At 35.2% G+C, this 233,995-nt stretch overlaps 16 protein-coding genes and 2 long non-coding RNA genes across 27 annotated transcripts; 9 read left to right on the top strand and 9 right to left on the bottom strand.

Annotated features, from left to right (window-relative positions):
- Positions 1-3,936: 3,936 nt before the first annotated feature.
- LOC132282952 (trimethyltridecatetraene synthase-like) lies at positions 3,937-6,669 on the top strand. The gene is made up of 2 exons (XM_059784797.1): positions 3,937-4,982; positions 5,870-6,669. Exons 1-2 carry the CDS (start codon positions 4,080-4,082, stop codon positions 6,497-6,499), a joined length of 1,533 nt encoding a protein of 510 aa, XP_059640780.1. The 5' UTR covers positions 3,937-4,079; the 3' UTR covers positions 6,500-6,669.
- A 41,830-nt stretch (positions 6,670-48,499) lies between these two features.
- Positions 48,500-53,137, top strand: LOC132280809 (probable GTP diphosphokinase RSH3, chloroplastic). Its single transcript, XM_059782564.1, has 6 exons — positions 48,500-49,720; positions 49,869-50,054; positions 51,013-51,473; positions 51,920-52,078; positions 52,153-52,504; positions 52,672-53,137. Exons 1-6 carry the CDS (start codon positions 48,965-48,967, stop codon positions 52,978-52,980), a joined length of 2,223 nt encoding a protein of 740 aa, XP_059638547.1. The 5' UTR covers positions 48,500-48,964; the 3' UTR covers positions 52,981-53,137.
- A 184-nt stretch (positions 53,138-53,321) lies between these two features.
- Positions 53,322-54,309, bottom strand: LOC132280810 (transcription initiation factor TFIID subunit 9-like). Its single transcript, XM_059782565.1, has 2 exons — positions 53,997-54,309; positions 53,322-53,833 (listed from the first exon to the last, which is right to left on the bottom strand). Exons 1-2 carry the CDS (start codon positions 54,255-54,257, stop codon positions 53,627-53,629), a joined length of 468 nt encoding a protein of 155 aa, XP_059638548.1. The 5' UTR covers positions 54,258-54,309; the 3' UTR covers positions 53,322-53,626.
- A 4,550-nt stretch (positions 54,310-58,859) lies between these two features.
- On the top strand, positions 58,860-62,057 carry LOC132286365 (uncharacterized; the record flags this gene model as incomplete). The annotated part of the gene is made up of 4 exons (XM_059788692.1): positions 58,860-59,606; positions 61,170-61,262; positions 61,512-61,579; positions 61,675-62,057. Coding segments are annotated over 4 exons (1,038 nt in total), but the record flags the coding sequence as incomplete, so codon positions are not given.
- A 2,844-nt stretch (positions 62,058-64,901) lies between these two features.
- Positions 64,902-72,260, top strand: LOC132284363 (E3 ubiquitin-protein ligase SPL2-like). The gene is made up of 6 exons (XM_059786465.1): positions 64,902-65,371; positions 66,830-66,931; positions 69,050-69,220; positions 69,395-69,516; positions 70,957-71,076; positions 71,636-72,260. The coding sequence occupies exons 1-6, from the start codon at positions 65,000-65,002 to the stop codon at positions 71,919-71,921; spliced, it is 1,173 nt and encodes a 390-aa protein (XP_059642448.1). The 5' UTR covers positions 64,902-64,999; the 3' UTR covers positions 71,922-72,260.
- Positions 72,261-74,605: 2,345 nt separating this feature from the next.
- On the top strand, positions 74,606-77,075 carry LOC132286088 (growth-regulating factor 1-like). Its single transcript, XM_059788353.1, has 4 exons — positions 74,606-75,489; positions 75,674-76,148; positions 76,262-76,671; positions 76,813-77,075. The coding sequence occupies exons 1-4, from the start codon at positions 75,291-75,293 to the stop codon at positions 76,818-76,820; spliced, it is 1,092 nt and encodes a 363-aa protein (XP_059644336.1). The 5' UTR covers positions 74,606-75,290; the 3' UTR covers positions 76,821-77,075.
- A 9,808-nt stretch (positions 77,076-86,883) lies between these two features.
- LOC132281766 (pollen-specific leucine-rich repeat extensin-like protein 2) lies at positions 86,884-87,435 on the bottom strand. Its single transcript, XM_059783435.1, has one exon. The coding sequence runs from the start codon at positions 87,433-87,435 to the stop codon at positions 86,884-86,886; it is 552 nt and encodes a 183-aa protein (XP_059639418.1).
- A 9,005-nt stretch (positions 87,436-96,440) lies between these two features.
- On the bottom strand, positions 96,441-100,317 carry LOC132285560 (AP2-like ethylene-responsive transcription factor AIL1). The gene is made up of 9 exons (XM_059787754.1): positions 100,137-100,317; positions 99,214-99,847; positions 98,992-99,074; positions 98,841-98,849; positions 98,555-98,643; positions 98,077-98,150; positions 97,921-97,971; positions 97,532-97,608; positions 96,441-97,206 (listed from the first exon to the last, which is right to left on the bottom strand). The coding sequence occupies exons 1-9, from the start codon at positions 100,315-100,317 to the stop codon at positions 96,626-96,628; spliced, it is 1,779 nt and encodes a 592-aa protein (XP_059643737.1). The 3' UTR covers positions 96,441-96,625.
- A 2,752-nt stretch (positions 100,318-103,069) lies between these two features.
- On the top strand, positions 103,070-104,828 carry LOC132281233 (uncharacterized). Its single transcript, XM_059782956.1, has one exon. The coding sequence runs from the start codon at positions 103,200-103,202 to the stop codon at positions 104,664-104,666; it is 1,467 nt and encodes a 488-aa protein (XP_059638939.1). The 5' UTR covers positions 103,070-103,199; the 3' UTR covers positions 104,667-104,828.
- Positions 104,829-105,023: 195 nt separating this feature from the next.
- LOC132281234 (GDSL esterase/lipase 2-like) lies at positions 105,024-107,861 on the bottom strand. Of its 3 annotated transcripts, none has more exons than XM_059782959.1 (5): positions 107,375-107,861; positions 106,385-106,509; positions 105,974-106,156; positions 105,525-105,780; positions 105,024-105,409 (listed from the first exon to the last, which is right to left on the bottom strand). In XM_059782959.1, the coding sequence occupies exons 1-5, from the start codon at positions 107,634-107,636 to the stop codon at positions 105,171-105,173; spliced, it is 1,065 nt and encodes a 354-aa protein (XP_059638942.1). In that variant the 5' UTR covers positions 107,637-107,861; the 3' UTR covers positions 105,024-105,170. The 3 variants fall into 3 exon arrangements, with proteins under 3 accessions (XP_059638942.1, XP_059638940.1, XP_059638941.1); XM_059782957.1 differs by having other exon boundaries at positions 105,926-106,156; positions 107,375-107,857; XM_059782958.1 differs by having other exon boundaries at positions 105,531-105,780; positions 105,926-106,156; positions 107,375-107,854.
- Positions 107,862-110,769: 2,908 nt separating this feature from the next.
- Positions 110,770-127,612, top strand: LOC132286824 (beta-amylase 8). The gene is made up of 10 exons (XM_059789223.1): positions 110,770-111,317; positions 116,048-116,272; positions 119,476-119,556; positions 119,798-120,001; positions 120,396-120,590; positions 120,974-121,138; positions 122,884-123,144; positions 125,577-125,789; positions 126,015-126,234; positions 127,224-127,612. The coding sequence occupies exons 1-10, from the start codon at positions 110,874-110,876 to the stop codon at positions 127,244-127,246; spliced, it is 2,031 nt and encodes a 676-aa protein (XP_059645206.1). The 5' UTR covers positions 110,770-110,873; the 3' UTR covers positions 127,247-127,612.
- Positions 127,613-128,233: 621 nt separating this feature from the next.
- LOC132283511 (alkylated DNA repair protein ALKBH8 homolog) lies at positions 128,234-158,809 on the bottom strand. 7 transcript variants are annotated; one of them, XM_059785464.1, is made up of 9 exons: positions 158,681-158,809; positions 157,300-157,415; positions 157,037-157,224; positions 155,748-155,843; positions 155,516-155,602; positions 154,416-154,541; positions 152,397-152,681; positions 131,877-131,942; positions 128,234-128,841 (listed from the first exon to the last, which is right to left on the bottom strand). In XM_059785464.1, the coding sequence occupies exons 2-9, from the start codon at positions 157,337-157,339 to the stop codon at positions 128,785-128,787; spliced, it is 945 nt and encodes a 314-aa protein (XP_059641447.1). In that variant the 5' UTR covers positions 157,340-157,415; positions 158,681-158,809; the 3' UTR covers positions 128,234-128,784. The 7 variants fall into 7 exon arrangements, 6 of the variants coding, with proteins under 6 accessions (XP_059641447.1, XP_059641448.1, XP_059641443.1 ...); XM_059785465.1 differs by having other exon boundaries at positions 157,300-157,348; positions 158,681-158,808; XM_059785460.1 differs by having other exon boundaries at positions 157,037-157,415.
- Positions 158,810-170,761: 11,952 nt separating this feature from the next.
- Positions 170,762-179,156, bottom strand: LOC132281856 (uncharacterized). The gene is made up of 2 exons (XR_009471735.1): positions 177,905-179,156; positions 170,762-172,864 (listed from the first exon to the last, which is right to left on the bottom strand). It is a non-coding gene; the product is annotated as an uncharacterized LOC132281856 (long non-coding RNA).
- A 5,173-nt stretch (positions 179,157-184,329) lies between these two features.
- Positions 184,330-185,897, top strand: LOC132285154 (uncharacterized). The gene is made up of 2 exons (XR_009472449.1): positions 184,330-184,738; positions 185,655-185,897. It is a non-coding gene; the product is annotated as an uncharacterized LOC132285154 (long non-coding RNA).
- A 709-nt stretch (positions 185,898-186,606) lies between these two features.
- Positions 186,607-187,209, bottom strand: LOC132281764 (NDR1/HIN1-like protein 12). Its single transcript, XM_059783434.1, has one exon. The coding sequence runs from the start codon at positions 187,207-187,209 to the stop codon at positions 186,607-186,609; it is 603 nt and encodes a 200-aa protein (XP_059639417.1).
- A 1,630-nt stretch (positions 187,210-188,839) lies between these two features.
- Positions 188,840-190,452, bottom strand: LOC132286372 (NDR1/HIN1-like protein 12). Its single transcript, XM_059788698.1, has one exon. It carries the CDS (start codon positions 189,863-189,865, stop codon positions 189,215-189,217), a length of 651 nt encoding a protein of 216 aa, XP_059644681.1. The 5' UTR covers positions 189,866-190,452; the 3' UTR covers positions 188,840-189,214.
- A 21,723-nt stretch (positions 190,453-212,175) lies between these two features.
- Positions 212,176-214,204, bottom strand: LOC132282762 (pentatricopeptide repeat-containing protein At1g77360, mitochondrial-like). Its single transcript, XM_059784545.1, has 2 exons — positions 214,072-214,204; positions 212,176-213,877 (listed from the first exon to the last, which is right to left on the bottom strand). The coding sequence occupies exon 2, from the start codon at positions 213,849-213,851 to the stop codon at positions 212,358-212,360; it is 1,494 nt and encodes a 497-aa protein (XP_059640528.1). The 5' UTR covers positions 213,852-213,877; positions 214,072-214,204; the 3' UTR covers positions 212,176-212,357.
- A 1,037-nt stretch (positions 214,205-215,241) lies between these two features.
- Positions 215,242-224,131, top strand: LOC132284125 (uncharacterized). Of its 2 annotated transcripts, XM_059786196.1 has the most exons (6): positions 215,242-215,680; positions 215,763-215,840; positions 219,717-219,798; positions 221,502-221,644; positions 222,719-222,948; positions 223,799-224,131. In XM_059786196.1, exons 1-5 carry the CDS (start codon positions 215,423-215,425, stop codon positions 222,926-222,928), a joined length of 771 nt encoding a protein of 256 aa, XP_059642179.1. In that variant the 5' UTR covers positions 215,242-215,422; the 3' UTR covers positions 222,929-222,948; positions 223,799-224,131. The 2 variants fall into 2 exon arrangements, with proteins under 2 accessions (XP_059642179.1, XP_059642178.1); XM_059786195.1 differs by lacking the exon at positions 223,799-224,131 and having other exon boundaries at positions 215,243-215,680; positions 222,719-223,112.
- The last annotated feature ends 9,864 nt before the right edge of the window (positions 224,132-233,995 follow it).

The raw sequence follows: 233,995 nt of genomic DNA, 5'->3' as shown, positions 1-233,995 counted from the left end.
ACCTTCTCCTTCTTCTCCTCCTCCGGCGTTTTTTTTTTTTTTTTTTTTTTTTTTTGACAAGCATATATGATAATGTGTATATACCCATTTAATTAAATGCCTAAACATCTATATATTTAGTGGGGATTGCAAAAATAATTTAGTTTGTTAACGCTGATTCGATTGGTAATTGTGGACAACTCGACAAACTTGTTAGGTGTAAATAAAAAATGGCCGCAATAATTGACTTCACACTTTCATTTGAATAAGTTCATCTTAATAATTATTCCCTTTGTTTTGGATGTTCTAAAATGAGTGGTTGTCCTCCTTTTTCGGAATACTTCATACTATTAAATTTTTTAAATTGTATTTATATTTTGAAAATTTTTGTCAAATTAATCAAATAAATTTTATACTTAGTTGGATTAATTTTATAACTTTAAAAAGAAACAATACATTAATGTTTAGCTCTTAAAATTTTGAAATTCGAGAAGATAATATATGTTTATTTTTTGACCGAAGTAGTATTATTTTAAGATATATAATGTAAGGTTTTTTTAAAAAAATTAAAAAATAACAAATTTATTATACAAAAGACTTCTAGACAATTGACATCCCAAAAAACCTTGGTCAAATACAAAGGTCTGAGGGAGGATTTTATTTATTTATTGATAAAATACAAAGGCCTTCTCAAAACAAGTGACATACCAACGAACCTTGGTCAATCATGTAAAATAAAGGGAAAAAAAATATAAAAAAAATCATGTAAAACAATATTATTTAGTATACTCTAGCATTCATATTTTAATGCTTTGTTTTGATACGAGATGAAAAAATAGATGAAAAAGAGCATAGGAAGGGAGGATGATTTATCCTTGCTCTTTAGTGAATCGAATGTATAATTCTCTATTTATTTGAATAAGTATAAGAGAGAAGGGTGTGACGCTTCGATGAGACAAAATAGAACAATAACTGAGTATCTTCTAACACTTGTTTTAAAACTTTATGAATGCCCTTTTTTAAATAAAAAAAATTCTTGCACATTTCTTCTACTGTTATATTGGTGCTCCCACTACCCCCACCTAAATGTGGAACACTAATTATATAATCAAAGATTAAGGGTTTCCTTCAACTCCGATTCACCACTGAGAGTTGTTTGAGAGAGATAACGCACTGATGCAGTTTAGAGAGACACAAGTAGCCTCTAAAGTCATTTTTAGTGTTTCTTCTCCTAAGCAAGAAAGGCTAGAGGATTTGTTTCATTCTTCTTGCTTCCTCAAATGGGGTTTTTATATTTGTTTTACCTTTACACGTTTATTATGTAATTTTTCATAAAATGATGAAGGATAATAATGTCACTCTTTTACATAATATATTAGATTTATCATTTCTTTCTCTTCTTTCTTGTCCCGTTTAAAAAAAATTCGAATATTAGACTAGGATGCCTCGTCCATCCATTCATCCTTAACCTCCCTCCAATTTTTCCTTATACCAAACAACAAAAACTTGTTCCATCGCTTTCCTCCCTCCCACCCTCACTCTTGTTTTATTTCCCTTCCATCAAGTATAGCTTAAGGTCTTTTGAAATGCTTTTTGGTTGCTTAGTGAGAAATGGTTATAATTACCAAAATAAGAAATGGTTTGAGGCTCCCCCATCTCTCTCTTTGTACGTACACACAAATTATCTATATTCTATATATAATTAAAATATGATAAACATACAGAATCTATATCCGTGCACACTCACATGGAGCAAACAAATATGCAAGCATATGATAATGTTACCCATAAACGCATACACATCTATTTCATAAGACCGGTGATAGTAAGGACCGAGTACTATTATTAAAATGATTTAGACTTCAAATTGAATTGGGACCCAAATTCAATGGGGTTGCAAAAGTAATTTGGGTTCATTTGACATTTGATGTCAATTTGGTTGGTGGTTGTGGACAAACTCCAACAACATACATGATAGGTGTAAATGAAAATGTTCCACAATTTCAGTAAATGTGATTTTTCTACAATCACATTGATATAACATATTTTCAATCAATCTAATTCGAATATGGCCTAACGACTTATTTGTTGAACTTTAAAATTTAACAAGTTTAAGGTTTAGAGTTCGAATCTTATTATATGTTTTTTGTGATTAACATTCGCTATTCCTGCATTGACTTAACTGGTGCGACTAGGGATCCGGCTTGAGTGGGGAGGCGCCCTTTCGGGTGTTCGGAGATTAATCGGGTTGTTAAGAGATCTTAAGGATTCGTGTTTTCTTGAACATCCCGGGTTAACTTAAAAAAAAAAAAAAACTTTCAATCAATTGAATAAACAGACTATCAATGTTTAATTTTGGACAGAGGTACAAAGACAAGTCACATTACCAACAAACCTAGCAAACCTGGATCAGTCAATCTTCTCAATATCTTTGATAAAAAATAATAAATAAAAAAAATCTTTAACTTTGGCAAAATTTCTCCCTCTCTCTCAGTCTCTCTCTCTCTACATATATATACTAATATTTCTCTTTTTCTCATTCTTATAATAATTACAAATGTAAGATAAAATAACAGACCATGTTATTTTAAAATCCAACTGTAATGAACGTACTGTTATACAATATTATTTTTTCACGTGGAAACTTGCAATATGCTTTCAGTAAAATATTATATATACATTATGCAATAATAATTTTATTGAAAAGTTAGTGTTTGATTGTTGAAGTATTGTCAGCCAGTGAACATAGAGAGCCACCGGCTGCATTGACTCGGGTCAACCAGAAACCATTTTGAAAGTCCAAAGTTGGGGGTAAATTTTTTTCCAGGAAAGTTGTAATGAGAAAAGAAAATGATGGTTTGAAAAAAAAAGTAGAGTCAACAAGTCAAGCACTAATACCCCCTTCCTTGCATGTTTCTTGCGTTTGGACTATTTTTCATTTTAAAGGGGACCCCTTTATTAAAGTTTGGTAGGTATATTAAACTTCCTTGTAATTTCTCATTAGTCATGACACCTTTGAATAATATTGATTATATATATATACACACACACACATTTGATTTGATTCAGGCTGGACAACGGTAAAATAAAGGGTAATTACAGGGAAATTTACCAGAGTCTTTCTTTATGTTTTCTTTGGTGACTAGTTTGCATAGACTTTTTTTAAAAAAAATTAAAGTTGGACAATAATTAAATTAAAGATAAGTGCAGTGTAATTTACCAGAGTTTTCCTTGAAATTTTCTTTGTTTACTAGTTTCCATGACTTTTCTTCACTAACTTTCAGAAAAGAATGAAAAAATGAAAGACTTTGCATGGACTGGGATTATCTATTGTATGTTATACAATCAAAATTTCGAAATATGGTTTTGCAGCACACTGGTAGTACATCAAGATATAGTACAACTGATATAAACTTAAGATTTTTTTCTTAAGTTATTATTATAATTTTGATATATAAATTATTATTATTATTATTTGTTAGGCAAGTACATTTTGCCTACACCCGCCCACTCCTAAGTTTTACTAATGAGTTCGAACTCCTCTCCTTTTTTTTTTTTCTTTTTTTTTTTTTTTTTTTTTTTTTTTTTTTTGGGTACAAATAGTTTCTCAACCCATCAAATTGGTTAGATTAAAAATTAAATCTCCAATATAAATACGTCATGAAATGTCACAAGTAAAAAAATTGTAACCTAGAATATACATTTCTTGATTCATATGATTACAATTACAAACACTTCACTCATTCATTGTTGAAGATTGTACAAACCCACAACAACTTGCAGTGGACCAGGGCATGTGTTCACACTCTCAGACAAGAGTGGAACAACTTCCATGAAACGAATGGTACTCAGGGACAGAAAGCAGCAGTCACAATACCTCCAAAAAAATAAAAAAAAATAAAAATAAAAATAAAAATAGTAACACCAATTATAAGGGAGTAACAAATCATACCATCACCACTTTCTTTCTTATTTCCACTATAAATATCCCCATATTTGCAGTGCATCTTCATCTCCCACCACCACTTCCAACCTCCACAACAACAACCACCACTTCCAACCTCCAAAACAACAACCACCACCACAACAACCACGTACCAATGGAAAATCCCACTACTTGGGCTGCATACATAGCAGCATGGATAGCCACCCTAGCTCTTTTTCTCCTCTCCTCCCACCTCCGTCGCCGGAAACTCAACCCACCGCCCGGCCCAAAACCGTGGCCGATCATCGGAAACCTGAACCTCATCGGATCCCTCCCGCACCGCTCCATCCACGGCCTCTCCCAAAAGTATGGACCCATAATGCAACTCAAATTTGGGTCCTTCCCTGTCGTGGTCGGCTCCTCCGTCGACATGGCCAAGGTTTTCCTCAAGACCATGGACGTCACTTTCGCTTCCCGCCCAAAAAATGCAGCCGGCAAGTACACAACCTACAACTACTCCGACATCACATGGTCCCCTTACGGACCATATTGGCGCCAAGCTCGGAAAATGTGTCTCATGGAGCTTTTTAGCGTCAAAAGACTCGAGTCATACGAGTACATCCGGACCGAAGAAATGAACTCTCTTCTTCAAGACCTATATAAATCTTCCGGCAAGCCGGTCACTTTGAAGGACCATCTGTCCACGGTGAGTCTGAACGTGATAAGCCGGATGGTGCTCGGAAAGAGGTACTTGGACGAGACAGACAATGACGTGGTATCACCGGACGAGTTCAAGAAGATGTTGGATGAGCTGTTCTTGTTGAATGGTGTGTTTAACATCGGTGACTCCATACCTTGGATTGATTTCTTGGACTTGCAGGGGTATATAAAGAGGATGAAGACATTGAGCAAGAAGTTTGATAGGTTTTTGGAGTATGTGTTGGATGAACACAATGCTAGGAGGAAGGAAGTGGAGAACTATGTGGCTACAGATATGGTGGATGTGCTTTTGCAGCTGGCTGATGATCCTGACCTGGAAGTGAAGCTTGAGAGGCATGGTGTCAAGGCTTTTACTCAGGTATGAATATGATCTGTATCTTTCAATTTCATTTTCTAATTCATATATACAATCTTAAACAATCAAATTTGCATCAGATTGAGTATGAGAAAGATGAATTAAATTAGTGTCAAATTCAAGGTAATTCATGCCACGTACTTCTATAAATTATGGATTGACAATTGATGTTTTTTCTCCGATCATTTCATAATTTGAACGAGTTCTTCTATAAAATTGCTTGAATTTTGTTTCTAGTATCAGAATCACTAGCTCACTTCACACACACACACACGGATAGAGAGAGAGAGGGGGGGGTATAAGAGGTTTATTATTATCCCAAGTTCAACAACTCTATTTCCTACCCTACAGAAAAAAACAGAGCACCTCTGTTTCCTTCCATCTTTTTCAATTGCTAAATAAGAACACAGGAGGAAAATTTCTAATCAGTTGGGAAAATGTTAACTTGAATTGGACAGAATCAAACTTAACCTACCACCAAAAAGAAAAAAGAATATTTTTTTTTTGATACAGACTTACCAACTCCCCATCACCACTCATAGCTTTAAGATGCCCCTGCTGCTTCAGCTTTAGGCTTGTCTATGGAACTGGCATTATCCCAACACCACATAATGTTATGGAGAAAGTGATGACAGGCAGGACCCACCAATCAATTATGGTCCTTGAATCATTGTCTCTCTATACATATACTCCCTCTCCCTCCGTCTCAAATTAAAAGTCCCCTTTGGAAAGACCGAGGAAGTATTATTCATGCATTCTACAAAATCACCTGTACTGGTACTTCATTTGTACAACTTGGTTTAGTCTTTACTATTAAATAAGATGAATTTCACAGCAAAATAGGACTCGGATTAGTCAACGTCAATTGAATTAATTGTGTTTCTCGACAGGACCTACTTGCTGGTGGTACTGAGAGCTCGGCAGTGACTGTAGAATGGGCGATTTCAGAGCTACTAAAGAAGCCGGAAATCTTCAAAAAGGCAACGGAAGAGCTGGACCGGGTTATTGGAAAAGAGAGATGGGTAAAAGAGAAGGACATGCCAAGCCTACCCTACATTGAAGCTATCATCAAAGAGACAATGAGATTGCACCCGGTGGCACCGATGCTGGTGCCACGACTAGCACGAGAAGATTGTAAGGTAGCTGGGTACGACATCTCCAAAGGAACCCAAGTGCTCGTGAACGTGTGGACTATTGGAAGGGACCCTGCATTGTGGGACAACCCCAACGAATTCTGCCCCGATAGGTTCATTGGGAAGGCGATCGATGTCAAGGGACAAGACTTTGAGTTATTGCCATTTGGGTCGGGAAGGAGGATGTGCCCGGGTTATAGTCTCGGACTAAAGGTGATTCAATCGAGTTTGGCCAACCTTCTGCACGGATTTACATGGAGATTGCCGGATGATATGAAGGTAGAGGATCTGAATATGGAGGAAATTTTTGGACTTTCAACACCCAAAAAGTTCCCACTTGACACTGTAGTTGAGCCTCGGCTTCCTCTTCGTATGTATTCTGTGTGATAGTAGCAGGGACCTGGTCTATTTTAAATAATTACTAGTATTGGGAATTTTATGTTGTATTACTATATATAATGCTAGTAGAGCAGCTGTCTGACTACCTAAGTTTCTGATACTCTGTATCCATGTTTAATGTTGTTTGCCATCCGAAACAAAACATCTGTTTCTTGCTATATTATCTAGTTCCTTATGTATGCACCATCTGTTAACAGAATGATCAAATTGGTGAAACTGTTGAGAACTATGCCATCTAACAGCTTTCCTATATAATTTCTGACATCCACATCTAAGATCTTGTTTTGGTAGGGAGGAAAATTGGAAGGTATGAAGAGTAGAGGAAGAAAAAGAGAGGGAAAGGGGGTCTTTCCTATATGGCCAGAAATTCACCAAGAGACCGCAGCACTTAACCTTTGAGATACAAGCCCAATTTGTTAAAATAGTAAAAATAAATAAATAAATAAATTTCTTAGCTAACTACCCAAAAGGGAAGAAAAGAAAAGAAGAAAAAAGAATTTCATTCATGATTCCTTCAACTTAAATTGAAGCTACTTACAACAGAAAATCAGTATCGGGAGGACTCTACCAACTAACATAGAGAATTAAGAAAACTCTACCAACAAAATAGCAAAAGAAGTTAACTTGTCCTCAAGGTCGTGATCTGGAAACTGATTTTTCATTGCTAGCAGGTCCTCCCATGTTGCCTCTGCAGGGGATAATCCTTGCCAATGGATGAGAACTTCTGCCTTCCTCTTACGAACTCGACGATCTAGAACTACTTGTGGTTTAGGGTAGAGAGTTTCATCTTCATCTCTTGTCATGGGCAACTCAGTCTGAACTTCAATTTGCTCACCAATTTTTTTCTTCAACAAGGACACATGGAAGACTGGATGAATTCGGGATTCCTTCAGCAACTCCAGCTTATAAGCCACAGCTCCTATTTTCTTAAGAACCTTGAATGGCCCATAATATTTAGGAGATAGCTTGAGATTCTTCCGCAATGATACAGATGTTTGTCGATAAGGTTGGAGTTTTAAATAAACCCAATCTCCTTCTATAAACTCTCTTTCTTTATGGGAGCGATCATAAATCTTCTTCATACGTGACTGTGTTTCCTTGAGAGTATTCCGTAAGTCCTTGATGACTTGATCTCGATCCACTAATTGCCTCTCTACTGCTTCAACCTTAGCCAACCCTGGAATGTAGGATAATAAGGTTGGTGGAGGTCGACCGCACACAACTTCGGTTTTAATAGCTGAATGCTAACTGGTGTTGTAGCAATATTTAGCCCAAGCTAACTAGTTATTCCACTTCTTTGGTTGGGAACTGGTGAAGCACCACAAGTACGTTATTAGCGTTCGATTTACCACCTCACTTTGGCCATCGATTTTAGGATGGTAGCTTAAGCTATACTTGTGAAGGTTGGATCACGGTCACAAACAATCGTCAGCATTCCATGCAGCTTAAAAATATTATCAAAAAAAACTTGTGCGATTCCAATGGCGGTGTATGGATGTGAAAGGGAAATAAAATGTGTATGTAACGTTTCCAATTTTCAGTCTTTTTCATTTTTTCGAAAATTTGTAGAGACAAGGGTATTTATGTCTTTTCACGTTTGTCGTTTGGGATGATGGTTGGGTCCATTTGCATTTTTAGGCATTTTAGATTATGTGAATTAAGTGGTATTTGTATGTGGTGCATTATATATGTGTATGTGGTGTAAATGGAAGATTAAAAAAAAAAAAAAAGAGAGAAAATAAAAAGAAACTGTGGGGCCCACCACTATCTCAAAAGTGGTCTAGAGACCACTATTTTGCTCCCTCATTTCTCTCTCCCCTCTATTCTCCTTCTTCCTCTCTTTCATCTTCATTTTTCTTCCTTCTTTTGCTTCAAGCTTTGAGTCAAGATAACTCTCTCAATTCTTGGAATTTTTTAGTGATGTTTGAGGCGAAACGTAGAACACGACGAGCTCTACGCGTTAGTGTAAGCAATTCCAGCTTTGGTGCTTCCCTTGGATTTCAAAATTCTTGATCATTTTAAGGGTTTTGCTCAATTTGAGGTAGGGGCTTCCTATTTCACATTATTCATGCACCTTTGTGAGTTAATCTATATGAATTGTGTTATAGCATGCTTAATTATGTTAATTGTAGCCTGAATTGTCTTGATTATATATATGTGAATATGTGAAGACTTGTCTTGATTGTACTATATGAAAAGTATGTTTATATTGTGAGTTATGCCTATTGTATTGTTCACATGCTATGAATGTTGTAGGAAAGTATGCCCTATCGTATTTTGTGATGATCAATTATTGTTTAAATATTAAAAGTATGAGAACATGCTTACTTGTGTTGTGTCAAATTCCTCATTTTTATAGTATTGAGATCATGAGACATGCATGTACACCATTAGGTTGCATGAAGGGAAGAAATTGTTCTTGAAATGAAAATGGGGAGTTTTGGGAAAGAATGTGATGAAAGTGTTTTGGAAAACCCAGTCGCCGCGGGGGTACCAAAGGGCCGGGGGTTAATATAGCCTAGAGGGGACTAGGGAGTCGCCCTAGCGTGGTTGAGCTAGCTGGGCCCCATAATGACGCCGCGGGGGTACCAAGGGTCAGGGACACTAGCCAATCCTCCTCTCGCGTCGCTCCGGGGTCACCAAAGGGCGGGCTGTATTAACAATTTGAAAGCGATGATTAAATTGGGAAAATGGGGAGTGACATCGGCATGCATTACATTTTCATTGCATCTTATTAATTGTGTAGAGATTGGTAACCATGTTGTATTTTCCCCTACATTGTATGACCCCGACTCCTATTGGCCTATTCTTTGTTTTGGATTCACGGGGTCTCATGAGGTGCGTCTTAGGCGCCACCTACTGAGCAAATTGCTCACCCCACCATACTTATATTTTTTTCAGGTCATGGCAAGGAAATAGCGGATGAAAATCCTCCGCAAGCTTGAAAGTTGTTAGAAGATGATTTTTTTACTATTTTATATTTGGCCATTTCATGTAAAATCATAGTTTTGGGGAATGTAAATAAGTTTGTAATTTTGGCCATTGGGCAAATTTTACTAACAACGTGGTTGTTGAAATTGTAATTTAGTGTTGAAATGTATGTAAACATGTACGTGAATGTAAGGGTGTGAGTGAAAATTACCAAAAGTTGGCATATATGGGTTTGCACAGGACAGTGGGAAGTGGAAGTGAGAATTACCCAGAATCGGTCAACATATGGCTTCCCAAATGTCGACCGGTATCTTGTCAGTGGGTTATTGATGCACACTCTCTAAACCAGTTGACGTGTGGCTTCCCAAACGTCGACCGGTATCTTGTCAGTGGGTTATTGATGCACACTCTCTAAACCAGTCGACGTGTGGTTTCCCATAAGTCGACCGGTATCTCGGCAGTGGGTATTACCACTGTTCATAACCCAAACCAGTGCACGTATGATGCATATACGTCAACCGGTTTACGTCACATATGTAATTACTAAATTACACTTTGGCACCCAAGTGAGGTTACACGTAATTATTTTATGACCTACTAAAATGCAATAATTGTATTTTGACCACCGAAAAGACTATATTATCCCGGATCTTATTTTATTTATTGTGTGATGCAAGTAAATGACTATTATACCCTTGAGTCTCAAATTATTGATTTGTAGTAGTTTACCATTTTGCCCTTTTGGACCTTATTATTTAAATTTAATGTGAAAAGACCGTTTTACCCTCGGATGATTTTAGGTCGGGTAATGACCCGTTTAATGATCCGGATCCATGAGGATTTGGGTCGTTACAGTGCATATTTAGGCAACCTATCCACAACCACAAAAATAGTAGATTTTTGTTTGGATAAAGGTAGTCTATCAATGAAATTCATAGATTCTTATACCTGATTTGGAATTGGCAGAGGTTGAAGTAAGCCTGCCGAAGAGAGTTGTTCTGCCTTGTGACGTTGACACGTGTCGCATACCGCAATTAAGCTCCTGATGTTATTCCTCATTCCTTTCCAATAAAAATTGGCGCGTATTTTTTGGAGAGTTTTTTGATAGCCTTCATGGGTGTTGTTGTGAAATTAACAGATAATATCTTTAATTAAGGAAGAATTTTCATCAAGATGAATTCTTTCCTTAAATAAGATAATTCCATTTTTAAGTTCCTATGGACCTACTGCTTCATCATTTTTTATCCGTTGTGCTATCCCCTGCAAAGTAGGATTGGACTTCACCTCCTCTTTGATTGCCTCCACCCAATTAGGAAAAGGTTGAGTAATGGCCACAATTTTCCCTTGTTCCTCTTCTCCTTCTGCATTTCCCCTTCTAGAGAGTGAATCACCCACAATATTTTCCTTACCCTTTTTATTTTCAATGACAAAATCAAACCCCATCAATTTGTATAACCATCTTAGTTGGGCTGTTGTAGCAATCCTTTGATCCCACAAGTACTTCAGGCTACGTTGGTCTATTCGCATCAAAAATTGTTGCCCCAACAGATAAGGACACCACCTTTGCATGGCCAATACAAAAGCTAGAATCTCCTTATCATATGTGGACAGCAACAAGTTCTTACCCTGTAAGGCATGGTTGTAAAATACTACTGGACGTTCTTGCATTAGGACAGCTCCAATTCCTGGTCCGCCAGCATCACATTCAACAATAAACTATTTTAAAAAATTGAGCAGAGCCAACACTGGAGCTTTTATCATTGCTTCCTTTAACCTTTGAAAGGCTTTATCAGCAGCTGGTGTCCATTCAAATGAGTTTTTTTTCAACATTCCAGTAACGGGTTTAGCTATTTTACCGAAATTTTGGATAAACTTTCAGTAATACCCAGTCAACTCGAGGAAACCTCTTAGGGCCTTAAGTATTTTAGGCTTAGGTCATCCTTGCATCGCTGCTATTTTATCAGGATCAACGGTAATCCCAGTATTGGAAATTATATGGCCGAGATAATGCACCTTGCCTTGACCAAACTAATATTTTTCCTTCTCGTTCATCAAAGCTTGGAAGGTGGATGGTGTAATACCCCTAATTTTAAAAGGATAGTCTCGGAAATTTATTTTATGGTTCTATTGTAATTTTTTTTTCATTTTTATGTGTTTATTTGGCTACTTGTTTATTTGTTTTAGTGGTATTTAATTGAATTGAGTTAATTGTAATATTTGTTTATTTAATTATTTAATTGAGTATTTTGTTTTAATTATTTTTCTGGCTTAAATATATGTTACGTGGAAATTTGATTTAATTGTTTAATTGTTTTCTTTTACATTATTTTGCTTTTAGGGTTTTAGTTTCTTCATGGTTGGCCGACTTAGTCTCTTCTTCAGATAGGGGAATTAGGTTTTCCTTAAGCCTATAAATATGTCATTAGACATCGACTTAGGGTTAGAAATCACAAACCCTACTTACGTATAGACAGAGAGACGTAACAGTGAGAATTGTGAGGAAAACAGAGAGGGACTTAAGAGAAAACAGAGAGAACTGGTTAATGCTTCGACCGTGGATTAAAGGTCGGACCAGGATGTGACGGAAGGAGTGTTGTTCGTGGTTGGAACCAAGGGCAACAGAGGAGTCGGGAACAGTAGGAATCGCCGGAAACTTTAGGAAGACGACGCTGAGGTTTTGAACCGAAACCTCAAAGGCAAGCTCTATTCCTAACTCTCTCCCTTTGACTTGTGTTCTTTGCATCTCTAACACAATTCCAGGATTAAATAAAGATTAAAATTAATCTAGTTTGCATGTCTGAGATGTTTAAACAGTATGCTTTACAAATCTATTATTGCTTGTTTTAAATTCTTTCCTGCGCAATTCATAATTTAATTGATGGACAAAGAATTTAATTAGTTTTAGAACACAATGGGAAACACTAGAATTAATCTGGTTTGCATGATAGAATAGATTAAAACAGTATATGTTCTTGAAACGGTAATTGTTGATTTTAAGTCTTTCATGCTTAATTCTTGTGTTGATTGATGTCGGTTAATGAATGATGAATTTTAAAGTTTCTGGAACACACTGGGACTTAGAATTAACCAGTACGAACATTAACCATGGAAGACAGAGGGTCTAGAACACACCGGAGAAGGAAGACAGAGGCTGAGAAGAGTGGAGCCTCCTCTACTTAAAATTGGAGCCCTCTCTACCCAAGTGGAGCCTCCTCTACTTAAAATTGGAGCCCCCTCTACCCAAGTGGAGCCTTTTCTACTTTAAATTGGAGCCCCCTTAACCTTTTGTATTTGCCCAATACGTGAAATGTTGGGATTTTTGTTTCTTCAGGCTAAAAGGAAATTCTGGACTTTGATGAGGGTTTTTAAATGAAGTATAAAACACATTAAAGACTTAAAATTATTGGTTTAAGCTTTGGAAGTGGACATCATGATTTCTTTGGATATTAATAGGTGTGCTGTCAAGGATGGAAGAAGGTTTAAATTTTTTCTTTAGTTCTGTTCTAGCAAACTAAATAGTTTGGTATGAAAATTAGTTTTTGGGAATTTATGACAATAATGTATATAACATATTTAAGTCCCAGGAACATTGGTTTAGGATGTGGTTATAGATTTCATGAACTTTAGATATTAAATTGCATGTTGTTGGGAGTTGTAGAAATTTTATTTGCTAGTTCTAACTTAGCAAACTAAACGGACTGGTATGGAAGTATTTTTGGAATTCATATAATGTGCTCAGCTTATATTTTTCTATGTACCATTATGTTATTCTCAGGATTTATAGTTAAAGACTGAAATTGATGACATGAAATTTAAATATGACTTTGTATGCTATCAAGGATATAGGAGGATTTATTTACTAGTTTTTGTTTTAGAAATTCAAACGAGCTAGTATGGAAGTATCGGTTGGAAATTCTAGTATAATGTGCAGTTTATGATTCTAATATTCATTATACCATGCTATGGACGTTAATTGGTGGACTGTATAAATTTATGTTCTGTAAATTTTATGGATGTGGATAGTTTAAATTGGATATCATTATTTTAGCAATTTAAATGGATGTTTCATGATTTTAATCATGTACTGTATGCATATTAGAATCTTGCTTATATCTTATTGCTATTATGTCGGACTCTGGATGTTTTTGATGTTCTAATGAATGTGCATCATTGATGGATGGATTGTATGCACCGGTATGGGACAGTTTCATACTAGGGGGATTAGCTCAAAAACGCTAAGTCCTACCTACTCTGAAATTAAGGAATGGATTAACTAAAAGTTTAATCCTATTTTATTTGTAGTGTCAAGGCAACATATAGTTGAGCGGCACTACTATGGATTTTGGAATGGAATTTAATTATATTTTTATGGTGTCACGTTATGAGCCTGAGTCTCAGAGTCGTTGGCTAGGGAGCGTATATGCATTGGGATGCATAGCTGGCTATGATGGTTGGATGTGTGCCCTGCTAGGCCTAGGTAGTCATGTCCACCTCAGGTGCGTTTTGCATGGTGCCTACTAGTCAGGTTGAGACGGGCCTGTAGTCCAGTGAGAGTCCTGTAGTGTGATTATATATATATCTACAGACTATTTAGTTATTGTTGAATTGGTTAGGATGTGCATGCGTATCGAGTCTTTGTTCGGATTGTAGTAGGATAGAACTTGTTTGTGGGTCTGACCCACTTCTATTTTTCAGGTGTTCGACAGTTCCAGTCGTAGACTTGATTGTGCTAAGCAGAGACTTTTACTCATTCTTCCGATGATGTAGGATTTCTCTCCATGGTTTAACTTTGGATGTTCTTTTAGTATTTGTATTTTGGTTTGGATTTTGATTAGGGGTCCACAAGAGATGGATTCCCGAGTTGTATAAGATGGAGGATGATTTGTATCAGATGTTTTTGTTTATCAATAAAAGTTTTTGGGTTATCGTTTTAACTCTCTCAGCGTTTTATTTATTTCTATTTTAACTTAATTGTATTTTCTGCTCATTTATTGCTAATTGGTTTGATATCCTCGGGTGATCGGGCGTGGGCCTGGCCAACCCGCATCCGGAGATCTGGAGGTATCACAGATGGTGCATTGGTAAGACCGAACATCATTACCAAAAATTCGTAGTGACCATGATGTGTTCTAAAAGCGGTCTTTGAAGTGTCCTCCAGTGCTACTCGAATTTGGTGATACCCACTTCGCAAATCAAGCTTTGAGAAGATTTTTGCCCCAAGTAATTCATCCAGTAACTCATCAATAACGAGGATAGGAAATCGGTCCTTGATAGTGATCTTATTGAGAGCGCGGTAGTCAACACACATGCACCATGAACCATCGTGCTTTTTTACTACGATAACAGGTGAAGAGTAAGGACTGTTACTGGGTTTGATCACACTTATAGAGAGCATCTCTTTCATTAACTTCTCAATTTCTGCCTTTTGATAATGTGGGTAGTGATAAGGTCTGACATATACCGGCCCGATTCCAGGCTGCAATGGAATTCTGTGATCATGGACTCGTAGAGGGGGTAAGCTCTTGGGCTCGTCGAATACGTCTCGAAACTGGTCCAAAATTTGCTGCAATTGGTGAGGTTGGCAATCAATCATTTTCTCAGGAACTGCTGCCCCAAGAGAAAACAATTTCAGTAATACTTCCTTTTTGCACTTCTTAACCTCATGACTGAACCATAGGTCTCCAATTAATTTATTCTTTGGAATGGATAGACCTTGAAGGACCACCTCCTGATTAGCCACCTTGAACATCATTTGTAATTTATCGAAGTCCCACAAAATGGGTCCTAATGTTCACAACCACTGTGTACCCAAGACAATATCGTATCCTTTTAAGGGAAGTAAATAAAGATCCACATAAATAGGTACTCCCTGCAAATTTAATTTGACATTAGTGCATATACCAGGACTGGTTAATCTTTCTTCTGAAGCCACCATGACTTCAAATCGTCATCCTTCCTTAGATGGTAACCCCATTTTCTGCACAAGGACTTCACTCATAAAATTATGAGTGCTACCTGAATCCACTAAAACTATAGTAGATGTATGCCCAATGTCTTCTTTAACACGCATTGTTTCTGCCGCATTCGTGCCAACAATAACATGGAGGGAGATTTCTGGCATCGCTTTAGCATCTTCATCAATAGATTCCTCTTCATCCATTATAACATCTTCATCTTCTTCCTCATTACAGACTTCAATTAGGAACAATTTCTTGCACCGATGCCCTGGAATGAATTTTTCATTACAATTGTAGCACAACCCCTTAACACGTCGCTCTTACATTTTAGCTTGTGATAATCGCCGAACTGGAGGAGTAGAGCTGCTGGTAGCCATCTCCTTGGTGGTGAAAAGAATTTTTTTTTGACTCCCCTGTTGGTGTAGATCGCCATTGTAATAAACTTTGAGCTTCATATAAACGAGCTAGGCCAATGGCATCCGATAGGGACGTAGGACGCCCAGCCAATACATCAGCCTTTATATTTTCTTTCAAGCCACTAATGAAACAACTCATTTGGCGAGCTTGGGGAAGGAACCCTACCTTGGATAACAACTTCTCAAATTGTGTTTGATAGTCTCATACAGAACCAAGTTGCTGTAACTTGGTTAGTTCGCCAAAGAAGTCTTGGAATTGAGTAGGCCCATAACGAATATGTAACCTATCGCAAAATTCTTGCCAAGTCACCACAGCCCGTTGTTGTTTTAACGTCTGGAATCATAACTGGGCATCTCCCTCCAAATGGAAGGATGCAAGTGCCACACGTTCTTCTTCGGGTGTTTGATGGAATTCAAAAAATTGCTCCACCCTACAAATCCAACTTATTGTGTCTTCTTCGCCTTGGAAACGAGGAAAATCAAGTTTAACAATCTTAGGAAGATAAGACTGTTGCGATCCATTTTGTTGAGTTCCATTGCCATTGTTAAGTCGATTTCTAAAATTTTGAAGTACAGCTACTGAGTGTTCTCCTTCATCACGGTCAAGGTTAGGTCGCGAATTGAGCTTTTCGAAAAGCTCAAAAAGCTTCTTTATAATTTTTTGTTGGCCAGTGGTGAGAGATCATACATCTGCCTCCAAATTATCCACTCGTGTGTCTATGCCCTTGCTCTGATACCACTATTGAACATACTGAGGAGAATTCCTCTTTTGTTTACTGGAACCTATAATGCAATCTAAGAAAAAGAATTAACGGTTAATTGAGGAACTGATACCTCTGATACAACTCAAGGTTGAACAATGGATAAGCATCCTTTATTCATGATTCCTTCAACTTAAATAGAAGCTACTTACAACAGAAAATCAGTATCAGTAGGACTCTACCAACTAACATAGAGAATTAAAAGGACACTAACAACAAAATAGCAAAAGAAGTTAACTTGCAATTAATTCAAGAGAAGACTATTTCATGCCTGTTTATTAAGCCTCAACCAATTAACAGAGGAGCCATGAGCTGGAAGAATATAACGACAAATATAATCAAAGGAAATACGTAACAGATCTTGCTTAGATTCCCAAGTCATCCGTATTTGAATATTGAGACAGACTCATTAATATTAAGTTAAGCTGATGGATATTTTTGAATTAGTCCAGTCTTCTTTGGCCCAAACAAGCCCGACCAAAAAAAGAACATTTAGTGATCCAATTTTGACTTGTCACAAAATCAAGAATATTGGACCTTATTAGAGCATTTGCATCGGTCTTTTCGGATTTTAGCTCTTCAAAAATACCACTTCAATTTTTTCAATAGCCACGTCAGCAATTTCAAAAGTTATGTCAGCATCTTTCGTTCTTAAAAAACAGACACTCCTTCAGAGCAGCCGCAGCAGGCTTGCTAAAGCCTGCTTTTGGCGATATGGGAATCCAAAGCCCCTATAGCGGGCTAGTTGAAAAGGGCAGGGCCTACTTTGCCTTATGGGCCGACTCGCGGTATTTAGCAAGCCGGCCGTAATCACTGTATATATATATATATATATATATATATATATATATACATATATTATTTTTTCCCCTTAAAATTTAGTTGTTTCAAAAAAAAATTTGGCTTTAAATTTTAGATGTGTATCACAAATACTGTATTTGGCCGTTAAGGCACTGTTTGGCTGACACAAACAGTGCCTTAATAGCTATAATTTTTTTTAAAAGTTTAAAAATTCAAATTTTTTAAACTTTATTCAAAAAAAAAAAAAAAAAAATATTAACTAAAAATTTTAAAATCACTTTTTTCTATAAATACCCCAACTCCTACCATCATTCATCACATCTAACCCATCTCTATTATCTACGATTCAACTTATTTCTTCTTGTATTTTCTCAATCTTAGCTATTATTTTCAAACTTATTTCGATTCCATAGATCCTCGATGCAATACCCCGATATTTTAAAGGATTTATTAATTAAAATTAATTACTTTTATTTTATTTTTAAATGATTTGTTTGATTTATTTGGATTTAATTGCTTTTATTTTTATTTTTAAATGATTTATTTTATTTAATTGAGTGCTTAGATTAATTGTCTTATTTTAATTAAATTATATTTCGTGATTATATATGATGATTGTTTGTGTGTGGTTGATTATTGATTGAATTGTTGGTGTGTTGATTTTATTGGTATATGGTGACTTGATTGTAATTTCTTACTTTGTTTATGCGCTTCATATAATTAGTTATTTTAATTTAAGTATTCATTTAATTATTTGATTTATTTAAATTAATTAGATTTGAGCTTAAGGGAAGTTGAACCAAATGATGTGGTCATGGGCTTAAAGGAAGCCTTATTGGGTTAATTAATAAGGGCCTATAAAGATATTTAAATAATTATTTTTGTGTAATTATATATATATATATATATTATATAATATATGTGTATATATATTATTTAAGATAATTACTATTTTATTATTTTATTTGATAGTCTTATTAGGAATAGGATTTAGATTTTAATGTGTATAAATATACGCATAAGGTTTTGTAGTTAAAAGTTTACACGTTAGAAAAATAAGAGAGACAGAGAGAGAAGAATAAGAGAAATCATAGGAGGCCAGATTGGACAAAGAGGATACCGGAATTGGAAAAGACAGTTAAAACTTGAAGCGTCAGTTTCGTTTCGAAACCTTCTGACAAGTTCTTCTACAACTTGCTTCTTAGAACTCGTAAGGATTTCACCTTAACTATCAAGGCTTTAAATTAAATTTATTAATTAAATAATGATTAGAACGGATAAATCAAGAGCATGAATTATTATATTTTATTATTATTTTTTTAAACTTTGGATTTTGAATTGTTAGACATATGTGTTGTGTTTATTTTAAAAATCAACAGATATGCGTGATTTATAACCCAAGAGGGTTAATTAGGGTTTATAGAATTTTTAATAATTTTCTGAAATTTTTCTAGAATTTTCTATGATTTTTTAATATTTTTTTAGATGTTTTAGAATTATATATATAATTATATATGTGTAAACATATATGTTTATATAAATTGTTTACATATATGCAAGGCTTTGTAGAATCGGCGCATGATTAGAGGTACAATCCAGTGTGGCTTAGGGTAGGTTAGTGTGCGCATTGATTTGGGCGTAGGAGGAGTTGATGGATGGTAGAATGATTCCGTGCATTGCGGCGTATGGATAAGGGTGTGAGTGTGTATCTTGACCGTTGACCTGGTCTGGTCAACAGTTAAAATGATTTAGTGCTTCATGGCTCACAATAACAAAGAGAAGCAGCCAACTAAAAGCTACCAACACGCGCTGAGAGTAGAATAAGCGCGTGGCGGTGCGTGGACGCGCATGCCAATGAAGGGTGGGGCGTGGAAGCGAGTGCAGATGAATTGGGTGCGTGTGGAGGCACGTGGGGAAGCGTGCAAGGTCCTGGAAAGTTCTTATGCGGTCCGGTGATGTCCCAGGACTGATTTTAAGCTTATTAAGGTTGAAAGCAATCATTAGAAGAGATATTCTTAGGATTTTGAGAACCGTAGAGTATTACTAAGATATTTAATAACATTTATTTGTAAAAGATAATTAATTAAATATTTTGCCATGGAAGGAGGTGTGTGTATATATATAATTATATATGTGTATATATATGTTGATTTAATTTATGATTTGTATAGAATGAGGTATATATATTTATATATATGTATATATGATTTTAAATAATTAAAGATTATTAAAGAATGTATTATACATATATATATATATATATATATATAGATTACTGATCTCTTACCCCCCATGGAGTAAGAAAATTCTTACGCACTTTTTATAGTAGCCATTAGATTAAATTTAATGGTCACATTCTAAACCCACCTATCTATAACTTTCCTTTTCATACAAAACTACTATCACTATTTCTAATTTTCAAATTTAATATTTACTAATACAATTAATTATAATAATAAAAGGTAAGTACTAAAAAAACAAAAAAAAAAAAAATAGAAATCTCTTGAAATCACGTCTCACCATTAATTGGAATTTTTTTTCTATAATTTTTTTTTATAAGTGTTAGAAAATTGCATCCATAACTTGATACTAAAGTTGACATTGTCTGTTTGAGTGTAAAAAAGAAATTAAAAATTACACTATTGACATACAAAATAATGAAACATCGACTAAAAAATAATAAAAATTTAAAAATAAAATCTCTATTTTTTTATCTACTTGATCAACTTAATGTAATCTGTGACTTACACTACACTTCACTTCACTCATAAAAAAATTAATAGATTACAATTTAAATTATTGTATACCTCCCTAAATACATGCTATTTAAAAATTAGAAATTCAATCTATTTTTTTCTAACTCTTTGTCACAAATTCTAACTAATTGTAAATACATCCCAATTACTCGTCTATCATAATAAATCGCACAATATATTTTTTTTAGTTCTACTATAATAACAAAAATTTATTGACGTAATGAGGAGATTCACGACAAAACATGCTATTATTCTATGAAATTTCATATTTTCTTTGTAAATTAGTTGTTTTTCTTAATATTTTCTTTAATACTGCTATTATTATACTATCATTATTTTTATTTTTCTAGTACTTACCTTTTATTGTTATAATTAATTGTATTGTGATACCCCTCGGATTCGAGACACGGGTTGATCAGGTTCAGGCCCAAACCGAGAAAATATCAAACAATTAATATTTTAATTACGAACACAGATGACAAAATGAGATAAGAATAAAAATTAAAAGCTAAAAGAAACTAAAATAAAATCTTTTAAAGATAAATACTTAAATTTCAATAATCCAAAACCTCTGATAGATTAAGCAACTCAGGAATTCATCTCTAGTGGATCCCTAATAATAATCCAAACTGTAATAAAAATAACTGATAGAACATTCAGAAGTAAGTTATGGAGAGAAGTCCTACGTCGTCGGTAGAGAGAGTAGAAATCTCTGCTCAGCACGATCAAGTCTAAGTTTAGAACTATCGTGTACCTGAAAAATAGAAGTGGGTCAGGCACACGCGCAAGTTCTAACCTACTACAATCCAAGCAGAGACTCGATACGCATGTACATCCTAAACAATTCAACAATAGCTAATAGTTCATAAGTATATATATAATCACACTAAGGACTCTCACTAGACTACAGGCCGGTCTCAACCTGAATAGAGGTAACATACTAAAACGCACACGAAGTGGGCATGTGTACCTAAGTCTAAACAGGATACACCTCCAACCATCGTAGCCAGCTATGCATCCCAATGCATATACACTCCCTAACCACCGATCCTGAGACTCAAGCTCATATCGAGGTACCATAACAATATATATATAATCCATCCATAATCCCTAGTAATGCCGCTCAACTAGTTGTTGACATGACACTACAAATCAATAGGACTTAATTTTTAGTTAATCCAATTCTTAACCCAGAGTAGGTAGGTTTTGGTATTTTGAAGCCAAACCGTCCCTAGTATACCACCATCCCATACCGGTGAATACTAGCCAACCATCCAACAGTTGATAACACAGACAATTAAGGTAAATATCAACTAAATCCATACATCCGTCACTGATACTAACAGTCATAATATAAGCATCAATAAGCATAGTCAAACTATATACATGAACATGCTCAGTTTAGGTTGTTTCACAAGATCTGATATAGTGATAAGTTTAATTCAAATTAGCATTCAACACCCAACAGTTGATATCACAGACATTTAAAATAAATATCAACAAAGTCCATACCTCCAACAGTTGATACTAACAGTAATAATGTAAGCATCAAAAACAGAATCACAATATATACATAAACATACTTAATTATAGTGTTTTCCAAAAATCCCGTATAGTGCTAAGGTTGTTAAATCTTACTATCACTCAACACCAACTCATCCAAAACAAATATCATTCAAATACATGATCATGATATATGGTGAAACACGTTTCAATTATATTATTCGTCTCAGAAAAATTGCTAACATACCAAATTAAGCAATTTAAAGCTTCTAGCTCTAAGCAGTGTATTAATTTGTTTAAACCACCTACTGTCCAAGCTACCCAGGTAATTAGTTTATTAACACACCTCCTGGAACCTTAACACAGACATGAGCCTCATTTAAACCTTCCACATTCAGTCCTAAACTCATTAGAAAATTCCAGAAATCAGTCCACTGCATGAAAAACTTACAGAAAACGAAATAAAAAGAAAAATTGGAGCAAGAGCCTGCTCCAGCAAGTGTGGAGCCAGCTCCTTGCCCTTGGAGCCGGCTCCCACACCTTGGGAGCCGCCTCCCATCAAAAGGGAGCCGGCTCTCTCCCTCTCTGCCTCGTCTCTTCTTCTCCAACGTCTTCTACATCCTTTAACCCTTACTGCTATGGATTCCAGACACTGTAACCAAACCCCAGTGTGTTCCCAGTCCATGTCTAAGTTTAGTTTACATTACATACATAGCTTTAAACAGAGATTCATGCAAGCAAACATCATGTTTTAACAGTTTTACAAAGCATAAAAAACATACTGCTATTTTTCAAGTTTAGCACAACAGAAAACGTTTTTAATTGATTCAATCAATCCTAGAACTGTTTAAGAATGCAAAAAACACAAAGCCTAAGGGAGAGAGTAAGGATATAACTTACCTTACACCGACGTCCGTCTAAATTCTCTGGCGAATCCTTTGTTTGTTCTCTGTTTTCTTCGCACTCCAAAACTTCTCTCAGCCTTACTATGTTGTAGTATTCTTCTAAAACCCTAGGCAGACATCTTAGGTGAGTATTTATAGGCCATACTAACCCTAGGCTCAGTTAAACCCTATTCGGATTACTCGTCCCATAGCACAATCTAGGTTAAAACTATGTCGGCTACTTATGTGTATACTATATATGCAACCAACCCTACAGTTACGTTAAAAACTAATTAAATTTAATTAACTAGATTCCATTAATGCAATAATTAAATAACTAACTACAACAAAATCAATTACATTAAAACCATTAAATAATTACATTCAGTAAAGTCAAATAAAGCAATTAACTAATTAACTTAAACAATTAATGCAATTAAAAGTAATTAAACAAATAATCAAGTAAACTGACACATTATTCAAATAAATCAAATACTCACAATTAGGTCAACTAATTCAAGCAACTATGCAATTAAACAATACCCATAAAAAATTGCAATTAAATAATTAATGAAAAACTAGAACATAATTAATGAAATACCAGGACTATCCTTTTTAAAATTAAGGGTATTGCATGTATTGACAAATATTAAATTTGGAAACTAGAAATAATGATAGTGGTTTTGTATTAAAAGGAAAGCATATAGGTAGGTTTGGAATGTGACCATTAGATTTAATTTAATGATCACTGTAGAAAGTGAGGATGAATTTTCTTGCTCTATGAAGAGTAAGAGATCACTACTCTATATATATATATATATACATGTATATGTATATTAAATAATATATATGTATAGGTATATATTATTTAAGATGATTATTATTATTATTATTATTATTATTTAATATATCTAGATAGGCTGGTTATTAAATTAGTGATATGCTTATAATTTGCATAAGATGTCTATGTATGAATTAGTTATCGTTGAGTATAAAGTTAGTACATGGTTAAATTGTAGGCATGGATGAGTTGACATAGGCGTATATATATATTGCCTAAGTATGTGTATGAATAAAATACATACATAGGAAGCATGGATGAGTTGTTAGTTTAAATGTATAAGGGTAATTTACACAAACTTCCCCTATGATTTGCCATAATTACAGGCGGCACCCTTCCTGTTCCAGAAATTATGCAGACCTCCCCTACTTTTTAAAATATCCTACACGGATCTCCCTTCCGTTACGGTCAACGCCAGTCAACGACGAAAAATGATGACGTCAACACCTATTTTTCATGAAATGCCAAAAATACCATTGCCTATATAATTTTAGATTATATTTAATATATATATATACCTGATATATATGAAAAATGCAAATAATACATGTAAAATAATATATATATATATATATATATATATATATATATATACTCTTTCACTCCACCGAAGAGTGGAAATAATATATGAATTGGAGATTGTTCGTTTGTTGTCATGGATGCTTGGAGTAACTTTTGGAGGGAGGGTATTGTCTTTTGAACCAGTTGAGGCATTGGCTTGGTTGCAGATTTTTTAAATAAAGAAACTTCCTTTGACTGAATTCCTCATGAATTGAATTCTGGAAATTGCAAGAAAAATCAGAGAAACTCGAAAGAAAAGTCTTGAGAATTCCTGAAAAGCATTATTTCTGACATTCTGAATAAGTGATAAAGAGGGGATAAATTCCCACTCTCCAGTGGAGTGAGAGAGTAGGAATAGGGTGGGCAATTGCCTTGTACGGTGGCGCCGGCGACATACCACGGACTCTACCTTCGAAACGCCGAGAGCCACGAGAATCGGCCCTCCGCTATTGCCTGCCGATCGACATCGCAGGTCTCAAAGCCAAACAGTCTGCTTTGGATGTTATAGAACTTACGGTATCTTTAATTCCATCATCTCTTTCTTCTCGTCTTTATATATATATATATATATATATATATATATATATATATATATATATAATACTGAAATTTATGGTTCTTACACTTATATCACCAATTGCTGGTTGATGATGCACATATCATTTGCCTGACTCAAATAATATAACAAATTAACAATGTTTGAGCTTCCTTGCCCATAATTCAATTCTTTTTTTTCTTTATTTTTTGGTTGCTTAAATTTGTTGCTATAGAATCTAAACCCTTATGGGTCTATAACTCGACAATTTCCTGTAGAACCCAATTCTTTCCATACATGGGTCTCACAAACAAAAAAGGAATTATTCCAATCCTTTATCCTATATCTAATGTAAAACCCAATTCAAAGCAAGCCTCTAAATTTTATATATATTGTTGTAGCCACTATAGATTTAAAAATACCCACATCAAAGCAAGTCTCTGTTTTTATCAAAATTTTCGGCACCTCCGGCTATTTGATCTTCAAATTTTCTTCTCTTGAACTTCAATTTGCAACCTCTGCAAATCCTGGATCTGATGGATGCTATTATATACACACAATAATCTACCATGATACTTCTCCTTCCTCTCTCTCATGGATGCTCTCTACAGGCCACCAAATACAACCGATTTTCTTTCTGTTTTTTTGCTTTAAGCTACAGTTCTAAACTGATCTGCTTTAAGCTTATAGTTCTGAACTGATCTTAACCTCAAACAGCTGTGTTAGGCTTTGCCCCTTATCCTGTTGCCCCACGACGGTTCAATTTGGGCTAGATGAATTGTTTGCATTATGTGACAGAAGAAGAAGGAGAGAGAGAGGGAAAGGGGATACTTTATTCATTTAATATAGAGAATTAAGGGCATTTTAGTAATTTTGACAGCTCCGTTAGTGTATTTAATGATTCGTCACACATAAGGGAGGTCCGTGTAGAATATTTTAAAAAGTATGGGAGGTCCGCATAATTTTCGAAACAGGAGGGGTGCCGCCTGTAATTGTGGCAAACTATATGGGAGGTCTGTGTAAATTACCCAATGTATAAATAAATATACTTGTGGAGGCATGGTTGAATTGCCAATATATAAATAAATATACTTAAGGAAGCATGGTTGAGTTGCCAATATATAAATAAATATATTTATAATGGCATGGTTGATTTGCCAAAGCATAATTAAATTGATATGTGTTAAATGATTAAAATTTCATCTATGATTATTGTATGTATAGGTTGGATTATGATTAAATATTCTTAAATTAGAATAATCTAGTACTTACAAATTAGTGTATTATTTTGTATATATTAATAAAATAATATTGGTAGAGACATGGATGATTTGTCAAAGCGTGGGTATTGGATATGTGATTTAAATAATTAAAATCATATTTGGGTTTTGGACTAATTATAATATTCCTTTATTTATAATTTATTATTTAAATGATTGAATAACTGTCTAGAATGGGATTAAGGTTAAATGAGTTTCTTTTTAAAAGAAAATAAGTTTGTGGATTGGTTTAGGTATGATTATGATTTAATCATTGATTAATGGGTTTGGAAATTCAATAAACCTATTAATGGATGGAATTAGTGTATTACATATAATTATTTATATATATCTGTATCATTATATATTAAAGATAAAAACTTTATTAGGTATGGTTTTGATCAAAGATGATCTATTTGTTGGTTTTTAGAGGATTGGTAAAGAGAACTTACTCGTGGGTTTGACCCATTTATTTTTATCTTTCAGGTTATTAAGGTCCAAGTCTCAAGGTTGAGGATTCGTAGTTGGAGGACTTATTCATTCTTTCTATTTTATTTCAAAGTAGAATATTGTTAATTCATTTGACATTAGTTTTTATTTATGAATTTCTGGATAGTGGATGTTGGTGCGACTGAGCGTGTGCACAAAATAATGCACAACACTTTAGGTTTAGAAATAATGTCAAGTGGGCACCATATTTTAAAATTTATAAAACCACTAAACATTTATACTATGGAATATGAAGTGAGCAGGGATCGTCCCAAGAGATCTAAACAATTATAGGTTTTCCAGAATTGAATTATACTTTAGTGCTTCTGTGATTGCCAAAAGGGTTTTGTTTGTGATTAAAACTAATTTTAAACTAAATGATTGCAATAAAGAAATAGAGTTTAAGAGATTGGAAAGAGACTTAGGGTGCAGGATTCACCACTAAGCACATTCCCTAACTCACTCACTTTCAACTAATTGGGGAAATAATACTATGTAATCTATATGTGGCTAACAAGTGCAATGAAAAGTGTAAACCATCAATTTCAAGCATGAATCAACTACCTAATGACAATTAAACTAAGTGTAGTGCAATTCACCCATTCAAAGCATGATTTATCAATCCAAGTTACAAATTTAACACACATTAATCTAGAAGATAATGCAATTGTGACAAAAAGTATGGAATTCAAACATAAGTATGGATGGTCTACTTACCTAATAATTGAATTGCAATTAAATTAATTAAACTTAAATTAAACTAATTAAACATGAATTTAAAACTAATTAGACAACAATTTAACCTAAACATGTAGCACCATCCATCAAATGGAAGCATTTTTCATCAATTTGAAACACAATTACAACTAAGCAATACCATGCATAGCCATCACAAGAATCAATTAACAAAGAATTCATGTGTAAAATTTGTTTATCAATCAACCACACATAAGACAATATGAGATTAATACAGATAATCAATTGGAAGAATTTAATTCATAATATTCAAGACTATACACTAATTACATAAATTAATCCCCAAAAAGTATGAAAAGAGGGAGAGAATAGGTTACATGCTTAGGGTTTATCCAACCCTAAGTAGAAGAATCAGCCACTCATGGTTGATGGAGTCGAAGACAGGACAATCCCCATCATCTGCTTCATCTTCTCTGAACTTTTCTTCCAAACCCTAGCCTGTTCTTCCTTTTTCCCTTTCTTCGCGTGTTTTTCCAGAGAGAAAATACGATACTACGATACAGAAAAATCATCAAATAAAACTTTTCTTTTTTTCTCTAATAATCTTTACCTAAATAAAAACTAAAACTCACCTTAATCTAATGGCTCACTGGGCCTTAAGTAACAATCTCATTAAAGCCCAACAGTTCCCAAAATGAGCCCAAAAATTAAATGAAAACTGTAATGTTGCTAAGTCCTGGGGGATCGATCCCCCACCCTGGGGATCGATTCCCCCAGAGTTGACAAATTCCTTTAAGCCTTATTCACCTCCATTTTTGCCCCGGGCTATTTGGTTTGCTTCTCCATCTTTGGGAACATCATCAAAGGCCCGAAATTGACCGCTTTTGAAGAATAAACACACTATACGAGCAATGGGCTGCGACCTCCTTTTTGCCATTTTCTGAGCTTTTTCTGAATATCTTTGCTTGACTCTAAAAAGGCTTAATTGGACCGTTCTTAGCTCATTTTAACTTTATTGCCCTGAAATACACATAAACATAAATTAGGACTAAAACATAAAATTAAGATAGATGCAAAGACTGAAATACCTTAGCTTAAGTGCTGAAATGTGCAACATTTAAGCACTTATCAGATGTTGGTTAAGGGGTCCTTGAATTATAGGATTCCCGAGTTTTAACCTTTGGAGAAATATTATTTAATGGAATTATTATTTATTAGTTTTTCTTCAGCGTATTATTTATTCATTTATTTCATTTTGTAATATGTGCTTGTTTAAATACTTTAATTGTTTTGATGTCTTCTAGCTTTATGCGCGGACTTGATCAACCTGTGTTCCGAAATTAAGAGGTATCACACTCGACATTCATTTTATTACAGCACCCAATTTAACCCATCAAATGATGAGTTTTTGCCATTTCCTGAAGATAATATCAATTATTATGGAGGAGATTCTCAACTTCCTTCTCATCAACCATCCCAACCTTCTTACCATCCCAAACTTCTCATTAATATTATGGTAGTAGTGTTCCATAATCAAGTAACTCAAAACCCCTGCCAAAACAACCGGCTATTCGACATAATAATTGGACCAAGGTTGAAGATGAGGCTTTATGTTAGGCGTGGATGTCCATTACCTTTGATGCGATTACGGGGGCAGACCAAAGTAAGAAAAGTTATAGAAGCGAATCCTGGAACAATATGTACAACATATTGGTGTTTCTCCAACTGAGCGAAATGATGGAGGTTTGATGAATCGTTGGTCGGTGATTCAATAAAAAAATCAGTAAATTTTTCAGGTGCATGACTACCATCGAAATGAATCGTCCCAGCGGTTTTAGCAGTGATGATATGGTGAGTTATTTATTGTTTAAATATAACTCATAAATATTTTAAATAGTCGCCTTTTAATTTTTTGTTAATTTTTTCGTGTAGATGATAGCAGCTAAAGACCTGTTTCGTAGCCAAATAGGTGGTGAATTTAAATTAAAAAGTTGCTGGAAGATCTTGAAGCATGACAATAAATGGCATTCACATTGTGCCGAACAAGTAGAAAAAGGGAAAAAAAAAAAAAAAAAAAAACAGCCGAAGAAGAGGAGTGGATTTGACTTTGACATTAATGAGTCTGTTGGGCACTCATTGCCATCTACTCCATCAAGTCATGCATCCACGACAGATGGAGCTTCAACTGAAGAATCACCACACATGGGGGAAAATGATTCACCCGGTGTGGAAGAATATCAACAACTACAAAGACCAGCAGGAAGAAAAGCGGCAGAACAGCGTCGAACAAAAATTAATTCAGCGAATGAATTGCAAAATTCATTCGTTTCGAATTTTAATAATCTCACTAGCCGTTATGAGAGTCGTCAGGAGAAAATGAAGAATGCCCAAGTAGCACGAAAGATAAGAAAATTGGAGAAATAGAAGACAAGGCAGCTAGAAATTCTAGAGAAACAGAGACTTTAAGAGAAGGAGATCATGTTAACTGATCCAAATTCGGCACCAACAGAAGCGGGGAAAACTTGGATTATTGTACAACAAAATGAGATATTGCCTGATCCAAATTCACGGTCCGCCCTAAAGTTCCCATAGGATTTTGTAATCCTTGGTCTTTTTATTTTCTTATTCCAATTTAGGATATTTTATTATTTAAGTTATTTTTAATTTTTTTGTTTAATTTGTTTTTTTTTTTTTAATCCATAATGGATAATGTATTGTTTCAAGTTATAATATCAATCGTAGTTTTTTTTTAATAATTTGCTAAAATATTGTTTTATTGAAAAATATTGCCGTTGAGAAAATATAGCTGTTACAAATATAACCGTTAGGAATATTGCGGCTAAAAATATAGCCATTAGTAAATTTTTTTAAAAATATAATAATTTTATATATATATTTTTTTGGAGAGCGAAAATTCGAAGAGCGTGATGGGGTGCATATTTCTGGAGAGCAAAAGCTGCTAATGTGGCCAGTAGAATTGCTGATGTGGCTCTTGAAAAAGCTGAAGTGGCATTTTTAGAGAGTCAAAATTCAGAGAGGCTGGTGCAAATGGCCTCAAGCTCTCTGAATTTTCGCTCTCCAAACAAAAAAACTAAATAAGAATTCGATTAAATTCACATTTTAGTTGGATTTTTGTTATTGCCCGCTATCCTTTGGTCGGGAGACATGTTCATAAAGCAACGTGAGTTTGTTACTCCATTTTCAATTATATTTATTTAAAAGGTAAAGAGAATTCAATCAGTCTTTCACTATTGTATTTCAAATTAGCTTGCAACAGAATGGGTGCACTTTTTCCATCAAGTGAGAAATTATTGGCTAATGTGATGGATCTCTTCGGCATTAAGGAGAATTTTTTTTAAAAAATATTATTCACATTAAAAATAACAAGAGCCAACATAAAAAATTAAAGGATAATATTTTAGTCCTGCCCCATCAGGACAGAGTATGTTCTTTACACTAACGTGTCCCAATAAGAGGTTGACACATCTTTTAAACTTAAAAAAAATACAAAACATAAGTTATATCCATTTTTTAGGTTTAAACCCGACAAATCTATTTTTTTCCCTCTCTTTACTTGTGTATCTCACTCATATGGTCATCCACATCTTTCTTTTCCCTTAACTCTGGCTACCAATCATTCCAAATCCTAATATTTCCTACGAGACCTCCACTTTTTAGAATAATAAAAATTTCTTTAAATTCTAAAATAGTTCCACGCAATTTTTTAGAATCATATTAAAAAAAAAAATCTGAAATAATTTTAAAATTTCTCAACTTTGAATGTTTCTACATTTAATTCTGTTTTTAGAGAACAACTTATGGAAAATTGCCTTTCCTACCTTTTTCTGTTATTTTTAATTTTCTCAAGATAGAAAACTATCCTTAAAAAAATTGAACTAACCATTTCTATTTCTTCCTTTTCAAAATCCACTTTAACTATTTTTTATACATGTTATATATGAAAGTAATTCCTTTTTTCACTCAATTTTACGGTGGAATGATTGGCAGCTGGAGTTAAAGAAAAAGAAAGATGCAGATGAATATGTGAGTGAGATACACAGATGCGAGCAAAGAGAGAAAAAAATTATGTATAATACACATTTGCACGTGCACAGCACGTACAACTTGAATGAGCCCAATAAACCCAATATCTTTCCCAGAAAAGTAATGACGCACCCTTCACAAATGTGATATAGATAGCAAATGCTTGACAATTGTGATATAGATAGTCTTACGATATTCTAAAATTCTATAGACTTGTAGTTGTATTAACTTATGTAGTCATTATTTAGAATTGTATAAGAGTTCGGTAAATATTCTACATACGTTTTAGAACATTCTAGAACCTAATTAAATTGTATACACTTGTATAGATCTTAATCATTCGTTACTAGGGTGGTTACTAGAGTACTGGCCAATAAATAGAATGAGAGCTCATGAAATAGACTTATAAAGACTTCATTAAATTTTGTTCTATGCGGACTGATTTGGTTATAAAAATTGTGAATTATTACGTTAGTATGTATAACATATTTTGTCTCATAGGGCAGAACTGAAGTATTATCCTAGTAGCATTATTTATCAAATAATATTAGCTTACTAAAACAGCAAATATTAGCTTAAAAAAAAGCTCATCACATATTTAAATATTTAAATACGTATTAGAGTATTATTTATTATAGTACTTACAAAGAAATAATGTTTGCTTAGAAAAACAGCAAATATTACCTTAAAAAAGAAGAAGCTATGATCACATATTTAAATACGGTATTAGAGGCTACACTTACTCACTTAGTACAGTAATTTTTATCCGGTTGGACTTCACGGCCGTGGTCGCGACTTGCTCTTTCTCTCGTCTATTCTTCTTTCTTAGAGCAAGTTCAATGGTCCAAAATCTAGCGATTTTGGGCCAAATTCTGCAATTGGACTCTTTCAATGGACCCGCCAAAAATTGGGCCCCACCTATTAGTTTTCTTTAATTTTTTTAATTCTGGCCCAAACAGTATTCAAGCCCAGAACACTATTCCTAAGGGCATGTTTGTCTGGGAAAAAAAAGAAGAAGGAAAAAAACAGAATTTTGGCTTCTTTTTGCCTCTCTTTTTTTTTCCCCTCAAAATAATTGAACCAAAGAGTCGTTAAGGCACTGTTTGGCGGTCCCTTAAAGGCTTTTTTGGGCAAAAAAAAGTTTAAAAAAAATAGAAAAAAGTGTTCTTTATTTAAAAAAAATTCACTTTTTAAAATATTCCTACTGACATATAGCCATTTTAGGCACTGTTTGGCTGACCCAAACAGTGCCTCAAGAGCTATATTGGCACAAAAACCTATTTTTAAATTTTTTTAAAGAAAATAATTATATATATATTTATTTATTTTTTAAAAAAATCTTTCATTATTTATTTCAAATGATATTTGAAATCTTTTATTGTTTATTTCAAATATAATTTTTTTATTAAAAAGATATATATTTTTATATTCACTATAAATTAATAAATTAAATGATATTAATCAAGATATTAATCAAGATTTCATACATATTGATTAAATAATTTAATCAATGTAATATAAATTAAATATGTATTTTATCAAAGGTAATTTCACAAATTTTTAATTAAAAAAATATATGTTAAAATTTTTTAAAATATTAAAATATTAATATTTTTAGAGAGCCAAAATGCCCTATTAGAGCATCCCATAGTTAAAATTTGGAGATTATAAAAAATGCTGATTTGATTATAGGAAAAATGCTGATCGGGTAAATTTGGAGAGACAGTTGGAGATGGCTCTTAGCCTTCGCTAAAGTGGCAATCGCCACCGCACCTTCTCCCTCTTCTCTTCCACCGGCGCATCTTGCTATTCACTCCCCTCCAAACTTTTCTTTGTTACGTTCCAAAGACCCAATCATTACAAACCCTACCCTATCCCTTCAATGCTCTCCCTACTCCTCTCCCAAATCCTAACCCTAAAGCCCTTCAATCCTCTTCCGACTAACCCTAACGCTAATAACCACGAAAACCTGACGGCAGACATTCATAATGATCAAACCCTACCGGAGTACAGCGAGGCTTGGTCAGTTTTCCACTTCTATATAGGCACATATACCTATATATATATATATACACACACGCATAGAAATCTGAATATGAATATTTGTGTGTTCAGTCCCTTATCTAATTCGCCACTGTTTTGCATCGATTACTTGAGCGTTTTTCATTGATATTTTGAATTTATCTCATTTTTACTCAGCATTCATGGTGGTAATTTATCATGTTGTTATTCTCTCCCCTCCAAACGTTTCATTGATATTTTGAATTTATCTCATTTTTACTCAGCATTCATAGTGGCAATTTATCATGTTGTTATTGTCTCCCCTCCAAACGGACCCAGTCGTTACTAACCCTAACCCTAATGCCGTTCAAACCTCTCCTTACTCATCCCCTACTAACCCTAACGTACTGGAAAACCTGACGGCAGACATTCATAATGATCAAACCCTGGTCTCCAGCGAGACTTGGTCAGTTTTCCCCTTTTATATATACACACATACACAAATTCGCCACTGTTTTGCTTCGATTACTTGAGAGTTTTTCATTGATTTTTTGAATTTATCTCATTTTACTCAGAATTCATTGTGGTAATTTATCATGTTATTGTTCTTCCAACACATATGTATCTATCTATATGCATGTATAGATTTGTTTGTTAGTAGTGGAAATTTTCTGTGGTAATTTGAATTTGATATTCCGATTTTTCCATTATAGGTTAATGAGATTATAAGCAGATTTGAGAAAAAAGTGTTTCTCATTGACTGGTATAATTAATTTTGATTATTTATCTTGTGTGTTTGATATCTATTTGTGATTTCATTTTAGAGAATAAAGCAAGGAGAGTCACTCCCATCCAATGCAGTCATAGTTCGATAGACCATCTTCTCATAATGCCTAATAGATAAATACTCGAATGGTTTTTTTGGGCAATTGTGTGTATTACCACTGTATTGAAGGCGACTGGGTTTTCTGGAGGAAAACTAGGTCTATTAGATTCCAATGATTGATTTTGTGAATTTTAAATATCATGGATTTGTTGTTTCTCATTGCATAAGTGCGGAGTAGAGCAGTTTGGTAGCTTGCAAGGTCATCACCTTGAGATCACAGGTTCAAATCCTGTCTCCGCTACATTTTCATTTTATTCTCAGTGTTTCTTTCTCCCATCATTCATGATGACTAATTCATTAAATATTCTTGCCTCTTAAGTGAATAAGTGTCTTCTTTTTGTATTTTCTTATCGTAACAGTTTTTATTTATTTATTTATGTTGATTGTAAGAATTTCATGCAACATTATTGTGTATTTGGCAGCGATTCTTAATCTTTCTGATGAACATTTCTAAGTTTTGTTGTCTGCTGTTTTGATAGATGGACTCCTGCCTGGAGAAGGTTTTGGCATTGTAGGTTTTGATGTTTGCAGTTTTCATGACTGGTGAAAAATATGTACATAATCTATGATAGCCAGACTGATAATTTGGCTGGCTTTTAAAATATTGGATATTTCGTTCTGTGCTGCTATATCTTGCTAAGTGTTGAATGGTCATAGGTGTTTCTGCAGTCTTGTTTCTTTCAGGTTTTGCCAGCTGTTGTCATTAAATGATCTTAACATATTTAGCAGCTTGAAAGGAAATGGTGGGGCCATTTTTTATTATTTATTTATTTATATACATGCTCCTCTCACGGGGACTGTGTACTTTTCCTAGATTTTCTTTTTTTTGGTTGGACAGTGTAACCTTCTTTGAAGGTTTTGTAGTGCCCTTGTTTTTGTTAAATTATATGTGTCTGAACAAAGATATATATACACACACACACACACACATATATATGCAATTGATGCTCTATTTTGAAAGCCCTCCTCTTTCACATCATCGATGATTTTAGACTGTCCTAAATGAGCGGCTGAAAAAATCATTCTGAATCTTCTCTCTTTCCATATTTAGTTTTCTTGTAGTCGCGACCTTGGAGATAGTTTCAGTAATTAAAAAATTGCAGAGTCTGAACTTTTTTATAGTGCCTGTTTTCCAGCTCAACTTGAACCATGAATACTTTGTTTTTCATTCTTCTCTTCAATTTAGTGGAAGGAAGTAGTTTATAACATTTCTACGATACAAAATTAATGAATTTTCTGCTTTGTAGGGTTCCATGCGAAGGTTTTGCTGTGGTACAGAACTCATGAATGGTTGTGCTTTGAAGGGATTCTTGCAAAGACTATGCTCTGCTTTGTGCTTTCTTTCTTTCCTTTTTTTTTTTTTTCTTCTCAATTTTCCACATACAGTGCCGTTTCATGAGGTAATTCTACGTATTTTGGGGTTAGTGCATTATCTTTATTCAAGCGGTTCCAAAGAGGAGGGTTGTGCTAGGTGTAGTAGCTTGACAGCCCGCTTTGGACTAAAACAGTTTTCTTATTCGACATACTCATGCAATATAAAGGAACATGTTGGAGAGTTGTTGGTGAGGTGAAGAATAATGATTTATTTCCTTGGGAGGTTGAAATCTTGTAAGAAGCTTCTTATCAATTTTCTCTTTCCTTTTTTCTTTGTGGAGTTGCTGCCAGATTGTTTCCATTGTTTGCTTGCATCTAGTTATTTGATAATAGTTTACCCCCCTTTTCCTTTGTGGCATCACTGCATGCTTTAACCTTTGAAGTTGTTTGCAGTTTATTACATTTTTACACGAAGACGCTCAAGTTAAGCTCCTGCATTGATGGTCTGAGTAATTAATCAAAATGTTTTGATATTAATTCTGCATGGTTAATTGTAGAGAATAGATTTGAGACTTCTCAGCATTTTCCCCCCACCCTAGACACAATGAAGAAACTTAGGATAGTTGTATGGGGCCACTTCCTATTCAATGACCCCAACTCCTAGTACGGGGTTGGTATTTTTTATATTGTTGATTGGATTTCATAATTTTAATGTTATGCATAGGCAGAAAATACTTGAATGACATTTAGAATGCATAATGAGTATTGGCCTGATTCTTTTGTCATATTTTCTCTCTTTCCTTTCACCCCTTCTGGTTTGTTTTGTCTTTTTTTTCTTTGTTTGTGTTTTTTGATCTATCATCCCTGTATTTGTCTATAACTCTTCCCTGGCATATAAGCTGTCAGCTTTGGTCAATATCCTTGTTTGGCATATCAACTCTCCATTTTTTGCAAGGTATGAGGATGGAAAAATTCCATTTAAAGAGTTTTTGAGCCATGAGTTTTTGCAAAATATGAGGATAAGAAAAATACTATTTGTGAGTTTTTGATTTGTCAGTCATTATAGTAATAGTAATAGATGCATGTAACTCACTAGAAGCCCAGGAAACAAAGGGAAGATTTGTACGAACGTGATATTCAGCAACAAAAAGAAGTAAAATGATTGAATAGATGTGTATGAACCCACCTTGGAGACAGTTTTGGGTACAGACAGATGGAGGAGAGGATTTCTTGCACCCCCAACTGATCCAGCAGGTATTCTATTTCTTTTCTATGATGTCTGTTAACACTTTTTGGTAGGGATATCATGATTTCTATGTTTTAACAAATTACAAAGGCTGAACTCTTTGGAGTGCCTGTTGTCGAGCCGCTGGGCATGATCCATGATATATTTAAATATTATATATTTGTCTTTTTGCAAGAATGAATGTGGCAAATTACAGCAATCTTTTGTTGCCTCAGTTGACGTCATTAGGTATTTAATGTTGTAGTCGTTGACATATTAATGTTGTAGAGTTCTGAAGAGGCATCATCATTGCACTTGGGATTATGAAAAGTTTGTGAGAACTCGGCTGTGTTTTTTTATCCTTGGTGGCGCTAGTTAGCCTTCTGGTGTTTGCTTGCAGCAGTTGTGTGCTAGCTGTTTGTTGAGTTGTTGACTCAACCGACTGTAGTAACTTCTTTTTTTCAACTGAAAATTTCTGCATAGTTGGTAAGGAAGCATTTCCTGTTTGGTCTGAGCTGGACTGTTGCATGATCTACTTCAATTTCATGTTTTATCATTTGTGAAATCAGGCCATTTCAGCTGCTGAGTTGTTTTGTGTGTGTGTGTGTGTGTGTATATATTTGTCCTTTTGTTCTTGATAGATTTTGGGCAATTTACACTAGTTGTTGCCATTTGCCTAATGTATATACGCAGCAATCATATTATATACTTGTCTTTTTTCAAGAATGTGGCCATTTAGGCCCGTTTACTAACCCTTTCATTTTCTTACTTTTGTTTTCTTCAAAAGTAAAATCATACTTTTCATTCCTAAAATTGAAATATAAAGTAAAATTATGTTTACTAAATTTTTATGCTTTCAATATTTTCAAAGTAAAAAATTAGAAAGTAAGTTTAATATAATTATAAATTTGATTTTGCTTTCAATTTCACCCCAACCCCATCTCATCCACAAACCCACGTCACCCCAACCCTATCTCAGTCTCTCTCATCACCCTCCTCTTCGTCTCTCTCTCATCTCACCCCACAAGACCCCAAAACCTGGTTCCTCTCTCTCCCCACCACTCTCCACCACCACTACTGCACCGGTCGAACCATCAAGGTCCAGACCACCCTAAATCACCCCCCAATTGAAGTCTTCGCCATCCAAAAACTTAGAAGTGAATGCATATGGTTATTACAATTATCATTGAGAACACGTATATGCTCACTGTGGATAGGATGCAAATTGAGCCTGGGCATCAGTTGAGAGCAGAAACTGATGAAGTCAAAGACGATTAACAGAGTTAATATACCAACAGCTAGAGAGTGCCACATCCAGAAGTTGCATTACGTTTATCTATAAAGATCAGAGAGAACCAAAAAATAAGTGTTGATGCAAATTTTATAGCAAAATTGAGAAAATTTGTTAACGAAGGCATGTTAGAAAGATTATATTACCGGGAAATGAATTATCCAAAACAAGCATGAATGGCAAATTGGCAGCGGCCTTGCTGCAGCTAGAGGGAGCCCTAGGACTATAGCTAAACGCTAGCAATACATCAAAAAATGATTTGAGCATAAGCTACGTATATGTGTATGTATATATATATATATATATATATATATATATATGAAGAATCATGTTCTCTCTCTATAGATCATCACTCTGCAAAACAAAATTTTCCAAAGAACCAGACCCAACAACCCCAACCAAACACCAACTCAACCCCACTCATCCACAAACCCACCTCACCCCAACCCCATCTCAGTCTCTCTCATCACCCTCCTCTTCGTCTCTCTCTCTCATCTCAACCCACAAAACCTAAGTCCCTTCATTGCCGAAAACAGAGGGAGGAAAAGAGGGGATTTTGTCCTAAGGATGAGAGAGAGAAAAAAAATTCAGATTTGAGGAAAGCATAACTTACCTAAGTCCCTTCATCGCCGATATGGTGTCGCTAGCGATGCCAATCGGCGAATCGTCCTTGTCGGAGTTGCGCATCTGGTGGCCATCGTTGTGTGGTACTTGGGAGAGACAAACAGTGGGTATTGTTATAAACGAGCCGAACACAACGTCTTTTTAAGTTCCGCTACAGTAGCGGAAGTAATTCCTCCGCTACAGTGGAGAAAGCAAGAAAGTGAAGAATCTATGCTTTCTTTTTTTTTCCTAAAATGTGAAAGTACTTCCCCGAAAGTAAAAAAGTAAAAATATGTTAATAAACATAATTTTTATTTTTACTTTCTATTTTCAGGAATTGACAGTAAAAATTAGAAAGTAAAAACGTTACTAAACAGACTCTTAGAGACATCTTTTGTTGCCTCAGTTGACATCGTTTTATATTTAATGTCGTAGTCATTGACATACAAATGGATAAGAAATAATTTTTACGGAATGGGTACTAATTGTAAAATTGAATATCTTCTCTTAGATTGTGTGTGTTTTTTTGTGTCAATTGAGAATTTTACCCTTGGAGTCTTTTTGCTTTAGTACTTGTGATTTGTGTGGAAGATATGGATGACGTGTTGCAAGGATTAAATCTTCTTGCAGCAGCTTGTCCTTGGTAAACATGCTCTCTCTAGAAAATATTTTGGAGGGGATGGAATTGATGGGAGAACATTGTTTATGAATGGTTCTGCTTTGCTAGGTTTTTTGCAAAGGCACTGTCTCTGCTTTCTCTTTCTTTCTTTTTTTCTTTTTCTATTTCTATTTTTCTTTCTTTCATTTTTTTTTTCCCAGACTTCACTTACGGTTCTCTTTCTCAACATAACTCTGACTCTGTAGTGCATAGTGCCATATCTTTACATAGTTGGTTACAAGTAGAATGGTTATGCCAGGTACAGTAGCTTGATGGCAAGTGTAGAACTTGTCTAGATGATTATTCACAATTTTCTTCCTAACATGCTCGACTGCTCGGGCAATAGCTGGGGACATGTCTGTGCATGTTAGGGAGTTGGTGGTGATGTGAAGAGGCATCTTTGTTTTCTTGGAGGACATAATCTCGTGAGAAGCTTCTGATCCTATTTCTGTTTCTTTTTCCTTCGTGGAGTTGTTGCCATTCTCGTTTTTTCTTTATTTATTCTTTCCAAGTCTATTATTTCCATTGTTTACTTGCCCCAGGTCTCTCCTTTATGGAGGTTGTTGGCTACATTAACTTTTGAGATTGTCTGCAGTCTATTACATGCGGACTAAGAAGCATGAAAATGGATATGGGACATGGATACTACACGACACGACACGACAAATCCTAATAAATTAGGGCATGGAAACGGTGAATATTAAAATAATTATATATATATATATATATATATATATATATATATATTTGATGTTGTGCTTTAAGAAATTAAGAGTAATGTTATTTTTTATCAACCAAAAATAAATAAATAAAATTGGGTTCTGTCGGGAAAAGGAAAGAATGATAGAAAGAGGGTTAAAAAAATAAAAAATAAAAAAAAAAACGAAAGAGGATTGGGTTTTGTTAGAAAAAGAATTAGGGCTAAGTTAGTAAGAATCCATAGAAGAGAAAAAAAAATCATGGAAACAAGAGGAAAAAGGGGAAAGAGACACTAAGAATTTTGTTGTGAAAGAAAAAAAAGAAGTATAGAGGGTTTGTGATCAAGAAGAAAGAAAAGAGGATGACAAAGAAGAAGAGACAAAAGAGGGCAGAAAGAGCAAGAGAGAGACCATCCATCGGGAGCAAAGCTTGGACGTTGGGAGATCAAGAGAGGGTCAAATATAATCATGCAAGAGTTTGAATGTTTGAACAATCATTCAAACTCTTGCGTGGTTATTAAAACAATAACTTTTAAGCAATTATGTAATCACTATCATATTATTTAAATTTATTAAACAACTCCTCATATTTACACTTCAATCTATTTTTCTTTCTAATACTTTATTTAGATCCACAAGTGCCTTACTAATCACACACAAAAAATATTCAAAAAAAATTTAAAAAATTTAGACACGTTTTTTGACATGTCCGACACATGTCGATGCGTGTCTGGTTGACATGTGTCCAATATGGATTCTTTACCCTTTTAGGCATGTCTATGCACCCTAGTATGCGGTGGGTTTATGGGAAGAGCTTATGGTGCTGCATGGATGGTCTATGAACAATAATAAATTGTTTCTATAATTACTGCTACATGATTAATAATTGATAATTAATTTTGGTGGTGTTTGCATATTTTTCCCCTTGATAGATGACCCTAGACTGGAGTATGACAAAAGTATTTTTGTTATGTGTGTTACTTTTATTTGTAATACCCAGAGTTCTTGGAGACGTTTGTTGAAAGAGGTGGTATACTGGTATTGGATCAGCGGATAAATTCGCAATACATATTTCACATTTGATAATTAATATGAGGTTATTTGTGAATTATCATAGTCTATGATTGACTGTTTGAGGATTTTTTGCCTTCAATTTAATGTAGTATTTGGAAGAAACAATTTACAGTGTACTTACTTTATGACTCACTGTTTCAGGATTCATTGCCTTGAATTTAGTGTAGTATTTGGTAATTTGTGGAGGTCTAACAAAGTCTTAGTGCCATTTTTCTTGGAATTCTGTTACAGTGAATGAGTTCTTGGGGTTTGGGTGGTTTTTTGTTTTTTCTGAAACAGATGGTCTTTGAGGTTGACAAGTCCTGGACAATCTGGCTTCCATGACTTCCATTTGTGCTCCACTCCTTGTTTTTTTGAGGTAACAGTTAAGTCAATGGTTTGGTGTTTATATTTTTCCTTCTGGTAGGATTGTTACAATAAATTTGAGTCAAAACAAATATTGATTTGTTGTTTATTTGTCATTTTATTAATTCTCCTTGTTTATTTATTTACGTTAGATTGTTGCTGTGTGTGTATGGATCTGCGCGGCTTTGAGGTGAACATTTTATCTCATTCCTGCCTTTTTTCCTATGCAATTTTCTGCCTTTGTTTAAGCTCGTTCCTGTATAAACTACAAAGCAACTAGCAATGACTCGATCTTTTTGTGTAATTGATTTTTTATATGCTTTAGTTGTTTCCCTCATCTGCCCTCTATTTGTTTGGATGCTATTGTCTTTTATTTTCTTTTCTCCTTTTTGTATTGCCAAAATATTGCTCACACACTCGTCAACTCTCAAATCTTAGGAGGTGTTTTCTAACCATTTGATCCAGAGTAGGATTTTAATTTTTTTTATTTTTATTATTTTTTTTTTTGTGAAAATTTCAGAATACTGTTCTTGGCTGCTTTGGAAGTTTCTGTTGAGTTGAATATTAAATTAATAATTACAAATTGTTATTCAAAGCTGTTTGTTCCTTTCATACGATATGATTTAATCTTTAAATTTATGAACGTGTGATTATACATTAATGGACTCACACACACTCACAAATACACGCGTATGAAGACACAACACAGACACATACATAACACGCACATGAAATACAGTGTACACAAATACTATCAAATGATTATACGTCTCTAATCTTACACTGAGTCAGTATTAAGAGGGTCAAATAAATTGCCTTTCTTAAATCACCTCATTTCTACCTGTACTCCTTAATTTTGTTAAAGTGGTCATTTTTTCACTTTACATAATTTTTTTTTTTAGCTTAGAAAGTCTTAGTTGATCAAATTTTGGCTTAGACATGGCCAAATGATACATATTTTTGTTTCTTTTGGGATATGATAGGTGACATTGTAGTCTGTACCGTGTAGAACAAAATTTATAGAGCACTTGATGCGCATTGTGTGAACTATTTATTCTTTTATTTTGTTCCACTTTATGTCAAAAAACCCTTAAAGTGTTCTTGTTTGTGGGTAGGTTTTGATTATTTGTTTTTGTTAGTTTATAGTGTGATTTTGGGCAACACAAAGGTGAACATTCTATCTTGTTTCTGCCTTCTGTTCATGAGTCTGTCATCTTTCGAGGTGAACATTTGATTTTGACACTATTTTTTTGGCATACTAATTTGATAACATATTTTCTATTAAATTTGTATAAATTTATTTTAATTTTTTAAATTAATTATCTAAATAAAAAAATTTAGTAGAAATTTTTTTTTAAAAAAAAATTAATTAATTTTTAAATTTTTAATGAATATATTACATGAAAAAAAAGGTGTTTTATACACCCAAATCCCAACCCCTAATCATACCACTGTATTGTGAGAAGTCCAGTCTCATGAGTTTATTGGGTCAATGTTTGGGCAAAAAATTGGTCTCTCTTCAAGCCAAAGCCCATTGATAGAACCTCATTCCCCCTGAAAGTTTGAAAGTTTTGTCCCTTAGGCCTTTTTTCGATAAAAAGGGCCGACAAATCCTAAGAGTATCAGATGTATATAGACTTATCTATAAGAAGAAACTATTTTTTTAATTTTGGTGCTTGAGCTTTCTTGTAGATGCTTACAGATTAAAACTTGTTCCCACATGGGAGGTTGAGTTAGGTTTTAATCAAGACAAGAGTGAATATATTAACATTAGGCGCTAAGTTACATAATTTTTTTTAAATAAATGACGCTCTAACGCTCCGCTCTTGCTCCCTCATTCCCTCCATGTGATTTAGGTTAGGTGAGGCAATGCTGTCCACAACATGTGCTTGTTCCTCCTCATCTAGTAAGAGGGAACAAGCACATGGAATAAGTTCAAGAATTATTACAACTCAGATACTGCTTGTTTTAATTGAAGATATGTCTCAGTAGCTTCTATTATACCTCTCAGAAATTTCAAGCAACAGTGTTGTGGACAGCATTGCCTCCTTCCTCTTTTCACATATTTGAATCAGATTCTTATTTTCCTTCTGACCCATTAATCTTTACCCCTGAACTGATCAAATCAGTGCCATCAACGTACTCTACCACATGTCAAACAACCTAGAACAGTGGAATAATCACCAAATACTAAAGAAAAATAAATATGCCACATAAAAAAAAAATGTGTACGTTTATCATGGAGATCCAGGGGCAAAGCCAGGATTTGGAAATAGGAGGGGCTAAAGAAAAAATTCAAGCAGAGAATTTACTGGGAAAAAAAAAAAACAAAAAAACAAAAATTTCAAGCACAAAAGGTGAAAATACCAAAAACAATTACACATCATGCCAAACATCTCTTATGTCTTCTTCAATCTTATATTTCTAATTTGTTTATAGACTTGTTTTTTGGAGTGGGACATTTATCATTTATGTTTTATTATGAATTGAGCAACTTGGGATGGGTTATGACTAATGTGAAATAGTAATATTAATTATTATTATTATTTTTTAAACCTGCACTATAACCCAAGTTACCTCACAAATAACTTTGCTCAGTGAAAATTTGACTAAAGATTTCACTATACCAAAAGAAGCAAATTATAAATTTCAGCATCCAAACTCTAACTTTGGCTCTCTCTTTTATGCTCTAGCTTTCACACTCTCCCATTTTTTTTTTTTTTTCCCACAATTATAATAAAAACCGTGAAATATGATAAATAAATTAATTAATTAATGAGATATATGACGAAATACGTAGGCCCTGTAAAGCTATGCACGTGAAGGAACACAATCAACGTACTCTACCAAATGTCATTGGCCAGTACGGCACTATTTAAGCGTAATTTTCAATATTGAAACTCCAAAATGTTGGGAAATTTATTGGTACTCTACAATTGCGGTTTCCAATCAAATTTCAAAACATGTGCTCGGGGTATATAAATAAGAAAGAAAAATAATATTTTTGTAGACAATATTTTACCCATTTTATACTAACTGACGTGATGGGACACATTTAATCTCTCACTCTATCCCAAATTTCTCTCTCAAACTCTCTTTGGTTGGTTCTTCAACTTTTTAGCACAGATTTGGGGCCCTAAATGTCTCAAAATCTCCCGCCTCCTTTGTCCTCTCTTGCTCCCTCACATGACATTCTAAAATTTTTTTTTTTTTTCACAGATTTAGACTCTCAACTCTTCCGCCTTTGCAGTGTTCACTCTAGTTCACTCTCATACTTTATCCCTAATTTTTTTTCTTACATAAATTTGTAACCTAACTTTAATCTCTCACTTTTGTGAAATTTAGGATTGAAAATTCTAGATCTGAAATAATAAAGGTTAAAAAATATGATCTAAAAGAAAACAAGAACAGTTTCACAAAACAAAACAAAATATAAATATACATATACATTTAAAAAAATCATAAAATATTTTACATAAACTTAAATTCAAATTAAATCGAGAAGCTGTTTTTGTTGGTTGTAATTCAATGATTTTTTCAGTTACTATGTTGTTATTTTTTCAATTACAATGTTGTTGGAGGCGAGCAGATAAGAGTTTCGCTGTCATTTGACACATATATTCAGCCATTATTTAGTAAAGAGTCTTTAATAATAGATTTTTATAATCGGGCAAAATAGCATCACTCAAATAAGAAATATAATGGACTGTTTCTATTTTTTTTCAATCTTCTAACATTAGAGAAGATTTAAAAAATAAAAAAATAAAATTCCAAATTCTGCTATATATTAATAAAATTGAGTCTATTTTTCTTAGTTATTTTTTAAAGAAAATTATATAAATAGTGATTTCTTTTTTTATTTAACTTCTTCTTGCTCTCTTGCCTTCCTTTTAAGTATCAATTTGTTTTTTAATTTTTAGATTTTAATTTAATATTAAATAAATAAATAACTGATAGTCCCGTCACACGATGGACTTGCTTAATAGCCAACTTGACAGAGTTGATCATCGGAATTGACAAGTGCATAAGGCGTGCCGGGGATGACTGCTTTGACCAATGACTTATGAGCAACTATAACCTACTTCATACCACTTCTACGCTCTACTTACCAAAAATGTCGTATCCTCATATTCACCGTCCGATTCGAAATTCACCACCCCTAATTAGCGGAGATTTATGGAAAACTGAGTCCGCACAAAAGAACACGTGGAAAGAGTAGGCGGCAGCAGTTGGACCACGACCGTATACAAACAAAACCTACCCCGTATTTCTAATTAAATATATATTTGCCGACGAAACAAGAGGCGTACCTCGTGGACACTGACCACGTGTTCATCAATCATCGCACCCATCACGTTTAAGTTGTCTAGAAAGTTTCCAAAAAATTCCAAAAATATATTCATTGAATCAACACATGCATTTTGTCACTATTACCCCTACAATTTTAATTTTAATCATGTAAATCAAATCGAACTGAGTCCATTTTAGCCATGTTTTGGATCAAATTGAGTTTAATACTAAGTCACACAATTTTTTTAAATAATTTTGCCTCTCTCGAATCTGATACTTTGTTTTACAGTCAAAACAAAAAGTATTATAGTAAAAAAAGAATAGATACATTGGAGACGGATAAACTTATCATCCCTGGCTCGAATTTGCTCCCTCACTTGCCTCAGTCGTGTGTGAGTTAAATTTAATATTCAGATGTTCAGGAATCGTTTTCAATTTTGTAAAAACTATTATACTATAATTTTTTTTATTGTATTGCATTATATTGTTATTTTAATTGTATTACTTTTATTGTTAATAAATTATTGTCAAAGTTTTAAAAGTGACTTAAAAAGGAAGAAATATGAATTTTTTTTCTTAGTTGATAGTTGATACTCAAACATCATCTTAAAGGAATTATTTACACCCAAGATAATTCAATCATTAAACTTGATGTTTTTCGAGGCACCAAGACCCAAGTTCTTAACACTTAGCGATGCACAAAAAGCTAACCCGTAAATCAAACTAATCAATTTGGTCCGAGTTTTTTATGACTTGGTCTAGTCTTAACTTCGAAAACTTAAACTTGATGCGGTTCTTAGAATCTTATTAGAGTGGAACCAAACCAAATCTAACCGTTATAAAAGTATACATATTTTTGGATATATGTACTCCGTATTATATATATTTTTATAATATACTATAGAATATTACATTGTAGTAACAATTATATAATATTCTAACGATATTATAAAATATTATATATATATATATATATATATATACATAATATATATTTCGATTTTAATTTGTATGAAATCGTTAAGACTTGTTTTATTTCAAAATACTCTTAAACCAGTCCAATCTGAATAGTGTATATCTCTAAATTATTTCGAAAAAGTAAACATTTTGTTTGGTCTAAGTATGCTAGCTTCATGATCTGCTTTTGTTTTAATTACTAGTAGAGTGCAAAGTAAACATTATTTCGTTAAACCAGTCCAATCTGAATAGTGTATGTCTCTAAATTATTTCGAAAAAGTAAACATTTTGTTAGGTCTAAGTATGCTAGCTTCGTGATCTGCTTTTGTTTTAATTACTAGTAGAGTGCAAAGTGGAAGTGCAAAGTGAATATTGAGTAAAAAGGAATCAGTTTGGTTGAAATTTGATTTCTTTATTAAAAATAAAATAAAAAATTTGTAAAGATGATTAAAAGTTGATACTCTATGATCAACTTTTATGATCTAATATCAAGCGAGATTCATATCTACAATAATAAAATAAATGGCTAAAAAATAATAATAATAATAATACGGAGAAATAAAATAAATCTTAATTAAAATGTAAAACGTTATAATTTGATTAAGTGGATTGTTGATATGGGAGTGATTCCTCTACGCACAATGGTTAATAAATTATAAAAACAAACACTCAAAACCATGCTCCCCTTTCCAACTGGCATTAAACTAAAAAGTTGCTCCAAGTTAAAAGAATAATACATTCAATTCCATTGCTATCATCATTCCATACAATAGAATAAAATACAATTAATTACAGATAAAGTTAATTGACTAAAGATCATAATCCGATGCTAAGATGTGTCATGTCAACATTTTAATATTGTTATTATTATTATTATTATTATTATTTTCATAAAAAATTAGTATCATCATTTTCACCATTCATTGCCTTAATCCTATTGAATTGAATTATTTACCCTTCTTTAATTTCTATTATGAGTCATATGTTTCATAATATTGAACTTTTTAAAATAATTTTTAATAACTTTATATCCATGCTAGTCTCTCTCTTTATTGTGGAGTATTTATAGATTTTTGTTGTACGCATCAAATTATTTTCTCTTATTTTATTACTAATAAACGTCACTCTTAATTTCTCTATCGTGCTTTGATTAGGACGGTTATTAAGAGGCGGGAAAGATAAAACTTAAAAGGATATTTGGGAGATTTGTCATTGTAAGTTTGTTTAAACTATGGAGGTAGAATATCTAAATAGGTTTACATGTTCATTTTGTTTGTGCATAAAATTAATCTGGGTTTTGTATTACAAGGGGAAAAAAGGATTCTTTAAAATAATGAAATTACAATTAAATTGGTTTTATTTTTTCAAAAACCCATACAAATCGTGTCGATCTATTGAAAAGGAAAAACGAAATGTAGAATATATATATATATATATATATATATATTTTAATCACAATATCATGCCAATGTAGCACCTCGTCTGATAGCAATTAGTGATTATATTTCTTTAGAATAATGCTATTTAAAAAAATTATACATCATTAAATACTCCCGACAAACCACAATATCTTATTTATATTGATAATAAAAATTAAGTTATTATGATTCCCCGTTATTTAGTAATAGCTACATTGAGAATTCATATTTAAAATGTAACGGTTACCTTGAGTATTCACTAACAATAACTTTAAATATTCGTATCAAAATTTTGACCAAATTCAATACGCCAATCTTAATTGTCCCCTCATCCTAAAAAAGATAAAAAGAAAATTTTCATATATATATATATATACTGTAATGCATCCGTGTGTGTTGTGTGTACTCCTCTCTAATTAGGATGTTCAATGAATAAATAACATATGTTGCTGAGATGGATCTTGAACTGTTCAGCATTATAATATAGAATGGCGTGACATCAAATAACACGACATTCATATCCATACATTATATCAATGATTATTTTAAGCCAATATGATTAGTTTATCATAATTCAATTATCTAAGATTGGCTCAATTGTCAATCGTCATGTTAATACTTGAAACTTATAATAATTTATAATTAGTAGAAGCTAAACGAGAGAAACAAGCGCTTCCTTGTTGGCAAAGCACAGGCACATTTTTCCGTTATTTCAGGTACTTCCAGAGGTCATTACCGTAACTTCATTTTTCATTTGCCTGGCCGCTAAGCAATAAATAATATCAGATTCTCGGAACAAAAATCACAATCATAGAACGAAGAGGAAAGAAGAAATCCTGAAACTTCTCAAACTCTCTCTCTAGAAGAAATCCTGAAACTCTCTCTCTCTCTCTCTCTCTCTCTCTACCTACCGAAATTCAAAAGTTTAGGGTTTTGTAAATTTCCTTCAAAAGTATACATTGCTTTCGCAGAAATTTAGACCCCTTTCTCGACCGTTTGTGAAAACCTAACCTTTGACTTAGATCTCTCTATACTCTATAAGTTTGTATATACCGTCATTGATTTCAAATTCATACACCTCAATTTGCTTACTTTCTTTCAAAATTAATTTCTTTTAGGATTTTTTATTTTTTTTTAGATTTTGATGATTTGTTCTGTGTAAAAATCAGAGATTTAGGGTTTCGGTAAAAAATTCATTTAATTGTTGTACGCTAATTCAGATCTGAAGCTCAAAATTTGAGGTCTGTGTATCGTAGATCATGACGGTCCCTACAATAGCGCTGTATGCTAGCCCGCCGAGCAGTGTGTGTTCGACCACACACCATTGCCAAATCAATTCACATGCGTCGTACGATTTCGATCTGAACGGCCGGTCTTCTTCCTCGTCGTCTTCCACCGCTTCACCGTCCCAAAAGCCAATTGTGGGTGGCCTTTCTTGCCTATTTGCATCGCCGCCCGTCAAGCACGCCTCGTCATCCAGCTATTCCGGTGGCGGCGAGGAGTTGGGGTCGTTGTGGCACGATAGAGGCGAGGATTTGGGCAGTTCGTTTTGCTACTCGCAGTATCCTTCTTTGGGCTCCTCGCTGAAAAGAGATCAGAGCCCGGTATCGGTGTTGCAAGGCCCTGTTTCGTGTAGCAGTAGTGGGGTTGGTTCGTCGAGAAGTCCACCAAAGAGAATTGTGCGCGAAAGGAGCAGTGGGGATTTGAATCTTCTCCAGGGTTCGTTTCGGGCGGGCACTAGTGGATTGTTTAATGGGTTTGTTCGGCACGCACTGGGGTCTTGTATTGATTACGATTCCCCAAGCTTTCAAGCACACACTGGTTCGCTCGATGTAGAATCGTCATCTGTTCAGGTAGATGAACTAACATTTAATATGGAAGACAGTTTTACTGGGAGGAGTTCAGAACCATATGCTGAAGATTTGCTTTTGGGTGCACAATTGCGACACAAGATATTCTATGATGATTTTGTTGTTAAGGCTTTTTATGAAGCTGAGAAAGCTCATAGGGGGCAGGTATATACATATAATATTTTTTTTTTTTTTTTTTTTTTTTTTTTTTTTTTTTTTTTTTTGGGATAAATAGTTATTGAATTTTTGTAGAGAAGTTGTTAATTTGGAATTTGGGGTCTTCGGAATCAGAAGTTTTGTATTGATTTTGTAGATGCGAGCAAGTGGCGATCCTTATTTACAACATTGCGTGGAAACGGCAGTTTTGCTTGCAATGATTGGTGCAAACTCCACAGTAGTTGCTGCAGGGCTTTTACATGACACACTTGATGATTCTTTTATAAGTTATGATTATATTTTCAGAACATTTGGAGCTGGGGTTGCTGATTTGGTTGAAGGGGTAAGAGGCATCAATTTGATTAACTATTTGATTGAACGGTTAAGCTTACTCTTGGTTTTTGTTGGTTGAAACTAGGCTCCTTTTTCTTTTCTTTTTTTGTCCCTCTTCTTTATTTCTTAGTTTTAGACTAAGTGTCCTGGTATGACGGCAGAGGTCTTGGGCTTTATTTTGCAATATGAAATTTATTATGCATGCATTCCAGAACAACGAAGTTGGGGACTCAACAAATTTGTTATTTTTTCTACATATGATTTATCAAACCTTGCAAAGGATCAGAAAATTAAGGAGAAATGACCCTGACACATCAATAGTCCAGACAAACAGGACATGCATGTTTTGTGTCCTTACATATGTAATTATATTAGTCATACGGAAGTGAGTACAACTTATACTTTTTAACAAATCTTGTTTTATCAGTTCCTACCCCACGAAAATACTGGCTTTCCACTTACAATTAGCTTATCCACATTTTAACTGACAATATACAATCTAAGTTAAAGAGTTTCTACCCCCCATTGTACTGTTTTCGTTCACATTTAAGTTAACTCTAAACCAGTCTCTTTCTTCCTTTCTTTGGTTGCAATGCATTTTTCTTCTAGAAGTAAATTTTCAGAATCAAGGTGCTGCTAAGATGAGCCTTTTGATTGTTCCTCCCCTATTCTGATTACCACAAAATTATTAGAGGCACCCCTACATTAAAGATTATAGATCCAAATATTGTTCAGAATTTTCCCTTTTTGGAAGGTATAGGGATGTCAAGTGCATGACCATTTTCCAGGCTAGAATAAAAAAGGTGCATAAATGTTTTCGACGGTACATTAAAATAAAAGTTGATTAGTTTTTTTATTTTTAACCTTTTTCCCCATGGTTTTTTTTTTTATTTGTCACTATTTTGATAATGGTCCTGATAAAAAGATCTGTAGCTATGAGTTTCTAATACAGTTTGGCATTTATATAGGTGTCTAAGCTAAGTCAATTGAGTAAGCTTGCACGTGAAAATGATACAGCATGTAAAACTGTTGAGGCGGATCGCCTACACACCATGTTCCTTGCGATGGCGGATGCCCGGGCTGTCCTTATAAAACTGGCTGATCGATTACATAATATGATGACACTAGATGCATTACCTCTGGCCAAGCAACAGAGGTTTGCTAGAGAAACTTTGGAGATATTTGCTCCTTTGGCCAATCGTTTAGGGATTTCTAGTTGGAAAGAGAAGCTAGAAAACCTTTGCTTCAAACATCTCAACCCAGATCAGCACAGAGAACTCTCCTCTAGACTTGTGCAGTCTTCTGATGAGGCGATGATTACATCTTCTGTAGAGAAGCTAGAGCGTGCACTTAACGATGGAGATGTTTCTTACCATGTCTTGTCAGGGCGGCACAAAAGCTTGTATAGCATCTACTGCAAAATGTTAAAGTATGCTCTCTCTCTCTCTCTCTCTCTCTCTCTCTCTCTCTCATGCATTTGCATATGAGAATGCACGAGTGAATTTATAATTTTTCAGATATGGTCGTTGAAACACATTCAGAGGACGACACAAATGAGCTAACAAGTATTTAAGGTGTTTTCTTGAATTGTCTAAGGTGTAAAAGAATTCAATTAGGCAATGACCTAAATTCGTTTCTAGCTTGATTGCAAGGCTAAAATGAACTACTGGTGCCTTCCAAAATATATTTGAATATCTGAGTTCTTTCAGTACAAGGTTACTGAGGGGTCAGCTAAATCAGCATTATTACATTATTGTGGTTGTATGAATCTGGTAATGAATTTAAGGATGTCTGGTTTATCATTGATCTTTACGTTATATTATCTAGTTTTGTTAAATTCACTGCAAGGGGGTGATTTTCTTTCATATTGTGCAGAAAAAAGCTAACCATGGATGAAATCCATGATATTCATGGGCTACGGTTGATAGTTGAAAATGAGGAAGACTGTTATAAAGCGTTGGGAGCTGTTCACCAGTTATGGTCTGAAGTACCTGGGAAGTTCAAGGACTACATAAATCATCCGAAGTTTAATGGGTATGTTACATCTCAAAGTGGGGGTATCATTGACTATCAGACGGTTTTCTTATGAAGCTGATCATCTTTTGTAGGTACCAGTCTCTACACACAGTAGTGATGGCCGAGGGTATGGTTCCACTTGAAGTTCAGATTCGAACAAAGGAGATGCATTTACAAGCTGAGTTTGGATTTGCAGCTCATTGGAGATACAAGGAAGGTGACTGTAAACACTCTTCTTTTGTGCTTCAGATGGTTGAGTGGGCCCGATGGGTTGTCACCTGGCAGTGCGAGACAATGAGCAAAGACCATTTGTCCATTGGCCGTGCGGATTCCATCAAGCCACCATGTAAATTCCCTTCTCATTCTGAAGATTGCCCATATTCGTATAAACCTCTCTGTGGAATGGAGGGACCTGTCTTTGTCATCATGCTGGAAAATGATAAGGTTTGTTTTTGAGAATTTTGCATAATTGGTATTTTCAATAGATTCATCAGACATTTTAAGCAGTTGTAACATTGCATCATGTTTGGCATTTTGGTTTAAACACTTGGTCATTTGGTTCAGGAATGTTGACCAAAACATGTTAATGAATGGGTTTTTGGGTGATGCAGATGTCAGTGCAAGAATTCCCAGCGAACTCAACCGTGCTGGATCTGCTAGAAAGAACCGGTCGTGGAAGCTCTAGATGGACTCCATATGGATTTCCCTTGAAGGAAGAACTTAGGCCAAGGCTGAATCACGAGGCCGTGGATGATCCCACCTGCAAGCTGAAAATGGGGGATGTGGTGGAGCTAACCCCAGCCATACCTGACAAGTCATTGACGGAGTACAGGGAAGAGATACAGCGCATGTATTATCGAGGCCTCACTGTATCTGGCACTGGGTCTGCTTCTAGTAGCATAGCTGGCTGGAGAAGTTGACCCTTGCACCATACTTGTATATAAATATCAAGCATTTGTATAGAACAGCTGTGCTGTGTGGCTCTGGAATTAAGAACAATGACACAACTGTATTCTCAACAAAGAGCCAAAAGTTGAATTTAATGGTAGAGGTGTTCGCATAGCATTGGTTTGGTTATCATGTTCTTTTATGCAACTCTTCTGAGTTTTACTTCTGCGGAAATTAACCATTTTGAGTATGTTATAGCATATTTGGCTTTTGGCTGGAAGGTTTAAAAGCACTTTTAATTTAGAAGCTCTCTTCCAATTGTGTTTTGGTAACAAGAAAAGCACTTTTAGCCAAATTTGGTGTTTTTGAATTCGTTTGTAAGTACAAATAAAGAATAGAACACCATTGCCAAAGTAATTGGCATTCAGAATTCTTAAATACCCACTGCCTCGATCTATTCTAGTAAGAACACCGTTGCCAAAATTAGCTTTATTTGAGTTTACTATGAACTAAAAACACAGTAAATCTCTGAAATCCATGAACCGTTGAACATTCATCATTTTGATTCTAAATTAACCAGGAAAAACATGACATGGCCTTGAAACTTCATCTCGGACGTCTAGCTTGAAGGGGAAAGGATACCTGTTGAGAAGTGGGTTTCATTGGCTGTGTCTTCTGTTATTGGAAAGCGTTAGAACTCGGTTTGACGCTCTCTTCACCAACCTCCATTTCTTCCGGTGTCTGGCTAGTTTGCTTCTTGGGTATATCAAGCTGGTAGTTCGGGTTGATCAATGTGTCCTCATCAGGTGGAAGAGGAATCCCGGGATTTGTAATTGATTTTGGCAATGGGACTTTGTTCCTGTTCCTAGCCAACTCAAGCAAAACCTGTTGAGTGAAAATGCCATCAACAATCCAAACATAATCATAAATTACATTTAACAGTTTATATACTACTAATTGTATTGCAAACAAATGTGGAAACAATATTGGGACCTAAGCACCAAAATAGTGATGTAGAGCACATTAAGAGTAACTTTAAGCTAATTACCTCTCGAGGTGGGGGTTGGGAGAAGCTGAAATTGGCTGTTGACTGAATAGCAAGCTTGACATCATGGGTGTCAATTGTAACCTTCCCAGCATGCTCCGAGTATGCCTGTGCATCTGTCAATAAATCAACAGCATGCCGATACCAGAGCTCTAGGAACTGGTGTATGACTCGAGGTTCATAGTCGTCGACACCCATTGATTGCAGCAGTGTTTTAACAATCTTTGCATCCCTTGGCAAGTCTTGATCATCTCCATCTGCCATTTCCTTTGTTGGCCCTTTTCCCTTTCGCTACTCAACTTTTTAACTTCTCCAAGCAGTTCTATTCCAAAGCAGAAACTAGTGTCAATTAAAGAAAATGTGTATAAAACAATGGGTTTTGATGTATAAAAATTACAAAAATCTATTTACCCATTAAGATGGACTTCACAATCAAATGAGACATGTCAAGTGGTAGAAATCATAATTTACATTACGTTAGACCAATCCAAGCATTGTAACAAGTAATTTAGAAAATATCTACAAAGGGAAAAACTGGAAAATATTGCAGGCAGTGGCACAATCACTCAAATCAACCTACTTTGTTATCTTTCACTGATATATTGATCAAATTAAGTTTTATGATTGTCTTACAAAAATTTTACATTGATTGTCGGACTACTTATCATAAGTGTCGTCCTTTTTCTAGGCTTAACCCTCCTCTTTTTTTGGGGCTTGGGATCCACTGTGCAAAGAACATTACACAGACAAAGTATCGAACAAAGGGTATACAATTTTTTGGAAAAATAAAAAATAAAAAGCTTTGGTTGAATGTCCGATTGGGGTTCATGTTGATAGGGGTGTGACAAAGGACAAGCTCATATTTGAATTTGAAATGAACAATAATTGTAAAAATAGGAGTGGAATTGATAATTGCATAAATCCATCTTGGTTTATCAAATGACATATAATGAACATTCAAAATCAATGAATTCATGATACAAAAGCTTTGAAGTATACAAATTTAGGAGGGAAAAAGAAAATCACAAACTTAAAACACTGTGAAAGTCATATTTTTTTATGAACTTACAAATATTAAATGGCATCTAAATTAAAAGAACCTTGCTTACCGCTAATTTGGAAGCTCGAATGTTCAATTAGGGTTTTCGAGTCTGAGCCCTAAATAGTCAGTTTCTACATTGATATGAAGAGTCTTGAAAATCAAGGCCTCTTTATCAGCTCAGATAAGGTAAGTCTAAAATTCAAGTTATTTATCTTCATTACTTTCAAATATTTATCTCTCTAAAAGGGCTTTGTATTGTAAAAAGTTCAGTTTGTATGTACAATTTGAATATTATTTTTATTAACAAAATATTCAGAGACACACACACACGCATAAACCATAAGATGAGGAACACAGTTAACAAAGAGTATTGTGTAAGTGTATGTGTATATATGTCATATTTGTCATCAATTGAAGGTGTCAAGGTATGATTTCATAGCCCAAGTTCAAACCTTTTTTTTTTTTTCAAAAAAATATATTACACATAGGCAAAGTATCGAACAAAGGGTATACAAAAAAAAAAAAAAAAAAAAAAAAAACAAAAACAACGAAGCTTTGGTTGAATGTCCGATTAGGGTTCATGATGTAGGGGTGTGACAAAGGACAAGCTCAACTACTTGATATTTGATTTTGAAATGAATAATAATTGTAAAAATAGGAGTGGAATTGATAATTGCCTAAATCCATCTTGGTTTATCAAATGATATATAATGAACATTCAAAATTAATAAATTCATGATACAAACACTTCAAAGTATACAAATTTAGGAGAGAGAGAGAGAGAGAGAATCACAAACCTAAAACACTGTGAAAGTCATATTTTCTATGAACTTAGAAACATTAAATGGCATCCGATTTAAAATAACCTTGCTTACTGTTAATTTGGAAGCTCGAATGGCTAATTAGTTTCAAATATTTATCTCTCTAAAAAGGATTTTATATTTAAAAAAATTCAGTTTGTAGGTACAATTTGAATATTATTTTTAGTAACAAAATATTCACACACACGCATAAACCACATGTTGAGGAGGAACATAGTTAACAAAGAGTACCGTGTGAGTGCGTGTGTATATATATTTATTATGTCATATTTGTCATCAATTGAAGGTGTCGAGGTATGATTTTATAGCCCAAGTTCAATCCTTTTTTTTCTTTTCTTTTTTTCAAAAAAAATATATATATTTTTTCTGGGTAAGTAGCCCAAGCCCAACCCAAGCCCATATCACTTTAGCAGTACTGGCTTTAATTTGGTTTTGGATCTTTGCTTGTGTTTGGTATGAAATTAAAAATTTTACTCTCCTCTCATCCTTTTTTCTTCTACTAAGAGGAGAAGCGAAATTATAAATAGTTGAATAATGATCTGTGAGTTATTTTTCATTTATCTGAGTAATCCAAATTCGACCAGTATTATAATGTTCTTATAAGTTATAATCCTATTAAAAGAGTAATATTTTTATTGTCCCAAGCAGGGACGAAGCTAGGATTTCAAGTATAAGAAAAAATAAAGAAAACAAAGAAATAATTTTAGGAATTACAAAATTGAAGGGGCAGTGTATATATATATATATATATTTTTATATATATGAAATTTTTTTAAAAAAATTACCACATATATTATAGAGTGCGGGCCAACTCAGGGAGGCACGTGCCCCCCTAGGCTTTCATTGGCTCTGTCCTTAGTCCCAAGCCTAATCTTGCCATCACTAGTCTATTCAGCCTAACCCGATTATGTCTTAATTCAAGTATAAAAAAATAAACTTGGATTGGACTTGATGTTCAAATTTTTTATTTAAAATAAATATAGTTGCTAATTGCATTATGCATGACATTGTATAAGTAAGCATAACATGAAAAATCTGTCATTTTGGTCAAGCGTTCACATTTTTAGTATTTTGCATGAGAAGTGGCCTTCATATCTTTCTTTAATTTCAGAATTACAAATGTTTTTTTTTTTTTTAATCAAAATTTTCAATATCAAAGTCAAAATATGGGAATTATTATATTAATTCAATAGACTCGATATTATATATTTTGAAAATTAGATTGCTTTTCTTTTTTAGCTTACTTGACAGCATTAGTTTGACATTGAATAACCTTTAGTGGATAAGGGCCAGCCATGCTCTTTGTCATTTTGATTCTAACATATCTTTTATGGTTGAACTTTTTTAAAGAGTGAAAGGACTTTAAGTTTTGACAACGAAGTTAAACCTTCCCTTAAGTTTTTTTTAATAAATTAATAATTAAATCTTTAACCAAGACTTCCCAATGTTATGATTATATCCGAAAACAATAATATGATATTAAGTCTCCATAAAATATTTTTTTCGAATTTTTTTTATTGCTCTTTCTGGTAAAATTTATTTTTTTATTTTTATTTTTCAATATTTGGCAAATATCTAGGTCGGGGTGAGTATATCGAGTAGGGGGTGTAAAATAATTTGTCGAAAATTAATGAGTTAAGTTATTTTTTAATTTAACTTAATTTAATTTTTTATTTTTTAATTTTTTTTGTAAACCCTAACACCAACAAATAATTTTTAAAAAAAAATTCTAAAAAATATTTTATATCCAAACAAACAGGAGGCTAAGTCTCAAATTATAGCTTTTTTCTTATTTGTTAAAAGGGTAGGTCGAGTGATATATTTTAAATGACTACCGAGAACCAAAAAAAAATCAGGAATTGTTTTTGATAAAAATAAAAGTAACTTATGTCAAGAAGTCAAGTAATATTAATATTGAAATAATAATATTACGTGACTTCACATATTGTGGCTTGATTTGTACTAATGTGAAAGGCGTTATTACTTGTTAAGCTCAAGCTGATCATAGGCTTCACGTAAAAGCAATAGCCTTAGCTTAGCTTGATAAGAAACCATTATTGGCCCTACATGATTATTCTTTTTTTCAATTAAATTTGTCAATAACTTTCTTAATTTATTATTTTCTTCATGCATTGAGCTGAACAATTTGTGTGAATGTGAACTGTGAAGTAAGCAAAGTATAGTATTTAAGCATTCAAGCTAATCTAATGCTTTCCTTTAATAACTCTAATTTATTATTATTATTTAATTAATATAGTGGCATAAGCAACATGTGGGCCTTAGAAAGATAATGCGGGAAGCATAAGATTTTCAAATCAATGCCACCATTTTCAGCATCCGTTGTCACTTCGATCAACTGCCATTTCTTTCTATTGCAAGCTACAATAAATAATGATCTGGATCCCTTGTGTGACATCAAAGTATAAAAAAGAAGTTACATGAATTAAATATTACTTGTTAGTTAAGTTTTTAGTAGACCGTTGGCATTAATTAATTTATATGTGACAATATGTCAAGAAAAAAAATGTTGAAACAAAGACCAACATTAAATTAAGTAAAAAATTATTAAATAATTCCGAATTTTGTGTGACTTGTTCTAAATCATCATTCATTGAAATTCGAAATCATGCGCATAATAGTTTCTCGTCCGGCAAGGATTTGTGTCTCCTTTCATAAATGAACGTACGTAGATTCTTAATCCAAAATGCATTACTCAATTTGATCTTCCTTGGAATTATATATTGAGATTTTATATCTTCTTTTTCTTTTTTCTTTTTTCTTTTTTATTTTTATTTTTTATTGGACAGATATCTTTGTCTGCAAACTCATGGGTCATATGCTTCATTTTTAAATCATGCAAAATACAGATTTCAAAAAAAAATAATAATAATTGTTGTGATATATAAATGCATTATAATGAATCAAATCATGTGCATGAGCTAAATGTGTGGGAATAAGTTGTCCAAATATATGAAATTACGGAACTAACCTTGACAACCACCTTTTATTGTTTCGACCACAACAAGACGATGCATTCTCTCAATTCAAAACTGGCTAATGGACTCTCATCATCTCCTCTCATTCTACCTCTCCATCTTAAAACGCATAGCCTCCATTTTTCTCACCATCAAGCGGTTCCCATTCTTCGTCACCCTCTTCGACGCCATCATATCCGTCTACTTCCGCTTCTGTGGTCTCTCCCCCTGCACCGTTGATCTAGATGACCAAACCACCATGCACTTCTGGACCACCAATCACAGGCGGTTCGACAAACCCGGTCTGGTCATCATCCACGGCTACGGCGGCAATTCACGGCTGCAATTCGTCCGTCAAGTGGGCCCACTCTCCCAGTGCTTCAATCTCTACGTCCCGGACCTACTCTTCTTCGGCAAGTCATTCACGAACCGGTCGGACCGGACCGAGTTGTTTCAAGCCAGGTGTGTCTGTGAGGGGTTGAAGAGATTGGGTGTGGACAGGTTCTCGGTGTACGCGATCAGTTACGGTGGGTTCGTGGGGTATCGGATGGCTGAGATTTGTCCTGAGATGGTGGATAAGGTTGTGATCGTGAGTAGTGGGATAGGGTGCACCGAGGATCAGAAAGGTGAGCAGTTGAGGAAGCTTAACCGGGACCCACGTGATATTCTCCTGCCGGAGAAACCGGATGATCTACGGCTGCTGATTAATCTATCCATTTACAAGTTTGATCCTTTCAAGTGGGTCCCAGATTTTCTCCTCAAGGAATTTATCAATGTGAGTCATTGTAGGATCTGCAATTTGTTATTACATGGTTTGGATTATAATTTACTGAGAAGTGTTAGTACAACTGTAATTGATTTTCAACCAATCATAATAACTGTAACATCAAAAAAATAACTAATAATTTATAACTATAATTGATTTTCAACAAATTGCAATGATTAAAAAAAAAAAAAAAAAAAAAAAAAAAAAGAAAAGAAAAAACCCCTTAACTATAAGATTGTTCAAAATGTCCTCTTTAACGTCATCAAATACAATTTTTCGAACGGCAAAATGATCTCTTTAATGTCATTATCGAATACAAGTTTTCGAACCGCAAATGATACCATTACTAATTTACACTTAATTATTAATTTTTTTATAAAAAATATAAAATTCATAAATATGAAATATTAATAATATCCTCATATTTTTATTTTATTTTGTTCTTTTTCAGTCTTCGCCAAGTTATAAAAATACAATTTTGTTCTTCTTCGTCTTCCGCCAAGTTACTAATTTACTTTTAATTATTAGCTGCCATCACACACACCTCATGTTCGGGGAAAGCATCGCCCACAAACACCATTTTTCCGCCAAGTTATATATTTTTTTGTTTGCATCGCGACACACAGTTTCTTGCCTAACTCATAAAGTGAATATCAAAAACTAGTAATTGAATAAAATATACATAAACAGTGAACTAAGTACACAAAAAAGCTAAATTATAAAAAGTAATTGTGAACCCAAATAAGCAGAAAGTGAGAATGAAGGCGTGGTAACACTATCAAGAAATCAAGAGCAAACCTTGTCTGCAACAAAATCAAGAGACAAAACAATGAATATGAATTGAAAATTGAGGAACACATAAAGGCTAAAGCGAAGGTGAGGGATGAACGACGATGCAAGGAAGAACTGCGAGAAACGACCAGCAACTTCGGCGACGAGACACCACTTTGGCGACGAGCAAGAGTGGCCAACGAGTAACATTTGTTTACGGTGGGCAACTGTCTTGCAATTCTATAAATGGTTTTTTTTTTTACAAAGCTATCTTCGGCGACGAGGCAGTTGTTGCTTGAAGGTGAGGGATGAGGAAGGGGCGGCGGAGGAGGAGGACGGTCTCTTGCCTCTCACCTCATGTGGCCAGTTCCGAAGCCAACTCCGATCTCACCATTGCCGCTGATCACAGGAAGCTCTGTTCCGGCATAAATTACCGGCGTCATTGTGGGCGATGGTCGGCTTTCTGCCGCGCGGAAGACCGAAGAAGAAAAAGATAAAATAAAAATGAGAACATTATTGGTATTTCACATTTTATAATTTTTATAATAAATTAATTAATAATTAAGGGTAAATTAATAATTGTATTAGTCAGAAAGTTGTTCCAATCACGTTAGATGGAGTATTTTACTTGCTTTTAATAGTTGAGGGGACAACTTGCTCCAAAAAATAATCTTGGGGGCATTTTGCAACAACCCTATACTTCAAGGGTGTTTTTTGCTTTTTGGCCTAGAAAAAATAACTATTCTTTTGCCTAAAAAACATAACTAATAATTTATGTTGTTTAATTGGTGCCATTTTTAGGTGATGTGTAAGGATTACAGGAAGGAAAAACTAGAACTGGTGGAACATATTCTGGCAATGAAAGCAGATTCTGATTTTCCCATTCTAACCCAGGTCAATTATGTTTCAATTACTTTAATTTGCTTACTAACTATATATATATATGTATATGTATATGTATGTTGCTACCAATGTGATTCCTACAAAGTAGTCCATGACTGCATTGGTGTTTCTCAGTCTTGAGTTTTTAATTATCCATCAGCAATGACCACTGTGTGTGTGTGTGTGACTGTGTGTTGTACAAACATGATTTGATTCTATGCTACTTTTCAATCTGAAGAATTATATCTTTCTTTGGTGAAGGAAACACTATTGATTTGGGGTGATCAGGACAATGTCTTCCCTGTATGTTTGGCTCATCAATTGCAAAGGTACTTCGCCTTCCTTTAATTGATTCTTGCATTTAACCACATTATGTGTGCTAATATAAGTACTAACAATTAACATATAATTATGAATGTTGTAGGCACTTGGGACCAAAATCGAAGTTAGAAATCATAAAGGACACCGGACATGCAGTGAATGTTGAATCTCCCGATACTTTGAATCATTTGATCAAATTATTTGTTCTTGGTAAATCAAAATTCAATGGGTAAATAATAACATCGACCTTCATCTAAGCATGTATTACTGCAGTTGTAGCACAAGTAAACACTATTATTATTTATTTTTTTTGGTAAATAAGTTAACACTAATTTATTGTTAACTTGTTTTCTTACAAGAAATTACTTTTAAGTGATCTGCAATTTGTGAGACAAAAGAATAGTGTATTGGTAGAGAATTGCCTGTCAATGAGGCTATATTTGTAATTGTAGGTTACAGATATGGATGTATTGTAATTTTATGCGATTTGGCGATGATCCATCCTCCAAATCATAGCCTTTTAGTTTCCTTTAAAGCATTGGTTTATTGTTAAAGCACTGTATCTGCGGGAGTTTGCGTGCGTGCGAGTCTCCCTCCCCTAATTTGTAGAATAAAAAAAAATAAACACTCTAATGACTCTTAATAAGATTTTAGGATCTTAGAACTTTAAAAGTATTACTTCTTAGTAATTTTTATTTTTAATTTGAATTCGTGAATTTAATTTTTTTCGTAATTTGCGATTTCCATTACTTTATATAGCTAAATTTACACCTATATTACCATATATGCATTTATTACTTATACTATTACTCAATATATGCATTAATTATTTAAATTTTCAGTGTGCCCCAGTTGTATGTAGTTACCATATAACCACACACACATATATATATATATTAATTATACATGTTTGAAAATATACTACTAAAAAACTTCCAATCAATCACGCTACCTATTACTGAGAAAAGTTAACTTATTTATTACATATATCATTAATGGAATAAATAATTATGAATATATTTACATATGAATTTAAATAAATAAAAATATATAAAATATATATGTCATGACCTGATATAATTTTATTTAAACCTATTTCAAAAATTTTAGACCACTCTTTGTGACTTAGATTTGAAATGGTATAATATTTATATCCCCAAGAAAATGTAATAATAGATTACATTCACACTCTAGGCTTGTAAAAAGTTCATTAGGACCGATCAAATAAGAAGTCCAATGGTATAATCTTCCTATCTGACCATCAAATAGTATTGGACGAGTTTGAGCCCAGCAATCAAAACATTTTAATATTATGTAAATATTAGATTATATATGCATGAGGACGGCTCTCATGCGGTCCAAAAGAACAGACATTTTAGCAGACCAAAAGTCAATTAAAAAAATTATACTTTATTACTTTATCAAATCTAACCATAGTTAATTTATCATAATTAATTAATACAATTATTCAATCTTTCTGCTTAATATCTTCTAAGTTAATTTATCATAATTAATCAATACCTTTATTCAATCTTTCTGCTTAATATCTTCTATCATCCTTATAATCTGAACCACTATCACCATATCCACACCATCATAGTCACCATCTTCACCACTACAGCCACAACACAACTACCAATTTTTCAAAGACTTTTTATTGTTTTCATAGCAGGATTAAGCAATATATGTTTTTTGTTTGAGACTCCATTATTGGAGGCTGTGCTTATTCACGAAGCCTAAAAAATTGGTATCATTTGAACCAAAAAAAAACCTTATTCACAAAGTGTAGATAATGGGTCGACGAAAAAAATAAAAAATAAGTAAGAGAGCAATAGTCAGGCAGAGCAAAAAAACAATAATAAATAAATCAATCAATCAAAGTGCAAAAAGAAGAGAAAGAAAGAGATGGTGACTTGGATCCGATTTTAGAGAATGAATATGATAATTGTGTTGTGGATGTAGTGGTAAAGATAATGGCTGTAGTGGTGAAGATAGTGAGTGATTGAGGTTGCAAGGACAATGGAAGAAATTAAGGAGAAAGAGATTGAATAAATATATTGGCTAATTATGATAAATTAACTATGATTAGATCTGAAAAAGTAATAAAGTGTAATTTTCCTAATTGACTTTTAGTCTGTTAAAAAGTCCGTTGTTTTTGATCGCATGAGAGCCTCCCTCATATATGTATGTATGTATCTATTATGTTATTAGATTCAAATTGTTAACAGGAATTAAATGTTTTAATCCATATCCGAAATCAAATTCCAAAGAAAAACCTTATCTATGCTTCCATTTTTTCATGTCTTTGATATGATTCAGTGTGGACTTTTATTTTATTATATATATTTTTTTCAATAATGGTAAAAGTTATCTTATTAGATTTTTTATTTTATTTTATTATCATTATTAGGTATATTGCTTTAAAATTGGAGGTCTTAGTCTGTACTAAAAAATGAATGCCTTTATGGAATCCTCCAAAAAAAAAAAAAAAAAAGGTTGACATTGAAAGGGAGAGAGCCAAATAATCTCCCTTTTACTCAATCTCCTATTGTAGAGTTTTAATATAATTGGAGGTTTAATTTTAAAGAAATTATTTACATTTAAGTTCGGTTCGCTTGGATGTAAAATATTTATTAGAAAATATTTTTTAATTTTTTGGTGGTTGATTATTGTAAAATATTTACGAAGAAAAAAGAATTAAAAAATAACAAAAATAACTTATTCATTAATTTTCAGCAAGTTATTTTATACGTCACATCCTATGTCACACAATCTTTTTCATTATTTATAACTTAATTTATATGACTTAGGTTACGTCAATGTCAATCTGGACCTACACTTTTGTCAAATATAAAAAAAAGGTAAAAATAAAAATCATTTGCAAAAAAAATATTTTAGACAAAATAAACAGAGTCTGAATAAAATCCAACTTCAAACTTAATACTTCACAAGATGCGAATGTCAAGTGTGGTTACTCTTGTTAACAAAGCTTATTAAAATAACGTCTCAGATTTATTGAAACAAATTACATTACAAAACTTATTTTACTGGATCGGATTAGGACGGAGTTTAATGTCCCTGTATTTAACTTTTGATGACATCTTCCACTCCCATGCTTAGAGGTTAAGGCTTACAAGTACTATCCAGATGGCAATGGAATAAAAAAGATACAGATTAAATACACACACAACTTTTTACCTAGTTGTGCAAGAAATACTGCTAAATGATTTGACTTACCAAAGTTAAAAAGTAAAAATATTCCCTTACCCAATAAAAGACGGCCACATCGGCAATACCCTATTTAACCGTAATACAAGCCATGAATCAAGTGATCCTATAGGTTCAGTACTGTATTTGTTTTCCACCAATTCGTCCTCTGTCCGTCGTCGACTCTCCCTCCACTCCCGATTCCCTATACTCTCTCTCTGATGTCAGTTCACGACCAGGCGGCCGCGGCCGTCCTCTCCCACGTTGCCCTAGCGGCGGACGGTGCCGTCCTCGGCGTAGCCCTAGCCTACGTCGCCGTCCGTAGCTTCCTCCGATTTAATTCCAACTCCTCTGCCCTCCATAAAATCCGAGAAGCTCCTACTCTCCGCGTCTCCGACCTCCGCTCTGTACTTACTTCCTCCGACGTTGAAGATTCTTCGGAGCAATCTGACGGCGGGAAGCTCCTGATAGTTCGCGGCACAGTCGAGGCGAAGTCGGCTGTTGATGGAAATTGGAAGGGCTTGAAGCCGCCAAATGTGCTCGCTTCTCACGAGTCAGGAGATAGAGGCGTCGTTCTTCAGAGAACGCAAACGGTATAAATCATCTTTTCGTTGGGAATTCATTGAAATGTTGAATTATGAAAACATAATTTTCAATTTAGGTTTTGGTTTATGAATCTGCTCTTTTTATAATAACTTTTATTTTTTTTGACTTGGCACTGTTTCAGGTGATTTCTTATGTGATTAACAACAAAAATCAAATTAATAATTATCAAAAAAGTTAAAATAAATCAAATTACTGTTTTCAATTTGTTTATACCATATTTTGTGCTCAGTTGCTTTTATGGTTTTCTGAATCCTATCTGATAACTTTGAGACTTTTGCTTGCTATATAATATTGATGTATCCTTAAAAATCTGCTTGAATTGGTGCTTGGCAGAATTTGCAGATGCCAAGTAAACTCAGTGAAGAGGATTTTCATTACACTCAGACTATGAAACAAAAACACATTGCATGAAGATAAATAGAGAGCATCTTTATTTTATTGAGACAACACTTTTATAAGCACTATCTTGTTTTAAGATTGTGGAGAGAAACTTAGTTCTACTTTAGCAGTTTTAGGAATCTAAAAATTGCTACAATGAAAGGTTTAATGAAACTTTGTGGTTATGGGACAGTAAATGTGCAAGAAAAGTAATCTTACAAGCCACAAGGACAATAATGATACTAAACAGTAAAAAAAAAAATGCTTGAAAATAAAGTGTACTGGAAGATAAAATGCTGGATATGATGAACTAAACTGAAAGAAAAGCAAAGAGCTAAATGGCTGGTATTTTGGAAGAAAGCGCTCTTAAATGGCTGCATTGCCCATTTAAAGTGCTGAAGAACTATACTTATCAAAAAAAAAGTGCTGAAGCACTATCTATGACTATGCACGTTTCTTTCTCAAAAATTGTGGCAAGTATCATCCAATAGTCCTTGAAGTTGAAGACATCATATATTTTTTAAGTTACACCTGTAACTCTTGAAACAACGCTTCTGTAATGTTTATTTTTGGGTGTAAAGATATACCAATATGATCTTGAATCCTTGATTGAGGGAAGTTAGAGAAGATAATGGAAAAGTAACCATCGCAACCTCGAAAGAATGTGAGGAGCAAAAATCTTTAAGTTTTCAGTGTTACAACAAATTATTTTTTTTTCTTCACAGTTAAGAATTTCGCTTCCTTTTGTATTCATTCCAAGCTCCAAACAGAGAGTAATTGGGATAAGCTTGCCTGCTTGTTTATTTTAGATCATTTAGTGGGAGAACTATAACCTGACTATATATCAAGAACATTAAATATCAAAATGTTTAGACCCTAATGTGGATCCCTTGTTCGGTTGGCCATCAAATTGATGGAAAATGAATTTAATGACATGCCAAGATCAGGCAACCCATGTCAGTTTTCGAGATCAGAGTTCACGATGTCCTACTCATTTACTTCTTACTTTTTCTTCTTGAATTTCTAAAGAACTTTAATTTTAATTCTTTATATCATATGATATGTAGTGCATATACAATGAGTGGAGGGGCTTTTTTGGATGGACTTCCGATCTACGCTCTCTGTTTGCAAGATCTTGGAAAGAGCAAGAGTCTACCTCGTTAAGAACGGTATGTTCATAATACTGCTACAATTTCTTTCAAGTTTGTAGATTTTTATCAGTTAAATGTTTTTCAAGGCAACGCCATGGAATTTCCGATCAGTTATCTTCCAGGTTGAGAGGCCCATTATTTATGATTGTTTAGAATTTTCTGATGTTATGATATCAATGATTGCTGTTTGAGCAGTCCAGTGATTTATTAATGGAGAATAAGTTGGTTTTATGACATAGAGTCTAGTCTATGCAATTTCTTGAATAATTCCTCAATTAACTAAATATTGTACTTACTTAGTTGTACTTCCATCCATTAACAATTTTTGCAATGCTGGTATGATGCAGCCGATATTAATTGATGCCGACATCCTCGTGTGAGTGGATGTAATGCAATCATGATTTTTTTTTTTTTTTTTTTATTTTACTTTTTTGGGTGTGTGTAGCGGGTATTGGTAACTAATTCCTTTATGATCTTATTAATGGCTAAGGATAGCCAACAGATAGCCAATCAATTTCAAAGAGCAACCTTAAGTATTGGCTAATACCTGGATATGTTATGTAATAGGGCCTGGAATTTTCTGGATGGATAATCATTTCAGTGAAACAATTTAATCAAGCTCTATTCCTTTTTCTGACAGGACATTCTTCTTCCCTAAAAGAAAGGGTTTAGCCTATCTTACATAAAGTTGGGTATGTGTATTAGGTTCAACATGTGTCTAAGCATCATATTTATCAAATCTTTAAACCCAAGGACATTGGGAAACAAATTAGTATTTATAAAATATTTAATATTTTTCTTTTATTTTCTACAGTAAATTAATGTTTCAGTCATTTTGAGAGAGTTTTATGTATAACTATATGATATAAACTTGAATTATTAGAAATGCTAACTAGGTGATCATATCTAACTATAAGTTCTGTTCCCATGTCTGACTGGCATGCGTTAGCACAGTTGCTTTACGCAATTTTGAAGAGTCCATGTTGGCATAAATGCTTTTAGCTAATGATCTGTTGTTATTGGTTTAGGAGTTAAAACCCATATCTTATAATGTGCTTTATCAACTTAAAAGTTAAGAGTGTATATTTGAAGGATCTAACAAGTCATCGAAAAACACTGGAGTAGTTTTTCATTGTAACATCTCACTAAATTATGCTGTAGTTCAATTCCTGTGGAGGATATTCTAATTTTTTAAGAATAGAACTAAAAATGAAGTATTGGCAACAGATCCTTAAAACCAACTGTTTGGGTTCCACCGGCTTTAATCTTTTATCTCCATGCAGCTTTTTGGGTTCTGTTTGGACTTTTCCTGGCCTCAACCAGTTTTGCTTTGGCTCTTTTCTTTCTTTCTTTCTTTCTTTCTTTTTTTTCTTTTTTTCTTTTTTTTTTTTTCCTTCCTTTTTGTTTTTTTTGTAGCATATTTAGCTTGAATGATGCCTGGTATTATTTGTTCATTTGCTAAGCATCTGTGCAACTTGAACCTACTCTTACCACCAAGTTCCTTTAGATAATAATTCACTTCCCATGAATTTTTTGGGACATCTTTTTCTAGTTTTTTATTTTGACCGGTCAGCTCATTCTATCTAAGATTAATTTCATGATGTGAATTATCTATTTTTTTCTATTTTATCTCTTAGTAGTATTAGTCTTTTCTCATATTAAATTCCATTGCCTCTTTATTGAATTCTATTTTTTACTTAAATTTTCTCATACATCTCCAAATACATATGTTTAGTACCATTCATCTCTCTCTCTCTCTCTCTCTGGGCCTTATTGTTTTCTTATGCAGTAGCTATGATCTAGTCTGTGCTGATAAATTATGCTCCAGAAGAAGAGTGACATTCATATATGTTTCTTTCTTGATGCACAAATGATTTGGGATTCTTTTGGAATTTGACCTATGTTGTGTTGGACTTCCATGCCCCCTTAGGAGGTCGAATAATCAAATATTTTTTTAGGATAGCCCACAATGTATATTGGCAATTTTGTTTAACTAAAGGTGCAATGTCTAATACATTACAAATTTACATTGATAAAATGCTTGTGGTCGATTCAGGACACATGCATGTTTTTACTTGCACATTTACATGTGTAAACTGCTTGAGGTTGTGACGATGTGGCTTGTTCTTTCTGCAGGTTCCTTTTGTCCTTGTTGAAAGTGGTAGGTGGCCGAAGTCTGATTATATTATTGTGAACATGGATGGTTCAAGACATCAGCTACCTCTAACAACGGTGTATCACCAATTGCAGCCTGTCAATGCTTCTCCTTATACTTTCCTACAGGCACTCTTTGGCCATGAATATCCTGTGAGTTCAAAAATATACATTAGTAGTAGAATCAGTTATCTTTAAAAATTGAAATTTTCTTTTGAAGTTGAACAATCTTATCGTTTTCTTCTTCTGCGATTGCCTTTATTTTGGTCTTCTCATGTGCTTGTTTTCTTATAGATGATTGATATAGTAATTTGTTCTTTTTCGAAGGTTGGCCTGCTGGATGAAGAGAAGATTCTTCCTCTTGGAAAGGATATTACTGCAGTTGGAATTTGTAGTTTGAAAGAGGGAATTGCTGAGATCAAATCATGCAAAGATCTTCCCTACTTCTTGTAAGTAAGATTGGTTTAGAGAGCATTAGTTGGATTGCATAGTTTTACTTCTCAAATCCTTATAGCACGATTGTCCATTCTTCTCCTGATAATCTACATTTTTGAGTCATAATCAATTGAGTTGGGTGGTTGTAACTTGTAAGCATCTGTCTTATAAAGGTGAAAACAACTGGTGATTGGTCTGTAGAAAAGAGACTAATAATGTGTAACCACTGCAATTGTAAAAGCATTTTGAAGGTCACTTGAGTTAGGTGTCAAGGTGAGATAAGCTATGATATGTGGTGGCACAAGTGTTTAGTGTCAACATTGACACCGGACATCTGTAATGGCAACTTCCAAAAATTGAGGCACAACGGCTGTGCATATATAAGTGTATACTTATATATGTGTATACTTATATATATTAAATTTTTATCAATTTATACATGTGTGTATGAATATATGTATTTTTAATGACTTATTTCTTGGTATATTTTTTACGTATAGTTACTGTAATTTATACAATTTTTTGGTGGTTTAATTTTTTGTCCAAGTTATTGATACAAAATTATGTCAACAACATATTAATTTTTTATATTAAAAGCATGTGTCAGTTTGAAATACTTGTGTGTGTACAAAAATCCTCCCCCTTGCTCAATATGGAAAGTTTGTATACAATACACGATGCCTTTTCTCTCTCTCTTTTCCTATTTCTGTTGTTGCTGTGTTGCCCTAATTTTCTTCCCTTCATGCCCTTGCTTTTGGGTTGATGGGCCTTCTATCTTTGCTGGTTGGCCCAATCCACATGGTGCGGCATCTTTAACTGGGCCGGATTTGCATTCTTTGGGCCTATATTCAACTGCTCGGTCCATCCCTTGGGATTCTTCCAGCAAATATGCTCATGGGCATTTTCGCCCCGTCAACTTCAATAAGTGAGGGTCAGTTAGAAGTATAATCAATGAGGTGATTAGTTAACATATTAATGTTTCATGTCACGACCATAAAACATTAGATTAACTTTTCACAAAGTAATTTAGATCATATATTACATAATTTTGTATAACGTGTGTTTTCTTCTTCTTGTGTCTTTTGTGTATGTATTGTATTCTTCAAAGATTTGTCGAGTAGACATGTCTCTACTGAATTGTCTCAGTTCATGGTCAAGGTGGTTACAATCTTTTATAGTTGAAATAATTTGCTGTGTCATACCTGTATATGTGTTCATAACTTCATACCATATGCATGTGTGATTGATTTCTGACCATCAACCTTTCATGCTGTCCTGGACAAAAAAAAATTCTCATTAGATAACATTTGGTGGTTAAATATCATCACAGACTGCACTATCAATTCCGCCTTTTACTAATATATTCAATTTCCTATTTTAGATATCTTTAGAATCTATTTCTCTCCGTGTTGATGCTTCTAGGGGTAGTAATGGGTGTTGCTGCACTTTTTCAGGTCTGAGATGAGCAAGGATCAGATGGTGGTTGAACTTGCTTTCAGGACAAAAGTATTGTTGTGGAGTGGCATTGTTCTTGGTGCACTTTCCGTTGGTATCCTTGGCTACGCTGTTGTAAGGTACTATAATTTTGGCATAGCTATATTATTAAATATATTTTTTTACCTTTAAAATTTGATTTAGGAATCAAAAACTTCACTTGGTTTAAAAATTGTGTTTCATTGCATCTGTGGCTGTTGCTGAGGGCACAGTAGCAGTACTCAAAATTAATTTGTTGGGCAGTCCTTCAGAAAGGACCTGATGATACTGTAACTTTGTTTGGTTCTTGGATAATTGGATGGATGAGGAAGGAGAATACTCTGCACCTTGAGTGAGGACATACACTATGTACCCCGTGCTGCTGTCCATGACTGTTTATATTAAACAAATAGATATGAAGTTAATAGTAAACTTGGAAGAGATCCCCATATTTTTTTGTTCAAGCATGACGGAGAACAGGCTAACTAACTGAAATGTGATCAAAACTTACTATCCATTGAAACATGATCAACTTGAAACACTTGGCCATGGTAGTTATAATAATGCCCTCGTCAAAATATTAAGCAGTGAAAATAACTTCCTACGTGATCATAATTGAGTGCTGTTTCCAGTTTGATCGTTTTAAATTGCATTTCTCAGGAACTGGAATAGATGGAAAGCGTGGCGGCAACAGAGGCAAATTGAGCAGCAAGATGCTGCCGCTAGAGCTGAGGACGAAACTCTTACAGCGGAAGAGACTGGAGATGTACCAGAAGGAGAACTGTGTGTGATCTGCCTGTTGAGAAGAAGGCGGTCTGCATTCATCCCTTGCGGACATCTTGTTTGTTGCCAAAGGTGCGCGTTACATGTTGAACGGGAAGTAGCACCAAAGTGTCCAGTGTGTAGGCAGACAATCCGAAGCTCTGTGAGAATATACGACTCTTGAGATGCAATGAGCAAATGGTTTGCATATTAAAGCTGGAGTTAACTTCACTAGTTCGGAAGATGTGGAATTTTCACTAACCGTTGTAGCTGAGAGATGTAGCAGTAGCATTACATGGACTCCATGGGGAGAGAGTGAAAGAAATACTTTTGAGATTAAACGACTTGATTGTGTTTCTAATGGGGAAATTTTGGTACATATATAGTTTTTTTTTATTTTTTATTTATTTTTTATTTTTTTTGTGTAGTGTTCCATTTAATACTTGGAAATACATGTAAAAGCGATGAATGGCTGGTAAATTTTTTTGATAATTGTACTGAAAGATGAGCCCTTTCATTCTTCTGTGATGCGTGGTGGAATTGTGCAAATTCTGCTACTGAAATGTTTTCAGTGATTGCAATGACTTGTATTGTAGCACAGCATTGCTTATATCTCACGGGTTAAAGTAGTTGGGAGATGATACTATACTTATTAGGTACTTTGTGGTTTCAAGGTGAAACTGAATTTTATGGGTATTCTGTAACTGGACCCTGCCAGAACACATGGATTACATTACAAATTTACAGGTCCTGGTATAAGTACTCCTGATATACAGAGCCTGAGAATCCATGATCCTAAATGGAAGTTTCGCCCTTTTCAGAATTAGGGTTTCTATTTTCGCGTTGATATATAATGTCCAAGGTCCCTGTGGATACTATAGATAATATCATTCCATTAAGCTTGGTGTTTTATCATTACATTGATAATCCGTCACATTAGTGATCAATGTGACTCTGCTGTGAATGTCGTCAGTTCAATGAATTTCGTAGTACAAATTTGGGTCCCTGGATTTATTTCTAAAAAGATATGAACATGGATTCGAATCGAATCGAATATTTTTCTTGGCACGTATTTGAATTCGAATTGAATGCTTTTCTTGGCAAGTGTTCGAATTGAATGCTATGGGTACGTATAACCTACTAAACATGGGATCCATTAAATGTTTAGATGGCCTCTGGAAATAGGAACACTTTGAGTCGTCACCCATGATTTCTACAATGTTTTTCAGTGTACCCCAAGGTCCACCCCTGATTGCTATGGTTACTGCTATGCATGCACATTTGACCCCCCTAACACTTGCAAGTAATTCAAAATATATTTCTCGGAAAAAGCAAAATTGGTTTGCATAGTCCTCAAAAGCAGTAAAAGTTTTGGTCCATCAATCAATACCTAAATTATGCTACAAGACTGAGAATTGTTATCAGTTATCACTCCACCAACCAATGCCACCTTTTAAGATGAACTCATATATCACTGAGAAAACAAAACAAAAGTTACTACAGACACCTTCTATTAATTCTTACCCACTCATCATGTTGTTCTGCCTCCGTGGGAAGACAGGATCTCAAAGATAATCTAGGAAGAATTTTTGTTTGTTCTGTTTCTTTACATTATTGTTCATCATTTATCTCGACAGCCACAAATAAATAAATGAGGTTGAAAAAAATTGGGTGGAAGGGAGAAAAGAAGAGATAGATGAGACATCCCTAAAGAAGATATATATATATATATATATATATATATTTTTTTTTTTGGTTGGATAGAAAATGAGAGAATAAACTCATAATTTACTATAGTTGTTAGGAGAGAAAGTTTTAATTGTTTTTACCATTATATCCAATAATATTTATAATATTGTAATCTATAGAGATAGTACTGTAATTTAAAACTTTTATATGTTAAGATAATATTTAATTTAAAACTTGTATAATTTAGGATAATATTTAATTTAAAACTTCTAAAATAGTTTACATGTTTTCCCTCCTTTCTTCCGCCAATGTTTGGGGCAGATGAAAATTTGTAAAGAATGATGGATCCAATTCATTTTTTCCGTCCTATTTTCTATCCACACCCTTTCCTTCCTTCTTACTGACCGAACACAGCATAAATAAAAAAAGGGAACTCACTAAGTTTGGTAGGCAATCAAAGTTCTCGCCATGATCAACATCAATGGTAACTCACGTTGCTATAATGACGTGAAATTCACCTGAAAGTGAATAATAACAAATTTCAAACAAGTGAAAATTCACACCATTTAACAAATTATTTTCACACATTATAGTAACTTAAGTTACCATTGATAGGGATGTAACATTCGCGGTCAAAATATGGAATGTGAGGAGGGTCAAGAACTGGACTGTAAAAATGCACACACACATACACACAAAAACAGACTGCCAAGAAAAGGAGCTTCCCAAGGAAAATGGATAATGAGAAATATGGTGGAAAAGAGAAGTGTGTTTGTCATGTTAGTAACATGGAAAAATGAAAGTGAGTAAGGGGTGTGATGAGATGAGATAAACGAATGAAAGGTAGGCTGGTTGAGGGTACAATAAAAGAGTTAAAAGAGGGTTGCATGTGTTTTGGGGCAGAGAAAAACAAAGGGGAGTCATCATGTACTTGCAATGAACAGTGCACTTTCTCTTTACATCTGCTGCCAACTTTGTTACAGAAAGTAAATAGAAAGTGACAATGGGGGTTCTAATTGCCAACCAACATATTCAACTTGCACTGTCACAATCTCATTTTTTTTTAACTTTATGAAACTCATTTCCACCCCCCAATTATTTCATGTTCAGAGTGCAAGCAGCCCTTAAAAACTAAAATATTATTTAAAACTATAAACTAGTTTTTTCACCAATTTTAATTCTAATCAATGCGTGCGTGTGTGTGTGTGTTTTTTCCCCGGTAATTAAGAGGTCGAAAAAGAAAAATTATGAAAGGTTTGCATTGCGTCGCCATGTTAGTGATGATTTCTGTAATTTCTATTATTTTTCTCCCTGCATGATGTACAAGTTATAAACACAAAATGTATAAATTCCTAGCTAGCTAATTGTCCATATATTTTCTTGGGAGTTAGGACCCCCTCCTAATGATAAACATAGTTGTGTGTTAATTTTTATATCTTTGTCTGTTGATTTCCAAATTCCATTCCTAAATATTACATATAATATATATGTATATTGTCCGATATTTGTTTACGGATAATTGAGGAGGTGGCACAGACAACATAAGCAGAGCAGAAACAGAGGGAGCAGTGTTGCAGTCATAATAAGAGCAGACTCAGGTGGGAAAGGGGAGGAGAGGAGAGGGTTTGGTGGGCAGAAACAGCAAGTATGTATACATATTACCATCAAAGCCATTAGATTTCTTTCACCCTATGCATTCAGAAGATTCTGCAGAAAAGAGCACCATAAAATATCAGCAGTCAAACAAACAACAAACTCTCTCTCTCTCTCTCAAGTCTTTTAAAAAGAAGTTCTTCTTTTTCTTGGTCTGTTTTGAAGTGTGCCTCTTTTTTTTTTTTTTGGTTTTAATTTTCTTTCAAAATTAATGATGATGAATGCAAGAAACAGGTTTCCATTCACAGCAATTCAGTGGGAAGAGCTTGAACACCAAGCTCTAATCTTCAAATACATGGTGTCAGGAGTTCCAGTGCCACCTGATCTCATCTTAACTGTCAAAAGAAGCTGCAGCACCCACTCATCCTCTTCAATGTCCTCCTCACCCCTCCTTTCTTACCAACCCAACTGTAAGCATCAAATATATATACGCATATCCCAAATTAGGCCTTTTTATTTATTTATTTTTAACTCATAACAGTCTCACACTTATCTAGTGCTCTTTGTTCTTTTTTATATAAACATGTATAACATTGTATAAATAGTGAAACATTTGCAGTCTGAAAGGCAAGTAAATGTCTGGTTATTTTGCAGTGGGTTGGGGAAGTTTTCAGATGGGTTTTGGCAGGAAAGTAGATGCAGAGCCTTGGAGGTGCAGAAGAACAGATGGGAAGAAATGGAGGTGTTCAAAGGAAGCATATCCAGACTCCAAATACTGTGAAAGACATATGCACAGAGGCAGGAACCGTTCAAGAAAGCCTGTGGAACTACTTATTACATCAACTAACCCTAACCCTAACCCTAACCCTCCTTCACCATCCATCCCAATCCCAATCCCAATCCCATCAATCAACAACTTTATTAACTCCTCCCCAAACTCCTCCATCATTATCAACCCCACCACCACCACTCTTTCTACACTTTCTTCATCAACGAGTACTTTCAATAATGCCCCTCTTCATCCCTTTCTCTCTCCTCCTTCCTCCTCCTCCTCTAGACCTCTAAACAACACTACCCATCACCTCTTTTTGGACTCTGCCTCTTATTCTAAATTAGATGAAAATTGCAGGTTTTTGAGTATACAATACACTAATTCATGTTTTTATTGAAATACCAATTCATTTACTAAATGCCTAAACTTTTTTCTTTTTCGTTTTATTATTTATTTATTTATTGGGACAGGTATGCTACAGGGACTTTACAAAGCTTGCCTGATTCATATGCACAACTAACAAAGAATTCCTCTATTGGGTATTCCCAGTCACTGTTTCAAAGCCTTACTGATAATTCAAAACATGAGAGGCAACAACAACAACAAGAGGAGGAGGAAGAAGAGAAGAATTGCTTTATTTTGGGTAGTGATTTCAAATCAACAAGGCCTATCATCAAAGTAGAAAGGGAGGTAGAAAGCAGGAAGCCATTCCACCACTTCTTCGGCGAATGGCCGAAGAATAATAGCAGAGACTCTTGGCTTGAAATTGATCAGAAGAATCAATCAAACAACAATGCTTCATTCTTTGCTAAGAACCTCTCAGCTTCCATGCCACTGTCAACACAAGACCTCTTTGCATCCAAAAACAGATACCATATTGGTAATTTAGCTACTTCTTTTTTCTATACATCAATCTGTTTTCCTTTCTCTCGATTTTTCTTCTTGTTCCATTTCTTGATTATTATATTCTTCACGTTTTTAATTCAACATTAGTATTTTTTTTTTTTTTTTTGGTGTGCAGATGGCTGAGTTCTAAGTATTGGGGTTGATGGATTATGCATCCAAAATAAGTACTCATTGGTGGTTCAATGCTCATCTTCCTAATTTCAGCTCACATGAATCTAACAGTGTTAGGTGAACTCTCACATGAGGATTTTAATATGTTGCTAGTTTAGTTACTGATTTTTCTTATTGTTGTTCTGAGAAACATGTTAAATATGTGTTATATGTAGTTTTGCTTTGTGTGACCAGAATTATCTTTGTTATGCTTCAAGGTACTTTAAATATGTGTTATATGTAGTTTTGCTTTGTGTGACCAGAATTATCTTTGTTATGCTTCAAGGTATTTATTCTCTAATGTTCATAAGGTTTTTTTTTTTTTTAAATTGAGAGCTTATCTAGGGTAAGCACTAGGCATTCATTTGGGGGTATCCAACATATTATTACATTAATAGTTAATGGCTTTAGCTATGGCCAGCCTATAGCTCATTTGTCACCATTAAGAAAAGGAGGGTATACCTTTTTTGTGTGCAACAAAGAGGACATCAAATGAACTGTTGACTGGGTATCTTTTATTTATTTATTATCATAAGAAAGTTTGTTGCATGAAATGAGAGTGTGAGTTCATAATGAATGCATTCTAATTTTTATCATACCTTTTTCCTTCTCTTTTTCTCTTTTTTACTTTAAATTAGAAAATTGTTAATGTATCAGTCTTTTTAATGGCTCCATTTAACTTAATTTTACCATATGGATCATATGAGTTTAAAGGAGGATTAATTGATTATGGGACCACAAAATCACTTGACCACTTGATCAAATGCACTTGAATTTCAATGATAACATTGAATGGCTAGAATTAATTTCTTTGAAAAAGGAAATCCACTTTCTGAAATCAATCATGAAACTTGGTGCGACCCTAGTTCATGAAGTTTCATTACCCTGAGTATTACTAAGAACCGTAACGTAGTGATATCTCGAAATATCTATTTGTAAGAAAATATTAAAAAGTCAGGGAGTTCAAGTCCTGCCAGGCCGGAGTCAAATTCCGGATATCTGCTCATGTGAAAACATAGGATTGAAGCCAATCTATCTATCTTATTTAACAATTTCGTTTGACCAATTGGTATATTATTTCAGTACAAGTTTGCAATCATTTCATAATTATCCTTTCAGAGAAAACATTCTTGGGCTACCTTTGATTGTGGTGGATACCAATTAAGAGTTGCTAGCATTTTGTTGTCTCATGTAAAGCTTAGTTTTAGTTTGTTTTATTGTTTTTGCCTACATATAGGTGTGTGTATCTGGGACTGAAGGGATCCAGTCATCCGGATGATAAGTTTTTTTTTTTCAGCATCAAACACTTTAAAGCCTACTTTGATACGCAAGAATGAAACAAGACAGGAATGAAATGTAAGTAAGAATGGAATGAAATGACTGTTTTCATTCCACTGTTTGGTACAAATAGAAAATGACGTAGGACTGAAATGATCATTCTCATTCCCATGTCTAGCCAGACTAAATAAAGAGTTAGAATGGAATAATTTTTATATTAATTTTTCCAAAATACCCTTACTTGTAATATATTAATTATATTAACAAAAAATTATATTTTATTATTTTAAAATAAAAAATAATATAACTAGCTTATACCAATGAATGAATTTTTGTAAAATCTAAAAATTTATATATATAATTATTTTACAAAAAGATACTTTTGTTTGCAGCATTAAAAAAATAATAATAATCATCTTTTGTTTGCCCAAGGGATGTACCCAAAGAACCCAACATCAACAGCCCACACAAAAGTTTTTAGTTCAAGATTACTAGTCAAAAACTGAATTAATTATTAACTTTTATTCAAAAAGAAATTATTTATTTCTGGTGAAATATTCAGTCTAACTTATAGAAAATTTGGTTTCAAACTTTCCTAGAATCAAATTCTTGTGAATTTTTAATACAAACCATTCAGGCTTGATAGCGAGTCTGCAGGTTACAATATATACTTCTCTTTAGTTTAGGTTTGTACTACTACGGGCCAGGGATTATCATATATTCATTCTCAATATGGATACCGGAAGGAAAACAAATTGATCAAGCACAAACCGTAGTTTATTAACATCATAGATATAATATATATGTCTATATCTATATATATATATATATGGGTCGAGTTGTATACCGCAAAGAAAGAGCGCACAAATTGGAGAGAGAGAAAGAACGCGTGTAAAAGACCTGGAGAGAGAGAAAGAACCGTAGTTTATTAACGTCATAGATATAATATATATATATATATATATATATATATATATATATATATATACATTCATATGTGTGAAGATACAGATATCTGGGTTAGTTGGAGGGGAGAGAAAGAGGAAGACAAGGGTTCTTTTTGTCTTTTGACTATTTTCTATTAATTATTAATGGGATTGGAATGGGCATTCAAAATCTCGAGAAGAGGATTGAGTATTCTTGCTTTTCGATGAAACGAGCGTTCTAAGAAAATGTAATGAAATTTCCATTCCATTTTGAAACAAGAGAGAAGGAATTATAAGGTAGAATAGCCTTTCCATTCTTACCAAGCTAAATGACGGGTATTAAGCATTTGTTATTGCGATGGTTGAAAGAATAATACCGAGTATTATTAAGAGACCCCACTCATGAAAGTTCTTTCGTATTTAATTATTAAATTAAAATATTTTTTAAAATATGTGCATGTAAAAAGTTAAAATGAATTATTTAGTACAACGTTTAATTTAGTAATTAATGTAGTATGAAAATTTCATGAGTAAATTTTGAATGAACAAGACTGGATATGCCCACCTAATCTCAGCTCTGTTACTAGCTTTACTCGGAAACCAATGACAAAAGAGAGCATCCGACAACTATCACTCCTCAAATTTCAATGTTAACCTCGCCTCCTACTAAATTAAAAGCTGTACTAGTCCTTGCCCTTTTCAACCGACACTGCACACAATTAATACAGCCAACTATGCCACACTAGAAGAATGAATGTTCTTTCCTCTTTTTTCTTTTTTGCGCTAGTGTTTTGTAAAGTGTGGGCTTGTTTGGTTAGCGTAGGTTTAATAACGCTTACGTTTTCGTTGTTTGTTTTTATAATTTTAAAAAAGTATAAATATGATTTTATTTTCTTAAGTGAAAATAAAAAATAAAAAAAATATTTATTAACACTTGTTATTATCACGAATTTAAAAATATAAAACAATAACGGTGTTTAGTAATATAACATATTTGTTACAAAATTTACATAATATTCTTTAAATTTTTTATTTTATTTTTTATTTTTTTCATGGCAATAATTTTAGGAGTTATTGATTAGAGGGAAAGGAAAATGACTTGAACACGAACTTTTAGACATGGGGAGCAACCCAACCACTCAGGCACCACACTTGCTTCCATTAATATCAAAAAGTCATAAATATAAAAAATCTAATTTAAAATTATAAATCTTCAAAATATCCAATACATCATAAGTATAAAATTAGATATACCAAGACAAAAATATTCCCACCAATTATGTATATAAATACATGTATATGCATGATGTATACATTTATTATGTGATATATAATATATTATATGATAATTTATTATGAATAAAAAATATTAAATAATATATCTTATATGTAATAAAATATATATTGTTTTATAATATTGTAATATTTACATATAATATAATATAAATATGATATATAATAGTATAAAATATCTACTACTTAATAATTTAATAACATTATATTCTATATCAAAAAAAATTTTGTCACAAAAAATAATTTACATTATTATTTAATATATATTATATATTAAAATATATTTTTATCAAATAGAAAATAATATATAATATTTAATTTATTCTATATTAAAAATATTTATTTTTATTAATATTTAATATGCAACTTAGTATATAACACAAATAATATGAATTTTATTTGAAATGAATAGTCTTTATACAGTAACATTAGTGAAAACGTTTCTGCGCTACAGTGCCGAAAACATAAGAAATATCATTTTGATGTTTTCTTTTTTCTTCACAAAAATTGAAAACGTTTTTTGTTATAGAAAAACAAAAACATTTTATTGAACGCGATTTTTATTTTCGTTTTACCTTTTTAGAGATTGACAACATAAAACAAGAAACGTTTCTCGCTACTAAACGCGACTTTAGTACTTTTATTTTGTGTTTTTTTTTTTTTGCTAGTGTACTGTAACAAACTAAAAGCACGATGCATGTGTTAGTAATATTTGATGTGCTTTTAAATAGAATACTGAAGCGCTTCCAAAATTGAGGCCAAAATCGGAAGCATCAAAATGATGTTTTTGTTTGCATCAGCAGTGTAGCGAAGTACTGTTAAATATAAATAAATAAATTTTAGAATAATATTTCTAACTAAACATTCAAATTTTCAAACTTGTAACGCTTTTTACCAAACATGATTTGATGCTTTTTCTTCTAAAAATCTTGTAACAAATTTACGTTACCAAACAAGCTTCTATATAGTGTTGAACACACTCTAAAACATTATTTCTGCTTCGAATCAAAGTAAAAACACAAAATAATTGTGGTTGCCAAACAAGCCCACAGTAAACCAGTGTTATTTGTTCTCATGCATTTAATAACAATGTCAAGGGTACAAAACGTTAAAATTTCCAACAATGTCACATTTATCAAAAGGCAAGGATTCAAAGATTTCAACTTAGAAAGATAAGGATTCAATTATTCAACATATCGTACAAGCACTGTGAGATTCCAATTTAAAGATATCAAGGGTACAAAACGTTAATCAGTATGTCAATGACATTGTCTAGGGTTAGATCAATCTAGGGCAGATAACTAAACAAGAAAAGGTTTTTTTTTTTTTTTTTACAAAAAAAGAAAAAAGCATATCTCAATATCACATTGATCGTCTGGTCCATCAAACTAAACACCACCCCCGAGACCCCATCCCTCCTATCTTCATTTTTTTTTTCTTTTTTTTTAACTCCCACATTTAATGATTGAAATTCTAAAATCAGAAACATGACCAAATTTGAGTTCTAGTAGTAGTCACGATTTAAAACTAAACATTCAAATTACCACAAGAATATGAACTTAGATGAGTGTGTTGATTCTGGTAGCATAATATTTTAACTGATACACAGCTAACCACAAAAATTCTTATAAAAGAAATTCAAAATTTTGTTAACTTTCATAATGCATGAACTTCATGAAATTTTACAATGATAACACTCATAACAGATGAAACTAAACCAGCTGCCTTTCAAAAGTCTGTCATAGACGCAGCTTCATTTGCGAGCACAATTAATAGCCAGAGATCGATTAACACAGGCTAAAGTAATGAAAATCTTAGAATATTTTACCCATAGAACTAATAGATCTGGCTTACAATTAAAAATCCTAGCAAATAGAATTCAGCAAAGACAACAGTTGATGTAATAGGAGAACTTTACCAATCTGATTATAACTCCTGTAATAGAACCTTGTAAAAGAGGTGAGAAAGGCAAAGGCACCAACTTTTTCTGGTAAGTAAAGCACCACCATGTATGAACTATTGGACTTATGTACTATAACACCTGGTGTCAGAATAATGAACTTTGATACTCAGGTCATTCATAAATGTAGTTCATATATTCTCCAGTGCAAGCTTGAAATGAGCCTGGTCTGGCCCTGAACATTGAACGCAGCCAAATTGCTATCATATCAGTCAGCCTGGGAGCTGTGACTACACTCACGTTATCTGACTGTCATACTTCCCAACAAAAAACAAAATGAATTTACGTATTATCAAGTCCAGAATATAGGTCAGTTCCAGACATGAGAATAGGAATAATTTCCTATTTGTCCAACCTAAACCTATCTTTGAGTCCGTCTTACTGTATCTTCATCCGGAATGAAAGATGCTAACTATGTTTTCTTGATTTGCTGCTTCTAGAAGAAAAAGAAGCTGGCTATCATGCAGAACACTTCAATAATACAACCATTCGACAATAACTTCATAGTGATCATGTCTCAATAATACAACCACCCAACAGTGCTTTAAGTTCACTTAGAAGTCACTCTCTTGTCCATCACCTACAACATCAAACGTAGAGAAGTTGCACCCACATAGAACCACCACCGCTAAGCCTTTTCCCAATTACTTGGAGTTGGCTAAGTTGCACCTACATGCACAAACTAATAGACCCTATCTATGTTGACTAGGTTTTTATCTCCCATCTGGAATGAAAGATGCACACTATGTTTTCTTGATATGCTGCTTCTAGAAAAGCTGGCTATCATCCAGAAAACTTCAGTAATATATGTGAGCAACACTCTGGTTAATCAAGCATATCATGACTACTTGTCATCAATAGATGAAAAAGATCAGAGGAAATTTTGGTGACTAAGTCACAGAGCTAGGCTGAATACATCTACAGAGCTCTGGCATTTCTATGGCTGTTTTGAATTGGGAAGATTTTTTTTTGCAGAAAATCATAGTTGATTTACCCAACATTAACTTCATAGTGATCACGTCTTGCAACTACATGCACAAACTAATAAACCCAAGGAGTGAGAATACAGTGGAACTGATTAGAGTTACTGACAAACTTACATTCAAGTTACAAGTCTATCACTTTGATGTAGAAATTCCATCACTGGAAGTTAATTCATGGAGAATGACAAAGTTCATATCAAGGTTCTATAATTGTGGATATTTCGAGTCAATTCAACATGGATCACTAGCATTGTGTAAAATCTATGCTATTTTCACTAATATATATATTTATATATATCTTCCAAAAAACACAGGACACAGGATATGATTATTTATACACAACTCTTACAAAATGAAGTATTTATGGTTCTGTGCAACTAGGGATATTGCAAACAAGACACCCCCGTCTGAAAAAAATATAGACAGCAAAAGCCTTATAAGATAACCAAAAGATGGACATACCTAAATGTTGTTTTTCTGAAACACCACTTGTGCGGGTGAGATGTTAGGCTTCCCCCCTCTCATTTTCCTATTATTCATTCCTTTTCTTACAAGGGTTAATGATGGAGAACAAGGCACGACACAAGAGCGAGAACCATATATGACCCACACTTACCATTGGAGAAGGGGAAAAGAAAGATAGAATTAGGGATTTGAGTAAATTATGGTTATTTTTAGTAATGTTTTCATTTTAGGGATATTTTAGTACTTTATTGTTTTAGGGTTTGTTTATGTTTTGCCTATATAAAGGCTACGATGTAATAAACCAAGTCAGTTTGGGATTATTGAATAATTTTGAGAGTTTGCAAACTCTCCCTTTGTCACCTTCTCCCTCGTTTTCTTTTTGTTCTCTCTCTGGCCTATCTCCTTCACCATGTCCTTCGTTTATCTTCCCACCTCCTCCTTTTAGTCTCATCTCATCTTCTCATTCTCATCCCCTTCTTTTTGTATCTAAACACTACTTGCCCTGCGTCAATTGGTTCTAGCTCCCATGCCTTGTTCTCCATCAGTTAAAGTCATAGAACCCCCCTATATTATCAATTTTGTCAATTTACCCCCTGTATTATAAAAGTGATCAAACCACCCCCTTCCGGTTAGTTCTCATTTACCCCCTGTATTATATCATCCCAGGGCTCGATGGTTAACATTTGATTGAGATAATTGGACATGAGGCTCTATTTGTTTCAACAGAGAATCACTTCTACATAAAAGCTTTCTTGCAAAGAAAAATGAATTTCATGAATGATAAAAGAAAAAACGAAATCTAATTGAAACCCAAAGGACATTATGAAAAACCTCTGTGTTTCACCAAAATATGAACACTAAAAACATGGAGCCTTTAAGAAAGTATTTTCTTCCCCTGAAAAGTCACCCCTATAACAAAATTCTATTAAAACAGAAAGAGCAAAATAAAATGATTATTTATTTCGGAACTATTTCCCATTGAAACTAACAGAGTGCATAAAGCTTCAGCAAATGAAAACCAAAGCTGAGACATGCAGAGTAAACTTTTGCAATTATAGGAAGACATTAAGAACCAGTTCAATTTTCTGTCAAGTTGATCAGAAAACTCATGAAAATTAAAGAATCTAAATATTTGAATTTCGCATCTCACATTCTTTCGATTCTTAAAAAAAGAAACGAAAAACTCACTTGAACTGACTCACTGAACCATAGTGTTGTATAACGCTCAGTTGACTGAAGACTTCTTCTTATCTCAAACAATGAAAATAAATAAAAATCTAAAAAAAATTGCTGCCATTTCTTAGCTACCAAACAGAGAAATAAAGAAAATCCAATCCAAAGCCAATTTAACACAATAAAAAATAAAGCTAAATTTTATAAATATAACTAATAATCACTAATTGTTCTTAATCAATGCTAAAGAAGTCAAACGGGTAAGCCAGAAAGGCCAATGAAGCAAAATGGCCTTGCTCAAAACCAGATTGAGTCCTGGAAATAATTGGAATCGTATTCCTCATGGGCACATGCATCATTTTACAGGTACCATTTTTGTCTATGTTAAATTTATTTAAATAAAGGAAGGCCATTTTGGTAATTTTAATTGTCAACTAACAGACCCATTACTACTATTTGTCCTTAACTATTTGGTAGTACAGGAGGTGGTTTAATAGTATAGAGGGTAAATTGACAAAAAATGATATTATAGGGGGGTTTTGTGAATTTAACCCTCCTTATAATTTGAAACTCGGATGTCAAAAATACGATACAAAAACTCGTATACAGTCCAATAAAAATATCTCTTCAAGCTTCTGCATAATTTCAAAGCAATCAACCAAAATCAATAACTGCAAAGCCGAAACTACAGAATGGCAAAAATTCAATTGTCTTGTTTATATGACCGGAACTGATTGGAAAGAGTTAGAAGTGCCCAAGATAAGTTAATTGAGCTATTCCCATCTATCAGCTTAGGAGAAAGTAACAATAACATAGCAAACATGTAATTTAAACTGGTTCAATGTGGATGGCATAGAATAATGTATATTTACAAGAAAAAACAGAATCTTGTGCCACAATGTAAAGGTATCACACTTTTAATGACACAGAAACTCGAGTAAGTGACTTTTGCCCCTTTAGGTGCTGATTGACTCCCCTAACCCGTCATTCTAAGATAAGATACCCACACCTTAAATATATTTTTTTTTTTTTAAAAAAAAAATGGAAAAAAATAAAAGAAAAAGCGCCATTACCTAGTGTTATTGGGTAAACTTTCACATTATCTACACAAAGTAGCGGCTCTTAGACTCAAAACCATGTTGTCACACTTGGTGATCTGAATTTTTAGTAGCGCTGGCCCTAAAGATTTTTATTTATGTTTTCATTTTCTTTACTAGTTTTATATTCTTTTTATTTTTTATTTTTTTTTCCGGGACTCTACCTCTAAGTTCCAAGCTAGCGCACAAAATGCAAATAATTTTGTCGATTGAGTTGATTCAATACAACAAAGGCCATTAGCAACTCCAGATGGCCGCCATACTGACAAAGCTAAATAATTCAATTTGGTTACTGATTTATTTACATGCAAACAACAATCTGTCTCTTGTACTTTTATAAAGAATAAATTTCATCCATAACAATAGCAGTAGTACATTGCTTCAGCCTTGAATTCAGAAGTTAAAACCACACACATAAATGAAACAAAGCCTCAAACATTGGTTGTAAAATAAAAGACATTTCCATTAAATCCTAATATCGTTATACAATCACACATGTTAGCAAAAAGAGAAAACAGATGGTAAGAACATCCAAAACACAATGTGGAAAAAGATTTCTTGTGCTTTAACTTATCAGTGGTGTAGATGAAAGAAAGTAAGAAGAATGCAACAGAGAAATAAACAAACAAATTGTAAAGAAAAAAACAACCAAGAATTACCCATTTACAGCGGCGAGAACCCCAAACCCAAACGGAGATACCAACACTTCGATTCACGTGATCGGGAAGCTGGGAATGCTCCAAACTATCAAAATCCATATCCTCTCACCTCTGACCGAGGCATATCAATTCATTATAACCCTCCCTCAGTCTAATGATCACAGACGATGAAAATTCAAGATCCAATTCTCTTCAACATCTTTCAATTGGCCTTCAAAAGCTGTCTTCTTTTGATTCCCAAAAATACCACTACACAAACTTGCAAGATCGCTGCAACACCCACAAACATCAACCCAATTTTCTTTCCTATATTGAGCTTCTGCTCCGAAGTTGGGCCGATATAGTCCTGAGTAGTGTTGTTGTGCCGTTTATGCAAATGCGGCGGCGATCTTGTTCTGTTCTCTGGAAGAGGAATACCGCGAGTGCGAATCGTTGGCGGCGGCGGAGAGAGAGGAGGGGGAGAGAAAAGTGGAGGCGGTGGTGATGATGGTGGTGGTGGTGGTGGTGGTGGTGGAGGAGGAGTTGGAGTTGGAGGTGGAGGTGGAGATAGAGACGGTGACAACGGAGGTGACGGTGGAGGTGACAGATGAGGCGGCGGAGGAGGTGATGATTTATGTGGATCCTGTACTGACGGCGGCGAAGTAGGAGGTGGTTTTCCAGGATTCACATTTCCCTGAGATTCCACTGACAAAGCAGAGAAGCTCAACACAACCCCCAAACTGAGAACTAGTAAGGTCAGCAATGGTGACTCCATTCAGCAGCAAAACACAAAAATCACAATCTCAACCAAATTTAGGTTTTCTGATGTGTTCTCTCATTTGGGTTGGTGTCAATTAGTCGAAATCTTCTCCAAATCCAACAATGCTGGCTGTTCAAATAATTGGGTATTTAGAGTTAGGGTTAAGAAATTAGGTGGTAGCTGTTTCTGAATCTGGGTTTTGGTTATAGTTTGCTGTCTTGAAGAATCAAATCAACACAAATGGGGTTTAATCCAAATCGTTGATTCAAGTACGAGAAGACCAGATCGGTTAGGGCATTATCACATTTGGTAAAATTATTGAGCTTCTCAGCTGAATCTGGTCTTCGTCACTCACATAAAATGTTAAATATTTTCACTACAGTTTTTGAACTCACTAATAATTTATTTATTCAAAAAAAATATGAATAAGATAGCAAGATATATATATATATATATATATATATTCTATTTTTTTTTTTTTAATAATCTTAGTCCTGTTAATTCTCATATTTTTTCTCTCTCAACATTATTTTAAATAATAATTACATAGAACGAAATAAAAATAAAGAAAAAAAAAAAACTATTTCATTTTTCTTTTTCACATCACACACTTGCTGATATGACTTGTGAGCAAGTCCTTTTAATGTTTACTGCAGACAAACATGTACTGTAATTGACTTCTGCCTTTTCTTCACGTTAAAAAAAAAAAAAAAAAAAGTCGGTCACAAATGGACATTGAACTTAATTACCAAATTGACCTGTGTTTCAAAATTGAGATCTGTCTGAATCTTATTCACTTGCGGGGTCATCCGAATACCAAAATTCATTGGATACCATGGTTAAAGAAGTCAATTTATCTACACAAAAATAAAATATATCACACGCCTTGTAGATCCCTAACCCTACGACGGTGATTTAATAAATCTGGCGGGTACGATTGGAGCCTCCTAGTATCCTCGTGGATCCAAGATGCCCACTGCAGATATAATGATGTACCCAATAATAAAATCAAACCAAACCTACAAAAAGTCAAAACCCCATATAATGCCACGAATATAAACAAGATTTGAATAATAAAAAGGAGCCACATCATCATAATTTAATGGGTAGATACGAATGGAATTTATGTATATACATACACATATAGTATATTTTGACTTTAGTTAATATATATTGTATATACTTGAATCATTTCTTTCTTTTGCTATGAGTTGGTTTTTTTTTTTTTTTTTTTTTTAGGGTACCTTTTACCATTGTGGTTAAGGTATACATGCACATTCAAGGGTATATTATTACCCCAACCATGAAAGTTCTTTATTCTGCAATAATCTTAGAGTAAAGCAAAATATACTTCTTCATGAGAATTGAACCTATAATCCAACTATAACTTGGGACCATATTTTCTTGAAAATAGGTCTAACTAAATAATATTTTTCACAAAAAAAGGCATTGTCACCAAAGTGATCGAAAGGTAGGGTGCAAAAGTGATAAAAGAGGATTGAAGCGTATGTGAAACAGAAGAACGAAAATACACTTGAAAGTGTGAGAGCAACATTCATTCAAAAAAATTATGTAACTTAGTTCCTATTTCCTCCCCTCAGGAGTAAGGCAATCTCTTTAAAAAAGAAACTTTTGACACCCTTAGGATTGTCGATATACCAACTGGTATATTGTGTTGACGTGACTAGCTAAAGTATTTTGTTACCCGAAACGTACAGTATGGATTAATAATCACTGCTTCTATCGGATGGCCTTAGAATTGAATGAAATACCTTTAAGAGCATCTCAATGCACTTCCTACACTTTCCTTCTACACTTTCAAAAAAGTAAAGTGCAGTGCCCTAGGTTAGCAATTGTTTTGAAGACTCTAACTCGTTACTGTGTACTCTTTTTTTTACCATCCACTTTATTATTTTATTATTTAAAAAATATATTTATTAAAAATATAAAATGATTTTTTTTTTTTTATTGTTTGGGTGTTTTTTTTTTTTTTTCAAACGACTTCATTGCCAAAACTATATTACTAATGGCTATAATTATTTATTTCGATTATATGTTTTGAGAAATAAAAAAATAATAATATTAAAAATAATGATATTACATGTATAAAGAAAAAGTAAATTACATTGCTTCCTACAACCCCAAAAAAAAAAAAAAAACACACACACATTTTGAAATAATATTAGACATTACATTCAATTGCCTCTTTGTGTGTAACGCGCCATAATTTTATTTTGTCGATTCTCGATCCATGCTTTTATCTCTGGTGTTGCAACATAGTTTGAATTTTTTTCCATCATTTGTTTTTCTCAAAGAACTTACTCCCGCTTAATCTCCATCTTCTTAATTTGTTATTGCGTATCAATCTCCTTTAATTTGATTTCTTTTTGTAACTCAATCGCCAATCACCGTGTACATTCTTGATCTATGCCCAAATCGAATTTTGGTTTTATTTTCAATTACGAGATTCGAGTGCTAAGTCATCCATCAATTTATTGTGCTTGACAAATTAATAAAATCATTAGGCAATAAATAAATAAATTAAATTGTTAAGTCAAAAAGTACAAATCTTAATATTTTAAAAAAAAATTAATTAAATTTTTATGCAAATTAAATTATGACTCTTTTGAAATTATTAATTTACACAATACACTATAGAAAACATATACAATAAAGTTTAAATAAATACATATAATAATTATTTATATATTCCGATTTTCAGATTTTACCTTCCTTAGACTCTTTCATCATTCAAAAATAAGTCTTCAGATTTTCCCTCATAGCCCCTCCAAAGTGTATGTGCTAGCTTCAGGGATAAATGACAGACAATAACAATTCCGATTCATTTTATTTTAATTAAACAAATAAAATGAGTCCAAACTCATTTTTTGGATTTATTCATCAAATGGGTTGAGCCCAAACAATATTTGATTAGGCTTTGGAATTGGGCTGGGCCAGTTTAATTGATAATACCTTGATCTAGGCCTTCGTTTGGGCCTCAAGCCTTCAACTGGATTTCAAGAACAATACTCCACCAAACAGGAAGAGGCCTTCAAAAATTTCCAATTTTTCTGTCATTAATTTGAATCACTTCAAGCAAGTATCAATGGACACAAAAGAAAAAAAATTGAATAAAACTTATACATTTCCAACATAATTATTTAGGTGTTAAGTGATGATTGGCCCACGAACAATAGTCCCAAAACCATATAAACATACATCCATAATATTATTTCGAAGTCCTAACACGACATGAACACTCTCCACCTTCCGCCTTTTAAAAAAACAGAGATACTATCCGGTCTAATACTTATTTGTATAGATTTGAAAAAATAATAGTCTCCCCTTAAAGAACAACTATTTTTTAAAAAAATTAAAATTTCAATATTCCTATCATCATATCATTGAAATATCATAAAATATATATATATATATATATATAAACTTTAAATAATGTGGTGTTTTAGTTAATCTAATTTAATTTTGTTTCTCATTAAAAGCAAAACCTTTGACATAATTAATTATCAAATATAATTATCTATCTCAATTCAAATTAGTTTTTTCAATGGAACCACAAACACCGAGGTTGAATTCAAATACTAGGTGGGTTATACAGGCCTAAGCCTAGACTGCAGTGCATGAATCAATAGAGCAAGGAGCATGTTTGGCCGGATTTAGATCGCCAGCAAGCCGCAGCATTTACACTGTCACAGAAATGTCAGCACTAGGACATTGTGTCCTCTAGCTATAGGGACCCCCTCACAGGAAAGGATTGCCTCTTGAGTCTTGTCCCATCAAAAACCCCATTTAATAATAAAAAAGAAATTTAATTTCACATCATTAATTTAAAAACAAAAAATATATATATCAATAAATGTAATGAAAGGGATGTTTAACTTTACTTTTGAATGGTGGCAAAGAGGTAAATTCCACCAAATTGAGTTGATGTTGGTTTGTTGTTTCCCATTTCACCCTCTAAGGTAACATTATGGGTCACCCTGCCTTGTTGATAAAGAGATGTTGGAGCTGCAGAGACAGGAGAAAGGATAATTAATTATGGAGGGATGGGCCATGCATGGACATTTACCCATATTACTATCATAGACATCAAGACTTGGCACGAGGAGGATGCATCATCATCATCATCATACGTGACATTCATTGGAAATTGATACATTTTGTCACTTTACAAGATTAGGTTACAAGTTGAATTCAAGATTTGAATTGAATTGATTTTGAGCATATCAAGTGAGACTTGGTTTCATATTCGTTTTATGGAATTCAATTATCAATTATGAATTCATAATATCAATTTTGAATTTAGCAATTAAAATAGTCAAATTTGAACACAATAGCACATTAATTCAAGTAGCAAAACAATAATGATTTAAGGCCCACAATTTTCAAATTTAATTTATGTAAGTGAAGTGACGGGTTCTACCATGACCCTTCTCACCAGTGTTGGATCCAAGGGGGGGCTTGTGTGGGCATGACCCCCCCTCAAAAAATATATATATATATATATTTTTAATATAAGTATATTTAGCCCAATATTTTAAAAAAGAAAAAAAAAATAGTAATAGTATTAATTTCTAATTTTAACTCATTCAAACAAGTCAAATATGTAAGTTACAATTTTAAAACAAAAGTTCAAGCCAAACAAATCCTAAATAATCACTAAGTCAAAGCACAAAGAACTCTTAAATTCTTAATCTTGCACAAATCAGATAACTCACCCCCTCTCTCCCTTTAAAATTTAACCCTATTTTCTCTAAAATTTTCCAACTCTTTAATCTTTTGATTTCCAATTTTTCCTTGTTTAATATTAGTCCCCCCCAATAAATAATTTCTAGATTCGCCCTTGCTTCTCACATGATTCGGTGTCTAAATCACCACCCTAAAATGAAACGACACTACAAATCTTGTCAATTCATAATAGAAATAAACTTATCGAAAAAACAGAATTAATGTACCAACAAGTTACAGCTGGGTCAACCTAGTTAAAAAAAACTTGAATGAATTCAAAAAATAAATTAGTGGAGGTAAAGTCTCGGACACCCTTATTTATCATGAAATAAAAAAATTACAGCACTACAGCTAATTAAACTCTAAAAGGAAGAAAATAGCTTTTGTAAAATTATGAAATTTACTTTTATGAATTCTTGTATGTTAGATAGATGTAGGGATTAGTTTATTGTGTTCAAATTAGGTTGATAAATAAGATAACACAGTTTTTAAATTACTAAATAATGAATATTAATATATTAAAGTAATAAGGATTTTAAAAATATTAAATAAATATTTAAATTTTTTAAAAATATATATATAATCAGGGCGTGAACGAAATAGGTTAATCACTAAATATGCCTCCGCCCTAAATTCACTTCTAATTTTTAATTATTTTATAGTATCCGCACCAAATTCATTTAGAGGGCAACCAAACCCATTCCATTAGGGCGCGGGGTGGTGTTGGACCAAACCCACCCAGTAGGGGAAAATTGTCATGGATGGGTGGACTTAATTCCAAATCATATACAGTATCATTTACCCTATTTGAGTGGAGGCTGATTGTCAATCCACTGAATCATAAACAGTATATGATTATTTATAGGATAATGCTTATATATCCTTGTATTTTAATGGTTTATAGTCAACGCGAATCTAACGGTTAGATCTTATGTAATCATAAAGTGGGTCCATGCATGCATTTTGAAGGCTGGGCTTACACCAATATGTATATAGGCTGCCCTGGAGCAATAAAAAAACATAGTAACCATATTAGCAAATTAGTACAGAATCACGAGACCCAAAGTCACATAACGCAGAAACACAAAGTTCATAAAAGGGTGGCAGTTAAAACAGGCATAAGTAGCATTCCTACCCTCCCAAAAACAAACCCTCTACAGTATATATATAGATAGATACAGACGTATATATATTATATATATATATATATATGTAGTGTAGGTGATGTGTAGTAGCATTGTAGGTCTTCTGTAGGAAGATTTTTTGATGGAGAAAAGTCTGCATGAGGTATCTTGTCCTGTAGATATATTGTCTCTGTATATGTATTGCATGTATACATATACATACGTACATACATATATATATATATATATATTTGGGTACTATTGCCAGGTTGGTGTTGGTAGACATAAATGGATTTTAGCAATCAGAAACCGAATCTATCTCTAAATTTTCTTTCTGCAACACCCTTCTCCAGTCCGTACGTTTTATCTGCTACTACACAAAGTTCATTCATATCGTTCGTGAAAAAGAAATCTAGAGAGAGAGAGAGAGAGAGAGAGAGGTGCTTTAATTTATGCTTTCATATTAATACTTTAAGAGCGTGCCAAACGCTGTGAGGTTTCAACGTCACGTGACAGGTCAGGGGAAGAGGCGTGGTATACTGGATTGAATGAAAAATTCCAGCAGCTGAAAGGAGCTAGAGAGAGAGTGTGTGTGTACTGTGTGTAGTGTGTGTGTTAGAGAGAGAAAGAAGGGCACATAAAGGTTAGAGGCACGCAATTTAAGGCGTGGCTTTCCTTCAGTGGGAGCAGGCACATCTCTCTCTCTCTCTCTCTCTCTCTCTCTCCTTCGTGGAGTGTCAAAGCTTGTCTTGATCAGGATATATAATACTCTAGTCTCTAGTGTGCATCTCGGCGTATCTTAGCAAAAACACCTACCGTTGTCAAATTCCTATTTGCTTTTCTCAAGTCTAACTAATTAAAATAATTTAGTGACTTTTTAATGTTAGTAAATTATCCAACATAATAACTATTCTCAGCATGTTTAATTATATGTTTACTAATGATTAAGTAATGACGTTAATTTTACCAAGTATATAGACGCACTACACATTTTTACTCCACCATGCACAATAAATTTAATTATTGTAGTTTTGTGGCTAATTAATTAATACCCGTCTTATAGATCCATGTTAAAATTTGAATATGTCTAATGAAGAGCAACCCTAATTTGAATATGTCTATTTGAATTCATGGTTGGCAGTAGTGTTCGATATTATTCGCGATCTCGGTGTAACATATTCGGATGAATATCAGTATAAATCAGTCGGTTTATGAAGATGTGTAATTGCGGCGATCTTGTGGATTAATGTGTGTGTGCAGGTGGCATTAGTGAACAACCATACTGCGCAAGTTATAGGTGCACAATTTCACATCCCTTGAGTGTGGAAGGAGCAAGTATTATATGTAGATTTAACATACTTCTATAATATAACGCGTTTTAAAACTGTGATAATCGTAAATTCATCAAAATTTCAAATTAAGCTAGTATCAAGATGGGTAATCAGCCCTGAAAAGAACCAAGGGACTCAAATTGAATTCAAATTATTGAATCAAATTAGAGTATCGATTCTATAAGTTTTGATTATATAATGATAAGTTTGTCATTTTTTTTAATCTCTTTTCTATAGTAAGATCTTATGTATATTTTTTAAGAAATTACTTTTAAAATGCATAAAATAATAAAATAAATTGATAAATAAGTCAATATATAATTAAAAGAATATAATATTCTCTTAATTATATAATTTAAACTTAAATCACATATTATGTTAAGAGTTCTTTCTCGCACTCTATGGACACTCTTGTTCCAATTCTCAGTCGGTGTGATTTATATTTTACCACGTTCGGTCTCTCGATGGCTGTAACTTTAGGTTCAAACTTTTTATCATTTGACCAAATTAATTACATTTACACCCCAACTACAGCTAATATGCAGCAAGTTCGAGGCAGATTGAAAAGACGTAAGAGGGAAGGGAGATGGGATGTGTACAAATTTGGTGGCAGGTCTCAGGTGATACTACTACCACCACTGTCTACCCTTCCTTGTACCTTCTCTACTTTCCTAAGCTAAGCTGTTTTACACAATCAATCTTATCCTAATCACCATTTATTTTTACAATTTACCATTACAACCACTTTCCACTATTGTCTTCTGCACAATCCTGTATTAACAGTGTATATAGTCTGTGATAAAACAGACTTTTGAAAAATTTAAATTAATCATACTGCAATTTAAATCTTACATGTATCATGGGCTATGCAGGTGAGATATGATTCATTGTATTAATTTATACACGATATAATAATTGGTTTGTAAATTTTTTTTTATGAACTGACCAAATCAGTTAATTTACACTCATTTGTGACGGAATTATCACGACTACTAATTCTGAGTTTCAAAGAGGCTGGGATCAAATCTCATCCCAGACTTAAATTTTACCTATTTCACGGTGGTGGGAAGTGTCATTCAATGAGAAGACATTTAAAGAGAAAACAAGGAATGCTGTATTCATTTAGAGAGTACGTTAGAATCAAACTAACTTTTTAATGTTTCCTACAAGTTATAATTAAATCAAACAGATAGAATCCTCGAAATTGAACTAATCCAAATCCGAACAAGAACGTTTTAGTTCGAATCAGTTTGATATGTATGAATTTCATGCATGGTTCGGTTTGGATTGTTCCATGGCCTTTTTTGACCTCTGTAAATTACGAACCGAACTGATGACATAACAGAACCAAACTGTAGGATTTGGGATTGAATTACTTTTTGAGCTCAATCGATCAATCAGAACTCAAATTCGAACTTCTGATTTGACAATAGTTAAATTCAACTCAAATACCAATCTCAAATTCAAACTCATCTTAAAACTCAAGTTTGGATTTGAAGATATAGAAAAAAGAGTAATTAATAAGACTTTTTTCCTGTTCCGAGATTCATTTCATCAATGTGGGCTCTTAGGAATGTCCAAGATGAACTGAGAAAACGAACACAAATTCAACTATTTTTCATTCAGAGCATGTGCTGCCACCACCTTATTCATGTAGTTAAATATGTAAAATATACCCTCTAAATCAAAAGCGCGCGCGCGCGCACAATATATATATATAGCTAATTCCGAGGATTGTATTACCATATGTCAATATATATAAACATAACAACATTGACCATCCAAGTAAAAGAACAAAATAAAACCAACACCTTCGCTTTCTCCATCTTCCTCTGATTTGTCTAAGAAACATCAAAATCAGTTAAACAAACATGGGGTATGTTACACCTAAGAATGTCAGAGTCTAGCCATGTCAAAACAAGCAAAACTACCTTCCTTCTTTCTGTGAGCCACTTTCTCTAAAATTGATCTGTGTTCCTAAACCTACATCCACCCTTATCAGTCTCACTCATTCCACAGTGCAAACATGGGGACCTGATGAACCAAACCCAAATTGTTCCCTAGCCGATTGGCGCTCGCATGAACACCAACACTCCCATTGTTGCCATCTCCATACTTCGGTCCCTGCAACGAGAAATAGGCCTCGGAGAAATCTCCTCCAACTCCAAACTCACCACTCAATCCGCCCTGCCCCTTTGGACTTCCCGGTGCAGATGAGTTTGCACTGCTTGAGCCGATCGCCAATAGCTCATTGTTGGCATTTGTATTCTGTTGCTGCTGATTTTCAATCTCGGCGTTGGCATTCCACACCATCTCAGTCAATTGATCAACAGAGGGTTCACCATTTGTTATGGCAAGGATAGGTGGTTGTGGAGAAGCCGATGAAGCACATGAATTGTAGTCCTCTAGCGAAGTCGGAGCAGAGTCCTTGGAGGAACGTTTGGCAAGGTCACCGGCTATGAGAGTCGAGCTTGAGCAAATTCTCTTCACGTCGTACCTGCTGATATCGAAATTGGTCACAGCACTGGTTCCCCTGAACTTAATTGCTGCAATATCATAGGCCTCAGCAGCCTCCTCTTGTGTACCTAAATCATACCATCAATGATTAGTAGTTGAAACCACATTGTTAAATCATTAGTTTAAGTGAAATAATTTGGGATAAAACAAGTTTCATGCAGTTGATTTCAGCTAGCTAGCAGATGAATTTGTTCTCAAGTCCAATTATGAATCAGACCAATCAACATGAACTTCCAAAACAACACTAAATGGGCTTATTTGATCAATCATTATTAGAATCAGAAATATAGAAAACACAACAGTGTCAATCTTAAACTCTTATGATTCAACGTGATTATTTAGAATTATTATATATACTTACGAAGAATCGTCTAAAGGGGCATGAAAACTTACTGAATGTGCCGAGGTACAAGTCTTTGTTGCCTGCAACTCTGCCTATTCGAGCTTGCCACCTTCCATGCTGGTGGTGTCTGCCAATTAAAAAAAGATGTTTTGGTGGGTGAACTTCAAATGATATATTAATTAAATAAATTTTTTCCCCCCTCTTTAAATCCACAGTACCCTTTTACATATTTGAGTGCAGGACTGTTGATAAAGTATTTTGATTTTATTCTGTAAATATGGTCCCCTTTATGTACATACATATACTGTTTGGTTAATATAAAAGCACATTTATTCTTATATTGTTTGCCTATTATTGCCAACGATAATTGTAAAGGCTGCAAACTCTGTAAAAATAATGGAGACTTTTTTACACAAAAGTTGGTCTTTCCTGCCATTACCTAGTCACTCCTCTGTACATAGAGGCCCCTCTTGAAAATCCACTGCTTTTCCTGCAACGGAATTAATAATTTAATTAATCATAACTAAATAAATTAAAATCATCTCATTTGTGTAAAATTAGAAAGAGGGTTTGCTGATTTATTTGGAAAATATACCTTCTTAGGTTGGCAACAAACTCTTGTCTGGTCATGTTCTTCATCTCTTCAACCTCTTTTTCATATGTGCTTAGCTGATGAGTATACAAAAAAAAAAAATCAAAGGAAGCCCAAGTCTAGTGACAAATTAAGCATGTTCTATTTTTAGCTATTTCTATCAAATTCAGTCTTGTAATTAAGGTCTTGGTATAATGGTAATGGCATTGACATTGACCAATGTCTTTGACAACAAACACAACCCAGGAAGGAGTCCATGGAATTCAGATCACCACCACTTGAGGGGACTCTTTGCCTCGGTCCTGTATTGCTAGTGTAACAATCATACGATTGTCAAAGTACAACACCATCAAATATAATTGTTGAATAAATGATGTGAAGTTATTGCATAAGTACTATAAAGATTCAGGTTGATTCTATGACATGTGTACAGGTTTTTTAAATGGTAAGAAATGAAGATAAAAGCTTCTTAACAACTTACAGGAAAATTAATATGAGTAGCTGGACCCCAATACTTCAAGGCAGCCAAATCATAAGCTCTAGCTGCTTTATCTTCCTTATCATAGCCACCTGATGAAGAATGAAGGACAATTAATATACACACCATCCAAAGATTTAATCAGCAGCTACCCACATAGGCTGTGCATATATAGCAGTCCCATACATATATATTATAGTATTTATATTGTATTACAAAGTCAAAAGATAAATTAATAATAATAATAAATAACAAAAAACATTGAAATAGTCATAGAGGGTTCACCTACCCAGATATACTGTTTGAGAAAATAGGTGAAAGAAGACCCCAGAAGTTATGCACATGAAATGAAGCCGTTAGTATATTCTTGAGAGAGAGAGAGATGGAATAAGTAGAGAGAGAAGTGAAAAATCAATAAGTTGAAGGTCATCTTTTCACACCTTGCCTTCCTTTCCTTGTTTGTCCTTCTTTTCTGCAACTGTTGTCCCACAAATGGGCCTCATATCTTCCAGTCCATCGATGCCTAATAATTTAATTGTCATTACACAAACATCCACATAAAAAATAAAATAAAAGGGTTCCATAATAAATTTCAATTCAAACCAACATTTTCAATAAAACGACAGAAAAAAAAAGGAAATAAATTAATGAAGTCTTAGTACCTCGTGACACCTCGGTACCTAGAAGTTCTTTGGCCAAAACTATCAATAGATTTCCGAACAACTGGTTCTCTAACCCGAATTTTTCCGGCCGGCCGTTTTAGGCCCTCCGTGGGCGGCAAAGCCGGAGTCACCACCATACCCGGGGGCTGACTTGGACTCATGGTTAGTGACAGAGACTGGAAATTACTCTTACTTGCTTCACCCAAAGGCTTCTCCTCTGAGAATGGTGTTTGGCGCAACCATGACTTGAACTCAGAAACTGAATTAGCTGCACTATTATGATCAAATGGTACATGGTAGATGTGATTACCATGGTTGGTGTTTGGATGGCAGCTCTGGATTTGGGGTGTTTGGATCATAGTACTACTTTGTGGGTTGTCATTGTAATGGTAAGGTTGGATCAATTGAGATGGGTCAGTGAGAGTAGACTCTCCTCTTTCAATCTCTCCACCACCATTAGTAGTGTTATTGAAGTTTGGTGGTGCATTAACATTGATTCTATCTTCTCTTGTTTGGCTATAAACTTTGGTGTCTTCATGAGCAGAGTTTGTGTAGCAACAACCCAAGAAATCTTCCAGCTTTGGTCCCTCTGTGTTTGGATCACTTGCACCCATACTGTTCTCAAATCTCCAATCTACAAAATAATCATCCACTATTGATAGATTCAGGTTAAAAAAACACACATCCCACAGTCACATGCTATTTATATGTGTTGTAGATTTGGAATATGTATATATATATATACATGCATATCTGTTCAACCACCAATAGGGGCATGGAAGTGTCATGGGCTTAGAGTTTCTCCACTATTTTTTAAAAAATATATAAAAAAAAATTGCATGGAAGTATATTTTGGTGAAGCTATATATATGTGTGTATACATGGTGATATATTTGTGAATATATATATAGATATATGCATACCTTCACCACCATCAGAGCGCCTGAAAGGGTCCATGACACAGAGAGAGCCATCAGAGCGCAAAGGCATGACAGACAAGTGAGGAGAGAAACAATTTGGTCCTTGGTCTTCTCTCCCAAAAGCTTCATGATCATCATCCATTCTCAGGTGCGGAGTCAGAGAGAACCCTAACCAATTACTCATACTATGTTATCTATCTTCACAGTACCCTAAAAATATCTCACAAACCCAGAGCACAACACAACACTATACCCCTTCTTTCTCTCTCTCTCTATAAAACTCTTTGTTTCTCTCTCCTCTCTCCACTTGGGTAAGTGGGGCTTCAGCTCAAACTTCAAAACTAGGGTTGAGATATATAATACTAATATTTACTAGTGGTTAAAACAAGAAACCATGAACAAACATAATATGTATTTCCATTCCATCATCACAAAACCCAACCCTAACTTGTGTATGTATATGGGAAACAAATTTAATTTTGCAGAATATATATACGGAGTAATATATATATATATACATATATACGTCTGTTCTGTTTTTGTATTGAGGCCTCGATTTTCGTTCCTTCTTTAATTTCTTTCTGAGTTACAGCAGGAGGGGGTGGCATGAGAGAGAAGAGAACAAAACAGAGTGAAGGAAGAGAGAAGTATGGAGCTGTGGTAGAGTCCACATGTGACCCATGATTGTACTAATTATCACCGTTGATCTGATTCCATCAACGGTGGATGTAAGTCAGACATGTTAAGGAATTTCTGGGAACGGTAAATTTGTTACCATTTGGTCCACTTCAGACTCGGTGGCGAGATATCTGCACTCGTTCGTGTAGATTAAATGTGTACTCGCTAGAGGGCACTTTAGGTCACCACAATATAGTACGTATTATATGCAGAAGTTCAGTGCTTACGTTGCAATGTCATATTACCAAAATGCCCAGACTGCATTTTGGAAGGATATGGGCCGATTACAGGCCCAAAGTGGACCGAGTAAGAAGCCCCACATCCCAGTTCTGTGACGGCCCATAAATTCCCCAGACATATATCCTTTTTTTATATGTGAATGATTCATTCACTGAGCTGCCTTCGTCTTTATTTGAAATAAAAAAAAGTTTGCTGTTATATTTGATACACTCTTTTAAAACCAACCACTTCAACCTTCAGTCCTCGGCTGAATCGCCACAAAAACTACACAAACTAAGAAAGCCCAGAAAGCTGTGCCCAAGCCCAAAAAAGGGGTGGGTCATGGCCCATGGGCATAATCCATGTTCTAAGAAAGCCCAGAAAGCTGTGCCCAAGCCAGCCACCCATGTTCTATGGGGTAGGCTACCTTTTATGCGCATCAATTAGGAAGATAATGGGGATATAGTCTACATTGAGGGTAATACTAGAAAAAGAAGAATGCCAAAGTTAACGCGAATAGAGTTAGTAAAGAATGTTAGTAACATGCGATTTGACTGCTTTGATCCATGTTAGTGTAAATATGGAGTTAAAGATCCACCTAACTGTTATTTTCTCTACAAGTAGATGCTTATCTAAGAAGGAAACTTCAAACTGAGAGGGATAGATTTTAGTCATGTTGTGTGGTTTGGTTGTGTAGCCCTAGACATAGAGGCCACAAGTCCTAGTCAATGTGTAAACTGCAAAAAAAGATACCCACAGTTGTGTGATATTTTCTAGCCCAATTAATTAATAGTGCAAGGCCCAAATGCTCACCTTTCACCCCTTTTAAACTCCTTTACTTGAATAAACAAGTCAAACCTTTGAGTCTCAATTTTGGCGCAGAGTTAGGCAGTAGAACACTACTGTTTCTTTAGAATATATAAGCTGTAACAAATTGAAAGTCAAAGGGTATTTGGTCATTGGTATGGTAATAATTGTTGCATTATGTAAAGATATGAAATGGTTAATTTTATAAGGTCAAACAAGCTAGTGAAAATTGAGGAAGAATGCCTAAGCTGAAGAATAGATCTCAACAAAGCTGCAGTCAATTTCGTAAAATTAAAGCACCTTCATCTTCATGTGATGCACTGATAATGGCCTATTGAATAGGTATATATATATATATATATATATATATATATATATATATATATATATATATTTTATATATTTATCATAGGCAAAGTTACAATTAAAATTATGCAATAAAGTAAAATATCATGCTTAATTGCTTACAATGAGAACAAACAAAACCTTATAGTGCTTTGAGGCCAAGCAAAGAGCATATGCAAGTGCATTGCATATATCTCTTATTACACAACATATAAATATATTTATGTGTTTGTTTGTGTGTGTGAGAGAGAAGTCAAAAGTGCATGGGATTCAAATCAAATACGTACGTTACAAAAGATCGAAAACCTGCCCAATGAGAGCTGTGGACGATTTTATTTTGTTAGTCAAAAATATTGAACATCAAATGCGTTTGTTTTGAGCTAACCAAACTGGTTGACTAACCCAAAATCTAGTCTCATAGTTTCTGCTAATAGCTTGATTCGAATTATTGTTTAACCACTTAAAAGGATTTTTATTTTATAAATATGTTTTTAATATGTTTAATACTCCAAAAGTATTTAAGCAAGCCCATATATATCCTTGCTTAAGTTGAAATAATGTGAATTTAGCGAAATGGTAAAATTATTCCATTGTGATTTAGAGGTTATAGGCTTAAAACAAAGAAACATCGTCTCCGAATGTACTAGTGAATGCCTATCTAATTATAAATTAGATCTGTCATATAGTATAAATTTCAAGCTACACGCATTAGATCATGGAATATGAGACAACATTCTTCAATCCAAGCACTCCTATCCTTCAATTACAAGTCCACTCAATTATTGAAGTCACAAGAATCCACTTTTTCTCGAACAAGGCGTGAGAAACGCACTAAAAGCAGAAACTCCAGCCCACCGCACTTGCTTCAGTGCGTGTCCATCTCCCACAAAAACCTCCCCACTTTCCTTCACTTTTGAGCTTTCATATTTAGACTTTTCATAAACTATCACACCAAAATCAACATCCACACACATATGCATATTAGTCTCACAACCATCCCAAACTCGAAGTCCAAAAATGGCCTTCAACAAGCAGCCCAAAAAACCCATTTTCTCTTTACAATCCAGCCTCGCCACCACCCTTTTCTTCATTGTCCTCTTCACCATTCCAGCTCTCCTCCTCCTCCACACCCCCACCACCTCCCTCTGCACCACCTTCTCCCCCGGCAGAAAGCCATGGTCCGGTGATCTCCGAACCGCAGAATTCTCATGGAATCGTCTAAACTTCCCCGAAAAACACCCCCCACCGGCCTCTCTCAAGGTCGCTGTTTTCTCGAGGAAATGGCCCATCGGTGCCACCCCGGGTGGCATGGAGCGCCACGCTCACACCCTCCACACTGCCCTTGCTCGCCGCGGCCATCAAGTCCACGTCTTCACTTCTCCACCTCTAGGTGCAACCGTTCCATCTCTTTCTCAACAACTCATCCATGAAGGAAGTGATCAAATTTTGTCACCAATCATTCATTTCCACGAGGGTGATCCGGGGAGGTGGCGTTACAACAAAGCATGGGAGCAGTTTGAGGAAGAGAACCAGCGAGAGCCCTTTGACGTGGTTCACTCGGAGAGCGTGGCACTTCCTCACTGGTTAGCTCGCCGCCTTCCCAACCTCGCGGTCTCATGGCATGGCATAGCTCTCGAGAGTGTCCAGTCTGACATATACCAAGATTTGGCGCGTCGGCCAGGTGAGCCTGCAGCTGCCAACAAGAGCCTACTAGGGTTGATCCCAAAAGTGCTGAATGAAATTAGATTTTTCATCCATTACTCTCACCATGTCGCGATAAGCGACAGCTGTGGCGAAATGCTAAGGGATGTGTATCAGATCCCTAGCAAAAGAGTTCATGTGATTGTCAATGGTGTAGATGAGGCTGACTTTGGAGAAGATTGGAGATTAGGTCATGAATTTAGGTCTAAGATTGGCCTCCCACAAAATTCAAGTTTAGTCCTAGGTGTTGCAGGTAGACTAGTGAAGGACAAAGGCCATCCTCTACTATATGAAGCCTTTTCCAAGCTCATGACCAAGCACCCTAATGTCTACTTGATTGTGGCCGGTTCGGGACCGTGGCAGAACCGGTACAAGGAGCTAGGTCCACAAGTGGTGGTCCTGGGGTCCATGAATCCATCTGAGCTAGGAGCCTTTTATAATTCGATTGACATTTTCGTGAACCCTACGCTTAGACCACAAGGACTCGATCTTACTCTCATGGAGGCCATGATGAGTGGAAAACCGGTGATGGCGTCGAGGTTTGCTAGCATCAAAGGTACTATTGTTGTGGAAGATGAGTTCGGGTTCATGTTCTCTCCGAACGTTGAATCGCTATTGGAATCGTTGGAGAAGGTGGTGGCTGAGGGTGCCAAGAGGCTGGCTCAGAGAGGGAAAGCATGCAGGAACTATGCAGCTTCAATGTTTACTGCACGTAAGATGGCATTGGCATATGAGAGGTTGTTTCTTTGTATCAAAAATGAAACATTTTGTACGTACCCTTAGCAACATACATACTTTGTAATTTTAGTTTTTTGGGGGTTTACTTATTTTGATATATTCTTTTAGCTTCTTCTTCTTATATTATCCAATTAATTTCTGTATTCAGTCTAAATCTGGATGTCTATGAGAAATATAGAGATAAAGAGTAATGGTATTTATAAGTCACTATTTTTTTCTTCGCAGTTTGTGTTTGTTCATATTTACCTCGAAATTTCAAACTGTGTGATTAGGTCTCTGTGTTAGAAGCTCTTTTGTACGCACCGGGGCCAAGTAACATTTATATGTGTGGACACTGCTTAACCTTGTTTTGAACAAAACTGTGAACAACTGAAACCTAATTTGCACAATCACACGTTTCAATGACTAAAAATAAAATATTCAATACACATATAAAACAAGTACTTGTGTCTAACAAGAAACTATTCAGCTCAAAAGGATGAAAAATTGAACCAACTTATTCCTGGAACATATCATATATATTGTGGACAGAATCATGAGATTCAATCCTTAGATATGTGCAAAAAGTGCCTTCAAATTGTAGGGCCGTGCGAGATCAGGTGGTCCACTCCACATTAGACTGGCAAATTGTTGATAGGCCAATTCAGTTGGATGACTAGAGTCAAAGAACACATATTCACTGGCATTGTTGCATAATTCATACTCTTTCACTTCTCTCTTTCCTCCACAGGTCTGAACTCCTCGGAAACTGCCGGTGCCGCAGCATGCAGACTTGCCTTCCTTGAAGCCTTCACATCACAATCACAAAATGGGTATTATATATGTACTTAGATGCAGGCATTATATACAAATATAAACATATAATTATATAAAGAGATTGATAAAATAGTCCTGAAATATTACTGATACCATATTTTGATGGGTTGTCAATTCTTTCACTAAAAGGAGTGTAGAAGTTGAAATTTGAATACATAAATCCTTCCAATTGCCTCTCTAGCCTATGGAGAGTCTTGGAAAGTGCCTTATTGTGTAGTTTTACTAAGGATGTGATTTCTTCCCCAGCATTTCTTGAATAATTGAGTGCTCTAATACTTGGTGAACAACCCAAGGGCCCCAAGCTAAGAAATCCAAATTTCCTCCCTCCTTTCTTGTATATTTCCTGTCAAAATCAAAATCAACAATGCCGAAAAAATCAGAACCAGAATGAGGGTGTCCAAAATCACTACATTATAGACATAGGGGAGGGAGGAAGGGAAAAGAGAGAAAGGAATTGGAAATTGGATGAAATTAATGTCACTAATTACATTGATCACAGTCGTCAAGTTTCCTATCACCATCTCCACATATTCTACCTGAGAATATGAATGATAGAAGCTGGAGTTTGTCTTAACAGCACTCAAGTAATCATTGTTCCCAATACTAAACAAGTATATAGAATTCGACAGCAGTTGCTTTGCTTCTCTTTCACCTACCTTCCTCCTCAACATCTTCTCTACATTGTCAAAATAGCTTAGTTGTGTTTTAAGGTTAACCACCTAGAAAACAGAAGACAACCATATATGCTATCAATGATCAAATGCTTTTCGCTGCATAACTATAGAAAAATAGCATTTTAATTTTCATGCTTATACATTAATGCATTATATATAGGTACATATTTTGAATTTTAATCCAATTTGGGGCATGTAGTAGGCTATACCAAGGGGGAAGACAGTTACGTGAAGTGATCTCAGAGAAGGGGACTAAAGCAGAACATCACATACCATCCCTGGATAAATTTCAACCAAAGCACCAGCTCCACCAGACGCAAAGTTGGCCCCGAATTCGTAATGTCGATGATTGCTAGGTTGTAGATATGGTGGAATCAGCGGTAGCTTTGCATACTCAGCTGCAACAACGTACACTCCAAGAGTATGTCAAAAGATATTTAACACTCCCTGTAACAATTCAAACCTTTAAAAGTAGTTGGTGTTTCACATAGTATTAAAGCAAGTAAGGTGTAACCAATACGTTCTAGTCATGGTATAAGGCTATAAGCCCTCCTCCCCCTTTGGGGAGATTGAATGTTCGACACGGTGGGGGCAAAAATATATATAGTGTGTGTGTGCTTGAACTTTCAAAAAAAAAAAAAAGGGCTTAATGGCATTGTATTGTCCTTGGGGGATTTTTATGCACTTGGTGTTTCACATGGTTTCAAAGCAAATAAGGCACGAGGGAGGACGATCTACAGGTCCTTTTCATGCTAGGAAGCCTCCTTTGTTAATGGGCAGAATTGGATCAGGAACAGAAGATTCATTTCAACGACACAAATGCCTTGCAGAGTCTCATTTATCTGTTTTGTGCCCTCTGTGGCATTTTGTTGTACACCTTGTAAGCAATGAACAATTCTGTAATGTTCTTTGCTTTTGTGTTTTGTCTGGTACATCCGAATGTGGTAGGACCCATGCCCCGCTTAGGTCATTTCCATCCGGCATCCTTGGAATTCATCTTAAACCTCAGAATCCGAAGGATGTACCATTGCACTTGTAGAGGTTAAACTACAGGAACACTAGGGCAACCCCAACACCAGTTCCCGGGTAAGGCACGGGCAGTTCAGGAAAAGCAGTGCTTGAATGTGTTTGGAGTGTCAAAGTAGGGACCTCCTCCTCCACAGCACCTATCTCAAGTTTTAGAGTAAGTAGTGTTTACCGGGAGAAGCTAACTAATTTATAGTTGGGTGCTGACTAAATCAGGATTGTGACTTGTGATCTTACCAATAAAGTCAGGGATGAGACGACCATCAGAAAATCTTCCAGTGGGATACTTGAAGAATGTTTCGCCATAGGGCCAAAAATTGGCCTGGAAATGAGTGGTGGTGTTGATGTAGTTGTTGTTTCCGGCATCAAAAAACGAATCACCAAATATGAACAGGGTGACATGTTTGTCATTGGTGTGGACAAAATAATTGTAGCAGCCCTGGAGGAGAAGGCTTGCCACCAAAACCAGGACACAGGAAAGAAATGTTAACCCTGCCATGTGAAGCTGCTTCAATTTATGTCACTTTCTTCTTGATTTGGTATGCAAATTATGAGGGAATTGTGTGTCTGTGTGTGTGTGTGTGTGTGTGAGAGAGAAACTGGTAGCCATTGTTTTTGTATATGATACCATTTTGGCTGAATTACTGTTTGCTAATCTTTTCCTCCAAGCAAAAAGAATCTTATCCTCCACACACTTCAATTATTGCCATATGATAGAATTTTTTGTCAGAGATTGAATAACAACAAAGAATGGTCGTATTATATCAACCATATAAAAAGAGAATCAACTGGAAAGAAAGGGTCAAATTTTATCATTAATCATACAATTTATATAAACCACTCATTTTAGAAAAGTTTGTGGTAAGAATATTAACACATATCTTCATTCTGTACACTTCAGCCATTTTTTAAGAACAAACTCTGTTTCAGAATCTGGGATTTGATGTAGTAATGCCTTTTGTTTTGAAGATGCATTAATTTAAATTTATTGATATTGCATTGTTGTGTCATGCTATGAAAAATAAAAAAATTAAAAGGAAAATTACGCTAGATAAATTTAGGAATCCTAAATAACAAATAGATCAGTTTTAAAAGTTCATTTATTAAGCAAAATAATTATAAATATATCAATATTTATTACTCAGGTTCAAAATATCTCACTCTTATTTTAAAAAACCAAAATATTCTCCTTAAAATTATATAATTTCAATATAGTAAAATAAATAATTAAAAATTAAGGATTAGCAAATAATAATTCTCTATCACTCATCTTCGTCAGCCACTAACGTGCAGTACCACTCACCTCGCCCTTGCTTTCTCTCCACACACATATATAATATAAATTTGTAATTATTCTTGTTCAGGAATTTGAGATCTTATTTGAAGCTTGCTCCTTTGCGTTGTAGCGGAAGGTGTAAGCCTTTGTCGTTGTCACTCGTCCTAAACGTTTCCTTTCCTAGTGTAGCAATTACTTTCTGTCCTAACATTTACTTTGTTCCATTAACTATTTTATTTCATTAATGTTGGTTAAGTTTAGTATCCTTTGCGAGTTAAAGTGTAGGAGTTTACTTTCAGTTGGGTTAATGATAGGAAGTAGTTAGGAGCAAAGGCTTGTAACGATCAAGTCTTGTATTTTGTTTTTATCTATTTGTTATGGTTAATGACGAGAAGGTTACTTTTCCTTGAACTCCTCACTGTATAACTGAAAATGCCAAAAATAGCATTCACTAAGAGTGTGTTTGGATATACAGAAAATAAATGATAATATTAGTTATGAGAGAAAAGAAAAGAAAATATAGTAATAATTTTTACTCGTATTTGGATAAATAGGAGAGAAAAGAAAAGAAAGGCTAAATATTATTGTTTGGATAAGATAGAAGAGAGAAAAATTAAGTAATAATAGTCACAAAATTATTGTCCTATCCTTTCATAACTTACTTCATACATTATCCATTTCTAAAATCTTGCTACTTTTTTATAGTTCAATGCCATAGGTAAAAACAAAAGTAAATAATAATAATAAGTATCACGAGGTTAAGATGAACCATTTAACATGGTTGAAGGAAATAGCAGTCTTTAACCTTTTTTATGAGTACGTGAAAAATTTATTTTTGTTGTATTTGTTATACATATCCGACTCAATCCCTTCCCATCCTAAAATTTTTAATAACTTTTAGCATTATCATATATCATTGCATTCCACTAAGCATATTAGGATATAAATGGAATTACATTTCTATTTGTTAATTTATAGAGGCACTTTTATTATTAATAATTTATAATTTACTATCCCTCTTTATCTCTCCCTATCTTCTCAAATTAAGAGAGAAAGTATTCAAGGAACTATCCCTAACAATCCTCTCTTTTCTCCCTACTTAACCCACCCAAATATACTCTTACACTATTCCCTCTTTTCTTTTCTCCCTCTATCTCTCCAAATCAACCCTACCAAACACACCCTAAGTTAAAGAAGCTCTTTGATTGGAGCCGAAGTGCCTAAGTCAACTAAAGCAAAGTTTACAAGCCCACTAGACTGTAGCATCAGGAATATTTGCTTGACAGTGTAAAGTTCTGCCTCAACCACCTCAACCAGCTTAGTCGCAAATCAGATAAATAATGTGGGATTACATATCCCCCACTCATGACTTTGAGTCTCCCACGCATGACTCTCTCCCTCTAACTCTTCCACGTAACTCATAACTCTCTCCGGATGGCTAGGACTCGTTTTGACGACCTCTCTACCTTTTTTTTTTTATATTTTATTATTATTTTTTCCCTGGCAAGGACAAACAAAGCTTAGGTATTACAATCACTAGCAGCAAGAGCAACTATATCTACTGGACTATGTACAAGCACTACATCAGACGACAAATGGCACTTCGACAGCTTAGCGAAGACATGAGCCACCCCGTTGCATTTCTCAAGATACGGCTAAAGCTACGCAAGGAGAAGCTGTGAAGCACTGATTTAACCATTGGAGCCACCTAAACTCTCCACATTTCACATGTACCACAAGTTCTCTCACTCTATAACTAAACATTTTTTTTTTATGTGCATTTGGATATAAAATGAATATGAGATTACTTTTGTCAAGCGCAGAAACACAAATTTATGTATTTGTATTGAAGTTGTGAAATACTCCTATAAAATTACATTGTATAAAGTGACTTTTTCACTAATTCAAATTTTAAGTTTTCCCATTCCCTAATTCGTTAAGTTAATTCATGATCAATTTGATTTAATAATAATATAATCCAACTCAATATAACCTATAACATTTTACATACGTTTTTTTTATCATTTGTTTGTGACACGATTAATCAAAATATTCTCTACATAGTAACATGGAGTGATCTTGTATAATTATCTGAGAACAAATTTTTTTTTTTTTGGAGAATTTTTTTAGATTTACAATCAAACAAATCTTAAAATTCTTGATTATCTCAAAATTCCCCCACCTTTTCCCTCGTTTTATGTTTGATTTTTTTTCTCTCTTGATTGCTTTGTCTTTTACAAAGAATCAAAGGCCCGAATTTTCTTCTCTGGCGAACCTTTTTACTTATTTTATTTTCTTTTTACAGTGAAAAAAATAAAAAAAGGAAAAAACTCTGCCCTTAAAGTCTCAGAAAAGAGCACAAAAGAGGGACACGAGAAAAAAGCGAAGCTCACTAACGAGAGAGGGGAATATAGTATATAAGATGTGGAAGAGCAAAGAGGAGAGTATAATGCTGCAGAAATGAACAGCAACAGCAGCAATAACAGCCACCCGAAACAAGATCTGGACCCCCAAAGCTCTGATCACTACTCTCAACCCCATCCTCACCCTCTCCAACCCCAACTCCAAACCCAAACCCAAACCCAAACCCAAACCCAGCAGCGCCGCCCTCGTGGCTTCGCCGCCACGGCGGCCGCTGCGGCGGCGATGGGTGTCGCCGTCACCGCCGGTGGAAAGGGAAAGAAAGAGAGGGAGAAGGAGAAAGAACGGACGAAGTTGCGCGAGCGCCACCGCCGCGCCATCACGAGCCGAATGCTCGCCGGCCTCCGCCAGTACGGGAATTTCCCTCTCCCGGCACGCGCCGACATGAACGATGTTCTGGCCGCCCTTGCCCGGGAGGCCGGTTGGACTGTTGAAGCCGACGGCACCACTTATCGCCCCTCTCCTCCGCCTCCTTCTCATATGGTTGGTTAATCATTATACCCATTTCTTTCTATTGAAGTTTTATCTACTTTTATCTTCAGTTTGTGTGTATAATTTCATCTCTTTTGCCCACTCTCTGCTTATACTAGGTGGGTTTGGACCCATGAGCTATTTTAACTCAATGGCAAAGGGAAGATATATTAATAATAATAATAATAAAACTGGAGAGTTGGTTGGGTCTTAGCCACATTGAATCTAAAGGATTTTGTGGGTGTAATGAAATTTAGTGGACAAATTAATTATTGTTTTTTTTTTTTTTTTTTTCCCTCGTCATTTTGTATTCATAGGCCTTATATGCAGTTCCATGAGTTTTTGTTAAAGGAGTTCCAATTGGAAATTCAGGCCATATATGCAGTTCCATAAATATATGAGGGGTGTTGCTTTTTAATAGTCAAAACTAGCACCAAAGGCCTTTGAACAATTTAATAGAATTATGTAATTCATGGAATGTGGGAATGTGAGCTATTGTCAAGCAAGAAGGAAGTTAAATGACCTTTTCAAGTGAGAAGTTGACAGGTGTTAGCCTTTTTGTGCAGAATAGAATTTGAATATTCTTAATGTCCAGGTTCAAGAAGTTGATGCAACCCTTAATTTAGATGTAAGGGATTTTTGGTTTATTTAAGCCATCAATTATTAAGGTGCTTGAGCTTTTCAAGTAAGCTCTCGGTTCCACCATCTCAACTGAAGCTTTCACTTCCAAGAATTTACTCTCTTTTTCCACTTAATAGGCCTGCAAACAAATGAAGTAGTGGATTCATTGTAAATGTTTCATTCTGGGGGTGGTGAGAGTATCAAGTCATTGGTTTGAAGAGTTAAAGTTCCATATGGAAGTGATTCATGTTTTGATCATATTTTAGTTGAACTGCATGAAGGAATGGGATAAAAAGTGATATTGTATTCAATTCACAAAGTTGTTCAAGGGATGTCATGCTTTCTGGAGGATTATTTTTGTGAGTAAATGCTTCATGAATTTTATAGATCTGGCTTGGGGAGACAGCATGGTGGGATAAACTAATAGAACCTTTTGTTGGTCATTGTTATTAGCCAAAACATACAAGATTTGAAAACATTAGTTCGAAGCTTTCAGACATGCAAATCTAGTGAATGTGTTCCTTAAAATACTAGGTTATAGGGCCCCATTGACTGCAGAAGCCACTTGGTTTCATGTGTGGTCTTTTTATTGGCGCTGTTAGGGTCACTAAGGACCAATCTCCATCTTTGTTGTGGTTGATTTTTCTCGTAAATGATAATCACCTTCCATGTTTCAAGACTAAGGATTCTTTAGTTGTCACTGATTTATATTTAGATTAGTGCTGCTAATTGATGCCCCAAATTTCGTCGATTTTAATAGATATGTCGAAGTCTACGGACATTTAAGGTGGATTTTTTGGCCAAAACTTGGTCCAACCTTCAATATTTCAGCGCATGCCATTCAGAAGCTAACTCTAGAATTGAGGTTTTCATTCTAAGCATGCCCACGTCGAGCTTCCCCATTGGGACCTATGTAAAAATGGATTCCACTAAAGTGCAAAATATTTTGCTATAATGATTCAATGAACACGTCTACAAAAAAACACCATTTTGGAGTAGCATAAATAAATTATGAGTAGAAAAGTCGAATAAGGAGTTGTTCGGTAACTTGGAATGATGAAAGAACAAACTTCTGATGGAGATTTCAGAGTTGGACCGTAAAAGAAAGGATGGAGTGTTTAGATGATGTGGAGAAGTGCCGGAGGGAGGAATGCAAGGTGAAGATTGGTGAGATAGCTATGTTGGAGGAGATATCGTGATGCCAAAAGTCTAGGGCTTTGTGGCTTAAGAAAAGGATAGAAGTATGAGATTTTTCCATAGATTGGCTGAAGCTCATCGGAGGAGTAACCACATTGGGAGAATCCATATCGAGGTGAACTGTTCAGTAAGGAAGAGGATGTTAGTAGAGGGATTGCCTCATTTTACCAACAATTTTACACAAAGAATTCCAGTTGGAGATTTTGTTGAATGGTTTGGAGTTTGAGAGCATTTTAGAGGAGGATGGAGATTGGCTTTGAAGAGTTGCAATGGGGACAATGCTCCATGGCTGGATGGTTTTACCATGGGATTCTTCCAACAGAACTGGGTTGTGGTTGGGAAAGAGGTAATGGATTCTATCAAAGGTCAGTTTGAGAAGTATATGAGTGCTGCTTTTATTTCTCTCGTCCCCAAAACGGTGGGGCTATTGAAGTTAAGGACTTTAGGCATATTAGTTTGGTTAGTAGCATGTACAAACCAAAAGCTAAAGTACTAGCCTCATAGTTGAGGGAAGTTATTGATGGTGTGATTTTGGAATCTCAGAGCATATTTGTTGGAGGAAGACAAATTTTAAATTCACTTCTGATCACTTATGAGTGTGTGGACTCCATGTTAGCAGTGGGGTGTTGGGAAACGTAAGCTAGATGTTGAGGAGGCTTTTATGATCATATGAGTTGATGTTAGTTTATTTATTTATTTATATTTATTTTTAATATATATATATATATATATATATCGGAGAGGATAGGTTTTAGTGAGAGACAGAGAAGGTGGACCGTGGATTCGATTTTGTCAGTTTTGGTGAACGGGTTCTTTTCTAGCTCCCAGAATTTGAGGCAAGGGATCTTTTGTCCCCTTTTTTGTTTATCATTGCGATGGAAGCATTTAATAAGCTGATGCGGAGGGCTGTGGATTTGGGGTATTTAAGAGGATTCAAGGTAGGCAGGGACTCTTTTAAAGTTGGAGGTATTGCATCTTCTTTTTGTGGATGACACCATCTTTTTTTGTGAGGCGGCAGAGGAGCAGTTGAGGTACATGGGGTGTGTTGGTGTGTTTTCAGGCCATCTTCAAGCTGAAATCAATCTTGGGAAGAATGAGATTGTTCTAATGGGGAAGGTTGGTGGGATAACCTATTTGGCTAATATTCTGGGGTATTGTAGCTGGGCGTACCTTAGGGGGCATCATCAAGGAGGGTTGCCTCTTAAATCTAGTTGTGGAGCAGTTTGAGAGGACACTTGTTGGTTGGAAGAAACAATATTTTCGAAAGGGGGCTGTATAGTACCTTTCGAGTCATCCAACTTACTTTCTCTCATTGCTTTGTATTTCTACATCCGTTGCAAAGAGGAATGGTAAACTGCAAAGAGATTTTATATGGGGTGGCATGGGCAATGAGTTCAAATATTAGTGAATTGGGAGAAGGTTTGTAGCCTTATTGTACTTATTAAAAAAGGGTTTGTAGCCTTATTCAACTTGGGGGGTTGGGTGTTAGGAGGTTTGATCCATTCAACAAAGCTTTGTTGGACAAGTGGCTTTGGCGGTTCGGGGTGAAGAGGAACAGATTATGAAGGAGAGTTCTCCAGAGCAAATTTAGGGAGGATTGGGGTGGTTGAAGCTCTATGGAGGTGAGTTCTCCAGCAGGGGTGGGGGTTTGGAAGCTCATTTGGAAGGGGTAGAATGAATTTTCAAAGCTTTTTTTTTTTGGTTTAGGGTGAAGAGTGGGGGGCATATTCGATTTTGGGTAGATTTTCTTGGTGTGCAGATTCACCGCTTGTGCGTGCATTCCCAGTGCTTTTGGATAAGCAAATCTCGGTTGCCGACTGTTATCGGCTTGATAACGGTAGGGGGACATGGGTTGTGCACTTTGAGAGGCATCTTTAGGATTAGGAGATGGAGGATATTGCTGGCTTTACTATATTGTCAGAATGTGGTTGGGAACAGGGATGGAGCCAGAAATTATGTTCAGGGGAATAAATTTTTTTGAGGCAGGGCAATTTTAAAATTTGAAAGAATTATACATACAAAAATGATTTTTTTTTTAAATTTTTTTTTTTTTTTTTTTGGGGGGGGGGGGTGTTTGGGGGAGGGATTTTAAAGAATTATACATACAAAAATGATTTTTTTTTTTAAAGTCGAGGTGGGGGGGCATTTTAAAGAATTATGCATACAAAAATGCAATTTTTTAAAAGTTGAGGGGGGTCACGTGCCCCCCTCGAGCCTTAACTGGCTCCGTCCTTGGTTGGGAAGGGCTTTGATGAGTGGTATTGGATGGATTCCAGACATGGGAGATTTGAGGTGTGATCTTTCTATCAGAGGCTTTTAGATGATCGGGGCCATCTATCCCTTGGAAGGTAGTTTGACGTGCTAAATGCTAAAGCCCCTCTTAAGGTTGCTTTCTTTGGGTGGACGGTCGTTTTGGGGAGGATTTTGACGATTGATAACCTGTGGAAAAGGCGCCAGATTGTCGTGAACTGGCGTTATATGTATAAAAGGTTTTGAAGAAAAACTCTTAGAATTCACAAAGGTATATGATTTAGTTATAGCAGCATGTTCAATAAAGAGAGATGAATTTTATTTACACTTGGAGAGTGGCACAAGGATAAAAAAATTTAATTACTGTATATATAGAAGAAGATAGGGTTACTTGTAAATACTGTAACGTAATTTCTAAAGAAAGTCTCATAATTCAACATCAAATGGAAAAAGAGAATTGTTACATGGACTCCAATCATATGGGATAAAGGTAAGGATGATGATGATGCTATATTTTGGCCAGTTGAAGCTCTTCACTTCGGTTCGCTTTGGGTATTCGTTTGTTGTTGAAATGATGAATTCTCTGTATTTTATATGTGCATAATGTGTAATGTAACTGTCACGATGACATGATATTGTTATTACCACCATTTAACCTTATGATTTTTGCACAGGGGGCATTTCCAGTTAGGTCAGTTGAAAGCCCAATATCTGCTAGCTCTTTAAAGCATTGTTCCACGAAAGCATCATTAGACTGTCAGCCATCAGTTCTTGGAATTGATGAGAGTTTGTCATCGGCATCTCTTGATTCTGTTGTAGTTGCAGATAGGGATGCAAAGAGTGATAAATATACAAGTTCTAGCCCCTTAAACTCACCTGAATGTTTGGAGGCTGACCAGGTAACTTTTGTGGGCTTTCTCTAATGTGCTTGTCTTGAACTTGAACATATTTGTACTTTTATGATGTAGGTATTCTAGAACAGCTTTTAGTTCCATTCTTTGTTCACCTTTTGGTGGACATTTACTGGGAAATTCCTTTTTTAGGGATTTTTTCTCTTCCATGGCGATGCAACTCCTCATTAGTTATTTTAATGTCTTGTTTTTGTTTTTTTGTTATAAATTTCCTTTTCTGGTTGATTGCGTGTTTTTAGATTTACTTTCTGTATGTCATGTAAATTGAAAATCTTAGGAGGTTTGATGCTATATAAATATTGTAGGTTGGCTAATATATATCTTATCATGTGTTAAGAAACCGGCATGTGTATGATTGATAAATGAGGGTCTGACGGAGAGAACACAGGTAGGTGGACAGGGCTCAGACTAAGGTTCCTCTAGGCACATTCCTATGAATGTGGAAAATAAACCGAATTAGTAGATTCAAACTGGAATTTATCAAGTCATCCGCCAGGTGAAAAAACATTAGCATTCCATCTTCTGAAACCAACACCTTTGATGTTATTTGTCACACAATAATTTCTATATGCCTATTATGGATCTGTGGGCTTGGTATTGATAAATTTTTAGGTCTTTGGTTAACCTAGTCAATTTGATAAATTGATTTTAGTATCATGTTTATTTCCTATTTTCAGTTGTAATATTGAAACATATTGCAAGATTAATACGAAAATTGCAAATAACCTATCTGCACAATTCTATAAAATACAACTAAACAACCACCACATTAATACGAATTTGATAATGATAAGAGCAGATATGAAAATTTTAGGTAGCTTTTATTCTTCATTCAAAGGACTAAACTTAATGCTATAAACATTTGTGATGTCCTCAAACAATAGAATTAGAAGGCCATTTTAGGAAAAACTACAAAAGAAATTTCATATACCCTTAGATATTTATATTATGCAGAACAATTTTTTTTTCATTTTAATAATCATCTTCTTATAACAAATTTTCTTACTAAAAAATGCCTTGGATCATTTGTAGCTATTTTATATTTAAACAAAACTGGCATTTTGGTTTTAGACAAAACAACTTACCTGAAACAATTGTTGGGATATGCAAAACAAGTTCAGCTATTATTTTGATAAAATCATAAATTTCATTATAAGACCTAAGGGAGACTGAACCCGTGTACCACTTGATGATAAGGGGGTCCTAAAAGACTAGGCTCTTTCCTAAAAGTTTAAGTCTGCTTAGAAATCAAGGAAATAATTGGAGGAGAAAGAATATCCTCCTGACAGCCAAAAATTTAGGAACTCAATATCAAATGCTTAAACTTAAAATGCTTAAACTTATGTATTGGTGATTCTTCTTCATCAAATGTTCTATTCCGAATGATCCGTGCAAGAATGAAAGTGATAATTTCCATTTCTGTCTAGCCCTTTTCTTAATATAACTGTGTTAGAATATTTTAAATAATATGTTGTATTCAAAATGGAATATTCTAAAGTGGGGCATTCTTATAAATGTCCCTCAGTTAATATATTTAAGTATACAAGTGTAGAGATGAGAGTATCTCATTCTCTCTCTTCTCTTCTTTTTACCTCTGTCTTCCCTTTCTACCCCATTTTCATACAATATTACATTTCAACTTGGTATTGGAGTATCTGATCAAAGTCCCGGAGCCATCACAGTACCTTGGAGAACGTCGGAAACAACAGATGTGTGTTACTTTGTTTGCCTCATCCACCAGTGGTAATAACCATAGGATTACTCTTAACATCTTCTACAACACTTACACATTTTTTCATCCAGTGATAATAAGTATGTTTTCATGCTTTTAACAATGCTTTTTTGAGCCTTTCAATGGGCATAATTCGTGTCATCAAATGATGGAGGTTGTGAAAGTAATCCACCCTCTCTTATTTCAGATTCCACATTTTCGAAAAAACATGTTCAGCAAAAGTTTTTGGAAAATTGTAAATGATCAAACTCATGATATCGAGAAAACTGCTGTGATACTAAATTAGGAAACAGTTACAGTTTTGCTCTGATACTGAATGTGAAAAATGATGTCCACTCTAGTATGCTCAAACGCCACACAGCATTTTTCTTCTAATAAAAATCTAGCAGTTTCCACCCATGTGGATCCTCCATCCTTCATGACCCAATTGCGGCCATAACAGTGGATGTACTGGAGATATCCGTACTGCTCATGGACATCTGAGCCACTGATGTGATTGTGATTCTGTGGGGCTTCATCGCGAGGAAGTAGTCCTTTGTATGAATCTTCAATGGATTTGAAGATGAAAATATCCAAAAAAAGGATCTAGAGGCCAATTAAATGGATCAAACTAGTTCTCATGAACCATCAACCATGTAACAAGCAGTGGATGACACCCACCATTTGAGGTTGATATTTCTTCCTTGATTCTCCATGCTCAGTTAGTGATGAACTCTTGTATTTTGGACTGAAATGCAAAGAGAAACAAGGAGGAGGTTCACTAGGATCCAAAACTTTAACACCCTCCAGGCAACCCACTTGTGCTTAACCCATGCCTAACTCCACCTTCATTGGGAGAGGAGCTTAAAACCTTCCACCCACACGACAAGTGCATGCTTCAAATACTAAGAGGGTTCCTCATCTAACAAGGTATTAGGGCTTTACTTTTGGTACTCTTAAGATCAAGTCCTGTCCATTTGTGTTTGTTCCCCTATGATGTTAGTTTGTTTTTACAGCATTCTTGAAGTTCATTTTATTTGTTGTTTGTAGAGGGAGTTATGTGTGAGAGCCTGTGAGAGTTTGATATATATATATATATAATTTTATTAGGCCCATTTCTTAACATCTTAAACTTTTGGCACAAGTGGTGATCTACTGAATAATGTCATCAAGTTATGGTAATAACAAGGATATTTCATTATATCATAGGTGTATTTAATATGATATTTGACACTTAGATGTTGATGTTGACATGTCTATTGAGACTCTGTAGATGATAGATTGTCGCTTGAAATATTGCATATCAATGAATACTTAATTCCTTTGACCTGTGAAATTTTAAGGCATATTTTATTGATAGTTGCTCATATTTGATATACACATTGGTTATGAATTTCATGGTGTCACTGTATGAAGACATTGGTTCTGTTTCAAGTCGTACAATTAGAAATACCCTTGATAATTTGGTTGATAATTGCAGCTTATGCAAGATGTTCGTTCAGGGGAGCATGGAAGTGATTTTACCGGAACTCCCTATGTCCCTGTTTATGTAATGCTTGCTGTAAGTAGCTGCTTTTCCTGCTTTGGTTCACTACTTATCATTAGATTTACAAATTACAATTACTAGCAGGCACATTCTCTATCCCCACCTCCCCCCTCCTCCTGCTCCTCCCTCTTCTTCTTCTTTATTTATTTATTTATTTTATTTGTGTATTCTGTATTAACAATTTGTGTAACCAGTTTGTCTTCATGTTCACTGATTTTCTTAATTCTTATTATTGAATGTTATTTCTCTGGTCTAGACTGGTATAATCAACAATTTCTGCCAGTTGGTTGATCCCGAACGTATTAGGCAGGAGTTGAGATATCTGAAGTCTCTGCATGTTGATGGTGTTGTCGTGGACTGTTGGTGGGGCATTGTTGAAGCTTGGAGCCCGCAGAAATACGAATGGTTTGGATACAGGGAACTGTTTAACATCATCAGAGAGTTTGAGCTGAAGTTGCAGGTAATTAAAGATTTCACTATTCATGTTTAGTTTATCAACATAAAAGGATTTCCCTGCCCTTTTAAATTTCAAACCTTGCATATGGGAAGCATTCTCAAATTCATGACTAAAACCTGCCATCAAGTACCTCTAATGTTCATCTTTTTTGAACCACACTGAGCTTCAAGATGCATCACAATTTTCTACGATTTCCACTGCAACCAGGTTGTCCTCTGTGCATGTAAATGTCAAAGATCTCATCAAGATATGGCCTCATCAAGTTTGAATATCTTCTTTTTACCCATTCAAAAATGCATGAAGAGTACCTAATCGGCTAATCCCAATTGATGTATGGCAAGAATCTCCTCTTGAAAAGCAGTTAAATGGGTATTAAATCTCTTCTTTTCTTCTGAAGGTTGTGATGGCATTTCACGAGTATGGAGGAAATGATTCTGGTTGTGTGCTCATCACCCTGCCTCAGTGGGTGCTGGAGATTGGAAAAGAAAACCAAGATATATTCTTCACGGACCGTGAAGGAAGGAGAAATACGGAATGCCTATCTTGGGGTGTTGACAAAGAACGAGTAATGAAAGGAAGAACTGGTATAGAGGTACTAAATTATACTTATATCGTAGCACCAATCTTCTTTTCTCATTCTGAACAATATTATAATTAGTTTTCTTTTTTACTTCAACTCTACCCCTCCATTATTCCTTTTGGCCTTCTTGTCATCTTGTAAAATTTCATGTTAAATGAATGGCACCTTCCAAACTTCTGAAGAAAATTGCAGTTGACCCAAGTGGAATATATGTTACCTCTTTGTTAAGGATTTATGCTCCATATAGTCTGTATATAAGCCTTTGTCGATATGGTGGTCAAACAGCAGTTGTCCTTGTGTATAGTTCTCCAAGTTCTAAAGAGGTAATTGCACATATCTTAAGTTCTATGTCAGGCCATCTGATGTTTTATTCATTTGAACTCTCTAATTAACAGGTCTATTTTGACTTCATGAGAAGCTTCCGAACAGAGTTTGATGATTTGTTTGCCGAGGGTGTAATTTCTGCTGTTGAAATTGGAATGGGAGCTGCTGGGGAGTTAAAATACCCTTCTTTTTCAGAAAGGATGGGATGGAGATATCCTGGCATTGGTGAGTTTCAGGTATCTGTTGAAGTAAACCCTATGTTGTGTCTCTCCATTCGTCTATATGTACATGAGCTCCCATGAGAGACTGGAGAAACTGTTTGATTTTGTATTATGCATCTTCTGATCTTAATACTTCCTGCTTCTCATGTGGCTACAAGAGTGGTATGATGGAATAAGTTGAGACTGTTCATTTGTAGCTCACCATGACTTGGTCTCCTGTTCTGTTTTCCTTTCTTTTCTTTTTCATTTTCCTGCTGTGAAAATAAATTTTAGCAGAGAACATCTTACGGGCATTTAGTTGTTCCCTGGAATTTGAGTGGGCCCATTTTGTTTCACAAAGTATTTAAAACAAAGTCTCTCACTTACAATGGTGCCACAATAGAAAATGAGAGAATGAACCACATCTAATGGTGTGCAATTATTCTTAGTCTTCTTGCCATGACAATGTTTCCAAACTTCTTAGCTTTAATCATGACATGCTAATTTCAGCAATGGCTTCTTTCAAGATGAAAATTTTCTACCTTTGAATGTTTTTTCCAACCAGAATTGAAGAATACAACTTCTATGGGACAGCTAATATACTATTATTAAAGCTTCTCAATACTATCCTAACTTTTGAGTTGAGTTACTGTGGAGCATACTTTAGTATACTCTGCTTTAATCCAACATTCGGGTTGTCCACATGACTGCTTAATACTTGGTCACAAGAAATAGGTACAACTAAGTCTTCCAGGTGTTTAAGAAGATTATGATGTAATATTTGTGGGAGTACTCACGTTGGAGCTTTTCCAGTGGATTCACAACTACGTAAGTAGATTTGGGTTGGGGGGGTTAAACCTAATATTTTAATTCACTAACTCTCCCTCTCTTCATACTCTCTAATTCCAACATGTTAAGTCAATTAACTCTCCCCACTTCATATATCCCTTCTTGTAGTTGCGCTTTGTATTTTATTTTCAAATTATGGTCCAATTTTTATATGCTTAAAATTTAACCTCCCTTGTCACCTCCTGATCTTTCTAGTTCTTATATTTTTCAGAGGTTTCTTCAATCCCGTGCATATCCAAGCTTTATAACATGGTTTTACTGTACCAAGTTCTTGCTGCTGTTTGAACATACTAGTTTGACCCCCTAGTTTCTTTAAATTTCAATTCGTTCACTTCAAGAGTCTTCAAAGACCATTTTTAGAGACTCTTTTAAAGCGAGCAGCTATTTAAATTACAATTCATTCACTTTAAGAGTCTCCAAGTACCATTTTTAGTGACTTTTTTTAACAAGCAGCTATCTCTTTGCACATAATGTTGTGTCTTTCGTCTAACCACACCTAATGCTATTTACCATTTTTAGTGACTTTTTGAAATAACATGAGACATGTTATATTACAATGGTACTGGCAAAGAATTAGCTAACTATGCACTGACATGTTTGAGGGGAAATGCTAAATCTAACCCACGTGCAGGGTGGGTTCAACAATGTTGCATTGCATTTTTTTACCTAGTCGTCGGATTTCATTTTAATTATCATGGAACAATCAATTTAATGTCTGAAATCAACTGTGGTCTATTTAGCTTAATTCTAGTTTATTTTGATATTTCACTTTTTTATTTTCTAGAATTTGAATTCATGCATCAATCCTGTATATTTTGCTTTGTACTTTCACGACTCTTTGATGAATGACCTGTTAAACTTTATGTTAGCTGTGCCAAACTCCATTGTATTCTCTAAATAATCCCAGTGACACAGTATCAATCTTTTTACAGTGCTATGATAAATATTTACAACAGAATCTAAGAAAAGCCGCAAAACTGCGTGGGCACTCATTCTGGGCCAGGGGGCCTGATAATGCTGGTCAGTACAATTCTAAACCACATGAAACTGGATTTTTCTGTGAACGAGGTGACTATGATAGCTATTATGGACGCTTTTTCCTCCATTGGTATGCTCAGTCCTTGATAGATCATGCTGATAATGTCTTGTCACTTGCAAGTCTTGCCTTCGAGGAGACACATATTATTGTTAAGGTACTTATTTCACAATCTATACTGATTTTTAGGATGCTGATTTGCATTGTAGCTTATGTTCGATGGAAGATAATTAACCATATATGGTATTATCTCAATACTATGACCTATCGGAGTACTGTGTCCATTAAAGTTGCTGGTGTTTTTAATTAACTCCATCCATTATCCGCTTTAATACTTCTTCAAGTTTCCATGTCACAAGTTAGTTCCTGATTGACGCAGAGCTCGTGTTCACTTATTTGATGCTGTGCTAATAACCTGTGAATATATAATGTTAGATTATTGAGGTTGTCATTCTTCTAGATGCATGTACAAGCTTGAGTCTCATTGAAGGTCTCTTGAAGACTGGTGGTGTGGTCTTGAGGTGTATGGGTTGAATCAGTTAGTGTTAGGTTGAATCTGGTGGTGGTTGTCACTGCAAGGTGATCAGAGCGATTGATCTGGTGATAGTTGTCATCGGGACACTGATTAGAGAGATTGATGTGGTGGTGGTTGTCATCGGGACGATGATCGGAGGGACACAACTTCTAGTGGTATTTTATGTGCATAAATATATTATGTATTACTATGTATTTGATGAGAGACTAACAAAAATGCGATTAAAGAAATGCGTAGCGGGAGTGAGAGAAAGGTATCGAGTGACTTTGCATAAAGTGACTAACGAACTTTGCATTTGCAAGTCATTTTTGGTCCAAAGACAGTAAAAATGTTTTACTATTTTTTGTGCAACCAAACACTAGAAATTGTAAAAATCATTTTTTAGAAAATGTTCTGCAATGAAATGAACAGAGCCTTGATGGAAATTGAGAGGGAAGAAAACATAAGTGTCTTGATTCTCACAATATATGGGATTAGTATTGTTACATGATTACAGTGGCTATGTAATTGGGTCTCGAAGGAGCTTCAAGTAGATATCAAATTTTGTTAACCACACAATTATATAAGAGATACTGCTGTATCTCTATGTTTATTGGGGTAGACCTTGGAGAGAAGTGATTCGTAATTTTGTAGGACAGGACGTTTGTTTTGACGAAGGCAGGAGAAGGCTAGGCAAGATATCCGGAGAGAGAGGCATTATTCACATTCATTTTCTAAGCAAGTTTGTATTTATATCAATTTTCAATGTGCCAATGATCTAGACTTTTTTGTCATCACACCAGGCGTGCAACTGTCTCTCTTTTGATCGTGGTGTGAACAAACTAAAGATGTGCGTGGAGTTACACCATCAGTTGCTTACATAGATCCAAAGTGTTGCTAAGTTTAAGTGATTCACCACAAACGTGACAGGGAAACTATCTGACAAGCTTAATCTCTAGAAGTGTGTAGATAGTGGTCCTGAATCATACTGCGGTGTCTTCTATAAGCCATGTCCTCTCTGACCAATTTGACCACCTTTATGATGGGGAGGCCATATAAAGAGGCAACACCTTGTTACAGCAAGCTCATCTCGAACGGTATACGGGTACTGTCTTAGTCAACATGGCAAGTGGTCATTTTTAGGTGGTTTTTACAAAGCCATTTATGGTTGTTTTAATCATGTCATTATTTTCCTCTGCAAAATCTTTGCCTCTGCTCACCGGGCCTCCTTAACGATGAGACTCATTCTTTCGCCTTGATGTTTGGGCCTGTTGTAATTAGTCCACTCACTTGGCTGGATGTCCTTCCATTAACAGACCCTACGGTCTCATCATCTTTGATTGTTACAACTGCACACCTTTCATCGGACTCTGTGACCCATTACATTCGGTGTTTAGTGATTCACAAAGGAGTGAGTTGCTAATACTTGCGTGAGGAGTGGTTTCGGTTATGGGATAAAAGTGTATACCTATTGATTATGTTAATATTTTTTCTTTTCATGGTGGATTGATTTATTGGTACTACAGCACAACTTTGGATTGATTTAATGATACTAGGTTGCAAATTTTAACTCACCCAATAAAAAATTCTCCATTTCTCAAAGGAGAATGGAAGGAATCATACTTTCATGCTATATCTTAATTGAATTATATGTAATGATCCTTAGATTTGATTCCTACTGGATGCACGGAAATGGGATAGCAGACATGTATGGTAGTATTTATTTATTTTTTAATGAGAACGGAAAGGGCAATTGACTGCAACCAAACCAGGTTTTCATGAGCATTGTTGGGTTCTGGAGTGCCTGTCAAGTGCACTACATTCCATGATTCCGCAAGCAATGGAGTTTGTTCCTTTTGGTGCTTTCCATGTAAAGACGGTTGTTTAATTACTTGTGATGGATATGATTTAAATATAAATAAAATTTAACCATAATCAGTTGATTGACAAGAATTGGACAAGACCCATTACTCCACTTATCCCTCATTTCCTGGGGTCATATATCATTGATCTGTAGGCTTTCATTGTGCCACCTCAGAGATATGGAACTGTAAACAAAAGATTCAATTGTGCAGATTCCGGCAGTCTATTGGTGGTATAAAACTACAAGCCATGCAGCAGAGCTCACAGCTGGATACTATAACCCTACAAACCAGGATGGTTACTCCCCAGTTTTTCAGGTTCTTAAAAAACACTCGGTGACAATGAAGTTTATGTGCTCAGGATTGCAGGTCTCTTGTCAGGAAATTGATGAAGCATTGGCTGATCCAGATGGCTTGAGCTGGCAGGTAATTTCCCTTGGTTATGTCCTTTTCACTTCGTGTTTTTGTCCTAATGATGTATAGCTATTTCTTTATTTAAGTAATTCCAGCAGACTTGGTTCAATATTAATGACCTCCAAAGCTCTTTTGGGTTTGAAGTGGCAGACAACCCTGTTATATTGTTATGCTTTCTATAATTTATGCTGGCAGCTGCATAGAATTGTTGATATTTTTCAGCTGCTTTTCCCACAGGTTTTAAATTCGGCCTGGGATCGCGGATTGACTGTAGCTGGTCAAAATGCACTTCCATGTCATGATAGAGATGGGTACATGAGAATAGGTGAGACTGCAAAGCCAAGAAATGATCCTGATCACCGCCACTTCTCATTCTTTGTATATCAACAGCCATTGCCTTTGGTTCAAAGGACAATATACTTCTCAGAGTTGGATTACTTCATTAGATGCATGCATGGTATGATCCTGATCACCGCCACATTTCATTCTTTATGTATTTTTGCTCCATGTTTTTATTCAGTTTCTCTTTTTATCTTTAGGAATTATTCAGTGAGCTGATGTTTGAATGCTTTACCACACAAAAATGTTTTAATTTATTTCAATTCCAATTTTCTTTTCAAAAAGCATAATACAATTCCAATGATGACATGTCTTGAAATCCTATAAATGATTTGATATATGTTTCTTTAATAGATTCATTTGTTATAAATAGCTTGTCTGACTCATTTTGAATGCAATATAGAATAAAATGTTACAATATCAAAATGCCTTCTATGAGAGGCAAAATTCTTTGATGGGTAGGATGAGCAAGCATATTATTTGCTTTGAACTGCATTTTAAAGTCGCGTTTGATTCAATCCAGTAGTTTTTTAACACTTGGTAACAGTAGAACAGAATGAAACTCTGGCACTTGGTGGTGCTCAGGACAACTCAATTTCACATGTTTTGCGCATGAACTTAACAAGGATTCGTCCAACCATTTATGGTTCAGTCACGATAATTGTTGTCTCTATTAGACTCTTTGCAAAGTCATATTCTGATAAACCAAGCCATTCACGTGACGAGAGATGTTAAAATAGGTGTTCTGTTACTATGTTTGTGCCATATTCGCTCTGGAGTATATTTCGATTCTTCTAAACCAAGCCATTCACGTGACAAGAGATGTTAAAATAGGTGTTCTGTTACTATGTTTGTGCCATATTCGCTCTGGAGTGTACTTCGATTCTTCTTTCTCTTGGACTGTATTTGATATAGTTTTTCTTGCTATGGGTTGAATAGTGATATGATTTGATCTTGGTTACTGAGCTAGCTTCTATACAGTTCTTATTTTTCCTAGAATTACCCTTGTATATAAATGTGAATTATAAATTGTATAAAGCATGTATAAAACTTTTCACTTTTTTTCTCAATAGTTTTTGGTAATTACATGTGTATATTTTTTTGCAGGAGAAATTGCTGGTGGTCTATAACCCTGATTTGGCATGGCAATTTTCACTTGTGTAAATAAAAATCAGTTTACTGGTTGAATGTGGATGTGAAATCCACTAACGGTTAGCGTTAGATTTTAGTTTTTCCATGTTTATACTTTATTTATAATTGTAATTGCATCCAAATTACATCTCTGATTGCAAAGGTGAGAAGAGCAAAGAAACATGTTAGGTTATAATGCTAGGGGCTTGTAATCCACATTAGTTCCAGCTGACTTGGGGCTGTGGTGATGTTTAGAATCAAAGTCACACAGAACATCAAAATATGAGATATTTAGATTTAATCATATTAAATATGTGATATTTAGATTTAATCATATTAATTACTTTATGTCAATTTTTGTCCAATTTTTCCAAAAATTAAAAAATAGCCCTTTCCTTTTACCATTTATTGAGCGTCCACATATATGTTACATCTCACAGCAGTCATCACTTTATTTCTTCCTCGTGTTTTTTGAACAACCAAACATAACGCAAACAATACTTTAGATTCATCAGGACCTCACTTCCATAAAGCATAATGTATCACATCAAACTCATTTGTAAACAAGCAATTAAATGATTTTGAAATGAAGCTTTGTTTATTTTGTCTTGAGATTGGTTTTGCAGTACCTGAGGGTTTCAAATCTTGAGGCACATAGTTAATTAGGGTTTTGTAGGGTTTGTTGGTTCTAGTTTTTGAAATCACGCATCGGTTTGGATGTGTAAAGTAATGATAGTGCTGCATCTTATTTGATGCAATTGCATAGTATCATATGACTCTTAATTCTCTTGAGAAATTAAATTAAACGGTTGTACATGCAAAGACTTCTATTGTTTGATGGAACTAATTTCTCTCTCACTTTCTATGCAAAAAGATGCTTAAAGTCAAACATTCAGTTTTGTGGACAAAGGAGAGGATTGAAAAATGCTTCTGCAAAATTTGATTTCAAAGAAAGTTTCAATATTCAAATTGGAGAGTATATCATCTGTATCAAATATAAGCACTAGACCATAAGTTTTTATATTTTATAGTTTAAGTTTTTGGGTGAGGCATCACGTCACAAGCTTCTGGTTTTTACAATGGTAGTTAAGAGTCGATCTATACAATTTGCCGTCAAAAGAGTTTATGAAAAGAACAAAATTGAAGTAATTGCAATTGGAAAGTAAGAATTGGACATTATGAATTAAGTTTAAGCATGTCATCCAAGATCAATAGCATGGAAAATGAAAGAAACTGCAACCGGAAAGAATTGCCAAATTGAAGAATTTTGTTAAATGTAAGATCACATTGATCTAGAAAAGTTCCATATAACATCTGATCGCCAAGATATTTTCTCTCATCTGCCAATGCAAATAAAGCAAAATAGAAGCACTGTCGCCATTTTTGCAATTTCTTTCCCCACAGCCCATCTTTGATGCTCTTGCACTACAAGAATCAAATTCATGATTGTTTTCCTCCACTCAAACCATCTTCACGAGAATCTTTATCATCGATAGAAAGAGCTCAGACCTTAAATCAGTGTAAAACCACCCCCTTCCTATCTTTGAGAATCACAATATTGAGGAAATGCACAATGACAAGGTCCTGTCCTGACCTACAGCACAAGAAAATAAGTAGTTCACATTATATTTTGCGTTCATTAAGTTAATGAGAATGGGAAACAGAGTATAGATTGAAGCATTTGAACTTAAACCAATATCTATAAGTAGAAGAGAGAGAATGGGAATAACCGGAATAAGGGAAACATTTGAACTTTACAGCAAAACCAGCATTAGCTATGCATAACAACAAAATTGAAATGGTTTCTTAAACAGAGATAATAGGACATCTTATTACACAGCCACTGGTATTTAAAACATGATCGATATGAGTACAGCCTCACCCTTTGAATGGGCCACTCCTCTCCAGGCACACGCTATGACCCAATTCCGTGTGCTAATCTTGGTCCCCCTTGTGAGGTTAGCCCCAAGAGGAAAGTTTATGTAAGTGAGATCTACACATTTATCTAAGCAAAAATCTGTTATAACATAGGTACAGTGTGTAAGGACATTTGTTAATATGACGGCAAATTATCATAGCAATGGAGTCTGTAACTGAGACAAAATGCGTCTTAGTCGGTCCAGATTGAGTAGTTTTGTTCAACAAACATGGAAGCTACAAGAACAAGTGAAGATTGGAACAGTCATATAGATATTTAAATTATATATGAACTGACTCGTTCAGTATCCAAAGAGATTTAATGGTGCATGCACTCCATCAATGAAAAAGTTCCACTTGATGAAAATATATTCTCAGAGCAGCAGGTGGGAGACTAGACATACAGAATTTTACTTTTAGAATAACAGCCTATACCTAATATCCAAGAGCAGCTGTTTCGGGATCAACTTTAGCAAGTTGTATTAAACTAAACTAGAATGGATAAAGTGCACATATTGTGTGATCAATTTATATGTCACGAGAATCATGACCCACACCTTGCATCGTGTAGATATTGTCTGCTTTGCACACTCCTCTTCGTACCCATGGTTTTGCTCAAAACGCATCTAAAGGGTTAAAGTCAAGTCAAGTCAAGCTGAAAAACGTGATACTTCGGACAACTTCCGTAGCAATTCGTAGGTCCCCGGCCACTCGATTCCTGACTTCTTAACTAGTCCAATATTGCTTCGTCGAATGGGCTGGCTGGGGCGGACATCGATCTTTACTAATCCCACAGGGGCACGAACAAAAGAAGGCTGCCAAAAAAGTATGGAAACTTTATCCTATAAATGTCAGGAACTTCTCTTCACACCCCCTCCCCCCTCCCAGAAAAAATTCCAGCTGGCAATTGGCTCTGATACCATCTGTCACGTCCCACCCTGCACCGTGTAGATATTGTCTGCTCTCCTCTCGGTTTTCAAAATGCATCTACAGGGTTAAGGGGTGTCCACACATATGAATGCCAGGAACTTGGGTATATTTGGGTCATAACGAGTCCATGTATTATTTTTGCATGTACTATTTGGGTTCATTGTTCAAACCCCCCACCCCAAATGAAAAATAAAAAGAGAAGAAGTGCATTTCTGTTTTATGTTCTTAGAATGAGACTATCAAGAGCTGCTGGCCCTACCAATACAAGGTACTAGGAGGTAGACTGGATACAAACCTAACCATCGGAGTATCTTTGCAAAAAGTGGCTATCCCTTAATCTCAAGCGGTCAAGCCTGCATCCTCAAGCTTGCCAGTCAGACATTTTATGCTATCCTTATCAAAAAGTTATAAATAGTGAGCGAATGGCATAACACGTGACTGATTGGAAGAATACATTTATTAAAACAATGTAGAGTTATTTTAATTTTCAAGGCTAGTATGCATAAAACTAAGAAAGAAGTTGTATAGAATTAACATCTTGTCCGGTGGATGGAGTCTGGAGGACAAACCAAAATCTTTATATACGCATACTTTAAGAGATGTTTTCAAGGCCAGCATGCATAAAGCTCCGCTCAAGGTGGCCTTTTTTTGGTTGGACGGTGGGTCTAAGGAGGATCTTGACTAGTGTTGCATGTACAAGAAAGATGAAGAGTCGGTTTGTCATCTTCTCTTGCACTGTCCGGTAACTCGAAATTGTTGTTGGGCTATGCTTTTTGCCCTTTTCGGTGTTGTTTGGGTTATGCCGCCAGAGTCCACGCAAAGCATGCATGAGGCCTGGAGAGGGTGCACAGTGAGGAGGCAGATCCGAGATGCTTTGTGGCAACCTTGTAGGTGGGTATGCATGGGCGGGTGAGAGGCATTGGCAGGCTACGGGTACACAATCCCACATCGCTTGGGTAAGGTGAAGGTGAAGTGCTTATGTGTATTAGTGCCATCTCCAAATGGTACGAGGCCTTTTGGAATGAAACCCAAAAACAAAACTGCGGGCCCAAAGCGAACAATATCATATCATCTAGTGGAGTGAGCTGTTACAAATAGTATTAGAGCCGGAGCCTAGCTAGAAGTGTGGGGCCAACAAGGACGTTGGGCCCCTAAGAGAAGGGGGGGGGGGGGGGGGGGGGGGGTTATGGTGACCACGGGTGAGAGGCACTGGCAGGCTATGGGTGCACAATCCCACATCGTTTGGGTAAGGTGAAGGTGAAGTGCTTATATGTATTAGTGGTGTCTCCAAATGGTATGATGCCTTTTGGGGTAACACTTTGGAACAAAACCGTGCGGCCTAAAGCAGACAATATCATACCATGTGGTGGAGTAGGCTATTACATGCTTATAGGGTGTCACCCCTTTGCCTTTGGTGGGAGCTGTGGCGAGAGAGGAATAAGCAGTCCTTTGACAGAGTTGAGGTTCCAGCTTGGGTGATTAAGTTCCCTATTCTTTATACTTCTATTTTTGTGGGTAGAGGGATGGAATTGTAAATCAGTGGGGATATAGTTTCTCTTGTGGATACTTTGATTGTATAGCACTCTCTTGGTCTAGCTTTTGTTACTGGGCTGCGCTCCTCTTTGAGCACTCTTTAATGAAATCTATCTGATAAAAGAAGGCTAGCGTGCATAAAACTAAGGAAGAAACTGTAAAGAAATAATATATTGTCCAGCCAGGAGGACAAACCAAAACTTTATGCACGCATACCTTACAAGATGTAAGGGATATTCTCCCACATACCTTACGAAGTGTAAATGATACTCTCCTTGGACCCCTTTTGATCACACTGCCCTTCACCATGTCAACCTGTAAAACCAGAACTGTAATTTAAAACCCAAGGGAGGAAACCAGGGGAAAAAAAGAAGGTAAAACTCCATATTCCATCTCATCAGACCAGAATGCCAATAATTATCAAAAACACAAAAATATCCTTCCCACATACAGAGCCCTGAATCTCATAAGGAGCTAGACACTAGAGCAGCTAAAAGGCAAAGCAAAATGCTCCAATTGTAAAAACATACTCCCTCCGTCCCAATTTAGTTGTCAATCTTTCTATTTTGGTTGTCCCAAATTAGTTGTCAACTTTCTCAATTCAAACATCACATTTCACATCTTTCCACAAAATACCCTTAAACTTTTAGAAAATTTCAAACTTGATTATATAAATATTCAAACTTGAAAGGGCAACTTAGTAATTCTTAAAGGGGACAATGCAATAATTACATGTCCCCTTAAAAAGTTACACTCCACAAGTGTGACATCTAATATTAGACAGAGGGAGTATTACATAAGGAGTGGATGAAAACCTAAAAGACACCAAACTGAAAAAGAAAAAGTATATAACAGAGGAGACCAGCTAACAATGTATAAGCAATTGGTCGACAGCGGATTTCTATTGGAACATACCACACTAGTTCACTAAGCTCCTGAGAAGATCAACTGTCAGTATTCTTGATGCATAAAGGGGAAAATCAAGAATTTCACACCGAACATGCTTTGTACCAAATGTAATCAAGTTCAGTTTTGAACTTAAATTAGTTTTAGGATAAGATGTTGTCTGGTACAGATGTACAATTATATATATATATATATATATATTTCATTTTAGGAAAAAGTACTTCAATAAATTTTCAATTTGCTAGACATGGATAGTAGTTGTGGTCAATGGGCCATATTTTCGGTATATTAGCTTATTGGGTTTTTTATATGAAGTCTTTTGTAGGCTTCGAATGATAGTGGTAGTCAAAGAGTTTTAAGTTTTCTAATTATGGAATCACAATCCAAATATGAATGGGAAAAACCCAGCAGCCTGTAAGTACCTTACCAATCTTTACATTCGGCGGAGATTAGCTTTTGAGAGTATATGACTATTAAGTTTATAACTAAATCCTTGTTTTTTTTTTTTTGATAAGTAAATATATATTAACTAAGATGCTCAAAGGGGAGCGAACCCTTAACAAAGCAAACAAAAGACGCAAAAGGTGCCATTACAACTATAAGTTGTTAACAAAATCCAACAAACTGTCCACAGATGGACAATTTCTCCCATTAACCCAAGAAAAAAGAGAATACAAAACCCACGTCGGCGCCTCCTTTCCCTCGAAAGATCTCCTATTCCGCTCAAGCCACAACCCCCACCAAACACAAAGCGGTGCAACCCTCCAAGCTTTCCTAAACCGACTACCCATTGGTCTCCCTCTCCAAGCCTTTAATATGTCCACCGTGTTCCTTGACACCACCCACTCAACCCCAAACACATTCAGAACCATACTCCAAACATCCGATGCCACTTTGCAGTGCAACAAGAGATGGTTCACTGATTCGCCCGTCATCTTACACATACAACATCAATTAACTGTTATTCGGCCTCTTCTAAGATTATCGAGCGTAAGAATGCTGCCAAGTACTGCTGTCCATGTGAAAAACGCCACCTTCAGTGGAGCTGACGTCCTCCATACAGCCTTCCAAGGGAAACCGTTACTTAACGAATCCGTAAGACTTTGGTAAAATAACCTCACCTCAAACACCCCCCGTCCACACCATCTCATCCCTTCCATCCCCCTTCACCCCTTGACTATTTATTAATCCCATTAAATCTGTAAATTCCAGCATCTCCTGATCATTAAAGTTTTGACGAAAGCGCACATCCCAACTAGCTCTCCCATTCTCTAATCGAAAATAATCTGCAACCACAACAAACTTATCCTTAGCCATCCTGAAAAGCCGAGGGAACCTACAAGCCAACACCACATCCCTACACCATACATCTTTCCAAAACCTCACATGCTGCCCATTCCTAACTCTAAACCGTATCTGCTTACAAAACTCGTCCCATCCCCGCCTAATACATTTCCAAGAACCCATACCTGCTAAGACACACCTCTAGCCATCCAACCTCCCTCCTCTTCCCCAAACCGACAAGCAATAATAAGCCTCCAAAGCACAAACCTTTCACACCCAAATTTCCATAACCATTTCCCTAACAAAGCTTTATTGAACATATCCAACCTTCGAATTCCCAACCCTCCTCTTTTAATAGGGGTACAAACTTTCTCTCATTTCACCAGATGGTACTTAAACTCCTCCCCTAAAACCCCCCACAGAAAGTTCCCTTGAATCTTGTTCAGTCTACTAATCACTGTTCTCGGAATCGGAAACAGAGACATAAAATATGTAGGAAGATTACAGAGAGTACTTTTCAACAATGTGAGTTTATCCCTTTTCGATCCCGGATAACCTCTTTTGGAACCGTTCCACCACCGGATCCCAAACGGAAATTCTCCTCGTAGACGAACCCAAGGGCAGCCCCAAGTACGAAAACGGAAAAGACTCCACTCCGCAACACAAAATAGTTGCTAAATCATGAATATTTCCCACCTCCCCCACTCGAACAATCACACTCTTGCCAATATTAATTTTCAGCCCCGAGACAACTTGAAAACAGGCCAAAACACACCTCAAATGCCTCAAATGATTCACACTCGCATCACAAAAAACAATACTATCATCACAACAAAGTGAGATGTAACAATCTAGTTTGGCGAACGCCCCACCGAAAAACCTTGGATAAAGCCTACTACCTCTGCCCTTTCCATAAGTCTGCTCAAAGCTTCCATTACAATAATGAACAGAAAAGGGGACAATGGGTCCCCCTGACATAAACCTCTCGAACTTGTGAAGAAACCCATTCACTAAGATAGAGAAACGAGCCGACGAAATACATTGGTGTATCCACCCTCTCCATTTAGCTCCAAACCCCATCCTTTCCAATAAATACAATAAGAACACCCAATTCACATTGTCATAGGCTTTCTCAATATCCAATTTACACACAATCCCCGGCTCACCACTCTTGACTCTTGCACCAATACATTCACTAGCAAAAAGAATCGGATCAAGAATCTGCCTTCCTCCAACAAACGCATTATGTGACTCCGAAATGACACCATCCAAAACTTTCCTTAGCTTAATAGCCAAGATCTTCGCAATAATCTTATAAACAGAGCCCACCAAACTAATTGGTCTGAAATCCTTAGCTTCAACTGCTCCACCCTTTTTAGGTACGAAGGAAATGAAAGAAGCATACAGACTCTTCTCAAAACAACCTTCCTTAAAGAAAGTATGCAATACTGTCATCACATCCGCTCTCACCACCTCCCAATTCTTTTGGAAAAATGCCATTGTGAACCCATCCGGCCCCGACGCTTGATCTTCGTCACAGCTCCTTAAAGCTTCCAACACTTCCTCCTCCCCAAAAGGCCTCTCCAACCCCACCCTATCCTCATCAGAGATTGTATCAAACTCAATATCATCCAACCTCGGTCTCCGAGAGACAGACTCTGTGAAAATCTCCTGATAATATGCCACAAAACCTGTCCGAATCTCCTCTTCAGTTTCAGCCATAACTCCATCAAAACACATCCTCCCCATGTTGTTCCCTCTTCTGTGAGCATTAGCTAAGCGGTGAAAAAACTTAGTATCCCGATCACCTTCTTTAAGCCACAAATCTCTAGATTTCTGTCGCCACGAAACTTCCTCTATCAGTACAGTCTTTTCAAACTCAGCCTTGCACTCCTCCCTTCTGCTCCTTTCCAACCCATAAATCCCCTCAACCCCTTCCTTCCTATCCAACTCTGAAATTTCCATAAGAAGCAGATTTTTCCTCCACTCCAGTTTTCCAAACACATCCTTATTCCAGACCTTGATATCTCCCTTTAGGCGTCTCAGCTTAGATGCCAATTGAAAACTTGGATTACCCTTAACATCATACCCACACCACCAATTCTGAACCCTGTCTTTGAAATCTCCCACTCATAGCCACATGTTTTCAAATCTAAATGGGGATTTTTCTCTCCTAATCCCTCCACAATCCAGTAACACAGGAACATGATCAGAAATTGCACATGCACACGCCACTTGAGACACATCCGGAAACTTCTCCTACATCTCTACTGAAATAAGAAATCTATTCAGCCGAGAAAAAGGAGGATCATGCCCACTCGACCATATGAATGCACCTCCCACCATGGGAAGATCCAACAACCTGTTAGCTTCCACGAACTAAGAGAAATCAGCCATTGCTTCATCCCACACACCCCTAGAAGATCTCTCCCTCGTGCTAAGGACAACATAAGCACGAGGACAAGTTCCCCCCCCCCCCCCCCCCCCCCCCCCCACCCCCCCAAACACACACAGCACACCACGGAACTCCCCATTTGCTGCTAATGAAACCCAGCTCCTCCCACAATTCTCGATGCTCCACATCACCTATAGGCCAATAGACCCCCGAAAAAAACCACTTTGACCCATCTTCCTCAAACTCAAATAAAACTGATAATGAATGCCTCCCTTTCCAAACATCAACCTTCAACACCCATCTCCTATCCCAAAGAAAAGTAATGCCCCCAGCAGTCCCCTCCGCATCAATAACCTCCCAATCCACAAATCTACCCCCCACAGACTTTTTATCACCTTGGCCTCCGCCATATCCAGCTTGGTCTCCTACAAGCAAACCATCTGCACTCTCCATTTACGAATCAACGCCTTCACCACCTTCCTCTTCCTTGGGTCATTTAGTCCCCGAGCATTCCAAGACACAATGTTGAGCTTCACTGACAAACACTGAGTCTTCCACTCTCCCTCCTTCCCCCACCCGTTTTCACTCTCCCTGCTCCACTCCTTCCTTCATAATTAACATCAGAAAACAAGCCTTTCATCTCTCGCACCCCTTTCAAAACTGGCATGCTCTTCGCCTTCTTCCTTGCCCATTCATCCTCCACTGCTTGAAACAACTCCTTAACTTGCTTATCCCCCCCTTCCCACGTCAACCCCAGAAGTTTGCTTTCCTCCTTAATGCCCTTCATAAACCAGCCATCCAAAGCCGATAATCTCTGACCAGCACTGACCACTGCCAACGGACCCCCCCCCCAAAAAAAAAAATCACCAATATCCCATAGAGGATACATATGATCCGCATCAACTTTGCTATCACATAAATCATCCTTTTCATTGTATGAACTAAATTCTGGTCGCACAAGGTCAACAGCTCTTCCATTAGTAATCAACATACACCTACACCCCACACAAAATTTAGTACCTCCTTTGTCTGTAACACTTGGCCTCAACTTGATCAACCCCCTTTCTTCCACTTGTTATTCATACCCTCCATCACCCCTGACTGAAAAATTTGAACCCCTCCCTTCGCCTCCACTTCAAATACCGGCGTAAGCCTCTGAACTATCGATGGCCTCTCTTTTCCCTCCTTCTCACCCACTATCCTCACCTCCCCAGGAGGAGTAGAAGCAAAAGAATCATGGGTAGAGATAGAAGATTTCGGTGGGAACAAGACAGTAGACATACCTGGACCACCATCTCCAGCCACAACCCCGTTTTTGTTTCTGAAACCTCGACCATCTTTTGCCTATCGACCAGCTACTCGCCTTAATAGCATGAATTGGTTGAAACAGGTTGCCTGATATCTCGTCCCTCTCCTCTTGACCTCCACGCCCTGCCTTAGCCAATCTTTGCGAGGACCCCTTCACTGAAAACATACCCTCTGATGCTTTAGACACAGCCCTAAAATTACTCCCATATTGGTCCAGCCTAGCCACCTGAGTCCCCACGTGGGCCTCCTCAAGCCCAGTACTGCGACCCTCCCCCAAAGGCCCAAAACCATTAACCACATGCAGCCCATGTGACTCCACACCCACACCCCTAGGTCTTGGCCAACAAACTGGCCCATACCCTTCGATCTTCCTTTCCAACCCACATGAGTAAACCCATCCTTATTGCTCCCCCCATCCCTTACCTGCCTATCCACCCACTAACTGGCATCAGCCCACGCTTCCTCCTCCACATGGGCTTAACTTGGACCCGCCCTAACACCCTCCGGCCCAACCTACCACCAACACCAGCCCAGTTGAACCCCCCCCCAAAAAACTTATCACCAACCCCATATCCTGTAGCTGAAGATAAGGAATTATAATCTGGATAGGCACCTCTGTGAGCTTTACGTGTAACCTTCCTCCATTTCCTCTGAACGCGCCTGTCCAGCGCGTAGCATCTACTTCGTCTTCCTCCCACATATCTCATTGCTCTTTGGGTCTCCCTTTCCTTCAATCACTCTTGAATTTCAACCGCCCCTCTCTCCCCTTTGCTAAGAATACTGATCCACTTTTCCTCCGTCATTAGATGAGCCCCATCGCTTCCTTCTAAGCTTTCCGTTGCGGGAACAAGCTCTGGCAATACCTCTTCCCAAATCGAGACTTTGTAACAGAAGCTATTATCATGGATGAACACAAACTTTGGGCATGTTAATCCATTTCTCACTGTAATCCGAACATCAGCATCTCTCGTTTCATCCGCAACCACTCACAAAGCTGCCACATAAATCCTCCACTTCAACAAACAGATCCTGACATCATAGATGCAGTGGAAGCCCTAACATCCGAATCTACTTAAGCCCTTCATCCCTGAGCACACCACAACAACCGACCCTCAAGGACCACACATCAATCCTCAGGGCAGATCCCCACTATCGCCGGCCTTCCTTCAACACCCTTTAAGCCTCCGCTGGATATGGAAACCTAAATAAGAGAAGTGACTTTAATAAGGGCATCACGCCCACCCCACACGACGTATTCTATGCCCGCGCCGCCTACTTCTTTACTCGATCACACCCCCCAACATCTTTATCAAATCGTCCAACCAAAGAGGACAAAAGCATCACTCTTCTCCCTTCAACGTACTCCTCATCAATATACATCGATGGCCCTCGATGAGGGATCGCCGTCTTAACTTTCCCCCCAAGTGAAAGCCTTGGAAGCCTTGCAATCTCAAGAAAGGACTTCATCCCTGACCATAGCACGTATCAAACCCTAGCCGCGTCCAAGGAATCGCCCAAGAATCGCCTAAGAATCTCCCTCTAGAACCAAGAAAAAAAACATGGTCTATTTTAACACTTATAACTAAATCCTTGTGAAAGTGAAGCCTAAACAAATTCTAGGCAAGATTCCTAGATTCTTCCCTTCTATTTCTTCTCTTTAATTACTAGTCCCCAATAAGTGTTTACAGTCCTACTTCATCTCCAAAACTCTACTGTACAATTGCCTAATTAATCCCAACTGATTTTCCTATATATTGGCCTTTAGTTTATAACTAACATTCCAAAATACTTGTTTTCTACTGATCCCAGTGCACTTCATCCTAATTTCCTGCTACATATCAATTTTAAAACCGAGCCGATTCCAACCTAAGACACCACCTACAGACACTGCAACCTTGCTACTAACTTTAGTACCCTTATCCCACTGCCTTAGCCCAACATAAAACCAATTATAGGTAGCATTATTTTAGCTTCTTGACGTCATCATACATCAGTTAGGTACCAGAGCTGAAGAAACTCCTCAAATCAATTGATATAATTACTATTCCATCACAATGGGGATATTAAAGCTTTTAAAGGCACCACAGAGACTTTCAATTAAGACTAATAACATTGATTCCAATGAAAGTACTGCTGGCTTAAATAAAGATCACTTTAGAGACTTTCGCAGTCGCTCTTCTTGGTAAGAATCCTGTTGAAGATACAAATCAAGAATTATAACCCTCTAATTTTATTGCAGCTTCAGTTTTGATGTCCTATCCAATTGAAGATAATTGTCAACAAGTAGATGAGCAAGAAACAAAGGATGAGACCACTGCATAACTTGAACCAAAAAAAAATTAAATAAATAAAAGGGAGAAAAAGGCGAGAGATATGTGATGATTTTATTATTATGATTATTATTTAAAAAAAAAAAAGAAAAAAAAAAAAAAAAAAAAGAGATGTGATGATCAAGATGCTAAGGCTGAAGAAACCAAAATAATGGGTGATAATACTGTGGCTTTCTTTCCGCAACCACAAACATGGTTGCAGGTCGCCTCAACCATGATTTCATATTTCTAGAAAAACTGAATGGACAATGGAAAAAATGGACTCTTATATAGTGTCTTCCTTGCTTCTAAACTATGAACTCAAATCACTCTCTCCAAGATTTTATACCTTTAAGAATTTAGATTCAAAATTGCTCCTTATATGAGAACGGTACAATACTCGAGATCAATTTTTATCAAACGTAGGGGACAATGATGCAAATTAAGCTTGCAGGAAAAGGGTGAATCAATTATTTCAGATGGAACTTAAGCTGTACCTTGTATAATCAAGTTTAGGGTTTAATTATATCATTATGTTAGTTTGTCAGTTAATGTGTAGTTTTATTTATATTTATATGAGTAGAGGGTAATTTGGTAATTTCAAGATTTGCAGGACATGGACTGCAGTTGTGATCTATAGGAAATATTTTTGGTAAAGTTATGTATGGTGTATGTGATGATTTTTATTATTATTATTATTATTATTTTTAAAAAAAACGAAAAAAAAAAAAAGGTGTGATGATCAAGATGCTAAAGCCGAAGAAACCAAAATAATGGGTGATAATACTGTTGCTTTCTTTCCGCAACCACAATCATGGTTTATTGGTTGCAGGTCGCCTCAACCATGATTTCATATTTCTAGAAAAACTGAATGGACAACGGAAAAAATGGACTCTTATATAGTGTCTTCCTTGCTTCTAAACTATGAACTCAAATCACTGTCTCCAATATTTTATACCTTTAAGAATTTAGAATCAAAACTCCTGCTTCTAATACGAGAATGGTACAATACTCGAGATCAATTTTTATCAAATGTAGGGGACAATGATGCAAATTAAGCTTGCACAAAAAGGGTGAATCAGGAATTTCAGATGGAACTTACACTGTACCTTGTACAATCAAGTTTAGGGTTTAATTATATCATTATGTTAGTTTTTCAGTTAATGTGTAGTTTTATTTATATTTATATGAGTAGAGGGTACTTTGGTAATTTCAAGATTTGCGGGACATAAACTGCAGTCGTGATCTATATGCAATATTTTTGGTAAGTTATGCATGGTGTATATAGTAGGTCTTAAATAATCTTCGAAGTTAAAGAGTTTAAGGTGATCTTTGATAACTAAATTCTGAATAAATTAACCAATCATTCAATTAAGTGCGTTAGATAACACAATTTAAATAATAAGATCCACAAAAAATCAATTCTATGTGCTTAAACTTTCCTTTGTTAATAACTTTCATGGTAAAACATTATTTTACATAAATCCAGTCTTGCCTAACTCTTGATTGATGGCATGAGTTATTATTATTGGAGGCACTTGTTCGAGGATAGGATCAAGCACGAAAGAATTCTTGGACTGGGGAATGGATTGGAAGTACGCCAGAAAGATTTTTTGAACCTCAGCTTCTCTGTCTTGCCAAACTTTTTCAAACTGTTGAACTCTTGCAATTTCTTCCACTTCTTCTTCTTATAGTAGTTGCATGATTTTTTTTTTGGCAGTTAAGAAGTCCGAAATGATTGTTTTCGGACTTGGAGAAAGCAGTTAAAGAAGGTCCAAATGACTCTACTTGGACTCAATGGCGTAGCCAGGAATTTTCTTTAGTGGGGGCAATCTTTAATAGCAATAATATATATATATATATATATATATATATATATATATATATATATAATTTGAACCAAAACAAGATATGTAAAAATTAAAACATTGATTTATTATATTTCTATTCAATACATTCATAACGATTTTTTCAGATTATTCATTGTTATTTCAAAATTGAGTTCATTTAATTAAATATACTAAAAAAAATCATATTCAATGAATCAAGAATAAAACATGAAAAAGAAAATAACACAGTTACCAGTTCTAATATATCACATATGTAAAAAAAAAAAAAAAAAAAATCCATGATAACAGTTAATCTGTGATATCATTGATTTGGGCTGCAAATAAAAACAAATTCTAAGTGTTATTTAGAGAATAATAATTAGTAACATGATTACACAAACTAAATTTTGAAAGAACAAACAAGCCCTAAAATAATTTTGATAGTAATAACTAATAAATTTTCTAATTAAAATTATAATATGAAATAATAATCGTAAATTTATATAATAAAAAAAATAAAAATAAAATCAGATTACCAGTCTGTTGCAGTACAGTACGACTCTTAGTCATTCTGTCTACTGGTAAATGGTTGTTCCGCTTGCTTTGTTTGGATTGTGAAAAATGTTGAAAATTGAAGATATGATGGAAACAATCCATTTGTTTGTGGTAAAGTCAAAAGTGTGATAAAATGTTAGGAAAGAATATAATATTTTGAGAAAGTAGAAAAAAATATCATATTTTAGGAAAAGTAATAAATTGATAGAATATTTACAATTATGTGATGATTATACTCCATTGTTTTGTGCCACCTTTTTTTTTTTTTTTTTGGGTGTAAAACCGTGAATGAGTTTTTGATTATATATATATATATATATAGTATATATTAAATTTTAGAGGGGACACTTATACAAAAATAAAAATCTTTCCATATAAACTTTAAAAAATTTAAAAGTTGAGTGGGGGCAATTGCCCCCACTTGTCCCTATGTGGCTACGCAACTGCTTGGACTTGGCAGTACTATCCTCTTCAAAAGAAAAAGATGAGCTTCCACTTTCTCTATTTCTCCATGGAGTTCCAACTCCGATTTCTAGTCCACTGGATCAATTTATGCTTGCAACTCCAGACTTTCTTAGACCATTAAAATAGATTAAAACCTTAATTTTTTATAAGATGAATTAGTGCTGCTTATGAAATTCTAAGGTGCTATTAGTTAAATTAACTTGCTCCAACGTACTCCTTTTGTTGCCTCTCTAGTATATTTCTAGAATTCAGCATAGAACTTCAACTTCAAAGAGCACAAGAGAGGAGGTTTCTATAGCAGCAGCCTTCCCAGAAGCTTTGTTATCTATTAAAAACAGCCTTCAATTCACTCCATTGGTTTACAACAACAAAACAACATCAAGTTCGGACAATATAAAAAATAAACTTATTTATGTTCTTCCAAAGGTTCCACCACAACAGATATGCTACTGGGCTCAATAAGCCCTCCCAAGTCACTACATTCTAATTAAGTTATTTTTTTTTTCCTAAAAGGTAACACATTTAAGTTCATGACTTAATATACCTATGGAAAAAAAAAAATGAAAAATAGATATACGCGTATATGATCACATACAGATAGATATACATATATATATATATATATATTTCCAAAAACCTTATTACTTCTCTCCCAAGTATACATATATATGATCACATACAGATAGATACACACACACACACATATATATTTCCATAAACCTTCTTACTTCTCTTCCAAGTACTTGTACTAAATTTATCACCGCCTTAGCCCTCTTTTGCTTAATCCTAATAGCAGTCTACTTCCTAACCTAGCTATTTCTATATATAAACAGACTTACCAGCGCCTCAGCCCTCTTAATCCCTCTTTTATCAGCGGCGCCTCGGCCCTTTTTTTCTTAATCCTAATTGCACAAATATGTTGTCCATGCCTCTAGGATTTCGGTTCGCCCCCGCAAAAGAACAACTCCTCACCCACTTTCTCAGAAGAAAAGTGAAGCAAGAGTCGTTGCCTTGCCCGGTGTAATTTTGGAGCGTGATGTTTATGGCGAAGCACCGTGGAATATATTAATGGTGGCAGATCTATGGCATTCATTGAAGACCAAGGAATTTGTTATCTACATCTTCACCAAGTTGAAGAAATGTGGTGGCGAGAAGAAGAGAATTGTTCGGAGAGCCGGATGTGGGACATGGGATGGCCAAAACAAGCTTGAGGAAATTTATAATGAACAAAAACCGCTTATTGATTTCAAGAAGATGTTGACATTTGAAGTAGATGTCAAGAAAGATGAGTGGTCGATCACGTCAAGAGGTCATTGGATTATGCATGAGTATTCGCTAGCGATGTTAGTTTGGATGGGCTAGAAGAAGGTACTGATCATCAAGATTATGTTGTTTGCAAGATCAAAAGAGATGATTCTAAATATCTAAGGAGAGTACCAAAGCATGTTCGTGAGGTATCCAAAGAAGAAAACCTTAGTCGAAAGAAGAAGAAGAAGATGGGATGTGATCATGATGAGGCCTCTACAAGTACTCCACAAAAGACTCTGACTCTAAAGGATCATCATAAGTTGCTTCCAACGCCGCCGTGTTCATCATTTGATGATGCAATTACTACTACAATGTCTTCCGATTTTCAGCCTCTACCAGCATAGTATGATGAGACTGCAAGACTCTTTGATCTGCCTAACATCATAATCAACTCTTGTGGTACTTGTTCGTTGAATTAAATATTTCCTTTGTTTCAACTTTATCATGGTAGTTCTATATAAAGGAAATATTTAATCCGAGTCTTCTGCTGCTATTGTAAAAGAAGAGTTCATTAATGTGATGTTGGGTAGATCATCAAACACTAGTCCTGCATGAGTCTCATCATCATCATGTGGTAGCAGCGGCTGAATATTGGAGGTTGTAGTAGTAGTTGCATCAAAGTTGTCAAAAAATGAGTTTATCTACTGCAGGCCTTGTATTGTACCACAGGAGTTTATTGTGATGTTGGGCAGATCAAAGAGTCTTGCAGTCTCATCATAATATGCTGGCAGAGGCTGAAAATCGAAAGATGTTATAGTCAAATGATGAACACAGCGGCATTGGAAGTAACTCATTATGATCCTTTAGAGTCAGAGTCTTTTGTGGAGTACTTGTAGAGGCGGCATCATTATTGATCATACCCCATCTTCTTCTTCTTCCTCCTCCAACTATCTTCTTTGGATACCTCACGAACATGCTTTGGTGCTCTCCTCACATATTTAGAATCATCTCTTTTGATCTTGCAAACAACATAATCTTGATGATCAGTACCTTCTTCTAGCCCATCCAAACTCACACTACCCAACAAATACTCATGCATAATCCAATGACCTCTTGGTATGATCGACCACTCACCTTTCTTGACATCTATTTCAAAAGCCAACATCTTCTTGAAACCAATAAGCTGTTTCTGTCCTTTATAAATTTCCTCAGGCTTGTTTTGGCCATCCTATGTCCCACATCCGTCTTTCCGAACAATTCTCTTCTTCTCGCCGCCAATTTTCTTTAACTTGGTGAAGACGTAGATAACAAATTCCTTGGTCTTCAATGAATGCCATGGATTTGCTGCCATTAATATATTCCACGACGCTTCGATATAAACATCACGCTCCAAAATTACACCCTAGCAAGGCAATGATTCTTGCTTCACTTTTCTTCTGAGAAAGTGGGCGAGAAGTTCTTCCGTGGGGGCGAATTGAAATCCTAGAGGCATGGATAACATATTTGTGCTATTAGGATTAAGAGGGTTGAGGTGCTGATAAAAGAGGGATTAAAAGGGCTGAGGCGCTGATAAGTATGTTTATATATAGAAATAGTTATGTTTAAGAAGTAGACTGCTATTAGGATTAAGCAAAGAGGGCTAATGCGGTGATAAATTTAGTATAGTTACTTGGGAGAGAAGTAAAAAGGTTTATGGAAATATATATATATATATATATATATGTATGTATATATATATATATATATGTATGTATGTATGTATAGCTATCTGTTTGTGATCTTATATATGTATACTTGGGAGAGAAATAAGAAGGTTTGTGGAAATATATGTATATGTATATCTATCTGTATGTGATCATATACGCGTATATCTATTTTTTCACTTCTTTTTTCCACATGTATATTAAGTCATGAACTTAAATATGTTACCTTTCAAAAAAATAATAACTTAATTAGAATGTAGTGACTTGGGAGGAAAGGAAATTAAGATCCAATGACAAAATCCATGTTACAAATTAACGTACTCATAGTTGCACTTTCTATTTGGTTCCTATGAGAAGGATCTTTTAGAATTTTAAATAGACCGTGATGGAGATGGGTACATGAGGAAGTATAATTAAAAGAGTGATGAAAAATTCACATTAAACAGTCTAGGAAATGTGACGTTTAGTGGTTTAAGCACTTCCTGCTTGTTGGATAGTGGTTTTACATATTAGCAACTGACAAGTAGGAGAGGATGGTGGGGGGAGCTATTGACGTCATATATAAATTAATTCCATTTTGTTAACGACCAATGGTTGCAGACAATTTTAAACCTTCACCAATGGGATTTTAGTTAGAATAAAAATGTACTCTCAGCGAATTCATGCTAACATCTGTAGACAATTTTTACTTAACATGTTTTTTTAATCAGTTCAGTAATATATTCCAGTAACTAATCTCAGCGAATTCATGCTAACATCTGTAGACAATTTTTACTTAACATGTTTTTTTAATCAGTTCAGTAATATATTCCAATAACTAATAGTTGAAGCTTATAGGTAGTTTTATTTTTTTAAGGTTAAGGTGTGCAATGAAAATGATTTTTGGCAAGAAGAATGGCCTCTCTCTTTAAATCATGAGCCTCCAGCCTTAGTGGTAAGGCCATATATAGTCTCACAATCTCTTACCATTGGTCAGTGGGCAAATGCAGCTCATTTCTATATATTACTCGGAACCTGCGCACATCAATTAATTTGCTGATTAAACACTAAGGAATCTTCCTCCACAGCTTGCACCTTGTGTAACAAGAACATGGAGTTACATTGTCGTCTCTTCTTTTATTGTCCATACTCTCTCTTAATCTGGGAATACTTTGCCCAAAAATTGAACTATCATTATTTTTTGTCATGGCCTCACTTGATTACCGGAACTACCATTATTTTTTGGGAAATGTTTCTCCTATCAATAATCTTCTGCTGCAATGAATTAACTTTCTGAGTTTAATGTGAGAATTTTCTGCTATAAAACTTTTGGTAGATCTTGAGATTGAACAACCTTGATTGATCCTGGTACTCTTCAAGAAGCCTTTGTGAACCAGACTTGTGATCTGATTGGTGTTGACCTTCATATTCATAAAGCATGTTTCTTGTGCAAACTCTGACTTTTTGTTCTGAAACATGTTTTCTTTGATCTTGTGAGAGAAAACTATCTTCACCAGGCTCTGAATGAGATTTACTACCCAACTTAGTGCTCCATATAGGTCTTCTAGGCTTGAGATTCAGTGTGTAGTAGACAACAAGGGATAATGAGAATGCAGTAGAGAGATTTGCCTTAGCACAATTAGAGAAACTATTCTGAGATCTCTGTAGCTTTAACTCAGTGTCATTATTTAGAGTTTTCTGAGAACAATCTCCTCCATTTACATCAAATTCAGATACTAGAAACATCTTCCCAACTTTATCTTCTTCAGTGTGATTTGACTTGTCATAACCATAATTAGTATGATTCTATGACACTGGTGAATCTGTGTTGTATGTCTGCATGCATTGTCCCAAGAAAGTCCCAAACATCTTTAGCTGATTTGCAGTCTTTGACTTTGATAAGCTCTTGCTGTTGTAGACAACTAGTTAGAGCTTGTCTTGCTTAACATCACTTGTCATAGTCGTATTGTCATAAGAGTAGAAGTTATTACTTTGAAGTACCATTGAATTTTTTGTAGCAGCGACTCACACATCATAGGAGTGTGACATTAGATAAGCTTCCATTATTGAACCTAGGAGCCTCATCAATACATGACCTTCCATTTTGTTCCAAGATCTTTTCTGCAGGCTTGTAAAGGCCTTGGCTGTGCAAACCAAGGCTCTGATACCAATTGTTAGACCAAGATGGGGGGTGAATTGGTCTAAGTGTAAAACTCTTCCTTGTTTAACTTAAGTACAAGCATGATGAACATAAGAGATATCAACCAAACCACATGAACACAAGGTATACAAGGAAACCCTCTTAATAGGGAAAAACCTTGGTTCTTGGCCTCAGCTAATAATAAGTTCCACTAGTTGTATGCAAGTAGTTACACACTCAACTATCTCTCTCTCTGTATACACCTTGTACTAGTAAAGACACTAGTTTTCACAGCCTCTACACGCACACTAGCTCAACATAGTGCACTCATGCACTCCCCCTGTCCTAAGCACCCTTGCTTGGACTCAATGAGCTCTCACAGCTCTCTCAACAAAAGAATGAAGGTGTCAACACACCAATTACAAAATACTTAAGCTGTTACACAATATAAGAATGGATACACAACCTTAAGTATACACAATACAAGAAACCCTAGTTTACACTTCTCTGCAATCAATAGGATAGAACTGTCAAATCACAATGCAGCTTCACTTGATGAACAAACTAGGTTTCCAAAGCCTTGTCACAGCCAAATACACTTGCTTAAATGGAGTACACAGTTAGATAAGCAAGGTAACTCAAGAACAGCTCCCAATAGGCTTAAACCCTAAATTTAAGGGTAAAAGGGTCACTTCACAATGCAGCTCCAAGAATGATCTACAATTGCCTTCCACAACTCTATATAGCTAAGATACACTTGTTTAAGAGATAAACTCAGTGAAGCCAACAAGATATAGCAATGTAAGAACACAACAATCTTATAATCTTCAAAGCCCTAATTTTAGCCTCTCAAGGGTAAAATTGGAATTTCACCTGAACCTGAAGTTAAACCTTGTTTCCACAACCTTGATAACTCAATACATACTTGCTCAACAGGTTGAAACAGTGGATGGAGCAAGATAAAATAATCTCAGTTCACAATAGGCTTGAAACACATTAAACCCCAGCTTTCAAGCTCTTCAAGGGCAAATCTGTCAAAACACAAGAAACATATGCTAATATAGGTTCTCACAGCTTCACACAATCATTTTACTCTTGCACAGATGATGTTCTCAATTAACTCAGCAAGGATGGAACAATGTACCATAAAACTATAACCAAAAATAACTCTCCGCAGGTTACGTTTTGCAGCGTAAAGCCTCTGATCCGAGGGTATAAAAGTAATTCTGTGGTGTCTCAGGCCTAAACAATGCTCTAATAATCTTGAATCATCATTACACAAATGCTCAGATAATCATTATAATGATTCAAACATGATATCTCAGGCTTAGTTCCCATAACACAGAGATTAGGCTTAAAACCCTAGTTTATGAGGTTCACTATACCAGAACTTGAATGGGCCACTTTATTGGCCAAGTCTCAGCTTGATTAGCTTCAAATCAACAATGTATTCATGCTCAGATGGTATACATGATGTTCACAGCATGAATTCAACATGTTATACATATTTCAGTTGTATTTGCACCAGAACTTAGGTTAGAGACTTGTAAAACAAATGCAGCTAGGATATGAAGATAAACTTGATTTCTGCAAATGTAAATAGATGAAACAAACTTGCCTCAACCTTTACTTGGCACTAGAAATGAACCAAACCAGAGTTGCCCTTTCAATCCAGAATTCTGCACCAGAAAATCAGCTGCAACTGTCCCCTTCTTGATCTTCATATGAAGCACTCATGATAGATGATTTCTGGGATTAATTTTGGTTCTCTAGGTTAATTAAAATCCCAGAAATACTTGAGACCTTTTTCATTCGAGAGGAGCTTACAAGCTTGCTCAGAAATGCTCTCAAGGGCTCACATTAAGCTCTCTGGCTGCTGTAGCTATAAAGACTATATATAGTGGTCTATCATACCAATGACACAGCCCAAGAATTGTGGATAAGTGTAATGACGTCCTCCAATCTTTTGAGAGGAAATACCCTGACAATTTCAGTGATGATGAGACCACAATACCCTTGTTTCAGCTCACTAGGTTGTCCACAAGTGCACACATCTTTTGACAGCTCATTATGAATGTGTATATCCACACATATCCAGCATTGAGGCCTAAGAAATGTACAATTATGTAATCATTCTTACACAAGGACAACTTAACACGTGTCATCACACAATAGCTCCATGCAGAATTACCATGACAGTTCCCAAACCCTCGTTTAAATGGTAGTTCTCACACAATAGCACCCTCGTTTTTTTTTTTTTTTTTTAATAATAAATAAATATCTTAGATAAAATAATTTAAGTGGAGTAAAATTTAAGCAAAATAACTTATGAATAAAAAGGTCTCAAATAATGATTCAGTAACACAATTTAAATAATAACTCATGCCATGAATCAAGAGTTAGGCAAGACTGAAAGCCTAGCTATAAGTGCTTAGTATTAGTCCTGTCCACGCAAGGGTGCTGGGAGAATACTGGAGACATTCTTAATCTTTATTTTATACGAGGTGGCTGCTCCATGACGCATAATCACGCTTGTCAGCCAATATTTCCTTGCCTAATCAAACCCCAAACTATAAGGCCTTTCTCACATCTTTTTTATACACTTGAAGCACAAACTTCCAATCAATATTTAGCCACAAAATCAATAAGAAACAGTCCCCAAAGGATAATTTACAGCTGCACTATGTTAATTTGGCAGTAAAGCTAGTATGAAATGTTCTTCACACTTGTATTAAATCAATTCTATCTAGAATAACTATCCCCAATGAAAAAGGCTACCTTTGAAGCAACAAAGATGGTCAATAAATATCATGAATGGGGAAAGACCGAAAGAACCACCAAGAACAAGATGAGAGGATGAAAAAATTATCCCACATAAATGTCGTTTCTTTGGAAAAGTCGCACACTATTGTAAATTCTATAAATCCCAAAAGCCAGAGAAAATCAAAAGAAGGTCAATAGGTGAATTGGTAAGAGTAAATTGAATTCCATGCGAACCTCTCATCATAGGGCCCGAAAGCTAATTTTCAAATTGCCATAAAGACCGTTTTATACAGGGCTTTAAAATGGTTCTTTGAACACAACTTTGCCTGCCATGTCAATTAATATGACCTCTCACTTGCTGTGGATAGACACATTAAATGTAGGTCATTTTGTTCTCATCCACATGAGTGGCGCACAAGCAAGGGGAAACATAGAGGCACTAGACCACTACTGCCATGTCTCACCATGATAGCCATCTACACAAGGCACCTCCATAGCCTTCTCCACAACCTTTGCTGGATGGCTTCCATGAGGCCAAACGCCACTGTACATATGGAAGGATGACTCTGATACTTGGTCTATGACTAATCTAAGCAACCTAAGAATGTTCAGCATTAATCCTTTTGCAAGGCCATCATATGTGGTGTCTTGACTTCAAACTACGATGGCAAGGGCAATACCAAGGTGCACCTGTGTTTTTGAAATTGTGACTTCTATCATCCATTGTATTTTCCGTTTTTAACCATTATGTGCATCCATTACCTTCAGTCCCCCATAAAGCCACCTCCAAATCCATGCACCCTGTGTCTGCCTAGGTCAGGGACAAAGACCAGGGAGTCCCTGAGCTCAAAGCATAGTTGTGGTTACATTGCGATCCTAGCAACTGTGATGAGTTCCTAAGACCACTTCTTAAGTAATCAAAATTCATTTTTCTTATTCAGCAGTGCCATGTGGTTTGCCTCAGATATGTGACACCAAGAGAGAACACTAGCATGATAGCTAGAAATTTAAATCCCTTAATTTTTATTTATGGGATATTAAGAGAAGCCTACTGAAACAAGAGAAGCTGCTAGAGCACAATGGCTGATGAAGATCCACTAACCTGTTAGGATTAGATCTTCGTTTGTGCACTCTAAACTTTTCTTACCAACAAGACAGATTACAGAAGAACCAAAAAATCCATTCCCTCCAAACTTTCCCTTTGCCAAGTTTTCATCCCCATGAATAACTGAAAGACTCGCTCTTTTTTCCTTAAACAAGTTGATTGCTTTGATTTCGTCCTGAAGGATAAGCATCTTTAACACCATTGTGTGTCGGTTGTCAAAGCACTGCAATCTTTGATTTTCCTAACAGTTACAGGAAGCCATGCCTGGAGCCCTTTATCCCTTTATCCTATGGGCTACGGGTTCCTACACTCAACCTTGAAGACGACACACAATAAAAGCAAAAGCTTATAAATAATTCTCCTAGACCAAGTCTGAATTAATAGTCTCCTAGAAGTTTGTTTGAACATAGAGGTATTTTTCTTCCTAGAGACGCAAGTGGCAAGCACATTCCATACCATATGACTGGATGAGTTCCCTTCGTGCAAAATTATTTCCACCTATCCTTGTAAATTATAAAACAAAAATTCTACCATAGCTGTTTCTACACTAATGCTGAATTTCTTTTTATGTAATTAGAAGGATCATAAAATTTAACTCATTTTCTCCCTGAATGTGTCGTGTGTAAAACAAGGATTTAAACATTGATACAGGAGGTTAATTGTGTAACATTGATCTAGAATCTACCAGATTGGAAAATTGGAAATGGAACAAGCCAACCAAATGAAGAGAATCTACAAATATAGAAAGAATGGACAACTCATGGATGACAAGACATATACCTTATGGTGTGGAATGTAATGTTGCCAAGCATACCGCGCCTCCCCACTTAACAAGAGCATTGATCGAGGGGGAAGATAGATAGCCCTCCTTAAGAAACTTGAGCTATCATCAGAATTTTCCAAATTCTTGCTGGTACTTGAAGCAGGTTTTGAAGGACCTTCTGAATATTTCCTAAACTCCATAATGCAAGGTCCTGCGAGTGAAAGGCTGAAAATTGATCCCTCAAATGCTGAATGGGTGTCTATATGTGGGGATAAGCCCACCCCAGGCGGATATTCGTTAACCTGCAACATCATTATTGCAAAACTTTCAGTTTTGAAAACAAAACATCTATACATACGAAGACAAACTAAAATCATCCTTCATAAAACAAAGGAAATAAATTCCAAATATGGATAACAAGCAAGAGGTGATTTATAACAAATGGGGATATGAATACCACAACATGTATATGTATACGTGTGTGTGTGTTCATAAACATTATACAAATAAATTGTCATACATGCAAATATTATGATCTATGTTACATGGATCCTTCAAAAGTACATGAATCACCAGTATCTGGCAAATGATACTCAGACATGGATGTGGGATGTGTTTAACGCGTTTTGTTAGACGTGCACTTAGAAAGCATATCAAATAATTAAATTTTATTACATTATTGCTTCAAATGAGTGAAATACCGATGTTAAGTACTAGGCTATTTAGCAGTGTCCATTTATCCATCTATGTATCCTTGTGTTTGGACTTTGGAGATTCCACACCTCAGACGTTTAGACACATACCTGCACTCGACACATAACCGAATCCATATAACATAGATTATGATAAACCAAGATTTTAAATTGTGGTTGTTACTAGAAGACTCAACCGAGTTGTAACAAATTCAGTTGGAGTCATTCGCACTACAGACCACTATATCAGTGAGAAAAAATTCATAACGAACTCGGAAGGAATTTGGGAGAGACTAGGTGGGGCTCTGATGGTACTCGACTGAGTCGGCTTAGTAGTGGCCGTTATTATGCCATTAGGGGAGTCAGCAGTCCAGTCCTTAGTATGTTTCTATTGTCAATAACAACTTAAAATACAATGTAGAGATTGTTACCATAATAGATCACCTTTAAATATCAAACAAAATCCAGTAAAAAAAAAAAAAACACAATAAACTTACAAGGGCCTTGTGGCCTAGTGATATCTCCTCTACCTCCCAAAGTTGATGGTGAGGGTTCGAGTCCCCAAAGGGGTAAAGTAAGTGTGTGTGTTTTTCTAGCCAATGAAAAAAAAAGAAAGAATATATAGTTAAAACTTTCGTATCACCTTGGTTAGGGCACAGTGTACAATATTGAAAAAAATTCACAACCATGATATTTGATACCATTACATGATGGTTACATCCCTCCCTTACTCTGCAACCCATTGGCAGCCAGGTCGATTGCCACTCCCGCAATTCAAAAACTTGTGATAAAGAATCATTTTCATGAATTTCTAAAATGCCCCAAGTTTCTAACTTAATATGTCTAAATTTACATAAGAAAACTAAGAATCGTACATGGAAATGGATCTCATCTTAAAATTACACACTATGATATCCCAATCTTCTTCATTTAAAATGGACCATGTTAGTTGAAACCCTAGCTATATTTTGAAAACGACCATACATCATTACTATACCACAAATGTCACCTCTTGTTGCTGAAAAGACATGTTGTAAACATCTTGTAGTATCCAAAAAGTGTCAGATTCATGTTCAAATTAGGACAATTGTTTCCAAATTAGAAATACGTTTAAGATGTAGTAGGAGAATCAATATCCTATATGGACAAGCCAGCATAATACAATATGGCTCTTTTGGAAAAATTATCTATGCTTCCTAGACCATCCATTTGTGTTCAAGTTTTAATACATCCTTCATATAAAGGAAACCCTCTCCAATCCAATAGAACTTACAAGGCCAAACTTATCAGATTACAGAAAACATCACAAAAATTTTAAGACTACAGAAGCATGTCAATACGTACCGTCAGTTGATCCAAAATCATATTTGCAGCACCATCAAGGTCAGGAAACAATGAAACTCTTTCAAGTATGGAAGAAACAAATGATGGAAGTTCACCCAACTTCCTTTTTGTATCAACATTTCTCGTCTGTACCATAAAAGGGGAAGAAAACAGACCAAGGCTTAGTCAGTCTTAAGTGTACTTACATTTATTAATCATTGTAGTGCAAGAAACAATAAAAATCATAAGACCAGACAATAGTCCATAAGGTATAAAACGTCAATGAAAAGGATATACGATGAGAAACATTAGTATCTATGGATATATGATAACCAATACCAATGAATCTATGAAAAGAAAATAGATATTTGAAAAGTATGTTTTGTTGAGGGTTAAAAAATAATGTTTCTTTTAGTAAATAAAGTCTCCCACCCAATACATGATATATTTCCAAAATTCTCATCCTCAGTGGCTAAAAGATATCATCCATACTGCCATACCCTATGGTGCAAAATTGGGAAACCAGAAGATAAAAACAAAGGCAAAATCCAAGGTAAAAAAGAAGAAGCAATTAAGCAGGACAACTAATTCATTATAAGATGATAAAAAATTTTAAAACTTATTCCCCCCCTTTTGGATTAGTCACTAAGAATTGTAAAACGAAGACCATATTCAAAATTTCAAATTAAATCCGTCAAAGATATGCACTAAACAAATTTCTTGACAGTGGCTGGCAAGTGAACTCAGTGCTAACATATTGAAGATATGTCCAAGAAATGATTTACAACTAAGTAAACAGAAATGTGTGTGACAAAAAAAAAAAAAGAAAAAAAAAAAGAAGTGTGGGGCATTATAACTTAATATAGTTTCTGGCATACTATAGAAAAGTTCGAGTGAAAGCAAACTCCTAAAATTTGCTCTTTTGTATAAATTACAAGCAGTTTTGTCCCATCATAAAGAAAAAAATAATAAAAGGAAAAAAAGCATCTATGACAATTGATAAATTATTGTTGAAATGATTTATATATATATATATATATATATATATATAAGTAAAGATAAATTATTGTTGAAATAATGGAAGTGGCAGTAGACTAGTTCTTCACTATCTCATAACTTACTTCATAGCTAAACTCATACCCATAATGCTGAACTCTTCTCTTTGAAAGACTCTTCCAAGGCCTCTCATCAACTGCAGCAAGCAGTTCCTGAAAATTTTCAACAAAGTAATACATATATGGATTGACAAAAATAGCTTCTGGCAGCAGTATCTAACACATTAAGACCATTAAATGAAGAAGAGAAAACAAAGCAACAGTATAAACATTTCTCCAACAGACAAAAGTTCCTTACCTCCTCTTCTTTAGCAGTGACAAAGTCATGCAACAAATAAACTCCTGGAATGTTCAATTCTGAAGCAACCAAAGATACTGGAACTAAGTGATTGACCTGAACTCAAATAGACATGCAAGTTTATTTTGAGGACAACAAGCACATACACTAACAAACTAAATGTCTAATCAAATTCAATTAACAAATTATGAGTCCCACAAACACAATTACTTTTATTTTTCTAAACAGACAACAATTTGTTAGTATGGATCATGTAATACGTTGCCTATGCAATTCAAAACATAAAGATTGCTATGAATGTACAAGAGTTTCACACAATTTAAAACACATATTAAAAAGCTTATTTAGTTTGAAAACCAAAACATAAAAGATATAGAAATATGGTTTCACTTTCGAATTTGAATCACCCTAGAAATGAAATTAATTTATGAAATACTATTTAGTTTAAAACCATGTATTTTGGCACAAATTGTTGTTAAATCTTTTTTTACGGCCTTAACTAGTATGCTTATGGTGATAATCACTACAACTAGATGGTCAAGCTTTGTAAAACATAGCACAATTAGACTCAAACAGATCTCAATTCTAACACTAACAGTACCTTCTATTTCAAGAATCCATTTGATTAATGATGATTCTGTCCATGATATCTCAGTAAAAAAGTTAAAAAAGAGTTCATCCATCACATAGTTAAATCCCACTACACAAACAAGGAATATGCCTAAGACATGTCAACTGACAATGAGGCTAATTGTTTGAGGTCCGTATCTCCATATATAATGCTTAAAATTTAAGCACTGTATCCCAGAGTTGAGGTTAATCTGATATATAAATGTGCAGTTATATGAGATCCAAACTGACCCTAGAAGAGCTAATAAAGCCAAAGGTTACTGAAAGATGTCAGAGGTACTACATGTTTAGTACATGGCAATGTGATTGAAGTACTGAATACCATATGTGTAAATAACGGCCGTTAAGAACAGGACATGGATTAATGATGATTCTGTCCATGATATCTCAGTAAAAAAGTTAACAAAGAGTTCATCCATCACATAGTTAAATCCCACTACACAAACAACAAATATGCCTAAGACATGTCAACTGACATGAGGCTAATTGTTTGATGTCCGTATCTTCATATATAATGCTTAAAATTTAAGCACTGTATCCCAGAGTTGAGGTTAATCTGATATATAAATGTGCAATTATATGAGATCCAAATTGACCCTAGAAGAGCTAATAAAGCCAAAGGTTACTGAAAGGTCTCAGAGTTACTACATGTTTAGTACCTGGCAATGTGGTTGAAGTACTGAATACCGTATGTGCAAATAACGGCCGTTAAGATCAGGACATGGATGTCCATCTAATGCGTTTAAGGCTTCCTGAGCAGAACTCTCTTCAGAATAAGATATAATGACACGAGTGCCAGTTTCATCAGCTTCATAGACTCCTTTTACTTCTCCGTAGGTGCTGAACACTGACGCAATAGTGTCAAAAGAAAGTCCCACAGCTGGCCCGCAGTTGGCCACATAAAGGTTAGGGCTTGACTCACCATCTTCTTCCTTGGGACGTGTAAATCTTGGCAAACCCATTAATGTAATCTATTTTAGTTAGCAAAAGGAACTTGTGATTCACTTCTCCTCTTAGCACAAATGAATTATTTAAGCTCTACAAAAGAAGCATTGTTCAAGAATAAAACAGTAGATAAAATAAACCACAATCAAAACAAACCAGATTTAGCCCAAATTTCAATTATATTCAAATGCAACAACAACAACAACCAAGCCTTTTCCCAATTATTTGGTGTCAGCTACAAGAACCCATGTATCCATTCCGCTTATGATATTCAAATGTCCCTATCAAAAGCATGTTAACATTGCCTGGGTGTCCCCTACTTATTGAGTACTGTGTTCTATTTAGCATTTAAAGGAAGAAAGCAATCATCCCAAATGAAGCCACCAAATATATCATATGTAAGTCATCGCCATAGTTAGCTGTAGTTTTTAAACGAGACTGTGCCATTAAAGCTATGTAGTATTACTTGCAGCTATAATCACCTGTGTTCTCAGATGATATTATTCATTAGTGATACTGGATTTGTGTAGAGAAAGAAAACTAAGTAGAGAATACATTCAGGAACGAAGCCACCAAATATATCATACGTAAGTCATCACCATAGTTAGCCGTAGTTTTTAAAGGAGATTGTGCCATTAAAGCTATGTAGTATTACTTGCAGCTATAATCACCTGTGTTCTCAGATGATATTATTCATTAGTGATACTGGATTTGTGTAGAGTAAGAAAACTAAGTAGAGAATACATTCAGGAAGAAAAAAAATCTACGTAGAGAACATAATGGAGAAGCTCAATTTCATGGGTCATCAAAACACATCCTAAAGTCAACTCAACAAAGCCTTTTTTTTCCAAGTTTTTCGCTAGTTGGATTCAGCTCCATGAATTATGTTTTATAATTCTGCAGAATAATTCTAACAAAAGTCCATTTAGAATAGGAAAAAAAAAAAAAAATCTAACAAAAGACTAATACAATTCCAAGAATTTAGCCTAAAGCAGTAAACTTTGTTGATGTTAATTTGGGTCATCAGAATTTTTATCTTATAAGTAAATGAGTGATCAAACGTTTGAAAACAAAACAATACCACCCACAAGAATATACAAATGAAGACACGAAATTATATAGTGTGTATATACACGCGCGGATGGACATACTTCCTAGTTCCTACCCTGAGCGCCACAAAAACAATTTGTGTACGGGTTTGGCATTTTGGTGTTTGTGTGTAGATATATATATATATATATATATATATCATCAAGAAATATATAACCCCAAATTCCCCAATACTTAAACAGATCTTGGGTGTAGAATTCACAATTTAGAAAGCTTGTGTGACAATACGGGAATGAGAGAGAGCTTACTAACGAAAGCTCTGAACCGGTTCCTAAAGCCTCCTCCGGCTGACGACTGGAGCACAATGCTGTACGGAGAAGAGAGAGAATGGGTCAGCCCTTCTTTGAATGCCCTAGCGAGAGATTTAGGTGGGCTGGCCCAATAGTGGGATTATAAAAATAAGGGTCCATAACCTTGCACCACTTATATTCATTATTATTCTTAAGTTGTATTTAGATAAGCGAAAGAAAATAGAAGGATGAGCTAGAGTCGGTTGATTGGATTAGATTCACATAATTTGGGTTGGGTAGGGTAATTAATACTTATTAGTAACACTATTAATTAGTATTAAATATTATTATGGTGAAATTTCGATAATAATTTACTAGACTTTTATTAGTTGATTGTACCAACAATATGGTACATATGTTGTATTGAATAATTTCTTCAGTGTTAAAAGAAATTCAAGTTTCAACCCAAAATCCAACCTGCAAAACAAAAAAAAAGTTGTCAAAACTCTTATCACAAAAACCAAATATGGTATCGGACTCCGTTCATATTGGGCCATCCAAATTCCACTCTAAATGCATATGGAAGAAATGAAATGATAATAAAGGCGCTCACTTTTCTAATTTTCTTCATAGAAGTGCATCGAAAGAAATAGATCCATCCAAATTCCTCTCTAAATGCATATGGAAGAAATGAAATGATAATGAAGCGCTCACTTTTCTAATTTTCTTCATAGAAGTGCACCGAAAGAAATAGATCGTGATAATAATAATAACATCCATGAGGCAGTTAGTCTTAGGGTACAGACTTATGGATATGATTACTTACCTGGATCGGAAGTGATAAGTGTTATTTATCGCATCCATTACAAAGTACTTGATACTATGTGTCCCAAGGCCATACGCAAAGACTCTAAAGGAGTAACAGCGTTATGGGATACTAACATGTACACATCAAATGTTGCCACAAAAAGGATGATTCCTTGGAGTGAGATAACATTTCCTGAACACTGGACGATTTCTAATGCCGTCCCAGCACAGCCAATTGCTAATCATAGCTTAGACTGTGTTATTCAGGATCAGGATGGTGATGTTTTTCTGAATTTCAGAAAATCCATCGATCTATCCAGATCGACATCATCTAAAGGAAGTCATCTTCCTTATCGTGTTTCTTGTCCTCCTTCTCGACATTCGATCTCGTCAGATTACCGTAAAGAAGGACTCCCTGAAGCAGTTGATTCCAAGCTCAAGCTGAAAGGAATACAACAATCTCCGAATCAAATTCCAAGAGGAGTTTACGAGAAAGCACCAATAGGTATGTCTCGTCGCCAATTTGGAATTGAATTCAGCCCAACTCCATCTGAAATGGGAATCGGAAATGAATCTGTCAAGGATCAGTTTGACGATCCCACAGACATTAATGACCCACATGAATATTAGTTTTAATGGATTTTGTCCCTGATAGAATTGCCATTAATGCTGAATTTCAACAGGATCAATATAAAGAATTCAGAAGTTGGTATTTCAAAAGTTTTGACCAAAATCAATTACAACTTTTCAAAACCCAATTTTATGAATTTGTCCAAGAACGCAAAATGGTTATACCTTTTGTTTCTTGGTTCTATATGACCAATCATTCTCTTATTAATATTAACATATTGGATGATTTTCTCAAACCATGGACCACATCTGACGATAAGGTTTTTCACTCTGTCCATCCTCCCCCTGACCATCTAATTCTCAAAAGAATTGACCCGGACAGTGGTTCTAAAGTGGAAACCAAGGCTTATAGCCAACCGAAAGTAATTGATCCAACTAGTACTGCTACTAGAAAGGACATTACTCACGTTTACAAACAGAACAATTATACCAATGTTTGCTTACAAACGATAGGGTCCCAGCTTGGGAGAATTGAAACGGGAATAGACACTGTATTAAATACAATTAATACTAAGTGTATTTCTGAAAAATCTTCTCCTCCAGAAGCTTCCTTATCCAAAGCATTGGTGAAACCTGCAATTGAAGTTCAAGGCTTCAATCTGACACATCCTAAGAAGAATGAATAATTTCTTACTCTTCTTACTCAGAAAATTCAAGGACTTAAAATTCAGACTTTATCCCATGATGAATCTGAAATTGGTTCTGATTCTGAGAATGTGTTACCTCATATTGAGGAAGTCCTTAAGGATCTTACTCAGCTCCCTGAGTTCAACAGAATTGTCTATGATAAGAATATCCACTCAAATACAGCCCCTGCTCCGAGTCGATATTATTATCCCAGACCCACACCTCAAGATATCTTGTATGAAGAAGATTATTTTCATACACAGAAATCTTTTCATGGCAAGACCATTTATGAATGGAACATAGATGGCAAATCTGATTATCAGATTTACGAGGTTATTCATCAAATCCTGATGTATGGCCAAGTTTGTAAAATCAACAACAATACTGACCCAACCATTGCTAAGTTTGTCGTTGCTGGTTTTACAGGAATCCTTAAAGGATGGTGGGATAATGTTCTCACTGACATTCAGAAAGCTGAAATCTTTTCTGCTACCAAGATTGTTAAAGATGAAGCTACTCAACAATCAGGCCCTGCTCCTGATGCGGTTTACACACTCATTACCACTATTATCCAACATTTTGTTGGCCCTGAAGGTGCTAATAGTGAACGGAGTCGTGAACTTCTACAAAATCTAAGATGTCCATCTTTAACTCATTTCCGGTGGTATAAAGATGTATTCTTGGCAAAGGTTCTCCAGCTCAATGATGCAAATCATGAGCACTGGAAAGCCAAATTTGTAGATGGTTTGCCAACCTTTTTTGCTGAAAGAATCAGGAAAAAGCTTAGAGATATGAATAATGGTATCTCTATTCCTTACAGAAACTATACCTATGGTGGATTAGTTAATATTGTAATCCAAGAAGGTCTAGCTCTCTGTAATGATCTGAAGTTACAATCCCAGTTAAAATCCCAAAGATTAACTGGTCGAAAGGAAGTAGGTGAATTTTGTGATCAATTTGCCTATCAGACTCCCTTATCTTATCCTAAACCTAGGAAAAGAAATAAGGTTGAAAAACCTTATAAAAGGAAGTATTCCAAAATAAAGAATTATTCAAAGGAAAAGGATAATTCTAGACAGCATACTAAGCCAAAAAGGAGATATACTCCTAAAGCAAAGGGTAAAGGAAAGCCCAAGGCTGAGGCTAAATGTTTCAAATGTGGGCGCATTGGCCACTATGCAAACAAATGCAGAACTAAGGAAAAGCTCAGTAGTCTTCACATAGAAGAGGAATTGAGACTTCAATTAAGTAAATTGTTACTTAATACTAGTTCTTCTGAACCAGAATCATCAAGTGATTACGGCGATGTTGTCATGGAATTACAATCTTCTTCTTCCTCTGAAGCAGAGATTGAAAACCCTAGATGTTCCTGTAATCCTTCGCATGATGATTATTATAAGGCAATTGTTGAGATGAATGGGTTAAGCTTGAATGTTTTAACTTCAACTCAACAATCCTTATTGGATCTTATAGATCATATCCAGGATCCTCAAATCAAGATGAAAGTCTTTGAAATAGGTTCTGCTTTGGCACGATCTAATGAGGACACGGGTAATCCAGATTTTCTGCGAGCAGAAAATCATTACAGTATGAAAGAAGTTCTACGCAGATTAGAACACCAAGGACAAAATTCTCGTCCTGCTAATCTCCCTGATCTTAAAATGGAGATTAATCTTTTAAAAGAAGAAATTCGTCAGTTGAAGTCTCGTCAGACTACGATGGATTTAGAGATTACTCTTTTAAAAGCAAAATCTGCAATCCCTTCTTCATCATCTAATGATGAAGTTCCTCAACAGGAAGGTACTAATTATCTTCAACTCCTGAATCAAGTTACTTACCAAAAATGGTATATATCTATCAATTTGGTAATTAATCAGGAGTACACAATCACTAATGCAATTGCCTTAGTTGATAGTGGTGCAGACATGAACTGCATCCAGGAAGGTTTGGTTCCTACTCAATATTTTGAGAAAACCACTCAAGGTCTTACCAGTGCAAGTGGAGGTAAGATGCAGATTAAGTATAAACTTAATCATGTTTTCATTTGTAAAGAAGGTATTTGTCTCCCATCTACTTTCTTACTCATCAGAAATTTGGCACAACAGGTTATTTTGGGCACTCCCTTTTTAGCTTTGATTATGCCAATTGAGAAAATTGATTCTCATGGAATATGCTCTACTTTACATGGTCAGTCAATAACTTTTCAGTTCTTGACCCCACCAGTAAATAAGCATATCAATGCCCTTAAAGATAACATTATCTTTAAGGAAAAGCAACTGAATTATTTGCAACAGGAGGTATCCTCCTTAGCAATTAGTCAAAGATTGGTACAACCCAAAGAGCAACAGAAAATTGAGTCACTACGGCAACACTTTCTAAAGGAAATCTGTAGTGAGATTCCTAATGCTTTTTGGGCCAGAAAGAAGCATATTGTTTCTTTATCCTATGTAAAAGGGTTTACCGATAGCATGATTCCTTCTAAAGCCAGTCCCAGCCACATGAAAGCTGACTACTTGGAATTATGTAAGACTGAAATCAGCTCTTTAATGGCCAAAAAGCTTGTCACTACTAGCTACTCCCCCTGGAGTTGCAGAGCTTTTTATGTCAATAAAAATGCTGAAAAGGAACGAGGAATTCCTCGATTGGTTATTGATTATCGACCACTTAATCTTACTTTAAGTTGGATCCGATACCCAATTCCCAACATCAAAGATCTTTTAGATAGGTTACAATCTGCTGTGATCTTCTCTAAATTTGATCTTAAATCTGGATATTACCAGGTACAAATCACCGAAGAAGACAGGTACAAGACAGCCTTTTGTGTACCTTTCGGACAGTATGAATGGACAGTGATGCCATTTGGGTTAAAAAATGCTCCTTCAGAATTTCAACATATTTTGAATGACATATTTAATCCTTTTACTGAATTTTCTATTGTTTATATTGATGATATTCTCATATTCTCAAAATCAATAGATCAGCATTATAGACACTTGAAAATTTTCAAAGATGTTATTTACCGAAGTGGTTTAGTAGTTTTTGCTCCTAAACTAAAATTATTTTTAACTAAGGTCAGATTTCTTGGTCATGAAATTTGTGATGGGAAAATTCGACCTATTGATCGCAGTATTGAGTTTGCTTCTAAATTTCCTGATGAAATCAAGGATAAAACTCAACTTCAAAGATTTCTGGGTAGCTTGAATTATATTCGAAGTCACTACAAAAATCTTGCACAGGATACAGCAATTTTGTACACCAGGTTAAGGAAATCTCATTCCCCTTGGACTTTGGATCACACCAAGGCAGTCCAGAAGATTAAACTCAGAGCCAAACAAATTCCTTGCTTAGCTCTAGCCATTTCTTCATGGTTCAAAATTGTGGAAACAGATGCCTCCAATATTGGATACGGTGGTATTCTTAAACAGAAAAATCCAACGACAGGAACAGAGGAGCTTGTTCGCTTCACTTCAGGAACTTGGAAAAATGCACAATTAAATTATTCAACCATAAAAAAGGAAATTCTTTCTTTGGTTAAATGCATTTATAAATTCCAAGATGATTTAATCAATCAGAAATTCTTGTTGCGCATTGATTGTAGTGCTGCTAAACAAGTACTGGAAAAAGATGTAAAAAATTTAGTTTCCAAACAGATATTTGCTGGTTGGCAAGCTGATTTATCTGCTTTTGATTTTTCTATTGAATATATTAAAGGCAGTTCTAATTCTTTACCTGATTTTCTAACTCGCGAATTTTTGCAGGGTTCAAATAAATGATTGCAATATTATATATGACAATAATAATATATGCAATATGGATCGCAAGATTAGAAAACAAGAGTACTTACAGAAAACTTTCTTTATTTAATTTTCCAAGCTAGTACAGAGAAATATTACAAAAGAGAGAAGAGAAAATTGAAAGATACATTAAAGGGAAACATTGCCTTCTATTTATACATAAAATGGACTTGAAATTAATAATTTGAAGTCCGCATAGTGCATGGGATCGTGTGCTGGAATAATGCAGTCGGTCGGCCCACCACTAAGTGCTGTCTCCTTATCTGATGGAAAGTAGACATCTGATAAAGGAAATACTGTTGAATCAAAGACTTTGGGAAAAGTTCTTTGGCTTCTTCTGTCGGCAAGATAAGAGGAATCCTTACTTTTTGGGTGGATTCATCTTGTCCTTCAAATGTCCTGTGAGCGAATCCCAATAATCTGCTATTGAAATCTCATCTTCGGAATTAAGATCTTCATTGGGATCCTGAGCATAACCTGCAAGACAAGAAAACTGATTTCCATCTTGACTGGTCTGGCTAGAGACTGATACCATGGATGCATCATCTCTTACTGTAGGGGTAGAGGATTCAAAGGATTTAACAAATTTATTCCTCATAAAATCCATGCATTTAACCATTAAATCTGCTTCGGTAATTAATGGTTGTTGTTTTCTGATCATATCTTTAACAAGTTCAAAGGGGTTAAAGATTTCTGGTTCCGGAATAGTCAACTTTGGAATCTTATCCATATATTCCATTGTTTTCTTTCTGATCTGATGGAGGAGGGCTTGGATAGGTTCTTGAGTCATGCCTGACCACCATCTGTAATAAAAGATCCTCTGGAGGACTGGTAACTTGTCAGTGGTATAACCACATTGGAAATCCCATTTCCAAATCCAAGGGATTCCAAATTCAGTAAAGAACAATAGGGTGGATTTCCCTACAGGAATATTATCCTGTCCTCGTAATTGAGGATGAAATTGTTGCCATGGCAAATATAATTTGCTGATTGATTCAGGCAACATATCCAGATCAGGGCCAAATATAGCCCACCAGGGTATAACCCAGTTGGGGAAATCAACCTTAACTGATTGAGGACATATCTTGAAGAACCAAGAATGCCTATGCTTCGGATTTTGATAAAAGAACGAATATGTCCATGCTGAGATATAATCCCAATAATTGTAACTGTGACCATAGGATATTTTCCTTGGCAAATTGGGATTTAATCCCCAGTCACTAGGCCGTATAAGCCTCTTAAAGATAGCTTTACTATAAGTAAGAGGACTATCTTTGGAATTCGGAAATTGCTTCGTGTGGTTGATTTCCACAGAGGAAGTTTCAGTAAGAATGGCTTCATAGATATATCTATGGCGACCATCCGGTGCAGCATATTGTTGAGTTTGGAAATATCTGGATTTTACTTCCCAAGGATCTGGCATCCATTGCTCATCTTGAGAATCCAGTACCAATGCTGTTTGAATATACCTTTGATTAGGTATCCATGGAGTTTCTTGTTCAAGAACCTCTTTCATGGTTGGTTTCTGTTGTTGTTGCTGGGAACTACTGCTTCCTTTAGAAGGAGTTTTGAGCAGATCAGCAACATGCTCCAAATATGGAAACTGATCTTAGTTAAAAATAATTTTAGTTTAGGAGCAGAAACTACTAAACCACTTCGGTAAATAACATCTTTGAAAATTTTCAAGTGTCTATAATGCTGATCTATTGATTTTGAGAATATGAGAATATCATCAATATAAACAATAGAAAATTCAGTAAAAGGATTAAATATGTCATTCAAAATATGTTGAAATTCTGAAGGAGCATTTTTTAACCCAAATGGCATCACTGTCCATTCATACTGTCCGAAAGGTACACAAAAGGCTGTCTTGTACCTGTCTTCTTCGGTGATTTGTACCTGGTAATATCCAGATTTAAGATCAAATTTAGAGAAGATCACAGCAGATTGTAACCTATCTAAAAGATCTTTGATGTTGGGAATTGGGTATCGGATCCAACTTAAAGTAAGATTAAGTGGTCGATAATCAATAACCAATCGAGGAATTCCTCGTTCCTTTTCAGCATTTTTATTGACATAAAAAGCTCTGCAACTCCAGGGGGAGTAGCTAGTAGTGACAAGCTTTTTGGCCATTAAAGAGCTGATTTCAGTCTTACATAATTCCAAGTAGTCAGCTTTCATGTGGCTGGGACTGGCTTTAGAAGGAATCATGCTATCGGTAAACCCTTTTACATAGGGTAAAGAAACAATATGCTTCTTTCTGGCCCAAAAAGCATTAGGAATCTCACTACAGATTTCCTTTAGAAAGTGTTGCCGTAGTGACTCAATTTTCTGTTGCTCTTTGGGTTGTACCAATCTTTGACTAATTGCTAAGGAGGATACCTCCTGTTGCAAATAATTCAGTTGCTTTTCCTTAAAGATAATGTTATCTTTAAGGGCATTGATATGCTTATTTACTGGTGGGGTCAAGAACTGAAAAGTTATTGACTGACCATGTAAAGTAGAGCATATGCCATGAGAATCAATTTTCTCAATTGGCATAATCAAAGCTAAAAAGGGAGTGCCCAAAATAACCTGTTGTGCCAAATTTCTGATGAGTAAGAAAGTAGATGGGAGACAAATACCTTCTTTACAAATGAAAACATGATTAAGTTTATACTTAATCTGCATCTTACCTCCACTTGCACTGGTAAGACCTTGAGTGGTTTTCTCAAAATATTGAGTAGGAACCAAACCTTCCTGGATGCAGTTCATGTCTGCACCACTATCAACTAAGGCAATTGCATTAGTGATTGTGTACTCCTGATTAATTACCAAATTGATAGATATATACCATTTTTGGTAAGTAACTTGATTCAGGAGTTGAAGATAATTAGTACCTTCCTGTTGAGGAACTTCATCATTAGATGATGAAGAAGGGATTGCAGATTTTGCTTTTAAAAGAGTAATCTCTAAATCCATCGTAGTCTGACGAGACTTCAACTGACGAATTTCTTCTTTTAAAAGATTAATCTCCATTTTAAGATCAGGGAGATTAGCAGGACGAGAATTTTGTCCTTGGTGTTCTAATCTGCGTAGAACTTCTTTCATACTGTAATGATTTTCTGCTCGCAGAAAATCTGGATTACCCGTGTCCTCATTAGATCGCGCCAAAGCAGAACCTATTTCAAAGACTTTCATCTTGATTTGAGGATCCTGGATATGATCTATAAGATCCAATAAGGATTGTTGAGTTGAAGTTAAAACATTCAAGCTTAACCCATTCATCTCAACAATTGCCTTATAATAATCATCATGCGAAGGATTACAGGAACATCTAGGGTTTTCAATCTCTGCTTCAGAGGAAGAAGAAGATTGTAATTCCATGACAACATCGCCGTAATCACTTGATGATTCTGGTTCAGAAGAACTAGTATTAAGTAACAATTTACTTAATTGAAGTCTCAATTCCTCTTCTATGTGAAGACTACTGAGCTTTTCCTTAGTTCTGCATTTGTTTGCATAGTGGCCAATGCGCCCACATTTGAAACATTTAGCCTCAGCCTTGGGCTTTCCTTTACCCTTTGCTTTAGGAGTATATCTCCTTTTAGGCTTAGTATGCTGTCTAGAATTATCCTTTTCCTTTGAATAATTCTTTATTTTGGAATACTTCCTTTTATAAGGTTTTTCAACCTTATTTCTTTTCCTAGGTTTAGGATAAGATAAGGGAGTCTGATAGGCAAATTGATCACAAAATTCACCTACTTCCTTTCGACCAGTTAATCTTTGGGATTTTAACTGGGATTGTAACTTCAGATCATTACAGAGAGCTAGACCTTCTTGGATTACAATATTAACTAATCCACCATAGGTATAGTTTCTGTAAGGAATAGAGATACCATTATTCATATCTCTAAGCTTTTTCCTGATTCTTTCAGCAAAAAAGGTTGGCAAACCATCTACAAATTTGGCTTTCCAGTGCTCATGATTTGCATCATTGAGCTGGAGAACCTTTGCCAAGAATACATCTTTATACCACCGGAAATGAGTTAAAGATGGACATCTTAGATTTTGTAGAAGTTCACGACTCCGTTCACTATTAGCACCTTCAGGGCCAACAAAATGTTGGATAATAGTGGTAATGAGTGTGTAAACCGCATCAGGAGCAGGGCCTGATTGTTGAGTAGCTTCATCTTTAACAATCTTGGTAGCAGAAAAGATTTCAGCTTTCTGAATGTCAGTGAGAACATTATCCCACCATCCTTTAAGGATTCCTGTAAAACCAGCAACGACAAACTTAGCAATGGTTGGGTCAGTATTGTTGTTGATTTTACAAACTTGGCCATACATCAGGATTTGATGAATAACCTCGTAAATCTGATAATCAGATTTGCCATCTATGTTCCATTCATAAATGGTCTTGCCATGAAAAGATTTCTGTGTATGAAAATAATCTTCTTCATACAAGATATCTTGAGGTGTGGGTCTGGGATAATAATATCGACTCGGAGCAGGGGCTGTATTTGAGTGGATATTCTTATCATAGACAATTCTGTTGAACTCAGGGAGCTGAGTAAGATCCTTAAGGACTTCCTCAATATGAGGTAACACATTCTCAGAATCAGAACCAATTTCAGATTCATCATGGGATAAAGTCTGAATTTTAAGTCCTTGAATTTTCTGAGTAAGAAGAGTAAGAAATTATTCATTCTTCTTAGGATGTGTCAGATTGAAGCCTTGAACTTCAATTGCAGGTTTCACCAATGCTTTGGATAAGGAAGCTTCTGGAGGAGAAGATTTTTCAGAAATACACTTAGTATTAATTGTATTTAATACAGTGTCTATTCCCGTTTCAATTCTCCCAAGCTGGGACCCTATCGTTTGTAAGCAAACATTGGTATAATTGTTCTGTTTGTAAACGTGAGTAATGTCCTTTCTAGTAGCAGTACTAGTTGGATCAATTACTTTCGGTTGGCTATAAGCCTTGGTTTCCACTTTAGAACCACTGTCCGGGTCAATTCTTTTGAGAATTAGATGGTCAGGGGGAGGATGGACAGAGTGGAAAACCTTATCGTCAGATGTGGTCCATGGTTTGAGAAAATCATCCAATATGTTAATATTAACAAGAGAATGATTGGTCATATAGAACCAAGAAACAAAAGGTATAACCATTTTGCGTTCTTGGACAAATTCATAAAATTGGGTTTTGAAAAGTTGTAATTGATTTTGGTCAAAACTTTTGAAATACCAACTTCTGAATTCTTTATATTGATCCTGTTGAAATTCAGCATTAATGGCAATTCTATCAGGGACAAAATCCATTAAAACTAATATTCATGTGGGTCATTAATGTCTGTGGGATCGTCAAACTGATCCTTGACAGATTCATTTCCGATTCCCATTTCAGACACCGAGCATCCCTAAGGGTTGCTTGAATACAGGCATCCATACCTAACAAGGTTAAATGTTTAAAAGCAATTTGAATTAAACCTATATGGATGTACTTGTATTTATGCATGTGCCTCTGAAGGTCACGGGAAGACAATAACTTAATTATTGTATCCTTAGTGCTTAATTGCATGGTCTGTTCCATGGTCTTGATAGTCCATAGATCAGCTAAATTAAGCATTCCGATTTTGTAAATGCTTTTTGCACTTACTGGAGGGATAGTCCATTTGTTCAATTGATTTTGAACATTGGTCCATTCCACTACTTCAGTATTTTTTACCAGTTCTGAATCCTGGTTGTCCTGTAGTCCTGAAGAGGAGGACGAAGATGGTTGTAACATGGTTGTTAATTATTGTTAATACTTTAAGGTCTGCATAGCATAAATATTATAATATTATATAGTGAACAGTAAGTTACTATTCTGTCGTCTTTCTGCTTAAGAGAGATTCTATTACTCGTCTGTCAACGATTTACTGGAAACAATACCCTGTGTAGCAATCCAATGCAAAAACGGGTTAAACATTCCAACGCGACTTTTGGACGACCCATAATTGAATCTGGGATAAACATAATTTAGACAGAATAATATTCATATTGTTCATTACATAATGACGATAATAATCATGCTACCAGAACCTAAAAAGTATTAACAATAGAAACTTAAGCCATCATGGCTCTGATACCAAATAAAGTATTAATATTATTATTTTCAACATAAATTAATATTATTTAATTCTAATTTCTTTGAAAGTGCATAATAAAACATTGCGCAAATATGACATTTCGCATGTTATTTTTAACATTGTAAGTTGACTAACGTAAATAAAAAAAGTTGTGTAATTAACGCTATTTTGGTGTAATCAGAACAATCTTATCATAGTCACAAAACTCGATCTATACAAATACAACACATGGAATCTACCGTTTGTTTTTCGATTATGCGCCATCTACATGTGGACAAGGCAACGTGGGAGACCCACCAATATACATGACCCAATAACAAATTACAATACAAATGAAAATTCTTTATAAGTAGTGCAGTGATACCTAGGATGGATCAAAAGACTATAATACTAAATTGAGTTGAAACCGGAGGGTAACTCAAAAGTATTCCCAGCTCCCACAGCTCCTTTCTTCAGAGATGGTGATGATGATGGCAAGAAGGCGGCCATTGACATTATTGGCAAAGCCTGCTCTGAGTATGGTTTCTTCCATTTTGTGAACCATGGGGTGCCGCCCCTTGGTCTGATGATACAAGCCACGGAACTGTTTTAAGACATTCTTCCAGCCGGTTACACCGGACCACTCGGCTGACAAGCATGAGCATTTCTTGATGTTTCCACCTGCATCAAACTTCAATGTCTACGCCAAAAATCCACCCCAATTCGGGTAATATGTCTATTCTTTTTCTAGTTTCCATCATGAAGTTCACTGTATGAAATGTATGACACTTGATCACTTTATACATGTCTTCTACCATGTATCACTCTCCGAGCTATCAGTGTCACCGGTGACGGTGTCCACACAAAGATATTCACACTAGATATTAAAGGACAACCTGATATACCATTGGCACATGTAATATCAATCTGAAATGGAGAATATTTATTCTTTATACAGGATTGAGAAAAATAAAAAAAGAAACAAACAAACAAACTGCATTAATGTATTATCAACTCCAACTATTTCTAAAGTGTAAAGTCGTAAATTTATAAAAAGTTCAATTTGACAACAAAGTAAATATCAAAGAAATAAATCCAGACTTAAAAATGAAGCAAGCATGGCTTGTTTTAATCAAAACGAATTATTTCAAATCCCACAATTAGTCACCAGTGAAACAGTGAAGTGAATGGAAAATTTAGCTGATCAATCAATGCGAAAGGAAAGAAACCAATAATATTTAAAACATGGTATCATAAAGATATCCATTAGTCATCTACTAGTACCTTTATTCAGTCGGTCTAAACTCTCTGTTTGTGTAGCATTGATTGATAATCTAATCAATTATCATAAGAATTCATTTTAATCAGCCCTAAGGAAACAAAAAGAATCAATGTAACGTATGCTAGTAAAAAAAAAATAGTGTTATGAACTAAAAAATTTACAATGTAGTGAAAAGTCGCATAAAATGACATTTATTGAAGTCCAAATAACAAGTCACACCAACAAATGAGTAAAATGGATAATAAGACTTTCTAGGTTTACTCATTGGACACCATCACATAGATATCTCAATCTTGAAATTTTTATTAGCAAAGAAGAAAAACAAATAATCTGAACTTTTCAAACCACGCAGAACTAAGCTTTTGGGATTGATCTGGTAGTTTAGGTTTTCGAGCTGATAATCTGAAGCCAGAACGATTTGAGTTGAAAAGTGCATCTAATTTTACTAGTGACACCCAACTCCCCCAGAGTATGATACTCCAGTGCAATACCCACTGCGGTATCCAGTTCAGTTGATGCAACCCAACTTTCCCATAAAATTCAGATAAATCAACCACATAAATGAATCCCAACAAGAAACAATGTCAAACGGGTCAGTGGCCTAGCGGTATCAGCCTCTTAGTTCCCAAAGGGAGATCAAGCATTCAAGTCTCAGAAGAGACAAGTGTGTGTGAATACCAACTAGGAAAAAAAAAAATGACTCCCAACAAGAAACAATGTCAAACGGGTCAGTGACCTAGCGGTATCAGCCTCTTAGTTCCCAAAGGGAGGTCAAGAGTTCAAGTCTCAGAAGAGACAAGTGTGTGTGAATACCAACTAGGAAAAAAAAAAATGACTCCCAACAAGAAACAATGTCAAACGGGTGCTAGCTTAAACCAGCATAGAACAAAGCTTAGCCATTGCCAGTGTCCTAGATCATATGTTGGATCCATTCCAAGAAACTCACTACGGCCTCGTGTCAAGCAGCTCCAGCCTGCACCAAGCAAATTAGAGATTGCTGCAACCATAATATCTTTAACAAATGCAATCATATATAAAAATACTCACAAACACATGCATATATATAAATTTGTATAGATATAATAATCGCACCTCAGAAACCATAATTTAAACAATACAACCTTGCAGGAGAGCTGCAAAAATTTAACTTAAAAGAGATTTTATAATTCATGACCTAACCAGATCCTCCACATGGTCAAGCTAGCTTTGTGAGGTATGAAGTTGATACAGATGTTAGGACACCCCTATATTAATGAGTTGTGCACTCTCTGCCCTGCTAATGGACATCACCATAAAGAGCCGAGTCCAATTCAACTATCCATCTTGAGCTACCACATGCCTTCACTTAACCTTTTACAAACAACTATCACTGTGTTTCTTCCATAATATATCTTGAACAAATTTACAGTATAAACATTCAAATTGTTTTTGATAACTCCATAATTTGCATACGATATCTGCAACGTTTCCAAATACTGGTTCAAGGTGAAAATACTTGAGATATTATATCAGACTCTTCGTTTCTGAAAATTCATGGTTTTCTTATTCTTAAAATTGTGCTTGGATTTTCTCCAACTTGCTTTTCGTACATTCCTCAAAGGTTCCAGAAGTTGAAGTAATTTGAAGAAAAAAAGGCCCAGGTTTGTGTTTTGGTAGTTGGTCTGAAATCTAATTTGTTCCAAGGATTTTTTAAGTCTACAGCATTGTGCTAAATATATCTAAAAGAATGAGAGGTCCAAATTGAATGAATTGTTCTTTTTATGGACAATGCGGCAAAACACCAAAAGTCCTGTTAGTGCAGGACAGGTTCCATGAAATGTGGAAACCGTTCAAAGCTAGCGACGTAGGGCTAGAGGTCAGGTAGTTCTTTGGGACTGCCAAAAAGCGATTCGTCAGGTATTTCCTTTATTGTAAAATTATGCAAAGAAATTCAAATACAAATATGGTAACAATCAATCAGTCCGTCTATGAAAAAGCTTGTTGCACAAGTATGGTAACATTAACAGAAGGGGTGAAGAAAAAAATTGTATTATAGGAGAGATATAATTGATATGATAGGTGATGTACCAACATAACAGTTCTGACCAGAAGGATAAGGAAAATCTAGATTTATATAGAACAAGATACTGCAAGCATTAAAAAAAGAAAGAAAAAAAAACATTCAAATAAGATCACATAATAAGAAATATTGCACCTATCTACTAAGGGAATGAGAATGAGAAGGTAAGAATATCACATTTATTTGGAATATTATAAGTCTTAGTAAATTCTGTTTCCAAAGTTGTGTTTATATTAGAGAGAATAGAACAAAATGTATTGAAAAGTCCTGTAATGAGTCCACTAGTCATTTACCACGAAAGAATTAAGCATCAAGATGGGCTGAATTGAAGATGAAAGCTACCTTAGCATATGATTCAACTATGCTTCACATATTCAATTGTGTTAGGAAAGTTGTAAGTCGACCTTAATAGACTTCAGGAATTTATTTCGTAAAAGTTTAGATAGTTTTGACCACCTTATGAATTAGGTTGGGACTTGAAATAATGTCCAATGCAAGTTTGAAAGAGTATTGATGTTTAATGGCTCAACTAGTTGAATTGAGAAAGTGCTGGACAGCAGCTACAGTGCACTAGTACACTCCCAATGCACTGGTACAAAAAATGACCAGTGGCCTCAATGCGCTAGTACAGCCAATTTATGCACCGGTACATCGAGTTCAGTAAACTCAATGCACCAGTACATTGTTATAAATGCACTAATACATCTCAGAAGTAACCACAATGCACCAGTACATTAACCAATGCACTGCTACAGCGAGTATATTTTGCAGTTGGTCTAGGACTGAATTCAATTTGAACTTGATGTGGATTACACAACCTATGCTCTATGTATATATCAGTTAATCATTTTATAGCGTGAAACTTAGAAATTAAGGAGAGTGGATTGAGATTACAAAACCCCTAGTTTTTCATAAAATCATTGAGGTTTTCTCCAGTCACATTATCGGAATTTTGCTTAGAATTACCATGCTGTGTTCTGTGACTGGATTGAGAACCAAGGTGCTTCATTGATACTGAATTTTTAACCAAGTCATTCAACAATCAAACGGTTGATTTGGAGATTAAGAACGGTAGACCACAAATCCCTTGGAAGAAGGCAGATCTTTTTGGGTAAAGTGATTGCATTGAAAATCAGCAGTTGGAATATCATAGAAGTAAGTTGAAGTCAGCAGCTACTGGGGCTTAAATTACAGTGATTTCTAGTGTTGGAACCAGACACCTGAGACGCTTATTTGCTAGATCTTGACAAAGGGTATTATGAGCATTGGGCTGAGTCGAAGTTTAGTTGTAACTTCTTTAGGGAGTGGATTACTTTGCTCAAGATTGTCCCATGGTTTTCTCCATTGAAAAAGATTGGTATCTTTTGTTCATTAAATTGCTTTTGCTTTTATTTAGCATTCTTGACTTGCTTGGTTGCATGATTGATCGGGCACTAACTTAATAGATTTTAAAATTAATAAAAATCAGTCATATATAAAAAAGTACACCTATCCACCCTACTCTAGTTCATTGGGATCGTGTTACTCAACACAACACGTCCACTAGTGAAACTCTTAAAAAGTAACCTCAAGTTCCACATTTCATAGAACGTGATTTACGTAAGAAACCAGCGATGCAAAGTACTGCAAGTACAGTGACCTAAAGCAGATCCGAAGCCTAAACAAGCCAAATTAGTAATCTAAGAATTCAATAGTGGAGATTTGACGCACAGAATATGGGTTAATAAGATAAGACTTTATTGTCTGCTAACAAGTGTTGTTAAAGGCGCACATAGGCTCGAAGCGCAAGTCTAGCTCCTGTTGTCATCCCAGGCTACTAATGTTTGCTAGGCGCGCGCTTCGGTTGCACCTTGTCTTATTTGTTAGGCTGCGCCTAGGCATGCCTCACTGTTTTTTTTTTTTTTTTTTTTTTTAAATAATTATTCTATTTCTTAAGCCAAAAAGAGTACTTTTGGAAACTTAATAAACTAATAAGAAAACCTAAGCTTATGAAAGAAGGAACTTTTGTTCAAAAGAATAAACAAATAAGAAAGCCCAAGTGTCAAAGTGTGAACATAGAAAGAGTGAGACTGTGCGACCAACGACAAAGCCCTAGCTGCAGAGACAAACGATGAAGCCATGTCAGTTCTTTGTTTTCTCTCTTCTCCTCTACTTTTCTCTCCTCTCATCTTTGCTTACTTCTCTCTCTTCGTCTAGTTCTCTCTTCTCTTTGTCTTTTTCATTTTTTTTTGGCTCTATTTTTCCTACCTTTTTTAATAGATTTATTTCTTTTTATGCTCTGTTTTTCCATTCAAAAAAACAAATTTTGTTTTGCCTTTCAAGAAAACAAATTTGTGCTTTGTTTTATGGTTTATGCTTATATGGTTGATGGATTTACTTTTTTATATTTGATATTAATTTTTAGAATATTAATACAACTTATGAGATATGAATGCTTTTAAGGTAGTTTAAAATTTCAATTGTGCGCCTCACTTTACTCAAGCGCGCACCTAGGCTCCAAATGACCTCTAGCGCCTTGGTACGCCTTGAGCCTTTAATAACACTGCTGCTAACAAATCCTACAAAAGGCTATAAAGCTGAACCATTCCTAGTTTTTTTAGCATTAGCAATGTTGCTGCTAATGCTAAAAAAATTCAAGGGTTTTGCTAAAATGATTTTTTTCTTTTATTTATTAATAACTACAGATGACCTCAGAGCAATCTATGGAGGGACATATCTTCATTTCTCAATTTTTTATCTTGTTAGTTGTCGTAATAAAAAATGATTTGTTGTCTTATTGAAATATTTAGACATTTAACTTTTTCATCTTGTTAGTTGACGTAATTAGAAATAATTTGTCGTCTTGTTGAAATATTTAATAATTTTAAAAAGTTGAGAAATGAAGATATGCCCCATCATAAAAGGCAATAACTTTCGTACTCTATGTGCATTCATGGATTTTAACAAGATAACAAATCATTTCTGATTACGCCAACTAACAAGATAAAAAGTTGAGAAATGAAGATATGTCCCTTCATAGAAGGCAATAACTTTCATACTCTATGTTCATTCATGAATTCCAACAAGACGAGAAATCATTTCTGATTACATCAACTCATCATCATCATTCTTACCTTAATCCCATATGAATGGGGTCGGCCACATGAATTCTCTATCTCTAATATTTTCTATTATGTGCCATTCCACCTACTATGTTTAACTATTTTAAGTCATTTTTAGTAACTTCATCCCATGTTATTTTTGGTCGCCCTTGCCGTCTCTTACTTTCGATGACAACTAGTCTTCCTCTTTTTACTAGCACATCTATAAGTCTCCTATGTACGTGTTCAAATCATCTAAGTTACTCACTCTTATTTTCTTTCTTATGAGTGTCACGCCTAATTTTTCTCTTACACTTTCATTTGTGACCCTATCTCTTCTAGTCACTCCAATCATCCATCTTAGCATTCTCATTTCTGCTAGATGAAGGTGTTGTTCTTGTTTCTTTTTTAGAGACCAACACTTTGCCACATCAAATTTTCCTTTTAGCCTATGTGTTATTCTTCTATCACATAAAATATCGTAGCTTGTCTCCATTTTGTCCACCCAACACCAATTCACTAGTTATTTCAATAAGACGACAAATCATTTATGATTACATCAACTAACATGATAAAAAGTTGAGAAATGAAGATTTGTCTCTTCATAGAATGCAAGAACTTTCTTACTCTATGTTCATTCATGGATTTCAAAATAACGACAAATTATTTCCGATTACGTCAACTAACAAAAAGACAAATCATTTTCAATTATGTCAGCTAACAAGGTGACAAATCATTTCCGATTACGTCAACTAACACCTAACAAGACGACAAATTATTTCCGATTACATCAACCAACAAGGCGACAAATCATTTCCTATTACATCAACTAACAAGGCAACAAATCAACAAAACTACACGATAAAGACATTACCTTCCAAACCTCAATCATTTATTGAATCTTCAACGACAAAGTCCAGCTTTTATGCTTCATCATTCATCTCTGCAGAGAATCTAAAGTGCTGATAAAAAGAATCTACTTCCCGTTAAATTGACGAACAAACAAAAAACCAAACACATCAACAGAAAGGCAACACATAGCTAACAAAATAGTCAAATATAGACACATTTAATCCAAATCAACCAAAACAGGAACAAAATGGCAATTCAAATAAAAGAAAAGGCAATTTGAAACAGAAAACCATAATACATGAACATAGGCACACATATGAACTTAATTTGGGTAAATTAACATATGAATATATAGCTAAACAAAAAGTCCCAATTTACTATATATTCTTTTTTACTTTTATTTCTTTTTCGATATTTTCAACAACTATCCTAAATCACCCAATTCCAGTAATCATTTAAAAGAAACTAAAATCAACAAGGAACTTCATTTTCTCAAACAAATTAAACATTAAAACAAAATTCGAAAATAATATAAATAGAACAACTAGATCTAGATGCCAACCTATAATCAAACAGAAACACATCAATTTGAGAATAAAAAGGACGAGTTATAATTATTATTTTAAATAAAATTAAAGAACATTAATAAAGAACTCTATAGAATTTCAGATTCATATAAAAAATGAGAAGAGAATATCACAAAAACAAAGTAAAGCCTCCAAAGGAAGTAATCCTAAAGCAGCTATCTTCGAAAAGGTCCGATCACAACCCTAACACTGGCGGCTGTCTCCGATTCACTTGATGCAAGGCGGGATCCAATTCGCCATAGAACAATTTAAATAAAACACAAACATGCATAAATATATATATATATATATATGCACATATTTGCGTTTGTATGTATGTATGTATATATATATATATTATATGTGCTGGGCCTCCTGGCGAAGCAATTCCCGACCTGCACCAAGCGAATTAGAGAGCGCCGCCAAAACAATCACATTGCTTTCCTCGGCTAAAGTCATTCATGTACAAACACTCCTATATATACAAAAAAAAATACTACTACTGTACTACATATGTAAATGTATGTTCATATAAAAATGCGTATATAGTCTGACAATCCCATGTTTGGTGTGAGTGTGGGAACGAAAAAGGAAAAAAAGGGGAACCCTATCTTTGGCCTTCGGGAGTTACAGAGACTTGTGACAACAGGATCGTGACACGTAGCGTAGACGGTCACCGACATTTGCTGCAACGATTCCAAAAGTAAATTGGTTTCTGTTCGAAAAAGAAAGAAATAAAGGAGTGATTCGAGGTGTTTAAATGACAACCCTGCATTTGTGTTCGAATTACCGAAATGACCCACTGCAAGTGTTTACGTGGAGCACGTGCGCAACTTGTACCTTCACTTCCATCATGTTTTTTACTACTAGTAGGGGTGACAAAATCCAAGGAAAAGTTAGATTATGCGTAGCTTTGAATGTAGGCTTCCTCTTCTGTAATGCCTCCATCTCAATGTACTCCTTTTCAACTTTTTTGTTGTTTCAAAATTTCATGCATAATTTGAAGAGCTAATGTGTGTGTGTGTGTGTTTTGAAAAAAGTATATGCTTTGAATTTGAGCTAGGCCATGTTTTGTGAAAAGATCAAAAGATGTTAAGAATCAATTGGATAAAACTTTACTGAAAGATTGAAAGTGTTTTGAGTTGTGTAATGCGGAGCCAATTAAGTTGGATCTAACTTGATAAGGTATGTGATTATTATGGTGAACTCTAAAATAAGTTAATTTTAAAAGAAATGCAAATATAACAAAATTTTACGGGACCTTTCTCCAAAAAAGAAAAATTCATACAATCTTATTGTTCCTACATTAAATTGAACCATTGGTTAGTTTAAAATAATATATATATATATATATATATATATATATATTCCAAACAAATTTTTTTATATCATTTTACAGTTGTTTTTATAAATTTTAACTTAAAGTGGATATGCATTTAATGTCTTATTTTTTTAAAAATAATAATAAATAATCCTAAACCATTAAATTTAGTCTCTTAAATTGATAAAATAGCCCTACAAAAATATATTAGTATACTGCATATTACAGGAGGACTGTCATTCAATTAGTCTCAAAACCATAATTTATGGGAGTAATTCAAATCATGACGTGGAACTTTGATTCACGGGCATACCAATTGCGGTGCATGACAGCTTGAACATGTTATGTCATGGAGAGAAAATATATATTATATGGAGTCAAGCTAGTCCCCTATATATGTATATATAATTTTGAAGAGCTAATATATATATATGTGTGTGTGAGTGTGTGTGTTTTGAAAAAAGTATATATGCTTTGCGTTTGAGTTAGGCCATGTTTTGCGAAAAGATATTAAGAATTACCAGAATAAAATTTTATTGAAAGATTGAAAGTACTCCGAGTTATGTAATACGGAGTCAATTATGATGTAACTTAAAATAAGTTAATTTTAAAAGAAATATAGATATAATAAAATATTACGAGATCTTCCTTACAAAAAACTCATACACTCGTATTGTTCTAACAATAAATTAAATTATTGGTTAGTTTAAAATAATATATATATATTCCAAACAAATTTTTTTATACCATTTTACAGTTGTTTTTATAAATTTTAACTTCTTTTTAAAGTGGATATGCATTTAATGTCTTATTTAAAAAAAATAATAATAATAAATAATTCTAAACCATTAAATTCAGACACTCTAATTGATAAAATATACAAAAATATATTACTACGTAGTCTACTGTATATTACAGGAGGACTGTCATTCAATTAGTCTCAAAGCCATAATTTATGGGAGTAATTCAAATCATGACGTGGAACTTTGATTCATGGGCATACCAATTGCGGTGCATGACAGCTTGAACATGCTACGTCATGGAGAGAAAATATATATCATATGGAGTCAAGTCCCCTATAATGTAATGCCAAGTGGCTGAGCTATTAATGATCTATTAATTAACCTACCAACTTTAGTGTGCGAAAATGGTAGAACTGAAATATTATATATTATTTACATATATAATATTATACTATTGACCCCGTACTTATTAGAAAAATGTATTCATTATTCAATTATCAAAAAGCACAATTATTTAATTTCGAAAGTCATGTCTGTATTCTGTAGGTGATTCGGATGTTGGGTCTAATCAACTATTTTTTAATACGTAATTACAGCGTTCAAAGATAACAACAACGTTAAATTACTCTTGAAACATCACGTGTTTCATTTGAAGTAAAAAAATATTGAATCTGTTTACATCACGTGTTTCATTAGGGTTAAGTTGCTAATTGTGGGCTTTGCCTTTGAGTTTGGGCTTGGGCTCATTGATGCTTGGGCTGTATTTTGGGGCTTCGGCCCCTCTGTATATTTTCACATTTATGTACAATACTTTACTTTCAGAAAAAATATATATATTTATTTTATTTTTTACGGCAAGAGAAATCAATGACAGTGAAAAGAATCCAAAGTGCCAGTGCTCCTCTTGCTCCACTTGAGAAATATCAAAGGAATGGCATATGATGCCGGTATGCACAAAACAATGCGCACAAAATCATATAAAGAGGAGAGAAATATTATGATACATGTGACTTTTAATATGCTCAGAGAACAATACACACACCTACACATAAAAAAAAGGGCAAGTGGTGTCAGCTAAATTACAAAAATACACACTTCACCATGTCTCTTGCATATGGACAAAAAGAACTTGGGCCAAGAAAAAACCTCTTCAATGGTTGTGGGACAAGTCTACGACTTTGATATTATTATTATTATTACTTGTTAAATATATATATTTTAACATTTTCTATCAAAAAATAAAAGAAATAAAAAAAAATCTATCTACTTAAATCACGTCAAATTCATTATAAATTGACACGTAATATTTAAAATATATGATGAGAAAAAAATAAAAATAAAAAATAAAAAAAAAAACCAAATACAATCGCGACTTAAATTGTTTTTACTTGAAAAGCCTCATTGGGGAATATGATGGAGATGATCACAGTTTTAATCTAATTGCTCCACTATGAAAAGAATAATGACTTCTAGTACTTTCAAAACTTTTTTTATTTTTTTTTGAGTCGCTAATCTAGTTGCTTTTGAATCAATTATTATTGACTTATCTCGACACTCATACCAACTCGTCTAATTTTCAAAAGGGTTATGTTATACAAGTACCATGTATATATTGCATAGCGTGCTTATTTTTAGAAAAATCTATAATGATGTAGAATTGTATAGAGTATATTAGAATGCAGTGGAATGATTAAGAGTTATGTTGAGTAAAAATAAGTTTTGTAGTTGATTGAAAAAAAAAACCCCCACACACAATTGTAGGGTGAAATATACTCTATACAATTCTAGAGTTTAAAATGATTTAGAGTTTTTGTTAGGGAGATCAGATGCCTATATAAAAGATGGAATATTGTTAGTTAGTAAAATCAATGGTAATATTTAAAATGATTAGGTAAAAAAATGTATGTAAATGAATTGAATTCTTGTAATCTCACTGGAGAATAGTAGTTTAAAAAGTGATTGATCTTGTGTCCATGAAATTTTATGATCAATAAGAAAGTGCGTCATTCTTAGAGAATGGAGTATAGGTGTAAAATTATTATTAAATGGGTCGGTTATAATAATCTATTTTTTTTATATTAAATTAATTTCAGCTTGCACACTTAATATTTTAAAATTTTGAATTGATACTTTAAATTCTTCAATTGATACAAGATTGTAAATCAATTTATATAACTTTCGGTTCTTCAGAATTCCTTTGATTTCTTTAATCTAATTTAACTAGTTCTGTTTGTTTTTCATTAAAATGAATTTTAAAAGTGCAAAACTGAACTAAAAATATATATAATTTATTAATATAGAAACTAGATTGGGTCACAATTAACATGACAATACATTGTAATAATAAAAATGACATTGTAAATTCAAGATCATGTAACAGGTGCCATCAAGAACTTGAGGAGTACGATTATTTTCAACTTCAAATTCGGGGATTGACTAGGTGATGGCTTTCCTGGAATCAATTTATCAATATTATTTTCCTTTTTCAAAACAGTTTGAGATTCAGAGATCTCTGTTTCTTTGAAAAAAAAAAAAAAACTATATTTTGAGTGATTTTTTTGTCATAATAAGTGGGAAAAAAAAACCATAGGACTTTTAAAAGATGGAAAAGGAGAAGATGGAGGTTTAACTTTAAATTTAGTCAAGAGGAAAGAATCCTTAGAAGAATGACCAAACCCAATCCAGATTTTCCTTGTCAAGTTTCCTAAAAGTATCTCAAAAGTAAAAAAATTCTTTGTCAGTTGCTAATGTAAATCAGTTTTGTCACAGAGATTACTTAAATGACATAGCTTGATCAAATTCTTTTAAAGAAATCTTACCTTCTCTTTATAATCCTTCTTTTTAGCTTTGCATTCTTCAATGATTTTTAGCTTCTTTGAGTTTCTTTTCAAGACACGTGTGACATAATATTTACTTTTGCTTTTACGCAGAAGAAAAAGAGAAATATTATCTCCTTTTTTCTCTCTTAAAACTCTCCGCAAGTTACAGTTTCTCTTAATCTTTTCTTATTCATCTTATTAAATTTTACAATCTCTTCCAACATCCCTTAAAGACACGTTTCCTCTTTTTTTTTTGGTCACAATTCCAACATTCAACTTCTTACCTTTTTATTCATATTGTTTTCATCTTTAGGTTTGTTTTGCTTTTGGCTTAATGTTACGGTGACACTTAATTAGAGGATTTCATTTCTTCAAATTTTTACTTTTGAAATTATTTTAAAGAAATCTCCAGACTTCCTAGACAACAAAGCAATTTTTTTACTTCAACTCACTCAAAACTCTTGTTCAACCCTGATTAGAAGTTTTTAGAGGTTAATTTTTTTTTTAAGGTAGAGGAAATTTAAAATCAAATGTCACAAATGATTCTACTAACTACGTGAACAACTTATAAACACTATCGAAGGATCTTTGGCCTAACGGTATTAACTTCTCTATTCTCAAAGAGGAGGGGAGGAATTCGAACCGGATGTGAGCTTGGGTGTATGTGTTTCGTAATCGAATTTGTAACACAATGAGAATGACACACACACATACTTTGAACTGAATTGACATGATCAGGGTCAACTTGGCCCCTGGTTGTGGCTGTTTACAGGATCGATCAGTCAGAAAATAAAACCTTTCATCATTACTTCCAGTGAGGACCTGAAGCTTTGTTTATGACTAGCTTTCAATCACACACACACACACACACACATATTCTTCAACCCTCTTCTTATTGCCTTTCCTTTATGGAGAGTTTTCTAATCCTATACAAAAAATGACTTATTTCAAAACTTTGCACCTTGAATGTTGCTCTGCCTCTAGGGTTTAATTATCTCTATTTTCCCCTCTATTCTTTACAAGCATTGTAAATTACTCCAAATTAGGTGTAATGTTTTGCTTTATTTTATATATATATATATATATATATTAAATGGAAAAGTTGGTGGAGCCCACTCTTATAATAAGTGACCAAGACTTTTTTTTCTTTTTTCATTCAGTTTTTCTCCTCTGTTCGCGACAGTTCTCTCTTACCGGTTCTGTTTTGTTTTTTCTTTTTCTTTTCCACGTCAATTAAGCTTGATCTCTCATTCACTACTTAGTAATTTTGAGAGCCATTTGCAGTTATTCGAAGCCCACGACGAGATCAACACGTTGATAGGAGCAATTCCTTGATTGGTGCACTATAGGAGATTCGAAATCCTAGGATTTGAGGTGAAAAAATTGAGAGTTTTGCTTAAAAGTGAGGTAGGGGTCTCTAATTCCTACAATCTTGTTCCTTTGTGAATTAATTGTTCTTAATTAGTGTCATAACATGCTAAATTGTGATGATTGTTCCTTTGTGAATTAATTTTTTCTTGATTAGTATCCTATTAGTATTCTAACATGCTATATTGTGATAATTGTTCCTTAAAGTGACTTGATTGTATATATGAAACATGTGAGAATGTATATTTAATTGAATTATAATATGTATTTAATTAAATTGTATGAAAATAATAATAATAATAATAAAATGAAATAAAATAAAATAAAAACATACTTAATGTGTTAGTTTTCTATGCCAATTAATTTGTCAGAAATTTATGTGAAAGCTTATTAATTATGTGTTAAAAATTCTCTCCATTTCCATATATGTACACAAGCATTAGGCATGAAAGAAAAAGGGAAAGTGTTTTGAAATGAAATTAAAAGGGGATTTTGGGGAGAATTTGATGAAATGGTTTTTGAGAAAAACCCGGTCGCCGCGGAGTCACTAAAGGGCCGGTGTGTTAACATAGCCTAGAGGGAACTAAGGAGACTGCCCTAGCGTGGTTGAGCTATCTGGGCCCCAAATAACGCTGCGGAGGTACCAAAGGTCAAGGACAGTAGCCAATCCTTCTCTCATGTCGCTACGGAGTCACCAAAGGGCGGGTTATATTAACAGTTTGTGAAGTGATGATATTTTCTGAAAATGGGGAGTGACATGCATAACATTGCATTCATGGCACGAAATTTATTTGCTTTGAACTAAGAATTGATATTGTATTTTCCTGGCTTTACATGACCCCAAATTCCTATTGTCCTATTCCTTGTTTGGATTCATGGGGACACAAGAGGTATGTCTCAGGCACCACGTACTGAGCAATTTTGCTCACCCCTTTCATTTAACATTTTTTTTCAGAAAACGGGAAAGAAATGGCTGATGACATTCTACCACCGACTTAGTATGGATTAGGAGCTTCTTTTGTTGTTTTTGTACTTAGGTCTCACTATTTTTGTGAGACTAAGCATAATGTATTTTGTACGACAACTTATGGACTTTTCATATTTTAATTACACCTATGGGCTGTAACTTTTGTATAAGCTGTCTAAATGTTGAAAAATATGTGCATTTGATATTAATCTTGTAATTTGGGACTGTAAATATGATACTTGAATGATATAGTAAGTTATTGTATCACCATGGAGTGTATAATATGATATTTGTATTGCGATAGGTTAAAAATGCATTTAAACATGTTGTTGTATGACGATTTTTAGCGGAGGTCATGCCGAATTTTTTTTCAAATTTTGGCATCATTTAGGATCGTTACGTTAGGTTTCACCTCCATTCCAAAAAAGGAACTTTAACCAAAATTCAACCATATGGTCTTTCTAGAGATCGTGAATTCCGATTTCTTCACTATCAGAAAGCTGTTTGATATGCTCTTTCTCAATTTAGAGGATTTATTTGAAAATCAATAGTGAAACACAACAATAACTAGAAGGAAAAACAGAGCTTCTTATGAAAGTTGTGCCCAATTTTCTTATACCAATGTATTGTAAATGAATCATGGGCGTCACTTGATAATTCAAAGTCAGAAACATGAAATTTCACATTGTAATTCAATTGCAGATTGATTGTATCTACTCTTTTATGCTACTTTCTACAAAGGAATCCTTTGACATATATATAAAATCTATGAATATATACTTCCAAAAGAGAGAGAAAATTATTTCACTAAAGCTGCTTCCTGACCTTGAAAATGGATTGAAAGCATGGACATGAATGAGCAGATAAGTGAAACATGTCTGTATCTATACACTGATGAAATGAGAACAAGATTTGCATTGTGATCAAAGAGAGCACTTATTTAGACTTTGCTTCTGCAATATTTGCTAGTGTAAGTCCCATTTTTAGTAGAAAAATGAAGCTCACAATTCAAGTGCAACCCGAACTTAACAGAGCCAATAGGAGCAATCCTCCAACGAGTCCTCGCATTCCCTTTGAGTTCAAAGATAATGGTCCCCTGCTTCATAGACGACTCAACATACTCCTGCTCGCCAGGGCCTAGTGGAACTGGGGTTGATTCAACAGGGTACTTGTAATCAACCGAGCTATTCTTGCTCACATCAAACTGATCAGCAGCCAAACTTGCTACCTCCGTCCCGTGGAAGCCAAGTATGAAGCTTGCATCGTAGAAAGTCGCGTGGGCTTTCACGTTGTGATTCTCAAACCTGAGGACAATGGTGACCATTGTTGTGAGCTGACCGGCTTGGGAATAGTCGAACTTGTCAAGATTTGCATAGATGACACCAATGGAAGGCACCCTTGGCTTGATGACCTCGTATCCCACGAACACCACCAGGCCTGTGATTGTCACTGCAACGGCTAAAATGGTGCAGATTATGACTACAAGCCAGACGATGGGGTTGGTGCGTCTGTTGAAACCTATGGCGTGCTTGCGTGTTGCCATTGGGAGATGGTGGTTTGTGCAGGAACAACATCCGGTGGGATGGAGTGTTTTTTTTTGGGAATATATGTTGAAGGTGTTGATGAAGTTAGAGCTATTTGCGCTTTAGTTTTAGAGCTGTGTTGGGGTACTTAGCTCTCATGTGTGGGGAAGGTTTGGTATATCTTCCTTCCCTAGAGATAAAGTTTTGTTTTCATAATTAATGAATCTTAGGCACTTTACGTTTGCCTTGGACAACAGAAAAAAATACCAAACTTCAGTAGCATATACAACTAAACTCTTTTTACTATTTTTCGTACAAATTAGACTACAGCATGTGAAATGGTCACAAAAGATTGATAACGTTTCTCTCTCTCTCTCTCTCTCTCTCACACACACACCTTTAAAAATGACAAAGGAAAATAACACAACTTCACATTGTGTGTCTGTTATGTCCTTTCCGTAAGGACCCAACCATGGTTTTACCAATACTCTACTACTGGACTATCAATCACACCACACCCCCGAGGATGGTTGTTTCTTCTGCCATTTTCGTTATACGATTTCTTAAAGACCAAGGCGATCAAAATATCAACATCAATTTGACAAAGATCTTCTTCATCAATATTTCAAAAAAATTACATGAATATGTTATGTGGTAGGTAAAGTTAAAAGTCATCCTTTTCCCACTGCCGTCAAATTTCACTAGACAGGCAACAGCAACTAACAAAACTTGTACAAAAGTTCAATTGGCACCACCCACATGCATTTCTGTCATTACTCTTCGGACGAGATCCAGTGACTTCAAAAGAATTGAATGAGTTGTACACCAAAAGTGATCTTACTAGTCAAGTAGAAATCTTGTCACCGGAGTATCAATTCAACGTGCATTTCTCTCACAACAAAATTTCCCTCAATTCTTTGAAGTAAAAAAAAAAAAAAAAAGAATTTACAATATCCAATTCATCATATCACTCTTTCCAAAATATATATATATATATATATATATTTCCTCAGAGGCAATTCATTAGCTCTTATGGTTTATGTTCTGGATTTGGACAATAGCAACTAATTCCCACCATCAAAGCAGCATAATCACAATTTGCATCTTCGAATTTCTACAGTTATACATTTTCAAAACTGTTTCGTAATGTTCTCACAGTACCAACTTTTACATTTTCTGTGTGTGTATATATAATGGAATCTTGAAGAGTCAATGAAGAAAAGGAACAATTGATGATCAATGTTTACGAAGGTTTTGCTCTCACAATTCACCTCCAATAATTGTGTTTAAATATATGTAGACATTGTGTGCTAAAATATATAAACATGCAAGTATACAACTGAATATATGCACCTATCCCGTACATACAAATTTATAGATGCATATACAAGGGGGTACCTTTTAAGGCTTCAAAACCTCAACAACCAGCTCTATTCTAACCTCCTTTTACTCTTAAAAGATGGTCCCTACAAAGCTCTAACTCTTTCCTCCCTAAATCATTCAACCATACCAAAAAGTTCTGCTCTCTGGGAGCAAATGATGTTGTAAACTACCATTGCCTGTAAAAACACCAACTCTATAATTTTAAACTGAGTAGATAAATCAAGTACCTTACAAATCAAAGAAAAGAAAAGGGAAAATGTGGGCTCCTTTGGCAACAGATGCTTGTTTTATTATTTCCTTTTTATTCGAGCACAAATCGAGAAATGATCCAAATTTTTAATTACCGACTCTCCCAGTTCTTGATGGAGAGCAACTGGATCATCTACATGCAAAGTTCATTGCCAGAGAAGATATAAATTGGTGCAATTGAAGTGGGGGAGAAAACAGACACCAACATTATACATGAACTTTAAATAAATGAAAACCTCTGTTAACTTTTGTTTCCCAAGAGTTCAAATTCTCTATACTTGGCCAAAAAAAAAAAAAAAAAAACAAAACAAAACAAAACAGGCCATTACCTAGTGATAGTCCTATCAATTTGAGGTGGTGGTTGAACTATACACCGATCAAATGAGAGAGCACTTATGTAGACTTGCTGCTGCAATGTTTGGTTGTGGCAGTCCCATTTATAAAGAAAAAATGAAGCTCGCAATTCAAGTGCAACCAGAACTTAACCGAGCCAAGAAGACCAATCCTCCAACGAGTCCTCGCATTCCCTTTGAGTTCAAATATTACAGACCCCTGCTTTATAGACCTGTCAACATAGTCCTGCTCGGCAGGGCCTAGCGGAATCGGGGACGAGTCAACTAGGTAGTTCAACTCAATTGAGCTATTCTTGCTCACATCAAATGGCTCAGCAACCAATTTTGCTATCTTTGTCCCATAGAAGCTGAGTAACAAGCTTACTTGGTAGAAACTCGCGTGGGCTTTGGCGTTGTGATTCTCAAACTTGGTAGTAATGTTGACCTCGGTTGTGAGCAGACCGGCTTGGGAATAGTCGAACAAGTCGAGATGAGCTTCGGCGACACTAAATGAAGGCACCTTTGGCTTGATGATCTCGTATCCCACAAACACAATCAGGCCTGTGACTATCACTGCAACGGCTAGAACAGTGCAGATTATGGCTAAAAGCCAGATTAATGGATTGGTGTGTTTTTCGTGATAGGGCGAACGCTTGGACCTCTTGTCTGTTTGCATTGGGAGATGATGCTTGGACCTCTTGTCTGTTTGCATTGGGAGATGATGGTTTGTGCAGGGACAGGGACAGAGACAACATCCAGTGGGATGTGGTTTTTTTGGGGGAATATATGTTGAAGGTGTCGATGAAATTAGAGGTATTTGTGGTTTAGTTAGCAAGGTATAGAATTTAGAGCTGTGTTGGGGTTCTTAGCTCTCATTGGTGGGGAAGGTTTGGTATATCTTCCTTCCCTACCGATAAAGTTTTCATAATTAATGAATCTTAGGCACTTTGCGTTAGCCTTAGAAAAAGAAAACAATACCAAACTTGAAATTAGGCCACAGCATATGAAGTGGTCTCTCTCTCTCTATCTCTCTCTCTCTCTCTCTCTCTCTCTCTCTCACACACACACACACACACACACAAACCACTAATTGGCTACTCCGTAGAAATGATACCTTTAAAGCTTCAATCTGGAACACGTTGAAGATCTTTTCAGCTTGCTCAAACCAAATCTCTTGTCTGCTTGAGTTGTGTGTCTGTTTGTGCGCATGTCAGCCTCTATTGGAACGATGGTTGTTCCTTCGACCCATTTAATACACAGTTTTGTTCTACAATGTCTTAAACGCTAAGAAAATCAGAATTGCATGTCAAAAAAGCTTCATCACACTTTAAAGCATTACATAAATATGTTTGTGGTATGTAAAGGTAAAAGTCGATCCTTTTCCCAGTGTCGTCAAATCCCACTAGACACGCGGAAACCACCAAACTGAAGTACTATGTCCCAGTATGATAGGGACGGACGAACCAACCCATTAACCATCTAAATTATTTGATCAACAAAACCCCTAGACAGCCATGAAAACTACCAAATATAGGGAGGAACTACTATCAAATACTTTGGCATCACGACAAGTATTTTGTGTCATGGCTTCTCGAACAAAGGAATACAGTGACTTCGAAAGAATTGAACGTTTTACCTTCGAGAACAAGGGATCCAATAATTTCGAAAGAATTGCTTCGAAAGAATTGAATGAGTCGTATGTAAAATTTCATACATGGTGGTTGCTGGCTATGCCAAAAGAGAGCTTTTCAACAACCTCAGGATCCTCCTTATCACTGTAATATTAGAACTCATGGCAACAATGAAAATAAGCACAGCTAACAAATCTAAATCCTCTCCAGTGCACCAGTACTCCGCGGTGCATTGAGAACGGTTGATGACTTGATATCAACCCAACAACACAGGTGAAGTTCTTTACTGGGTAATCTAAACTGTCCAAAATACCAGATACCGGAGATAAACTTTTTCTCACATCAAACTCTCTGTCCAAAAACACAAATTTGATTTAAAATTATCTGACCCATCATATCAGTCTTTCATCGTCTTACTTGGCCATCTAATAATGGTCAAGGTAATTTATTACTCAAACTGCCTTCATTCACCTTCAGACGAGGCAATTCATCACCTCTTGCAGTTCATGTTCTGGAGAATAGCAACTAATTCCCACCATCGAAGCAGCATATTCACAATTTGCACCTTAAAATCTCCAAAGTGATACATTTTCAAAACCGTTTGGTAATGTTCTCACAGTAGTAACTTTTACAGAACAAGGCATGTAAATAAACTTGTAAACGTGTTTGCAGACATTTATGCATAACCAACAATCTCTAAGTAAATAGGAAATTTGCATCTTAGAACGTCCAAAGTGATACATTTTCAAAACCGTTTGGTAACGTTCTCACATTACTAACTTTTTCCAAACAAGGAATGTAAATAAACTTGTAAACGTGTTTGCAGACATTTATGCATAGCCAACAATTTCTATGTATATACGAAATTTGCATCTGGGAATCTCCGAAGTGATACATTTTCAAAACAGTTCCGTAATGTTCTCACAGTACTAACTTTTACAGAACACAAGGTATGTAAATAAACTTGTAAACGTGTTTGCAGACATTTATGCATAACCAACAATTTCTAAGTAAATAGGAAAAGCTGTACAACAACTTGGTGCAGCAAATACAGTTCCTTTATACAAACAGTGAGCTAAAAAAAAAATAACATAAACAAGCATCATTGAAGAGTCAATGATGAAACCATTGATCATCTCTATTTACCAAGGTTTTGCTCTCACGATTCACCTTCAAGAATTTAGCAGTGCATGCCTGTGGCTCATCAAAATATGTCAAACGTCTAGCATCCAAAAGCAATCTCAAATATGTTCTGCGTGCACAAAGCACAACCCTTCCAGGGTTTAAATTCCAGCCAAGAAAATTTGCATCAACGGAATTAATGTTTGCAGAATAACAAAAATGAACAGTTCAGTATCAAACAAAGATGCCTTCTATAGTACAGTTAATTGGTTGTTTTGACAATAAACATCTTTTGGAAAGTACTGAACATTTTGAGAGTTTTAGTTGCCTGTAACTGTTAACACATTTTTTTTGGGAGGGCATGAAGCAGTTTGCGAAAAGTGTAAATGACTAAGCTAATTTTGTTTGCAAGTCGTTTTCAAAATATACACTTACAAATCATATCCCAAACCAATAATTATGTTTAAATATATTTAGACATGTGTGCTTAAAATAGATAAACATGTATAAATGAATAAACATCTAAATGCATATATACACCTATACACGTACATACAGATTTATAAATGTATATACAAAAGTGTGTGTGTGTGTTCGTGTGTGCGCATATTAACATACATACAAATTTGATACCTACATATTAGTGTGTACATGAATTTATATTTACTTACACCACTATACATTATGTACTTAACAATCAAACTCGCAAGCTAATATAAAATCCTTGTATTCTCCATTATATATATGTGTTCGCTTACACAATTGTCTGTCATGCAATTTCTAAGAACTGGTAAATTATTGTCAAAAGTTTCAGCTAAACTCGAATAAGAATATTTCTTTCTCATGTAAACAAGTTGATAGAAAAACATTTCTAGCTTCTTTTAATTTTTTTTAATTATGGAATCAAATGGAGGGAACAGCTTTAAAAGTCTGGTCACTGGTGCGCCCCTAAAACTACTACAATACCCCCCTACAATGAACAAAAGCATGCACATTAAAGTTATTGTGACCCAATGACACAAATTTACTCAACCAAAATAGCCTCTACAAATGATTGTTAATCACCAGCACCCTTCGAATTGTAAATGTTAGTTACCCCCTTCATATTCACCACTATGAGATAAATAAACAAAAATCATCATGCAATCATGGAAAAGTCTTTCAAATAAATAATGTACACAATAGAAAAATCTAGCTTCTATAGGCTTTCAAATTTGAAGTCCCAGTAGGAAGTTTTAATGGTCTTTATAAAAATATATACTCTTTCCAGTTCAATAGATATAAGTTCAAAGCATTTTCAGAAGCTTACGAAACTCTTTTTGGACTGTTTGATGCAATTCTAAGCTAGTCTATCCTTCAACTTTTCTTCACTGTAACTTTGTGCCAAAATCTCAACAACCATATCTGCTCGAACCTCCTTTTACTCTTAAAAATCCTCTCTACAAAGCTATAACTTTTTCCTCTCTAAATCATTCAACTATAGCAAAGTTTTGTTCACCGTTATTGGTCACAGATATAAGAACAGCCACAAGATCCCTTCTTCTCTATTCACAAACCCCTGTTCAAACAATCCCTAATCAATCGTGGTCTTTCAAGCAGCTTCAGGCCTTCAATCTCACAATCAAACCATAAAATGATGTCCGGAGTTTCCAGCAAAGTTCTGAATTTCCAGCAACCAAACCATCTAGAAACTTACTTGATTCCAGTTCCTTCCCATCCCTAAAGCCTAAAATGTTAAAAACTCAAGTTTGCAAGTTTTCTTAACCTAAGCCCACCATGGAATTAAGCAAAGCCCTATATCAACTGTGCAAGAGCTCCTACGAGAGTTTCTTTGCAGAGCTCTATATCAACGGTGCAAGAGCTACGAGGAGGGTTTTTTTTTCCTTTTTTTCTTTCAATTATTCTAAATCCACTTCTTTCCATATTCCCTAATGCTTTTCAACATGTTCGCCACCTAAATAATAGTGCCTGGGGTACAAAGGATATCGTAATCCATAATAACATATAAAAACACCCACTCTATAATTTCAAACTGCGTAGAAAAATCAAGCAGGGAATCAAGTACTCCTGTATAACTTACAAATCAAGTAAAAGAAAAGGGAAAATGTTGAGTACCTCTTATTTTAGATAAATTACAATACCAATTTTTTGTAAGATTACCACATATATCAGTGACCCAAGCCAATGATAACAATGCACATGAGTAACAAGCACCTGAACTGACAAAGGCAAATGCCAATAGTGAACAGAGTATAAAGATTAGGAATGACAAATCCAAATCAAGAGCATGTGATAGGACTCAACTCTCTCATTTCTTGATAGAGAACAACTAACTGGATCATCTACATGCAAAGTTCATTGCCAGAGATGACATAAATTGGTGCAATTGATGTGGAGAGAAAACTAAAGACACCAAAATTATACATGAACTTTAAATATATAAAACCTCAGAATAAGTTGCCCAAGGGTTCAAATTCAAAGGCAAATGCCAATAGTGAACATTTGAGTATAAAGATTAGGAATGATAAATCCAAATCAAGAGCATGTGATAGGACTCAACTCTCTCAGTTCTTGGTAGAGAGCAACTAACTGGATCATCTACATGCAAAGTTCATTGCCAGAGATGACATAAATTGGTGCAATTGGTGTGGAGAGAAAACTATAGACACCAAAATTATACAAGAACTTTAAATATATAAAACCTCAGAATAAGTTGCCCAAGGGTTCAAATTCAAAGGCCATTACCTAGTGGTAGTCCTATCAATTTGAGGCGGTGATTGAAGTGGGAAGTCAGATACAGAACCAAACTTCGGCTACTTGTACAAAGCGCTTGCCTGCTAGCTGAAACCCACATTTTCACTCTTTCAGCCAAGCTTTGACCATTTCACCAACCAAAGGTTCCTCTCTACACTTGCAATAAATGAAATATAAGGGAGAAAATTAAAAGCAAAAAAGTATTAAAAAATAAAATTAAAGAAACTATTATGCAATCAGCCTCTTCTACAGTTTGTAGTTTAATTTTCTTTAAAATTACAAATTATCTCAATGGTAATACTTATTTTTACAATTTCCAATTGATTTATATTTTCTTTTAATTTTATTTTTTCTGTTAATTTATGGTCAATAACAACTTACCTATATTTAGGAACTCTTCAATGCATCATTTGTGTCCACATATCCTAATTCTTAAGGACTATGAGGACCAGCACTTAAGCACCCATTTTCAATACAGGTACAATAATCTGAAGAAGTGGCTAACATTGTGGGACCAAATCATCAACTAGTGCTTGCATCCATTGAACCCCTTCCCCACACCCTTCTTAACATGTGGCAGCGTCATATTGGACAGCACTCATGATGATGATGTTGGAACACAAACGCATGAGCACCTTTTTCCCTCAGATGCACCCCATTTTTCTACAAGGACTACTAAGTCATCGATACGTCAACAATCACCACTCGTATCACGAATATATTGAATCCCTCCCATCAACTCAGAATGATATGTTTTAGCACCCATACTGGAGCTTCTCCACCACCAAAGCACCTGTTATTCTTCCGCATCACAAGCCTTGCCAAATACAAAGAAAACTGCCCTCCATGCATCTCGAACTTAACTACACATTGTATGTCCCCTCCAAGACTCGAGCATTCCCAATGTGGAAACCGACAAAAACCATTGCACTCTATATATAGCAAAACGCTTAGCCCAGGGCAATGCAAAAAGAAGGTGACTTACCAACGTCTCCTCCTTTTTGCACATGCAACACCAATTGAACACAATCTCCCACTTCTTCCACAAATTATCAAGCGTCAAAATCCTCCCTAGAGCCTTTGTCCATCCGAAGAAAGCCACCGTGAGAGGGACTCTTGTACTTTTTTGCTGCGTTTGGTACACAAGAATGGAATGCCCATTCTAACATTTTGGATCCTTTCTTTTATGTGGCAAGAATAATTAAAGTTGGAATGACATCATTCTCGTAAAAACCATTCCAGGTCATTCCACTTCTTAACCTATCATTCCATTCTCAAGTATTTAAAAAAAAAATCACGTTTGCAAAAAAAAACCTCATGTTCCAAATCCAAAAAGTAAACCATAGTCGTTGTCGCTGCCAGTGCGGCCGTCACCACCACTGCAACCACCGCCGCCTTCCTCTACCACTACCATCACCTCCGCCTTGCAGCACGACAACTGTCACCATCATCTCCACCACCGCCATTTCTTTTAAGAAAGTTATAGAAGAATGTTGTTTTGTTAGTTTAATTTATTTGTCACCAGGACGAGCATTTTGGAGAATTAAATTTAAAGTTTCTTCCATTTTAGGTTTTAAACTGGTCCAACCAAACACTAGAAGGGTGATGATGATTCCATTCCTACATCATTTCATATTCGCAACCAAACAGTAAAATGAGAATAACCATTCCATTCCTTTTCCATTCTCATTCCCTTCCCACCAGCATTCCATTCCCACTTGGAATGCATGGACACGGGACACAGGTACAGCATATACGGATACAGCAACACAAAAAATGTAAAAAAAAAATAGGACATGAACACGGCATGGATACTTAAAAAATAATAATATATTATGTGTGTATATATATATAATTATTTTTACTCATCTCATCCATACAAATCATGAATGAAATCACAAATTTGGAGTCTAGAGCTAGATGTTTGTTATTTTTGTTTCCTGAACTTTTATATTATTTTTATAATAAATCCACAATATATTTTAAATTACATTGAATCATATTCTTAAAATATATATATATATCACAAAACCACCCCACCGTGTCAGGAAAGTGTCCTTGTTGTGTCCTAACCATGTCGAAGAAAAAAATAAAATATTTAAATTTCAGGACATTTCTAGTCGTGTCCGACACGTGTCCAAGCCATGTCTGCATGTCCGAATGTCTAACACCACCACGATACCCTAGGTGAATTGGCGGTGCCTTCTACATTCCCGCGTACCAAACGTAGCCTTCATGGAAAGGTTGTCGCTTGAACACCTGCAACACTTAATAAAAAGATCCAATTGCAAAATCACTATGACAAGAACCCACCCAACTCCACTCATCATCACCTACTATCCATATTCTGCTTATATAGCACAGAAAGAAAGCTACCATATCCTCCATCTCCCAGGCCTAAGTTCTCTCATAAATTGCACATCCCAGGTCACCTCCCAGTTACCAAGGCGATAACACCTGTCCACGTATTCCTAAATTATCTCGGAAAGTCTGTCTCCATACCAAACATCCATCCAAAATTGAATGTGTCTCCCACTTCTAAACGTGAACCGAAGTTACCAAGCATGTTTAGAAAACACAATCCAGCCCTTCCGAATATTTGTCCATCCCACGCCCCCGCTGGGGTATTCACTTCCTAAGAGCAACACCCACTGCCTCTTTCCTCTCCAGATTTATTCTCAATAACTCTACTCCACAAACTATTTTTATCCTCCCCATATCGCTGCAGTCATTTCCCCTTCAAGGCTTGGTTAAACAAAATAAATTTCCTTACACCCAATCCTCCCATCTTTAAAGGTCTACAAATCTTCTCCCAGTTTGCCAAGTGGAATTTAAATTTATCTCCCATTCCTCCTTATAGGAAATTCCTTTGAAGCCTCTCTATCCTCTTAACTATAGAAGAAGGAATCTGAAACAAAAAAAGTATGTTGGACGCTTTGAGACTGTACTCTTGACTAAAAAGTTAGGCAACCTTCCTCTACAAGACATTACTTCTTCCACCCTGCTAGCCTTTTCTCAAAATGCTCCACTACTGGATCTCAGATTGATAATAACCTCGACAAAGGACCCAAAGGTAAGCCCAAATAAGACACTGGATAAGCCAAATTCCGCAATCCAAAATTTACTAGCTAGAGAGGCAATGTTGCCTACCTACCCTATCAAAACAATCTCAATCATACCAATATTTATTCAATATAGACATTGCTTCGAAGCACACCACCAAACATCTCTCACGTACCCCAGTTGTTTCTCCAAGGCATCACATAAACACAACTGCAAAAGAAGATATATCACTTCCAACTAAGTAGTTGTGTTCCCTCTCAAATCTTACGACAGGTTCCAACAAATCCAAATATTGTCCTGTCAACAATCCATCTAGAAATGATCTGCATTTCTCCACAATGATCCTTCACAAAACCCATGCCGCTAGCTAGATTGTGAGGTATTCAAAATACAGTACCCAGTCATTTATGGCACCCAAAACAACTTAATAAATATACCAAAAGTTCTAAGGTTCTCAAAGTAATCTTGCAAATATCTCATAAGTGTTTCTTTTATGCTCAACACCTCCAATATAAGTGTACCTATGTGAGATAAAGCCTAGAGGCCTACTTATAATGATCTAGAATCCTAGCCCGAATTAAACAAGTAAAAAAGAAGTTTCTACATTAAAAAAAAAAAAATATATATATATATATATATTGCTATTTTTTATAGTAATATGCAGTCTTTGCCAAGTTGAGCATCAATGTTTACTAGTCAAACATTGGCAATAGACTTCCTTTCCAATTGAGCATTGCTGCTCACATCCTAAGCATGCTTAACCAAGATTTTTCAAAAAAGAAATCAAAGACGATTCCTTAAGTGTCCTAATTTTCAAATCAATTTTAAAAACCTTAGTTCAAATTAGGCTTAGGGTCCACACAGTCAAAAATACATTTACCCATATTGTCTAGATAGTGTGAGCCATGTGAACCATGACCATCAATTTCAAATCCAATGTGACAATCGTATTAGCACCTTTTTGATCTTCATGATTTACATCCAAATTTTGATCATATTTTCTCGATCAAATTATTAGGTAAATTAATACAACCAACTAAACCAGATTCACTTGACCAATTAAAACTCGTGTTCAACCACATAATTTCCAAATACCATGACACTATAAAATCCCCCTTTTGTTAATTTATTGCTAAATTGATTTTCTAATGTACAAAGCCTGGCCTATAACTATTGCAACAGAATAATCTAGAAGTATGAAAAAGGGCTGAATAAATATCCTGAATACAAATCAGATTGACCAATGACTTGATAGAACTAATGAAAATCATGTTTTAGTTAACAAATTGGACATGTAATCCACACAAATGAAACAAACTACCTTCATGCAATTTAGTAAGGATAAGCAATTAAAAGATAAATGAACACTTAAATTCCCTTTCAATTCCATCTTCTCCCCACAAATTTCTTTTCCCTTTTTCTTAACAAATTGAAGGAGGATAAGCAAGGACAAAAAAAAAAAGAAAAAAATTGAAATTAGTGAGGACCGTAAAAAAGAAAAAAATTGAAATTAGTGAGGACCGCGTCAACACAAAGCATACTTCAATAACACAACACAAGGAATCAACCAAAAAGCATACTTCAATAACACAATACGAGGAATCAGTCAATCAACCAAAAAACATACTTCAACACAATTATCACAAAGCACAAAATATAAATATATCTGTGTGTATGCCCGTCCAATGAGACGTTAGGAGGGGGCAAATGAAGACATACATAACTTTTCGCATAATTTTGCACAAAGTCTACTCTAAGTCGTCTTTTCTCACGATTGTATGTTCAAGCTTCAACCATTGCACCAAGCAATTATTAATGAAAGAAAATGAAATTCCTAGTCCAACGGCAATCTTCTTACCTAGTGAAGAACGAAGAAAATCTAATAGAATGATCGGAACATAAATTTACCTAGTGACATGATGACTATCTCTCATGACATGCTTCATATGCGCCTCAACCACTACGTTGATCGCCTCATCGTCTAAGTTTCACCATGCAGACTCTCGCCTTGTAGATCGGAAAACTTTGTCAGGAAAAACAACATTTGCAAGAACCCACTAAAGTGCACCTTAGGAGGATGACTGCTAGAGTTCTAGAATCCATTATCCACTATCATCGAATTAACATCAATCCATCTAAAGCTTGACAAAATCTTGTGATGTCACCTCCTAAACCCTCATAAAGCAATTGAAGTGCCTTTGGGGTAAAGTTTCCCTCTTCAATGATTCAAACATGACAAAAATGACTCACCAATTTGGTAATCTCATGCAAGCCAAGACCGCTATTTTGTTTTGAAATTTTTTGGACTAACGTGTGCCAAAATGCACTAACAATAATATGATAGAACCACAACCAAAGGCAACCACAATTTTTATACCTTACATCAACCCTATTGTCTATTGAAGTTCTTTTGGAAAAGAAACTTACCAATTAAATTAGCAAGATCATACATGTTACGACAAATGCAGCAAACCAAAAACAAGAATTACGATAGAAAGGTAAACGCGTCACACACAAACAACACAAGATTTACGTGTTCCTGCTTAAGTCTAAGGCTACATCCACGGTGAAGATCCGATAAAAGATTTCACTATGAGAAAAATAGGACATTACAAGCTCCAGCCCCCAAACCCAAGCTCTCGCTCTCACTCTCTTTCTGCAATTTTGAGTGCTCTCATTGTCCCACTCTAAATGCTAAGTGCCTTTATATACCGGGCAACAAGAAGTACTAAACAGGGTCCACGACCCACAAGAGAAAAATAGGTCTCACAAAACTCACTTTTTAGATCGAAACTAGGTTGTATTGCGACCCGGTCCGAAACAAAATTTGGGCAACAACATCGCAAATCTCTACCTTGGCTCAAATTACGCCAAACTCCACACTCCTAGCTACTCCTATCACCTCCTACACATGCCCTCAAGGGCCTAAGCAACTGCAAACACTAATGAAGTCCAGACAACGTCTCAACTTGACAATAAAAATGACCTTAGTCATCATATCCGCCGGATTCTCTTCTATCCCAATCTTCCTCACTGCAATAGCACTTTGTGGAATCACATATCAAATGAATTGCAAACTTGCAACCTGACATCAATGTGTTTGGTCTTCTCATGGAATATCTGATTCTTTACGTATTCCACTCCGACTGTCGCAAACACAGTCAAATCATCATGCTGCAAGCCTAAATCACTAACCAAGCCTTTCAGCCATAAAGCTTCCTTCACTGCCTCTGTGACTACTATTTTGGCTCAGTCATAAACAATGCAAGCAAAGTTGCCTTTCCAATTGATCACATTCCCACAAAGAGTGAAGACATACCCAGTCAAGGACCTTCTCTTATCAACATCTCCAGCATTATTCGAATTAACATACTAACAACACTCCCACACGTGTCACTGCCTCTATCATAGACTAAGCCAACATTTGCAGTTGCTTGCAAGTACCGCAATATCCACTTCCCAACCTGCTAATGAACTTTCCTATATCTATCCATGTATCTACTCACTACACTACCCGCATGTGAAATGTCTAGCCTAGTACACACCATAGCATACAAGATGCTACCAACTACACTAGCAAAAGGAACACGAGACATGTGCCCACCTCCTCCAAAATATGTGGTGACAATCCTACCGGAAGTCTAAAATGGGTAGCCAATAGAGCACTCTCACAAGTTTAGACGCTTGCATACCTAAGTGTTCCAGCACCTTCTTAATGTATTTTCTCTTTGACAAGTACAATATGCCCACTTCTCTGTCCCTATGAATTTTTATACCCAAAATCCTCTTCACGGCACCAAGATCCTTCATCTCAAAATCAACACTACGCTAAGCCTTGAACATATTGATTTCCGACATGTTCTTGCAAGTTATCAACATGTCATCAATACAAATGCGAACCATCTGAGAGCCTTATGTGATAGTTCCAACTGACTCCTATACTAGCTACTCCCAACCATAAAGGTGTCAAATCATTTGTACCACCATCTAGGAGACTACTTCAGCCCATACAAGGACTTCTTTAGTAATTAAACATGGTCTTCCATTCCTAGAAACTCAAACCCGTCGGGTTGATGAATATAAATATGCTCTTCCAACTCACCATGCAAGAACGCAATCTTAATATCAAATTGCTCAAGCTCCAAGTCATACAGAGCAACCATAACAAGTAACACCACGATTGAGTTATGTTTCACCACAGGAGAAAAAATTTCATTAAAATCCACCCCTCCCCTCCGTGTATTTCCCTTTGCCACCAAACGTACCTTGAGCCTTGCATCTTCCACTCCTGGGGCTCCTTCCTTTATTCTTGAAAACCAATTTACAACCCACAATATTATGCCCTTTAGGCTTCTCATCTAGCTCCCAAGTTTGGATCTTATTAAGAGACTTAATCTCCTTGTTCGTGGCACCAAACCACTGTTCTAATTCTCACCTATGTGATGGCCTCATAATAAGAACACAGTACCTACTCATCGATACTCTCCGCCACACTAAGTGTGTAAGCAACCGAATTCTCATGTAAAAACCCATACTTTTAAGGCGGCCAAGCCTCCCTCCTCGGTCTGTCTCTAGCCACACTATATTGCTGCAACTGTGGTATCTTCCTTCTTAGCCTGAAACTGCACGTTTATCATTCAACCGATCAGGAATATCCTTTAACTGCACCTCTGCATGCTCCACCTACTCACTTACACCTTGAACTCTCATTGAATCAACTACCTCCTTTTGCAACCGCAGACTCATTAAAAGTTACATCCCTGCTAACAAGTTATTTCTTTCCTGAAGCATCTAGGCACCATAATATGTATCCCTTGACCCGGGGATCATAACTAAGAAATATAAATTTCTTAGCCCTCGATTCAATTTTCTTTTCAATTGACATGAGCGTACGCAGGACACCTAAATATTCTTAAATTACTATAACTAGTAGGAAAATCAGACCATACCTCCTCTGGAGTCTTACAATCAATAACAATCAATAAAAATCAGTTCATGCATCGCATTCACTCCAACAATGTTTTATTCGTTCGTTCTAGCAACTATATTTCTGCTGCGGAGTTTTCCTCATTGTGCGGTGTCTCGTAATCCCGTGATCCTTGCAAAACTCATTAAATTTTTCTTCATACAATTCCAAATCAGTTATCCTGGCCTACTTTCCAGTTTGTTTCTCAACCAAGGTCTTCCACTGCTTGCACGTGACAAAAGTCTCATTCTTGTGCTTCAAAATATATACCTCGACTTCCGAGAAAAATCATCAATCAGTTCCATTATGAATCTACCACTACCATGTGAAGCAACCCGAGGGGCACACCAAAGATCAGCATGAATATAATCCTACTTACCCTTGATCCTATGGATTCCCATACTGAACTTCACTCTGCAATGTTTCCCTAAGACACAATACTCACAGAAATCCAACTTCTCAACTGACGATTAAGCAAACCCTCCTTACTTGGAACATCAACCCCCTCACTCGCATGCCCAAGCCACGTCTGCCACAATCCAATAGTATCTGAACATGGATCCGAGGACAATACTCTAGCTAACCCTGTGACTGTGCTACCCCGTTGCGCATATAAACCAATGCTTCTTCAGTCCCTTCATCACCATAAGAGAACCTTAAACCTGCACTTGATGGAGTTCAGGGTACCTAGGGAAATCAAATTCTTCTTCAGTTTTGGTACATGCCTGATTTTAGTCAATGTCCTCACTATGTCGTCATACATCTTGATTTGAATTGTACCGATACCTAAACTCTTGCACGAAATATTTCTCCCCATCAAAACTTCCCTTCCATCAATGGAACGATAAGAGGTAAACCAGACCCTGTTTGGATAAATGTGATACGAGCAACCTGGATTAGGAATCCACTCATTGCTGGAGCTGTCAATAGAAATCGTGAGAACATTACCACCATCTGAATCATTACCCTCTACAATAGCCACATCACCGGCTTCATAAGATTCCCTTTACCTTCTTACACTTCAGACAATCTTTGCTAAAGTGCCCTTCCTTGTGACAGATGTAGCATCTCAGCACCTTCGTTTTGTTTTTAGATTTAGAATGACCACTGTTGCCGACACTCCCTTTTAATTTGTTCTCCCTTTAACAACCAACCCCTCCACCGAACCTTCAAACGACCACGTTTGCAACTCCTTTAAATTCAAAGTTGCATTCAAATCTTCCATTGACAACATAGTTCTATCATACATCATCGTATTGTATCGATAAAGTTATCAATCGAGGGTGGTAGAGAACACAACAAAATAATAGCTCGATTCTCATCCTATATTTTAACATTAATGTTATTCCAAGTCCATGATGAGATATTGTTTAGTTCGTCAAGATGGTTTTTCAAAGACGAACCTTCATGCATCTAAAGAGTGAACAATTGCTTCTTTAAATACAAGCGATTCACAAGAGATTTCGTCATGTACCGAACCTCCAACTTGTTCCACAACCCATCCAGCGTAGTCTCTCCATAAACATCTAGCAAAACTTCATTACTCAAGCACAACATAATCACACTAAGTGTTTTCTCCATCACATCATCTTTGTCCTTAAATCTTTTCTAGCAGTGCATCCTTACCTTTAGTCCCTTGGATAGCCCATATTGAACCAACGGAGCCTGATTTCCAGAAACTTGGTCGTCATCCCGCTTCGTACCGAAAGCTCTCTTACTAGTTTGTTACAATAAATGTAGTGAACCAAGAACAAAACAAAATCACGATAGAAAAGTAAACACGTCACACACCATGTAGTTTCTTTCCATTGCCCATGTTGCCACTGCTGAACTCCCTAACATAGGCAGATCTTCACTAATCGTTGAGGAGTTCGGACGGTAAGAAACAACAGAAGGATTCATGTGGTTCAAGCTCTCATACTAGTTTGATACGACAAATGCAGAGAACCAAGAACAAAACAAAATCACGACAGAAAAATAAACACACCATTAACCAAGAATAAAAATGCTATCCTTCTTGTTGAAAGAGAGAGAGAGAGAGAGAGAGAGAGAGAATATATGAAAACGTATATATTATTGAGTGAGTAATACAATAATACAATGGTGTTTATATAGGAGAAGTTACGGGAGTAAGTGAGTGGAGAACAAGTAAACCCTATACATGGTAATTCTATATATGGTAATGAGGGGTAAGTGAAGGCGGCCACAGAATATAAAAAACCCTAACATAGAATGCAATCTAACTGTGCACGTGTGACAACTCATACAATACTGTACAACACTCCCCCTCAAGCTGGAGAGTAAATATCAGTAACTCCCAGCTTGCTACATATGGAATCAATAGAGTCCTTGGGAAACGTCTTAGTAAAGATGTTTGCCAGCTGTGTACCAGAAGGAACAAAAAGTGTAACAATCTCATTCAAGTCAACTTTAAATCGAATGAAATGGCAATCTACTTCAATGTGTTTAGTACTCTCATGGTAGACTGGATTGCTAGAAATATGAATAGCTACCTGATTGTCGCAATAGAGAGGAATTGGGTACTGGACTGAAATCCCAAATTCCTGTAAAAGAGTTTTCAACCAAGTAAGTTCACAGGCAGTGTGTCATGGCACAATATTCTGCTTCACTACTAAAATGAGCCACAACTGACTGTGTCTTACTCCTTCAAGTTCCTAGATTCCTCCTATGAAAGTGCAGTAACCCGTGGTGGACCATCGATCAGAAGGAGAACCGGCCCAATCTGCATTTATGTATCCCTTAATCCGAAGATGTCCAGAAGATCGATAAAGCAGACCACGTCCCGAAGCACCCTTGAGATACTTCAAGATGCGCACAACTACCTCCATGTGAGGTACCCGAGTACTGGTCATGAACTGGCTCACAACACTGACTGCATAGGAGATGTATGCAGATGTCTGGACAAGTGATTGTGAGGTAAATAAGTTTACCTACAAGTCTCCGATACATCTCTGGATCATCGAGTGGGTCACCATCATCCATCTTAAGTTTTACATTAGTCTCCAAGGGTGTAGCTACAGATTTCGAACCAAGATATCCAGTATCCTGTAAAAGATCAAGAGTATACTTCAGCTAAAGACTAATGCCTTGCTTCGAACGAGCCACATCAATTCCTAGAAAATACCGAAGTTTGCCCAAATCCTTAGTAAGGAAGCTAGAACTCAAGTGATGGATTAGAACTTGTATCCCATCTTTGTCACTGTCGGTGATAACAATATCATCTACATACTCCACGAGAATCACAATACCACGTTTCGTTTTTTTAAAAAAGTGAGAGCGATCAGCCTAGCTTCTGGTCATACCATGAACTACCACTGCTTTACTGAACTTATCAAACAATGCACGAGGGGACTATTTGAGGCCATAGATAGACTTCTTGAGATGACACACACACTCCCCCTTAAACTCAAACCTAGGTGGTTGAGCCATGTAGACTGTCTTAGTAAGGTCACCGTGCAAAAAGGCATTTTTAACATCAAGTTGATGAAGTGGCCAGTCTAGATTAGCTGCAAGAGAAAGATTATCACACGAGCATAATTCACTTTGGCCACAAGAGAGAACGTCTCAGTATAATCAAGGCCATAAGTCTAAGTGTAGCCTTTAGCAACAAGTCGAGCTTTGAGACGGTTAACAGTACCATCAAGCTTCTGTTTAATAGTAAAAACGCAACGACAACCAACAACCTGAGTATCAACAAGCTAAGGAACAAGGTCACAAGTATGATTCAATTTTAAAGCGTTTACTTCTTCTTCCATTGCTTTCCTGCACCCTGGATGAAAAAGTCCCTCCTTGTATGACTTGGGAAAAGCAATAAAGGATAATGACAAAGAAAAAGCTTGAAAGGAGGAGGAAAATTTATTATATGATACAAAATTGGAAATAGGGTGATTGGTACAAGACTGTTTACCTTTCCGAACAACAATAGGTTCAAGATCAAAGTCCGGAGAGATGGAAGAATCTCCAAGCGTTGAAGCGACTAGTGGAAGAGGCAAGGCTGGGTTTACTACTTCAGTCATTGGAACATGATTAACTACTCTTTTCCGGCAACGAGCATAAACACGAAGAGCTGGTGGGATGTCAGAATCAAAAACTGGAGTTGGAAGAACAGACTCTTATAGATCAGAGTCCTCCAAACGACTACCTTCCTGGGAATAATAAGGAACATCCTCAAAGAAAGTTACATATGCACACACAATTGTTTACGAAGAGTTGGATTGTAACATTTATATGCCGTTTGAGTACAAGAATAACCTAAGAAAATACATTTGTGAGCACGAGGATCAAGTTTGTCTCGTCCCGGGCTTAGATTATGAACAAAACAGACACACCCAAACACCTCTGGAAGGGTGATTGTCCTTGAAGGATCCTATAAGGTATGCAGTTTAAAAGATAAGCAGCAACCAGAACTGCATCTATCCAAAAATGTTTTAGAACATGCATTTGAATTATTAAGGCACGAGCAATAGCTAGGAGTGGGCCATTCTTCCGTTCAGCAATTCCATTTTGTTGAGGGGTATCAACACAAGATGTTTGATGAATAATGCCCCTCGACCAGAGAAATTTTTGAAAAATATTAAGTTTATATTCAAAGGCATTGTCAATTCTAAGAACAAGTAATTTTGCATCAAACTGATTTTGAATTTCATCATAAAAGGATTGAAAAACAGAGAATACTTGAGATTTATCTTTAAGAATATAAACCCAAGTTAAACGTGAATAATCATCAATAAATGACACAAAATAACGAGCAGCAAATAAACTAGTAGTACAGGCTGGTCCCCAAACATCCGAATGTACTAACTCATAAGGTTTTAAACTTTTATTATCAAAATGAGACTTAAAAGTAGCCCGATAATGTTTACTAAGTTCGCAAGTAGTACAATTAAACTTAGAAAAATCAACTAAAGAAAGGACCAAGCGTCGAAGACTATTTGAAGAGGGATGTCTAAAGCGATAATGCCACTGGTAAGCTGAAGAAGAGATGGAATGTAGAGCTGTCGGAGCAGTAGTTGGCTGGAAGTAGTAAAGACCATCCTTCTCAAACCCCCCACCAATCGTCTTCTTCTTCTTGAGATCCTGAAAGACACAACGGGAAGGAGAAAACTGACCAATTTAAATCTGTTACGATTTTGCGAACTGACAATAACTTGAATAAAAATCGAGGGATATATAAAACTGAAGAAAAAGTGAGACCCGAAGTGCGGAAGGTACGAATTTCATGAACAGGTGATTTGGCACCATTTGCTATAATAACAACCAATGGTGAGAAAACATAAGAAAAATCATAAAATAAAAAAATAAAAAAAAAAATAAAAAAAAATAAAGATGGGTTACCTGCAATGTGATTTAATGCCCTTGAATCAATGATCCAAGGTGCATAAGATGAATCATGGAGACACGTATTACCTCAAGTAACGATAGTAGCAGTGGAGGAGGGATGATTTGCACGCCCATGCTTTTCCAGAGAATCATACTCGACTTTGGAGAGAACGACTTGTTCATTCGCAGGAGTGGGAGTAGTCTCCTCTAAAACCGAAGCTTGACTAGCCTAAGCTAGCTTGCCATGAAAAGCCTAGCAGAAGTCAACAGAGTGATTGTTTCGGCCACAATGAGTACACTTCTTGCTGCCGCGACCCCCTCTTTACCGCCACGAGTACCACGACCTAGGTTGGAAAGACCTTTGGCCCGTCGTCTTCCACAAAAAGTATCATGTCGCTCGGTAGGAACAATAAGAGCAGGGTGGTTACTCAATCAGAGGGGCATGAATAGATGCTCTTCGAACTCGAGCAAAAGTCTCACTAGCTGTAGGTATCTCCTTGCCCGACAAAATTTGCGAAGTGATCGGAGCGAGTTCGGGTTTAAGTCCAAATAAAAATTTTGCCACCCGAAACTCCTCCCTGTACCGTTTTTGTTGTTCTCTGTCTGTGGTCAATGGTTAGTAGACATTCAATTCTTCCCACATACCCTTCAGTTTTTAGTAATAATCTTTAACAGAACGATCTCCCTGCTGGAGATTAAAAATATCCTAGTACAACTGATAAATACGAGAAATATTCTTCTCTGAAGAATACATGTCCCTAAGATTTTCCCAGATATCTTTGGCAGATTCTAGGAACAACACGTCGTTGAAGATCTCAGGCTCCAAGCTATTCCATAACCAAGTCATAGTCTAAGCATTTTCTTTCTCCCAAGCCTCAATAATCTTTTCATCACTGGTGGGTTTGGTTGATTTAAGATAGGACAGTTTTCCTCGAGCCCGTAAGAACCCCTTTACGGCTCGAGACCATTGAAGGTAGTTCGAGCCTTTCAATTTGGTGCTGGTGATTGACCCAAGAAAATGAGATTCCTTAGTATCCATGACACGAGCTACCAAACAAATGAGATATAGTAGCGAGACGGAGCCGAGATAAGAGAACCAAGATCAAGCTGAGATGAACCAGAGAGAAATTACCAAGGAGAGAGCCGAGGAGGGATCCAAGAGAGATTGGCGAGACGAGAACCGAGATCACCTAGGAGAGAACGCCGAGAAGAGATTGCTAAGAGAAAGCCGAGATAGAATCAAGATCGAAGTCTGAGTAAGACTGGGAAAAAAAAAATTAAAGGGGGATCGATTTCCGCTCTGATACCATGTTGAAAAAGAGAGAGAATATATGAAAATGTATATGTTATTGAGTGAGTAATACAATAATACAATGGTGTTTATATAGGAGAAGCTACAAGAGTATGTGAGCTAGAACAAGTAAACCCTATAGATGATAATTTTTTATATGGTAACGATGGGTGAAGGCGGCTATAGAATACAAAAACTAATATACAATGTAGTCTAATTGTACACGTGTGACAACTCATACAATACTATACAACGCTTCTAATTTAAAAAACATTTTCATTATTTTGGAGATGACGTTAACCATAGAATCAAGGTAGGATGGTTAAATGGATGAGTGCATATAGTATATTATATTTTGTGATAAGCTTATCCACTTACAATTGAAAAAGGGAGTTCTATAATATAGCTATTAGACCAACCATACTTTATGGTAGCAAATGTTGGCAGCTAGGAAACAACATTTGCATAAAGTGAGTGTGGAGATAGATGTGCAGCAAGACTAGAAAGGATACAATTAGAAATGATCACATTCGGGAGACGGTTGTAGTAGCATCAATTGGAGATAAAATGAGAGAAAATAGGTTAAGATAGTTTGGACATGTACAAAGAAGACCCTTAAGTGCAACGGTTAGGAAAAGTGGCACAGTCCACATTTAGGGTAATAATAGGGGAAGAGGAAGACCCATAAATTAGGCATACAGGCAGAGAGGAATGGAAACATGGGATTCATGTAGCCGACTCCAAGTTATTGGGATAAGGCTTAGTTATTGTTGTTTTATCCTACTAATTTAAAAATGATAAGCATCATAGGAAAACAATAACTTATCTTCAAATTTGCATACTTGCCTCCTCTAAATTCTACTTGTTGCCCCTGAAGGCACATCTAAACATCACTTATGTATTTAAGAAAGTGAATGAAAATTTTATTTCTTGGTTTGGTGGACAAAACTTTCAAGTACCTTGTAATTAAAAAAGTCATTAGCTCCAACAATTGAGGATTACCACATGGGCAGATTGCCGCAAAGGGGTAGCCGGTACAAGCCTATTCTTCAACATTATTTGTACAAAGTGCCTCATGCTTGAACCAACATTCTAGCACTTCACCGCCACATTGTATTATAAAAACCCCTTATAAGTTGTACCAAGTAATTACCTATTTTTAAAAAGTGCCTCATGCTCGGACCACACATTCCCACACTTCACTGCCAGAATTTCCATCATTCAAATATAAAAACCCCATGTAAGTTGTAACAAGCAATTGCCTATTGATCTTATAAGGTGTAAGTTCTCCCCAGAAAACTAACAACAATAAAGCTTGACAATCTTATTGGTCCACATCTTCTTTTGCACAAGAATTTAAAAGTGGAGCTAACACTTGCTTTCCAAATTACTTTGTCCATAACTACCATAATAGCGACTGTTAACAACCATCTACTCTAAAAGCTTAAGTTATTAAAAACAATGAAACTTAAATATTTAAATCATTCAACATGCCCCCTCACGTGTGGCCTTCTTTTGGTCCAACACGTGTTTTTCAATTTTAATTTTCAGGGTGACGGTGAGAAACTCGAGACCTTTAGCTCTGATACCATGTTTACAACCATCTGTTCTAAAAGCTTAAGCTGATAGAGAAAGTGTAACTTAAATATTTAAATCCTTCAACATGGACCAAAGAAAAACCTAGCAACGACGCACCCCAGGGACTCAGCCAAGCCATAGAGGACACGACTGAGTCCAATACTCACCAATATAATAGTGAGAATAAGAATCATGTGAGACTCGACCGAGTCCCTAGAGAATTCGCCGAGTCATGTCCAAGCTCTTATGAAGTCTTCGAGTCAACATGTCTAATGATGTGCAAAGTTGATAATTTCATGACCACAATAACCAATTATGCTACGTTATGCCTCATAAAACCCTTTGTCCATTACACCGTATCTTCGAAATTCAAACCATGGATGAAACACTATCATCAAATAAAATAAAATAAAAAGAACATTTACATAGTACCCAAAATACCTCAAAATAGGTTAAGCTTTAACATGGAAAGGGTACAACGATCCCCTCGTAAAGAATTTGGATATCAATGGAGGTGGTCAAAATTTTGAAACAATTTAAGAGTTTTTGGAAAGGGAGCACAAGTAGTAAATGAAGAATACAAGAGACACTAAATATTAGTTCACTTTATATATAATATTATAAACAAAAGAAAACAAATTGTCAGGCAAAAATATATAAATAAAAACACATAACAAATTAAAATAAGTTAACACCTAGTGAAAGAACCAATACTATTCCTTTAGTCCCTAAGAAAGCACGCTATCCAACATTCCAATAATGAACTTCAAAGGGGAGAATGAGAAGGGACTAGAATCAACAAAGAAGATATTTGCAAATGAAACATCAAAATCTAGAATTAGAAAGAAACGAATAAGGGAAAAAAATAAGCTTAAAAGAAGCACATATCTCTTAATATCCAAAAAATTGAAGAGGAAAAAACAAGTTGTTGATTAGACATAAGTGATCAAATCACAAGTGCAAAATCCTGAAGAATATCCCTAGAAGAAATAAAGATATAGGAAAAAAAAATATCGATCTAATTCAGTAACAAAGTTCACCATTACGAGAATGTAAACAGAGCTAGTAAAGTAATACACGACATATTGGTGATTTGTGAGCAAGAAAAGCTCCACCAAGTCCCAGAAAATAAGTTGCATCTTGCAACTTTCTCTAAAGAAATGGACAAAACAGGTAACTAGATCACTATTGGCTAAAATTACATTTCATTCAGCAAACAGAAATCAAACAAGTTAATGGAACAAGATAAAATAATCAGAGGATTGGAAAACAGCAACTAAAATGACAGAACATCTCATTCCAGATTATGGGAATGAAAAACAGTCTATCCATCACAGATTAATTAAACAATCAAGGAAACCACAAAGTGGTAAAAACCAGCTTATATTGTCTCAAGCATTACTGTGACGAACTAAAACCTCCTAAATCTCATAAAAACGGGACGTTTAAACCATAGCGTCTAGGAAGACTTCCACTTCCTTGAAAGATCATCATATGTATCACGTCCACTTCTACCTTCCTTACAGAAAGCATTTTTCAACTTCCCCATTGTTGACTCAAAGATTTTTATCCTTCTATCAAACATGCTCAGTGCAGACCTCCTCAACTCTGACATTCTGCCCATGCTACAAAGCCCAATAAGCAACGCATTCGCACTCTCATCAAGAGGCAGAACACGATTCTTAATCATATAGTCCCAGATCTCAAGCGCCATCTCTGGGTCATCACCATCGAACAACATGGTGATCGCTGCAGCACAATTGGAATGTGATGGAGGCCATTCATTCTTGATCATCTCGTAGAAGAACTTGCCCACTTCACGAACTTTCTTGTTCTTAATCAAACATTGGAAAATCATGTTATACGTTAAAGAATCAGGGAAAGCACCATATAATACCATATCATCAAGGAAATGGAAGGCATTATCAATGTCATTGTTGTTGCAAAGCAGACCAATCATGGCATTGTACATTACCAGATTTGGTGCCAATCCGCTACCCACCATTATATCCCACAAGGACAGGGCTTGAGATGAATTATTCTGCTTGATTAGAATGTCAAGAGCATTAGAGAAATATTTCAAACCTGGTAAGCAATTCTTCCCCTTCATGACTTGAAGAAACTTAATTGCCTCGTCTGCCTGCGCCCCACGAACAAGAGTTGTCAAGAATGCATCATAAGCTGACATGTTTTGAGGGCTCCACCCAACTCGAATCACCATCTCCCCGAACGTGGTCTTTGCCTTCGCCACATTCCCTTCCTTCTCCCACCCTTCCAACAGAATGGCATAAGAATCTCCGTCAGGCGGAATTTTACCCTTGATCCGATCGAAAAACTCTAGTGCCTTCAAAGTTTGATTTTCCTGGCGACAAATTGCACTCAACAAAGAGTTCACAGCCACGGTGTCAGGCTGAAATCCGTACCTGTCCATCACATCAAAGGTCATTACAGCTTCATTAAACCTGCCAGCGACACAATAGTTTCCGAAAGCAGACACGAATGCGGCCATGGACAGCAGCCCTTCTTGTTTCATGGACCGAATCGCGTCCCACATCGGCTCAAACATGCCATTCTTGCCGAGCAAATCCACCATCAGGTTCCAAGCGTGTGCCGAATGCTTCTGGTTCAACCCCGCCCACCGGAAAAATTTCACTGCCGCTGCCGGAGAACCATACGAGAGCTTGAGAACCTCTTCAACAATTTCCGGTAGGGGTTTGATTCCAGAGGACGAAAGCACTGTTTCCAATTCATGCGGTGAGACTTTGCCGAGAATTTCACAGATGACTCTTGCACTTGGGGACACATCTGGGATTTCAAGAAATGATGGGTATAGATGTTGTTGTGATTGTGAGTGTGATCCTGGAATTTGCGATGATGAAGGGATGATCTGGGGTGTGTGCTTGAACGGAACACCTGGGAGTCTGTTGCTAGGGTTTTCGGCCATGGCCTCCATTTGAAAAAGCAGACCAGATTGAAACTCTAAAAAAATATGTAATTATATTTATATAGTCATTTACATGCACCTTAATCTATACGAATTCAAATGTATAATATACAAAGATTTGATTTTTAACAAAGAAATTAACATTGAAGATTGAAAAGCTTTATCGGAGGATTAGAGTAAGAAATTTCCAAGAGAATCGCTTAAATACAAGAAAAAGATGATATTGAACCTTAGAGAGACGAAGACGGAAAGGTTGTTTGCAACTTGAATACGAGTATATATATAGCTTCCTCTGCCTGTTCTTTCTTGAGGAGGTGGGATTTGCAGACGAAAGCATAGATAGCCAATAGCTCGACGGACAAAAGTAAAGGGAATATATATATCGGCCCAGTCCGGCCCAAGGTTTGCTTGGTCCTTTTCATTGCTGTGGAGCGGACAGCCAGGGCCCAGGAACACCGATCCGAATATACTTTTTAGAAAAAATATTTTTGAATAGTGATACTCAAGTCTAATACCAACTTATAATTTCCACTTACATATTTTTCACATTTTTTAATGTAATAGTAGAGTAAAATGTTTGTTTTTATTATTTTATAGTGTTTAACTAATATTTTGAAAACAAAATTTAAATATATATTCTTTTAGTCAATATTTGACTTTTAAAAATTGTTCTTAAACTGAAATTTATGATTATTAAAAATCAAACTTATTATCTTGCCATTTAATATTTTAACGATATATATATATTATATATACAGTTAAAATATAGAATTGAATCGAATTAGATAAAAATATATATATAAGATTCATTTTGATAACAGTTTGGTTGAGAGTTTTTTTTTTTTTTTTTTTCATGATAAAAAATTCACTCACACATTAACATGCTCATATAAAAATTTAAATCTTGACTTTCTATTTTGAGAGTTGGGAAGTATTATTATACTATAAGGCATACAAAAACTTGAGTGAGTGGCTACTTTAGGAAATTATTTTCATTTAAAAAAAAAAAAAAAAACTTATTTTAATAGTGCACTTTTGAATGCAGTCACAATCATTCAAGGGGCATTTTTAAGTATAACGAGTAGACAGTTGGTTATTTACTAGAAAAAACTTTAGATATTAAGTATTACTGCACGCTCACTTAGTTATATTTAATCAATTTTTCTATCTGAATTTAATTTGGAATAAATTACCTTGTTACAGTAAGTCACTTCTTGAGCCCAACTTATAAGATATTGAGAATTGTTAACCAAACCTAATTTAACATTTTTAGATCTGCTTAATATATTCTGATGTGATTTACAGAAATTACAGCCAGTCAAGAAAAATTCTTTGCGACAAGCGGATATAATCCTACTAGTAGTCGGGTGAATAGCAGGACTCACTCATCAGTCAACTACTGCCCAGACCCTAAACAAACACACATATATATATATATAGTTGTCATTCCCGGGAAAATCAGCTGAAGGGTAGTTGGGCCTCCATCTTTCCAATCTTTGCATTCCATCACTTTGTCTGCCCCCAAACCCTCACCACCGGAATATTCCTTTTCGAGCCGGAATTACGTATTTGTCGGCGACATGAAATGCCTTAGGGTGTTGACTACTAAACCAACTGCAACAGTCTTCATCAGAACTTCTAAATTAGCTCCACAAGTGAAAAGGGTCCATCAGTGCCAGTCGTCTGGTGTTAGTTTTCCGGCATCCATGACAACCATCTCAACGCACGGCAAACCCTTGTCGCGGTACGCTTTGCAGGCGGTATCATCGAATATCGGGTCTGGTGTGATTCATGAGTCGCAGGGGAAAACACAGTACTTGGAGGAGAGCATTGAGAAGGTGGAAGGATTAATTTTGTTTTTGTATAAAATATTCGATATAATTTTTTTCTTTCTTTAATGTTGACATTTTATGCTTGTAGGCTATTTATGGGTGCCGATTCTTGGCAATTCTCGCAGTTTTTGGTTCTTTAGTCGGATCCTTACTATGTTTCATAAAGGTACTTTTTTCAGCACCCTATCATTCTCTTATATCTTTTGCTTTACTTTTTTCATTTCATGTTATTTTTTTACCTGTTTGTTTGGAGATGTTGTAGTCTAAGAATAAGCATAGGAGAGACATGTCAATATCTATTCACATTAGGCTTACAATTCGGTTAAGCATTAAGCTCCTTGACAAATTTCTGGTAATTTATTTTACTTGATAATGAGGTGGCTGTGATCTACGTTACCCGGACTCAAGTACGTAAGTGTTGGACATCCTTAAATTCCAAATCTTAGGATACCTCGACTTGGCTTGAAATGTGTCTAAAACTTGTATACGAGTAAGTGGTACGTGGACACGTCTTGCATACTTAAAAACGTAATATGCTACATTAAACATACTCGTGGTAATTGAAACTAAATGAAATATTGGTATAAAAAGAGAGATTTCATCACCTCAGAAACAGAAAAGTCTTCGTTGCTGTCAAATTGGGGCTTTTATTCTTCTTCCGTCTTCAAAATTATAGGATCATGGTATCCAATTTGGGTACCTATATTGAACATATATCTTATACTCACACCCGTGTCATGTCGTGTTGACATGGGTACGTTAAGGGTATAGGAGAGTCCATATAACGCAGGTTGTAATAGAATGGGCTGGCCAATGGATAAATCTTCATGTAACCATGATTACACTATTTAAATTTCATAGGCTGTAGGATGAATAGTAAATAGAATAAAATTTTAGTAAGACAAATTTGAAATTAATTAATTGTATAAAATAATAGTTTGAGAAGTTAATGATTCATAAGGAAGGTGTTAGGTCAATAAAACTTATGCTGGCATATTTCGTGAATGAAAACTAGAGTTTGTAATTTCTTGTTATTTTAGATTGGCTAGAATTTTAGAACTTAGTTAGTGTCAAGTTAGTTACCTCTTTGTTATGGTCAAGGTTGCAATTCAAGCTTCAATTAGAGGCAGAATTTTAATCTTCGACATCAAGGATACAAAGGTAAATTGACACTACCATATGCACTCACCTAGTTAGGGCATGCATTCATATATTATGGTTGCATGATTAAATGTTCAGATTTTGACCAACAGGCCAGTGGCCTAGCGGTATCAGACCCTTACTTCCCAAAGGGAAGTTAGGGGTTCAAGCCTCAGTGGAGGTATGTGTGTGTGAGTACCAACTATGAAGAAAAAAAATGTTCAGATTTTGGAAAATGTAATTGAACTGCATAAAAGTGTTCTTGGAAACATGCTAAATCTGAGCAATTTTTAATACCTAATAATTATAGTGAATTTTGATTAACTGATCTGTCAAAGGCTACTACGGGTTGCATGTCAAATAATTGACATTAATTCTTGATCGATTGAGATGTCCAGAACAAGAGTTTCCTTTTATGTTGAAACACTAAAATTCAATTCTCTATACGTTTTGTCTATAGAATAGACTATGATGTGTGTATATATATATATATATAACATAGACATACAGAGAGACACAAGTTAGAGAGGTTTTATGCAAAATTGAGTGTGTATATATTTTTCTTTAGCATTCATTAATCATATTGCATTAGATTGGTATTGTGCAACATTTGAGTATTGACACCTAAATTGTTACGGAGTTGTATTGAAGAGTTCAACATCAACGAACAATCAATCAACCAAGTTTGGAGTGGAGCATTAGTCTGGAGATCAGAATTGCTATTGAAGAAGTGAATTCATGAGGAGCCAAGTCTATTGGCATAATGGATTGTGTGCCTGGAGAATTGGGTGGAGAGTTTGGTGGATTAGTTTGTATCCAGAGGCAAATAGGGTTTCTGGGGTATGTGAAATTCAACCCGTTTTAATATCTCTTTTTAATAGTGGATTTTTTATTTGACTGGACTAGTTCTCATAGTTTTTCTTGGTTTAGGTTTCCATGTAAAAATCTTGGTGTCCATTGGTCCCGTGGTTGTTATGATTGGGCATGATGATTGGAATTTATTATTTAGTTTTAATTTAGATTTAAATTTTGATAAGTTAAAAATTCAAAAAATATAAAATTAGTTAAATCTACCATCAAGGCTTATTCACTCCCCTCTATGTCTAAATCACAGACCTTGCGCGAACTCTTTCTGAGAATTCAGAACTTGGGGTTCCGGTCCTTTCCCCATTAGAAGGAAAAATTGAAAACTTACTAATTATTGGTGTTCATTTAATGATTTAAAATATGATCATTCATTTGAATGAACTGACTCTTGATTGGCTTATTGTTTATAATTACAGTGGTAAAATCATAATCATATACATCTGCTACTTATTGAATGTATAAATTTTAAGGAGTAACAAGTCGGCAAGGGGATCATATAAATTTCAGAAATGAGTTAAATAGAGTATTTAGCCCAAATTAGAGAAAGCTCCCTCATTCTCTTGTTCGTCTTTTGTCTTCTTTCATCTCTTTAACTTTGTATCTATTCCAATAAATACTGTTGAAATTACTGATTGTGGTACTGGTGCCATGTCCTTAAAGGCTGTTTGACCCTATGAATGGCTCTTGCCAACTTGAACATTACCATCTGTGAATCCCTAAGAAAAGTACCTTGGTGGTTGTTCCAACCGACCTTTTAAACTCTTAGTAGTTTGGTCAGTATTATTTTACCAGCATAAAACAAGGCAAAAGAGGAATCTTCATGAAAGTAATATGCAAGATGCCAGGATATCATTCTTAAATAGAGCTACTGTCTTCTCTTTCATTATACTATTTAGATGAGGGGAGGAAAAGATCTAAACATAAAAGCTGGGAACATAAGACAGGATCCACAATGCGAAGGTAATGTGAAAAAATAAACAAATTTTCTCATTGAATATAGCATGCAAGACCAAGTACCTTTCTGCAAACACAATAGGAAGGCCTTAAAAAGGAAAATTCTTAGACATCACATGTAACTTTGACGAGACAAATTATTGTGGAGGGGCAGTAGTCTAATTTTTATATATTAATGGCCTTTGCTGATATTTTCAGGGGTTGAGACACTGAAATTTAGATTATATACGTGTATCGGGTGTGTGTGTCCAAGTGTTGGACCTCCATAAATGCCTAATTTTTATTAAAGGGAAATAGGGGGGGGTCTATGTAACATAGATTGAAATAAAATTACGAGCGACCGGTGAATGACAATCTCTCTTCTCTTGTCTTCTTAGTATTTCTCTATCCTTTTCTTAACTGCCAACTTACTGAAAAATACTAATGCTGTATTTGAATTCAGGAAGTGTGAAACTTCAAATCTATAAAATGCAGAAAAATATGGTGGATTTATTGGATTTTTGAGTTAAGTTTTACTTATTAAGTAGCTCTTATGCTCATTTTGATTATTGGTAATTTCTATTTCAATTTGTTAATTATTTTCGAGGGCATTCGGTGTTGCTTTTGGCTAGTCATGTATCAGACATTTCCTTCTGTGCTTTTTAACACTTTTCTTATTGCACGTGTTTGTTTGTACTTTGAAGCACCATAATGAAACTGTCATTGTACAATCCTTTTCGTCAACATATTTTGAATATCAGCATCCTTCTTCTCTCGCTGTAAAATGTTAGGATTTGTCTCAAATTGTGTTAAGGCTGTGGAGTTCTGAGAAGTCCGACAGGTCGCACTTTTGGGGATCGGTAACACTTGCCCGATATGTGCGGGATATGTTTTGTTATCTGTTTTTTCTCTTCCCAAAAGGCTGTAGACTTGTGGGGCAAGTTGTTGGGTATGCCCTTCTCAAGTTTCAAGATTTTGTGCAAATAAATCACTAAAACATACATTGGAACAGTATTTTTATTGATTGATGGGTACTCTTGGGAGTTAGAAACATCAATAGCTTTTGACGAGACTGATCTATGCTATTTGCTTTGGTATGCAGGGGTGCACCTGTGTTGTCTCATCTTTCCAACAATACTTTGTGGATGGCGGGAAGGTGATCGTGTTGCTGGTTGAATCCATTGGTGGGTTTGTTAACCATCTTTGTGCTTCTTTTTTCTCTCATTGAGTTTTCAAATGAGTTTTCTTCTTCTTTATCTTTTTCTCATTGTTTAGAAGTTGCAGTTATTGAGGAGAAGTATACGTAGGGAATGATTTTCACACTATTGTTTTTGTATCAATTGATGCTTTTGTTTAGACAAATAATATTGCTCCACAATATAAATGAAACATCATTTTATACCGATTATGCCAAAAATGGATAAACTTCTTTATACTGATTATGCCAAAAATGGATAAACTTCTTTATACTGATTATGCCAAAATGATTTTTACTGCATGAATATCTTGTCAAGTTCTACACTACCACCTATCTACTACATATATCTGGGCCTATTTTTTTGCCTCTTTTGTTTATGGTATCAACTTAATAACTGAGAAAAAGGCTTTGGAATGACCCCTATTCAACTATCTTCTTCCATCTATTCATCTCCTTGGATTTTGCTTGGTGATTTCAACATTACCATGCACATTAATGAAAAATCAGGTGGTTCAGTTAATTGGACACCCCTATGGAGGATTTCAGGCAGTGAACCAAGCAAATTGGCTTGGAGGACCTTAGATATAATGACATATTTATCACTTGGTCAAACAAAAGTCAGAATGAGGCCAACATATCCTGAGAGCTTGAGCTCTCATCAACTCCTATTAACATCACTACTTTCCCATGTCAAAATGTTTTTTCCTCCCTCAAGGCCTTTTTGTCCATTCCCCAACTCCTTTTAATCTTGTTAACTCTAATCTAGGACATGGATGCGGTGTAACGGACATGAGGTTTTGTTGGGTGTATGTGACTGAACATGTCATTGCCGTCGTGAAACTTTATTGACCTTGTACAACACCAGATGTGCTGACTCAGATTAGTCATTATGGGCTTGGAACTAACTTGACCAAGTCCGTAGGGACTTTGAGGAGACTCGATTGTTTCCATGGGGACTCATCAGAGACTCGGTCAATTACCTAGGGACTCAGTCAAGTCTCGAGTGATTCTGATTCCATTGATATGTCGGTGGGACTCAGACTCAGACAAGGCTGAGTTTGTTGAGACAGCGAGACTCGGCCCCTATAGTTTCAAGTTACTCAGAAGCTAAAGCTTCTAAAGCAGCCTCTTAAAGCCATCAATAAAAGAGACATTAGTGACACTTCCGATAGAGTTATGAGAGCTAAGCATGAGCTATCTTGCATGCATACCTTTTTCCATCTTTTGTTTGTGAGTGTTGCGCATACCTCAGTTTTAAACTGCCTGGATTTAAGTGTTAGATAAAATCATGTTGTCACATTATAGAGATCTCTATTCATCATATTCTATTTTGATTTGAAAGTAAGGTGATTTTTCCTTGCGTTAGTTAAATTAACATTTTAAACGATATGAAGCTTTGATATTTTGCTAGTTTCTTCCAATCAAAAACATAGAAAAAGGATATGTTAATGGTCATGTGTTGGTTTTGTCAACTCTTCTTGATAGTTGATAACTTTTTTTTCCAATGACTTTATTCAAAGGGATATTATTGTAAAATAATTTTATCTAATATTCAACTAAAATACTAATTCCATGTTTTACTTGAATCTTGATAAATCTGAAATCTTCTTACTATCTACTCTATGTTCTTTGATTTAAACCTATCTATCAATCTTTTATAAAGTTGCTAATTATCATTTTCGCTTCCAGATGTTTATCTTTTAGGAACAGTTATGCTGGTCTTTGGCATGGGCCTTTATGAGCTATTCATCAGCAATCTTGACATTGCAAAGTCGCTGTCAGATGAAAATGTTCCATACAGATCAAATCTCTTTGGTTTGTTCCCACTAAAGGTCAGTCTGAATTATTTAAATTTATGCAATCATTTTAATGAAGCAATGGAAGAATGTCTCTCTCCTTTTTTTTAATCTATTTATTTTGTTTTGTATCTCTAACCCAAATTTATTTTAGACCCTAGAATTGTGTCACATCCAACATCAAACGGGAACATGATGGGTTCTAGGCTTATGGGGGATAGAAGGGGAGGGGGGAGGGGTAGTTAATAGCTTAAGTTTTTGGGTTGGATGACAAATGTTTTGCCCATGATAATGGCACCAGAGCCGTGGCCCCACCCTCTCCAGGGAATGGAGCCAGCCACGATGAGCACGTTGTGTGTTGGGATGGAAAAAGTGTCACTGTCTCAACCCATCCATCTTGTATGGATATTGTTCACTTTGCACATTCTCTGTGTTCACAATTTTCAAAATGCGTTTGCACATTTAGAAGATGTCAACGCATATAAGTATCAACAACATCTCTCCCGAGGCAATTTGAGACATCACAGTCACCCCCTCTTGGAACTCATCGTCCTTGGTGGCCTCACCCTCGTGGGCTTGTGCATGGTCTCCCCATTTCCGGCTGGGGATGAACTCTGATACCACCTGTCATGACCCGCCCACCCAATGTAGGTATTGTCCACTTTGCACATTTTCTGTACTCACGATTTTCAAAACGCGTAGTTTGGAGATATCCACACATATAAATAACAACAATCTCACCCCCAAAGCAATATGAGACGTGACGTTCCATATCGGATAGGAGCATGGCGTGTTTTGGGCTTACACTCTTTAAAAAATCATTGTGAAGCCTTGCGAAAATGGAATCAATTGTTTTTTTTCATATAATTTTTAGTGAATTTGTTTTGTTTTTGATATTATTTTAATAGAGCATTTTTCTAATTCACATTTGTCTACTTATATTCTTGCTTTTCTCCCATGACGACTCCAAGTTCATTCTTGACTCTCTCTCAATATGCGTTAGTTGAGCTTTTTAACATAAACTTTAAAATGTAAATACTCATTAAGAAGGAAATCAACAAACAAAATGCAGCAACCTCGTTCCTAATTTGTTTTGTTTTAAATTTTCAGGAACGGCCGAAATGGTTAGAAATAAAATCAGTGAATGAGTTGAAAACCAAACTTGGCCATGTAATAGTGATGATTCTTCTTATCGGATTATTCGACAAGAGTAAGAAGGCTATTATTCAGTCTCCTGTGGATTTGCTTTGCTTCTCAGCTTCTGTGCTTCTTTCCTCTGGTTCTCTGTATCTGCTGTCGAAGCTCAATGGCTCAAAATAAATTTACCACACGGAGTTTAGGTAATACCTTCGGAATTGTTGCTGGAGAAATCCGAGTAAACTATTTGTATTTGTATGTATGAAAAGGCAATGCGCTTGTGCATGATGTACAGGATCACATATATGTGATAATATATATATATATATATATATATATGATTTGAGTCTTTCGTTGCCTTATATAATTTGAAGGAAATACTAGAGGAAGTGGAAGAGGAAGACCAAAGTTAACCTAGGTAAAGTTGATAAAGAAACATATTATAGCATGTGAATTGATGGAAACTACGACCTTAAATAGAACAGAAAGAAAACACGAGTCATGTAGTCGACACCAAATAATTGAAAAAGACTTCTTGTTGTTTTTGTTGTTGTTGTGTGTTATTTGATCTAGATTATGGTTTTAGATCATGATAGAGGTCGTAGTGACAGTATTACAATATTCAGTGTAGCAATATTAAAAGTATTGGTCAATGCATAATGGAAACGGATAAAAAACTGTGAAGATGTTATTTTTACTAGTAATAATGCTCGAAGAACTAACTGATTTTGCATATCACACCCCCAGTTTGTTATATATTTCATGTTGATAGTTGTTTTTAGTGAATTTTTTTGTATTAAAGGACATGATTGGTTATGAACTTGTGAGATCTTATAACCAAACCCGTTGGCGCATTGGCATCCACTCTCAGACAGAGTCTCACAGCATAGTCCATTAGGGAGTTAGGGGTGGGTATCGAAGAAGAACTGGCAAAAGTATACTTAAGAATTTCAGTCGAAAAATGTGGATACAATAGGAATGCATGGTTTATCGGTTGATGATCAACTCTTTATGTCGGAAAGTTTCTGAATCCGAGTTCGTAATGTGCCGCAGGAGCTAACCACGGAGACTATGGCGGCAAGTCCAAATTAGGTGATTCTTGAGTTTAAATTCAAGAATTTTGAGATAGCTTTCCAATTGTGCCAACCTCATCTTTAGATTCATTTCCTATTGAGGCATGGAGACCATTCAACGTCTGTTCTACATTGGATGAGCTCTTACGTCGCATTGCCTCTACCTCTACAAATATTCCTCCACCCGCATATTAGCTGACTAGGGTTAATATTGGCCTCTTCATTAGTATGGTTATGCATAATGTCTGTAAACATGAACTTTTATTATTTGTGCCTTCACTAGTTCCGGTGGTGTAGCTAAATGTGAGCGTATGTTTCATCACTAATAAAGAAATATGATTTTATTCTTTTTGCAATCCTCTAGAGATTTGAACATGTACATTTTTTATTTAGCTGCATAAAACTGGAGCATAAAAATTCAAAATTATAAAAGCTTTAAACTAATTTTTTTTTTTTTACAATTCTAAAACTAAAATGTGTTTGTTTAATAAAATTACATGACATCAGTATTCTTTTACTATCTCTGTCCGACCGTGAGTCTTGATCTTATCCTTCCTTCGCACAAGTCAATGTGGACCACACCACTCTTGTTTTTCCCTCATACTACATCAATCTTTCTAGATGGTACAATTATTGGTTTTTGGCATTTTGCCCTCTGTGGACTCTCCCTCTCACTTTCTCTGTGTGAGTGGAGGAACAACCTATGAGACCGCCGAATTGGAGGCCGGCAGCGGATTGAGGGCTCATCATGATCGATCGCATGGGTGGAACCCACTTCTTTATTTACAAGATCATGTGTACGTTTGTGACAAAATGATGGTAGGATTGAAAATTTTACAAAAGATCGAATTAAGTTGGCATTATAAGCTTAGTGGAAGAAGCATTTTCCTTTTTTCTTTTTTTTTTTCATTGCGATGTCTAATCAACCCATGCTCTTTCTAACATCCTAAAAAAAAAAATTCATTGAGGTATGCTCTTTCTAACATCCTATAAAAAACAATTCATTAAGGTTTAGTTTGGTTGGAGGTTGGAAGGTAAATGAAGGAAAGGAAAAGAAAAGAAAGATATTAATGGAGGGAAATGAAATAATGTGTTTGGTACAGTTTTTTAAAGAAAAAGAAAAGAAGCCGAAGGGTTTGTAAGGATGCATTTTAGGCATGAAGGGTTGGTTTTGTAATCATCCCCAATATGAAAGGAAATGGAGGGAAATGAAAGGAAAGATTAACATTTTTTAAAAAAAAAATTAATTCTTATACCTAATAGTTATAGTGAATTGTCAGACTTACTTTTTTTAATTGGTCATTTATGCAACAAATAAGAGAGTGGAATCTTCCACTTACTTGTATTTAGCATAAATAATTAATTAAAAACCTTTCAATTCACTTTAACTATTTGGTGCAAAAATCACTACTCTATTTTTAATGAAACTTTATTAATATCGAATTTGCTCTTAATTTATGAAAAATGGTATGATAATAAACTTAGGTAAATAGTTTTCTTTTTTTTTCTTTTCCCAAACATGATTACCATTATTTTCGTTCTTTTCCTATACTAATAAACCAAAAACAATGAGTGGTTAAACAATGTCATCTCATTTCCCTTTTTTTCTTTTCTTTCATGACCAATGTTATGTCTTTTCTTTTCCGCTATACCAAACATGGCTTCCAATTGGAATTTTATTTTTCTACTATTTAGAAATTATTTCCACGCTTGCTTACAAAAACTAGTCAATGTGGGACCTTTACGATTGTATTAAATATCAGTCTATGTGAAACACAATTAGCATCTATCACTAGTTTTTCCATTTCTTTAGATTGCATGCAACATATAACTTGTTCGTTCCATTTCTTCGATCTCTAGCTTAACACACATGTCTAAAACCTATCCTGTCAGTCTGTCACATACTCTTCATGCATGGATTCACATCACAGCCTCTATATGCCAACCCTTCTTTGTATGCTCCTCTTTTTTGTGCAGCAGCAGCAGCAGTACTTCTACTCGGCAGCAGCAGCAGCATCATCACCGCGCGTCGTCAAAACTTCAACCATCAGCTCTCCCTGTTGGCACTTTGAGCAGCCCTAAACATCCCTCGTGGACGACGACAGATCACACTACTTTCACATCATTAAAACTGTCACAAGAAGTTTGAGCCAGTGGTACCCCCTGCAAGACATTGCCCCTGCATTGGTCATTTCCCAGTACCCCCTGCCGGACATGGCCCCCGTGTTAATCGTTTGCCACCCCCTGGTGCGACCTAGCTATCTCAATATTATAAATCACATAGTATGTACGTACATGATCGACCAATCATGCTTGGTATGTCCACCTCCACCTACCTAGCATAGAAGAAAATATAATATTCTACAATATTTTCCATATTATGCACGTAGAAAATATAATAATGTAGAGATTACTTTTATGCACGTAGATACCGATTTTTTGTGCACGGAAATGGTACATATATGCTAAAAATGGTATTTCTATAATTCTATGTACAAAAATAGTACCTGATCAAAAATAGTAAGAGTAATTTGGGCAATGAATAACTTTCTTTCATGTCCACATCATTATTTTGGTATTTTTTTTCAAAAGATTAGACTTTAACTCCGTTAAATTATAAGTATGTGCCATGAGTCGATCTATCTGTGTAATAATTCCATAATAATAAGATATTCTAGAATAGATAGGATCTAGCAATTGTTAAGTCTCTCCAGTGGATCATGACTTATGAAGGCAATTCGCAGCAATTAATGTTTTTGTTTTGAGATGCTATCTGAACTAACCAAAAAAAAAAAAAAAATTACGTGGCGTCCACATGATATTATCCTTTTAATTTTCATATCTATTATTTTCAATTGGCAATATTGCTTAGTCATGAGTTGGGTGCGTATTTCAATTTAAAAACAACTTCACTTTTGTTTTTATGGATTGATCTGTTAGTAGTTACCATTTATCTATTTAATTTCACCCTCTCAATTTCATGCATGCTTAATTTATTCAAAAATATGCTTCACTGTTCGTGTATATGTTAATTGGACCATGATTTTGAAAGCATACCACTATCTATCTTATTTATATGTGGAAAAAAATATTTGTTTTTGAAATTGTTTACATAAGCTGTTGTGACAAAATAATAATAAAAATAAATAAATAATGAATTATGTATATGATTTTGGAATTTATATGAATTGTTGGAAAAACATAAACTTGCATGTCAAAAATTAAGACTTTTTGCACGTGGATATGTGAATGACAAATGTTTGTTGTAAGTGAAGTGCAACAATTACGTCGGGTTCATACGAGGGATGTATTTTTAGAGTCACATGATAATTTCGACATCAGAATAGTTAATCAATGCAAAAATAATAATATTGATTTGGAGAACTGATTTGTAAATGAAACTGAATTGGTTTTTTCATCTACATATGTCCTTGTGTATTGTTTTGTATATTGATAGTATGAAATTTTTTTTTTTTTTTTTTTTTTCAGGGTGGTATGGACAAGAAAGAGGACAAGGAATGAAAGAGATTTAAGAGAATCGCTTGTCAAGGAGAATCTGTTTAGCTTAATAATAGTAGTATTAGCTTTAAAGAAGTTAGGGGAAAAATAATAATAATAATAATTGTGGGATGTCATGATTTTCACCACCGTTGTGTGATAGACCAGTATATGAATATCTAATTCCAAAATCATTATTTTATTATTATTCTTTTTAATAACTTGGTGTTTGGGTTTTACCCCGACTAATTCACCGATCCATGCAAGGCGAACCCTCCCACAAGGATTGAATAAGGTTCGGATTATGTCCATGGTCGTGACTCTAAGAAGAAATTACGTTAAGACTTAAATTTTCAACCCAAGTCTTTTTCACTGAACCCCCTCGTGAAGATAATGCATTATGGGTTGATGTATGGAAAATGTGCAGGCCCAAATAAGCTAGAAGAGAGGCCAGGAGTCAAGAAGCACTGGTGCTGTACAAAAATATATAACAGATAAAAACGCCACAACAATATCATTCGAAACAAGGACAGAAATATAATTAAGAGCCCAAAGGTCACTTCCTTGTTATATGCCCCGTGGTTCAGGAAATTTGGAATCAAATGTTAAAGGCTATAAGAATGTCACTTATAAAACAATTATATGCTTTAAGAAATTTTAAAAATAAAAAATTGTACAAAACTCTGCTTGGTTCATTTTTTAAAAAATTATTTTTTAAAAATTCAGTTATAAAAATGTTTATTTTCAGAGAACTGTTTTTTACAATTTTCTAAAAACGATTTTTTGAGTGGCACACCAAACAGGCCTTATTTTAATAGTTCTATCATTTGTATTATAATTTTGTTAAGTGCATGAGTGATGTAAAGTGTGTTTGGGTCGTTAAATTTACACCTTGCAATATACAGTGGATAGAATTTTTTTTAGTTTTCTATCATACATTATTTAATTTATGAGTGATGATAGTTACACCGAAGTCATGCACTGATTTGTTAAACAGAATGATGTGGCAGTCCAACTGGCGGCAGAGAACATTAAATATGATTTTTTACTAATTTAATTATGCACTTGAATCACTTTTACTGTTCACCATCACATCCCTAATTTCAGAAATTTTTTCGCCGTTATCAATTTCTCACTCGAAACACTTTTACTGTTCACCATCCCATTCCTAATTTCAGAAATCTCTTTGCCATTCCCAATTTCTCTAGATAAAGATTGCGTTTTTTTTTTTTTTTTTTTCCTCTTATTCGACGCGATCTACAACAACTCCAAATGTTTTAATGATCTACAACAAGCTTTTGACGATTTGCAGAGTACCTTTGGTAAATCATATATATATGTTGCTGCAATTTTTTTTTTTTAAGAATTCAACACCAATGTCAATCCAAGATTGATTCAAACGATTAGCGTTGGTCAAATAATTCCATCTATATATATATATATATATATCTGGTTTACCAAATGCACTCAATAGTTTCAAATCATTAAAAAGTTGCAAATCGTCAAAACATTTGGAGTTATTGCAGATTACGTGAAAAAAAAAAAAAAAAAAAAAAAAAAAAAAAAAAAAAACCCAAGAAATTTGAGGATGATGAGAGAAACTTCGTTTGAAAAATTGGGGACAGCGAAAAGTTTCTGAAATTAGGGAAGAGATGATGAACAGTAAAATTGAATAATTAGATTATTAAAAAATCACATTAAATCACGTTCTCTGCCAGCTGGACTATCACATCATTCTGTCCAAGAATTCAGTACATGGTTTCGGTATAATTATCATTACTCTTAATTTATTTATTTATAATTTTTATTTTTGATAATTGTATTAGAAGAAAATTGGGTACATAAAAGGATGGTATACCCACCTATGTACAACAGGGGAACCAAGCGAAGTATGAGAAAGTGAAACAGAGGAGAGGCTAGGAAAAGATCATATATATACATAAGACTTGGTTACAAGCCTCTCTGAATCCATGAAGAAGAATCAAATTTAAAAGTGAAAACATTTTCTAAGGGTGGCTACGGACTGGATTGGATTAGGCATCAATCTTAATCCGATTTGCTCCTAACGGATTGAAAAATTTTGAATCTGTCACCAATTCGTTATCCCACGGATCGAATCCGTTGAATGACGAATTGGATCCGCGGATTGGAGTTTTTCCTACATATTCCATATTATTTATTTTTTAACCATAACCCAATAGATAAAATTTCAATTTATCATGATAATCATTAACTAATATATTATTAGAGTTCACTAAATGATCATCAACTAATTAAATTAACTATTACATTATTTGAATATATATATAGATATCTCATGAATTGGATCGAATCGAATTTTACTCAATTTGTGACTCGATCCGTGAGATACGGATTTGATTTTTTTGAATTCGCCACGGATTCGTTGTTGTGACAATTCAATCCGATCCGATCCGCACGGATCAGATCAGATTTGTAAATTAACAGATTTGCCCACCCCTAACATTTTCAGTCTAATAAGTAATATCGCCATTGATCAAACATAAAACAGAGTGCTCATCCAAATAGACATTACAAAAATCTTTTGTTGTTCGTCTCTCTCCACTCAAATTGTAAACAGCAGCAGCAGAAATGGAGATCACTGAGAGTGGAGCAATTTGGCCAATGGCCCAATCATAACCAACCTTAACAATTATTAACCAATTATAGGACTGAGAAAGAATTCGTTATATATAACCACAGTATCATTAATCAATTATATCTTGTCAAATAAAAAGTACAATTATTTTATAAGTCATTTGACTACGTGTGGTATTATCTTGTCACATAAGAATACAATGTCATGTAGAACCCTATATCATTTATGTTTCATGAAATTCATTGTAACTCATGCTTTGAAGTTCTCTCAATGGTGAAAAAATAAAAAATAAAAAAATTTGTTAGGTCACTATGGAAGCAGAATGAACAACATTTTTCAATAATAAATGAAAAAATTGAAGTGAATATTATTTGATCAACAATAGTACCAAGTAAGTTGAAATTGAACTTGAACATAAAAAATAATATATTATAATCATATATAAATAGAGTTAAATTAGATAAGAGTAAGAAATTTTGGCCTTTGAGATTGAGCTTTACACTGCCCTAAAGTCGATATTTTCTCTCCACATGCGGATATTGACAATAATACGGGCTTCAAGGTACAACCCCAAAAGCTCACAGACAATGTCCCTTTTAGGCACGTCCAAAGGAAGACGGGATTCTCCAAGCACATCCAAAGGAAGACGAATGCTCGTTACCCATAAACACATCAAATAATACTTAGAAAATATGTAGAAGAAAATAGGATAAAATATAGACACTCTTATATGGAGAAAATAGATTTTATTCTCACACCCAACAAATAAATGACCATGGATATATATAATACTTAAAAATGCAAATGTCTCAATAAGTTAGTGCCTCTAGTAAACCATGGAGTAAAAAAAGTTGTAACTCAAATAGTCAAGTAATTATAGTAATTAATACACTAATAATATAGGTAATAAAATATAATACATAATAATAAGTATATAATATACTGCGCAATTAAATTACTATTAATAATTTTATTTTTATTAAAATAACTCCAACACTTCAGAGTTACATCTATATATTCTTAATTATTCCCCATTCCCTTCTTTTTCTCTCTCTGGCGGTTTTGTTTGTCGGCTATAAAATGTGCCACAAAGAATGTGCCCCTTTTAAAAGGTGAAGAAAATGATTAATAAGAACATTTTTAAAAAATCCTCCGCAATCATATGGTGTTTAATTTGCTCATTAAACAATAGGCATCTTCTTACTGAAAAGTAAAAAAAATAAAATAAAACTAATCATAAAGAGAAAAATATGTTGTGTAACAGCTGGCGCAAGTATATTTCACATATAAATTAATAAAATTCTTACATATATATATAGTTTTAGCATTTCATTATCATATCTTTGTTGAAGTAAACCATCAAATTATGATAAAAATTTGTGCCTCACTATATGTGCACACCGTCCGCGCATAATCACTTTTGCGTGCAAAGTAAAAATAAAAAGAAATTTCTCTCATTTATCAGCAAGAAAAATGATAAGTAATTCATGGAATGTCTGTTTTACGTTAATGTGAAATGATGTCATTTTTTTTCATATAAACATGATCAAATAATTTTAAATTTCGAATACCATATCACGACTCTGTTAACAAATTAATACTCCAACCAATAGAAAAATATATAATTAGTACTCCAACGGCATCTTCTATATAATATATATAATATGCTTTTTTATTTTTTTCTTCTTAAAAAAATTCCATGGCAGGGACGTATGATGTTGAGGCTAAAAGATTTCACATGTGCTAGTTAGAGTATTTGTATATTTAGAGTACTTGATCAGATTGGAATTTAATTTAAATGATTACCTTAATTTTACATAGAATGGGAGTGATACACTCCTTAGAATTGGGAGAGAGAATCATTTCTTATTGCTGAAATATATTTCTATTTGATTTTTAAAATATGACAATTATGAGTTTTTTTTTGCACTTTTACAAGAAATTTGTTTCTACAAGAGTTCTCGCTCTTCAATTTTGGAAGACAAAATTATCTGAAAAATATTTTTCAAGAATTTTCAAAATACAACATATTTTTAAAAATTATAAAATATTTAATATAAATAGACTTTTTTTTAACTTTATTTTTCAAGAAACAAATTTCAGAAAAAAATAACAAAAGTCATTATTTGATTGGTCTGAAATAAAATTTTCAGCATGCCATAATGGAAAGAGTACGAAGATGTTATAAGAAATTATATAGTGTTAATTATTTGAGGAAAAGGAATATATATAAAATACTTTCATTACCACCATATCTAATCATTGTACTTTGTAAAAGCTATGTCCTTAATTTATTTTGAAATACTTTTTTTGGTAATTAATTTGTTATTGAAATATACGTGTTGCTTCAATTCCATGTACAAAGCACCAAAAGTGTACATAGCGTACGCAGAATTATTCTTTATTTATTTCAGTTCGTAAGTAATTCATGTATACTTATTTTATTCACGCTTCGTATAAATAACATGTATAGGAAAGGAAAAAGAAAAAAAGGAGCCTACATACGCTCACACGTATAAGAAACTAAATGGAGTATATGCACATTAATATTACTAACTGATAAAGTGAAAGCGACAAGTTATGATTCCTTAGTGAAACCGACAAGGTTATGATTCCTTTCCCAAAAAAAAAAAATAAAAAAAAATAAATAAAAAAAAAAAAATAAAAAAAAAAAAAGAAGAAGATGATTAACAGAAGAAGAATCATCATCATCATCATCACCATCATCAAATATATAGATATATATATATATATACGGCAGGTTCTCGTGCGGTTCAAAAGAATAGATGTTTTAGCGGATCAATAGTCAAATAGTTAATTACACATAATACTTTATCAGACATACTATAGTTAATATTTGTTATCTTAATAGTTAATTTATTATATTTAGTCAATATCTTTATTCAATCTCTCTCCTCTTTAATCTCTTTCATTTTCCTTACAATCTCCAACAGTCAATTTGTTTATAAATTTATAATCATTGCTTATGAAAAAATCCCCTACATTGAAAAGAACAAAAATTAAAAAAGCTTATTCACGAACCCTAAAAAATTTGTATCCTTTGAACCCATGAAAAAAACTTATTCAGTAATTATTCCACACTTTATTCTCAATTTGTTCTTTTAACACAGCAATACGATCTTAGTTATTTTCGATTAAAAATTGAGCATCATTCGGAAACTAATTTAAGAATTGTCCCACATGTATCTAGAGTACAGGAACCAATTGGCATATTGGAAGCATATGATAGATTAATGGCATGAGAAAGAGTTTCCAATTTACATTCCAAATTGATAAATAAGGTTTAGTTTGATATACCTGCAAGTAGTATCATGAATTGCTAGACATGTAGTATTAAAGTTCTTGTTAATGACGATCTAAATTAGAGAAACTGTGAAGTGGTAAATGGGGGGTGTGTGTGTTTTGTGTACTTGACATGGTCTCGTCAAAATGTTTCTCCATGATTATTTTCAACGACCGAAAAAAGTAAAAAAGAAGTTGAGTAATAGAAATAGTTTTTGAAATTTTTTAAAATTTTAAACGTGGATTTTCGATACCATAAAATATTTTCAAAATTGGGATGATGAGATTGGATATTTAATTGTATTTGTGCATAAAATTTAAAAGAAATTGTAATGGATGAAAAGTATGGTAAATTGACTATTGAGGTAACTATGATAAATTGGCTATTAAGATAATAAATATTAACTATGGTTAGGTCTGATAAAGTAATAATGTGTAATTGTGTAATTGACTATTTGACTATTAATCCGTTGAAAAATTCGTTCTTTTAGGCCGCATGAAAACCTTTATGATACATACATATATATATATATATATATATATATATATATATATGCTTTGTTGTAAAGTGGAATTGAAGGAGAGCAGGTTTTCAGACACTTGGTGAGATGATTATCCACCATCGCCTAGAAATCCTAGTGGGTTTTAATGATTAACTAAACACTGGCTTTCCTTATCCACCAAAAATAAAAAAATTGAGAGAGAGAAAGAAAAACACAATTGACTTTTTAAAGCGTGGAAAAGATCCAAGAAATACAG

This window comes from Cornus florida, unplaced genomic scaffold (assembly GCF_030987335.1).
Source record: "Cornus florida cultivar Cherokee Brave unplaced genomic scaffold, ASM3098733v1 CherokeeBrave_3.0.0_Hap2_Chr11, whole genome shotgun sequence".
Classification (NCBI taxonomy): domain Eukaryota; kingdom Viridiplantae; phylum Streptophyta; class Magnoliopsida; order Cornales; family Cornaceae; genus Cornus; species Cornus florida.
The sequence above is the reverse complement of the archived record's forward strand: the minus strand, read 5'-3'. Positions and strand labels throughout refer to the sequence as shown.

Excerpts from the sequence above, each read along its gene's own strand:
- LOC132280810 (XM_059782565.1), bottom strand. The coding sequence starts at position 54,257 with ATGGCAGATGGAGATGATCAAGACTTGCCAAGGGATGCAAAGATTGTT. Across the intron at positions 53,834-53,996 it reads CCCAACCCCCACCTCGAGAG|GTTTTGCTTGAGTTGGCTAG; the intron begins GTAATTAGCTTA and ends TTCACTCAACAG.
- LOC132280809 (XM_059782564.1), top strand. The coding sequence starts at position 48,965 with ATGACGGTCCCTACAATAGCGCTGTATGCTAGCCCGCCGAGCAGTGTG. Across the intron at positions 49,721-49,868 it reads AGAAAGCTCATAGGGGGCAG|ATGCGAGCAAGTGGCGATCC; the intron begins GTATATACATAT and ends TTGATTTTGTAG. Across the intron at positions 52,505-52,671 it reads TCATGCTGGAAAATGATAAG|ATGTCAGTGCAAGAATTCCC; the intron begins GTTTGTTTTTGA and ends TGGGTGATGCAG.
- LOC132281764 (XM_059783434.1), bottom strand. The coding sequence starts at position 187,209 with ATGGCAACACGCAAGCACGCCATAGGTTTCAACAGACGCACCAACCCC.
- LOC132286372 (XM_059788698.1), bottom strand. The coding sequence starts at position 189,865 with ATGCAAACAGACAAGAGGTCCAAGCATCATCTCCCAATGCAAACAGAC.
- LOC132282952 (XM_059784797.1), top strand. The coding sequence starts at position 4,080 with ATGGAAAATCCCACTACTTGGGCTGCATACATAGCAGCATGGATAGCC. Across the intron at positions 4,983-5,869 it reads GTGTCAAGGCTTTTACTCAG|GACCTACTTGCTGGTGGTAC; the intron begins GTATGAATATGA and ends GTTTCTCGACAG.
- LOC132284363 (XM_059786465.1), top strand. The coding sequence starts at position 65,000 with ATGTCAGTTCACGACCAGGCGGCCGCGGCCGTCCTCTCCCACGTTGCC. Across the intron at positions 66,932-69,049 it reads AGTCTACCTCGTTAAGAACG|GTTCCTTTTGTCCTTGTTGA; the intron begins GTATGTTCATAA and ends TTCTTTCTGCAG. Across the intron at positions 71,077-71,635 it reads CTTGGCTACGCTGTTGTAAG|GAACTGGAATAGATGGAAAG; the intron begins GTACTATAATTT and ends TGCATTTCTCAG.
- LOC132282762 (XM_059784545.1), bottom strand. The coding sequence starts at position 213,851 with ATGGAGGCCATGGCCGAAAACCCTAGCAACAGACTCCCAGGTGTTCCG.
- LOC132286088 (XM_059788353.1), top strand. The coding sequence starts at position 75,291 with ATGATGATGAATGCAAGAAACAGGTTTCCATTCACAGCAATTCAGTGG. Across the intron at positions 75,490-75,673 it reads CCTTTCTTACCAACCCAACT|TGGGTTGGGGAAGTTTTCAG; the intron begins GTAAGCATCAAA and ends GTTATTTTGCAG. Across the intron at positions 76,149-76,261 it reads AAATTAGATGAAAATTGCAG|GTATGCTACAGGGACTTTAC; the intron begins GTTTTTGAGTAT and ends TTATTGGGACAG.
- LOC132285560 (XM_059787754.1), bottom strand. The coding sequence starts at position 100,317 with ATGAGTAATTGGTTAGGGTTCTCTCTGACTCCGCACCTGAGAATGGAT. Across the intron at positions 97,972-98,076 it reads TTTGTTGCCAACCTAAGAAG|GAAAAGCAGTGGATTTTCAA; the intron begins GTATATTTTCCA and ends ATTCCGTTGCAG. Across the intron at positions 97,609-97,920 it reads ATGTACAGAGGAGTGACTAG|ACACCACCAGCATGGAAGGT; the intron begins GTAATGGCAGGA and ends TTTAATTGGCAG.
- LOC132281233 (XM_059782956.1), top strand. The coding sequence starts at position 103,200 with ATGGCCTTCAACAAGCAGCCCAAAAAACCCATTTTCTCTTTACAATCC.
- LOC132284125 (XM_059786196.1), top strand. The coding sequence starts at position 215,423 with ATGAAATGCCTTAGGGTGTTGACTACTAAACCAACTGCAACAGTCTTC. Across the intron at positions 215,841-219,716 it reads CCTTACTATGTTTCATAAAG|GGGTGCACCTGTGTTGTCTC; the intron begins GTACTTTTTTCA and ends TTTGGTATGCAG. Across the intron at positions 219,799-221,501 it reads GTTGCTGGTTGAATCCATTG|ATGTTTATCTTTTAGGAACA; the intron begins GTGGGTTTGTTA and ends TTTCGCTTCCAG.
- LOC132286824 (XM_059789223.1), top strand. The coding sequence starts at position 110,874 with ATGAACAGCAACAGCAGCAATAACAGCCACCCGAAACAAGATCTGGAC. Across the intron at positions 119,557-119,797 it reads CTGTTTATGTAATGCTTGCT|ACTGGTATAATCAACAATTT; the intron begins GTAAGTAGCTGC and ends TCTCTGGTCTAG. Across the intron at positions 120,002-120,395 it reads AGTTTGAGCTGAAGTTGCAG|GTTGTGATGGCATTTCACGA; the intron begins GTAATTAAAGAT and ends TTTCTTCTGAAG.
- LOC132281766 (XM_059783435.1), bottom strand. The coding sequence starts at position 87,435 with ATGGAGTCACCATTGCTGACCTTACTAGTTCTCAGTTTGGGGGTTGTG.
- LOC132283511 (XM_059785460.1), bottom strand. The coding sequence starts at position 157,339 with ATGGGTTTGCCAAGATTTACACGTCCCAAGGAAGAAGATGGTGAGTCA. Across the intron at positions 155,844-157,036 it reads TACTTCAACCACATTGCCAG|GTCAATCACTTAGTTCCAGT; the intron begins GTACTAAACATG and ends ATTTGAGTTCAG. Across the intron at positions 152,682-154,415 it reads TGATTTTGGATCAACTGACG|GTTAACGAATATCCGCCTGG; the intron begins GTACGTATTGAC and ends ATGATGTTGCAG.
- LOC132281234 (XM_059782957.1), bottom strand. The coding sequence starts at position 107,636 with ATGGCAGGGTTAACATTTCTTTCCTGTGTCCTGGTTTTGGTGGCAAGC. Across the intron at positions 106,157-106,384 it reads TTGAAATTTATCCAGGGATG|GTGGTTAACCTTAAAACACA; the intron begins GTATGTGATGTT and ends TCTGTTTTCTAG. Across the intron at positions 105,410-105,524 it reads CCCATCAAAATATGGTATCA|GCTTCAAGGAAGGCAAGTCT; the intron begins GTAATATTTCAG and ends TGTGATGTGAAG.